Source organism: Papilio machaon, chromosome 14 (assembly GCF_912999745.1).
Source record: "Papilio machaon chromosome 14, ilPapMach1.1, whole genome shotgun sequence".
Classification (NCBI taxonomy): Eukaryota; Metazoa; Arthropoda; class Insecta; order Lepidoptera; family Papilionidae; genus Papilio; species Papilio machaon.
In genome coordinates this window covers 7,567,581-7,780,052 of record NC_059999.1, presented here as the reverse complement: position 1 = coordinate 7,780,052, position 212,472 = coordinate 7,567,581, and the positions used below count along the sequence as shown (strand labels likewise).

The window sequence follows — 212,472 nt, the reverse complement described above, 5'->3', positions numbered from 1 at the left end:
ACATAATCCTTTCTATTCCAAATGTACTTCGTACACAGAAAGTAATCGGTTTACTATTTAATTAATTACAATTTAAAACGGAATAAAAATAAAAATACCAAAGTTTTCATGACAAAAACCGAGCTTAAATGCACAAATTAAATAAAACACCGCTAATTAATGTTATTTTTTCTCTTTTAATTTCTTTAATCAGGAATCACACGAGTATGGTCACTTTGCGGGTCAATCACCGTGTCCCCGAGCGCCCCCTGCCGGCCCCTCGGGTCGTAACGTCGACAAAAACACGAAATTAACGTCCTCGTATGTCGGGAGAGGCACAGTTATAATGGTCGTATCAAATCGCCACTCTTTAGCCTGTACCTTCGGAGATAAACTGGCCAGTGTTAAGAGCCAGTTTCTTAACTTATCTTTTGAATAAGTTATTTAATTTTATGATATTAAACTTCAATATAAACATTTATCTGTTCAGAAAATGCGGTTATTTCGAAAATCATTTATCTCCTAAAATTAAACCCAATTTGTCGTTTCGATTTCGTGCTTAGCTAATAAATTTTTAAATATTTATTTCCTTCACAATTTAATATTTTCGAATGATTTATAGATTTAAGATAAGTATTATAAATATATAACATCCAAACGATACGTATCTTAAATATTATTTGTTACAATGTTCAAATTAAAGTTGTCACTTCTCCTTAAATAATAGTCTTCGCTTTCAGTGATAGTAAAAATTTTTCTGTATCGATGTCAACTCTGATAATTACAGAACTTTATATTGAATATTTTTGCCTGTATTTAGACGCACAAAAACATAAGGAAGGCAATCATTAGGTAACGAAAAGATGCTTATAAACGTGATATTTAAATGAAAAAATATAGTAAATACCAATGTATTTTCAATCCACTAAGCGCTTACATTTTATTCATATTACATATTAGTGAAGGAGAAGTAACTACTTAGTGCAAAGCTGTTATTTGCAAATACTGTACATTGTTCTAGGAGATGTTTGTGTACTGGGTCAGTGAGTGAGCGCAACGTGCGCGTGTGCTGCATACCGACTCAGTCCTCATTGAGATGATGCTACCGCGTATAGCTCTCTGTTACCTTTGAATCATTTCTAATTGTTTTTTTTTTAATATCATAAGGTTGCAAACAAGCAGGTAGACACCTGAATTCGCCAAAATAGCGAAACGATTGCTGCTCACAGACATGCGCAATTGCAGATGTGTTCAATGTGGAAAGTTCAAAGTAAAAACAGACTAAAGTATATAAGATGTCAATATCTGAGAGATTTCAAGCGTCTTTATGGTTTTTGATCGTTGTATTTTGTACATTTTATATGTGGGTTAATTTCTTCAATGATATTTGTACTGATTTAAAAAGTAGTATGACCATACGTTTGAGTAAGAATTCCACTACCTAAAGTATATTTCGTACATTGTAACGCAAGCGTGGTTTAATTCACCAGTGTACCTATTTACGCCGTTTACACATCTTTAGTTTGAACTGCACAATTTTAATTGTACAGTCGTGAAAAAGCGACTGCAGTTTAACTGTACAGTTCACAGTGTTATAGTCATAAAATAAACAATCTTGATTTTCAAGCTGAATTTGTGGTCCCTTTAGCGAAGTGTTTTAGCTGCATCTCTCTTGAAAGAACCCGATTGAATTTTTCACACAGGTTAACGACCTGAAAAAAAAAATCAATTCAATAAAAGACAGTTTTTAAACTAAAAAGATATCGAATCTTAAATGACATCTTAAATTATCAGTTTATTGGAGATCCACCATAAAGATATGGAAATGATGGATCTGGGTAAGACTGTTTTGTTTACAGATATAAGTATTCATATAAAACTTAGTTATATACAAATGAGCGCCGGTGGCTCAGGGGTTAAGCACTTGACTTGTAATATACAGGTCCTGAGTTCAAATCTCGCTATGTACTAATGTGATTTTCGATATTCGATTTACATATGTACATTTATCAGACGTTCTTACGGTGAAGGACAACATCGTAATGCTGCACATATCTGCGAAGAAATTCAAAGATACGTGTGAAATCAACCAACCCAACTGGGCCAGCGTGATTAACTAAGGCCTAGTCAACCCCTAACTTAGTGTAGGCTCCGAATCCCTCAGTGGGTACCTATAGTAAGCTGATGATCATTATGTAGATTTTTTTTGTATAAAATTGGTTTCTGACATTCAAAATTAATTACTAATAATATAAAAGAAAGTTGTGTTAGTTACACTATTTATAACTCAAGATCGGTCGAACTGATTTGACAGAAAATTGGTGGGCAGGTAGCTTAGAACCAGGAAACGGACATAGGATAATTTTTACCCCGTTTTCTAATTTTTATTCCGCGCGGACGGAGTCGCGGGTAAAACTAGTTACTAATAATACCGGAGATCTGTGGTAGAGTCCTTAACAAGTCCTTAGATTTGCACTGAAAGTATGGATTTTATTTATTGTTAGGCAGTTAACTTTTTTACACGTTCTAAGAACATAAACATCGATCTAAACGAACACTAAGTGCTGGTGGTCGGAGTATGGTAACTTTTAATGTAAGTTGTTAAGCGTCAACAGGAAAACATAAGCTATAAGTTACTTATTTCCACACTCAAAGGTCGGGTTCAACGACCGTGTTTACATAAAGCCGCTATATTTATTATTGGTTTATACAAACTGGTTGAAAGAATTCATTTAAATATACATATTCAATTAAAAAATAACGGTAACTTGTTCTCCAAATATTTTGTAATACTTATGTTTATTTGATCGTTGAGTTTAATTCTACTTAATATTGGTACCGGATCTAATTATTTATGCGATTAAGATGAGTGCATCCTTATTTTTTTGGTCACTTCATCATCAGCTCACTATAGGTCCCCACTGAGGGGCTCGGAGCCTACCCTAAGTTAGGAGTGACTAGGCCATAGTCAACCACGCTGACCCAGTGCGGATTGGTTGACTTCACACATATCATTGAATTTCTTCACTGATATGTGCAGGTTGCATCACGATGTTTTTCCTCTCCGTAAGAACGTCGGATAAATGTACATATGTAAATCGAAAAACACATTGGTACATGGCGGGATTCGAACCCAGGACCTGCAGATTGCAAGTCAAGTGCTTAACCCCTGAGCCACCGACGCTCTACTCTTTTTTGGTCACTATCATATTATTTAAAAAAGAACTATTATCTATAATTAAGCTGGAAATAACATTGTAACAAGTTATACAACAAAATTCGGAGTTAGCTAAATATACAGGAAATCGATATTGTCTCATAACTTAATTAATGATTTAAGTTATTTTTAGTTGTTAAACTAGTGGTATTTACAAAGAATTCGATACTTTGAATTTCTTACTAACTTTAGTTGCCTGCGACTTCGCGGGAGCAGCCTTTAATATGCCCACTTGTATAAGCTACCTTCCCGTCAAAATTTGCCCAATCGTTCCGGAGAGTACCCGGAACAAACGCGGATTTGCGGACAGACAGACATATAGATCGACGGACAAAAATTTTAAAATTGGTTTTTGGTTATTAGCAGCAAATATATTGTGTACGAAATATGTTTTTTTTTCTATACCTACAACATACAGACATCCCAATCGTATTAATATGTATTTACAGTGACGCCTACACTCTTAAGCTATCATTTGAACTACATATTCTAAACCAGATTAAGTGACCTTAATTAATTTAGGATTTGTGAAAGTCAATCATCGCATGTAATAGACACGAAAACTTTATTAGAAACTAGCTTTTACCCGCGACTCCGTCCGCGCGGAATAAAAAAAAAAGAAAACGGGGTAAAAATTATCCTATGTCCGTTTCCTGGTTCTAAGCTACCTGCCCACCAATTTTCAGTCAAATCGATTCAGCCGTTCTTGAGTTATAAATGGCGTAACTAACACAACTTTCTTTTATATATATAGATTTAAGCAATTAAAGCAATTTTTCTATCAAAAACTAATCTAAATCAAACGTATACTGCTACTCAAACCGCTAAAGCGCTTTAATTTTAAATTCTGTTAAATAACATTTTAACTTTGAGTTTTGTTGGATTCCGGTCTTGCTGTAATAAAATATAATATTAGCCAGAATTTCATGGAGACAAATATTTTCTTGGATTAAAAAGTTTTATGGAATTAAATTGTCAGTTTTTTTGGTTGCTAATTAATCTTTTCTGTGTATTTTGAAAGAAATTTAGAAAAAAATTGCACAATCTTTACGTCAATTAACTTTTTATTGGTCACTTAACGTTTTTGAGTGCAGTAGTAATGTAAACTAATTTTATAAAAAGAAAAAATAATAATTGTATGTTACGAATAAATTCAAAAACTACAAGATTGATTTAAAAATTTCTTTTGCCATCAAAAAGCTAGATTATCACTGAGTTGCATATGCTATTTTTAATTCCACTTAGAAGAAGTCGCGGTCAAAAACTAGTTATTTATACTTCGAGCGTGTGCAGCGCTGCAGCCGCTCAGTGGTCCGATGGCGGATGCTGGACCGGTTGCGAGTCATGATGCCGTTAGTTGACAGTGGATCGCCGGAACACCAGCCGCCCGCTAGAGGTCAGCACCGCACTTGTTCTCAATCGATGGCTATTGCATTTTGTTTGTCTTTACTGTGTATTTCGACTGCTGTTATACTTGTATTGACACATATTGTTATCCTTTACATTATCTTTGACAAAATAGACAGCAATATTTGTCAGACATAGTACATAATATGTCAATATTATTACTCAATTCATGGTGTTAAAAATTCTATGTCTCATAAGTTAACTGTTAATAATTAAAACTAAAACATAGCTTGTTACATTTTATTGTACGTTTATTTTTAAGTAAAAAAAAGTACATGACCACAAACTGATGTCAATTATCGAGGTGAATTTAAGAATTTGCAGAATTTAAGTGAATAACTATAATAAAACAGTAACAGAAACTTCGAGATGTATGTTTTCCTCATCAGTATATTTAAGTATAACAACAGAAAACGGAAACTTGATAATTATCACCGTATACAAGGAAACTTTCCTTATATTACATTAAGCAATAAGTGTAAATTAAATTACACCACACTTAAATATTTGTAAAAACATTTAGGAATAATGTACAATAACAATATTTTACTTTCACTTTTTGCTTTCTTTTGCAGACAGTGTACAGCTACACGTAACAGAACAAAGCACACCTATCCACAAAAACATATCGTCATCCCTGTCTTGTCCTGTTTATCTTTGACAAAACAGGGATAACAATATGTTTTATAGTTAGTTTTATAGTTTTATGTTTTATAGAAGGATTTTGGTCTCAGAAACCAGCGATTAGACGCATATTAGTTATTGTGAGATTACAGAATATAGACTTAAAGAGAGAATTCATACTTTTTTTGGTTTGATAAGTGTTCGATCTCTGTCTTATCTTTTTTATCAAGGGGACTTTTGGAGAGGGGGGTATATCTATAGGTGTAGGCCAAAGATATGGATGGATTGTAAGGATTGATATGATCTAGAAGGGGGTAACAACTTTATCGATAGTCTGATTTGGAAGATGAAAACTTGTACCAATCCCAAATAAATTAGATCAGGGTAAAGATGGTCGTCTATATTAAAATTGTTTCAAGTCAAAATACAACAAAAAAAAAAATGGAAAGTATTAAAACATAAAATGATCAGTTCTAGTTGTAATTTTATTAATTAAACTTATAAATTAATATTAAAAGCATTTACAAAAATAAGTGCTAATTCATAACAAAGAAATCTTAAATTGGTGGTAAGTACTTACTTATATGTGTTAAAAAAATCTAACCTCAGATCTAGTAAAGATGACTTCTAATAGTACAACACAAATCTTAACTAATAAATGCGTGAATAGACACAATTAGTTGCAGTATCTTTAAAAAGCGAAAAAAAAATGATATAATATTGCACAAAAAAGGAATCTAGCTTTTTAGCTATTAAAAATAAATGAATGTTTTGATATGCTTTATGGTCTCAACAGAAAAAAAATACTAAAATAACTTCAAATATTTGTTTCAACGTCAGTAGTCATATTTTGCGAAATTGTTTATTTCATTATGTTTTTGTTTTTATTTTAACAAAAAGGTATGTATCCAGCCTGTAATAATTTAACTAAGTATTTACAAATATATTTAGACTAGATATTTCAAATATAGAAAACATCAATAGATCAATTTTAGTTTTACAATAATTATAAAAAAAATATTTTTTTTATAACAGTTGTCTGTTGAAATCGTATACGATAATTAAGTACCTACGAATAATATTTTTTGCGTAACCATTTTTTTTTTTATAAAAAACCGTGATGAAGTTATATTTACGTCCATTATATACAAATCAATTTAGTTAATATTTGAGCAATATTACCACTTACAAAAATATACAAGTCCTTTTCGATATACTTAATTACATTATGCATTTAGAAGTATTGATAATCTATCAGTACATAAAAAATTAAATACAGAAAAGATTTTTTTATTAGTTTCTTATATCTTTTTTCTACTTAAATACTTAAAATATTTTTTACGGTCAGTTTCTGAGGCCAAAATCTCTGTATAAAACATATCGTCATCCCTGTCATTATCTTTGACAAAACGAAGATAACAATATGTTTTAAACTGGGATATTGGTCTCAGAAACCCACGGTTATTCAATTTCGACGGCTATGACACTGTATTGACACATATTGTTATCCTTTACAATCTCTTTAAATAAAATAGAGATAAATATATGTGGTCACTAGAGTCGCAAGCCACAGTCAACGTTTTTTTTAATCTAAACAATACAATGCATAGTATATTGTGGTCGCATAGTAAGTTAGCATTTCTATATAGTATAGTATATAACTCTTTATTCGCTGTGACTCTATTCTACGCGTGGGTCGATATGTTTTCTGTTTCAGTCTATTTGTGTTATCATCCTGCCTGCTGCACCACGGCCGCGCCGACCGCCGATACTGCGGTTGGTGTGGCAACACTGAACGAGGTGATGAACACGTTGACGATGGTGATGAGAAAGATGCCGAGGACTGTCATATTGTTGATCTTGTCAGCTTTACAGATCTCCTTCTCGTCTTTGACGTCGTACCGGCTGTTCATGATAAGGCCAACGCCCACCGCTATCTGGAACGTTAATTTAATAATTAATTGCATTCAATTGTTTTGATTTGTCACATTTTACTGGATCACTTAGATATTAAAATTAAAACAGTAGAGTAAGTGTCAGTACGAAAAACTAACAATAACTACATCCGCCACAAGCTGTCATTTCAACCTAACACTATCTATAGAATTGTCCGAAATGTGCGACGGAACAGAAAGGGCCGTGGCGGGACAACATGCAACCTACATGCTGATAACTTTTTGCTTATAATCTACACTAATATTATACAGAGGAAAGATTTGTAAGTTTGTAACGAGTAAACTTAAAAACTACTGAGCCGTTTTCAAAAAATCTTTTGCCATTGGTTAATTACATTATCCCTGAATAACATAGGATATATTTAATGTTGAAATTTGGAACTGGGTGCTGCATGTTTACCTGGAAGATAACGCTAAGCGAGATGAAGACGAGACTGGGGTAGAAGTAAGGATGAGAGGTCGAGGATTCTAGCACGTAGCGCATCTGGTTGGCGTTAGCGGAGAGCAGCGCGAGGTCCATCATGCCCTGCGCCAGGTTCTTTTTCTGCTGGTACGTGTTCACGTCCGGGATTGACTGAGAAGGTCAAAACTAATAAGTCAACAATAATTTCACAACAAGAGACTACTTAAGTCATCACTAAACGAATCTGTGTAGATTTACTTCTAATAAGACTGTTTGCATTTTTTTTATTCATAATTTAAGTAACTGGTGTAACTATCTTTGGGATTTTTATCTTTATCTTTTACCACAAGTTCAGTAATGAAATGAACAATGCAATAATACTTACGCCTGGCGGTGGGAAGGGCGAGCCGGGCCGGTCGTCAATGTTGAATCTATTTCCGAATCCGTTCACACCATCTGCAAATTACGAGATCAAAAATAAGAAGACTTCAGAAGAATACTAGTACCCACAGAACAGATTTAAGCAACGACTGGTAATTTGTCTAATTGCTAGCCACAAGTTTTCCAAAAAGTGGTCTTGATTTTCTTTTTTTTTTGCATCGTAAAGTAACAACGATTGTTTCTAGTAAGAAAAATCTTTACGTTGCAGACTGAATATGCAAAAACGTTCATTCTTGAAAATTAACTCGATTAACCTTAAAAGTAATTTAAATAACAAATATATTTATTTTAAATAAGTCATGCAAGCTGTTTCCCTTTAAGCACTCGATGAAACACGTTGTGTATAAAGCAACTTCATGAGTATTAAAATAATGTTGATAATCGCCATGTTGCGTGCCACTCGCATGCGATGTCTTGCATATTATGTACACTATGATTCTTCTGTTCATTTGTTCCAACAAGTGCAAAACGTGCCTTTAAAAATAGTATTTCTTGGGTATTCGGAAAGAAGAGTAACATTTACAAAAGGTCAAAAAGGAATTAACAAATATTTATATTTCTCAAAAGAAGAGCAACATTTTCTTTCGTTTTAAATTGTTTTAAGAACTTTGTTGATTGACCACCTTTTGTATTTAATCAATTAAATTAAAAGCATAGTAGTCTAAGATCTAGATCTAGCCACAATAATCTAATTTCCTCATACATGTTCACACATTAAATGGTCGTTATTTCCTTGTACAGTTGGAATCCGTATAAAGCATAAAACAACATTGCATTGCTTTACATTATATGATCTGACGTTTCTAGGTAGCAACTAATCTATTTAATGGATCTTATGATTTAACAGTTGACTTTGTTATTCTTGAGTTTTTTTTTTTACCTATTAGTTTAGATACGAGGTTTTCTAACGTTTCTCTTCGATCCCTTTCAATTTTTTACATGTTTCATTAAAGGTATTTCTACATTAATTTGTGGACTTTCAAATTTATTGCCCGTTATCGTACATTCCCTTCAGTTCCTACGTGGACCTCAATGTCACATTGATATCTTTGGTATTACTACTTTAAATCATGAGGAAGTTAGTTGACTGTTCCTGTTATATAACGACATAGATGACGCTTTTGGTTACAACATATGTTTGTCTAATAAGATGACCAGTTACTGTCTCCCTAGAAACTGCATTCGCTCCGAAGCGATTCCATAACCAACTTCAAACTATAGAACAAACTATAGATGTATAGAATTCACCATAACTTTTAATAATATACTGTTCGTAAGAAACGGGATTCTTACCACGATTAGGCTGTCTGAGCTCCCGATATTTCGGCACAGTTGCATGCGCCATGTTCACGGGTTGACCCGTGTGACAGCCTAGTTTCTTACGAACAGTATATTAGTAAAAACCACGAAAGTTTGAAGTTATATAACATTTAATAAGTCACGCGATTGTCACGTGTCAGTTCTATACATTTTTGAAATCCGTTATGGAATTGCTTCGGATCGAATGCAGTTTGTCTAAGGGTGCTGAGCTGCTGGATAGTAAAATTATGCGTACTAGTTGATATATATGACGTGGCCGAAGCTTGGTGACTCAGGCTCTATTACACTCAGCAAACTCCCTTTCACATGCCATTTAAATGTTCCAATAACAATGGAATGTTTTAAACATCCTCAATCCTTGCATGAAATGAGGAGATGGTACGTTGTGGTAAGAGGGTATAAGGATGAGTGAAGCAAAAGTGAGGTGTCGGGTGTGAGGTTATGTAGGAAGATGTGAGGTTAGGTGTGGGGTGTACGGGTGTAATCATGCATCCAGTCACCGTAGGGATAGTCAGTCTCGTCGGTGGCTGGCCACGGCCATTTACCCTCGTCTGTGCCGATGCCGTCGTCGTGTGTAGGATGCGTTGATCCGTCGCCGCTTTTCTCCTCGCTCCCTGAAAAAAAAAATACAATTATTCTTAAACATCAACTGTCAGGCTTCTTAGAAATACATGTGTTTAGTATATATCTGAACTGAACTGACAAGTGTTGGACATTTCTATTCTTATAATACCAAACATAAACTTCTTACGTAATAAGGAAAACATTTTTTTTAAATTAATTATAAATTATTTATAAATAACAATATAGTACTAATATATTATCGACTGACCGCATATCATTTCTGTGGTGAGATAACCTATTTAGTTATTGGTCCAATTGTATGAACAAATGTATTGCTATTCAAAAATATACTGATGTATGCAAATAGGGTAAATGTATCAGTATTTAAGGCACTAATAATTGATAATATAGTGGAAAAAAGCAGACGTTTTTTTCATAGTTTTTAATCTAATGCTGATAGAAACATATAACATGTTCAAATTTTATCAAAATTGTTTTTAAATATTACATTTTACTGTCTAAAAATGTCATTGAATTTGTCTATAGATTTACTTTAGGTAGTTTCAGTGTTTAAATTAATGATATAAATATTTCTATTTTTAATTAGCCTGTGATTACAGACTTATAATTGTATAGACAGTATTGTTATAATTTCTCATTTCCATTTCACATTAGTCTTCATAATGTTAATTTAATTCTTGATTTTTAAATAAATTTAATTAAAATTCAACAATGCAAACAAGCTGTTAACAAAGACATTGTTTATTGTTCACACATTGATAAGAGACCGCAGGGCAGACGTTCAGAGGACGTTTCTTTGTATATAATACATATTATATACATGTATGTAAACAACTTATTTTTTACATTATACGATTGTGGCTAAGTAAAATTGTATACAGTAACTAAGAACTGTCATGCTCGTAACTTCGCGGAATTAAAAAAAAAGTGAAATGCAGATATCATGTGTTACTCGAGACTGTTCGAACCGTTGCGGATTTATCAAGTTAATATGCCAATTAAACGTATCCAACGGAAACCATACACATTACTAGGATCATAGGTATGTATTCTTCCAGAGTGTATACTTCATCTAAACCAAATTTCATCGAGATTTATGCAGCCGTTCTGGAGATATATAGTAAAATCCATCCATCCAAACATTCGCATTAAATAATTAATATAGAAAGAAGTAACATAGACCTGCATATACTGCATCAACTGCACTGTTGACACTTAGCAGGAATCGTGATTTGTCGGTGACATGAATAATTTAGTATATACCTTCGTGTGGTCCATCATGTTTCGTATCCCCGGGCTCGAGCAGGCCGTCGTCGATGCCAGGGAAGGGATTCGCGTCTGAAGGTTTCTCCTCGTCCAGGTCGTCTACCTCGGGACCTGACACAAGGTGATTATAATCAGTCATATTTTAAATAGAAGCAGAAGTACCCGTATAAACAGCAATAGCGAGTGCAATTTAGAATTTTTGTGACTTTAATTAATGTAAAATATTTTACCGGCCAGCGGAGGCTTCGGTCTCTCCTTCTCAGGCTCCAGCAGCGGCTGTGATGGGTGTCCGGCTTCCGCCTCGTGTCCGTCGATATGTGTGTTGAGCTGGAAACATAAAATAAACATTATTAATATTAATCTAAAACATATATTTATTTATATTCTGAAGTGACAAATTACTATATTCTGATAAGTGACGCCCATAGTAAAGACCTCAACACCCTTTGACTTTAACCCTGGTTAATCGTTACTAAATATGAATTATCCCAGGACTCAGAGACACGCTAGCCTTGTGGTTTGTGAGACGTTTATGTGTCTTGTGAAACACAAAGTAAATAAATGTTGTATAAATGTAACGAGACACGATGAACTAAATTTTAAATGATGATGAAAAAAATATTTGTCGTTACATGAACAAGATTCCTTCGACGTGTGTCACACCTTTTTAAAACTCGCTATAACTTTGTTTATACGTCATTGGTTCTAACTTAGTTATGAAGTTAAAATATGTAAAATAAATAAACACATTGGTGACGTACATGATCTTTTTATAGCGACGTATTTTCTATTTTCATTTGTTTGGTTAAATCTGATAAGAATGAGTTTGTTGACGACGTGTTTTTACTGCTAATTTACCTCTACAATTAGACAATTACATGTTGAACCAATATTTAAAAAAAAAACCTTTTTATAACAGAATAACTTTTTAACTTTGTTTTGCATTAAACAATTTTGTTTGTTCATTTTGAAACTAATAATTACCATTTGTTGTAGTGAAAGTAGTTACCGTACTCCGGGTAAAACCGAATTCAATTTTTTTTTCTAAACAATAATTAATAACGTGATAACTGCTGTTTATGTTGAAGGTTTTCCTGTTCAGTTATTACTCATCGTAATATCTTGTATTGCAGTCTACAGTAATTACACTCGTCATAACGTATTTTCAGTGCCAACGTTGCACCGTGGGATATTTGTGTATGCATTTTATCGAAGGGTACATTAAATGTAATTAAGGAAAATGTTTTCATTGCAAAGTTCTAATTGAATTAGCTGTCGCCCGTGACTCTGTCCGCGTGGATATAAAAATAATGAAATAGCCTATGTGTTCTTCTAGGTTATGTTCTAAATCTATGTCAAATTTCGTCAAGATCCGTTGAACCGTTCCGGAGATACCTTCAAACAAACATCCATCTATCTAAACTGTCGCATTTATAATATTAGTAAGATTATCTCTATCGAGATATTTTAAAAGTTTCTTCTTATATTCTTAAAATTTCATATAACATATTGAATGTATAGTTCGCATTAATATAAGTTAATAAAATAATTGATATACTTAACATATATTTGAACAGGAAAGTAATTAAGAGCGTTCTGAGAACGCAGTAAATGTTTTGCACAGGTTTGGCATCGGTCGCACGCGTGGGCGATCTTTGGATCTACTTTAAACATCATTAGGTGAGGTTCATTGTCAAGGGCACAGGGCTGTGCCACTGATTTTGTTGTTTGGCTAAATTTAAATAATTATAATTGCGTTGATCCGATACCTGATCGTTCGGTGAATGATTTATTTTAGTAAAGAACACACTATTCGCGTCGCACTAGGTCTGGAGGGGGGAGGAGGAGCTACCATTAATATGGTCTTACTCCAAGTAATTGTTAAGTTTACATCTATTTTACATTTTTCAATTCGAGGGGGCTGGAGAGGGCAGCTGGCGACGCTGATAGAACACACACAATTCAGATAAAATGTAAAACACCAGGTTTGTGTGTATAATGCACTTCTTGTTGTTTTTGTGTCAACGAGTACCTAGTTTCTAAACAAACATTCGAAATTTGAATACTAGAAAGTATTCTTAGATCAATTTAGATGTAAAAAAATTGACTGCCAGTTATAAAAATTGCACTAAATGACATAATTTAAGATATGGAAAATACGTTAAATCCAGAGTTGCAATATTTAAAAAGTATAAATATGTATTGGCAATTATTTATCTTGAAATTCTTGCTAACGACTTGAGTGCAAATGTCACGTTATAACGAGATTATACCTACAAAGTCGATATTCAACAAAAATGTATTTTCGTACAATATTTTACAGAAAGAACAAAGAAAATAAATTTGTTATTACTGATTTTACTAATAATTCTTACAACTTTTTCAAATGTTTGTATTATTTTTCGTCAACGAAACATTCACACAAATACACCGAGTTTTTAACTGGTTATATACATTTAGAGGTCATCGAGGTTAAATGTATGATATTTTTGGCTACGAGATATCCCACTTTAGACAATTAGTATCACTTTAAAGACCGGCTTTTCAGAAATTAAGATTATCCTAAGCTCGCTAGACATCTTCATTTTTAAATGCACAGTGTTAAGTGCACAGATGAACTGCACAGTTTTAACTAAGGTGTAGGTCGTTTTTTGCCTGCACACGTACTATTTATCGTTGGTTTCAGAGACTATAATCCTTCTATAAATTTCCTTCTATAGGGATTTAGGTCTCAGAAACCAACGATTAACTGAACAGTCTGAATGTACAGTTAACTAAAGTTATGTAACCGGCTTAATTTATCTGGCTATATTAAGATAGAGTTTGTCTGACCGCATTAATATCAATAAAATTGCAGTCTCGGAGTATTTGATACTGAAAATTTGCAGATGTTTTTTTTTTTGTATTTATTTACGTCTGCTATGCAGAAAAATTTTTAAAAGAAAATTTCTTGCATGCGTTCTATAAATAAAGACGTAGTTTCGTCGCGCGACACGCAGTAGTATTAAGACTACGCTCAATCATTTTAAATTACCTCTAATACGTTGCATCTCCTGCCAAAACCAATGTTCCTGAAACACTGTCTTTTACTCTAATGGCTCGACTTTCCTGTCACCTATAAGTGACAATAAGCGGCAACAGTCGGATTGTGAAATATAATGTTTAGAGTCAAGGTTAATCAGGAAAGTTAACATCATATTTACATGCCAAATAGAGAGGGAACAATAAATATATACAAACTAGCTTTTGCACGGCACTTCGTCCGCGCGGAGTTTAAAAAAATCTAATAAGAAATATAGCCTATGTTACTCAGTAATAATGTAGCTTTATAATGGCAAAGGACCTTTTGAAATCGTACCAGTAGTTTTTGAGTTTATTCATTACATACAAAAATACTAATTTTTCTTTATATTAGTACCTATAGGTTAAGTACATATTAGTGTCATGGCTATATATAAACCACAAACAAAAAAGTTTACCAAAACGTTGGCGGTGAAATACATTGAATCATAAATGATTTAATCAATTTATTACTCACAATTTAGCTTCTGTTAAGTTATTTTAACTTTCATATTTCATAATATGTTAGGTTTTCCGTAACGATTGTCATTATACGTATTTATATTATGGTTTCCCAAATATGAGCAATTTTAGCAAGTTTTTTTTTTTACTTATTTGTACAATATTTTACCACGAAACGTTGGTAAATGAGATGACGTATTTAAAAATTAACTGTGTTCTGTAATTCTCATTATTTTAATGACACATCGTTCGGAGAACTTACTTTCAGAATATTTTGGCTTATTTAACGATCTATTATATGGCTCAAGCGATTATATTTTTGACATTTTATTCATAATCTTTGCAGCTATGGATTTAAAAAATATCTAAATTATGTACATAAGTAACTATGTGATGTTGTTTAATTTTATCTTACTAATATTATAAATGCCATTATTTGAATGGATGGATAGATGGCTCAATGGATTTTGATGAAATTTGGCAAAGATCTAGAACATAGTCTGGAAGAACAATATGTGTTACTACTTATTATTTTTATTTTAATTCCGTGTGAACGGAGTCTCGGGCGACAGCTAGTATTTTTATAACTTCAGGTCAATAACAAAAGAACATCATGCCACAAAAAATATTTTTATTGGCGAGATGAATTTACATAATCAGTACATTCGTACAGAAACATATGGTCATGTCATTATATTTGAACGAAATGAGACATAAATATGTTTTCCTATTGATTTAACAGCAGAGAAAATTAACAGACATGTTAATAGCAGTCTGGACATTTATGAGGCTTATTGATTTTCTAAGATGATGATAAATTGAAACCTACTAGTAATACTGGTAACCAGGAAGATTTAAATGTTAATAATTTTTGTAATACGAAAATTGAAGAATACACGAAGACAATTGACGTCCTTTTTTAGGAGTTAGATGTGTCATATATATAAATATAGCACAATCAATAACTACTTATAGGTACAGTCAGCTGCAAAAATATGTATACAATTAAAACTTTAGAAATTTGTATACGGCTTAATTTCCAAAAATACGTATTCGTATATTTGTAAATAATATGTATTAATGGCATATTTGTGTGTCAATAGTATATTTATAAAACTAAAGACATATACAAGTTTCTAAAGCTTTAAAAATGTATATATTTATGTATCTGACTGTACAAACTGTCATGACTTTGTGATATACTCGTAGTATGTAGATGTTAATTATATGAAGGCTGTATATAGTGCGTGAGTAGTCTCGTTCTTTCAGGGTCGATGACCGCAGCCTCCGAGTAATCTCGGGAAATTTTTTGTTTACTATGACACGGTATTATAAGATTCTAATTTTAAACTCATAAGTGTATGTGGACGCAAACACACTGTACCTCTCGTATGCCTTTATGTCTGCCAAATAGTGTTCTATGTAACGTTAAGTGAGCGGTTCACAAGATGGCATAAAGTTTGTATTGACTGGACTATGTACTATATGTGACGTCACAACGCGGAAAATATTGGTCATAGACTAGCTCGCGGGAAATATATGGACAGGTTTATAGGGAGTGTATATTAATGAACTGTTTACTTTGTTACGTATCTTACATACAATAAATTTTACTAAACAGTAAAGTAATATATAAATAAGTATAGGTCCTCAGTTCCCGAAGAATTTTATTAGATGTGAAAAATAAAATGTTCGTTTTGTTTTACACTCTTGCAATTTATACGAGCAACTATTTTTTAGATCTTTAAAAAAAACATTATTACGTTGGCTTTGATCCAGATAATAGGAAATGAGAAAATTAGTACTACACTGATATTCTATCCGTTTTTATTTTATTTTTAAAACAATGCAACTAACTACTTATTTGCTCGCACAAGTTGGAGTACACAAGCGAAATACCGTTGTTATATTTGACGAAGCTTAATAAGTTTAAAAATATTTATTCGTCGACATATGTCGGTGAGTCTATTACATAGAACAAATGTGTAGTTTGTTGAAAAAACAGAACAATACACGATCCGTAACTTACCATCGGTTTCCGAGCCTAAAATCTTGTTTAAAACATATTACTATTGCTTTGTCTGTGTTGTCAACGATAATGACAGGGATGACGATATGTTTTAAACGGAGATTTTGTTCTCAGAAATCCAAGGTAAGACGTATAAAGGCCGCTCCAATTTGACACAATAGTTACATTGTTAAATATTTTCGGTAGATATTTGGCGCCGCAGCTATAATAATTAAATTTAAATGAGATTCTTTACCTAGTTTTTATATTCAAGGTCTGAATTGTACACTTTATTAGGGATATTGGAAATTAGCGCCAAATTACGAAATGAATAAACGCACGATAATATGAAATTTCTGTGTTGAATTTGCTAACCTCACTGACGTGTCTTTTTTGATAGCTTAAACAGTCCCTTAGTGTCTATATCTTAAACTAAATCTACACTAAATATCTCCCTTAATTACCACTAATAACTCTGTGTACGACATTGATGTGTATAATTTCTAGTAGACGACAGTAAGAAATATAAAGCAATTAATTAAATCACACTTCACAGCAATAATCTTCAACTTTCTCCCTGAATGCCAGACTTACATGAATAATTCACAGCATCATAATGTGAATAAAAAACATTGCATTTTTGCACGGACCACAACTCATACCAATCATCATTTAATTAATTCTGATACGCGTACTTCGACAAAACTACCAATGATATTTGAATGTAAACTAAATATAAAACGAGTGGGTAAAAATACATAGATATGCGGTAAACATTACCCTCATGGGTCAGCAGGGTAAAAAGATACCCTCTTGTATCTGCTATGATAACTACGAATTATTTTCAAAATAATAATGCTAAGTAACAATAATTATTGCAGTGGCCAGGTTTATCATTAGAAGGAAAACGTTATCTTTAGGTCGTTCTAAGTTATTATGCAAAATCTCATGAATTTCATATTTTTATTACATACTCAAAAATTATAAAAACAATACCAAAACTACTATCAAAATTATACCGAAAGAAACAAAAGTAAGAAGTCAAAATGCAATGTGACTTCCTACAAATTTTCAAACTATAAAAATGTAACAAAAACCCTTTTATTGTTCTTTCATTCTTTTTCCGTTTAAAACAAATAGAGATTTTTCCAATATTATCAATAACTGAAAACTGCAAATGATTTTATTATAATAAGAAAGGTTAATGAACAAGTAAGTCATTTTAAGGTCATCGGCCAAGGTTAGTCATTGCTTATATGACATAGCTAAATTTATACCTTTCACGTCTAAAAAACATATGTCTATTGATTTAAAGATTTCAGACAAATCAAGTAATTTAAGTAATTTCTATTAAACTAAAAATCTTATAAAACTAGACCGATGAAAAAAAATAGCAATATGTAATAATCAGGATAACCATAGAGATTTCTTAACTTACTTAAGTTAGGATATTGTTAAATTAATTAGTTAACATACCGTGTCCTTGCCGTGGGTTCTTTCGTTTATGCGATGCACATCCGGTTTGACAACATCCCTGGGAGAGGTTGGTGTGCCGAAGACCATTTCAACATCATTCAGATCCAAAGGTTTTGTCCCGTGCATCTTGGGAGACTCCACTTTGCTTAATCCCGAATGACTCGACGACATCGTATCACTTAATATTATAGACAACAAAACTAATAATTATTGTCTTTAGGTATTAAACGATTTTTAACAGTGTTTTTTATTAATTATAAAGAAAGTTTTCAGCGAGGCGTTCGGTAGAGCGCACCACGATTACACGTCCGCTCTTGGCACCGGTCGCAATGTTCACTGACAACTCATACGCAGCGTCTGACTTAATGACTTGATCTCTAAAAATACCATAGTTTTAACACAGACTAGACGATACCTCGTGAAATATACATTGGATTCCCCGAAGCTTGATAGAACCGATACTAGTTTAACGTCAAAAAAACGCTTTGTTTGCGTTCATAATTCAGTCTATTAATATAAATAGAAATCTCAGCAAGTTTAACTACTGGAACCTAAATCCTATTAGAAAATAATACGCACATAGTATTACAGTGGTAGACGCCAGCAACAATAAGCATCCGTTGCACGAATTGGCCGGCTCGCCCGGTGATATACCACGACCACACAGAAGACAGGCGTGAAGTGGAAGTAATTCCGCGTTTCGTCTGATGAGTGTGGTGCCGGAGGCCTAATTGTACTCCTCTTCTCCGTCCCACCCTTTTCTTATAAATGAAAGGATGAGAATGGGATGGAGATTTGACGGATGAGGGGATGCATAGTAAGGCGAAATATACTCTTTCTGTGCGTCCCCTTCTCCGTTCATTAAAGGTAGGCGACACATCTGCAATTGCGGATGTCTATGGGCAGCGGTATCAGGTCGCTTGTTCGTTTGCCACCTTATGATATTAAAAAAAAAATAACACGAAAGCTTGCACCTAGAAGATAAATCTGCGCGTGTAAAAATAATTGAACTTAACAATCAAACAGTATATGGTTTATAATTTGAAAAAAATTAATAACTATGAGGAATTTTAAATGAAAAATCAAATTAATTAAACTCAAACCACACAACGACTGTTGTAGGACGTTCACCTGATGGTTTTTACGCGCCTACACGTCATAGTGCTTGTGTCACGTAACACAGTGCGTTCAATGTAAATATATTATTAAAATTATCCTAATTTATTCTAGGTCCTTAGGGACCTTGGATCTTGGACATTCCAAATGGAAAACGTTTGATCGCACTTAAATGTAGAATCCTTTGTAATTATATATTATACTAGGAAAGAGTAACCAAGACTCTTTAATTAAACTTTACTTAACTTAGGCTTTCAAAGGGAGCTTATAAAATATCTTAGCGTCAACTTGCTCTATATTTTAACACATTTATATTTCTGTAGATGGCGATTTCCTAAAGACAAAGTAAACAAATTTCCATGTGGTTTAATGCTCTTGTTTGTAACAAGTGTATGATATTCCAAAGGTGAACTGCATAAGTGCAGGAAGTGCGCATATGTAGAGTAATCGCGTTCCATAAGTGAACAACTAATTAAATGACGGTACAACAAAACTAACACAGATATTATTTAGTTTGGGGTCATTATCTGCACTATATTTAACGTCCCTGTATGTTCACAAAACAATTTCTGATTGTGTGTTCATGACACAAATTATGCCACACAATAAAGTAATTTGTGTTCCCATTTGATGACATAGTTATGCATGTCATTGCCACATGACTCAGTTATCGGCGAGTAAAATAGGGCTTGGGGGTTCATAAATGAGATAGGCACAAACTTGTTTTTTCACAGACCTTTTAGAAGTTACTGGTTTCTGTAAAATGACAGCAAACTAAATTTCATCTACAATTTGTGGACTGGGCAGACGACCATAATTTTCCCTGGTCGACAGGTGGTCCTTGATCACTTTTGAAATAAGTGAACCAAATGTTTTAAAAACATTTTGAATTTAGCTCTATTTTATAACGATATCGGTATCGGATTTTCTTTAAGTATTTTTTTATCCGAGTCCTAAAATTAAGCATGCAAGCTCTATTATGTTAAATATTTTTCATGTTTTTTGTGTACAAACGAGTTATTTTGTACTGGTTTAAATATATGATATCATGTTTAACGATTGTTTTTTTTTTACATTGAAGTAATTTTGTATATACGATTTCTTACTGCGCGGTACATTTTGTATCGCCCACAGACCGGGCTGCGTGACGACAACCAACGGAAGCCAGCCAGTGGACCAGTTTATCTTGTGTCGACGCGAGGGGGAAAACCACCGCAAACCGAGTCACTCTGTCGTCAATAGAGCTTTTGATAACTTTCTATACACGTAGATTTGAACACTGACGAAAAAAATCCTTAACCGTGGACAAAAAAGTCCATCCACTGACTTCTTTTTATCAACCAACTCTGATCCGAACTACGGGAACTACGGGTTTATCTAAGAACTAGCTGTCTCCCACAACTCCGTCCGCGCGGAATTAAAAAAAACTTAATCAGTATCCTATTGTTATTCCAGACTATGTTCTATATCTATGTCAAATTTCAGGAGATATATCTATCTATCTGAACATGCGCACTTATAATATGAAGAAAGACATGATGTATTTTATTTATATCTCATATTTGTTAACAAATTAGAAGTAAGTAGATAGAAAAATTCACCCTCCCAAATAGAGTTGGTGTCAGGCAGGCGGCCGACTAAAAATTAAACCAAAACATTGAGGTTTATAAAACTTTGTGTACCGACACCACCTTAAGTGGTATAAGGGTAGAGAGATGAGATAGAAAAATAAATGATTCAATTTTCAATGGTCATGGTCGAATAGACAATTTACTGGACAGTGATTATGAGAAATTGACCACTGACCTACCTCAATATTACATTGATAGTTATTTTTCTTGGAATTTACGCAAGCAAGTGGTTTAGGTTTCTCGCGCTTTATCTCTCATGATAACTTCATGACCAATTTTATGAACTTGCGGTATTTTGTAATATTATCAATATTGATATTATTTACCCACGTTTGAGTTATGAAATACTTGAAGTTAAAAAAATAACTGAATGTTTTTCAAATCTCTTTAATACTAGCTTCTAAACGATTGGACATTTATATGATTTCCATAATTTAATAATATAAAATAGGTATACACAAAAACAAGATGGATGCAAAATTATAATATATACCCAGACCAAACTTGTTAGGTATGAGGAAGTTTACATGAGCTAACTTATTGAATAGCATTATTAATTACTAGCTGTCACACGCGACTCCGTCCGCGTGGAATTAAATAAAAACATAATAAATAACCTATGTGTCCAGACTATGTTCTACATCTGTGCCAAATTTCATCAGGATCCATTCAGCCGTTCTGGAGATACCTTCAACCAAACATCCATCCATCTAAACATTCGCATTTATTTAAAAGTTTATCAAGGAAATAATGCTTCAAAACAAGAATCTAGAACTCAATCTATGCTTCAGCTCTGCTTTTTATAAAAATCCCCCGCAGTATTTAAATTTGTTATTCCTTAATTTCATTCACAAGGATCCCAAATAATTATATAAATCTTAAATTGTTTAAACTTTCGTGAGACATCATAATTAATTAATTAAGAAACGGCTTAACTCACGTTTGATCGTCCGGTGACGGCACCGACTAGTTTCGGACCCATCGGGGGTCCACACTCGCCCTGAAGATGGACCCCCGATGGGTCCGAAACTAGTCGGTGCCGTCACCGGACGATCAAACGTGAGTTAAGCCGTGTCTCAATTAATTTATATAAATCTTATTACTTATATTAAATGTAATTAAGATAAGAAGATTCAAGTTTTATCCCATAATAGCAGAAAAATCCCCTAAGCCTTAGTCATTGGAAATAATTGTCAATTGAAACATAATTTAAAATAAAGTGCGCAGGCGCTAGTGTTGGTCAGGACCAGTTTATAATTGTCAAGAGACACGCAACGAACTAACGCTCATAATTATATATCAGGTTTTATATAAAGTATGTAATTAAATATTTAGATTTCTTATATATAACAATAATGATTTATTTAAAAAAAAAACTATGTTTATCATTTCGCACATGGCTGCCTCTAATCTAAAATTTTTATTTAACCTTCTTAAGTTCTTACTGATCAATAAATGCTTAACTATTAAGAATTTAGAACCCGTAAATGCTTACACAGGAATATAAGTGAGTTCATGACGTTATTTTAATAGTTTGTTATTTTTTTTTTTTATAAGAGAAGGGGGCAAACGAGCGGCGCGAACACCGAAGTGATCATCGACGCCCATGGACATCCGCAACACTAGGAGAATTGCAGATGCGTTGCCGGCCTTTAAGAAAGAGAAATGCTCGCTTCTTGAAGGACCCTAAGTCGTAGTGGTTTGGAAATACCGCCGAGGACAGACCATTCCACAACGCGGCCGTGCGCGGCAAGAAATTTCGCGAGAACCGCACTGTTGTGGAATGCCAGCCATCCAGATGGTATGGATGGTACCTGGCGGTCTGTCGGGTCGTCCGATGACGAAACTCGGCGGCAGGAATCGTTCCAAACAGTTCTTCGGAACACTCCCCGTGGTATAAACGATAAAAAATGCAGAGGGAACTGACGTCCCTCCGCAAGGCCAGAGTATCAAGCCGATCGGTAAGAGCCCGGTCGTTGACGATTCGAGTCGCACTCCGTTGTATGCGGTCAAATGGAAGAAGCTGGTATTGGGGTGCTCCCGCCCAGAGGTGCGAGCAGTATTCCATGTGGGGCCGAACTTGCGCCTTGTACAGTTGTAGGCGGTGGCCCGGCTGGAAATACTGCTTCGCCCTACTGAGCACACCCAGCTTTTTGGAGGCCAGCTTGGCCTTGTCTTCCAAGTGACCGCGAAACTGAACGTCACTCGATATGTCAACGCCGAGAATACCGATACTGGCTGAGGCAACCAGGGGAGTGCCCTCAAAACGAAGATCTACGACAAAGGGTTGTTTTTTAGCGGTAATGGCGCATACTTGTGTCTTTTTGGGATTGAATTCAACGAGATTTCGTCGACCCCAATCCGAAACTTCACCCCGTAGGGTCTCCAGTTTAATGTTTATTATAAAATTTCTGAAGTTTTTTTTTTTGTAATTTTAATTTATCAAGACACAGTCATGGTAATGGAAGTAGTTGTCGGACAAAGACTAATTAAAGTTCACTGAATCATTCGCTCCATGATATAATAAAAGGAAACGATGATGGGACTGTATAGCGACAATTGCAAAGTTTTTCCCGTTCCATATCGCAGTTCAATAATATTTGAATTTGTAAGTCGGGAATTACTAAATTACAAATTTAAAGGTTATTGACGTTTAAGGAATATAAATCCATAATTCAAACAAACATAAAACATTAAAATCCAGACGTTAAAAACCTTTTGCCTTGTATTTGACAAAAAAAAAATATTGCTACAGAAAAAATAATTCCACGAAAATGTAGCAAAAGATAAGCAACATAGCGTATACCATATACTACGATCTGAAAACAGGCAACAAGAAGTATTTCTACGTCTTAACGATCGAATAAAGTGCTGGAGCCTTAATTCTTAAAGAAGAAGAATTAGATTTGACATAGGAAAACACGGATATGGTAGCAAAGGCATAGGAGCAAAACAAAAAGTTAGACTCCCCGTATCCCTTGAAAACATTTTGCGGTTTTAGCTTTATCCTATAGGTACATCTGCTGTCATCATCATCGTCAGCTCACTATACGTCCATACTGAGGGCCTCGGAGTCTACCCCAAATTTGGGATGACTAGGCCATAGCAAACAACGCTGACCCAGTGCGGATTGGTTGACTTCACACATATCTTTGAATTTCAGGTTGCATCACGATGTTTTTCTTTACCGTAAAAACGTCGGAACATCTGCTGTATTTCAATAAAATTAATTGAAACCAGTTGACGTTTCAAAAACATTTATTAAGGCGGTAACCATTTTAGTATTCATCATTTTTCATTGCAGACAACTTCCGTCAGTACCAACAACGAGCTGCGCAACGGCGTCATATTGACACAGGTTGTGCATTTTTGGAGGTTAACTACCTTTTTATTGTAAAATATATGTAAAACTAATAATAATTACGTATAATATTAACAAGGATATAAAGAATTATAGCGTAACTAAATATAGATTTAAATAACAATGTACAATACATACAGACAGAATAAGGAAATTGTCAATCAACACCATAAAGGAGAGAATACGGATTTATTTATGGCAACCTATAGAAAAAGACATGATTTACTAGTTCTGAAGACCCATTTTAGATATGTAGTTGTTATAGATAATGCTATGTTAATAGTGATTCGTGATATGTCCCTTAAAATCGTGTATGGTAAAACTTCTATTTGATGAAAATAGAATTTCAAGCCATTATTCAACATGAAAATTAAATTTGAAATTAGTAGTTAAGTAATACACAGTTATGTATATTTATACAGTCAATGCGTTTTTGTATAAACGTAAAATAATTGTTTTCTTAAATTTCCAATGCGCCTCTTAAAATAAATAGCAAAATTCCTGAACTGCAAAAATCGTAAATTCCACATTATGAAATATAGAAAAAAGTACATTATAAAACAATGTTTAAAACATTGATTATTACATGGGCTAGGTTATTTATAAAGGGTTAGAAGGCGAATTTAAATCCAGATGTGTCCTAAAACCAAAAGATTTAGGAACTACATTTATTTACTTTACTTTGTAAAGAATAACAGAAAAAGGCGCCAAACAGCGCCATGGCCTATTATCTCACCACATTGTTCTTATTAATTTATAATGTTTACTTAGAATTGTATAGTTACTGTATGATAACATATGTTTATGTATAGCTCCCAAAAATTCGCTATAAAATATCAATTGAATTCAGCTATCAGTCATTAAAAAGCGATTCACTAGAAAAATATACATGCGTCGTATTCACCAGCTTATCAACGTTGATAAGCTCTTTATGTTCGATGACAGCCATTTTGTCGTGTTAGTGGACGGGCTAGTAAGGACGCGCGCGCACAATTTGTTGTAACTTTTTTATTGAAAAAAAAAAACAATCAAAATGGGGTGTGGTGAATTCTTAGTTAAATATATTCTGTTCTTTACGAACTTATTTTTCGCGGTAAGTAAAAATTTTTTTTATAAACATATTTTTGAAGGATCACTTACAAGCGTGCCGATTTTCAATTAGTCACCTTTTTGTTTTTGTCCTATTCTATACATTATTACATATACTCGTATACATTCTCTTCGAGTGCTTTTCCTTGAAATCTAGTCACTCAAGCCGATATGTAATCCTTAAATGATATTGTTATCGTTAGCACTTCCTATAGGAAAGTGACCTAACTCAGATTTTTCTTTTAAATTTTATATTTCTTTTAAAATGCTGATAGCTACTTTATCATCACTCAATTTTTATTTTATTTTGATTCTGAAGATTTATCAACAAATTATACAGTAAACTGTTTAAATTACATTAACATTTATTGTTTTTTTCTGCACAGTTCGACACATCATACTGAATGTATATATGCTGTGTAATAAACCGATTAGGAATACATACAATAAATGTTATTATACCTAAAGTTATGAATCATAAAAAAAGAAAAATGCATCGCAAAATCGCGTGTTGATGGGTGTTACCAGACGGTGAAATAACAAGCACTACGAGGAACGTTTTTAGTTTACACAGTTGGATTTTATGAAACATGACAAAATTTCACTAATTGTAACTGATAATAAAACGCATTATAAAACATGTATTATCGTCCGTTCCAGGAATTAATTTATATTTTATAAACGTACTTTGAAGACACAACGTGGCTACATTTGGTCGATATTTTAAATGCAAAGAGGAACTGTTGAGCTTGTAATTTACATTTACCATATTGATATTTAAAAATGATATAAATACATAAGTAAATATAATATTGAAGTTATAAATAAACTAAAACACATACTCTTGTCAATATCGTCGTATAAATCTTATCATGATTCTATTATCGTTGAAATACTCGCAGAAAATCGTTAACCGCGAAAAAGGCTTTAACATTGTGAACTGATAAGGAATTATGCATAACGCATGTATATTCAAAGCTCTTAGTCATACAAAAGAATGTGAAGTTACATATTGTTTCATATGTTATCAAATTTATCAGCTAAGTACTTCTAAAAATTGTCATTACTTCCTTGGATATATGTAGCGTTGCCAGGCGTCCGGATAAAGCCGGACATAGGTAGGTGCGTGTCCGGCCAAAATAAACGGTTTTCCGGCTTTTGTTTGGCTTTCTACATTTCCCAAACGAGAGTGTACCTATTAATACTGAGACAAAATCCTAAATAATATAGGGTGTCCGACCTTTCTACCCAAATGTCCGGCCAAACTGGCTGGTCTGTCTGGCTAGTAGGTTTGGCGACCTGGCAACCTTAGGTATATGACCCTTATCACTGCAAATAAAATATGGCTTTGTTATAAAGATATATAACTTACAGCAGTGGGACAGCTATAAATAGCAGCAGCAACAGTGGAAACTTACAGCAAAATAAAGTACAAAACAAATCGGACGTTGTATGGAAGATAATACATGAACTGTAATTGTTATCCGTCTACAAATTCGCATAAATTTAGATAGATTTTAAAAACTAAATTGTAACATTCATAGATGTACGATAATTCTACGAAATAAACGGTCTCATTTCCCAAACGGCATGCATTATTAACTCAAACGAAACTAGCAGTCGCAGGAGTGTTTTTTTTTCGACTTCTTTTCTGGAAATGTATATAAGAGTAGACATATTAATCTTCTCGATTATTTCTAATAGAGAATCCTAATAGAGTTCAGTGTTTTCCAAACAAGAAAGTATCCACGAGTTATTTAGATTCATACATGAAAGAAATCCTCTTTGTCCAGTAACATATCTTGTTTACATTATAATTTCGTGAGTGTTGTATGAAAAAAAGTTATAACCTCTTTTCCCGTGGCTCGCTATCAGCTTATCACTACTGATAACGGCGACGGCGGCGGCCATCTTATGATATCATTACCTATCGATCCAGCGACACGTTTACGCATTTTTTTTTCATAAAAAAATAAAATAAAAAATGGGGTGTGGTGAAGTACTCGTACGATATATCTTGTTCATTTCGAACATATTATTTGCGGTGAGATTTTTTTTTATAAATATTAACATCATCGAAATCTCATAAAAGACTCAATTCGGATTATTTTCATTCATGCCTAACCCTTTCCCTGATAATTGTTGATCTCAGAAGGAATTTCTTTACATATTAATTCAATCAAGATATAAACAACATTAGTATATAATAGATAAGGAACAGTAAGCCTAATGTAAATATCCCGTAGCAACTCTTCGGTCTTAGAAGAAAGTGTAGCGTCTTGGAAACACTGTGACATAGCTTTTAAAATGTAATCCCACCAATACAATCTAACTATATCTATAGTTTTTATGTTATATGACCACTAGATATATGAACAAAGAACAAAGGAGCGACATCTTTGAAAGATAAACCAAGAAAACATTTACACAGCCTTAACGGCAGATTACACAAAGATAATGGTAAAAAAGTATGTTTACCATTATCCTTATAAATAAATACATATCTTAAAATGAAAGCGTAAGCACATAAAGAGAAGAAGACAGTTTAATGAATCCAAATATTTTGTATTTAGGTATTGGAGCTATGAAAATGTTATTACTTGAGTGAAACCTGCGCAGGACATAATTTAATTGACGAAGCTATAAAATTAATTCGCTCAAGTACAGTCGAACGAGCTGACAACTTACAACTTAATTAACAGTATCCATTGCTGAGGCACGAGACGTCAACAAGTATCGAAAGAGAGACGAGAATAAGAGGAGTAATAGAATGTTTTGCGACATGTTTTAACAAAATATATTGTATGTAGCTAGCAGGTCTGGCGCTGTTGGGTCTGGGCGTGGCGGTACAGCTGCAGGGTACGGCCGTCATCAACATCGCCGACACAAGCTACCAGGTGGCGCCTATCGCCTCCATGGTGGTTGGCGGCGTCGTCTTCCTCATTGCCTTCTTCGGCTGCTGCGGCGCTATCCGGGAGAGCAACTGCATGCTTATTACGGTGAGAATTGTCCCGTTACATACAAAAATATATAGGAGAATATACTTGTGTTTAGTTCCCGACTTGTCAAATAAAATGCCGGGTACAGTATCGAACATGAATTGTCAAATGACGTACCCTAGAAGCTTCTATATGAAGCGTTTCCTTTGTGGTAGGAGTACTCGATTTGTGCAAGTTCTTCTCTTATGTTTAACTGCATCGCCGGAGTAATTCCAAAAATCCCCGCTTCAGCTCCCTTTTACATTTTATTTCAATAATTCTTCTGTGTTATATTTCATTGTATCATAATAATATTAATTAATTAAGAGTAGGTAATCCTTAAGTAATTAACGGTGAAAGTAAACCTCTTGCTACTTTGGATGATAGGGCAATTTTTAAATCATAAATGTTAGAATTATTAACAAAAACATGTTTCCTGCTTATATTAGGTGTAATAAATAAATATTTTATATTAATGAAACGATAATTCATACATGTTTTGATTTCAGTACTCGTTGTTTATGATTATCCTGATGATATTGAAAATCGCGCTGGCGAGTCTGATCTTCGTGAACCTGGACAGTCTGGTGCAGGGCGTGCCCAATGTACTAAACGACGCATTTAATAAAGATAGGGTCGCCTTCCAGGAGATCGAGAGAGCCGTAAGTTACAACAATTTCTACTATGCATTTAATATACTATTTTAGAAAGATTTAACACATTAACCACAACATAAAATTAACAAATCAAATAGTTTTTTCGATTATATTTTAGCGGTATGAAAAAAAAATTACAATACAGGTTGTTGATGTTCTAAGATGTTGTTTAATCATAGTGTTTTGACATCATATACATTGATAAACGGATAACATATTCTATGATGTTCTAGTTTCACATAAAACAATATTATCGGTCGGAGCGATAACGTTACGGATGCGTATCGTGAGTTTTCACTGTAAAAACACATGTATAAAAATGTATTTTCATCTCTGTAAAATTTTTTGAAGTAACAAAATTCAAAATTCATTTATTTGCCATAAATAGGGTCTAGTGTCTAGGGACAGAGACAAAAACATTTTCGAACACGTGTTTCGTCAGTGAAGTCTCACATTTACGTTGCTTAATGAATACTATGTTACAATAGGTTTCCACTGCTACGACATTTGTTATATTTTACCGTCAAATTCCATTGTCGAAAGACTTGTTATTAAACATGTTGACTCGGTTTTTAAAGAGAATGTATGAACTTTTAAACATGTGTTGAAATGGCAACTGAGAGTTTAGTATTAACGTGAATTTCAAAAACCATGACTCTATTTCTATGTCTGTCTATTTAAAAGAGAATATGAGGGATGTGAAATAAACAGATTTGTGTGAACAGTTCACGTGCTGCGGTCCGACTGGTCCGCTGTCGTACATGAACATCGCGCTGCCGGAGACTTGTTGCGCGTCTCAGCCGTGCACACCTCTCAACGCGTACTCCGGCTGTGACAAACAGGTCCAGAGTCTGCTCGAGACATTCGGTCTCGCCATCGGCGTTGTTTGCATCGTTGTTGTTGCTATTGAGGTCAGTTTGAGATTTAACGAGTTTCACTATAATGTGACATTTGAGGTAAGGTGGTCAACCTCTGAACTTTCATGTTCAGTATTAAGCACATTTAAATTTTACTATGCGAAACTTTGGATGTATGGATGGATGTTTGTTAGAATATCTCCATACCGACTCAGCGAATCTCGCTGAAATTTGGCGTAGATGTAGAACATAGTTGGGGAGAACGCATAGGCTACCAATTGCTTTTTTAAATTTCGCGCGGACGGAGTCGCGGGCAAAACTAGTTTTATAATTATAGAAGCACAGAAGGCTCAAGAAGAATATTTTTTGAAACCAGTAACAAGTTTCAACATATTTGTATTAATTAACATTCTTATATTTTATTTTACAGCTTGTTGCGGTAGTGTTCGGCTTGTGTCTGGCAAACCACGCGCGGAACAAGAACCGGCGGTCGCACTACTAGGCCGATAGATGGCGCTGTATTACATTCGTTTATAACTTTACTAAATGCACACGTTTTGAACAAAAATTTTGTTAACGTTATGTTAACAGGTGAATATGTATTACTGTTGATAATAATTGTATGTATTAATGTTTATATACGCAATTAGTGTTAGTTAAGGCGGGTTTTGTGACCCAATGTACAGTCAGGGTGAAAAATTAATTACGATTTGATAACCATTAGTGAAATAATTTTAGGTCTCTAAAGAACAAGAAATATCTTTTGTATTATATTACATTGCTAAATGTTTGTCATCAAATATTTTGTGAATTTCTTTCACAATCCAAATAAAATAATACATTTAATAAGTTATTTTTCTAATTTTCGACTTTGGACAGGAATAATTCAAAAATATTCCTCTCGTCTAAATACTGGAAAGGTAAAAAATAAAACAACATCGTTTTCATAATCCAAATGTATTGAATACAAAACAAATCTAATAAAATTGTCAGTTGGCAATTTCAAAATATTCTATACATAATAGTTTTATAATAGAGGAAACGCACCGGCGCGAACTAACCTACACGTGAACAGACAGGGGAGGGGACATCCCACAGTCGAACCCGCGCTATTGCAAATTTACTATTTAATACTAAAATCATTAATATAAACCATCTTCTGATTGGAGCATTAAAAATGTTAGTGTCCTCGTGTTTGTGACAATACAGCAGCAAAGGAACGTATTTAGCGTTCGCAAAATCAACACAATTCCAGCCGCCATTTTCAGTCCGTGCGCTCTCAAACTTGACGCCAACGTTGTTACATTTTCATTCCAAAATATATATAAAAAATCCAGACAAAACATCTCACTTTACAAACAAAAACCCTAAAATCCGCCTTAAAATTCAATATTTCTTGAATAAATTAAGACAAGGTTTTCTGGGCGATATTTTTTGCTTGCAATTTTAAATTTGCCTGAAAAAATATTACAAAATAATCCAAACTCGCATATTTATAGGAACAATAATTAGAGATGGAAAATAGCTAGAGGCTAGTTCTCTAAGCGATATCAGATATATATACATACAAATAGATACATACATACAAATGTTTTGTATGGAACATCGAATACATAAGTTTTCTAACAAGAATTGCACATTTTATTTTCAAACGTAGAGTTGAATTTCACTTAGACTTGCTGTTTTTTCGATAGACAACAACATTTGTAGGAAACATTTATTTTTCCAAAATAGAAGAAATAATTGCATGTTTGTGTTAAGAAAGTCCCATTTATTATGATCATATGTCTATCGAATCAACTTATCTCGTTTTCTGACAGAACGGTTGATTTCCAGAAAAGAAAATATCTGTTTAATACAGTTTTGAGAAACAAATATCAAGTTGACAAAAAAATTTGAGCAACAAAAGGTATATTTCAAGATTTCTAGTTTACATATACATTGAGATACAATAATTTTCCCACATTAAATAAATACAAATGTCTCTCTACGTACGACAGTTACATCAAGATGTCCGCCGCTACCCGGCCGGTGCTCGTACACAAACATTAAATACACCGCTAGCTTATTAATGTAGTCAAATCGTTTAATTTAACGTACTATATAGTTTAAAAAAACATTTGGAATTCATTATGGGTACAATTTAAAGTTGATTCGCAAGATATGTTGCTGAGACATCGCCGATGACGTCACAACAGCGCTACATCCCTACACTGACTTGAAATTTAAATTTGATCCGACTCTAGTAATAACATTACAACACAACAGCTGATTACATTAAATTATCCAATCTTTCGTGAGACATTATCGTTAACTATTATAGGAACCGTTAAAACACTTACGTATATATGTCCGGTGTCCGGTCCTAAGAGCGCAGGCGCGCAGTGAGCGACGGGCCGCGTCTGCGAATTAATACTCTGATGAAGGGACCCTCGAAACTAGTCGATGCCGACGCCGGACATATGTACGTGAGTGTTTTAACAGTTTCTATATCAGCTGATTACATATATATAGATATCGCAGTGTAACATTCAATTGGTGACGTCACCGGACAGCTGCAGCGCTGACTTAGATGGCGTCAATGTCGACGTCGTCCTCGCCGTCGTCTGCGGTGGGTGCGGTGGGTGCGGTGGGTGCGGGGGGTGCGACGGGTGCGGCGGCGGGTCGCAGCGGCGCGCGGTCGTCGTACTCGACGTCGAGGTCGTCGGTCTGAGCGTCGTGCGCGTCGTCGCTGTCCTCCTCGGCCTCGGTGAGCCACTCAATGAACGGCTGAGCGCGACGACGCACCTCCGTCACCACCTCCTTGGGCGCGTACTTGCGCGACGGCTTGGCCGCCCACTCCAGCACCGCGCGCTCCTCTATTATGTCAGTGTCGTACAGCAGCTTCAGTATCGCCGGCACCTGCACACGTCGAAATAACAAATCAACAAAATGAACAATTGACATAAAAAAAAAAACTTAACAATATTTAATTAAAAAGTGGTAAGAGAGGTGATGGTGGTCACCTTGGGCAGCAGGTTCTGGTGCAGCGCGCAGAGTGCGGTGAGCGCGTTGAGCACGGCGCGCTGGGCGCGGGGCTCGCCGCGCGTCAGACGCAGCAGCAGAGGACGCTGCTTCTTCACGTCCGCCGCCAGCGAGCCCGGCCTCACCAGCACCTCGAACACCACCAGCGGCGCCCTCTCACGCACCTCCAGCCTGCAATGCGCACATATCAATCTCGTCACTACATGCTCATTAGTGTTACATTAGTACAATAGATGTCGCTGTATGTATATGTCTCACCTCTCAGCCTCGTGCACGATGTCAGAGACGGCCTTGCTGCCCTCAGCGGCGGCGCTGTCTGCGCGCTGCTTCACAAACGCGTAGAACAGATCCATGCGCTGCTTCTCGTTCTTCTCCGTGTCCTCGGACAGAGTCATGCTCTTAGCGCCCTCCGTCAAGTCTGAAACACGAACAAGCAAACTTAGTAATAATAGAGGTTCTAATCGCATCACTTTTGCTTGTTTTGAGATTACTTAACAATATTGTATTGAATGTGAATACGAAGATTGCACACCTTGCATGCGAGCGCGCACAGCCTCCTCGCTGACGTCAACAGTCCAGGTGCCGTCGTCGTCATCGTCGCCGTGCTTCGACTTGTCCTTCTTTTCTTTCTTGCTGCTAGGATTGGGCGTGGTCGGTGTTATTGGTACCTCGCCATCCTGCAATAAAAAGTTGATTATTTTATACATATTTAACTCCGCAACGAAATAGTATTTCTTAAATAGCACTCGGACCAATTTTTGTATATGTATGGTTGTTATACATACATTTTTGCCATCATGGTTCTCCTGGCCGTCATGGTTGCCGTTGGCAGGTGGACCGGAGCGCTTGGAGCGTTTGCCACGATTGCCCTCCGTCAGAGACGAGCCCTGAAAACATTCAAAATTCAGTCAGTACATAGGACCTTAAAAACTTTTCCCAACATTAATGTACGAACATAGATATTCAAAGGATACAACTGAGAGATAGTATACCTGCACACTTGGGTCAGCAGCGGGCGGATTCTTTAGTATGAAGGTATTGAGCTTGTGGTTGAACTCGAGGGCGCCGTGGTAGCCGCACGCCTTGCAGCCCTGCGAGATGCTGTTCTTCTTCGTCGACACGATCAGCTCCGTCTCCGGATTGTCGCACTCCGGGCACAGCACGAACTTGCGAATGAACCTGACCAAACAACAAACATTTAATACAGTCGTTACAAACTTAAAAAGCATCCGTCATGGGCAAACTAGTCATAGATATTTTCTAAGAACACTGACCCGTCCAGCAGGTCCTGAAGCTTGGCGGAGTCGTGGCTGCCGTTGACGATGAAGCGCTCGTTCTTGAAGTCGAACTGGGTCTGCGCACCCAGCTCGCAGCCGAAGTACTTGGTGGGGTCTGCAAATTTAGAAGGAAAAAGTTCAGAACAATAAACTCTGGTGTATTTGCACCTTCCGGCACAATAAATGTAGCGTGAAGTAAAGTTGCCTTCTTCTTCTTTACTTTACTTTCAAATATCTCCGCTTTCTTCATTAAAGTATTAATCCGCAGTTAGTCTTCTAATGTGTGAACTCTGAGATAAGAGCAGCAGAATGTGACACAGTGTTGGTGTAGTGCACTCACAGGTGGCGGGTCTGCCGAGCGCCTTGGCCACTTCGGGCATGTTGACGATGACCGTCTTGATGCCGTTGCCCTTGCCCTCCACCTTGGCGCAGATGCGCGGCATCTTGTAGCGGTAGAACGCGTCCGCCACATTACGATTCACGTTGACCGACCCCATGGTGACGGCCTTATGCTACACTACGCTACGCTACGAAACTAACTAATTGTCCTCGAGACGGTTGGATGGTGACACTGAATCTGAAACAACAAGCCTATTATTAGATAACTGGAACACTAGTAAAGTGTAGTTGCTAGTTCTAGGGGTAGAGTGTAGTACCTGCACTAGAGAGCGAGAGGCGCGGGGTGGGCGGGGTAGCGGGCGGGGCGGGGACCCGCGCTCGCGCCAGTCACGTCTGCCGCAGCGGCAGCAGCTTCCGGTGCCTGCTGCTGCTTAACTTGGATGCTCTGTGACACACACCACAGTACACTTAGTATGTTGTTCAGGCAGCGAGTGAGCTGCGCAGAGTTATGTTGATGTAGTGTCACCTGCGGGCAGTGGTGCTCGGGTTGTGTAGCGTCATGCACGCTCGTCGGCAGCGGCGCGCTCCCGACGCGACAGTCCGCCCGCTCTCCGCGCTCTGTACTGATGCCTCTGCAACAACACACACACACATCAAATCACCTGTTTTAAGAGTATATTAAAAATATTTTCTTAGAAATTTGCACCAATACAAGCTCATTACTTTTTATTAAAAACTTTGTCCGAGAGCACAGTACATTAGCAAGATTAATTAAAAGGACAAGAACGTGTTAAAATATCACATTAGTAATAAATAGTACATATTGAATTTCCAGACTCTATAGGAAAAAATACCTAAAACAATTTGTATTCGCACAAATTTGCATATGGTTGAACAACGAATACTGAAGCAAAAAGGAAACCAGCCAAACATATATTTAAATGGTTGAAACAATTTGAATACGTTCAAAATTAAGGAAGGGATAAGTTGAATAGCCGGATTAATTACATTGGAAAACTATTGAATACAGGGGCCTCTTTATTTATTTACATAAAGATAACATGGGAATATATTTGCAAACACGACTTAATGCAACACCCTGTACCTACAATATCATGTCTGTTTTTATCCATTAAGTAGTCCGCAATAGTCTAGCAACGTTCTTTATTCGGCGTCTATGTTGAAAAAGCAAAGCGTGTGCGATAATTTGGTTAATTTTAAATCCCATTAATCGTCATATCAAATGTGTGACGCGCGGCAATATCAAACAAGTGTAGCCTATCACTTATTTGACGTCTGAGCACTGCTACAATATTAACATTTATATAAAAATATTTAAATATCCAGAGCTTATACGGGGGCAATAAAAAAAAATACTCGAGCGCGCGTGTATCGCAACACGAACTAGTTCCGTGCGAGTGACAAATTACCATGCTGACGTCACAGCGCCAAAAACAAATTTACTAATAGTTTTTTAGTAAATCTGGGCTACGCTCAACGTGTAAGCCGCATTAAGCAGGTTCGTTGCAAAAACGTGCGACATATCCTACACGATTAGAGTTAGAGATGTCAAACATTGATAAAACGAAATCCAGATCTAAAGTTCTTTTACGGTTTTTCAAGAAAGTTAAAAGAAAAAAATCACAAACCGTGGGTTTCTGAGACCATAAATGCCCGTTTCAAACATTGCTATATCTGTTTTAAAGACAATAACAAGGATGACGATATGTTTTATGCAAAGATTTAGGTCTCAGAAACCAAAGTTAAATGGATAACGCTATAGAAAAGATTTGCGAACTCCAAACATCGAATAAATTCACGTGTACCGAACGATAACAGCGTTACTAGTTTGCATACCAGACGATTCGCAACTTTATCTCATTGTGGCAACGACTAAATTCCTTTGAACAGTAATGATTGTGACAATTTAACTAGTCGTTATAGTACACCTTTGTCCTTGAACGGTGGTCAGCGATTGGCTGGCGGTTTGCGGACCACGCGTACAACGCAGCAAAATTCGCAATAAAATTCCGCATACGTAGAATATGATAATCGATATGTGGGAACACAAAAAAACATACTTCATTATTATTTACGTCCCCAAAATATGTAATCTCATTCATCATTTTATCAAAATATATACAGTAATTATTTTAATAGTTATCTTTCTATTGAAGTATACATTAGTTGAAGTACACTTTTTTAATAGAATAATAAAGCTTCAACTCTTGGTATTCTCTCAACAAACACTAGAAAGCTGTTCAGGGGTGCTCGAGGCGGGTGTCGCTACAAAAACTAAACAAAGCCGAGGTCGGGCACGCCAATCTATGCCATCCGCAATGCGGCCCTAAATACACGTGGAGCTGCGACACAAGACGACATATTGTTGTTTACCACAACTGCAACCTAATTCGTTGTTTTTTAGATTAGTTTTAAGGTAATTTTGCAGCTGTTCGATATGTACTGTATTGTATTATACGCCATATGTATGGACCATCTTACAGTGTAAGTGTTAATTCATAAACGATTTTCGAACCCTTGATCCATAAACTGGTTACAAATTATATCATTCAGTTGCTTAGCACCAGTTGATAGAGACCTGACTAACACTGGATCCAGCGAGTCGGCGATTCGTAGTCGCCTAACGCCCACACAACCACGGCCAAGGATAAACTGATTGACACTTGCACATGCATACAAGTCGTTACATTTGGAACAATTATTCAATTAACTGGCAATGACAAAAACTAGCAGCATCTAAACATTTTTGCTTTGTCACAGGAAAAGATTAATGATATGAATCGACGTATACGACACGAAAATGTCTGTGAGAAACCTAATTAATGAGACAATGTGCTTAATTATGAGAAGTTAGTATGTGTTAAGACGAATCTGGTAGTACACAATGCTGTGTTGTTGATGCTCATTCAGTTGAATACATAATAAGGTTTAAAAAAAATATATATATAATATACCTTACAGGCTGATGATAATACCTTTTCATTGTGCTGGATTTGAGTGGAAACCGCTAAAAGAATGCATAATTAAAGAAGCTTGCCTTTACATTGATTAATGTGGTGCGAATCATTTTGCACATAGGGGTTCGGCAAATAACAGAGCGCTCAGATGACAACTCAACATCGAGATCGTGTTGCTTGCATTCCATCATATCATAGTATCACAATAACAAAACACGGGAAATCTTTATAAACACAAGCAAACGAGTATATGCATACTTATACGCAAATCTGGGGAAAATGACCCTTATATCATTGTTAGTAATGGTCGAATTAGCACGCTGTGGTGTTAGTTGCTACGCTAGTTGTGCGCAACCTACGACAATGTTGTCATTTACACGACAATCATTAGACAAACATTTAATCGACAGACCGACTTGTTTCGGTTGCCAGTGTACAGCTGTAGCGGAACGATGCATTGTATATTCAAATGTAGGTAAACTTTTTAATGTATTTGTTTAACTTAGTCTATTAAATGATATATTTTTCGTGGTACATACGACAATATCGTCGATTTAATGTACATACTGAAATGTAACGTGAGATTATAGATACGTTGATATCGGATATGATTAAATCAAGTCTACCTGCAAGTCATAAACCATCATTATCTGCTTCAACTTGTGTGGTGCGGTGCTCACTAGATAATAATCAGTGAACATACGGGTGCGGGCTCTAATAACTTCACAGATTCAACAATTCGATGGATATAAAGGTGTATATTGAGTCCTCACAACTGACGACTGTAGGATAAGGTATAATAGAAACAATCAATTGAACAAAATCTATATATATAAAAGAAAGTCGTGTTAGTTACACTATTTATAACTCAAGAACGGCTGAATCGATTTGACTGAAAATTGGTGGGCAGGTAGCTTAGAACCAGGAAACGGACATAGGATAATTTTTACCCCGTTTTCTATTTTTATTCCGCGCGGACGGAGTCGCGGGTATAAGCTAGTTTTAAATGATACAAAGATACTGTGCCTATGTAAGGTTACAATTATTATTTCAGCCTTTGACTTTATACTCTTAGTAAAGCAAAGATGAATGAAAATGTCTGTATTCAGTCGTACAATTTACGTTATAATTTACTTACGACATAAATCTAATTGGGGGTCGAATTGACTTTTTAATCTAAAAACTTGAGAATAATACTCGACAATCAATCGTTCCAAGAAATAAAGATATGGTTCAAATACTGAGCGCTTGGCTTACAACTTTTTGTTTTTCGCAATAAAACTTGCTTCAGCCGAGAGCTAACCAAACGTTAAATGGGTTTTTAATCACATTCACTTTGATTGCCTAACTCAAGCGCTGACGAAATGTCAACGGCGAAGAAAATATTTCCCCAACAAAAACTAAAAATGTATTTATCAGATACAAAACTAGTGATGTCGACCGTACCTTGGTCGACTCGTTAGTGCCTGAACTGCATCCTGTTTACATATCGTCTAACCGTGCAGGGTTGTCATGTTTGATGCAAACAGTATTGAATCTATTTATTTATTTCTGAAAATATCGATTTTCGAATATAAATAAGGAATTTTCGTCAAAAACATGTTTTCAAATTTAAATTGTTTACTTCTGTGTGGATTTTTCCATAACTCACAAACAAGAATATACCAATATAGTTGATAGATGTAGTAACCTAGACCATGATAGCATGCAGTTAAGTGATAAGCAATAATCAATATTAATAATAGCAACAATGAACTAATCGACTGGCAACCCTACAAGAGTTGCACTCGCGACATGACACTATGTAGAAACCGTAGCACGAGTCAAGGTTGGTAATCGATAAAGTGCAAATTGTCGCTAGTGATGTGACTCCTTTCATCGACAAATATTCTATCAGAGCAAACATCATTGTAATGTATTTACTAGTAGAATCATCATATCAAGACATGATTGTGTAAAGATAACATATTTATATTTGACGATTATTAATTAAAGATTTAAGATGGCCTTATACAAATTTTATGACAAAAAATGTGTGTTCATTTTTATATTCTCCTTAATCAAATTAAGTGTACATAAACAGTTGCTTTTCTTGATATAGACATTTAGTTACCATGAGATCGACTGTATACCGTAATACTAGTGTTGGAGTTGTAAACTTTCCGTCCTGCAATATCCAGAAATCGTGAACCGATGACGTCACAATCATGGGCCAGACGTGTCAACAATTAGCAGTAGAAACGCTAATTGACACGTATATGTGCAATGGAAACTAAACTATGTCTCTAACTAGAGTTTGTCAAAAAGAGTTAGTGTTTTAAACCCAGTATCATATTTTGAAGTGTTTACCATATTTTACTCATTTACGGAGGCTAAAAATTAAACTAATTTGAATGAAAAAGATAACTTTAGATTTTAAACGATTTAACATCTTTCTTTATCTGCCGTATTTAGCTTTTCTAATATAATACTCATCGTAATGTAAAATAAGTTGATATTACGATTCCGGAAATCAAAATAGAAAAAAACTTAGATGTATTTTATATCAATTAAATATCAATTAAAATGTACCACTTTCCAAAGTTGCAATATTAACAAACAAAATCTCAATTACCGGAAGTCGTGTGGCCAGCAGCGCGAGCAGCACTTAAAATTAAAAAAAAAACACTAGTCTATGACAGCCGCCATAGCAGCGCAGTTTGTTACAGATTGCGTCGTCGGATGCAATTTATCATTGTGTAGGACTGCAATTCGGCGTGCTCGTGGGGCTTAGGGAGACGGGGAAGGCTTCGCAGGACACGGCGCAGGGGGTAAAGAGTTAGGCTGGTAGGGGGATGGGGAATGGGGGCAAATTGCGCGGGGCTCGAGCTTACGTACGCATGTGCCGCGCTATCGATTGAGCGTTGCCAGCCTCCTGGAAAGCCTAAAGCATTTTGTAGAATACAAACCCACGCGAAAGCTGCTGATATTAAATACGCTCATATAGAAACATCTAGAATGTGGGAAATATACGTCTATCGTTTGATTTATAGATAGAAAAAAAAAGATTTTTCTCCTTAATATACGCTTGTTTTTTTTTACAAAAATATTTTGCGAGTAGGATGCTTTTTCGCTCGTGTGTGTTGATCATACGTGGGTGTGGGGGTAACACATAATACGAGTAGGAATGGAGCGTGACGGATGACGCAAACAAATATCCTATCAACTCTTAGTCTAAGATCCCGCTGCAGGATTGGTGCGCTCATCGACTTTTTGTTTAAAACCAAATTTTTATGTTTATTTATAGTTAAGAGAATATATATTTACTAGGGTGCCTATCAAAATTTGGCCGCCATTATTTTTTTAAAAATTATTTTTAATTGATTTTTGGTAAAAAATTTCGTTTATTTATTTTTTTAATAAAATAACGTCTACATAACGGTAATTAATATCAAGATTCTAAAAAATCACGGTTGCCGTTGCGCACCTGGCCGCACCTCTTTGCAGCCAGGTGTAAACAGGTATGATTTCGATAAATTTATACGTCTATAACCTATTTTTATTAATTATATGTCAAATTAAAGCTAATTTTTTTCTATTAATTATCATATAAAGTTGCTCAATTAAATCTGGCCGCAAATAAGGGTTGCTGGCTGTTAAAGATAATAAATATTTAAGGTAGAGTGAAAGAGAGTTAGCGCGTAACATCATTTGTCAGACGAGGACAATTAAATACTTGAATAAAATCTAATAAAATTTTTGAATAATACTTTCGCAATAAAATTTTGTTTTACTTAAGTCACCTTGGTTTTATTTTTTTATTTTTTAAATTAATATTAAATATCGACGTTCTAATTAGCAAATTATCTAACTCCTTTTTAGAGAATCTTTTATTTGTACGAAAAAAACAATTACTTCAAAATTTATTATCATTTTAAAAAACCATTTAAAATTATTTATATCTAATAGAGATATAATATTTAAGTTTGAATCATTCAAATAATTTGTAATTGGATTATTGCTTCATCAAAATGTTAAAAAAATCACCCTCTAAAAAATTCAGAGTTAGACAAATTCCTAACTAGACCGTCGATATATCAAATCAATATTAATTTATTGTTGCAATTTTTAAATTTGTCATTTTGAAAAAAATTACATATTTTTTGGAGTATTTATTATAAGTCGTCTCTATTACTCCCCGGTGGTTGAGAACACTAACGTTCGACGCATGCGCAATGGCTTAAAAGCGTCGCACAGCCGGCAATCGCTGTCCTCGTCTGACAAATGATGTTACGCGCTAACTCTCTTTCACTCTACCTTAAATATTTATTATCTTTAACAGCCAGCAACCCTTATTTGCGGCCAGATTTAATTGAGCAACTTTATATGATAATTAATAGAAAAAAATTAGCTTTAATTTGACATATAATTAATAAAAATAGGTTATAGACGTATAAATTTATCGAAATCATACCTGTTTACACCTGGCTGCAAAGAGGTGCGGCCAGGTGCGCAACGGCAACCGTGATTTTTTAGAATCTTGATATTAATTACCGTTATGTAGACGTTATTTTATTAAAAAAATAAATAAACGAAATTTTTTACCAAAAATCAATTAAAAATAATTTTTAAAAAAATAATGGCGGCCAAATTTTGATAGGCACCCTAGTAAATATATATTCTCTTAACTATAAATAAACATAAAAATTTGGTTTTAAACAAAAAGTCGATGAGCGCACCAATCCTGCAGCGGGATCTTAGACTATCTATTGTTATACGAGATCACTGACGCATAAAGCAGGATACTGTCTAAACTACTTACAATATAATTTCTAGTTAGATAGTTTATCAGTCACTTTGTAATAACCGATAAATATTTATTCAAAGTTAAATTAGTACTTTTTGCTGCAAAGTTCTAAAAACTTTTTAGAATAAAACATTTCAGAGCCTCATTCAAGAGTTCTTTTATATTGAGGTGTGTTAATAAGTGCTTTTTGCCTTATTCTTTGTCACTGTAGAAATTTTTTTAATTTCATAATGCTTCACAAGCTTTGCCACATACGAGTATGATAATAATCACAACTCGACTAGTGCATTCAAATATTGTTCAAGACAAGCTCAGTATCAGATGCGGATAAGTGATGCAGTCATCCTCCGAGATCCCCGGTGAGTCACGGCGGTGGGCAGCGTTCCCACGTGCGGGCAACACCTCGCCGCACGATACGCACACGACACGAAACTGACAAGTGACGCGACAAATCGTCCCTCGATCTCACGATAAGCCCGCATTAGTAATACTTTCTCAATAATATCAATCACGCTATTAAATATTTGCACGTCTTATATACTTCGTAATTACTTTCTAGCTTGACAAAATTAAATGTGTACAGTTGTCCTGTATGTTTTATAGTAATTACTACTATCATAATAGGAAAATATGTTACCATAGACACTTGTATTCATGTCGTGGTCAACACCGATTTGTATATTATCAGACTCAGATAGTAAGCAGTCTGACAAACCAAACGCGCTCACGTTTCGCAGCTCTAGGGCCATTGAACTAAACAAATGTAAGGTCGCACAGAACAGTGCACCGACGATATAACTACTTGTATTGGCCTCCATTCGAGATCCCGATAAGTACGGAATGCAACGACAAACACAACACAAATGTTTGTATTGACATCATAATATGCAGCTAGTAGATCACATCTGATTAGAACATGAATCACCTTGTGTGACAAAAGATGCAAACTTTTGGCAATTGAAATCAAGTATATCCTTGTTGTGGGTTGGGTTTCGACTGAAGTGCTACTTGCATAGACACATATTGCTGTCTACCTTTTCAAAGAGAATGTGACAATATGTATTAATACAAGTTTAAGTTCTTAGTGTGGATCTTAATATAATGGATTCTTCGTTATGAAGCCAAAATCTAAATTTGATTGACGTAATTGTACGCAACGGAACTTTCTCTGCAAAGATGACATTTTGATTGATCATTCTATTTTCGGTGCAATTTTTAAAAAAGTGGTATAAAAAATGCTTGTCTTGTTCATCGTGGATTTTAAATATACACAAAACTTGGATGCTTCTTTTACTCTGACTGGAGATAATCAAAATCTACTTCCCTATTAATTATGAAACATTCTCTGCCTCATTTTACAATTTCCGTCTTAATAATAGTGTTATGTTGAATAAAACTAATTCCTAAGATGCTTATCTATCGGCGATCAAATCTTCTAGACAAGTTAAGGCAGATAGGTTGGCGGTTGGCGCCAATTTTAATCGCTACCTAGCCTATGGGTGCTAGCACTTTTGGCCGTGTAAAAGGAGAGTGCGTTAACCTCTGACATAACGCGGCGTAAACCCGCACCACGCACTCGAGACAGCTTCCGGCAGACGATGCTATAACGCTTATGTAAAACTTGTCAAATGCGAGTAGAAGTTGCAAAAAGACCCAAAACTATCACGCGACATTTAAAATTGAAAACTAGGTACAGCGTGTATAAAATAAATTATTAGCACGAGTACTGTTTAAACTCTAAACGGAAAAAAGAAAGGAAAGTGTGCTAAACAGCAAATAAAATGAAAAAGTTATCAACATCCTGTGTAGTCGTAACTTAATTCTAAGAGTACACGCCTGTTGACATTGCATGTAGTTCCAGGCCCTGCCAGGTCAGCGCGTAGGCTGCATCGATCGCAGACTGTGCCTTGCACCCCCACCTTTGCGCCCACCTTACAGACACCCCTACTGCACAACGGCCGTACGTGTACACGTTTACATGTGACGGCATATTGACGTAATGTACTGTTATACTACTGAATTAGTGTATGACAGTCTCGTTCATAAGAATCATAGATAAAGGAATACCAAGTAGACTGACAGACAGTAGTTTCCCCTTCGTATAGGAGCTGTTGAACATTCATTAATCCGTAAATATGAAACATTAATTTCAGATATCTAGAATATTACCGTCAACTACGTTCTTTGTTTGTGCATGAAAAGCGTGTTTTTTTGTGCATTATTTATTAAAATTTAACAAAACAGGAAACGAAGCTTAATGTACAATATAGGTTGGCAGTTAGTATTCCAGGCATGTTATATTCAATTTAGTGTTAGCGAGCGTGAGGCCTGTGTGAGGGGGATGAAGGGGGCTGTAGAGGGAGAAGGAGAGGCTCGTAACGATCGCGGAGGCTGCGCGCTGTGCGCAACTAAAGCCCCGGGGATGTGTACCTAGCACCCACGCTAATGTAATAGACGTAAAATTATTGACTAAAACAATATGATTATTTTTAAAGCCTTAGTTTCGACTTAAACTAATTTCGAAAACAATTTAATCTTAATTATGATTGTGGAGTTTCTTTAAAAAGCACATTTTATAAGTTACTAGATCAAGATAGAGAAAGGAAATGGATATAAGATTGAATTCTGCACATGGAAAATCAACAGATATTTCTTCCTGCGAATGGCGCAATATGCTAGGGGGAGGGGGGGGGGTGAATTGCCGTAGTAACTATAGCGAAACATCGCAAAACTTATCAATGAGCGTATAAGTTACCAGCTCAGCTGATAATCACGGTATAAGAATCTAAGAACACTTCCGAAAACTGTAATATAAATGAAAAGATTCGATAATAAGAAAGACTTCATCAATCGAATTTGAAAAAGCATCATCATCACGACATTACTGTTTTGACATAACCAGTTTGGTAACACACAAAATAAAGTGTCACGGGCAACGCACGATGTCGCTTATCATTGTAGCGTCTTATCGCTACACGTTAATATCTTTTAAAATTATCATGACGTCACGTCATATTGGTTAAAAAATTTACTGTCTGTGTAAAATTGACTGAGAAAAGATTGCGCTAAGATAAATTCATATAAAAACTGACTATTATCATTCACATATAGCAAACTGATCGGAAACAGTTTAAGGTATACATCTATATATATAAAAGAAAGTCGTGTTAGTTACACTATTTATAACTCAAGAACGGCTGAATCGATTTGACTGAAAATTGGTGGGCAGGTAGCTTAGAACCAGGAAACGGACATAGGATAATTTTTACCCCGTTTTCTATTTTATTCCGCGCGGACGGAGTCGCGGGTAAAAGCTAGTTATAAACTAGACAGCATGTAAACCAAAACATTTCATATATGCCTTGAGGTAGTAACAAAACCTATACATTCAACAATACAACTTGTATTGTGCATATATAAAATTAATTAAAACTTATACACCATTAAATTTAATCTGCGCTTTGATAAGTAGTTTATGTGCAGCAGGTACTACCTGCATATTACTGCAGATTGTCACTAATTTTATTTACTTCATACATTGTACATATAGCTTTAAAACATATTTTACTTTCAAAGGCATTATGCCATCCGAAGAAGAGTTACATCTATTATGAGATCATTCAAGATGTAACTCTTTTCATTGCAATGGTCAAAGGAAATAGTTATATGATGAAATATTGAATGAATATTTACTTTTTATTGCTAGTAATACATTCTCCAAGGTAACATATAAAATTTTCTCACACAATATAGTAGAGATAATGCGTTCTTGGTTCAATGGTTTGTATATAAAAGGTTACAAAATTACGGATAAATTGCATACATATACACATACAATTGTGTACATGAAGAATTGTAAGATAATAACTAAATATGGGATTTTTAATATTTCTACATACACATACAACTTGCTTTACATTTTCATGTCACATCTTCAGCTACTTGCTCTTTTTTATTTTTAATGAATTATTAACTAACATTCTGCTCTTAAATGTTAGATTACTAAATCTGTGAAGCCATGTCTACTTCATTGCAATATTTATGCATTAATTTGTAATATCATGAAACTAAGAGATATTGTGGTGACATAGGTTTCAGTTCTATTGTTAGAAACTAAACTATAGTAAAGTTGACTGCAGATATTGTCTTATTAGACAGTTATTATAACAAGAGAGAATGAGAAATAAGAATATGTATGGATTTGAAATTAATGTTATAATTAAAAATTTTATGATTTTATAAATAGATATAAAAAATAAATACTAATATACCATCCGATAAGCGCTATAATAAAATCACCAGTTTGATTTGTAAACTTGAATTTCGTAATTTTTAAAATATTATACAAAAAGGACACTTACCTTTATATCTTGCTAAAGTCATATAAAATGGTAGCGCCCCACTGGACGAGAGTTCACAGATGGGATGAATTGTTGATCTTTCGAAGAAGCTGGCACCAACGAAACACGCGACTAGCCGGGGTAACCAACCTGCCACAATACAATATTAATTCACAACGGTCTGGAAACAACACTCACATACATATTGATATTAGGAAAATTAAATCAATAGCAAAACCAAATTTGCAAGCCGAAACGTACGCACCAGCTGGCGAAAACGTGGTGTCTAGTACTCTTGGTACTTACGTATACCTATATAAGTAAATATGTATCGAAGACATTCGATAGTACTACCTTCCTCTATATGACGCAGCGCCTCGCGAATTCTTTCTCTATGTTATATAGTAGGATTTCACGAAAAAACTCGATTCACACTACTACAATGGAACGTAAAATAAATTAAATATCATTAAACGCATACACGAAACCGTGGCCAAAAATGACGACAGAAAATAAATGAAAATGCACACTTTCTTATGTTTCTGGAACTACGTTCACACCGGAAGCGAGAATTTTTTTTAAACTCAAAACATCGAGCATTTTACATTTGAAAACGTTTAAATTTTGTTTGATAAAATATTTCATTTCTATTTCTTAAGATGCTTATTACTAAAACAAAAATTTATGATAGTTACTTGTACTAATAGTTAAATAGGAAAAAACGTTTTTATAACAAAATACTGAACAGGAAATATAACATTTGAATTAAATTGTCTATGAGAAATGACAATGACAATTGTTTTTTCTGGATATGCGAAAAAGAGTTTTGTTGGTTATTTGCGCGGTATCTTCAAAGCATTCATTAAAATTATACCATTTAAGCAGTTTTTTTAGTTTTCAATTTACGGACAATAGTCGATTTGTTATAAGAAGAAAATGATTTGTCAATTCATAAGGTTTGCTCAAAAACTCTGTATCTGTAGCGAAAATAAAGTTTTATCTCTACTGATGATCATAGACTGTTGAATTGTCAAATCTAATCCAAACTCAAAAGTCGACTAAAATGCAAGGATAATTTAATTTTTTACCATTATTTGGTATTTTCTCTCATAAACCGACAAATCGGTTGTGTTATTATTTGAATATTAAATTGAACAATAAAAGACAGTGTGTATAGGACAGTAAACATTAACAACCATGGTAAATGCACTATAACCTTCTTATTACATAGTTCATTGATAAGGTTATAAAACTCACAATTATTTTATTTTATTTCAGCATTCGTGTCGTTTAATATTAAATAGTCCTGCGCGCTGGAAGTGTGTCGTTCCAAACAATTTCAAACCTTCTGTAGTTGCTACATGTCAATCAGACCAGGTAAGCAAAATTAATCATAAAATGATGAAATTCATCAATTATTGACTAAATTTCATAAAATGTTAATTACAAACTATTATAATATAAAATTTAATTTATATTTTATTATCTGGTAAAGACAAGGTGTAATTACTGTATACTTAACTTTTAAAATTTAGGATAGTCTAATAGGAATGTTCTCAAATATTAGAATTTTTTTTTGTATAAACAAAATAGTTGTAACTATAACATTTAATTACAGACATTGTTTTCACCGTTTGCTATTCTTAATTAAATTTAAAATGTCCCTTTACATCCTCAAACAAGTAATGAACTTATTAATATCACTTATAGTTTGCACTTCAAGTATGTCGCAGTTACTCAGCAAGAAAAGGTTTCTTCTCATCTATTATCGAAAACATAAAAGAAGATATTGCAAAAAACAAAGAAATGAAAGAAAATATTAAAAAATTTCGGGAAGAGGCACAGAGACTTGAGAATTCAGAAGCGCTGCAGGCAGCACGGAAAAAGTTCCAAGCTGTGGAATCTGAAGCATCAAAAGGCTCGGAAGTTCTCAAAGACACATTTGAAGGTATCAAGGGAAAGGTCGAGCATGTTTTAGAAGAGGCTGGTAAAACGGATTTTGCTAAAAAGGCTGGTGAGTAGAGTTGTAATAAAATTGTTTTTTTTTTTTTATTTATTTTTGTATATTATATAATATGTGTAATTCAGTTACAAATATCTAGGTTAGTTTAGTACTTGTAGTTGGGATTTTTTTTTTACATGTATAGTAATTTAATAATTAACCTTGTTGTTTATTGTAATATTATTCAAAATACAAGGTTGGAATTAAGTAAATTCTTATATATGTAATACAAGCGTCGGTGGCTCAGGGGTTAAGCACTTGACTTACAATCTGCGGGTCCTGGGTTTGTATCCCGTCATGTACCAATATGTTTTTCGATTCTCGATTTACATATGTACATATATCCGACATTCTTATGATGAAGGAAAACAGCCTGATGCAACTTCCATATATTTGAGATGAAATACAAAGATATATGTGAAGTCAACCAACCCGCACTAGGCCAGCGTGGTTGACCATGGCCTCGTCACCCCTAACTTGGGGTAGGCTCTGAGTCCCTCAGTGAGGATGTATAGTGAGTCAAGATAATGACATTTATATTACAAATAAAATTGTGTGGAAACAAAATTTATACATATCTATGTCTAAAAAGAGATATGTCGTATAATTTCAGGAAAGATTACAGAAGATATATCTAAAACAGCTAAAGATGCAGCGGAAAGTATAGCAGATAAAGGCCAGAGGCTCGGACAGACATCAGCTTTCAGGACCATTTCACAGGTAAAAATTACAAAATAAATTTATCACACATACATTTTAATAGAATAATATTCAACAGTTAAAGTGATATCAGGTCTTCTTAAAAAAAAAATTAAACTTTAGCATGATCAGGCTGCCGTTTACCTGATGGAAGGTTGGCACAGCATGTACTAATCTTCCGAACATCTATGTTAGCCGTCATATCTGAATTCACTGCATTGGTATGTATTTGTTTTCAGGCAACTGAGGTAGTGAGGAATGAAATGTCACCTCGTGGGCTGGAGGGCCGCGTCTACACCTCGCCTATTGCGTTGAGAAAGCGAGTTGAGGTGAGCACATTTATATATATTTTTATTTTTAATCAACTTTTAACTTAAACATAGATCATTGTAACACCTTATAGATGGCTAGAAGTATGTATGTATGTATGGCTTACTATTAGTAAGTATTCAACTATTAATTAACTGTTGTACTTTGTATCACTCATAATGACCGTCTTTTAATAAAATACTAGCTTTTACCCGCGACTCCGTCCGCGCGGAATAAAGAATAAAAAACGGGGTAAAAATTATCCTATGTCCGTTTCCTGGTTCTAAGCTACCTGCCCACCAATTTTTAGTCAAAACGATTCAGCCGTTCTTGAGTTATAAATAGTGTAACTAACACGACTTTCTTTTATATATATAGATTAATATATCCACATAATGTTTATTGTGGTGTATAGTTGTGTGTTGGTGTGGCTGCAGGTGGCAGACGAGGAGCGCAGCTTTGCACCAGACACGGAGACACTGGGGCTGGAGTTGCACAAGGACTCCAAGTTCTACCAGCAGTGGGAGAACTTCAAGAACAACAATCAATATGTGAACAAGGTCAGTACAAGTCTTAATTTATTCATCATCATCATCTCCTTGACCTTGTCCAATTATGTAGGGTCAGTGCACCAGGATTCCGTACTCCAAATGAATCTGTCTACAGTCATCTTCATTGTCACCCCCTTCTTGATCATATCGCTTTTCACGCAATCCATCCATCTCTTCCTAAACCTACCTCTACCGTTGTACCTCCACACTCATACTTAACATTCTCTTTAATACCACGCTAATCTTTTACTTCTCAATTTTTCTCGTACCGCTGCTACTTTCAGACTTCCTGTAATATACTCATTTCGTATCCTATTCACTCTTGTTACACCACACATCCATCTTAACATTCGCAATAAGGTTGTAATTTTTTTTTCCTCAAAAATGTTGTAAAAATTCAGACAGTCACATATTATGTGTAAAATTTAAAATTATTCTGCAGGTTCTCGATTGGAAAATACGATACGAAGAATCAGACAATGCAGTAGTTAAAGCTTCAAGATTCGTCACTGAGAAAGTCGGCAGCCTCTTTGGTAATTTATTTGAGAAAACTGAACTCTCCAAGACATTAACCGAAATCTGCAAAATTGATCCAAACTTCACCGCGCAGAAGTTTCTAGAAGACTGTGCCAATGACATCATACCCAACATTCTGGAGGCGATGGTGCGAGGAGACCTGGAGATACTGAAGGACTGGTGTTACGAAGGGGTCTTCAACATCCTGGCCACACCGATCAAACAGTGCAAGCAGCTCGGCTACCGGCTAGACTCCAAGATATTGGACATTGAACAGATAGAGCTGGTGATGGGCAAGATGATGGATCAGGGCCCCGTTCTCGTGATCACATTCCAGTCGCAGCAGATCATGTGTGTCAGAGACGCCAAGAACAATGTCCTCGAAGGTGACCCCGACAAGGTGATGAGAGTGAACTATGTGTGGGTGTTGTGCCGAGACCCGCAGGAGCTGAACCCCAAAGCGGCCTGGAGACTGCTCGAGCTCTCAGCAAACAGTGTTGAGCAGTTAATTTAAGTAGTTGTTGTTTATAGTTGAATTAAAATCGTTGGAGCTCTAACATATGCTTTTATATCAAACCCTAGACCTACTTATGTAGAAATCTTAGTACAAATTAATAACTTAAGGATTCCATTTTAACGGAATGTGATATTTTTCAAAATCTTGACTAAGGAGATTTTAAGGTAACTTAATGACATACAAATGTAGCAAATAATCTTGTCCATTTTTATTTATAATACAATGTAGATTTTGTAAATAAATGCTTTTGGTGTTTTTAAAATTATACTTATTTTCCTTAAAATAGCTTCTTAGAACTTGTTGCTTTAAAAATGAAAAACTTCCAAGTAATGTTAGGGAAATAAAAAAAAATATCATTAAACATGTTTTTTTATTAGAGGCACATTTAAAAAGACGGACAAAGCCATCGTACAATAATATATATACAAAGTACTTAAAAGATTATAGTGCTTAAAACTAAGAAATGAGAGTCTACGGAAACCCAAAGAAACGATCTTAAACGGTGACTAGGTTACATACGGACAAGTAAAAACTGATACAATGCGAACTTTTTGTACTGATTTTTGAACATTTTATTCTACGATACATAAGTTTTAGATAAAGTTCAAGCCGGAAAATGTGCGTTATTCAATTAAAAGCAATAAAAAAATGATCAAAAATTAGTCTTTACATATTAAATAAATTAAAAAATATGTTGCATGTTAAAAAACTTAAAACTAATTTGTAAAATATACGATTAAAAAACAGTGCCAACTTCTCTAATATTATGCTTAAAATATTTGAATAATTATACTAAAAAGCTCAATCACATTATTAATTACATTACGCAGTGTTGCAAGTTTAAAAACATTAAAAAAAAAATAATTTCAGTGTTGCCAACACAATACGCAAAGTATAGACTTAAACGTGTAAACAATTCGACGGAATCCGTACATCAGGCCTAACCAGAATTATTCTGGATCATCAAATCTTATGTCTTTTATACAATCTCTTAAATATTTTAATAAAAAGTTATAAAAAGCTGTGCTAGAAAATGGTTGATAAATAATTAAATTTAATGCATTAAAGCATCAATACATTAAAAAATCATTCTTAATACCACACTTATAGTCGTCAATCAAGCGTTGATTTTTCATTTTAAATCAAACCTAAGGGAAAAAATTATGTGTGTGGATCTCAAAGTTATATTTTACGCGCCAATTTTAAATCCCGCCATTTTTTGACATTATATTGTAACGTATATTTAAAATACTGAATTAAATAGAAATATTAAGAATCACATTAATATTGGAATTTGTATTTTTAATACGCAAAATAACACAGTTATAAAACTACATATATAAAATCCAAAACGTACAAAAAACTTTAATTTGGTATCCAATTTAACTTGTGCCTTTCTCTGAACACTTCAAAACACGTGATTTAAGAAAATAGATTAAAATCACACACAGATTTAATATATTTGTGCAATAAATATGCTTTTCTAAAGTTAGTTCAGCAGCACTGTTTTGAAATTGGATTTTAGCGCAGATCTTAATAAATTGGTTTTCGTTTACATTTGAACGGCGACCGTTCTAATGACGACCTCTTTACGTATACAGAGATGTCGATAAAACTTATCATGTGAGGTTATGTCTGCCGACCTTTACACTGTGTCTCGGGATATGAGGTCGTGAGGCCCGCACTGTCGTGAGGTGACGAGGAGTGTGACTCAGTCGAGGATCTACAGCAGTATTGCGATGTTGAGGTCCGCACTGTGAGGTCATGAGGCCCGCACTGTGACGTCGTGAGGTGACGCGGCTCGCGACTTAGTCGTGGATCCACAGCTGTTCGGTGATGTTGAGGTGGTGAGGTCCGCACTGTGAGTTGATGTGAGGTCGTGAGGTGGTGAGGTGTGAGACTCAGTCGAGTATCCACTGTAGCACGGCGGTGTCGAGTCCGCCGGCGGAGAGCAGACGCGAGTCGTCCGACAGAAAACGGACACACGTCACGTGAGAGGAATGGCCGCCGTACGCGTGGCTCAGCGACTGCAATGTACAAATACTACCTAGTTGAGTCGCTTCGGAGATACATTCTAACATCCATCCATCCATTTAAACATTCGCATTTATTTAACCTGCAGATACATCTATAACAATATTAATAAATAAAACTCGACTAGTCTTTATGACTCTGGTGGAAACATTACCTTCCTGGGTTTTAATACAAGAAATTTATAACAGTAGTAATAGTATGAATTTCATAGTTTTCTATAGATAAGTACATACCTTGGGCTGTGTGACAGGGTACGCGAAGAGCTTCACCTTACCGAAGTCATCGCCCGTAGCCACAAGCCTTCCATCGTTGGATCTATACACAAGTATTTTTGTAACGTTACACTAACATTAGGTTAACAATGGCACCGATTTATGACATTTTTATATGTCGCAAGGAAAAAAAAATGTGTAAAATACAATAAATAGTCCACGTAACTAATACAGGGATGGACTAAGTGTTAGTCAGTAGTCAGTGCTGAGTAGTGTACCTGGTGCAGGAGTTGATGTCGGTGCCGTCAGCATTCTCCGGCCAGACGCCCAGCGTGTGGAAGGTGATGGGGCAGGTGGAGGAGGACCAGCTCACGTCGCGCATTGACGTCGGGTTTGTGATCTGACGGCAAGTCGTCGCGTTCCCTGACACATATACATTTTCTCTTTTCAGCAAGTTTAACAGAAAGATAAAAGACATGATGTCATCTAAAACTTAATCATACTTTAGTACTCTTCCCATTCCCACCCTTTTCATATAAGGAAGGTATAAGAAAGGGAAGAGGATTCAGCAGAAAAGGGGACACATAGGAAAGAAATGTATCCTCTTTCTGTGCGTCCCTTCCTCTGTTTATTAAAGGTTAAATGCTTCTGCAATGGTTGACAATGTCTATGGACAACTATCACTGGTCACTTCGCTATTATGGCGAACTCAATTGGCCCCTTTGCTCGTTTACCACTTTTTGCTATAAAATAAAAATAAATGTACTGAAATTTGCTTTTGCTTCCAAAGTATATTAGATAGTCAACACATGTAGAAGAATACAGAAGATGAGAGAAGATACTCACAGAAGAGCAGTTCGTAATCACCAGAGTTGCTCCTGATGTACTGACTGTCCTCAGACCAGTCCAAATGCGTTATGTAACTTGAATGACCCTAAAAATATATAATTATGTATTTTAGATATATTTTTTATCAATTTTAACTACATATTACATATATATTTTTTACATCGCAAAGGCATTTAAACTAACTACAGAGCTATTAATAATTGCAAAACTAATATTATACTACAAGTTAAGATATATTTATATATATTTATTTGTATGATAATGAAATATATATATATATATATATATAAATTAATCTAAACTAATAATTAACATGTTAAAAATTAAAAATTTAAGTTACATACAATTTGTTTTATTCAATGTCTTATATATTTCAATATATGTAAACGACATATATTTTTTTATTTACATCAAATATTTTATTTTAATTAATAATAAATGAGAATAAAATACTATTAAAGCCGTATTTGAATGAAATATAGTAAAGTAAGGCAATGCGAGCTACATAATGTTTTGTTACCCGACTACGTTTTCTCTCCGTGCACTAGAAATGCATGAAATTGTCATTTAATTTATATAAAACTTTATATTTGTGTAAAGATACATGAATGATACATAGTATGGACAGTTAGAAATACAAAATTATAGATAAATAAAATCTAGAAAACTTGGTTAATAAAATGATCGAGAGGTTTTTAAAATGGAGTAACACTAGTTATTATAAACTTTAAAGTAACTTAAGTGAAAGATTTAAATATTTGTTATAGTATTAGCTGTCAAAAAAAAGCTTTACTAGAAACCTAAGTTCTTCCGGAGCAGGGATCCCCAAACTATTTTGGACAAGTGACCCCCTTTTCCAAAATGAACCGTTACCATAGACCCCCCATGGCAAAATTACCTACGTTTAAGATCAAGTATTATATATTATTATTATTAATTCTGACTTAGGTCAGTAAAAGAAAACAGAGTGAGAATTAGCAATGCTTTAAGTTCAATATCGACCCCTTTCCATCGAATCCCTGTTCCAGTCTATGTTCAGTACATCTGTGCCAAATTTCATCAAGATTCGTTGAGTCGTTCATCTCAGGAAAGGATCAAACAAACATCCATCCATCCATTTAAACATTGTCATTTATATTATTAGTAAGAAAATTGATATTTGACTTCAAATAGATGGCGGTGAAAATTTGTATAAGTAAGTATAAAATGTATGTATGTATGTATACTGACCAGACACTTGCCGAGGCGGGAGTACCGGGCGCCGGAGTCCTGCACCTGGTACACGTAGATGAAGTTGTCTCGTGACCCGAGCGCCACCAGCTCGTTGTTGGGAGAGTACTGGATCGTCTGGATCGGCTCACAACTGTCACACAAGTCAGGACATGGTAAAATTAAGTTAATAAATTAAGATAAAGTTACTCGGTAGGTAACTATTTCTCGGTTATTTTCAGAATATAATAGTATGTAATGTTAACCCGTCATGATGGCTGGCGAGTAGTTCCCTGGAGTGAGGGTCGAAGACCAGCCAGCGTCCCGACAGGCAGCCCACCGCCACTGCACCACCGTCACGTGACCAGGCGCAGCACTGAGCACGCTCCTGACACAAAGAAAATTAAAAAATAAACTTTTAAAAGTACCACTAGATGGCGCTGTTAAACATTTGCAAATCGATAGATGGCGCTGTTAGTTCAGTTTTTATAGCTTCTATGATTTGTATGCAGCAGTGTACCTCGATGTCCTTGCTCCAGACGGTGGAGTGGCTGAGACCGTCCCACAGCTGCAGCAGACGGTCCCAGCCCGCCGTCACGAACTGTGGCAGCGAGGGGTGCGCCGCCAGACCCCACAGCTCCTCCACGTGACCTGACACAATACACATCGTTAGATCGACAGAGTTTTTGCGATAGTAAACATGTATTGATGGTTTGCGCATTACCGAGCACTGCGGGCGAGAAGCCGAGCTGCAGGTCTCCGTGCAGGATGCAGTTGCGTGTGGTGCCAACGTACAGCTGACTGCCGCGGCCCTCCGCCACCACGCGCACGCCGCCGTAGTGACCCTCGATCTATACAAATATCACATGTCAGTACACAGCGGCTGAAGATGAGGTCGAAGACCTAGATGAGATGTAAGCTGACCACGTTCTCCATGCCGGTGGCGTTCATCTCGGAGTCGAACATGACGAGGCGGCCGTCCTTGCCTCCGCCGGAGACCACGCCGCCGTCCTTGAGGCAGCACAGCGAGAACACCGGCCCCTCGTGCACGCCGCGCACCAGCTTCGCGATAGTGTTGGTGCCGCGGCCCCACACTATTATGTTGCCGTTCGAATCCCCGGACAGTACGTCACCTGTCAAATTATTTGGACATAAATAAATAAATCCGACCCGAAGGACCATTTAAGTTAAAGACGACTGACTGACCGTTTGGATTAAAAGCCAAACAGGTGACGTATTTGGGTTTATCCCGCCCCTCGAAGACGCCCATGCGCTTGTACAGCATGTTGGTCTGATCCAGGGTCCAGAAGGCGATGTGGTTCTTGCCGCACGTCACTATCTGGTTGCGGTCTAATGGGTGAAACTCTACCGCTACCACCGTGTCCACCGAGCACTGGAAACCAGAGAATATTAAAAATCGATTCGAGTTATGAAGAGGCAGATACCAGCAGTTAAAAAATTACATCTAGAGAAGGAAAAAGGTAGAGTTGTCTTCAACTTTAGTAACCTTTGATTTGTACAATGTGTGTTAATGTTGTTCCTTAGTGCATACCTTGGTCTCAGCGAGGCAGTGCTTGTCGGGGCGCTGCCAGTCCCACACGGCGATGGTGTGGTCGGGCGCCTCGTCCAGTGCGGCGAGCAGACCGCCGTCGGCCCGCGAGAAGGCCAGGCCGGCCACTCCGCGCTGCAGCTGACCGCCGCCCAGCACCGCCAGCGTCGCCAGCGATACAGAGTTCCACACGCGGACGTGCGGCTACACAAGTTGCTACTTTTAGAGCTACTTATTTGTTAAACTATCTTCTTTAGAGCACATGAAACATATTTAGATAAAAAAAACTGCCAATGATGTCCGACTCGAAGGACTTCGGTAAAATTTTAATAACTATTCGAGCAATACAATTTAACTATTAGGATTTGAGGATCTTTCTTAAATATAACACACCTTTCCATGATTCGTATTTAATTCATTTCACAAGAAAATTCGCACTCACCCTGGCATCGACTCTATCATGTCCGGCGCACTGTCCACTTGCCACAATGAGCTTGTTGGGATGTATGGCGAGGCACTTGACGTCGTCCGTGTGGCCGGTGTAATGCCGCTGGCACTGCTCCTCCACGTTCATCAGCACCACCACCGCCGCCACGAAATAAACGATCTCACCGGTCGGGAGGAGGTACAAGTTGCTGCGGCAATCCTTGCCTCTGGAAGAAGTGGTAACCAGATTATAACAAGCATTTTTGTAGAGGTACGATTCATATGATGGAAGTTTAGTGACGTGACAACCTACAGTCGTATCCATTTTGTTCGATGTTTAAGAAAGGAATAATGACTTTAATAAAAAAAATGTAATCGTTGGTTTTTGAGACCAAAATCCCTATATAAATCATATCGTCATCCTTCTCATTATCTTTGACAAAACAGAGATAACAATATTGGTTTCAGAAACCTATGGTAAGTCTTATAAGATTACCTTGACGTTGCTAAAGGGAAAACAATAGGTACTAATAATTACACAGGATGATTCAAAGATAAAAGTAAACATTAGTAATTATTTATTCTGAATGTATTCATACTGTTAGGCCGTTATAAAATAAATAAGACATGTATACAACTTGATAACCTTAGGTATACATTTCATTTAATGCGTGATGAAAAACCATTGTTATATCGAAGAACAACTTCCAGAAGTATTCCATTGTACAATACTCTAACAAAGCGGCGAGACCGGTCTAGGTTTGTGATAGATGACTCAGTGGTCATCGGCCCACTTCCACAGCTGGGCGGCCAAGCGTAACGGCGTTTGGATCCGGCCTTGGGCTACGTGCGTACTCCGAATTAGAACACAGAGTGCAGGGCAAAAAGGCTAAACAATGTTTTTTGTTTTGTTTTAGATTGAGTGATCAGTGAATGGAGAGTAATGCTTATTCATTATAGACAAGTTTAAAATAATTATCATAGCGTGAATGTAAGTGTTATTACGTTATACCACGTTTATATAAATACGTAGAAAATATATGTACATGTGTTATTCTATTCTAGTCACGTAGACTACCATAATTAGTTCCCACACCTGCAGAGCCGCGGATTAATATTGCAGTCTGCTCTCGCCTCTCCAAGTGCAATTGCTAATTATTATCTTTAAACGGTATAGATAACATTTGGTATAGACAGTAAGGAAAACAAATAAAAATCGAGACCTATAGATTTAGTCATGGCTACACGTATTTCGAAAGATAAAAATCGTTTGCGTGTTTCAATAAATTGATTTCCGGCAGTCAATTTTTTCAACAATTAGTTAGACATAAAATTCAATTGTAAAAGATTATAAATCATTCTATTTAATTGTCTACTATAAACATAATGACCGGTTACTGCGACACAGCCGTTTTCAGATGCGTATGTGGGCTGTGAACTATTATGTGTCTTCTTCACAATACCGCCACAATTGGAAAATTGACCAATGAATTTCAGTCCAGCTAACTGACACCTGTATATTCATATTATTTGAGTTGTATTGTTACTATTATTCCAGTAAATTAAGATAAAAATATCTTAAGTAGATAGCTTCTTTAAAATATCGACAATATGTACGAATTCAACAAGGGATTTGGAGGGTTAGACAAAGTAACGTCAAAAATGTATGGAAGTCACAATACATTTCGATATGTCATGTACATGTCACGTATTTTTCCTATACATTTTAATACATTTTGTCTATTCTACTAGCGATAGTAATAACCGAATGTTACACTGTCTAGATCCGCTGTTCCTTTTATTATAGGGGAAAGTAACGAGCAAAGAGAAATAGAGACAGCTGTTGTTGCTACAAGTAATTCATTAAGAATTTGTTAAGGATCATGTTACAAGTTATAAATTGGAATGTTTATAATTAAATATACTGATTACTGATTAATATATTGATTACTTCATTTTCATTATGTTGTACATAATATATAGTATTGGGGGAAAACATTACGTTGTCAAGTAAATTAAAGTCACGGCTAAATGTGACAACTTTTAGTTAATTGTTGCTTGTCACAGTTACGTAATAATATTCAAGATATTACATGAGTAACATAAAATTAAACATTTATTTAAAACATTTTGTTTTCATAAAAAAATATCCGTAAGTATATTTTCTGAAAATTGGTAATATCTTTGAAAATAGATCTAACATAATAATTTGAAACAATTATTGTATGAATAACTAATAATTTCTCTACAATATAGGGCTGTCACGCAATAAGGTTGTACAAAACGTAGTTGAATAGATAATGATGAGTGTGACATTGTCGTGCTGGGCGCAGTCATAATTGCTGTGGGCACTATCTGCTGGCCTTGAGAAGCGGGACTGATCGATATGTTACCGTTGTTCAGACTTAATATCACAGTATATTACAGACACATACACAAGAGTGCTTTATTAAGTTAAAAATGTTACTTTTACATTCGAATTTCCACCTTATGGTATGTTCCGATAAAGTCCATTGGTAAACCAAGCAAGACAATCGGGTCTTGCTTTATTTTTACCATTATTCTGGACGTAGTTGTCTTTGGTCACAAACATAACTCTCTAAATTACCTGCCCCAAGTATAATACACTAGTGGTCACTAAAAGGGTCCTAAGTGGTTACTAAGAAATCTACATAAAGCCATATTTATTCAACCGATAAACGTCTCTGAGTGCGAAAGATAATCTTCTGTCAAATGTAATAAAAAGTTCCTTTCCCTCACCTGTACCCGTAGACCCACTCTAACTTGAGCTTGCTCTGCGGTGGTGGCGCGACCTTGGCGGGGTCCAGGCCGTCCTGGTCGGAAGGTCCGTACAACACGACGGGCCTGCCGCGCAGGTACATACGCATTGACCCTTCCTCCTCATTGTACTGACAGGTATGGGTGCTGCAAGAGAGACACAAAATATCCAACTGCTGTCTTCATTTATTATAATCTTATTCCGCTTCACTTATCGGTTCTTGTTATAATGAATAATGCCAGAGAAGACACAGAAATTCATTTGTCGATCTAATCTCTATTTTTAAGTAATTCTAATATTTTTACATCCATGAAAGTCTTTAAAATACTACACGAAGTCTAGTGTTTGTATTGCATTTCAAATATTTTCAGTTATTTTTAAATTCTGTGGTACAAAAAGGAAATTAAAATGTTCAAAGTACACAGCAATACAATAGAGGCACACCCAAGCCAATCCTACAGAGACTTATATATAATAACGAGTCCGAGTTTAACTTGGGTGCGGTACAATTAATTAAACAAAAACATTGCACTTTTAATTCCGACTATATCAAACATTATTATGACCACAAAATTCTGAATCTAAATAAAGTCAGATATAACTTTTAAAGTGTTTAAAGTACGTATGGCCATTGGTGGTATTTTGGCACCAAATTTGGAAGTGTATGTGGGTCAAGTTAATACTTCTTGAACACACGATACGGTCCGTTTAAGGTCTGTATATTGTTAAAAACATGTTCCAATCCAAAAAATAAGTAAAGTAAAATGTTTTTATTATTTTAATTTTCGTGACTCTACAATGCCTATAATTTATTGTTACTTTACCAATTTAGTATTTTTTTTAAATAATAAAACAAAAAGTAATTTCACCAGTATTTAAACCCACAACCATTGTAATGATCCAGCTGAAATTAGATTGCATCGGAAAAATAATAAACCAAAAACACCAAGTAATTTAACTATTTTTTTTATTTTCTGTGTAAAACTACGTAACGTAAGATAGAGAATCTACGAACGTAGAATTCCACTGCCTAAATACCTGTTAGTTATTGTTAGTCATATTTTTTGCAAACAAATTAAAAAATATAGATATAACCAGATGAAACCCACTGTTATGAGTAGTTGAACACAAACTTTCCCATGACTGTTAGTCACGTCAGGTAAAGCGTAAAGCTGTTTGTGCGAAGTATGTTAGTAGGTGAAAATAACTTGCGAGTGTTAAAGCTATGCGTTATTTCAACTGATTTGCGGTTAAAATGTAACTATTTGAATGAGTTAATAAACATAAATAATGTAAAATAAATATTAGAATGTTCGCAATTTAAATATGTTAGTTGTAAAAATTAGAACATTTTATGAACGGAAATCATTATTACTAAGTGTTAATAAATGGCAAAACTTATTAGTAGTGCATAGATGCAATGTTATTTAATATTTCTTTTATTTTTTTCCCATATTAACAACGTATCGTTTGTATCGTAACGTATCGTATTATTTGTCGATATTTTACAATAATTTTATAATTTAAAACATTATATTAATTATAATAATTATTACAAATAAACAATAAATGTGCTTAATTAAGAAAAAAATGTGAATAATCAAACAGTTGACAGCATGCTCGTGTACAAATAACTGACAATTCGTATTTAGCATTGTACATCAATCTCCCACTTACATTGGGGTGAATGACATCTCTAGTTGTTTAAAAAAATCAGCTCCGAAACCAAAAAGACGCCTACACGTTGCGCTTCCACAAAGCGGACTGACTACACGAAAATAAATCTAAAATAAAATAAAATAAAACAAGTCTTTATCGTTATCTAATCTAGATATCTGATTACGGTTATGGAATAGCAAACACTGTTATTACCTTTCATCCATGGCGGTAAAATAATGACAGTTGTTTTTTTATTTCGTATCGGGCAAAGGAATCGAAATCGGAATTAAAACTTTTTTAAAAACCGGTCCGCGACGGTGACTCCGTGCAGCCAGATTCAAGATCAGTCCCAGACTGCGCGTTCGCATAAATACAACACTGGCAACTGAATGACCTTCGCCGTTGTGTCATATCCATTGTCGATTTACTAACCTATTATTCTATTTATATGCAACAAAGTAAGCAATGCACAGCGTTAACTTTGTAAAGTCGGTTTTAAGCCTAATTTTCGGAATAAGTGTCATTAAAAGATAAAATAGTTTGCGCGTTAAGGCGTTTTACTTTGGTATAGTGAATCATTTTTCAACGTAGACTAGATGACGTCGGCTTTTGAAGAAAAGGAACATTTAACAAGGAAAACAAGTTTACACTTTGACATTAAATAATTCCAACTGTGGTTTGTATGTGCTCTGTGGTCACTCAGGTACGTTAAAACCGCAGGTTATAAATAAATATCTCAGGGTACTTACTACTTTGACAACAAAGTCATTTCATAATATATGCTAGATGTTGTGGTGGAACACGAAAGAAACAAAATCTGTTTATTTTATAAATTTTTTGGATTTAGAGACGAATCTTAATAAAATTTTCCGTCGTTTCCAAGATAGCCGATGTATACAAACAATGACGCATTTAAGTATCGGAATTTATTAAAAAAAAATTGTGCGCTTTTTTGAAAATAATGGTAAAAGTGATAAAGCGATTACAAATTTTTATCTTCACGTTTCCTCTCCCAGAATTCTTTCACACGCATTGTGTCTCATGTATTTTAAACCATAATTATTAGCGTGAAAGTGCTTTGTGACAAACATTTGCAACAAAACTCTGTTAACATACTTGCGTTTTTTCCCTCGCTTCCTGTTCAACAACCATGAAATTAACATTAAATTGCCAATTAAAAAAAAAGCATAATCTCACTGATATTATAAATGCGAATGTTTAGATGGATGTTTGTTAGAAGGTATCTCCAGAACGGCTCAACCATATCGATAAAATTTAGCATAGATGTAGATCATAGTCTGGGAGAACACATAGACTACTAATTAAGTTTTTTTTTATTCAGCGGGGACGGACTCGTAGGCGACAGCTCGTCTTAAATATATTTACTATCCTTGGTTGTTATGAAATAAATACTTATTTAAAAATACTTTCAAACATCCATTAGGCCGTACCATCCATCCAATATTAAGAAAGGTTAAAAACCAATGTCAGTTTAGGGCCACGTCGTTGTCAAAGAACACAGAGTCAAAGCTTAGGTAATCTATTCCTAATTGTTTCTCTATGTACCTAGACATTGTTTTATGTTACCGTTGGTTTCTGAGACCAAAATCCATGTTTGAAACATATTGTTATCTCTGTTTTGTCAAAGATAATGACAGAGATGACGATATATTTTAAACAGAAATTTTGGTCTCAGAAACCAACGGTAAGTATTTTATTCTTTGAAACTCATGATCGTTATCGTATTGACACAATTTTTTTTTAATATCCAAAGATGGCAAACGAGCAAACGGACACCTGGATTTACTGAAATAGCGAGGCGACCGTTGCCCATAGACATCCGCAAATGTAGATGTGTTGCCTACCTTTAATCAACGGAGAATGGGACGCACGGAAAGAGGACATTTCTTCTTCCTATGCGTCCCCTCTTTCGTCGAACCTACTTTCCCTTCCCATCCTTTCCTAATAAGAAAAGGAAAAGAAAATTAGGCCTCCGGATCACACTGATCAGACTGTACGCGAAATTGCTTCCACTTGACGCCTGTCTTCTGTGTGGTCGTGGTATTTCACCGGTCGAGCCAGCCAATTCGTGCACCCAACAAATATTGTTGTTGCGGGATCTGACACAAATTTAATGTTAATTAAGTAAAATAGTCCGAATTTAAGGGGCGTATTCCTCGATTTATCGTGCAATTTTTACTTCATAGTTATTTTTGTGAAGAATCTGTGTTATTTTAGCTTGGGCAATGGATATATTGTTTGGATTATTTATATAAACAAGCTAGTTTAAGTAAATCAATATATTGTTCTTAAAACTGAAACGTAATAATCCATATTTATTCTAAAATTAGCTGTCACCTGCGACTCTGTCCGCATGGATAAAAAAAACTTAGTAGTGTTAGAGACAAAAATCAACACTGTGCCGGTGTATCGGCGCAGCACTAGACATGTCAAATATCAACGCTTACGTCGCCTCACTACAACTATCTGTCACTTGGTTTTGGGAACTTTAGCGCGCAATACGCTCGAGATGATCTTGACTAATAATTCTCTAAAAGTTCAGAAGAGGGATATTACCCAAACTCACAAAGTGATTTTGTTGCATAAAAGAATCGTAATGTTTACCGGAGAGTAAGATTTTTAAAATTTGTAAGGATATTGAGAACTTCGAGTAAATGGTAAACTTAAAACGCACACCAGCGTAAAAATCTTCATATTTGGTGAGATTGTTCCTTGTTTCTAATTATCTGTACCAAAGTATTTACTGATTTCTTAATTTGGTGATTTCTAAAAGACTTAAAAACATTTTCCTAAAGTCTGTAATCATACGATCATAAAGTCACATTACGAAAATTGTTTTATTAACAGACCATGAAAAGACCATTGGTTTGAAAACACAAAATCGAGATTTGTTGTGTTTATTTCTATTTTAATGTTTGATTTAAAGGTTTGTTTTTATGGTTTGTCAAGACACAAAAGGTATGTGTAAAATATTAAAAGTGCCTTTCATTTTAAAACAAGGTATGATTTATGTTGAGACACAAAAGTGGTGTGTAAAATAATATGAATTATACATTTAATATTAAGATTATAATTTGGTTAATAGATTAAAGTTTTGTGTAGAATATTTAAATATACTGTTGGCTTTAAGACAGTTCTTTTAAAGACAATGTGTGATACAAATATAACAAATATGTTATAATTTAACAGGATAATTAAAAATACTTTTCTGTATTTTAAGACATACAAAGAGGAATAAAGAGAAAAGACAGTCAAATTGAGGTATTAAAGGAGTTGGTACAAAAACTAAAATACAAGTCAGTGGTGTATTATGTGGAATATAATTTTGAAGTTGTGACAAATATGCATGAAAAGATGTTACAATGCAATTGCATGGCAAAGATAACTTTGCCAAAATATGAATGGAGGACCCCATGTATTCATTATGTCAGTTGATGACAAATTTAATTCAAGTGTTTCCATTTGTTAAGAACAGTAGTAGTAGTTCAGACTAGGGAACATGCCAATTGAGTTAAACCAAAGGGTGAGGATTCAGTAAAATTTTATTATGACAATCTTGGGAGTGGCATGTCACATGTCATGTAATATGACAGATAGCATGATTGTTCAAGCCATTATTGGTATAAGCTGCCGGATGTCCTGGCATGGATACTTATTCAATTTGTACTGCGGTAAGATCAAACCAACATTTATTATATTTTTAGTGTTGATGTTTAATAAGACAAGATCAGGTTTTTCAATTAATTTAAAGAATTTTCCTAACAACTGAAATTGAGAATATAGATCAGTTTATTAGTGAGGGTCTGGTAAAGCAGAGTTGTGATAAAATTAAAGCCATTACCTGAGTCAGATGGATATCATTATGTCTTAAGTCATTGAGGTCCTTTCTAAGTTCAGTTTATTTTAATTTGTGTGTCACCAGGATACTTCTGAATTAAAACTTGATTTTATTGTTTGGTATGTCATGACATGCTTGCCCTACATGGTCATGTGATGAATGTTATAGATCCATAAAGATACTTGGTGTTTGAGATGACAAGAGAAATCGTGTAGATCGAGTTACCGCCTAAGGGTCCGAACCTGCGCATGTCGCGAGCAGCGCGCCATTGAAGCGCGTGTCGCGAGCAGCGCGCCATTGAAGCGCGTGTCGAGATCAGCGCGCGATTGAAGCGCGTGTCGAGAGCAGCGCGCCATTGAAGCGCGTGTCGCGAGCAGCGCGCCATTGAAGCGCGTGTCGAGAGCAGCGCGCCATTGAAGCGCGTGTCGCGAGCAGCGCGCCATTGAAGCGCGTGTCGAGAGCAGCGCGCCATTGAAGCGCGTGTCGAGATCAGCGCGCCTGAGCGGTGCCTGTCTACAATCAGCGCGCCTGAGCGGTGCCTGTCTACAATCAGCGCGCCTGAGCGGTGCCTGTCTACAATCAGCGCGCCTGAGCGGTGCCTGTCTACAATCAGCGCGCCTGAGCGGTGCCTGTCTACAATCAGCGCGCCTGAGCGGTGCCTGTCTACAATCAGCGCGCCTGAGCGGTGCCTGTCTACAATCAGCGCGCCTGAGCGGTGCCTGTCTACAATCAGCGCGCCTGAGCGGTGCCTGTCTACAATCAGCGCGCCTGAGCGGTGCCTGTCTACAATCAGCGCGCCTGAGCGGTGCCTGTCTACAATCAGCGCGCCTGAGCGGTGCCTGTCTACAATCAGCGCGCCTGAGCGGTGCCTGTCTACAATCAGCGCGCCTGAGCGGTGCCTGTCTACAATCAGCGCGCCTGAGCGGTGCCTGTCTACAATCAGCGCGCCTGAGCGGTGCCTGTCTACAATCAGCGCGCCTGAGCGGTGCCTGTTTACAATCAGCGCACCAGTGAAACGCGTGTGGTGAGCAGTGCGCTTGTAAAGTGCCTGTCGTTAGCAGTGGCGCTTGTGGAGCGCCTGTCGCGAGCAACGGCGCTTGTGGAGCACCCGTCGCGAGCAGTACGCTTGTGAAGTGCCTGTCGCGAGCAGGCCGAGGCCGCGAACCTGTGGAGAGTCTTGATGTATAGATGTCATGGAGTACAGGGTGCGCGGAATGCCAGGTATTTGACATGGTAGTAAAAATAATAATAATGAAAACTTTTATTTCAGACACATGATTGATAAAAGAAAATCAAAGATTGCCTATGGGGCGTATGTTTAGCCTCAGGGCGTATATGTTGCCTCCGGGCGTATGTTTTGCCTATGGGGCGTATGATTAATAGAACTTTTATTTCAGACACATGATTGATAAAAGAAAATCAAAGATTGCCTATGGGGCGTATGTTTAGCCTCCGGGCGTACGTTTAATAACAATTATTATTAGTTTTATTTCAGATACATGGTTGATACAAAATGTGCTATATGTTTTGCCTACGGGGCTAAGTTGTGCCTACGGGGCTAAGTTGTGCCTACGGGGCTATATGTTTGCCTACGGGGCTATATGTTTGCCTCCGGGCTGTGTTTTGCCTACGGGGCTATATGTTTTGCCTACGGGGCTAAGTTGTGCCTACGGGGCTATATGTTTTGCCTACGGGGCTATATGTTTTGCCTACGGGGCTATATGTTTTGCCTACGGGGCTATATGTTTTGCCTACGGGGCTAAGTTGTGCCTACGGGGCTATATGTTTGCCTACGGGGCTATATGTTTTGCCTACGGGGCTGTATGTTTGCCTACGGGGCTATATGTTTGCCTACGGGGCTATATTTTCTGCCTACGGGGCTGATTTGCTTTTAGGTCCTTTTTCTTGGAGGTGTTCTGGCTTTTCATGGCGCTTGGGACAGCGTGTAAAACGATGCAGCAAGGATCAATACTCCTTCGAGGACGAAGGAAATGCAGGATGGCCGAACTGTTAGAGACAAAAATCAACACTGTGCCGGTGTATCGGCGCAGCACTAGACATGTCAAATATCAACGCTTACGTCGCCTCACTACAACTATCTGTCACTTGGTTTTGGGAACTTTAGCGCGCAATACGCTCGAGATGATCTTGACTAATAATTCTCTAAAAGTAGCCTATGTGTTCTTCCTCACTATGTTCTACATCTGTGCCAAATTTCATCAAAATCCATTGAGCCGTTTTGGAGATACCTTCAAAAACCATCTAAACATTCACATTTATAATATAAAGTATGATTATTGCATTATGTTAGTAATAATACAAAATATTAGTATGAACCCATCCGTGGAATGTTATATGAATATATAGTTAAAAGAAAACCTTTCCCAGTAACCACCACCACAATAGAGACTTACCCATGTTTCAATATGGGTCCATTTTGCGACGGCTTAGAATATAAATTTAGCAAGGATTTTGTTGTTGTAAATCTAAGGACGAACAAAAACATAAATTAGATTTGGACTGGACAAATCTAGAGAAGTTATCTAAATAAAACACAAAATAAAATACAAATTTAGAAAAAATAAACAAAAAGAGTAACATTTTGTTCTTCCACAAATAACATTTGCATGAAATGTCTTAAATTTTTCTAACTCTTTATAATATGGTCATTAAATATCTTTCCTTTTAAAGTGAACCCTCAAGAAAACTCGATGGCAATGGCCGTTGTTAGGTATAAATAATATGAATCATCTTACGTGGGTTTTCTGCAGCTAGTAACAAAATACAAGGGTCTTTTAAGGTCTACTTGATATATTGCCTGCTACTTATGACAAAAATTATGTATGATGGTACTATGTACTAACCTGCTACTTGGTAATAATCCTTGAGCATTGAAATCTCCTGTTGAGTTCCACCTCTTGGTGAGAGCGTTGGTAGCGGATGCACTCTGGTTGCTCGATGTAGAGTTATTACGGGATCTACATGGTGTGCTACTTGGTGAAAAGCTCAGGGGTTATTTGGTAAAAGTTGACGCAAGATGGCTGATGAAGACGTTCTGTTTTAAGATGTATTTATAATCTTTAATCATTTTATATATATTTTAAAATTAAACTTTAAAAATATAGTTTGCGCCAACTTTTATCACATAATGGATTATATAAATAATACTTTCTAAAAAGCATGGGCTACAATAATTTTAGTAATAACTAAGAAATAAATGACGGAAATATTCTTTTAAACTTATTAATGTATGAAACTTTATATGTATGCATGTTTTTCCGTCACTCATATAATATTGAATAATACTTCTACAGATGCCTTCTACGTAAACTGCCCCAAGTAAAAAAAATCAAACTTTACAAGAGAGTAGTTTTAATATACTGCTTTTTATGTCATATCTCGTACACTATTTTTACAATCTTTATGAAAATTTGCAATAAGCATTCAAATGCCATGTTATTTATATTGAAGTTTTAAGTCTATTTCCATGTTTTTTTAAACGTGCGTGCCCAGTTATAACGATATCTAGTTTGAAAAATATATTTTAATAAGTAAAATAAACCAGTTGTGATAATAATTAGAAAAAGTCATAAACGGCAGTTTCATCTCTATACGTAAGAGCCATTGTAATATTGCATTGCATTACTTGAGTATAATGATTACGAAAGTGGTGTACTTTTTTTAGGTGTTATATTTAATTAATATATTTTTAATTTTTTTTAGCATATAAATAAAAGGAAGTAAACGATATGATGAAAACTTTAAAGTATTTCGACTAGATTTATTCATTTCTAGAACTATTGTCCATAAATCAATCCAGAGAATCTATTTTACTCATCATCTCAAGTTTGAATACGTATAATAAAAATTTACGAAACAAAAAGAAACATTTTTTTAGTGGGACAAACCTCTGCATGAGTTTTCCTCTACACATAGGATGCCCACCTGGTAATAGCCAGCTAAATGAGCTTGTAACTAGCCATGAACCTCCATAAAGTTTGTATGTTGTAATACTTGTGACACATTTCCCGAAGTGAAGTTACCTGTAGGTGTGTGTCGGATGCGGTGCGAGATGCGGGGCGGGCGTGGCGCGCGGCGAGGGTGAGGGCGCAGGGGACAGCGAGGAGGAGGAGGCGGGGGAGTCCGACTGCAGCGACCCCGTTGACTGATGCTGGGGGCCGCGTCTGCAAGTTTTAAAAGTGATGTTTTTAAACAATACTAGTTCGGAGAAGTCAAAAAAGTTCAACCATTTCAAGATATGTACGTAGGTTACACCCATACATTTATTACACAGTTTTGTTTCTCTGAGTTAAATTTTGTAAAGTGCACTTTTTAAATTAGATATTACCTTTGTGGTAGTGAACTGGCGCTGGACCCGAAGCTGGAGGTCCTCTTGGCAGTCTCTCTGTAAGGCTGCCTCAGTCGAACCTCCCGTGTCGGTGTGCCTGTCGACCCTGTAACCAAATGAATATCGATTTATGTAAATGCTTCTTTTCTTCTCTAATGTTATTGAGGCGCTTAACAAAGTTGTTTCGTTGCTAAGAGAAAAGGTGCATAACGAAATAATCTATTGAAGAAGTTCTTTTTTGCAGTCTCCTTGTTGGAAATTATATTTGTATAGAAAAAATGATTGTTTTTATGCCAGTATCAATAAAGTTAAAGGATAATAATTTCTCACCTGTGTAAGAGCCGTTCCTGTGCGCAGGCGTAGGGGCGGGCGCTCTGCCCTCGAGCGCGTTGAGGCGACGTAGCGCGTCAGCCAGCGTGGAGCGCAGGCACAGCAGCTCCTCCGCCTGCCGCGCGCACCGCACCTCCAGCTCAGCCACGCGCGCTGCCAGCCCCGCGCCCTCGCCCTCTAGCATCTCATCTGGAAAAACAATACACAAATAATTAAAAAAAGAATAATCCGATAAATAATATACAGAGAGAGGTCAGAATAAAATAAACATTAAGTATACACCGGAATGGTAGTCGGTCAATAAGCTCTCACTTCTTCAAGTAACTGGAATCCACAACTTAGTAACCATTATGTCTCTTGATTGAGATTGTAAGGTACAATTTGATATATTATCGGCGAGCATTAAAGTACGTAACCAGACCAGACCCTAAAGCAAACTTTGTAATTCATGTTACGAGCAAACATCAAACAATTAATAACTTTTTAATGTATCGTTAGAATCATAATGTTAGCTTTCTAAATTATGTGTACTATCATATTAAAACATCTCTTCAATTACCTACTGAAATATTGCTTCAACCTTTCCGTATAACGTTTTGTTTGCTCAACAAAGCAGTTTTGCAAACGCTTTGTTGGCGCACATTTCATTACGGCCGAACGGAACCGTTTTGCAAAGTCGACGTACAACTGTTGACATCTTATTGTCTTCAACAATGCGAGCCCAATTGTGTATAGAAAGCATTCCAAGCGATTTTTTCCTCTATTGTTTTAGCGTAATCCAGAAGGAAATTGGTGTATTGTGCACATTACGAAATATAAATGACGTTAGATTGTTTATTATACTTTAATTATAATTATATGCACTAAATATTTTTATTTACGTGCAATTTCATGTCTTACAATGCATTTTGTTACTTATACACTTGTAATTAAGTCTATTATGTGTTACACTTACACCAAGCATTGTAGACATCGTTCATAGTGTCGCCGGGGGAGTCGCTCGCCCGGGAGCTCTGTTGGCTATCCATCTTCTGTTCTTACACTTGCTTCTTAATATTACATTGGAAACATTATTTACACTTGAGACACATCTGAATATGTAAGACGGTTAGGGATTGCAATCCGGCGTCATTTTCAGTCCGGCCGGATACGACCGGATTCCCATCAATCCGGCCGGATCCGACCGGATCCGACCGGATTGATTAAACCAAGATGATTTTCGCTTTTTAGTACAAAATAAGTAAGTTAATCAAGTGTCACTGCGCTTATATGTAGGTAGTTTATTAAAAATAAATCACAAATATATAAAATCGACTTTATTTTAGACAAAAAGAAAACAATTAAAATTTAGTAGTGTAGATAACTAGTAATAATTATACGACGTAACGAGTAGCTTAGTCTTTCTAGATTTCACTTTCACAGATAGATCAATTTATAAGTAACAATATTAATTATCAAGTAACTATAATATCTAATAGATAAAATTAACCTTACGTATTTAACTGAAATGAGATCAAAATCATTATTAAAGTATTTGAGAATGCTAACAAACAAGTCTTATAGGTATTTATGATTATGACAGATACCATCATGATTTGATGAATCTGTCGAACGAATGAATGGCAAAAATTATCACAATAATGAGTTTAGAACTCTTTAGTTTAATCAACTTACGATAAATAATTAAGTATTAAAAGAAAATCAATATTGATTTTGAAAATAAGATCTATACAATATATAAGAATATATACGCACAACGCATTTAAAGTACCTAATCATGCAACAGCTATATTATTTTCCCACAAACTGCTAGCTCCGGATCCGGTTTTCGGATCCGGTATATTGGTACCGGATCCGGTAACCATTAAATGATGCCGGATCCGCCGGATTACCGGATCCGTTTTTCCGGATTGCAATCCCTAAAGACGGTGTTATTAAATAGTGCAATTGATTCTGGATGTATAATGCTATTCAAACTTCTAGCTTTATCCAACACAGATACAAACAGTTCGGAATGTCAAAAGTCGACTGAACCGATTGAAGGAAAAAGTGTTTCGGCATTTTTCGCCGTTCCACTTAGATCTATGATACTTAAAGCATTTTATAAAAATAAAATTATGTCTTCATAGTTACTATTTAATCGGTATTAAACCTAAGTATATCGATGTCTCCTACGAATAAGGGCCAATGTGCAAATTGACAACTTTACAGGAGAGGCTCTCAAAGTTTCAATCATATATGAAAATAGGCCGCATAGGCTCATTTACTTCAACAAAAAAATAACATTTACACCTGTAAATGTTTTTTTTTGTTAAGTGCATATTGTTAACTAAACTAAGAGGTAGCTTTTAACACAAGAAAGTAAAAATCATCAATTTCTTACTTTGGCCTTGTACGTACAAGGACTTTAGGACTCATTTGTACGTAAATTATCTTAATCCAATAGAAATTGTACAACATATTATTTTATTCAACTGAAAACAATTGAGTACAGTTTTACAAGATGGCTTTACCGTAATTATTTTTTACTTGTTTAAACAAAACATGTTCCACTTGGAATCATTGTTTTAAATTGTTTAACACAACCTGTTTGTTCTAAATTAACAATGGTTTTACAAAAAAAACGTGCAGACACTCATGTATGAGGCCGGAAAAAAACGGTAACGTACATAATGTACATACAAACATGTTTAGAGTTCCGTAAACAAATTAATTAATTTTACATATTTTATACAATACTTAATATGTTGTATGAATGAACTCCGTGTAGAAATAATATCCAGACTTTTACCAGTTTAATCATACCAATGGTTTTTCGTGTCGATGTTACGGATCGCTAAAACGAGAGTAACTACGTAATGACCGGGATTTGTAATGTAGTGCTGGATTTAAAAACGCATCAGAAAATCGTTAAGTTACCTAAGTTAGATGCATGGTGGGAGTTGCGGCTTGCTTTTGCGGTTTGCAGTTGTTTAGGTGACCAGAGAAATACCATTACAAGGGCATTCTGATGATAAGAATCAAAATGATGATGAAATTTACTTATATTACTTAGACAAAAATTTTTGGATTACATAGATTTAATAAAGGTTGTTGCGTTTTATATCGCGGATAAATACCTTAATAAATATGATATTCGTGTATTTATATAAAGATGCATATTGTTTGTAAGAAGTGGCAGATATGAGTGTAAAAAACAACATGTTTTTCCTGTTTCAAGGTCGACAGAATGGATTGCATCATGGCTTTTGTACTTCCATAAGAGATGATAAATGGAACCTTAGATTGTAGTCGATTGTTTCTTATCGATTAATTGAGGTTATAATAAAAAGATTCTCGTCGTTGTTAACCCCAACGCTATCTTACTAATATTATAAATGCGAATGTTTAGATGGGTGGATGTTTGTTAGAAGGTATCTTCGTAACGGCTCAACGGATTTGGATGAAATTTGGCATAGATGTAGAACATAGTCTGGAGGAACACATAGGCTATTACGTTTTGTTTTTAATTCCACGGGAACGGAGTCGCTGTCGAAAGTTACTGTCTAATAATGTCAGCATAGTTCATAATAGTGTCATCCATGACATGGTTTTGATGACTATAAAGTCAGCTCTATACTAAACTGAAACATCGATCTCTACAATTGTCATAGAAGATAATACAGTGTCAATTATAGGATGACAAACACAATTCACGAGTCAATTACATTAGTGACCACGAAAGCTTTTGTACTATGAAAATCTGCAAGTCACCAAATCGTATAGCTATCCGGGGAAATAGAAGATGTGATATAGAAAATTAGAAAACTTGACTTAGAAAGTTATACGAAACAAAAGTCATGCTGTTATTATACTTGTGAGTTTCCACTGCTGAAATACTTGTAGAAAAACATTTTATATTTCTGACAAAACTGAGATTAAGTAACATGATTTATACAATTTTCTTTGGAATTAAACAATATTCTTTCCAGTTATTTATTGATACAGAATGTAAAAATATGAATGAATAAACAATAAGAAAATACCGTTTAGTTGATAATGTACTAAATAATTGTAATGAAGAGAGACAAATATCTTAATCTACGATTATACCTACTACGGTACCGGTACCGGTGCAACCGGTACCGGTACCGGAGGCCTAATTTTAGTCCTCTTTCCCATCCCATCCCTTTTTTTATAGGAAAGGATGGAAGAGGAAGTGGATTTGGCGGAAGAGGGGACGCATAGGAAGGAGAAATATCCTCTTTCTGTGCGTCCCCTTCTCCGTTAATTAAAGGTAGGCCACGCATCTGCATTTGCGGATGTCTATGGGCGACGGTCGCCTCGCTATTGCGGCGAATCCAGATGGCAGTTTGCTACCTTATAATATAAAAAAGTAAACATGTTAATTATTGAAATAAATAAAATTTCTTATAAATTTTCAATTGAACTTTTTTAAGAAGTCTTATAACCTTTTTTTCATGTAATTGGCATTTAACCTTTTCTTTTTAATTACTTTGCAAATCCTCGGCATTTACCTACTCAAAAAATTATAACGGTAAAAGTTAATTAAATACCGGACAGTGAGTGTCAATGTGTTAAATGTCACAGTAGGATTCCACTGCCACAGTTTTCTTAATTATACGTCTCTGATTCACCAAAGAAAATAAATGGGATGACAAATTGCAGTAATACAAATGTCACGCCAGTGAAATTCTACGGTTAAACTGACTGAATGGACGTGACTACAGCCGGTTGACGGCAGCAGGAAATCTTTATTTGGTAAGAGTGGATGGAACCAGTTCACACTAGTTTGACCGGATTTACAACTGATTTATTGGCGATCACTATTGTTAAATTAACGTAACCAAATTAAGGTAATTTTATTGTTTAAGTAGATTCTTTATACCATAAACAACGACGTTGTATGACCAGAGATAGCAGTTCATTTTATTATTTTTTTCTCGGTTAGATTTTCAATGCAAGTTACAAAAAAAAGAAAGGAATTTAAACGTTTTATTTGGCGTGATTGTACATACTACTTAAACTTTAAGTAAGGACGTAAGATGATATCAGTATGCCGACCGCCATAGCGCACGGAATTCGTAACGGTACGTCGAGGTAACATTTGCATCCAGAATTTACATGTTTCATAATTTACAAATGTTAAATAACTGTACATACAGCTTATATATAGAATAAAGTCAAACTTTTAATGTACAAGTTGTAGTTTATGTTAAAACTAGTTACATATCTTATCGCATACTTTAATAATTTAATCCTTACTATAGTAATTATTTTGTAATCTTAACATTTTAAGAAGCTAAAGATTAGTACTTTAGTATCTTAAATATACGGATCACTTTATCAATCTTGACCTACTCTGTTTGCATCGTTTTAAGATATAAATAAACATCCGACGCATAAAAGAGGTTACATCTTAACAACAATATATTTAAAGGCAAAAACAACTTGACAGTTTCATCACAATGTTTATTGCAAATACTAAATAGTTTTCTGTTCTTTTTACTTACATAATGTTAGAATAATACAGGGCAACTATGTATGGCATTCTCACGCCGAAGAAAGTTAAGGTCGTGAGAAGGTTTCACAGAACACAAAGCCATTTGTTATGTTTTTAATTCTGCCAGTACTCATACGACGAGCTTTGAAAGGGATTTTTTTATTTGGACTTTTCTTTAAAAGATATCTTGTAACATCATAATAACTCGAACTGCCTTGCCCTTTAGTTATCGTCCGCGACCTTCCTCCATGCAAATCGGTAATGTGCTTGGAATTCGCACCGCCCGTCGGCGCGCCGTGGCGCTGCTGTCGCAAACCAGTTTGCAAACCCTTTCGCTGTCAAGCATCGCTTGAAAGCTCTAAGTTAAACTAGTGATTTTAAAATTATTTACGTTTTTAATGTATTAAAAAACAAAAACTAAACTACGTATTAACTATATATTATAGACAGCTGAAACTCAAACATAAGTTTTAAAGGGTATCTTGGTTATGCCAACAACACCGTATAGTTTAGCTAAATAAAGTAAACAAAATCGACTATAAAGACTATCGTCTGTTAAAATCGAATAATACCAATTGTTTCTGCCAAATTTGATTTTGTTAAAGCCAATATTTTAATTACTTATACATAAAATTACTGAAGGAAAATTCCATTATCCGATTCCCCAATATTTAAGCAGTTTTTGAACTTAAAACGTTGAATATAGAAGACAAGACTATTAGTATAAAGGTATATAAAGACTAGAGAAAATGTAAAAGTGTCAAATGTCCCTGACCGCGACTGACACCGGACGCGTTTACCTGCAGGTAGACGCGCGTCACAAGACTACTTGGTATGCTACACGAGCACTCATGAATAACTTATTGTCTGTCCGTATGCATGTACCAAGCCCAAAGTTCTAGAGGTCGTATACATGTCCTGTTCACAATTACCATGTAATTTGGACAGCCTTTATTATGGAAGGAAATCTGGAGGGAATACTGATTAAGTTATCTTTCACTAAAGTTTTGGTGAAGAGATGTGAATGTTGTTTAAACAAAAAGAATTAAAAAACACAAAGATAACAATAATAATTTACTGATATACTATTACTATAGCATACAGGGATGGTGAACCAATGGCGCGCGACACAATATTTTAGGCACATCTCTGATCACATTTATTATGCACTACAAGAAAGGTACGTGAAAGTGTAGTTGGTATTATATCAGAAGAAAACAAGAGTGATTCCTGTGCTACAAAATGTTCAAAATAATAACAAAGTTAACATTATTTGATGGCACGACGTTGATACGTAAATGTTCACCACCCCTGGAACATATGTATGTATTGAACCACATATTTACAAATAAATTAGTTTCATAAACCTGACGACGTCAGCTAGTTTTGATACAAGTCGATTACAATCGCATATAAACATATACAACTATGTTATGTTATACAGTTTATATATAGAGTCCATATTGCTTAGTATGACGTCACGAGAAAGGATCGTATTGTTTTGTTTTTTATCGCATGAGATAATCTAAGAAATTATCAATAGCAAATTTAGCATAATCATATTGAGTTGGATTCGCGGCTTTGACTTTATGAAAAAAAAATACTAGCTGTAAACGTCCATGTACCTTTGCAACAGTTAGAAGTGAGAAAATCCTTTTGTCCCTAGTTTATATGTATACATATTTTTCAATAGTTTTCAGTTCTTTTTTAGGAACAGAAATTAAAATAATTAGTAATACGACAATGACGATAGTGACCTTAGTCATAAGACAATTGTTATTAAAGAATCTTCTAAATATCTACCTTGGCCTGTATTGTCAACCTTCGAACAAAACGCCAAACTAACAGACAAGGTAAATATGGGGTAATAAATCATCTCAAAACAATACACACGTTACGAGAAAATTGTACAAAACAAAACACCTTCGCAAATGTATTTGAAATAACTGATATTTAAGAATCGTCGTCAAAGTAATCGATGGTCTGGGGGCTTAACACGAATATTGTGACAATCTCTATCGTATCGTCATCGACAAAATTAGCGTAAAGTACACCAATAATCTCATATTAATTTTGACATAATTGTCGATGGCGATACGAATGCGTTTGTCACAAATATCCATGCTAATCCCACTGAAATGATATCTATTTTACGTGCCTAGAATCTAACTGTAATCAGCTTTTTTAACAGACATTATGTGAAGGCGTGGTTCGTACACAGATATAGTTTGCGTAATGTAATTAATTAGTCTACTGAACTCTTTGTTTTACAACATCAAGATGATACAACCGTTTAATTAAATTACGTAAAAACGCTTTTCAAATAGCACAGGATTTACAAAATGATTGCCTGTTAGTAAACTTTTCATGGTTGTTCTGATTCAATTTCGTTTTGACTAATAGGATTAGAAATTTAACTTCAGTATACTTAAAAGTCTCTACGTATTAAGGTAACTATTAAGTGACCTTGACAGATGTGGAGCCTTTAACAATTACCAGATTGTTAGTAAAGTTCTGCACAATATCGTAAAACTACATTTTAATATAACATCTCTTTTTCGATTGAAATCGAAATTCAATGATTAAATGGAAAAATAACTTAAGTGATCAAATGGCTAACGAAAGCCTGTTGAATATTAACCTAATCGATTTTATTGAAAACATGCATCTTTGCATGCGTGCAAAATAAGAGGTCGTTCACCGGTCAATGAACCTGTACTACTAAACCAAACCATAGCACAGCTTCAACAATCCTGAATCAGTTGACACTAGTTTAAAACACCATTTAACACTTTAGAACACTAAAAACACAGGTAAATCGGACGATCTAGGCGGTACTAACTGAATTATCAATTGGGAAAACCAGCTGTTCAAACATCACTGTGACATGGTTCCCAACTGCGAAATGCGAAAACGACCTTAAGCGTTCCACGTAAGATAACTGAATTGGATGCATCTTGGGACTCTGTGGTAATAAGGTAGCTTAGGGCATGCGCAAAGGATTCATAAGGGGGTTGAACATTTTTCCACTTTCAAATACGTTATCGCAGTTTGAGCTCTATCTTTAGTAAGAATTGGTTTATTTTTCATTGTAAATTGATTTCGCATGCGCGGTAGTATTGTATATTTGACACATAAGCAGAGTCGAATGTGACACGGTTTAGTTTGGTGCGTTACGCAATTGTTAATGACGGAGGCAAACAAACCGCCTTTTTCTTGGACAGAATGGCTCAATTGCGTCAATTCAATGAATACTTATTGCTGTAATCAATTTTTATAGTTGACAATGAAATTTTACGATTGGTAAGAATTAAAATGCAATTACTGGTTAAAAAATATTGTTTAGTTAACGCTGGAAACACTTTCTGTCCATCTGTCTGTCAAATTAGTTTCCTTGTTTGTCATACTGTGTGTTTTAGTTAACAATTACCATAATTCTTTGGCAAATATTTTAGGTAATTTTCAAGCATTTAGGTTTGGAAACAGAGTAACAATAACTATGCATGAACTAACAATAACAACTTTAAAAACTATTTTCCTTGACTGTTATGTAACTAGTGGATATGATCTCAGTTATATCAATACTGCAAATTAATTGTAAACAAAGTCGAATCGGATGGTAAATCTAAGATTTATACTCGTGCAATGAAGTCATCTCTAAAAATATGTCAACATAAAATACACGTAGACTTGCCAAGGCTATTCGTTTACCATTCGCATATCACGTAATTGTAGATCCGAAGACATCTGTTTAATAAGATCATTTGGTGTAATCTAAAGTATTGAATATTCGCTAAACATACCAAAAATAGCATTTAAACAGACCCTTACATTCTCATGCACATATCATATTAATTTAAAGGGGAACAACGCATCTGCAGTTCCTATAGTTTCGGATGTTGTTCCCGCCATTCGTTTGACCCCTTGTCTTATAAAATAAACATCGACTGTGATTTTGGTATAGCTAAAACTAACAGATTATCCATCTTCCTTCAATACACCTTCATTTAGTGTCAATATTGTGATGACAGACAGCACAAGGTCTCTGACGCAATGTTGACAGAGGCAATCAATAGTCAATAAGTATCCGCTTCTATCGCCACACGGCGACCTTCAGCGTCACATCTCGTGTCGATTGCCGTTTACCTTATCTGATAATTTTTCTGACGTGATTAGAATTTACTATGATTTGATGCATACCAATAAGTCAAAAAGGATATTTTTGCAGGTTATTTTAAAGTTTCTAGGTATGTATACATGTCCATTCTGATCTTCGTTAGTCTATACTTACATCCATCAAAACTATGTTTATCTATGTTTAATGAAAAACTTGGCCGTGTTGATATTGTAGAGCGAAAGTATTGTGCAAATATTGTCAGATTTATCTTAACAAGGACGTCTTACATACCGCATAGTTCCGTGAATTATATTTATATAGACTCATTGATACAATCACAATGTTTAATTTAATGCTGTAAGAAATTTGAACACGTCAGTTAAAAGGTCTGACCTTTTGCAAGCTGCGAAAGCGAAACGCGAAATCTGTTTACTAAAATGTTTTAAAAACCTATTGATCTCTAAAGATGTAATGTGTCAGTTTATTTTGTCCTTACGGCTATGCTTAATGACTTATAGTTTTTTCGTCATGACTGTACTGTGGCGCAAAAAGAGATATGATAATTAAGACAAATCATTTTGTTTGTTCGTTGTATCGCGGAATTTAATGCAAATTTGGCCACTGATACAGTTACGACTACTGATGCGGATAATTACAGCATGAATATTCATTAATGCCATGTACTGAACTTACATGCGGATTTACATATCTTTTTTTTTCCTTTATAAATATTTTAGTAACAAAACGATAAATGAAGAGAAGAAAACAAAAAGAAAAAAAGGAACACCAATGATTTTAGTAGGGAATAAATATTAAAACAAATAAACACCACGACTTTATTTATAAGATTTTTGTTCGCGCCAATTCGCCGTTTCACAACGCCTACCATTTTACGACGAGCAACGGCGTAATTTTAGGATTACCGTCTAGAATTAAGAATTTTGTTAATCCAAATTAATTTTTAACTCTGTCATTCTGTTCGCTGTTATCGATCAACTCGCATTACACGTCTCTTCCCTCTCTGGCAAAAATTTGTTTTATTCCGTAGTTTAAACTCACTAACTTTTACATGGTCCTTCGAGCCGGATTACATATTGTTAATAACCAGTGGAGTTAATAATTTCGTCGATTTCTACGGATTTTACGAAGATCTTGAAGAAGACATTAGTTCGTCCGGAGGTCATGTGAAGGACATCTTGAGAACAAAGAAACGGACAAACATACTCAGCACCGCACAGTGTTTAATGGAAGTTTATTAATATTTTGATCATTTGTGTAGTGTTGTTTAGTTTACTTTAAGATTATTTTTGTAAATTTTCAGATTTTTGCCTTTTTCCATATACAATGACCGAGGAGAGGGAATTAATTAAAAAGCGAGCGAGTTATAAAGGTCGCCTAACTGTATTTAGTAATTACATCAGCGATTTAAAGGAGCCTTTAACTTCGTCCCAGGTTAGCGAATTGAAGACCCGCGTAAGTAAAATTGATATTTTATATACAAACTACGATGAGGTCCAACTACGTTTAGAGTGTTTAGCCGACGATATTGACAGTCAAATTAGCGAACGTACCGATTTCGAGTCAATTTATTTTAAAATTGTTGCAAAGGCGCAAGATTTAATTGTGCGTCATGACAATAGTGAGCAAAACAATAGCGCACTAAGTTGCAGTAGTTCACAGTGCAACAATAATATCGTTAAATTGCCTACTATACAGCTACCTAAGTTTAGTGGTTCATATGATAATTGGCTTGAGTTTAGAGACACTTTTTGTAGCTTAATACACTCGAACGATAGTATAGATAATATAAATAAGTTTCATTATCTTCGCGCGTCGCTCGAAGGGACAGCCGCTGTAGTTATTCAATCTATTGAATTTTCAGCCGGTAATTACTTAATTGCTTGGAATTTATTATGCGACCGGTTTGATAACAAAAGGCTATTGATACAGAATCATGTTGCTGCAATATTTAATATCGAGACAATTACAAAAGAGTCGAATTATATTTTAAAGCGTACAATTGATACGATAAATAAAAATATTAGGGCTTTAGAATCGTTAGGAGAACCTGTAAGTTACTGGGATACGTTATTAATATACATAATTAGTAATAAATTAGATTCAAAAACGTATCGTGAGTGGGAGGAATATAAAGGTAGGTTGGACTGTAATACTGCTATTTCATTTCAATTATTTCTAACATTTCTTCGAAATCGTGCAGACCTTTTAGAAACTTTAGAACTATCTCGTTGTTCTCAACCTGCACAAAAGAGGACAAGCAATATTAAGAGTATGGTGTCGATTGCACAATGTCCAAAAATTCAAAATAATGAGAAGCCTTCGTTACAGTTATGTCCTAATTGCAAATGTGAACATAAATTAAGCAATTGTCCCAAGTTTTTAGAACTTAATTACGAACAGCGTTTGGAACTTTTACCTAAATTAAAGGTTTGTTTCAATTGTTTGCGGTCAGGTCACTATGCAAACAATTGCAGAACTAACGGTTGCAAAATATGTAAAAAGCGACATAATGTTCTAATTCACATTCCAGATCTGAAGTATAAGCCAACAACTAATGTATGTTCTAACACTGAGGACCGCTCCGCACTTTCTCCCGCAAACCCGACACAAAGCAGTGACGAGCCCTCTGGTAATGTCACGTTGTCTGCTCAACTTTCAACCTACTTGCCCAACAGAACGCAGGTACTCTTAGCCACTTCCCTTATAAAAATTATCGACGACCGCGGCGGCGAGCGACTCGCCCGCGCTGTGCTCGACAGCGGCAGCACTTCATGCCTTATTAGTGAACGATTGAAACAATCGTTAAATTTACCTACAATTAAGGTAAACGAGTCACTTCTGGGTATAAATAATTCAAAATCGCATATAGGCGAAATGTGTTGTTTACCCATTAAGTCGTTAAATGAAAACTTTTCGACAAAGATTTTCTGTTTTGTTTTGCCGAATATAACTGACGATGTGCCCAGTCAGCAAATAATTTTAAAAGACTTAAATTTACCTAGCAACCTCTGTTTAGCGGATCCCAACTTCCACACTCCATCTTCGGTGGATTTAATTATTGGTGCGGATGTTTTCTGGGATTTATTAGGGCTACGTAAAATTAGTTTAGGAGCCGGGAAACCCGTGCTATTTGAATCTAGTCTAGGGTGGCTAGTTTCAGGCCCTTTGTGTAATAGTGGCCAAGCGCGCTCGACTTCTGACTTTAAGTCTAATTTTGTGTCGGTAAAATCTAATAATGATGTTTCTTCGTGCAATGATTCCAGTGATGACATTCAAACCCTGTTAATGCGGTTTTGGCACCTCGAGGAGGTCAGCCCTCAGTCTTCATCTTTCTCCGAAGAAGAGAAAATGTGCGAAGAACATTTTATCAAAAATACATCTCGTCAAGCAGACGGTCGGTTCTGTGTCAAGTTGCCACTGACGCAGTCACCTGATGTATTAGGCGGCTCGCTGCAGCGCGCCAAGCATTGTTTACTTTCTCTAGAGAGAAAATTCAAAGAGCAATCGAATGAACCTCGAGTGATTTTAAAGTCCGATGACCCCTCATTAAATTTAAACATTGGGTCCACGGAGCCTTGTAAAACATTAGGTCTCAGTTGGCTTATCGAATCAGATGATTTGCATTTTTCTACAAATAATATTAAAGTAAATAAATTAACTAAGCGAGGACTACTTTCAGTCATTTCACAAATATTCGACCCGCTTGGTCTCTTAGCTCCCTGCATTATTTCTATGAAAATATTAATACAGAAATTATGGCTTCTTAAACTTTCGTGGGACGATCCACTGCCTATAGAAATTATTAAATCGTGGCAAAAAATTGCAGACAGCTTGCCTTTGTTAAGTTCTTTGCGTATTCCTCGTCTTGTACTTTGCAATAGTTACAACTCAATTGATTTACATATTTTTTGTGACGCATCGCAATCTGCCTACGGCGCATGTTTATACGTTCGTAGTTCAAGTGATAATGTTGTTTTGGTGCGGTTGCTTTCAGCAAAAAGTCGAGTGGCGCCTATAAAGCCCACCACGATACCGAGACTCGAGCTGTGCGCTGCGCTCGTCGGAGTGCGCCTATACGAAAAGGTGTTACGTTCTCTACGAGTGCAAGTAAGATCAGTAACTTTTGGGACAGACTCCACTATCGTCTTAGGCTGGTTAAGAATGTTGCTAAGTAAATTACAACTGTTTGTGCGCAACCGCGCAGCCGAAATAGTAGATAAAACCGGTTCGCACACTTGGCGTCATGTTCCTACTGATTTGAACCCGGCAGATTATGTCTCACGCGGTGTCACAATTGATAAAATACGCGATCTCGACATGTGGTGGTCAGGCCCTCAGTTTCTGACGAATGATATTTCTTCTTGGCCAAAAAATGTTACGTCAAATGAGCGATTACCTGAAACGCGTACTGAAATTTCTTTAATTAATTATAACTCTAATAGATCTTTAATCAATTTCGAACGTTTTTCTAATTTTGTAAGATTACAACGCACCATGGCGTATGTATTAAGATTTATTAATATTTGTAAAAAACAGCGTCCACCAACACAATTTCTAACCAATGAAGAACTTCAAAATTCTTTATTTGTTTTATTAAAATTATCGCAAATCGAGTCATTTAATGAATACTTTATTGCAGAATAAGCGCTTGCCCGCAAAGAATCATCTGTTAAAATTTAATCCGTTTTTAGACAATAACAAAGTAATGCGTGTCGGCGGTCGCTTAGATAATTCATTGTTTTCTTATGAAAAGAAACATCCTATTTTATTACAGTCCACTCATCATTTAACAAAAATACTATTTAAATATATGCATGTAAAACTTCTACATGCTGGCCCTCGTTTATTATTGACTTCAATTAGAGAAACTTACTGGCCAATCGGTGATCTAAATTTAGCTAAACGAACTTTTCGTAATTGTCATTTATGTTGTAGATTTAAAGGAAAGGTAGTGAATCCTATCATGGGTAACCTGCCGCAGCGACGTGTGACCGCGAGTGGCTATCCCTTCGAGACCGTTGGCATCGACTACGCCGGACCTATCATGTCAGCCAGTCGACAAGGACGCGGCTGTAAACTTGTCAAAGTTTATATTATTGTTTTCGTGTGTTTCGTTACTAAGGCCATGCACATTGAGTTAGTAGGTGATTTGACAAGTAATAATTTTATGTCGGCTCTTCGTCGATTTATGTCACGTCGCGGCAAACCTAAACACATTTATTCCGATAACGGGACCTCATTCGTAGGTGCGTATAATGAAATCGGTCGCTTTATTAAAAATTGTAACAATTCGCTGCCTGGTGACCTAGCTCCTGAAGGTATTGATTTTCATTTCCTACCTCCTCACGCCCCTCATTTCGGTGGTCTATGGGAGGCAGGCGTTAAATCTGTAAAGTTCCATCTTAAACGAATTCTGTAATTGGTAATTGGTAATTGTAACCTCACATACGAGGAATTAAACACTGTGCTGGTCCAAATTGAGGCAGTTCTCAACTCACGTCCACTAACGCCGCTCTCAGCAGATCCTAGCGACCTACTTCCGTTGACGCCGGGACACTTCCTCATCGGCCGCCCTCTCACCGCGCTGCCGACTGACTGCTACGAGCAACACGTCACAGGAACACTGAGCCGATACCAACATTTGGAGCAACTCCGCCAACATTTTTGGCGCAGATGGAGCAAAGGGTATATATCGGAACTTCAGTTGAGGACGAAATGGCGCTCTGATCTCAACCCTTTACAGGAAGGTGTCCTCGTCATCCTGAAGGAGGACAATCTACCGCCGCTGAAATGGCGGCTGGGTCGAGTCGTGGCAGTCCATCCCGGAGCGGACGGAGTATCCCGTGTGGCTGACGTGCGGACTGTGACAGGAGTCGTACGCCGCGCCTTTAGCAAGATCTGCCCGCTGCCTCAAGACGACATCTAGTTTTGTTGAAGGACGAGCCTTCAACGCCCGGGGGCATGTTCGCGCCAATTCGCCGTTTCACAACGCCTACCATTTTACGACGAGCAACGGCGTAATTTTAGGATTACCGTCTAGAATTAAGAATTTTGTTAATCCAAATTAATTTTTAACTCTGTCATTCTGTTCGCTGTTATCGATCAACTCGCATTACACGTCTCTTCCCTCTCTGGCAAAAATTTGTTTTATTCCGTAGTTTAAACTCACTAACTTTTACAATTTTATTATATTAAAAGATAGCGCTTTCGCGCAGTTGAATGTTTTCAATTGAAATTGCTGTAACTGGCACAATCTGATGCACAAGTGAGTCCAATCTCTAACAATTGTCGCTCAAGGCCCCAGTCATGATTTACAAAGTGACGTCACTTACAATAACGTCTGATCTGGTCTAGACATTAACACACGTATGTAAATATTGAATTGTTACAGGTTTTTTTTCGTAGTTAAAAAAATTGTTATTTCGATTGATTTCCGTAGTAACAAAACTTGTTTAAATTGCACACCTATTAGTTATAATTTTGTTATGAATAAAACATATTAAAAAGAGAAAGAAAGAGAAAAAGCGAGAGCGAAAGAGACATCAGAAGCGAAAAAGAGACACGTAGTTTAACATTTCAATTTTAAACCACGTATCTCAGTATTTGCAATACGAGATATAAAATATATTTCAAATATGTAATAAATTCTCATCTCCTGAAAATAAGAGATTAGTAAAAGATTCTACTGCACTAGATACTGAAACTAGAACGATCGAACCAAGTAACATTAATCATAATAAGTATCAGTAAGCCGGGATTATCCACTCTGCAACCTTGCGCGGGCGCAACCAGCGGAACTCACTCGTCTGGCTGTTGCGACAATATCGAGACCTATTGGTTCATTTGCTATGTATATAATATATTTTATATACCAAAGGTTTAATCTTTCTTTGAAGATTACAATTACATTTTTACTTTAATAATTTGAACACGGATTTTATTAAAAGAAGTTTTTTCGTAAATCGACATCATTATAACATGAGTAGACTTAGTGGGGACGGAGGGATGTCAATGAATGCGGAAGACGGAGGACTGTATACTCTGGAACACATTAGGAAAGTCCTATATCCAGTAGTAGGCAGACTTTTTTTTTTATAGCACAAGGTGGCAAACGAGCAAACGGCCACCTGGATTCGCCCCAATAGCGAGGCGATCGTTGCCCATAGACATCCGCAAATGCAGATGCGTTGCCTACCTTTAATCAACGGAAAAGGGGACTAAAGCAACAACGGTTTTTTTTCGGTTAAAGCAAATATTGTATGTTTCAAAATTAAATCATCAATAGTCCAATGACCCGCAAGCACTTAACTTCACTAAATATAATTACATAATAACACGTTCTGCCTGTTACAAATTATATAGGCTGACATGCTATTTGTTTAAATATAGCTAACATGTTATTATTTAATATAATTACTTGAGCATGTATAATAAAAGTTATTGAAATGACAGACATGACATGCTGTAGTACATATATTAAAAATCTCGTTAAACATCTTAAAAATATTTTGGTATATTGGATATACGAGTATTTGACGATTGCAAAAAAGTAAAATAAATTTAGTGCAAACAACTTAAAACTAATTTAGAAATTGTAGTAATTTTCCATTAAACTAGTTAATTAAAACAATTTTGAGAAAAATCATTGTTATTTAATAATTTAATGAATTTAAAAATGTTATTTTTAAAGCCCGTAATGGACGTTATACACAATTAAGATAACGGAGTTAAATTAATATAATCTAGCTGTAAATCAAAACGTGAACATTGTGATTGTGTTTCGTGCAGATGTTAAATGTTATACAATAGGGCTGACGCTTTTAAGAAAAGTAGGAAATTAGCTCTTTTAAGATAGACTTCTTTTGATCCTTTTGAAGGAAGTAAATGAAAGAGCGTCGGTGGCTCAGGGGTTAAGCTCTTGACTTGTAATCTGCAGGTCCTGGGTTCGCATCTCGTCATGTACCGACGTTCTTACGGTGAAGGAAAACATCCTAATGCCTGATATCTATACCGAGTTATTTGCTAATAACAATTAAATTAAATGCAATAAATAATAACAATCAAATAAAAACAATGTTACGTTAACACTGGTATTTGCATCGTAAACAATTAGTAGAAATCAAGATATTTCTCTAAACATTTTCATGCAACTTAATTCATGGAACCTGCTTTTTAATAACCCTATTCGAGGATACATAAGAGCAGCTGTTGCTGGTATAAACGACTGAACATACCGTATCAAATTACACGTGTTGTAATCTCGCACGAGCGTCATTTGTTCTGTTAATAAAAAATAATTACGTACACAATGTTCCTCTAGAAAACAGTGTAGTACTTCCTTAAAGGCCAGCAATTCCTCTAGCGCTGATGAAGTTCATAGGTGGTAATCAGTTATCAAAGACTCTGTACTTTATTATATATTTCTAAATTGTAAAGTATGTAACCTATTAACATATAAACATCCCGTTCTCTATCTTATTGCGGATGTCTATGACCAGTGTTAACTTCATTATTTTAGCGATTTCAAGTGACGGCTTCCTTCTTTGATAAAGATAGACCATAGATATAAATGAAGTCTATTAAAACTATTATTCCTTCCATCTTTATTGATAAGCGTTAATAATAGGTAACCAGCCCAATTAATCAACTGTAATATGAAGGTCGAAACACATTTCATTACGGAACATTGTAATATAGAATACTCGGGGGACAGTTAGGCGATTCAGCGAAGCGCATCGGGTTTGCCGGCGGTCACAGGTTCGCTTCCCGCGCACAAAGCACCGGACGCGGCGACCGGAAGCAGGTGTGCCGATGCACGGAGACCACACAGTTAGTCTCATATGTCAAACGTTATGTTGCAGATAAATATAGTACTATTTAACATCTGGTAGATACGTCAAGGAAGTAAGAAATAAATATTAGAAGAATTAGAGAAGACTTCTCTGTGTAGTTATTTCGAAACAATGGTATGAAATGTCATTTTCAGTCTCTTTAAAAAAAAAACAGAGACAAATACTTCTTACAGCATTGTAATCTTGAACATTTGAGTTCCATTAATTTGCCATTTACATATCTTTGGTCTTTGCCATATTCCTACTTCATTGATGAATCAAAAACAAAAAAAAAATACGCAACAAAATTAAAATCATCATTAAAATATCATAAGTTCAGTTAATGGCGTCACAATGTAATTAACAATTGCTTGTAAATGTGTTTGATAACACAGTAATTAATAAGCATTGATTGTTGAAAGCGTTGATGCCAGAGGTCACTGTCTCTTCTCAAGAAATTACCAAGCTATTGTACTACACCGATGTTTTCTCATGACATGATTTATTCTTATTTATGTATGAAGAAATCTTGTATGTCATATAATTCGTTAACAGATTAAATATATAACGCTATTAAAGTTATATTTGTTTTCAATGAGACACACATACAAAATATAACTGTTAACTATCTCATAAATAAATTAAAAACAGAAACTATATTATAACTATCTCAAAAACTATCTTATATACAGTTATTTTATAAGCATTAGTAAACTGTTTTTTTTTTTTTTTTAACATTGTACAAGAACCCAAAAAAGCCCCGAAATAATACAAAAAAGGTCGGGTGGAATAGTCGTTTAATTAGGATTAGCCGCAAGCACGTATAAACAATTAAATCAAACACTTGCGTGAATTTATACCGTACAGCGCCATCTAGTGTCTTTAGAACAAAACTGTACGTTAACAACTTTCGCCTTGTTACGCCTGAACAAACATATTGAAAAAAACTATCTTATAAAGTTGGCACAAATGTAGAACGTAATCTGAAAGATACATAGGCTACTTACTAAGATTTTTTTGTAATTCCGCGCGGACTAGCGACATCTTGTCCTTCTTTATCTCTCTGTTGTTACCGGACGGCAGATTGCAGACTATTCACAACATAATAACAGCAAAAACTATATAATAGCGGTTGCGTGTGTCCACAATAAGCATTATGTCACCGAATGTACACCTACCTTAATGTACCGCATTATACATGAGAGACACGACAATGCATAATTATTGTCCGTAGAAACACTGAATAGACAATTTACTAGTGAAGCTAATCTCTCAACGTCGCTTGAGTTACAAATGTAAGACTAAAAATTATTTTAATCCTAATTTTGCAGGCTGAAATTAATTAGACATAGCCTATGTTCGATTTTTAACTATTTATTTACTAGTTACATTTATCAATTTGTAAAGCTCAGTACAATAGCGTCTTTGACGGCATATAAAACATGAAACAATTCCTATCAGTTTAAGTTTTACATAAAAAATTATGTAATATGATATTTACTATGTTTTAAGTTATAGTTACTAAGTTTAGTCACGTTTATATTGGCGGATGTCACGCAGTGTACATCGCGACGGCTCTCTAATTACAAAAACATGCGCGGAAAATATTCATTCTGTCGTATTGTTTATATCACTTTGCTATTTAAGCGATATCGGATGGCCCTTGGCTCATTTGTTTTTTTCTACTAAAAATTAAAGACTATTTGTGGTAGTTAATGCCATTAGTAAACTGTAAGAGTGGATACTCACTGGCGTGGTCATCGTCGAGGAGGTTGTGGTAGCGGTGCTGCTTCTCGGGAGCCTCGAGCCTCATCATCACGCCGCGGTCACCACTGCATCGCAACTACCTGACAATATAATTAGTACTAGCATTAGAAATACTATTAGGGTACTAAAAGGTGGTAATTTAGCACTACAAGTGGAAAATTATTTTTAGTTTTACCAAATAAGAAACTAACTACTTAAAAACTAAACTACCAACTAACATTCACCTTTTACATACATATAGAATAGCTTTGTTATTTTCTTTCGCACAACTGTTTTCTTACAGCATTTACAATCATATTCATTTTTGAAATAAAACTTTAATCTTACTAGTATTAAAAATGCAAATGTTTAGATGGATGGATGTTTGTTAGAAGATGAAGATGGATCTCCGGATTGGCTTAACGGATTTTGATGAAATTTGGCACAGATGAAGAACACATAAGCTACTCTTAAAGTTTTTTTTAATTCCACGCGGACGGAGTCGCTAGAACTAGTCAATTATAAACCAAAGTCTTCCTTATGAATAATTCCATTATCTGACTTCACCTATTTAAAAATCCACTGCGTGATTTTTGATCATATTGCGTATAAACAAACGATACGAAAGAGATTTAGTTCTATTATATGTGGTGACTGTCTGAATGTTTGTATGACTTGTGGTCGTTGTACGTAACAACTGGTGTTGCGTTTCCCTTCGCTTTGACATCCGATACTCTGATATTAATCTGTTTCAGAAATGACGGTCGCTCTGTTTGGTTATACTTGTTAGTGCAATCAATTTATTTCGTCAAATTGTAACATTTGAGAACCAAAACAATTTTTTTAATAACTAGCTGTCGCCCGCGACTCTGTCCGCGCGGAATTAAAAAAAAACTAATTAGTCGTCTATGTGTTCTTCCAGACAATGTTCTATATCAAGATCCATTGATTCGTTCCGGAGATACCTTCAAACAAACATCCATCCATCTAAACATTCGCATTTATAACATTAGTAAGATAGTAAGATTGAGTATGAACTCGAAGCTAAATTGAAAATCTTTAATCAAACAATTGACGATTCAGTAACAAGAGGTCATAAAAGTAATAAAATAACAAAAAGCCAACGTCGGTTGTCTTCGTAAACTCGTCGATAATCACAAGCGTGACAGCTGATAACTGTGATAAGAGTTACGAAGCCAACTGACGTGAAATCGAGCTCAAACTATACATATTAAAGTAAAAAACAATTGCAGTATAGTAAAAAGTTGGACGTTGATTAAGGGTTGAACTATCTAATACAAATGTAAAGCCTCAAAGACAAGTATTTACTCAAACATTTCCAAAAGCGTCAAACAAAACCACATATTATCAAATAATTTCAAAAATACCGTTTACAGGACTCCTTAGAAGGGTGTAATTTTCCACGAATATGAGATGTTGAGTTTATTAATTCATAGATAAATATAAATGTTGTGTGGAAAAGTAAATAAATTTTGCGTTGCGAAAGAAAGGAAGAGTAATGTACCTAAACAAATATCATTATTGAGGAACTGTATACTTAAAAAAACCATAATAAAATGATTTCTTATCACTATGATAACTAAAATATTATTACTAAAAACTAGAATATTATCTATTTATATACATTTGCATTGGGACAAGGTCAAAGATAGGCTTATCTTAGTATAGTTATCTAAGATGTGTGATACCGTTCATATCTTTTACCTTTCAATTTACCGTTTGAATACCGGGACACAATATCATCCGGTTATGTCTCCTCTTCCTACATTAAAACGCATATCATGACAACAAAATTAACTTATTTAGAAAAATCTTCCTTTAGATAATATTTAAAATGATCTCGACATCTAGAAATCAGTTCTAGAATAATGGAGGAGGGGAGGCATAGATTGTAGAAATATCCTCTTTCTGTGCCTCTTCTCCTCCGACTTAAGGTAGACAATGCATCTGCAATTGCGGCTGTCTATGAGCAGCGATAACTTCGCTATTTCGGAGAATTTAGATGGCCACTCGCTCATTTGTCACCTTACGATAAAAAAAGTGATATCTGTTAACAAATATAGTACTTTATTATCAAACTTGCCGACATTTCGTAATCGTAATTTAGACGCCTAGGTATTGATTATTATCGCTGTAATTAAAAGTAATGTATCTTATTAAAAAATCGTGGCACGCGTGTGTAGGTAGGAATAAAGTTAAGCATTACTATAGACAAAAACAACAATTACAATGCAACAAGCGAGCGTAGGAAGAGTGTTGGTGAAGAAACAAAAAGTAGGCGCCGGCGCGCAACCTGCGACTACACACCAAATATCTTACTAATATTATAAATGCGAATGTTTAGATGGATGGATGTTTGTTAGAAGGTATCTTCGTAACGGCTCAACGGATTTGGATGAAATTTGGCGGACATAGTCTGGAAAAACACATAGGCTATTTATTATATTTGTTTTTAATTCCGCGGCGCGGAGGGAGTCGCGGGCGACAGCTAGTCTATTATAAATTCACCATACTTTAAAAGATAACAAATATTTTGACTTCTAGGAGATCCATGATCAGAAGGTTTCGATTCTGTATAACTTACAACAAACATTTATTGAAATACGCTACAAGAGAAGTGGAAGAAAGGAAAATCAATTTTGTGATGAACTGTATCATTAATCGTTGGGTTCTAAGACCAAAATCCCTGTATAAAGCATTAAATCATCCTTTTCATTATCTTTGACAATATAGAGATAACAATACTTTTTATACAGGGACTTTAGTCTCAGAACTCAATTAAATCAATTAAAACCCATCAGTAAATTACTTATTACTCTTAGTTGTCAGAAGTAGTTAGTTTAATTAGTACATGGCCAAAGTATGGAATTACAATCATTTCAAATATGATCATTTGACATGAAAAATTGAGTCACATTGTATTATTGTTTAAAAACAAAAAAAAATATTTTTTTTCCCAAAAAAGAAACATACATACCAAAATTATTTCAGATATTGTTTTTAGTTTTATAAGAGATTAGCTTTCGCCCGCGACTCCATCCGCGCGGTATTAAATATTAACATATGCGTTCATCCAGACTATGTTCTACGTCTGGTCCAAATTCAACGAGATCCGTACATCCATTCTGGATTTACTTTCAAAAAAACATCCATTCATCTATACATCTAAATTTTCTCATAATATTAGTAAGATAAGAGAAGGGGGCAAACGAGCGAGTTAACCCTTAATAAAAAGAGATCACTGGCACCCATGGACATCTGAAACACTAGAGAGAGGTACAATCGCTTCTTGGAGGACTCTGTCGTAGCGGTTTTAAAATTCCAGACCATTCAACAACGCGGCAGTGCGAGACAAGAAGTTGCGCAAAAACTACGTAACAGTGATAACATAATGTTCCTACAGGTGGTAAGACAGAGTAAACCCACTTTAAATGGAATCGATGTAGACATTTGAGGCATAGCGGGAGACTTTTATAACATTTGAATTGTCAACGTATCACAATACTATCAGTTTAATACTTATATGGTGCGATTAGAATCACAATAGTCCATTTGGGCGCAAAGGACAACAATAGGCAAACCACAGACAAGGCAATGAGTGTGATCAATTGATGAGATTGCCTCATAAGTGGTCCAATGAGTGAGGTCCGCGGTACGCTTGCAACCTGTTGTCTTTATGACATCCTGTCAATCTGTCTTGTGTGGGGACACAACAAGAGCGTTGTAATATTACAGATAGATACATGTAGGTACCACAAAGCTGTAAATATAAAACTTTAAAACCAAATAGCGGCAAAAAATTCGTTTTAAAGATTGTCTTTCTGCTTCCTTAATGTGTTGATAGATATGATCGCTATGCGAACCATTCCATGTCAGTTATAAACTGCTTCTAGGTCCTATGAAATATCTTGTTAATGTTATAAATGCAAATGTTTAGATGGACGGATGTTTGTTTGAAGGTATCTCCGAAACGGCTAACGGATCTTGATGAAATTTGGTATGTAGAACATAGTCTGGAAGAACACATAGTTATGTCATAAAAGGATTATCAATTATTTTTTGAACGATTTTATCAGAGTCTTAAGGACCAGGTCAATATATAATTGTTTTAAGAAATACTTAACTTTTATAATTTTGTTTATAAGTATGTAAATGTCATTTAATTTATCTCTTCGCTTGTTTCATGGCCCAAATAAACAACTCTTTGTGTGCAGATTTGGCGGATGGCGAAAGTGTATGCCGGTGGGGCCCGACGCGGGAATCGAACCGGCAACTTATATTGCTTGGTAAATAGCTAATTTAAATAACTTACTTTGATTACATACTTACCATTAAGAGGAGAAAAAATTCCATTTGTATAGCAATAAATTGAGATTACTGCAAGAACTGCAAGATTTTTCATAGATAATTTCATTATAAGACTGACTGGCTGTCTCACAAGTATGGTATTTTTAAACTAGAATTAAACTTGTGGAATTATTGCAATACTTAACAGCTTTTTAATTAATAATAATATCTAGAGATTATAGACAAATGAGAATAGCAGAAGTACTAAATTACGAAGTTTTGCTAATCAGATTTGAAGACAAGAAGGTGCGAAGAAGGCCTTTAAATTCTCAGTTATAATTCTAATGATCAAAAAGTTACATAGGATTCTTTGTAAACCACACAATTATGCAGCATAATAACATTAAATTAAATACCTTATAAAAACCTACATATTTGTATTATTTCATGAAATACAGTTAGTTGCAACAGTGGAAACAGACACGCTCTAAAATTAAACGGTTTGCGCAGTCGTTCCCCGCTGTGGTCACTTACACAACTATACACACAAATTTAAAAGGTCGTTACTAAATTAAAATGTTTCATATTAAACCTTTTCAAAATGAAATTCAAATTTTATAATTATCATATCAGATGTTAGTATAATGTTAAGCTAAATAGATAAATATTTATGAATAGCTTCTATTCTAAATAATGTAAGTATTTTATACGTAATATACCGGTACAAAATACCGGTGATGACATTCAATTAAATATAAACACTTTACTATTGCAATGTACTTTCATCACTCTGCGAAATGAAAGTACGATCGCGTGGCGTTACATTTAGAGAAAACTATGCCAAGGACCAACCTATACCAATAACCTATCCTGAAGGTCTGGACACACCTCTCTCACCTCATACAAATTCATACATTTAAGCATTCATGCTTCTTAAAACTTTCCTAAGAATCTTTTCTAATTAAATTCTGTAACTTTATTATCACTCAAAATACTGATAATTGTGTTAAAAATACAGAATGCTGATAACAATAAAGGTTATAATCTCATCTCTGAACTTCATAGTCTCCAAATGATCTGTATACATCAAAAATCGACTGATAAAACATCTTCGTGCGTCACTTCTTTAATATAAATATAGAATAGTACACCGTTATAAGAAAAATTAACTTGCAGTCTTACATACAAAATATCTCCTAACTTAAAACGATACCGTATAAAGTTGTAAGAAGAATTCAATGTGACATAATAGTACGGTACGAATTAACGATTAAATTGTAGTAAAAAAATTCGTGAAATTTAGTTTTAATTTTGCCCACTCGGTCATACTAGATGAAGTGGTATTAAGAGTATTTTACAGGTGTTGTAAATGACTATAAAAAGATTTACTTATATATCTTACTGATATTATAAATGCGAATGTTTAGATGGATGGATGGATGTTTGAAAGTATTTCCGGAACGGCTCAACGGAACTTGGTGAAATTTGGCCTGATGTAGAATACAGTCTAGAAGAACACATAGGCTACTTATTAAGTTTTTTTTTTATTTCGCGCAGACGGACTTCCGGGCGACACCTAGTTCCATCCTAAATTGAATCTTCAACCTTTTAGCAGTAGAAAATTTGTGGAAAAAGGTTATGTGAATGATATTCAGGTGATTATGTAAAACACCAGATTCCCTTCACTTGGTATTTCCGTGTCTTTTAAAATACCATTTTAGTGCTGAATGACTTTTGTTGGAAATAATATAAACCAATCAATTTGTAATTAATTATACTCTATGATCTTTGTATCGATTAATCGATGAATGTTTATCCGGTGCATAATCTATGGTGTCGATTGCTGCCACTCTTTCTCTTTGCTTTTTTCTACCATGTAAGTCAGATGTGTTCCTTAATAAATCTTAATTATATTACTCAATCCGTGTTATTTTTCCCAAAACCCTTCAGGTTATGGGCCCAGAAAACACAATAAATAAATGTGCGTCATATAGTTTAATTGCCAAATTAGTAAAATTTCAAAAAAACGAGATGCCGAAAGATAGGTCTGCAACGCCATTGGACGCGTCGTCGGCATTATCTACATCTACGGCAAATAGTTCCGGAATAGCTGCAAATTTTGAAAAGCTCAGTGGGATTTCTAATTATGTCAATTGGAAATTTTTGATGCGAATGTATCTGGTCCACGAGGATTTATGGGATTGCATCGAAGAGTCGGCGCATGGAGTTCCCAAAGTCACGGACGGTCGCAAACAACTACGTGCACTTGCGAAAATATGTTTAATGGTACATCCATCATCTTTTGCACACGTGCGAAATGCAACCACCGGGTTTGAAGCATGGAATAATCTCAAGAAGGCATATGAAGACAAAGGGCTATGTAGACGCCTAGGTCTGTTACGCACATTATTCGGATTGAAATTGGAACAGTTTGAAAACATGGAAGCGTATATCTTGAAGATCACGGAGTTAGATCAACAACTACGAGATATAAACGCTCCATTGGACGATGATTTTCTGTCTGTGGTAATATTGAGTGGCTTACCGCCGGATTATGATCCGCTCATCATGGCATTAGAAAATTCAAACATCAAATTATGCAGTGAAATAGTAAAGGGCAAATTATTACAAGAAAATCTACGCAGAGATTTCGAGAAATGTGAAGAAAATGCATTATTTACAAATCGCGTAAAGAATGAAAAGAGAAATTTTACAAAGTTGGAAAAATGGCTTCAAAAGGACTGGAGGTGCAATTTGACATCAATAAATGTAACATTTATTGCAACAAAATCCCAGTTGCCAGCGCTTCAAGGATCAATGGTGTCTACCAATTGGATACTGCAACTCAACATTCAGAGCTGTGGCATCGCAGGCTCGGACATCTGAATAGGAGAAGTATGGAACTGCTCCGTCAAGGAACATGGCATCAAGCATCAGACGACTGTCCCATACTCACCACAACAAAATGGTGTGGCAGAGCGGGCCAATCGCACAATTATAGAGGCGGGACGATGCATGTTGCAGGAAGCTGGATTGGACCGAAGGTTCTGGGCAGAGGCATTGAATACTGCTATTTATATCAAAAACAAGTCACCAAGCAAAGCGGTGAGGGGCACCACACCAGAGGAAAAATGGTCAGGTAATAAAGTCAATTTATCTAATTTAAGAACATTTGGCTGTGTTGCATATGCAATGATTCCTAATGAAAAACGCAAGAAATTAGATGCAAAATGTAAACAATATATATTTGTTGGATACTGTAGTGAATCAAAAGGATACAGGTTAATTGATCCAGAAAATCCTTCTAAATGCATTAAATCCAGGGATGTACAATTCTTAGAAGGAAAAATGTATAAAAATTTAGTGTTAAATAAAGGAAATAAAACTTCTGATTGTGAATTAAACATAAGTAGTAATGAAGATGATTTAAATAGTAATGATATTAATGATCAAGTCAATCCAACGTCTGTGATTGAATCATCTGATTCCAACAGTGCTGATACAAGTGCTTCTGGTTGTAGCTTCATTGATGACCCTGATGATGTCACCTGGAATCCTGACATGACTTTGCAACAATCAAGTGATTCTGATGACACTGTAAGCATTGCAGTGGCGATGACAGCTTGTCACAATGGTGAACCACAAACAATTCAAGATGCACTGTCTGGTCCTGATGCTGAGCACTGGAGGAAAGCCATTGCAGATGAATATAAATCATTTGAAAAGAATAAAGCTTGGAATCTTACATTACTACCTGCCGGAAAGAAAGCTGTAAAATGTAAATGGGTCTTCAAGAAGAAGCTTGGATCAGAAGGTGAGTTACTTCATTTTAAAGCGCGCCTTGTAGCTAAAGGGTTTACACAGGAATATGGGATTGATTACAAGGAAACCTACTCACCTGTAGTACGATACTCAACTATACGTACGTTAATTGCCTTAGCAGTCAATTTAGACTTATATATTGACCATATGGATGTCAAGACAGCCTTTCTGAATGGGGATTTGCGGGAGACTGTCTATATGGTACAGCCAGATGGATATAAAGTAAAAGGTAAAGAAAACTATGTATTCAAACTGAATAAAGCAATATATGGACTCAAGCAGGCATCAAAGGCCTGGTATGATAAAATTGATAGCGCCCTAACAGACCTTCAGTTTAGAAAAACACTCTGTGAACCTTGTGTCTATATTAGATCAGATGCCCCTGATAATCTCATTATATTAGCTCTGTATGTTGATGATATTCTCATTTTCAGCAAGGATTCATTAGCAAAGACAAAACTGAAGGAGGAATTAATGAAAAAAATTTGAAATGAAAGACCTTGGCCGAGCTACACATGTATTGGGAATGCGTTTGAATCAACAAGAAAATAAAATTACTCTTGATCAGAGAAGATACATAGAAAAAGTATTGGAGCAATTTAATATGGCTGATTGCAAGCCTGTGAGTACACCCTTGGAATGTGGTCTTAAACTAGAAAAGGGAGATCAGACTGAATTAGATTCTAAATATAGAAGCCTCGTTGGATGTATTATGTATATTGCCGTTTGTACAAGACCTGACATAGCACATGCAGCAAGCTTATTGAGCCAGTTCAATAATTGTCACTCGGATACACATTGGAAAGCAGCAAAGCGAGTCTTAAGATATTTAAAGGGAACTATAGATTATAAAATAGTATATGAGAAGTCTTCATTATGTGTTACTGGATATGTAGATGCAGATTGGGCATCTAACCAGCTAGACCGGCGTTCTTACACTGGTTATGTCTTTAAGATAGGTAACTCCGCTGTTTCATGGGAGAGCCGTAAACAAAGGACTGTGGCATTGTCTAGCACAGAGGCAGAGTACATGGCACTGTGCGAAGGAGCTAAGGAGGCTCAATTTATTAGATGTTTTGTTTATGAATGTTTAGGTACATATTTATCAGTAACTTTGTATAATGATAGTCAGTCAGCACAGAAAATTTGTAATAGTCAGATTAATCATAGTCGAAGTAAGCACATAGATATAAGACATCATTATGTAAAACAAATTGTGAAAGATAAAATTGTTAAATTAGAATATTTGGCTACTGAATATATGCCTGCAGATGTTTTGACAAAATGTTTAAGTAAGGATAAACATAGTAATTGTATTTCTCATCTTGGTTTACAAATTGTTTAGTTTAAGGGCAGGTGTTGGAAATAATATAAACCAATCAATTTGTAATTAATTATACTCTATGATCTTTGTATCGATTAATCGATGAATGTTTATCCGGTGCATAATCTATGGTGTCGATTGCTGCCACTCTTTCTCTTTGCTTTTTTCTACCATGTAAGTCAGATGTGTTCCTTAATAAATCTTAATTATATTACTCAATCCGTGTTATTTTTCCCAAAACCCTTCAACTTTACATAACTTATAATCTTTAACTATTTTACGATAACATTAGAAGGTTGTACAGTTGTTTAGTAATCTATATATATAAAAGAAAGTCGTGTTAGTTACACTATTTATAACTCAAGAACGGCTGAATCGATTTGACTGAAAATTGGTGGGCAGGTAGCTTAGAACCAGGAAACGGACATAGGATAATTTTTACCCCATTTTCTATTTTTTATTCCGCGCGGACGGAGTCGCGGGTAAAAGCTAGTATATATATAAAAGAAAGTCGTGTTAGTTACACTATTTATAACTCAAGTTCGGTCGAACTGATTTGGCTGAAAATTGATGGGGAGGTAGCTTAGAACCAGGAAACGGACATAGGATAATTTTTACCCCGTTTTCTATTTTATTTTTTATTCCGCGCGGACGGAGTCGCGGGTAAAAGCTAGTAAGTTATAATCTTTAACTATTTTACGATAACATTAGAAGGTTGTACAGTTGTTTAGTAATTAATTAATAATATATTAAATAAATAATATACTAAGCTATCTTCAAATTGATTACCGAAACTATTTTCCTTATCTGTTAAGCTTTAGAACGGACGGACATAAAAACATAAAGATTTAGTTTGTTCTATTTAACATGGAAACTTCACACTACTAAACTATTACGAAGAGATAACAATTTTGTTTATCAGTTTTATTAAAGTGCGAGCATTTTATCATTTTGTGCTAAAAAAACAGATTTACGGAGCAAAATTACGTAATGTTTCTTTAAAAGTAATTCCACAAAATAATATAGAAAGTATCAAATTGATTTAATTTCAATACACGTATGAAACAGCTATGCAACAAATGCATTCGTGAGACAAATTACAAATTGCAGTTATCTTTTAGTTTTACATAAGTTTTTTTTCTCGATCTGAATTCAACGACAATTGCGAAAGGTTGTAGTGCGTGAATTTTAAACACAACTAGAGTTGTTCAAGTTAAGCGTCTTAGTTACTTTGCTCTTCTGGTTTCGTTTTTTTTTACAAATTTTTATTTAGGTATATACATTTGTCATTTTTTTATACAGCACAATACTTTTCATAATTATCATTAATTAATCTTTTATTAATTTTGAATATGATAATGAAAAAACATGTTATACTTATTAATTGATTCTTAACGACCATCGAATATGTTAACGACCATCAGATGTTATCTTTAATTTTTTATTAACCGATAAAAATTAAATAAATATTCGTCTAACTAATATAATACAGAGAAAAGATCTGATTGTTACTTTGAATTGCCCACTCAGGGCATCGAAACTACTGAAGCGATTTGAAAAATTCTTTCACTGTTTGAAAGCTACACTATCTGCGGGTAATATAGGTTATATTTATTACTAGACTAGCTGTCGCCCGCGACTCCGTCCATGCAGAATTAAAAAAAAAACGTTATAAGTAGCCTATGTATTCTTCCAGAGTATGTTCTACATCTGTACTAAATTTCAGAGAGAACTTGAGCCGTTTCGGAGATACCTTCAAACAAACATCCATCATTTGCATTTATAATATTAATAAGATTATTTTGAAGTCGAAGACTACTGCTAGTAACTCACAAATTAAATCATACCTGTTGTAGGTAATGTCCGTATTTTGTGACCTTGTATTCATTTACATACGTTGACAAAAAAATAATTAAAAAAGGTACGCCACTTGCAGTTACATACCAAAGGCAATTGCGTAATTTCAATACAGAACTAATAGAACATTTGCATTTCTTACAAAGAAATTCGCAAGCCAATCTGCTCCTGCCCGTTGATTTTGTTAATTTGTTAAGGTAGTTAAAGGGTTAGATTAACCCTTACCTTGCTTCTAAATATAAGGTCTTGCATCTAAGATTGCAACACACCATTTTTAAAGTAATATTTTTCTAATTATTTGTATACGTCTATAATCGCTATTTCTCATACTTATCTCGTCACTCGTTTGCTAAAATTAGAAGCCATATTATGTTGTCAATGTTTAAACTCTTCACGAAATGTATAAATGTGTGGCCGCCTTAGAATCCGGTTCGTGGTTCATTACCGCGGCTACGGATTAGCAAAGATGCTATGCAGTGCAGTGTCGTTGACTCTGACCTTACCCGAATTCTTTGAGTGAAACTCAAAATTTATACATTTTTTACATAAAAGCAAGAAGACGGAACTATGAAACAGACTAAGATATAGTTTTGTGAAATTCTGTGATGATTTTTTAATCGTTGCGAAGACAGGAATAGAATAAAAACATTGGTGTGAAAAGATAATTCCGTATACATGCTAAATACATAGAAGTCTTTAATTTAACCCCTCTAACCTAACAAATTTAATGAAACGTTCACTTTTTTATTAATAACCTCTCACCAGACTACATCATTTTTAAATTAACAATCTAGTGATTAAGATTAAATATATACTTTCATAAACCTAGATAGCCAGTGGGCATATACACATTACACGGCGGAAGACAATGTGGTGATAAACACGATCGACTTTCACTTAGCGACTTGACCTCCAACTATCGGCTAACTCGGGACAACTCTGCACTAGTTCACACGTATACCGTGAGAACTCAAAGATCTGCAGCCAAATCTTTTCTCAGACTATATTGTTCTATATCAATCAGATCGGAAAAGGGATAATCTAGATCTTTTATATGCGAATCTTTCAAATTAACTGAGACTGTATTTCTTTGAAATAAATCATATCTAATTGGGTATAAAAAAATGAATTTGATCTTAAAATAATAAACTTTGTAGATAATTTGAATTTTAATGCCTTTCATTAAAGCTAAAGAAAAATATTTAACTTCTTAAAAGAACCCAACAAAGCAAACAAAAAAATAGTTCTTTTAAAATACACAGAAACATGTTCTAGTTACACGAAAGTAGTTGACACATATGTACAAATATTTGACAGGACAATTTCACTTTACTTAGACCATTTCTAAATCCCTACGCACATTTGATCAAACATTTGCGCAAACGCTGCCAACATGTCAACAAAGTGTTCCCTATGGGGACGGTGACCTCGGCTTAATGTTACCTGAACATAAGACGCAGTAAATGTTAGTGTTGCCAACACATCAAAAAATAAAGCTCTTGGAATTTTTATGTTTGTATTGCTAGTGTATTTTAAATTTTCTTTTGTGTGGGTTCTGTATAAGTTTTTACTAGAAATAAGTGCACTCGAGGTTGCCACCGAAGTGATTTTAAGTGGATCACACCACACATAACCCTGTATTACTTCAGAAGGCAGGATATCTTTTGACTGTTTCCCTCCGATAAATAAAAAAAATTCTTGGAAATAATTTTGAAAAATACAATATTTTGCAAACTAATAATTCTTATTTGATGTTTTTGCTATGATACGAGTAAATAGAGATTACATTAATATAACGTCAAAAATTTTGTGATAAATTTGAATGTTTGAGAGAAATTTGGCATTTTATTATATATTTCTTTATTGATCTGTCTACACTTTCCATTCGTGTGGTGAATCTTTTTTCATTACATTACGAAAAAAAAACATACTATAGCAGCAATAATATATGTTTGTTGTAATAATAAATTCTTCCAGATACAACCATGCAAAATACATATTATTTTCTCTCTTCTCTCTTCTCAACGAGAGTGAGCGAGACGAATATATTTTTTTTGTTTCTACAGTGAAAATATTTGGTTAGAACGGCAAAAAAGTCCCTGAAATGTTTCATATAATCTGTATTGGAATCATTACTTTCCGTCGAATTAAGGGAAAGGATTTTTTTATTTATTTATTTAGTTGCTATTATAAATTATACAGAAAAATTACTAAAAACTAATTTACATCGCAAGGGCGGCCTTATCGCTATAAGCGATCTCTTCCAGGCAACCCAGTGGGACAGGAGAGACTAACATGAATAGGAAAGGAAAGGAATATGAAAGGAAAAGGACATGATTCGTACTAACCTATTCATTATTTCCACAGTCTCTGAAGACATATTCATACAGTACTGAAATCGGCAAGATTTGGCCAATTTCCGTACAATACTGACCTAATAAGTTTCAATTGAGTTCCAATATAGTTCATAAGTTTTTTTGTTATTAATAAAGTGTTACGATGTCTATGAATATGCAACGACAATTAAATATGTATAAATTACCAAACTGGTTATTCACTAGTTATACCTACGACATTTACGAGAATCAATTCTGTAAAATCAATGTCGTAGGTATTTTTATTAAAAAAAAGAATTACTTTGAATCTTTATTCCGTTTGTTCAAATAATAATTTGGTAGATTTATTTATACAAGTACAAAAAAAGGATTCATAACAAAATTATTTATTTATTTTTAAAAATGTTTAATGAATACATCATTCCAGGATTGCACATGTTCATTGAAATGTTATCGATAAATATATTTTTGAACGTGACGTCTTCTTTGTACTTATGTGTTTGTAACGAGTAAACTCAAAAACTAAACGACCGATTTTCAAAACTTCTTTCAGCATTAGAATGCTTAATGTTACATGGTACTAAAGAGCGAAGGCTATATTAAAGATTGTTAGAATGTATTTAAAAAATGTGAAGCCGGGAGGGGCGGCTGATTATATATCTATAATTTTAAAATTCTAACGATTACGAGCAGTATTAACAACAAGAATCTGGTTATCAGAAAGGTCACGGAGTCACGACAACATCTCGTTATTTTAAGGTATTTTAAACTTGTCGCATACCGTTAAAGGTTACCATAGAACTAGAAACACCATAGAAAACTTACCGAAGAACAGAATAATCCAACCAACGATCGGTTCCGTTAAAATTATTGCTGCGAGATTTCTTTGACAAAATCACGAGAATACCACGGTATTGCACTTAAATCACTTATTTTAACAACACACACTTATTTCTCACTTCACAAATTGTCATTACATCGAATCGTTTTGCGTGAGAAGTTTTGAGTGGAGATAATACGGTACGTCGTCGCTTCGATAACGAATTCAAACCGTGCAATGACGGCGGCGGTTGGCGCGACACTAGCGCTGCGCGGGCGCTCGCCACGGCGGCAGGTGGCACTACTCCTACCTGTCGATGCAGTAAGGTCAGCATATTTAACAAGCATAAATAATTTAAATTTTATATCCTCAAGAATCTCAAATAAAGAGGAAAAATAGTCTGATGCGGAGAAGAAGCTATGTCAACTATGAATTTCGGTCACAAAAACGTCTATCCTTATTTCATTTGTGACCTAATTTACTCAATGAGTAAGGGAAATGTGAATGTAATATTTATTTATTTATTTATTTGAACATTTTGCCTTTTTCAGGCGTCGTTACATATAATTTTTTAACATACAATACAAATTACTTATTACTAGGGATTACTAAACTATTACATTAGAAAGAGTATATAAGTCTATATTACATATTTAAATCATTTGCTGATTTTATTTTGTTTGTGATAAAATGCATTTTTATATGCTGACAGTACTGCCTTATTTTATAAGCATTTTTATAAGAGAATGTGGACTTTTGTAATAAAAAAATATCATAAAATTGTCGGTTATTTTATCAGATGTTAGTGGCAGATGGCAAAAAAACAGTCTTTTGCTGCTATTTCAGCTGTGTGCTCAACTCGCCATAGTTTACTTGTCAGGTGTTAAAATGTTTCTGTGTCCAGTCCTTTATTTTGATATTCATTTAAAAGATGCGAATATCTTCGTCCGGTTTTCAAACATATCTAAAAGTAAAATATAATATAGCTTATATATTACGTTATGTAACCATGTATTGTTTTACTAAAGTATCAATAACATATTATTTTTTAAATAATCTAGTTTGTGGTTGATGTGGGCGTAATATAAAAATATATCATCAAGTATTTATATAACTTCTACTTATCATAAAATACTTCTAGAATATGTGATTTATCGATAATATTTTTTTAGAGAAGTTTAATAACATCTTGTATGAACTATTTCAATGACTGAGAGTTTTTAAAACCCGAATGCATCAGCTACCCTACCGTCGAAGTCACCTTAAAATCGGTCCTGCCGTTCCGGAATTTACCGGGAACAAACGCAGCTTTGGGAACAGACAGTCAGAAAAAAAAATGAAAATTTAATTTCCTTATCAGCAACAACAACAGCATTGACGAAAGGTGATTTTTTTCAATTTCACATAGAGACACTCCAATTTTTTTAACATGTAAAGATTGAGAAAAAATAACTATAAATTTGCCAATTACTGTCATTAATTGCCCTTTCAATTACAAGTCTATAAACATGAAATAAAAGTACACCAATAACACACCCATTTTAAATGTCCACAGTTCCAATTGAAAGGCCAAGTTTTTGTAACAACTTGTTTTCTAAGTTCATAACAAGTACCTAGTTTTCGCAACCTACATGTTGTACATGGCGTACGCACCGCGCCTAGTTCCACATACGAAAGTAAAAGTTGCTTCATTATCATTTACAAATATCAATATATCTTAGTCGTGCTATATGCGTACTGCTATCAAATGGATAAAGTAGAATCGTTAGAACAGAATTTCTCGCTTTAAGTACCATGGGTTTTCACACTTAAAATACTTGCTGTATACCTCTAATTATACAGCGAATGCTATTCTTCCTTCATTTTAAACTCGCTACCACATGCGGCAGCGAAGGGGGGGGGGATTAACTAATAACAAGTCGATCGATCAAAGAATTATTCAATTATAGATTACTTTTAACTTTCTTACCTACGGCTCATTGATATTAACAGTTAAGTGTAAGACCGTGTTCATAACAAGTTTAAACATTATAAGTTTTTTTTTAAATAAACATCTCAACAATCATCAACGGACATATAGACATATAGGAATTTATAATAGTGTATTTTTTGACTCGGAACTGTTTTAATTCGAATTTACATGCGAATTGTTCGTAAATACTTCTACAAATATCTTATGCATTAGCCTTAATATCGCAAAATTTTAGACGCTGCAGGCGAAATGTAGTCTCGTTAATAAAAATGCTATGGCTTCATTTATTCAGCAATGTCAAAACATAATGCGGGTTATCTTTGATCACTTCGCTAATGTGCAGCTGTCTAACAATATATAGGTAGAGTTCGCTTTTACACAGTCTATATCGCATCTTCTCAGTATAAGTCCTACAAAGTTTGACGGTTTGGTTTCTATGCAGATATAGTGAGCTGATGATGAACTCACAATGTGGTTAGACTATGTTAGTTTGAATTTAGTTATTTTCCTTTCGCAAAATTACATAAACAATTCTCATTGAACATATATACTTCCTGCACATTGTAGTAGTTGTAGGCGACAGCAAGTTTCTCTTATAAAGTTGATGATAATTATATCTTACAAATTATAAATGTTTGACTCAGAATCATTCAACTAATTGGTAGTTATAGTTGTTATTAGTATCAATTAGTGTATAGCACACTGTCACCTCCAAAGGGCGGGAACGGTCAAGGCAATCAAGTGACCAGTGCGGTACCGTTTTAATTCAATTTTACTAAGTAGACGGCGCCGGACTGTTAAGTTGCACTGATTAATGTAACTTAGTTAAGTGTGTAATAGTTATCTAAGTTACGAATATTTTTGTTAAGCAATAATAGACTTAACTCAGATATCTAGGTATAGAAAATACTTACATATCCAGCCATTTAATGAATAATTAATCTTTACGTAACGTTTATGCCCTAATTAAATTGTTTCAACTTTCGTGAGACATAATTATATATTTAGAACGGCTTAACTAACGTATTATTGTCCGGTGACGGCACCGACTAATTTCGGACCCGTAGATGGACCCCCAACGGGTGGCGGGGGCACTACCCTAAAATAACTAAGCGGCGATTTCATTTTGAAAGTTTGATATGTAAAAATTAATCACGTAGCCTTTGTCTTATGAATTACAAACGATATTATTTATTCAATAAACGTATGTAAAATGAAAGTTATAAACGATACTAAAGAAAATATCAAAACTATTATTCCTTTCTATTCAATGTAGTAGAATTTTTTATTTTTTTTATAAGAGAAGGGGGCAAACGAGCAGCGGGAACACCAAGGTGTTCATCGACACCCATGGACATCTGCAATACCAGAGGAATCGCAGATGCGTTGCCGATCTTTGAGATGGTGATACGCTCAACATTTATATTACTAATATTATAAATGCGAATGTTTAGATGGATGGATGTTTATTGGAAGATATCTCTAGAACGGCTCAACGGATCTGATTGGAATTTGGCATAGATATAGAACATAGTCTAGAAGAACACGTACTCATAATTAAGTTTTTTTTTTATTTCCATGCGGACGTAGTCGCGGGCGTCAGCTGGTATTGAATAAATGTGTGCACTGTAGTGTTATTCACATTTTTATCAACGTTAAATTTTTTCCCCACTTACGTGATTATGTGCTTGGGAACTGCTTAATTCTAATCAATTCTCCCTTGATATCTTGTTAGTTAAACGTCTCAATATTTCCATGAAGGTTAACTATTAAGTTCAAACACAAGGTCCCTTAGGCGGCTCAATGTAATCCCTTATTAGTAGATTAAGTCCGTAGTTACGCAGGTCCTTATAGAGCGCGCCATCTGTCGACCGCCGCCGGAAGGTCGCAACCGAAATGGCTGCTACGGAACTTCTTTTCTTAGGGTACTGTAGGCTTTTGATGAGTCTTCTCATAACATATTTTAATACAAGTATTTCTCGTCTTACACTTACATTAATCGTGAATTTCGATTGTCGTGGCACGTGTACGGCAACAAAACGTATAAATACATTTTTTTCTTAGTGCTTTAGAGGTACGACATTGGAGACTCACCATCAACCTTAGCCTGTTTAATAACTAGTAACAATCTAAGATTTTGTCTCGAAAAATAACAATCTCTCGATCTCGAAACACGACCAACAATGAATACCACTAAGTGACAATGGAAAAAAAAAAAACTTTTGTTGAATGAAAATCGACTATTTGCTACTTATTAAATATAATTTTACGGAACCCTTTGTTTAAAAGATATACTCATATGTAATTTTGGCGAACCGTTGTTGTACCAGCATTGGGTTTATGTTTCGGAATGTCTTTATTACCTGCAACTTTTTGTTGTCTCGTGCGATGCTCTAAAAGTAATTCACCACCTTGTTCTCTTGAATTTTTTGTTGTAGTACTACCACCTGCCGTTTTCTATATTAGGTATGTTTAAATTCAATGCACCTTTTGTGTTGTGTGTAATAAGTTCACCTGTGGATTTTGTAAAAAAACATCTCTAAGTAGGTTTCTCACAGTCCTGATGCGTTCCTTTGGAGATCCCGGTATTCTTAGTAGTAGCACTTGAGGATAACCACCGTGGCCTTTCCCTCAGAAGTAGGTTTCTCATACTAATTCTAAAAAAAAATGGTCTTCCTTAGTAACAATTTATAAAGAATTTATTTTAAATAACATACCATTTAAATAATAAAAAAAAAACTTGAGAGGTGTCAAGGGACACCCGGATGGAACGAAGTTCCTTTCAATTAATTAGTGAAGGAACCATGTTTATTCTATGAATAAAAAACTTAAGACTTCACAAAAAGTACATTTTATTTCTATGAATTTTCGTTATATATTGTCACGTCGTTGCCATGGTGAAGTAGCGCTCATTCGTCTATAGCAAAAAGTGTCGTGACAACTTTTCGTAAGAATTTTTTCCGTCTAGCCCCCTTTCACAACGCGCGATAAGGAACTTCGTTCCAATATACCGGAACCCACCGAGACTGCTTTCTTAATAAAAGATCCCACGATCTTATTTACAAGACCAGAATAAATTCATTTCATCTTACAATCGCTTCCTATTTCGTATCGGTTACGCAATACTCCGCTAACAGTAGACGTTGTTAATTATACGAAGGATATTTAGAACCAGTTCGTAATAGGCTTTTCGGGCCATATCCGACCGTTCCTAGGCCGGCCTTTGTCGTCCTTTTGCGGGGGTCGAACTGGCCCGATGCGGAATGCAGCTGACTCACGACTGGTGGGCCGCTTGAGGCCTAAGTTTGTAGAACAAAACGTATTTGTGCCGTAATCGAAGATAGCAAGTCAAACTGGATTGTGATTCATTTTATTGGAGAATTTTAAATGCAATATTTAAATTTTGTATGAGATAAGGAATAATCAAGCGAATGTTCTGACTCACGTTCCCGTTATATATTAAAATACTAGCTTTTGCCTGCGACTCCGTCCGCGCGGAATAAAAAATAGAAAACGGGGTAAAAATTATCCTATGTCCGTTTCCTGGTTCTAAGCTACCTGCCCACCAATTTTCAGTCAAATCGATTCAGCCGTTCTTGAGTTATAAATAGTGTAACTAACACGACTTTCTTTTATGTATATAGATATGTTTGCGTTAATTGTTAATAATAAATAGTCAATAAACTTTGTACTAACAAAAAACAGTTATTAAACAATTTGCTGCGTGGATGTTGAGTCAAAAACTTATGTGAATCTATTTGTGTTCATTTACTACAGATCATAGATGTTATGGAGGTTCGTTTCTGATTCCGAAAGGTCCGAAAATCCGATTGATTTTGCTCATTCGAATCCGATTTTGGTGCCGATAGATTTAATCGGTCAAACGATATTCAGTGGCGGGCGGCAACCTCTGACAGAATCTTTAGTAGCGTTAGTTATGGCTGTTTTTTTAAAACACTTCATCACATTGTTAAGGGTTTATAAAAAATCAATAGATTAACTATCAGTGAGAGTGTAATTTAAGAAGTAATAAGATCTAAAGAAAGTGACAGAGAATTGAACGAACGCGGAGGAACGAGAAAGTGACGAATGTGTATTGATGTCGAACCAAGATTAGTTTAGTAGATGTATGGAAAACTGACGCGTCAAAAGTACCGCCTAAGGGTCCGATCGCAGACCGGAGCGGAGAGCATGAGCAGATATTTTGTCGCAAATAAAATTGAGATTATTAAATTGAAACAAGGTTTAAATTTATTTTCATCGTGTTTATGAAGAGCAAAGGTAAAAAAGATGTGAAAAATTAAAATAAACTTTGTATCAAACGTTTAAAGCTCATTTTTATTTGCTCTAAAAATCTGCTGTCCTTTGTCCTAATTAGAGTTCAACTTTTGTATTGGAAAACTTATCTTTGGTATCTTTTTGTAAGTAAAAATTTACAAATCTTATTTATTTCTTTTCGGAATTACGTAATACACACAACCGCGTTGGTGCAAAGCGCAAGCACATGAGTTAGTACTTAGTTGGTACTTAAGGCGGTTAGTGCTTAGCTTAGCCGGAGAAAGGCCTAGACTGGACAGAGGGTGGTGCAGGTCGTTCACACCGCATACCGCAAATGCCTGGATCCGGTCTTTTATGCTTCATCCCGGTTTCATTGCCTTAGAATCGAGGTGGAGCCACACTGACAGCGGATTTAAAACAATAAAGTATAATAAATTAATGACAATGTATAAACTTGTATACTGAAAAGGGATTCGCGACATAATTATCATGAGAAATTGACAGTAAAAAATTGTAATGTCCCACGTTATATTTAAAGGTATATAAAATTCGTACGTTTCCATATAAAGACTCTTATTTCGTTAAAATAAGATCAGCTATTAGGATTTCATTTTGTACATTACATATAAAATATTGTAAGTGGATATCATATAAATAAATTTTGTCATATAAATTTTGATGGGTAAATTCTATAATTGTTATACTGTTGAATAAATTCTATTACCAATTTTAACAAACGCCCGCTGAAATACCAACCCCACACTAGTTATACACAAATAGCTCGTGCAACGGACGGACAGGAAGCACTCTGACGCACAGACTCGTGTGACCAGTCCTCAAACCGGCAGTGTTGGGGTAGGCAGGGCAACTAACTATGCTTTTCAATGTATTAAAATTAACCGGACTTCCTGGTATCCGATAACTTCAAGGTAGGAAATACGTAATTTTCTTGGTACAAGTTTGCTGTAAACATTTTAAGTATAAACTTGGATTTGTGTCGTAAATTAAATTTAACTAGCCATTCCAATGACTTCTAAACTTTCTATAAAGATATAAAGATCTCAGAATACTTTATAGTAACTAACTAATAGCCTTAGGGCGTTCTATAATCACTATATTTAACGTAACGATTTTTTTAAATCAACACCAACAGTTTGTTATTCAATACGGGCGCTAATCACTTCGTGGCTTTCATTTGCTTTGTTATCATAGCTCGTTATCGTAACATCAGCAATTATTTTGTCTGCTCTGCCACATCCCAAATACTTTCACACTTGTTATATATCCAGGTCATTACATTCAATTTATCAAAACAACTACCAACTACCATGTTTTAGTAACGGCGAAACGAATTTCATAGAAAATTCAATAGCTTTATGACATTGTTAGTGAGAGAAACATAGGTTTTAGGTTTGATTCCGTTATCTGACGTTTGTAAGAGGTTACAAAACTATTGTGTTTGTAAAAATAAGTTGTCCATAGAAAGATAAAAAACAAGAGAAACAAGCGAGGAAAAATTTTTTTGAAATTGTCACAGGAAATAATTACTTATTCAACATTGTTAACAAAAAATTAATAAAATGAGCTGTGAAATGTTATTTTGGTATATCATAAAAATTTATTTGTTTCCGATTTAAATAAAACAACTAATAAAATTGTCATGGGAATTGAATCCGCGAATTCACTTTCAATTATTTACCAAAAGTAAAATTGGCTAACCACAATCAACGGAAATAAGATTTTTTTTCCAACAGTTGATTTTTTCTGTGCCTATACACTCAGTGTAATTCTTATACAAGTTTTTACTTTCATTTATTCTGTTGGTTGTTTGTTTTTGTTTTGTTTTTTTATTGCGAATTTTTGCTTGTCGAATTTTAGTTTCTTTAACTCGATAGATTAACAATGTTTTCAGTACTTAATTAAAATGTAAGCAATCGTTCACTTTATATATACCTAGACCGAAAGGCTCACATGATGTTTAATAAAAAAAAAAATACAATCTGTGAATGCAAAATATTTAATTTTTTTTATCGTGTATCCATCTGTTGCCTATATTTAAATAACAGAGGTGGGGACGAACAGTAAGAGGATTTTTCCTTACATATGAATGTCCTCCTTCTAATACAACGATATATGGCTGTGGAATCCCATGGTAAAAGACTGCGATCATTTTAGCTTACCTAGGTTCTCTTTTCTCACAAGATTGTTAACAGGCTAGTGAAAATGTTATTGTATCAGTCCATTGAACCGTCAGTTGGCTAACGCGACAGAGGTGACTTGGTGGGAGTGCGGCTGTTGTCTGGGATGCAATACTGCACTAATGTCGTCACACAGAATACGGCTAGAGGACGCTATATTGCACTTGCATGCTTGAGTAGCGAAAAATTATAATAGAAAAAAAATAGCTTAATTAGATTGGAATCGTTCGATTGTATGTTTATTTAAAAACTAGCTTTTACCCGCAACTCCGTCCGCGCGGAATAAAAAATAGAAAACTGGGTAAAAATTATCCTATGTCCGTTTCCTGATTCTAAGCTACCTGCCCACCAATTTTCAGTCAAATCGATTCAGCCGTTCTTGAGTTATAAATAGTGTAACTAACACGACTTTCTTTTATATATATAGATAGATGTGTATGTGTTTTTGCATAACTATGATCATAAACTCCAAGTACCAATTTAAATAATTTTATTGACAGGGTATGTTGTTAAAAGAAATGAGCAGAGTTGAATGACTGCCAAAGAATGCAATCAAATACTTCTTTATTTCGAACTGTTGTTTCTAAATAATCGTGTAACCTGATTTTAGGTAAAAGTGCGTAATAAGCGCCATTGGATATCTTCACTTCGTTTACTATTTGCTTACCGTCCTAAATAACTAATTAAAGAATTCGAAGCATATTATAGAGCGTAAACGTATTGCCTTCGTTCAACAATAAATTGTTGTTGTTGATGTATATCGTTGCTATGTCAATTCCAACCAGCAACTAATTAGAGTATCGTTCTAGGTAATTAATTGGCATTTGGCAATTAAATAATATAATCAACAACGGACAAAATCTTTCTAAAATATTACAAGCTATAAATATTAATTAAATTTAAAGAAAGCGCCATCTGTTAGTAAAAATACGAAAAACTTCTTTTTGTAACTCCACACAGCAATGGAAAGATGGCGCTTATGCATACAACGGCTGTTAATGCAGATTATTATTTTAATTGCATTGTTGCATTCAGTGTTTTCTAACGATTAAGTATTTACTGCTGGTATGTTTTTTTAATTACTTATTTCGTTGTATTAAGTCGTTTTATTACGATGAAATTTGTGACAGATGTAGAATATAATCTGAAAATAACGAAGTTTTTTTTTTAGTTCTTGGCGGAGGAAGTCGCGAGGAAAAAGCTGGAAAAAGAATAATGTTGGTGCAAAAATAGTGAGCAGTAAATTTTATTTATTACTAGACATATTTATATTACACTTATATACTTTTTTATTTGTCTTTGATAACTAACAACTTCTGTTACATAATCCGAACAAATATACATATCAAATTTAATAAATACATAACAAAATTCTGTGTAATAATAAAGTGTATGTTAATCGTTGGCTTCCACTGTGGAAATAGCAGTACAAAAAGATTTTGTTAATTTCTCGTTTTAATTCAGGTATAAAGGCAGTGAAAACTCATAATTAACGGCAACAATAATCAATTATTGGTTTTACACTGGCTTATTTATTTTATATAATTCTGTTAAATTAAAATTTACAATTTTTATAAATAAATTTAATTTCGCGTTGTCAATAATGTAATTTATTTTCTTATTTTAACATTAAACGTGAAACAGCATTGCTGAGACTTGTTCTCTTCATTCCAGAGAACCATCTTGATCGGAAATTTGCCCTAGAAAAAAAAAAGTTTTCATTAAAAACTCATGCACCCTTTCTAAATTAATTTTATCTTATCTTACCAAAATAATTCTTTATTTATTTGCAAAATTCCAGAAACTCGAACTACGAGGATCGTTGCATGTGAATACTGAACAAATCGCCGACTCATTCTAGCATCGGAAGTGTAGCTTTTGGTAGTTGCGGACGCGGATGGCAATTGTCACATAACATCCGATGGCCACTAATAAATTAATATACTAGCAGATTGTGTTCTAACCGCGTTCGTAAAGGTCCCATTGCAATATAAAATGTCCTTTATCCTTCAATAATATTTAGGGTTTAAAATAACCTAGATTTGTCAGTTCATATGTAACTTACCGGTAACATCTTGCCAAGAGTAAAGTGTACGTCGAAGTTCTTTCTCTCTTCTGCCTCTAGAGGACAGTTGACTAGTCCGCAGACCTCCTCTGGTGTTTTGATGACAGTGTCATACGTGTTGGTCTTCTTATCATCGCTGTATAATGCCAACTTTATGTTATTTGCGGGAAAATCTGAAAAGATAATTGAGTCTTTTAAGGGCCGTAAAATATTTTTCTAATTGTAAGCTAACATACTAGTGGCAACATTTGTAATTAAAATTAGTTAAAACTTTTGAATACGTTTATATTTTCAGATTAGGCTTCATATAGATTTCATGGTTTATATTACTAATGTTATAAATGCGAAAGTTTAGATGGATGGATGGATGTTTGAAGGTATCTCCGAAACGGCTCAACGAATCTTGATGTAATTTGGCACAGATGGTTATTTAGTTTTGTTTTAATCCCGGGCGGACGGAGTCGCGGGCGACAGCTAGTTTCTTTAATAAATGCATCTTTTATAGAAATAATTATATTCACCTCGAGTAATCTTGTTTATTAGCAGAACGTAATATAAACAATAATTATCTGTTCTATAATAATAATAACTTTTAGGATAAAAATAGATATTGTTTTCGCAAACTCGATGTGTCGATATGTCAATGAACTCACGATATGAAGAAATAAAAACAAAAAAAAAATCTAGTATTGCAAAGCGATTTGAATCTAAATTTCAAATTTAATGCAATAGAGATAATTTTTAAAATATTAACTAAACCTAAACACACAAGTGATATTATGTGAATATCTTACGTGGTGTAAAGTCAACATTGACGGAGTAGGCCTTGTCAGGTTTGACGACGCAGAGGCGCGGACCGCGGGGACATGGGTCCACTGCTACGTTGTGGATGCTGCACTGCGACGTATCCACTGTGATACAAAACAAGCTGGATAATCAACTTTTCCAGGAAGAGTGTAATATTTTGAGTAGGAGTCTAAGGAGTGTATTAAATATGTACTTTTCAAACATATTGTCTCTCAGCCTTGAAAATGCACCTAATTAAATATAGCATTGTTGGTAGCCTTTAATATTGTCTATATTAATTGTTTTTCAGTTTTAACAGTTTACATGGTAAATTTAGAGGAATTTTTTGCTTTAAATAGATTAAAATTCGAAATATCAAAATAGTACAATGAGGCCTATTGCTTTATTTCATTTAATTACTTAATGCTAGTCGCCTTCATAAAGATTAGTAAAGCTTATGCGTCGATTCATGTATACTTATAACATTCAACAATTACACATTTATTTCGTACGCTAAATCTTCTTTAAGGCACAGGACTGGCGACTCTGGCGATCTCTTGTGTCGGAGGCCAAGACCCACTTTGGGTCGCTGCGCCAGCGGAGTAATTAAATCTTCTTTATGTTTAAGAATTTCTTTAATAACTATAATTTAACTTTGATTAAAGTACTATTTGGATTGTATTTATCCATAATTTGGATTAATTATAATTTGAATTGAAACATAATTCTCAACTGTTGCCATAATTATTCATCTTCTATTCAATATGCTATAACTAAACACATTTCTATATAACATGACTAGTTAAATGTGGTTTCTCAAAGTTGTTTAAAATTATATATCATCTCTTGTCTTTCCTTTTCATCTAAAGGATTACGTATCTGTAGCTCGGTCATTGCTCTTCCTTGTTAAAGTAATCTCTTGTATAAAGTAGTACCTATCTAGATACTACCATGGTAGGTTCTAGTATCTTCTGTCATGAACTGTAACCCAAATCTGAGCGAGCATTCGTAGACATCTCGACGTTACAATTGGGTTAAGGTTAATTGGTACGAGGGGACCAGATAATTTAGGGTCAGCAATTTCAAAGATCAGATATGCTATGGTAATTTGATCACATATTGAAATATACGAAATAATTTAATGAATATGAGTTCTTACCGTCTTTGCAGTTCTTTTTGATGACAAAATCTGATTGCACGAAGAGGAAGCACAAGGAGAGGATTATGATGCGGACGTCCATGTTGAGCGAAGCACCGCGCGCGACTGCGGTACACCGATCATGTTTGTTATAACAATTGGTCATTATTATTAAACGTTTAGTTTCTTCGGTAGGGTTGTGAACTCGATATCCGTTATGTGGAGAAAACATTTTCTTCATAGATAAACTAATTTGAGGTGCAAACTTTTTATTATATCATAAGGTGACGAACTAGCGAGCGGCCACCTGAATACGCAGAAATAGCGAAGCGACTGCTGTACATGGATATTGGGATTGCTGAAGTGTTGTTGTCTACCTTTAATAGACGGAGGAGGGGATGCAGAGAAAGAGAATAGTTCCCCTTCTTATGCATCCTCTCTATCGTCAAATTCACGTGCCATTTCCATGCTTTTCTTATAAGAAAAGGGTGGAAAGGGAAAGAGGCAGGTAGCTCCTGCACTTTCGTAAAGTTTAAACCTGGATATCTATCTGCTGCAGCGATAAACATGATTGATCATTGCTATGATGATATAAATGATGCCTACCATCCTTTCAACTTCTCTTATATTTTAATTATATCTCTCTGGTCAACATATCGCCTTCTGATACATGTCCCAATCTTTGTTATTACTATTGCAAGTATTAATGTCTCGGTTTTAGTCACATTTTATATTTAAATGTAGTTTTCTATATTATGTTAGTTACAAAAACTAAAATTTGTATAAACAACGTATTTTTGAGAAACTTAGACTAGTTGTAGATTATCTTTTTAGGTTTGTAGAAAATGGCTTATAATTGAAAGATCTAGGTAGATCTAGAAATCTGTAGGCACCCCTGAAGTCCGGTGCGCGACGGACGAGCCATGTTTGTTCAAACATGGCTCGCTCAACTTCGCAATTAATAACTGATAACAATGAGTTAACACTCGTCCTCTATCGAGCTCAATATATGAGATCAGGGATCGAAGAAGGGTTCATTGTATCACAGACATAAGCTTATCGTCATCATGTTAGCTAAGGGCTCTTCTATTCTAGTCCATGCGTCAGTATTTCTTACTCTCTCCTATAACATCACCGTGTTCAAATTTGAAGACCTTTTCCGTTAAAAGATATGCTCTATTTGAATGTCTGTTCTCTTTTATATTTTACTGTACATCGGAATAGAGTAACATAATACATATTTACTAATCCTCTTAAAAAAAAAATAGCATCCTGCTTCAGAAATTAGTAGAGCACTGCTTGAATTTGGTATATTTGAATTTGCAAGTAATTTGGTTAGGTTAAAAAAAGAAAACATGTCATAATAATGTAATAGTTTGCGGCTTACGTGCTCGTAAAAAAAGAATACATGGTTATTTAATTAATTAACATTCTTTACGTATTACACGAAACCCGAAAAAATTAAAATTAAAATTATTATCAGATGATGTTATGAAGGCTGGCTAACTTGACGCCAAAGGGAATTCATGTGTTATTCAACTGTTTATAATATGGCTACATCAGCCATCTTTGACAGCTTAATTATATAAAGTTGGCTTAGTATCAGTTTCTGGAATATCGGTTAAGTCTTTTGTGCAGATTCTTGGTAAAGGTAAAATGATCGTATTAAGATATATTTATTTTAAGAATTGATCTCGTAGGTGGTCTGTTCATCGCTTGCTGATAGCCAGTCGTGCGAGGAAGCAGCACTCCTGCGCCGGATTGGCTTCATTCCACACGCGCCATTTGATGGGGAAGTTACCCTGTCATACGAATTAAAAAAAAAATTAATTTAATTAAAAAAAATGTGCTTCTAATCATGATGGTGTGATGTTTTCAATAAGCTAAAAAATACTTCAAGACAAAAGGTAGATGTCTCTTCGAGGACTGTGTCCTCAAATGTGAATACGTAGAACACGCGTGTACTTCACTCACTTCTCATGAGAAGATTGTTATTTGTGACAATGTACCATGGTTCTGTTCATAAGATTTCTGTCGGTTGAAATGTAGTAATTAAGGAAAGTTCAGTATTTACGCTGGGCAGTTTTTTGCCGAGTCTGAGCTTGTAGTTAAGCTGCTGGGAGACGCCGGGCGAAACGGGGCACGAGGTGTACTGGCAGCCGTCCGCGTCCCACAGCTCAGCGAACGGAATGTCCACACCTCTATTAACATAGTATACCGCAGTCTTCAACTTGTCAGCAGAGAAATCTGGAAAATATAAACAAATTAGTATTATGCCAGATGAAGTCTACTTGATTTGTGAATAATACGTTTTCTGGATAGAAGGTTCATTTAGAAGGTCTTTCTGTGACTTTATAAGAGGCACTAATTTAATAGAATATCTGCAAGACATTGTTGGCTTTTGGTATTTACCGAGTAAGCTCAAAAAATGACTTACATTGACAACGTACATCTCGCTCTTGGTAAGGAAGTATTATATTTGTATTTGATGATATAGAATCTTGCTATATTTATTTAAAATTGTTTAAACTTTTGAGTGTAGCTTTCAGAGAAGCATTTAATGACAACTCATGCAGAATCGAAATCTGATCGCGCCGAATGGAATACCATCTCTACGTGCACCTCTGGGCTAAGGAGTATTACTCACTAGGCGTGAAGTCGAATGAGATTGCGTGCTCCTTGCCCTTCTTCAGCCTGCACTCGTCGCCGTTAACGCATGGCGTGATACGGCTCTCTATGATCGTGCAAACATCTTCTGGCACTGAAAGCATAAGAAAACAATAGGTATAATTACTTATCGTTGGTTTCTGAGATTAAGATGCATGTATAAAACATATTGTTTGTTTTGTATAAGACAATAAGAGAGATGACGATATGTTTTTGACGTACATATTAGTTTCAGAAACCAACGATTAGTTAAATTGGTGTGCATTTCATTAAACTCAAAATAAATATTGTTTATTCTTGTTTAGTTAGAGCTCATTTGCGTTTTACCATACGTGGTCTTATTATTAACGTATAATTCGTTTCTTAGTACAACTTACGCCATTAATTCGATACATTTAGTGATAATACAACATTATCTATGACCTCTGGTCACATATGTCGTATTATTACTAAATTCTATATTTATATGTTTACATGAAATGTTTTTATCACTAAAAGTGTTAAAGGTCACTCTCGAAATTACGTAAATAGATGTGTAACTACGGGCTTAACAATTTTCGTTTGGGAAACAAATTACCTTATAAATTTTTATTGCCGAATAAAAAGTATATTTGAAGTCTCGTCATTTGATTTGTTAGTTGTTAATGTTGATTAAAATAGTTTTTAGTTGAAAATTAAAAGGTGTGATCTACTCAACATCATCTATTGTTGTATGTTTGTAAACAATAAAACCTAAAAGATTTTAAATTTATTATAATACTACACTAACCCTGAGTGCCATAGTGCTATATTTAATATTTGTCGCAGCTACTCTCGTCAGCGCAGAATATAAAAAAAGTAGTCTATAATATGCCCGCGTCTCGTCAAAATTGGTCTAGCTGTTCTGGAGGTAAGCCGGACAGACAGACAGAGAGACAAAAAAAATTTAAAATCAGTCTTTCGTTATCGGTTACGCAAATACATAATGTATACGAAATATGATTTATTTCTTGGAAATGCTCATCCCAGAGCCCATCCGGATGAAGCCGCGACAGGATGCTAGTATTTCATAATTTAATGTAGAATAATCGAATTATGCAAAATGTAACCAATGTTAGTGTCCGTATTTACCTTAGGGATTTTTATGTTATACAAGAAGTACGGACAACCAAGAAGAACGTACATAAAACAAGTGAAAGATAGTCAAGTCATTAAAGCAAGAAAATAGCATAGACAAGAGATCGGATATTGCTAAACATACTAAAACGATGTCGTGCCTATGATAAAAAAATACTTACCATTTTCACATTTGTCTATCTTTATAACAGTCGCGGATGCTGCAGCAATCAGAGACAGGATTACAATTGTTCTTAACATGTTAACACGTTACAGTCTCACGGGCTAATGCGGACAGAAGTACTCTCTTTCTGCTTAAAACTTATCAAGTTTGACCCGGAGCAAGATAAGACAAACGAGCAATGTCTATCAACGTGTAAACGACCGCAAATTAATTAATGATCCATAATTACGAGTGTTTGAATTTTTTTTATGTCAATAAAATTACAATAATTTCACTTTGAATGCATTTTCACAATAGTTACATTTAGGATTAGGAAGGTAATGTTTGTATGTGGGTTTGTAATCTGTAGCGTAAGTCACTAACCGTTGGTTTCTAAAGCCAAAATCTCCATTTAAAACATATTGTTATCTCTGTTTTGTCAAAGATAATGACAGGGATGACGATATATTTTATACAAAGGTTTTGGTCTCAGAAACCAACGGTAACTTGTACTTTTAATTATGGCGACGAATGATATTAAATAAAAATCACATAAAAATTGTAATAAAATTTAATTAAAATTATTTACAATAAAATTCCCTACAGGGGGATACAAAAAAATTTACTAAAAAGTACGTTGTCTTTTCGTTGCTCGGAGTACATTTTACATAAACTTATCTATATACATTATTTACAAGATGTTAAGCACATGCCGGATAAACTCTTTGGCAAACCATTGGAATGAAAATTCATGTTAAAAATGAGTGGAAAGTTATATGCGGAGGTAACTAACCTAAGTAGATATTAAAATTATACTTCGTAAATAGTTCTAGTATTTAAACTGCTAGCACCGCGAGTATTTAATATAGTTCTAGTTAAAGTTCATCTCTGGAATCTGAATTAACTATTTTTATGAATTCTTCTAACTTTTTTTACTAACAACATCCGAACTCTACATCCATTGATGTTGAAGAGGCGAGAGTGTTAGAATCACGGCAAATAGAAGTCCATTGTCTATACCTATCTCTTTGAATTTTGTTATGTTTTCTAACCTTTTCTTATGTAAGATATCTTTAGTTTAAGTTATCATGAGTTCAGTAGACGTCAGTTGTAACTTATTTATCATTTGTTATTTTTGCTTTACATAGATTTTAATGTTAGGAATCTCATTTTCTCATTACTTATATTATTATTATAATTATAAGTATTTTATGTATTTTTAAAATGACCACAAACATAATTCTCTTTTTAATATACCAGAAATGCAGACATTGTTAATTAGCATATTAGTCTTTGTTATCTAAATTAATTATTTATGTAAACATTTATTAAATTTGAGATGATTGTTGCTCTAAAAATGGTTAGTGTTCTTAATAACCTTTTATTAATAAAGTTGTAAAAACTGTAAAATTATCTAAATTTTTATGTAATAATTAACATATTATAACATTAAGTTATTCTTTTTCTTTATACTGCTGAAATCAATATTCTGAATTCGATTGATTATGCGAATTTTAAATTAGTTAAATTTAAATCAAATTGATAAAAATGGTAATTTAAAATACTGTAGATAAGAAAAAAATGTTCGAGATCAAATATTGATTTCATCTGTTTCTCTTTTATTCATCGTCTGGATAGTTAACTAAACGATAGCCAGCGTAGTGGTGGTGGTGTTGTGGTCGTCGCGCGCGTGCAGGTCCTGATGTATGCCGGCCTCCTTCAGTATCCTCATCCGGGGCCCGAGAGGTACTCCTAGCGAGCGCAATTTATCCTCACCAACGTAAGGTAATTCCGCTGCACCAACTTTCTCCTTTTCTAGCAATGCTGCATATTTCTGTAAAAAAACATTTTTTTTTAAATCGGTACCTCAAGGGAGATAAACTCGTCAGTTTCTATTTCTGAATCATACTGTATAAATTCGTTCTGCTCGTTCCTTTAAAAAAAAACAAAGAAGCGTTTCTTTTTTTTTGAAACAAACGTACAATTCAATTGCCATTATGTTTATGTTGATTTTTATGTAACTAATGTATCACAATACTACGACTACTGCCACTCACTTTAGCTTTTTTAAATTCGTCACACTTTTACCAAAATTTAGTAGGTTTATTTACCTCGTATCCAAGTTTTTTGAGAAAGAGTCGCATGAGTGGAGGTTCGTCGCCGAAGAATTTGGTGAGCCGCTTGACGCGATCCGGGTTGCTGAATGAGTACGGATCCAGATGTCGCTGGTGTCCGGACCTTATGAACTGCTGCGATCTGGAATGTAATGTAACTTTTAGACCCTCTTCCTAAATAGCAACTCAGATCTATTTGAAGTCCTACGATGAAATGAAAAAATAAAATGTAGAAAAAAATATTTTAGAAAAGAATGGATGACAAAGGGTCTTCTGAAAATAGCTTTTGAATTGGTGGTCAAAGTTCTTAAGACATAACTATAGTTTTGAAGAAGATGACAGCAATAAACATTATATCACGATAAGTAGTACTAGAAAAAAATATGTGTTGGATTTATATGTTCGACAAAGTAACGTTGTGCAACTGACTTGTACATGTGCCTGAGAGCGGCGATCTCTGCGCGGATGTTGTCCATCTCCTGCATGACGAGGTGCTGCGTGCGCATCTCGCTGGAGAGGTGCGCAACCGAGCGCGCCAGCGTCACCACGTGCGACTCCAGTCGTTGGAACCTTTTGTTGATGCCCTGAAATTGATGAGTAATTAGTATTGACCGAAGCACAGAGAAAGAGGGAGAGAGAGAGAGAGAGAGAGAGAAAGAGTATTCAAGAGAGAGATCGATTTAGAATCAATGAAATCGTAGTGGAATTATGATACCCCACTTTGTTTGACATATCGTAAAATATAAACTAATAGAATTGTTGAACTGATGAAACTCTGTAGGAGAATAAGTGGTGTTAGTAAGTGTGTATCTATCATTCTTTATGCGTTAAAATCGTGTACAATCAATATGCTGCTTTTTAATAATACCTTGAGGTCGTGCTTCTTCCTGTGGTCGTTGGAACTGCGCCGTTTGTCGCGTACAGGCCGACTGCTCACCGAACTAGACGGCAGCGACGACATACTGCCGTAGCGTCGCTTTGACGACAGTCTGCGTGCGAAATAAACTAATAAATTCTAGAGTAACAAAGCTATCCTAATATGGATCATAAAGAGGATGGGGAGGGAAAATTACAATTAGTTTTCTGGCACGTTACCTTGCGTCCCAGGCGGGAGTGTGGGGTCCATGAGAGGCGTGCGCAGGCGCGGGGCGGCGCACACCCAGCAGCTGCAGCACCTCGGCATACATGTTCTCGAGGCCGCGCAGCTGCCGGCGGATGGCGCGCGCGTCTCCGCCGGACGCGTCGCTGTCGGAGCGCGCGCCCAGTAGCGACGATAGGTCCAAGCTGCGCGTCGTCGTCGACGTCACGTCCGTCGTGTCCAAGCCGAACACTGGAATTAAAGATTTTTTCTTAATTTATAACTAGTAAAAATTATAGTGCACTGCGTATGAAACGATGTTATACATTTCGGAAAAATAGACAAAGAAATTGAAATAAAAGAAAAAAGATAAATAAGTTAAAATTTGTATCATTTTCTTACAATGTTTCTTATAATGATGGTCGCGTTTAGAAGAGTGTTTCTTATGTCCGTGCCAGCGCGGTGACTCGCGCCCGCGACGCCGCTCTTCAGGGTATTCTGACGACCGACCCGGAAGACTGGAATATAAATATAAAAGTATGTTAAACTATGTTAAATACTCAGATAAGATTTTTGAATAATGTTTTCCATTTAGTACCATACAGTTTTGAGGTATTATATTTTTATGTATTTAAAATTTTCAAGGCGCTATCAAAGAATATTGCATCTTGTACCTATTTCTCTTGTGCAAGTCAGAGGAAGGCGAAAGAGGCGGTAGGGGTGGTGTCACTGACCCATCCGAGCTCGCGGACGAGTCCAGGCGCAAAGCTGACAGCTTGGGCTCAAGTATTTGACGCAGTTCGCATTCCACTAGATCTGCCCACTCGTTTTCACCATCTGAAAACGTGAAAGAGGGAGTTATATATATATTTTTTAATTTATTGTACAAAAACAATTTAGAAACAATACAATTTATAATAGACAGCAGTACAAAAACCCACATCTAAAATATCTTTATTCTTAGTTCATTGTCAAATTAACGTCGTTATCAATTTACGATCTAGCAAATCATTGTCAAATATAATTTCCATATTTTTGTTATATCCGTTGCAGCACTGACTTACTAGGTACAGTTTGTTGTTGACTTGTGCCTGGTTGAGGTTGATTCCTCGGATGAGCAACAGCGTCAGAATCTGCAGACGTGTCATGCGGACTGGCCTCCGGTCTCCGGCCACTGGAATACGCAACGCTACCTCGGCCCGAGTCCACGTTGGACGACTGACCACCGTTCTTATCGTAATCTAAAAAAGGTAATTATTTATTACTAATAGTATTAAAGCTGATTATTACAATTCTAAGAATCTATTTTGTTCGAATATATATATATATTTTTTCTTTTTAATAAAATAAATGAGATGAGATACCTGAACTAGCTCCTGAACCATTAGCCCCTTTCTTACCATGAGCTTTCAGGTCTTCTATCCTATTAGGCGTATGTCTAGACGATGATGGCTGAGGATGATACGTTTCAGCTTTCCCACTGGAGTTATAAACGCTATCTGCAGACTTTTGACTTGCACTCTCATCATTTCTTTCAGGTCCCTGATGATTATTTGTTTCTTCTTTATGTCTATTTCCTAAAGAATCTGGCGTTCGTCTAGATTCTCTGTGACTTTCAGGCGTCCGTCTGTAAATGTTTTCTTGTAATCGTTCTTGTCTATTTGATTCTATTGATCTACCACTTGTACGAATTCGTTCTTCAAAACTTGATCTACCTTGAGCTGCTAAACGGAGTCTAAATCCACCATCATCCGATTCTCTTTCCTCTGTCATATTCCTTTGAGGGCTATTCTCTACAGGTAGTCCATCTAAAAGATTTCCGTGTGAATTTCGTCTGGACCTCTCGTGAATTTGAGGAGTGTTGACTTCTGGTCGCTGAGGCGGTTCATCAAGGAGATGAGGATGTGACGCAGCTCGCCTGCCTTCTACTAAACCTCTTTGTCTTACAATTTCCCTCTCCAACTGTTGTGGACTTCTTAGATCAGGTCTTGAATGTGAATTGTCAAACTGGAAAGGTAATGTAAACATTTCATTATGCTTTTTTATCAAAGATTTAAATAGGTAAACATTTATTTAAACGCAGTAGCAATTAGTCTTGGCTAAAGTGTAGCACATAATGTGTTGATTTCATTAAAATTAACAATGATCTATTAAATAAATCAGCTTTCTCAAAGACGTAAAATCTGTTTTAGAGATGTTTAAAGTCACGAAGAAACAAGTACTTGTTAATATAATTGCGGCACATTCCGTGGGAAGAAATGTTTAATTGTTGGGAACGATTGTGCTTTGTGCGGAGGCCGGTGACTGGTGAGAATAGGACGGGGCCGAGTAAGAAAGGTGTTGCATTGAAATTATTGTCGTAATTTCCAACCGGGCATTCGGACGGTGGCTTGTAAACAGACCTATATTTAGACGTCCATTTGCGTTGCAAAACCGGCTCGCAACGATATTTTGTTGCAAATTTGTTTCTTACATATAATTAGCGATTAATATTTATTTATAATTTAGACTACATAGATTTTTTTGTCGTGTCTATTACATAAGATTTGCATTAATTAACTTTGTCAACAGTATTTAATTTACTCATATTGACGTTGTTAGATCATCTTTGATGTATCGAAGTGCCATTGTAAGATATACGATACGTACCTGATTTTGTGGGCCTGATTTTAAAGACGTGAAGTTAGCCATTGATCTTACGTCCATGTCTCTCTGGTATACCGCACTTCTCCTGCCGGGTGGGCCATACTGCTGATACAGGGCATCGGCGCCTAGCGCCTGTGGGCGCGAGTGAGGCGTCGACGACAACATCTCTTGAGACCTCGCTTGTTGATTCAGTATCATTTGTTGTTGGACTATTTGTTGTTGCTGCATCAGTTGTCTGTAAAGTTGTTGACAGATAACATATGTATATTTCTGTGAATAGAAAATGATTTGTGACAGCTGAAGTATTATAACAAAATGTAAAGGGGAAATATTTCTCACCTGTGGGGTGAGGGGCTTGGGTACGCCATATTATTAGACATTCCATGTGAGTATTGCATGTCGGGCCTCGCTTGAGGCATGGGCCTTCCATAAATCCCTTGCTCCACTTTCCTTGTTGGTGTTTCTCTAGGTGTCACTTGTTCCGTTTCCGGTCTTTTCCTTTCTTCAATGTTGTTAAGGCTCGGTTCTTCAGTCTTTTCGTTGTCATTGCTGTCTTTACCTTTAAATCTACTGGATATCATATCTTTTAACGTGTGGTATGTTTTGCTTACGGATTTTGTACTTTTTGGAGCATCTCTCGTATTATCTTTGCCGGTTTCGACCGTAACAGTGATATGATGTGAATTGTTTTGCAAATCGGCTTTGGTTCCATAGTTTTTGGCAGGTATTGGCGGCTTGGGCGAATCGTAGTTTTGTATGTTTCTCGGAACTGCGCCTTGGTTTTGATTTTGGTGCATTGCGTAGCTATAGTTTTGATCGTGATACTGTCGGAAGTCGCCTGATGTGCCCGCTTGTTGATTCTGTAAACAAAACAATTATTTTATTATGAAAATCTTTATCCCTAGAAGGTTTTTTAGTATATTCCATTTTGAATAAGTATGGGAATAGAAATCGAGTCCCGCTGATTACGAACCTGTCACATTATCGCGGAACAAAATAAGAACGCAAAAGAAACGTTACAACGCACAAAAGTACTGTTACGACAATGTTTTGTGGGAATCGAAGAAACAATGGGCCATTGGCTACAATTGCCGGTAACAAGAAGTTCACAGACAAAGAAGAAATGGCAGCTTTACAAGGCAAAGACAATTATGATGTAAACAATTTGTTATTTTTTAACGAAGTTGCAAATTACATTGAAAGTTGAAAGGTATAAACATCTCATAGCTGCAAGACGAAATGTAAAATTGGATAATCTATAAAATAAGTAGCTATAATTATAATTAAATATTTCAAATCGGGCTTAACTAAGCGAGGGTTAAATTCCTGGCCAGTAAAAAATAATAACTTTTATGAATATTATTATATAATATCGAGTATAAGTTTGAAAATTATCTGAAGATGAATATGGACTTATCAGTTTTATTTTAAAACATATGGATTTATTTTAATCCTTAATATAATTAAAAAGATGTAAAAACTAGCTGTCGCCCGCGCCACTGTCCGCACGATATTAAAAAAAATAATAATAAGCAGCCTATGTGTTCTTCCAGACTATGTTCCACATCTGTGCCAAATTTCATCAAGATCCGTTCAGCCGTTCCGAAGATACCTTCAAACAAACATCCATTCATATATCTAAACATTCGCATTTATAATATAAGATAAGTAAATGATACCGTACATTTTCAAGAGCAAACTCAACCATTTTAATTAATAATCACTTCACAAAAATTTATTTCATCTTCTATCGACTTATCACAACACTTTTAAAAAAATATAACACTTTGAAACTGTCACTGAATTTCATAATTATGTTTGTAATAAACAAAGAGATTTTAAATTATTTTTGAATATAATTATGATGGTTCGTGGAAGTGTAAGTGGTGTCGGAGGCGCTGCGGCTACACTGCGGGGACCGGATGCGCGCGCGCATGTGTTCGCCGTGCGCACTGCTCGGGTCCCTCAGTATAAAACGTGCGGCTTCGCTACGACGAATTGTAAGGAACCGAATTCTTACTACGTATGTTTATTAACACTCATAAAGTATTGAAGATTTAATTTTAAATTATATCATAGAATAGATATTTCCTTTTTGACTTTTTTTCATTATCACTATTAGGAATGAAGTTCTTGGAAGTAAATGCAGTAAGCTAGATTTGGTTATGATAATTCTCTGCACTACTTTATCAAAGATATTACTTATAATCATATTTGAATCGCTTAAAAGGAATTTATAAAGATTCAAGTTGCTTAAATAGATTTTGTTTGGAAGCTTCTCCATGATACAATCGTAAAAAAATCGTTATATTTTTTTTATGTTTACGAATCATTGCCGTAGTCGGCGCGTGTACAAAATGACCGTTGGGTTAATTACTTCGATCGGCCTTTACACCAATTCCATCGCGTCTCTATCACGCTCCAGTAGTTAGCATTCGACACAGTAAATCCACGAGCTAAGTCATGGATAACTTTCACTGACAATGTTTAATTCTTCGAAAGCACGTACACAAGTATAACCTCGAAATAATTCAACTAATAAAAATATGTATTTAAATCACATTAGATAAAGATAAATAGAAACATCTTAAGTTTTAGTGGAATCTAAAATATGTAATGTGAAACAATGAACTGAGAGAATTTTTTACGTGGTCATCTGATCGAAAGATTTTCTCTTTTATGTAATAAACAAAGCGTTTTATGTGTCTTCTATTTTTTTACAAACGAAGGTAAAGCAGAATGATTGTTTAATTGTCTGTTACATAACATTGTTCTGTTCATCTTTCTTATTATTTCACAATAATAATCAAGTCTAATAATCATGTAATTTCTCACATATTGATTCCACGTAGGTAGACGGCAACTATCGTGTTCACCGTTGCTTCGTCGTAGTTAACTCACCGCGAGGGACGCGCCTTGAATTTATATCATGTGTCGTGTAGCGTGGCTCCACAAGAAAAGCTTTTGTTCTATCAAGTCTATTGTTACAACGCCTATTATATTTAGTTAAAAAGCTTATTAAGCATAATATTAGGTCCTTACATATGAAATTGGCGTTTTGTATGGGAGGAACAAAAAGTCGAATATTTTTTAATATAATATATTTAATTAATCAAAGTATGAACCATTATTTTCTATGCACTTTTGACATCTCATAGGTAGTTCATTGATCCCTTTACTAAAAAAAACAGTCGGACGGGAATCAATAAAATCTTTGAAGGCGATTTGGACTGCCCCATCGGAGTTGAATTTTTTCCCTTGCAAGAAGTTATCCAAATTTCGAAAAAAATGGTAATCTGTTGGAGCAAGGTCCGTGGAGTACGGAGGATGTCTTTGACTTTCCAATTGAAGCTCTTCTAATTTAGTAGCCGTCTGTTGCGCAGTGTGTGGTCTAGCGTTGTCGTGAAGCAGCAGTGGCGTGGAGCGATTGACCAGCCTAGGTTGTTTAGCCGCTAGCTTTTCCATCATGGTTTGCAATTGCTGACAATAGACATCAGCCGTTATAGTCTGGCCAGATTTGAGAAAACTGTAATGAACAATACCGGCACTAGTCCACCAAACGCTTACAAGTAACTTTTTTGGGGTTAATTTTCGCTTGGGGCAGGATTTGGCTGGCTGGCCAGGATCCAACCATTACGCTGAGCGCTTCCGATTATCGTAAAGAACCCATTTTTCATCACAGGTAATGATTCGGTTTAAAATACCTTCATTATTGTGCCGGTTTAGTAATGTAACGCAACAGTCGACGCGCCTTTGCCGGTTTGCTTCAGTCAATTCGTGAGGTACCCACCTTTCAAGCTTTTTAATCTTCCCAATTTGCTTCAAGTGAATTAAAACAGTTTTATCACTAACATCGCAGCCTGCAGCTAACTCGGACGTGGTTTGCGATGGATCCGCTTCCACAATAGCCTTCAACTCTTCATTATCAACTTGAGTCTCAGGCCGTCCACGGGGCTCGTTCTGCAGATCGAAATTTCCAGAACGAAAACGTTGGAACCAAAAACGAACTGTGTTTTTTTTGCAACACGACCGCCATACACATCATTCACCCTTCGAGTCGTTTCCGCAGCACTAGTGCCACGGCGGAACTCGTACTCGTAAATAATGCGATATTTTAAGTTTTCCATTTTGTAAAATGAGTGACGCAAACAGAAAAAAACAGAAGAAAAAAAACAAATGAATGACGGTCATCGAACCACAAATACATGAGTCTATAGCTGTACAAATTTGAATTTGGAATTCCTTACCAAAGAGGAGAAATTCGTGATTAAAGTGGCCAGTACGAAAAACGCCAATTTCATATGTAAGGACCTAATAGTATAATAGTCAACAACTGTTTAAACAGGTTCCTACTTATTAACGAAATACGCTTGTAAAAATTGTTTATATTTTTAATTTTTTAATTTCTGTAAAGTTATATGAGACGTTATCAAGATTGTGAAAGATCGGTAATTCCATTCCACCAAGTTAGAGAACTTACTTAGGATTTTTAAGTTATTTACTTTTATTTTTTAACGTTGCGATAAACCACATTAACTGTAAGCAAATAAGCGGAATAGGACAATGGCTTTTGTAACCGCAATTGGGATTCTTCAGTTTGAATGAAAAGTGATTTAATTTAAGATAACAATAGATGAGTTTATGGAAAAAAATTGTAGTAAATTTAAAATTAAATTAACATGATGTGCCATGAAAATATATTCTGACATCGGTTTTTTTTATTTTCCTTGAGTTAATATATATGGGGCGACATAGCGAACGGTTTCCTCAAATTACAACGAACCTATGACGTCACTTACGTATGGTCATCAACATCGAGTCATTTGTTTCCCATACATCCATGTTTAGAAACAAATCAGATACTAGGGCCACAAGCGCAGATAAGTTCAGACGGTCGACCTGTCTGACCGCCGGTATTTCAACATTAATATCATATTTTAAAAAGCGCCGAGTTAAATGATGCTGTGTCATGCGATACTTAAGATGTTAAAGTATATTATACATAAATCTGCATTAATATGCAATCCTAAGCTTAAAAAGTAGCGGTTATAGCAATCGCGCGGAGCGGAGCGCGAGTAGAGCATACGAGAGAATTGCGCATATTATTATGTATTGTAGCATTTATGTCGTTGATAGACTCAAATGGCACTAAAGGAGACCCTTAGCGTAGATTTAGTGTAAGAATTATACACTAAGGAACTTTGAGGAAGTTCAGGTACACTCTTGACATAATTACAGATCAAAAATAATTTTGCGTGAGAAAGCTTTTAATATTACTAAATAATTGGACGTTGGAATATGAATTTTATGAACGCAAATATATACTTTTCAGCCTTATAATTCTTGTTCTTCAAGCATTCGTTCGCTATCCGCCCGTAGTGTAACCACACCATTACCAGACCCCAGACATCGTTCATCAAATTAACAACGTATATTAGCAACCCATCTCAATATTTAAATGTGATTCAACGCAAAAGTTTAGTATAAATCAACTCACACGCCACATAATATTGTGGTCTAATTCTTGTTAATGATTAATTATTTGATCATTTGTATAAATAACTAGCTTTTAACCGCGACTCCGTCCGCGCGGAATAAAAAAATGCACATAAGATAAAAAAGTTCCTATGTCCGTCTCCTAGTTCTAAGCTACCTCCCCATCAATATCAGCTAAATCAGTTCGACCGATCTTGAGTTATAAATAGTGTAACTAACACGACTGTCTTTTATATATAGACTAGCTTTTACCCGCGACTCCGTCCGCGCGAAATATAAAAAATAGAAAACGGGGTAAAAATTATCCTATGTCCGTTTCCTGGTTCTAAGCTACCTCCCCATCAGTTTTCAGTCAAATCGATTCAGCCGTTCTTGAGTTATAAGTAGTGTAACTAACACGACTTTCTTTTATATATATAGATAGATTGTCAATGATCACTTGGCAGTTTTATCTAAATATATATTGCTAACAGTAATTAGTTACTTTAAAAAAAATGTTTTCTAGTAAAGTAACTTTTTGTACATTTTATATGATATTAAAGTCAGTGAACAAACACATTTTACATTTTCCAAGCACATTTATAAAAGTCACGTAAATAATTAAAACATATATTAACGTAATGCACCGTATTCTTACTTATCTTAAGGTGGAATTTACACTTTCGGGCTGGATTGTACCTGTTAGGGCTTCGAACCCGTCTCGCCTGGTCGGCCGACACGCTCGTTAACTCCCAGGGAGACGCAGTAACCCATCTCTATCTCATGAAAATAACTGCGTTAACTTTTCTATACGATTGTACCGATCACTAACTTAAGAAAGTAATTGCTTCGCTTTTAACTTTTCTACGAGACAGTACACGATTGCTACCAATCTATTTCATGATTATACATTTTCTAACTTTTCTACGGCACTGTACACCCTTAGGTTTGCGACCAATCTATTTTATGTATATAATCGCTTCTAACTTTCCTACGTGACAGTACACGGGTTGTGTTAATAGTACTTACGTACGCAGTTATCCTTTAACTTTATTGAACGTCCTTACCAAGTTATGTAACGATTTCCAGATAACTTATACCATTAAAACGTTAAAGTAAGTGAAAAATGTCATAATAAGTTTCTCTGTATTTTAAGCTTAATCCTACTTAACTTTGTTCGTTTATTAAAAAAGCAGACGTATATAGAAAAAAGGACAAAATTATTGTATCCCAAAGGGAATATCTAAGATCTATAGAATACTGTAAAAACTAAATAAATTGCGTAAAATTCATATTAAACATAAAGCATGTTTCCAGAGTAATTTATCTATTAAAGATATTATCAAACTACATTTTGTCTTAATAGAATAAAAACATAACTCACATGTAGATTTTTATCGCTATATTTATATTCAAGGAAAATTCCTGCAAGAGCGTTGTCAGTGTATTCCAAGAATATGTCAAAAGGACTACGAGTTGAGGTGGATGGATAAGATCGATAGCGAAAGTGAAACTTGCATTTGAAAAACTAAGAAAAAACACTTTTCTAGCGATCGACTTATAAATGTGGTATACCTTTTATTCAACTAACGGACCTAAATCAAAGATCTTAGCTTTTAATTTGTATAAATTAGTTATAATATATTAACTAAAGTACGTAATGTTTTTTTTTTAACAATGAATTGATTTACAGAGTCCAGTAACAGTAACAATGACACGTATAAAAAGTAACAAAACACCTAAATTATAATATAAATTTGTTTGATTAATTTTTTTACACACATCAAGTACGATATTAACTGCCATGCAAATAAATTTCGATACTTTATAGGCGTGACTTGTCGAACCAATTAGAAAACGGACAAGGTGATATCTCATTCTAAATCTACACTAAAAGTCCTCCTTAGCGGCTAATTAACGACTTCTAAATGTAATGTCTCTTTAGATGTATATTTCACCGTACCTCAGCATGTGTCCAAGCAGAGAGTGTCTTTGGCGGCGTGTCAGGGGCCACGGCACCCAAACGGCCGCGTTTCCTCGCTTCTTGCAAGATCGGAACTTTCGAGTTCTTCTCACCAGACGATAGTATCACTTCACGTTCTATCTGTAAGGATAATATTTCTCATATTATTTAAATTAAGAGGAAAAGGAGTGAGAGTTTCCTTTGATGTAAAATTATAGATAAGTACATAATCTAACCTTGTGACAATTCAATAAAAATAATTTACTCCTACTAAAATAAACTAGTTTGCAATATCACTATGTCCCATTATTTCGAGCGAAAGTTTCAAGCAGCGCGAAATATAAAAACCAATTTCAAACAAAATACACTCAAAAGTAACATAAAAAAAAATTCAAACAAAATGCACTAAAAAGAAACAAAATAATGTCATGAAACCTCTCTAAACTCTAGTAGTTAGTAGTAGGGGCTCAGTTTTCCGCAACTCCACGACAAGCGCGTATTTTGCGTGTCTCTAAACTCTAAAGAAAGTTCTCTTCTTTCTTGTAACATGTCTATATTGTATAATTATTGTTATTTCGCAGTCGGTGTCGGCCGAAGTAAATAGGTGACATTTTATATTTGAGATGTATTCACATCTAATAATTGCAATCACTTTTTAATCAAAAAGTGTCGCGTTTTAAAAGCGCTGTCGTATGAACAAATACATATCAACGTCGAGTTTTAACGCGGCGTAAAAAATCCGCACGTGCGAATGAACAGAACAAAATTTTCGAAAATAAAATTTAACGAACTTCTAATTGCACATAATTACAATGTTGTAATCATTAAAACATAATTTGCATTTAATTTTGTATTAAACATTTGATAAAAATAATTTGTAATAGTAATAAAAAGTAATATGTTTCATTTTTTTTTTTTTTTTTTTTATAAGAGAAGGGGGCAAACGAGCAGCGGGAACACCAAGGTGTTCATCGACGCCCATGGACATCTGCAACACCAGAGGAATCGCAGATGCGTTGCCGGCCTTTGAGAAGATGATACGCTCGCTTCTTGAAGGACCCTAAGTCGTAGCGGTTTGGAAATACCGCCGAGGACAGACCATTCCACAACGCGGCGGTACGCGGTAGAAAGCTACGCGAAAACCGCACGGTTGTGGATTGCCAGCCATCGAGGTGGTGTGGATGGAACTTGGCGGTCTGTCGGGTCGTCCGATGACGGAACTCGGCGGCAGGAATTGTTCCAAACAACTCTTCTGAGCACTCCCCGTGGTAAATACGGTAGAAAATGCAGAGGGAACTAACGTCCCTCCGCAACGCCAGAGTGTCGAGCCGATCAGTAAGAACTCGGTCGTTGACGATTCGAACCGCTCTCCGTTGTATGCGGTCAAATGGAAGAAGCTGGTACTGGGGTGATCCCGCCCAGACATGCGAGCAGTATTCCATGTGGGGCCGAACTTGCGCCTTATAGAGCTGAAGGCGATGGCCCGGTAGGAAATACTGCTTCGCTCTACCGAGCACACCCAGTTTTTTGGAGGCCAGCTTGGCCTTGTCTTCCAAATGACCGCGAAACTGAACGTCGTTCGATATGTCAACGCCGAGAATACTGATACTGTCTGAGGCAACCAGGGGAGTGCCCTCGAAACGAAGATCCACGACAAAGGGTTGTTTTTTAGCGGTAATGGCGCATACTTGTGTCTTTTTGGGATTGAAATCAACGAGATTTCGTCGACCCCAATCCGAAACTTCACCCAGTAGGGTCTCCAGTTCAGACACAAGTTTGGTCCGGTTCTCATCGGCAGTAGCCCGAGAAACGTTAGCGCGGGCCGTGTACAATGCATCACCCGTGCTATCGTCTGCATAACAATGGATGTTGCTAATTTGCAGCATGTCATTGATATGCAGAAGAAACAGGGTGGGCGACAGTACACAGCCCTGTGGGACACCGGCATTAATTGGTTTGGGGTCCGAGCATGCACCGTCGACAACGACCTTGATGCTTCGACCCTCCAAAAAGCTGGCAATCCAGGCGCATAGTTTCTCGGGCAGCCCGTAGGAAGGCAGCTTCGAGAGAAGTGCTCTGTGCCATACCCGATCAAAGGCCTTGGCCACGTCCAAACTAACCGCCAGGGCCTCCCCCTTGCCCTCGATCGCCTCCGACCATCGATGCGTGAGGTACGCAAGAAGATCACCAGCTGAGCGACGCTGTCGGAAACCGTACTGACGGTCGCTAATCAGCTGATGCTCCTCAAGGTACCTCATGAGTTGGCAATTGATGGTCGTTTCCATGACTTTCGAGAACAAGGTGGTAACGGCGATCGGCCTGTAGTTGGACGGGTCTGAGCTATCGCCTTTTTTCGGGATCGGGTGGATTATGGCAGTCTTCCATGATTTCGGGACAACGCCTAAGGAGTAGGAGAACCGGAACAGGCGCGTTAAAACCGGTGCCAACTCAGGAGCGCAAGTCCTAAGCACGATGGGGGGTATCCCGTCAGGCCCACTCGACTTATGGATATCCAGAGATTGCAGCGATTTCCGCACTGATCTCTGGATAAACTGGATTTCGGACATAGAGGTCTCACCGCGTGGGATTTTCGGCGGCGAGTTACCTTTGTCATCCAGAGTCGAGTTGGCCGCAAAAAGAGAGCCCAGAAGATCGGCTTTCTCTTTTGCGGTATGGGCCAACGAGTCATCCTCCCTGCGCAAAGATGGTAAGGACGGCTTACAGAAATTCCCCTGGACAGCCTTGGCAAGAGACCAGAACGCACGAGTTCCCGAAGGAAGGTGCACTAGCCTCTCACCAATGCTGGCCACGTGTTCGGACTTTGCCTTGGCAATCACTCTTTTGAAGGACCTGGAGGCAGAGTTATACTTCTTTTTTAACTGGCTGGTATTTACATCCCTAGCTGCTGACGCCTCAGCCCAGGCTCGATAACAATCCTGCTTGTAGCGCGAGGCTAATTTGCAGGATTTACCAAACCAGGGTCGAGAACTGCCTCCGATGGGCACATCTGAAGATGGAATAAAAAGATCCATCCCCTGAAGCACCACATCAGCGACAGAATCGGCAACAGCGTCGGGATCATCCAGCCTGAAGCAAACTCTCTCCCATGGGTAGGATGCAAAAAAGGACCGCATCTCATCCCAGTCTGCTGACCTATAGTGCCACACTCGGCGAAGGCCATTCGGTTTAAACCGTGGGCGACGCGAGATGGGCACTGTGGTCCGGATCAGGCAGTGGTCTGACGAGCCCAAAGGGGCTTCGACGGAAACCTTATAGCTGTCCGGATGTGAAGTCAGCAGAAGGTCCAACAGGGAAGGTGTATGGTCTTCGACATCTGGGATTCGCGTGGGCGAGGTGACCAGCTGTGTCAGGTCATAAGACAAGGCAAAGTCGTGGACAGATCTCCCCGCATGATCGGTGGTACGAGAGCCAAGCCAATCGGCATGATGGGCGTTGAAGTCGCCTAGTACCACGATTTCAGCGGAGGGGATCTGTGCCAGAACGGAATCTGTAGCCGTTTGGACTTGCTCCATGAGTCGGTCTGTTTCGGCATTACCGCTATAGGACCTATAAAGGCACGCATAGACCCGCGGATGGTCGTCGCCATCTACGCGCAGCCATAAAAGAGATAGGTCCCTACCTTCAAGAAGGCTGAGGCGACGAGAACAGATATCCTCTCTGACGTACACGCATACCCCAGCCCGGGGCAAAAAGGCATATTTTAATTGAGTCAATGAGCAAAATTTGTATGCAAAATTATCTTTTTTATGAATACAGTTACATTCTTAATACCATGGAAATATGTGGACTAATTATTTAGATCTTGATATATTTATTTTAAATATTCCAATATCTGAACGATAATAGGGACATCTTACTAATATTATAAATGCGAATGTTTAGATGGATGAATGTTTGTTTGAAGGTATCTCCGGAACTGCTGAACGGATCTTAATGAAATTTAGCACAGATGTACAACATAGTCTGGAAGAACACATAGGCTACTTATTACGTTTTTTTTAATTCCGCGCGGACGTAGTCGCGGGCGACATCTAGTCTTGTTATACATGAGTAAAACTTTGTGATAGCATGATAAGCATAATAATAAAATTTAACAGTATATTTAGTAATTTTTTACTTACGTACGTTTTAAATTGCATGAAAAAAACATTAACGTTCCAGTCTAAATATTATACATATATAAAATAAATGAAATTTGAGTGTAAATAAAAAAAATTATGTTTCGTACACATGGTGTAGTTTTCTTATTTATAACGATAAACCAATTTTTAAATTTTATATATTCACAATTTTATCTTTCCACTGACCATGTTTGTTCCATGTAATTACTAGAATGTAGCTAACGTTTGCAAAAGTAACTTAGACAATTTTTTATTAATTCCAAGCAGACAATGTCGCAAGCAACAGCTAGTATTGTTATAATACTGCTATATCACCTATAGAGTACTTTAGAATTTTACGATCTACGCTGAATCGTAAGTAACCAAGCTTTCTATTTCTCAAAAGATTGCAAATCAAGTTATTCCTCACATATATTCCATCGCAATATATTCATGCGGAATACATTTGTTTTATCTATTGAAAGAAAGAAAAGAAATCTGATACGTTGTCGAGAATGCAAGTGAAAAAAAAACACTTTCAATGGTACCTATCACATCAATATGAAACAATCTTTGTTTGCGACAGATGGCGTGAGAGTGCATTGACCTTGAGAACTAGTCCGTCTAGATTGTAGATAGAACCTGAGTGGACCTGTGACGGAAGGATGACAGGTAAGATCTACCTGTCTATGTCACCGGCAAATCGTGGACGCCGCCTGTTTGTTATTTGCCTAGGCAAATCGTGAAGTCTCGTTGCATATAGAATGATTTTATTTACAAGGTGACGTGTTATATAATATTCCGGCAAATTGTAAAGATGAAATTTCAATGGTAGCCGCAATGTCATAAGTGCATGCGAAACCGCGATTCTTTATTGTCTGCCTAGACAAATTACAAACGGACGATGTTCACGTTTTGTCGATGACATCTATAAATAACATAAACTTTCGTTGGAACGCCTCTGGGAATGATAGATTGCGGTTTTTATTTTTAAATCAGTCAAACGTGTTTGTAGATTGATGGACAGATTGCCAGATAGTAGGTATGGCAATGTTCGTATAAGTATTAAACTTGTTAACAGACGTAACAGTGCGTTTCCACTCATCTCTGTTGTTTTTAAAGTGCGTAAGAGGGATAACAATATGTTTCTGTAAAGGTTTTCTGCAGTGGGAATCACGGTAATGTAACCGATTAGACGTTGGTTTCCGATACCAAAATATCCATATAAAACAAATCGTCATCCCTGTCTGTCTGTCTTTGAAAAAAAAAAAAAACAAAGATAACAACAATATGTTTTAAACGGGCATTTTGCTCACAGAAACCCACGATAACTCAGATTAGAGACTTAAATTGCTTTGATTATCTATGTTAATATAAATTACTTAAATATTCGACTATTTGACTCTAACCCCAACGCAAACGCATTGTTTAAATATTATAGGTTGTTACCGGGAACTTGGCGGAGTGTGTGTGCAGGGCCGCAGGGGGCGCGGGAGGCGCAGGGGCGCCGGGCAACGCTGCCTCGGGCGCCGGTGGCATCCTGTACGGCGGTCCGCCCTCAACTCCACCTGCACAGAGCATTACTACATGAGAAACACATCAATAAAGGAAAAGAAAAGACGTTGTAAGACGTTGTTCTGTGAGAACAGTGGGAAAATCATAATTCTATATTGAAATGTGGTAGCCATATTTTATAACAGTCGCGGCCTCTCTAGTTTAAATAGGACGCGTGACTTCATACAAAAAAAAATGGTCGCACACGAGCAAAGTCGTGTGGCTAGCCTATACGTAGAAATTGGTTCATTTCGTCCGTAAGCAACTTTAACGGAAAACTTAATTAAGTCAATAACAGGTTGCAACAGCTTAATTTAAACTGTATCACAAAAAAACATACAAAGTACCACAGTCGCGTAACCTGATCTTTAGTGACTCAATCAGTGTAATGAGTACTTTACCAGTATTCTCCAATGGCATCAATTTTTTACAACCATTCGCAACAACTTACAGTGTTATTCCAAAAAATACAGTTAGATATAGTTTGGTTAAACACGTGTCAAATTGGTTATAAACGGTATATTTTACCCTTAAATCGTATAACAATAAAAATGATTTCTGGTTATGTCTAATATTTTTTTATATCAAACGAGCAAACGGCCACCAGAATTCGCCGAAATAGCGAGGCGACCGTTGCCCAAAGACATCCGCAAATGCAGATGCGTTGCCTACCTTTAATCAACGGAGAAGGGGACGCCCAGAAAGAGGATATTTTCCCTTCCTATGCGTCCCCACTTCCGCCAAATCCACTTCCCCTTCCCATCCTTTCCTAATAGGAAAAGGGTGAGAAGGGAAAGAGGACTAAAATTAGGCTTCTGGTACCACACTCATCAGACGAAACGCGGAATTGCTTCCACTTCACGCCTGTCTTCTGTATGGTCGTGGTATTGCACCGGTCGACCCAACCAATTCGTGGACCCAATAAATATTGTTGTTGCGGGATCTACCACTGTTAATAACATCAGCGAGAAGCGATTAACAATCTAAAAAACATACGTCAGGTAAGGATTGAAACAAGAATATGAAATAGAAAATCTTATATAAAATGAAGGAAAAGAAAAGAAAAAGAAAGTTAAGATATTAATAGTATTAGATTAAAGAAAAGAACGAAATGGCTTTGAAGGTGCTCGTTACGACCGTCATTATCTTTCTGAGAAATAATAACTAATAATTATTATTTTTTACCTAATTGTTAATTATGTAGCATGAAGTTGCACTTTTGTGTTAACCTTTTTAAGTAAATAGAAACTTAGTTGCAACTTATAAACATTTCTTATGCACATATATAGTTTATAGTTGTTAGAAAATGTGCTTCATTATGGAATGATGTAGTCTTAAGAAAGAAAACTTGTGTAGTTTGTAGTAATTTTACTTTACCATAGATGTAACAAGGGTGAATTTTTTAAATAACTGATGTTCAAAAAGCTCACTGGAGCAGTTAATTATCATTTATGTTGTAGCTTAGTGAAGATTTAGTACGACAAATCTACACTTAGAGTAACCATAAGTGAACACTTAAGTCCGTCCGCAGCATGTTTTTGTTATACTAGACTCGGAAGAGAATCAAAGATATTTGGTTTAATAGAACGAGACTAATGGTCAAGAATATTTCCTGTCCTCAATCTAAATACATTGACTATGTCGCCAATAAAAGTGTAAAACCTCAATTCTTTACGGAAATTGATATCATTATGTTCTAGAGTAATAAGCTAGATTCGCTCAACCATCTTCTGCTTACCCCAGTTCGCGTTTCTTCGTAATAATCTATGATTAAGTTGTTTGAATTTTGCGGTTGGACTTTTGTTAGGACTTAATTCGAGAGCTATAAAGCAAGTTAGCACGATTACCGTACGATAGAAACGGGGAAAGTATTTCTTTTAACAAAAGCGTGTTTAAAATTTATATTCTTTTTTTAATGTAGCACGTGCCAAAATGCTTATCTTGTCTTGTTGCTGAGAATGATACCTTAATCCATTAAGAATATTAGAAAATATGATTTTGAAACCTAAATTGAATAGTGGAGAGTTGAAAATTGTCTGCAGTCAGATAGGTTTTAAACGTAGAATATAATTTGGGCAGGTCAGCCGTGGAGACCGGTCTAGCGGTACTGTTTGTAGGTGTTCAAGACAATGCAGAGGACGTGCGAAGTAGACGCGCTTCGGATTCTCTGCTAATCGCTTTGTTAACTTTTTTTGTTATCGAATTGTTTCATTCGTATCTTAATCTTTGTGTTGTTTATTAACCTTTAACTTCTTTGAAAAGACTGCGTTTAAATTACAACTATTATTATAATTATGCACAAATATAAGTACTTAGTGACAACAAATCTTAAAAAAGTCATAACAAATTGCCATGAAATCTTCTAACAAAAATACAATAGACTCATAAATAAAATCCTTACGTAATATAACTGCAGCTGAATTGTGCCCATGTAACCGACCTGTCAGAGCAACTAATTCTCGTAACAAGCCTGTCATATATGTAACCATAGCATTTGTATCGTTCACTTGTTAATTATATGCTAATCGTTATAGTTGTTAAAAATGACAATCTAAAAAATTATTATCACATTCATACCAATACTGTCATACCCATTTTTTTTAGTGTACCATTAAACAACTCTGAGAGTTAATTATCAAAATAATATAATAGAGATTAAACTTATTATATCTTTTGCTTCCTAGTACTTTAAGTTTCAAATTCCCAAAATACTACGTTGTTTAAGACAAAGATGAAATTCATATTTACTTACAAATTTAAACGCATTCTGGACTTAACTGTGTTTATATTTACTTATGTATATGAAAGGATATAAAAATATCTGATAAAAAAAAATTGAATTAAGATGATCTTAATACTTAATTGCTTTTGGTCTAAATTGCAAACTTTAGTATTGACATGAATGAGAATGGGTAATTAAAATTGATTACACGAGCTTTGGCTCATTAACTCGATCAAGTTGATTTAATCGAATGAAATCTAATCGATTATATAACGTGAATTACGAAAGTGATTTACAACGATAGAGGCAATTTTATGGATTTAGAGCAAATTGTAGGAAAATGAATGGATTATGGTAATGATAATTTGCATTTAAAATATTATAGAAACATAACAAAATGATGTTAGGTTTTCTGTTATTTATATTAAGGTAAAACAAAGATGCATGAAATTGCTTGGACAAATGCGGAATTTTGTTTGTTAATTTTAAGAACTGAAGAAAAACGTTTGAATATTAATTAATTTAATTTGAATTTCATGTAGACGAAGTCGCGGGCAATAGATAATAACAAATAATTCACTGTGAATTATTGTCACCAAAGTAATATTCGCTGAGAAACCAAGTATACTACAAACTATGTTACAGCAATTAGATGTTGAAAGTAGGAAAGCAGGTCTATCAATGAACCCAACGAAGACTAAAGTAATGACGAATTCCGTAAAAGAAAATATAGTAATAGGACGAGAAACTTTAGAATATGTAGATGATTATATATACTTAGGACAACTTATTTCAATAAAAGACTAGTTTTCTAAAGAAATAGATAGAAGAATATGTAACACTTGGAAAAGGTACTGGTCTCTAAAAGAAATAGTCAAAAATGAAACAATTCCTATGGCAATAAAAAGCAAATTATATAACACATGTACCATGTACCATGTCTCACTTATGGATGTCAAACTTGGCCTGAGACGAGAAAAAACAACCAGAAACTCGTAGTTTGTCAACGTAACATGGAAAGAAGTATGCTCAACATAAGAATACGAGATCGATGGCCAACTTCAAAAATAAGGAAAAGAACAAAGGTCAGAGACGTGTTACTAACAGTAAGAAAACTTAAATGGAACTGGACTGGACATATAATGAGGACTAATAATGAAAAATGGACTAAAGATGTAATAGAGTGGTATCCGAGGAACGGGAAACGACAACGAGGAGGTCAAATAAAAAGATGGGAGGACGACTTGCCAAAAGGATGGAGACGGTATGCCAAGGATAGAGAGACGTGGAAAAAATTGGGGGAGGCCTATGTCGACAGACAACCTGACCAAAGCGGTTGCCAATAAATTTAGTATTAGTTGTTAATTGTATTTAGTATGTTAATTAGATTTAAGAATACTACTGTTTTATAAGAATAGCATGTAAGTTAAAAAGGTCAGTGAATAAAGGCTTTTATTATTATATTATTATTATTATATTGTCACCAAAGTAGTAGCTTTTACCAAAGAGATATCTTTCACGAAATGGCGGCGGGCGGGAAATAAATAACAATCAAAATGGAGGATAGACTGTTGACTTGTAACAATGCAGTCCGAAATATTATTGTGCAACTTTGTTTCGTAACTTCTTAAGGTTTTTCATAATTTGGTCTCGATATCCAAATGAATGAATGAAACTCAAATCTGAAAAAAATATGTAAAAACCTTCTTTATGACATTTTTTTACTTCTTTTTTAGATTGGTTTTTCCAGTACTTTAAAATATTAAATAAACTGAAGAGAAAATATTGTGTGTTTTTTTTTGTATATTGATTTAAAGTAAATGCTATTGAGGTACCAATTGTTTAATTTGTATAAAAACAATGGAGAACTCATAAAAAACCTGAACCTTCTTACCTGATATCCCACGAGGCGTACATATGCGGTATGCACCGAATTGCTTCCGCTGCCGTAAACAGACAAAATATTCCATCAAACTAATTTAAATCTTGACTAGATTTTAATAAGGTTTATATTTCAACAAGCAAACTATAAAATGAAAGGCTGACTATCTAAAATAACAGGTCTCACATTAATTTCGATTCTCAAAACTTATTCCATAAGATTGATTTTAGATTGGGAGAAATATTGAGGGACAGATGCGTTTAACCTTTGTTTTTTTGTTATGTTCCGAAGTGCATCATTTCATCTTGCGTTTATATTTTTTTTTCAAAACTATGGTATTCTATGTGTTTAGGTTATCTAGAAATATACTTATTTTGATATATAAAGTTATGAATAAAGGCCGGGGTGGCTCGCTATCAGAATTATTATTATTAATGACTACAGCCCAGTGGGCAATATCATATTCAAGGAATACACTCAGACTTCACACACTAGTTATAATTGATTCACAAAGCTCATGTAGAACACACAATGGTTTAGCAATGATACCTATTTCCAGACTTATAGATGTTTGCGCCGTTTCTGTTACATCACAATAGATGGTGCTTTATGTCTATTGAATCACGATAGTTAGAAATTTGTCTTGCCAGTTATATACTTCCCACGTATTGCGATTCTTCAGGTCGTCTGCGTTCTGTAGTTCTCTTTCATTTCCTTTTCAGTTGTTGGGTCGTCCGAATTCCGGACACAGTTTCGTAGGAGTGTAAACAAGTGGTCCTTCGAGCCGGATCAGTTGCTTACACGCCCAACAACTGAAAGCGAAATGAACGAAAACTACAGAACGCAAACGACTTGAAAAACGCAACGAAAAGCACCGAACATACACCAAAGAACCCGCAATACGTTACCACGTACGTCCCAGCACAAGTGGGCACAGTTAATCGAAAAGTTAATGTTAATCGTTACATTCTCGAAAATTTAACGCAAGTTAAAGTTAATCGTTAAAAGTTAACTATACCAAAATTATACTGCTTTTGGGGCTGAGAGAAATAGGTAAAACAAGTGAAAAGAAAGAAGAAGAAGAAGAAAGAATTTTTTTGATAATACGCACGAATTGCACACACTTTGTAAATTGAATTTACAATTTCACACTTATTGTTGCGACACTTGTTTCACTATATTAATTTCACTGTATACATTAATTCGATCTTTTCACACTTGACTATTTGATTCAATTGAACCTAGTCAGTTAGTGGTATTTATATCTCAAGTATTAGACAAAGTCTAAAAGTATGACTGCAGTAAAGTATTTTCGAACCTTTTTTGATTTTGTCCAATTTTAAAACTTTAAAAGTATACATTCACTATATCAAATGACCGTAAAACTAGGTATAACGGGACGTTAGAAGTGTGAGTACACCAATATGATTTAGCACAAATCTCTCGCTTACAAATCTATAAAGGACCGTTATAGTTTTGAATTTCGAACGGCTATATACATACTAAAGAAGGACCCAAATATCATAAGATACAACGAATATCTTTCATTATATTCCAGATAACGTGATGAAAAGTTCTCAAAAACACACGAACACACACACACACACATCTATATATATAAAAGAAAGTTGTGTTAGTTACACCATTTATAACTCAAGAACGGCTGAATCGATTTGACTGAAAATTGGTGGGCAGGTAGCTTAGAACCAGGAATAGGACATAGGATAATTTTTACCCCGTTTTCTTTCTTTTTTTTATTCTGCGCGGACGGAGTCGCGGGTAAAAGCTAGTGTTATATAAGTAACACTTTATTATTTTAGATTGTACTCGAAAACATCGATAAAAATTATAATGTAAAAAAACTTGTGGAGAGTGAGATTTGAACTGGGTTTACAAATTATAATTTAGAATTTCACTTTCTCCATCTATATGCGTTTTGTGCCGATGTATAACACTACGGGAAAAAGACCAATCGAATGACACCTCAATTGTCAAAATCGATTCAGTCAGACTCTAGGCCAGGGGTGGCAAACCTTTATGCAAAAATGTGACATTTTTCTAAACAAGTGTTTAGTGAGGTCATTGACATGCTAGCAAATAATCTACAGTGTTTTTTTTATAATGTATAATGAGTTTTGTGATCAGTGATATGCCCAAAATATTATAACACGTGCCATGGGTTCGCGATCCCTGCATTAGGCCGTTATAAATGAACATACATAAATATTTAAAATAAAATAGATCTCTAAAATTTTTATTTTATAATATTAATTATCGTGTAAATTGAAAAGTAATACAAATAATGTTCATTACACTTGCACAGTATATACAACTCAACCTGCTTGCACAGATCTCAGTAGATTTAGCTTTCTAATGTCTAGACTTGGGTTCACGTTAGAAATTGTAGTACATAAAAAGTTTTATCGATTTCTCTACACTATGTTCTTTACAGCTTAATGACGCGTATTTCACTTGCATATAATATATATACTATGTTATATTATAGTCAATAAAATGAAGTCATGAAACTAATTTCTTCGTTATTTGTGTCTGTAATTTTGTCGTCCAATACCAAAAAGTTATTTATTCTTTACAAAAATATTTGTCTAATGTAAAATAAATAATTGTTACTTAATCTTTTACTCTCATAATAGGCGAATACAATTTTAAATTTCGAATTTTGTTTATTTTTTGCAAACTCCTTAAAATACAGGACATTAAAATTGTAGATAATCTATTTTTGTGTAAAAAAATTAGCCAATAAAGAAATCTTGCTAATTTACTTTATATTGGAAATCATTTTAATTATAATGAATCATGTTAATTTTAATGAATTATTTCTGTTTTAATAAATTCAATAAACATAATATTAAAAAAAAATAGTGTCGTGAAGAATTACGACTCGAATAACAAACGACGTCATTAAGTTTGTCAAACAAATGACTATCGATAAGAAAATGGCAATAAATCGACTTTTAAAACGACACATTCACTTCGTTTTACTAATTTATTACTTTGAGTATCAACCGAATTCACAAAAAACGATAAGCAAATAGAAAACAGTTTACTTGTTTAGTGACTGCTGACCCTCCATTAAATATTATGTCCGGGTTCACTGTAGACAATAAAACCTTTTTGGTATTTATTTATCATTTTATTCACCTAAATAAATGTTAGATATAAATATATTGACCGTTGGTTTCTGAGACCAAAATCTTTTTATAAAACGTACCGTTATCCCGATTATCTTTGACAAAACAATGATAACAATATGTTTTAAACTTGCATTTTGGTCGCAGAAACCTACATTAAATGAACTATAAGACTTGAGGTCTAAATAAAATAAAGCATGAATAGGTTTATCTATTTAAATAGTCATAGGAGTATGTTTCTGTTACTGCTGAAATAACAGGACAAAAAATAACAACATTTTAGTATAATAAAATGAACGTGACACTGTGATGTATTAGCGTGACACGTGCACGTCAGCGTGACACTTGGCGTGACACCGCGCAACACGCTGTGACCACATCACATACAACGCATACGGATATTTGTTACCCCCATTGTAGTGAAGCGTAACGGTATAATCAAAGTAGAATCTTAGATATTTTAAGAAATTAACACAAATAAAGCAGCCTTTTGTTGCAATTCAAATGCTTTCATTCTCTCGATGGTAAGTTGTTATGACAAGATTCTAAGTTTAAATAAAAAAAACTATCTATAGTCATACTTAATATTATAAATGAGAATGTTTAGATGGATGGATGGATGTTTGTTTGAAGGTATCTCCGGAACGCCTCAACTGATCTTGATGAACTTTGGCACAAATGTAGAACATAGTCTGGAAGAAAACATATGCAAATTTTTATGTTTTTTTAATGCCGCGCGGACAGAGTCGCGGGCGACAGCTAGTAATTTTATAAATAGGCTTCGAAAATACTATATGGATTTGAAAAATTCTTTCACTGAAGCTACATTATCTGTCGACTTAGGCTGTATTTATTACTACATTTTTTTTAATTTCGCGCGGACGAAGTCTAGGGAAATTTCTAGTCATGTATAACAATATTGCATGATCTTATAAGAATCTAATTTATCCAAAACTAGCCTAGGTATTATAGAATTAAAGATGATGAGTATATTAAAGTGATTAAATTTATTGTGTAATAAATTGTGTTTATTATAAGATAGTAAAATAGTGTAGCAGCTAGGACAGGCTACCAATGAAATGTTATTGTACCAACATAATCTGAATAATCTGTCTACTTTATAAACTTGATGTATTATATAAGTTAAGTACCCAACCGGTCTAAACTTACTACTTAGCGAGTTGCGAATCCTTTCTTAATTGCATTCGATTCATAGATGTTTAGCATAATATTACGTGTCACATCTATTTTACAAAATATGTTTTGCGATTTTGAATCTAACCCATCTCAAAATAAGAGCGAAAGTAATCTATTTGTCGCGTTGTTCAACTTATAAATGAGCTTGTATCTGGTAGGCAATATAAATCATGAGATAATTCTATGACAATAAATTACACCGTAATCTGCTTAGAGCTTAGGAAATGCAAAGCTTTTGAGTACCATGCATTAGTAACCAGTTAATACGTCATTCTGAATATTTATTACTTAACAGATAATATATAAACTTTGATAGATTGAAGACTAATTGAACGAAGAGATACAAAGAAGCAAGGACACATACCGGACCGTCCGACACGAATAATGAACTCGATCAAACAACCGTTAAGAACACAATGCCATCAGGTCCACAGGCAGACACAAACACAGCCGGGAACTGAGGCGTCAGAACGGACACCGAAACTCGGATAGAACAACAAACACATACGGTACAAACTGAATAATTGACACGAAATGATAAATCGTACGCGCTACAAACAGATCGTAAGACATTCACCTCTGGCGGTCGCGGGCCGCGCACTGGTCGCCGCGCGCGCCGCAGAACTCGTTTCGTAGAAAAAAATCCTTCCCGCGTCCGCCGTCGCCGTCGCCGCCCCGACCCTTTGCATGTTTCCTCGATCGCTATTCATGCCTCCAGTAACATTATCTGTGCGCGTCTCTTGAAGCCTTTCTGGAACCAGTTGCGTATCAGAATGATTCGGTTGCTCCGCTCCGGCCGAATTCGGCGTACCGTTAATTACAGCATTCCTAGGCGCGACTGGTATCCGTCCGTATACGGCCGAACCATGTTTCTGAGTCGAAGCGATAACTCTCGGTTCGGCGATCGCCTGCGACTTGGCAAACGTGTTGACTTTCATTATCTCGTTGGCTTGCTGGAGCAGCCGTCTTTGTATATTTTCTATTTCGTTCTTCGATGCTCTTGAGTTCTCTGATAGATTTGCTATCAACTGTCTCACACTGAACTCAGTCATCGTGTTGAATTTCGTTTGTTTACACGTGTCCTGTAAGTTCTCGTTTAAACTTGCGTTATTAACATTTCTCACTTCCCCAGATTTTTCCAGTGCTTTGATCTTCATATCTCCCCCGCAGTCGGGCGGGGTGACAATTATCGCGGGGAGCTGAGTAAGATAATTTGCAGATTCCTTGGCCCGGCCGCGCTTCACTTTCCTCACGGTCCTGCCGGCCATTGCATTGTTACGACTCCGCCTAATGATGACTGCCGCGCCTTTAACATTTTTCTGTTCCCTGTTTAAGTGCTCGAGACGAGATCTAGAACTGTTAAACTGATTTAATTATGTTAAAAGAAGTAATAGCGAAGAGTTCATCAGACTCGAAATGTGTTTTATTGAGGCTTTACGAATAACTATTCAAGGAATAACAATGAAATGATGGTTTAATGTTAGTAGTCGGGCTTCAAATGGTGTTTAATAGAATTTTATTGCCACAAGCGACAAATTAATAGTCTCCGCACGAAGAGGTTTCAAGCTAATTATAAAATAGCTTTAAACTTTTTCATCTCTTTTTGAATGCTAATGCATTTTCGAGTCAACTTGAAATTTCATTATCGTTTGTTTGCAAGTGGGATATTATCATGTTTGTGTAACATATCAGACTAATTAAGATAAATGTTTTCATTATACTCGTTAAGTCTTTAACGTTTTGATTATTTCAAAAAAATCAAAAATCTTTTAAAAAATACTTTTACAATCTATACGTACTTATTCGAGACATTGATAATTATTTGAAGTATTTATAAACCACTTATTTATTAATACAAGAAATTTCCTTCAAAAAAACCTGCACAGCTTAGAAAATGAAAATATTAAACGAAACGTAACGTGTCTTTATTAAATTTCGTGACAGACAAACGCCGAGTGCGCTCGTTTTAACGATTTTGGATTATCAGTGAGTAAATTGCCACTAGTCTAATTGCTGAGGCATTTCCTCTTGGTACGTTACCAAATAATATGAATAGAATGGGAAGTCTGTAAGAAATTTTATTGCAACCTGCAATTATTTTTGTAAACCGGGTCATCGAACCAGTTGCGGTCTCACGTTACAATTCAGAGAGGAACAGAAACTTTGGATCTTACACTTGATCTATGTACATATGTAATGCAATTCTGACAGTGAACTGTATTTCAATAAATCATACTAATATTATAAATGCGAATGTTTAGATGTATGTTTGAAGGTATTTCCGGAACGGCTCAACGGAGTACGGAGTACGGAGTCGCGGGCGACAGTTAGTATTAATATGAAAAGATAATCATTTTTTAAGTATTTTTTTAACTTTTTGCTTTTTACTTAGGAACTTAAAATTAATTAATTTGGGTGGTATCGTATTTCGTGGCCGTATATTTTGGTCGTAAGCGTAATAAATATATATAATATACGACTTCCGTAAGACGTAAATTAGAACGCCAGATAATTTACATTTGTAAATTCGTTCGATATGAAACTGTAAACTTGGAAGTGTTGCTTAACTTACTTATTCTATTACTTACATCTAAGCATACAAGTCCGTTGGATATGAGTTTCCTTCATAATCAATTCAAAAATATTTTTATAGAGGAAAATTTTGTTTAAAAATTCTTTTTACTTAAAAAAAATTATGTAGCGGTGAAATTTCGAAATTTGGAGAAAATTTGTGTGAGATTATAGATTGAATAAGTTTACCGCTATAATGTAATTTGTTTTTAATATTAAAAGTAAATAAAATTAAAATAAGACACTAATAAAAACGTAAGTCGTAAGCTCTTTTAAAGCAATCAAGTATAAAACAAATTAAGTGCAACTTTTTTGGCGCGTGATAAATTCATTTTTAAAGTGCAAATTAAGTAGAGAGATGTGCCGTTAGCTGTGATGGCATTGGTTTTTACGAAAAAACTTCGAATTCCTAGCGGGTACTGAGTACAGATGTCAGACTCGAACTGAATAAAAAACGTCCACTTGATTGAGTACATATAATGATTCAGTTGCAATCTTTGACTATAGAGAAACGGACTAGGTAAGAAGGTAAGTCGTGCATTTCGCTACGAGTGAGATAAAGATGACACACCAGTGTATATCGTACTAACACGTATTTGCCAACGAGTACTGATTCAAAGATTTGCATGGTTACACATAAAGACCACACAAGCAAGCTTAGGACTTATTATTCTTTTTTATTTGACAGAGGAGATCTCTCATGCTTGATAGGTCCTGCCTTTTAAAAGTCAAAGGTCACAAAACGCGTATTGGGTTCTCGGTAGTCGAATGCGTTGAAGTCTTTTATACTAAAACTTTTGTGGTGACGAATCAATGCATGTGTGTTTTTTTTTACTATAACTTATGTTAACAAGATACAATTGAGTCCCACTGTATAGTGTATTAATGATTAAATGTTTCCTCTGTATATCAAGTAAACACAGCAAGAAGCTTTACTAATACTTACTAAATATAAGCTTCTACTCCTGACATAATTTTAAAATTATTTTTATAACTTTCAAATCTGATTCACGTCTTTAAAAAGCACTTCCGTTATAAGCTTCCGCATTATACAATAGTTGCAGTGAATATGTTCGGATAGAATTTTTGGCAAAGTCATATATTATGATGTTGACAGTATGTTTTTGTCATTAGATTTATATTACATAAAACTATACTTTCACTGTTTATATACTTAAGTTTATCGAACTTTAAATAACAAGTATGTTTAAATTATTTTATTAAATTAATTTTTATACTCGCCTTATATATAGAAGTAACACTTCAATATACTAGTTTAAAAAGTATCATTAAGTACATAAAAATACATTTCTACAGAAAAGATCACAATATATAAAACTTCAATGAAACCTCTAAGGTAATTAATCAAGAAAATATAGTATAATATGTGCATTATTAAAATTATTGACATACTAAGTGACAGACTTTTAGTCTACCTATCTTTGACATTAATTTTGTCAAATTGACACTTAAAAATGTCGTTTAAAAGGTTTATGCTAAATTTAAATTATCTAGTGCACGATATATTTAACATGTTGATAATGATATAGTGATATTTCTTCGTGTAATAAATGAATAATAATTATTAATGGTATTATGTAGTTTTTTTTTGTCCAGTTGAACTTGTTAATGGCACCTTCAAAAATACACCTAATAAAATGTAAAATATGCAATATACATATCAAAATGTGTAAGAGAACATTATCCAATCTATATAGATTTTAATCTTTATCTATACTGTAAACCAAGATATTTATTTTGTGAAATGTTTTACTTCGTTAAAGTATTTTATAATATATTGTTACGTGTTTAAACGTGTTACAAAGTTAAATCAGCATTTACTAATATTTAATAACCTATTAGATGATTAAATATTTTTATATAATTATTGTTCGTAATTTTTCTAACTAAATAAAGCTTATTGTAGCACAGAGTTGCAGTCAGATGACGTCATAGCGACACAAATTTGTGGATGCAATGCATGTGGGTGGTATCTGAGAAAGATATTAATCCGAAAATACCCACTAATTGTACCATAAACCCCGTTGTTTTATAACATGTTTGCTCTCTCTTGTAACGCACCGAATGCGGCTTTAGTATACGTTAACATATTCGGTTCTATCACAATTATTTTTTGTTTTTAAATCTTTCGTAACGTGTTTTATTTAATTTAGTTTATGAGAAGTATTCTTGTTTGTTTTATAATTAAACAGCTGTAGTCTGCGACTCCGTCTGCGCGGATTTAAAAAAAACTTAATAAGTAGCCGATGTGTTCTTCCAGACGTTATTCTACATGTGTGTCAAATTTTAGACATTTGAGATCCGTTGAACCGTTCTGCAGATACCTTCTAACAAACATTCATTTATCCAAATATTCGCATTTATTTAAGTAAGAAGTATACCTAATATTACTTTCAAGAACAGATCTCGTATGTGAGATCTTAGTATCCAATATACGTTTTAAGGTTAAAACTGAACCGTAAATCAGGCTAAAGATTTTTTTCCTAATAACTTGATTTCACTTTATACATTTTTGTTAAAAGGAAGATTAAAAGGGATTATTTTTTTTAAATGTAAATGTCGACGTCTTGTGCCTTTAATTGGTCACAACTCCGAAAAGTCGGAACGTCGTTATTTACATAATATGTATTGTTGAATATATCAATGGCATGATCTGCGTGGGTGCATATAAGTCCAAATCTCGCTGCTGTTTCGCGCAATACTTATTGCTTAAGTACAGCGACGAAACAGATCACTTCTTCGAACATATTAAACGAGTTATTTCTAGTGAAGACATACATTAAAAATGCAACTTACTAAATAACGGATACAATCTAAAAAAATTATTACGTAAACTATATAAGATGTTGCTTCTATTTAAGTTATCACATACAAAATTATTTTTAGAATCACATACGTCAAAAGGCTTTCATTAAATTGTCTATGTTAGTTTCAAATAAAAAAAAATCGATTGTTTTTTTATGAACAGTAAAAAAATGTAGATTTTCATACATCCTATACGAATCCGGGGCGAATTTATAGTGTAAAATTATTTTATATTCAAAACATATTATATTTACTATTTGTATCGTATTTATGTATAACACAGGGCAATAAAAGACAACAATACTAAACATAAGTTAAGATCAAAGTAATAGATAAGTAGCGACAACTACAGCACCCTCTAACGAGGTGCGAAAGTACCGACCGGTTCTAAGATAATCGGTGTAAGTGTATTTGCATACAATGTTGTGAAACCAAAAAAAAATATATATAAATATTAATTATATACTTAACATAAAATTGATAACTAACTTATATACTTTAGTTACATAAAGGAAATTTTAACTCGAATTTCAAACGCTTCATCTAATTACATTTCTCAATTTCCTAATTAAAAACTTTAATATACATGAAATTGTTGAAGAGTTTTTATAATTAAATTTTATAACTTACATAGTTAACGTAGTAAAGAGACAGGGTTTAATTGTCGTGAGAATTAGAGATCATGTTACTTTCTCATATTTTGTACCTATTATAATCTGTTTCGACTGCAGAAACATTCACACAAAACACGTCACCTTCATTATTACTAAAATTGACATTACATTTTGTTGTTATATTTAAATAAGAAAAATTTCTGTTGGTTTTAACCTAATTTAAAACTAAAGCTTCCTAAAGCTTTAGGAACGGAATCGTCAAAATTTGTATAAAAACTTGTGCAGTACTAAATCTCATACTAATTTTCAAGTCACAAATATTCGTTCTAGTCCCACTGTAACTAAGGTAAGTAAATGTAATAAACAATTTATTCAACGAAGTAAAACTAGGTCTTGAATCAGAATTCTATCAGATGTGAAAATGTGACGAGAAATGTTACACATAAAGCTTTTATTCATATGAAAGTAAATTAACTTTAATTTATTTAAACTTCTTTTGTATCATAACTTGTTTTTTATACGAAAAATAAAGGAATAATTTTAATTTGTGACCTAATTCCTTAGTATATTAACAGATACTCTTTGATAACCTCAGCGCCAAAAGCTCTTCGTTACGGTACTCTATTGTTTCTTTGACTAATTATACAGCTATTTAAACATTGTATTGTGTCAGACCATTCGTCTGCGAATCCGTTCCTTTGCCCAAATACAATTAGGGTCAATGTCTTTATTTCGACAATCACAATTGAAAGCTGAAAGATTATAATTGATGACTACATATAGTTTCTTTTGTATGTGAATTTAATAACTGCGATTTTTTCCTTATTAATAAAAACTATTGACGAAGTTAAATGTAGAACCGTCATTTTAGTAAAGCCTCAATAAAACATTATCAAATAACACTAGAGAAGTCGACTCGTACATTTCAGTTTGTAACAATAAAACGCTAGTGTATTTCGCGCGCTTTCTATACGTGTAACACAATGTACCTCAACTTCACACATTACGTCATCACTCAGTTCAAATATTCAAATTTGGAACCAATAATTGCTATAATTTTTTTTTTAAATTTGGAACACAAACACGATTTCGAATTGTATCACAAACTTTCCGTTTAATTTTGAATTGTAACACAAGTCACGTTACAAAGTAACACGACGTGTTACATTTTGTGACTCTTTCAAGACGATTTTTGGTTTTTTCGCGACGAATACGTACAGTAGAGCACGTAAAGAGTCAAGCGCGCAATTTGAACTGAACGCCATTTGCGTCCGTACATTGGGCCACTGAGATTTGCTTGAGTAGCAACCTTACTGTGACGTCATAGAGTTAAGAAAAATTAGAGTTGGCCTTATAATGAATTACCAGAAAAAAATCCAATATATTTACGAATATGATTTAAGGCTTTTTGTATGATTCAATCACTAATATTAATTTATAATTTGTTCTGCTGGCGCATTAAAACATGTTTAGTAATAATAACAAAGTACATAAACCTATTTAATTCATTGTCATTTATTTTTGATTTCTGTTTCTAATTAAGTTACCATTCTAGAATGTAAGTATTAAGTATGTTATTCAATAAAAACCCTATCAATTCTAAGATTTATATAACGCTATGCAACTCTTTCGTTCTATTGTTTGTCATTGTAAATTCTGGGAACTTTACTATTGAATTACGTAATGGTCTTGTCTATGAGTTTCGTATGTCTGTAGCGTGCACTACCGTCTGTCACGGCGACTGCACCAGCTAATGTGTCGGGCTCCGCTGCGCACGAAGATGACCAGGGGAGTCCAGTCGCCACAGAGATAGCAGGGGAAATATATGAAATTACTTGAGTTTTCTTGTATAAATGAAGTAAGGGTTTTCATGGGATGTATTATACTGTAAGTTTTTAAATTCGGTATTATTTCTATTACTAATTATTAGAAGAGCTTGGAAGGGGTTTGATGAAGTGGTTATTAATTTAGAAGGTCTGAATCTAACATTGGATGTCTATTGATTGGAGAAGAAAGTTTAATAGCGACTGCGAACAGATGAGCAATTGGAGATAATGTAAAAATAAACTTTTATTCAACGTGTGTATTTTATTTCTAAAACTGACTATTTTAAACTATCTGTCACCCGCGACTCCGACTACGCGGAATTAAAAAAAAACGTAATAAGTAGTCTATGTGTTCTTCCAGACTATGTTCTACATCTGTGCCAAATTTCATCAAGATCCGTTAAGCCGTTCCGGAGATACCTTCAAACAAACATGCATCCATCTAAATATTCCCATCTATCTATATATATATAAAAGAAAGTCGAACTGATTTAGAACTGAAAATTGATGGGGAGGTAGCTTAGAACTAGGAGACGGACGTAGGAACTTTTTTATCTTGTATCATTTTTTTTATTCCGCGCGGACGGAGTCGCGGATAAAAGCTCGTTTATAATATTAGTAAGATAATATATTAAAAATAACATATAATTGTCCATTGCAGTAAATAATAAACAAAAGAATATTTACAGATTGCATCAAACCCTATTGTTTCCTATACACGTCACAATACTCATAGTTTAACCGCCGATGAGGTGATATATAAAAAGTAAGCGCACCATTTTATCGCGAAATGCCACTCGTATGGGCATAGATTAAATAATAAACGAGAAGTTCCTATTAGGTTCGCCATTATAATGCTATTTCACGGGATAGTCTCTGGTCGTAAAGCGTCCAAAGAAAACCAATATAAAGTTTTATGTAATTTTTTTGGTTAAAATAATTTAAACGATTACGATTATTTAGAAAAATCTACAGTGTATTAGTTACTAAAGTTATGCTCTACTTTTACTATCTCTCAGTATTATATAATTCATAACGTAACAAATATTTTGCATTTGACGCGATCCTCGACCAAAACTTCTTAAAACAATATTAAAGCTAATAGATTTGCCTACAATAACTCTATCATCAAGTATTATTTCCAGATACTACTAATAGCAATTAAACATGTAAGTTATTTTATCCTAAAAGTACAGACAAAGTTGGTGTTTGAAGTGTCGAAGGAGATCGCTACGCGTGGCAGCGCGTGACGTGGCGTAATCGTACCGTCTGTGAAGTAATCGGGCGGCTGTAACACGCTACGATATTCGTACTACTAAGTGCATATTATTACACCTTACTTAATTAATGAGGTACACAAAACTATAAAGATAAAGCTATAGAAAGCATATTTGCAGCTAACAAGTGATTGAAGATATTTTCAAGACGCTAATACGATATAGATACTGATTAATATGTTTCCTGATACCACATGTTAAAGTGAATTGTTCATTATTTTTTTCACATGTAGGATAAGTTCTCAGTGTTACCTAACTGTGACTCTTCTATTCAAACATATTGCCGTCCCTTTGAAAAAAAAACAAAAAAAAACAGAATTAACAATATCTGTCAGTGAAAATGTGACTCTAGTTAATAAACACAGCAACACACAGTGATGAATGTAGATTTTTTAATTTCAAAATTACCTGTGGTAACATGTAATGGATTTATAGTTTATGTACTTAGAAACGATTTAAAAATTAATGATTGCATATTTATGCAACGTGTACAAACAGCGACACAGGTTTGTACTGTTTTTAAAAATGTTTAAAGAATAATGAACCTTCTGCTGTTAAGTTATGATATAAAATAAAATCAATGTATTTTTAATAATTGATTAATTCGGTAGTAACGTAATTCAACCAACAAGGTTTTTTTTAACGTAAGAGTACTATTAAATTGTGTAATATGTATTTTATTTTAAACCAAAAAGAAGATAATTTACACAACAATATTCTTTCTATTATATTATTTATGTGGCTATTTATTTATGCTGAATGTAAATGTAAAAAAATGTAAAAATAAAGCTCTGTTTAAATACTTTTAATTAAAAAACTAAATTAAATTTGTACACATATAGCAGGGATCTATTATTATGTTTACACAGTTCGAGGCTCGAGGCCGAGAGCCTAAACCCACGTATGATTAGGTGGAGACTCTAAAATGATTTATTTGTTGGTTCACCTTCGTCTGACCCGATTTCACTGATGATTTGATAACGTCGACACGGTAAATATGACGATTATTGCCCAGGGATATGGTTTCTATTACCTCTGTTGTTTTTACTAATTTATAAATATGTTTTGTTACTGTTCATATTCATTAATTTTTTTTTACATGAATACACAATTAATGAAATTGGAGTGTTTGTATGTCATATCGAAAAAAAAAGTATTTCTTAAACTGTTAAAGTGAAACCAGTTTTTTTACTTTTTAACTGTCTGTCTTTAAGGCCACGTTTGCTCCGGTTAATCTTCAGAACGGCGATACCCGGGAACTTGGACGGGAAGGTAGCTGGTGCACGGGGGTATATTATTTGCTACTTTTTTACTTTTTTAATTCTGCGATTCTGCGATGACAAAGTCGCTGGCCACCGCTAAAGGAGCTTTAATGTACTTTTAACTTAATAGATAATAACTACATTTTCTTAATTTCATTGTTTTCTTCCTGTTTACCTTCTATCGGAATAGAGTCGTTAATATATCTATTGTTTCTAATCAATTTGCTTTGCAATTCTATCGTAAAGTTAACATTAAAAACCTATTTACTGTTCACTCAACTCTAACCGTCATGTTTTCAAACTTTCTTCGTGTAGGGCCATGAAAATAACGTTATTTTAATTTTTAAAATTTCAACTAAGTTAAATTAAAATTATGCGGGAAGGTATGGATTATACAATACCCTCCTATATCTAAAATGTTTCACCAACTCTTCAAAAAACTTCACTTCGTTCTGGATCAATCAATTAATTTGAGCACCAACAATAACGTACGTCATATTTACTACAATCGCAAAAAAAAGTTATTTTTCCTCATACTGGTAGTACACTAAATCGCGTTTTTCCTGGCCCCATCGCAACTGTCTCCGGGCATTAACCACAGGTGGAGGTATTCACAGAGGGTTGCGGCGGGTTACACCCTCTAGCAGGTGTAAGGCAGATGTGCACTGACCTTACAATTTTTTTTACTAAATCTACTTTTGAAATACGTAACGCAATGCTAACATGCGCAGAATATTTTGTAGGTAGTCTGTTATTTAGGTAGTTAGTTCATTTAAAACGGTGTAACAATTGTTACCCCAATAGTAAAAGAATCGTTCTTACCTCAGTTATTTTTTTTACTTGGTAATGATGATTAATGTTGAATTTGCAAGGAAATTGAAAAGAATAGAATGTTGAATGTCTTTTTTTTAACATCATACGTCAGTTAAACTTAATTATACGGTAATCTTGAAGTAATGTCCCAACACAAAACGGTTTGACCTGCGCACGGTTATGTTCCATCAATTATGTTTTATAACGAGACATGCGCTTCGAAATATTTCAAAACGTTTGTATTCAACTGTTTAACGTGCAATTATTACGTGAACGTGAAAAAAGTTAACAAAAGAATTAGATACGCGACAAAGGAATTTGAATTGTAATGCAAAGGTATTGAGTTCAAAATTGTATAACTTTATAACGAACTAAATGCAACATTTAATTGCTTCGTATAAAGCCTAAATAACTTTGTTAAATTTAACTAACAGACTGAATGTTTATTCTAGTAATAATGTATGAACTTCGAAGTCTAAGTACTTGTGTATAAAAATATTCAAAGATTATTGAGGCTCGTGATTGGTTGCGCGCGGATATCTGCGCAGGTGTGCTCACTGCGGGTGGAAGAAAGTGCGGGCCTGGGTTAGGTTTGATCTCTACGTCCCACCAATACCCAAAATTGTATGCGGAGCAAAATTGCGAGCCTCCATAAAGTGTGAATGGCACTGTAGCCTATTACTGATAATTCTGCAATAGCCGTTACTATTTGACATTTAAAAAATACAGTCGAATTGATAACCTCCTTCTTTTTGAAGTCGGCTAAAAAGATTACAACGAATGTTACAGGGCGTAAATTATGTTTTTTTAATGTTATTACTATTAAAGGTCGCTTATTAAATGTTAGGATATAAAAGTACGTATAATTTTGAAGTCATTGTGAAACGTGTATTTCGTTAAAAGTTATTTATCTATCAGTTTTATGAGAGTAGCAACTAGCAGACGGGCAAGAGGTAGACAACAACTACAGCATCGACAATATAATCACGCCCGTAGCCCAGAGGGGTATGCAGAGACCACGGACCTTCATTTGGCGAGATCCTAACACACCTCTCTCGCTACTTCTTTATTTTGACATAGCGTTGAAAGGCGTCCGGATAAAGCCGGACATAGGTAGGCTTTTAGATTGCGTGTCCTACCGAAATAAACGGTTTTCCGGCTTTTGTTAGGCTTTTTACATTTCCTAAACGAGAGTGTACCTATTAATACTGAGACAAAATCCTAAATAATATAGGGTGTCCGACCTTTCTACCCAAATGTCCGGCCAAACTGGCTGGTCTGTCCGGCTAGGGGGTTTGGCGACCTGGCAACCCTATTCTTACATCTAAGCACATACGACACTAACGCTCACTTCCACGCCATAAATTTCGTGAAATTTTCGGCAAGAAGAATAATTAGATTTAATTGTAGTATAATTATTACAACAAAAATATAGTGTCATTCGACTTAGTAATTATTTCTTATTATTAAATAACGTTCGAAGACTAACCAAATATGATCAAATGTTATATGATTTATTTTTAAAAAATGCTTATAATTTTTTGTTGAAGTAGGAACTTAACCCGATACAGTAATGTATAAATGTTAATATCAGACACTTAAATATGATGTAGGCGGACAAACATCATGTTTAGATTTATCAAACATAATTTGTATGGTATATAATAAGCTTCCTTATAGCCGCTCTATTTTTTTAAATAGATTTACTCCCACGTGACGCTGTTATGATGAAAAAAATTCCCTCAAGGACAAAGTCTAATTTTTGTTTATATTTTTCTTTGTGTCAAAAACTCGGATCAGTTAATAATTTTCTGTCACAAATATGATATCCCCATTTTATAAATTATTTTATGAATTTTAAGAAGACATCTTCACATTACTAACGGACATCTATACACATTAATAAAATTTGAATATCTGTGTATAATATCGAAAAAGAAAAACAATGTATAGCGAAAATCTTAACTAAAAATTTTGTCTGTCTATCCGCAAAGCCGCCTTTGTTCTGAGTAATGTCGGGAACGGCTGGACCGAATTTGATGGGACTTGGATGCACGCGGGCGTATTAATGGTTACTTTTCTTAATTCTGCGCAGACAAAAACGCGGGCGACCGCTAGTGTAGTATAATACGGTACATCAAAATGCCATTTTGATGTACCGTATATACTTCCTCAATCCGCATCCCTTTATTGATGTTATTATATTCTATAATGGTGAAATAAATTTTTATTATTTAAATCATATCCATGTCATACATGAGGGCATTTAATTGTCAATAAAAATGATTCGCGAAGTCGTTACGTTTGCCTTTTGTGGTGCGGCTCATTGCTCGGACACGCAGTACACATCATGTATGTTGGATACTTATTCAGTTATGTAATTATAAAACACTACTATAGCTCAGTGGTTAGAAATTTCACCTCTTAAATTAGAAACAAGAGATTCAATTTACAAAAATCTATGGTAATTTAATTAAGAGTTTATAGTGTTATAATTTAGGAACTTTAGTTTCCAAATATTATAATTGAATAATATTAGAATTGTATTATGTTTTTATCCTCCTCAATTGTTTTTGTTTAGTTTTTTAAAGCCCTGAAATGTGTTTAATAAATTATAAAATTGTACTTAAAAAGGCTACTCGTTAGTCGGCTAATACTTCTCTTCATCTAATATAACAGCAGATTATTTTCAAACAGTTTGCGTGCACAGGTCGGCCTTGTAAACACGCGATGCAACCAATTAAATATCTCTGTTACCCTTGGAACCCTATTAACGGCTATGTCGGAGAATCTACTATTGAGGTGTTTACAAGAAATATGTAGTTTTCTTAACAACGTTTACAATGTATTTGTTGCCAATCATTTTTTTTAATTATTTTTGTTGGACTTAAAGTTCAGATTAAGTATAAAATTACTTTCCATAACTCGATGTGTTTCGATACCAGGCAAGATGTCCACATAGCATTTCATGCAGTCTAGACTTTGCAACTATGATTTTAAAAAACACCCGACAACGCCATCTATTGGATTATAGAAAAATTTTCTTTTACGTTATAAATATTTATTAACTTTCTGAACTCACCTAAAACTATCGGAAAATCATCACCGAGGCCTAAAATTCCTCTTCGTCGAGGATCCAGATTGATAACAAAAATTTTCCACACTACAACACTATACAATTCACAATTTTTCACATCATTATGTGAGAAAAAAAAATTGCGATTTTTGCCCCGATTTAAAAAAACAAAAGTTGTCTATGATACAAAAAGGCACGAAATATTTTTTTTATTTTTATTGACACTTCTTTGTCCGGTCGGGTTTTACTGAAGGCGAGATTTTGATCAGTGTTTGTGTGTTCTGATCACGCGTGGCAGGTGTCTTCGGCTCTTTGTGTTTTCGTACTGACCATTTCGATGTTTATTTGTATTGTTGGAAGAACTGATGAAATGACTAATACGTTGTAGGTTGTTTCCATTCGATCGATCGTAAAACTATAATTTAATATGAATGTTATCTAGATTTTTTAACAGTTTTTATACCTTTTCTTGTTTGTAGTCAAAAAGGTAAATATAATTGCATCTTAAAATAAATAAATAACCTGTAAAGTATATATGGAAGTGTTTTGTACTCTATATCCAATTGAACATTTGGATTGATGCCAAACTGATCGGCTGCGACCTTCTCCCTGGCCTTTTCCCACTCACGTAGGTTCGGCACACAAGGTTTTATAAACCATAAAGTTTTGGTTAAAGTTTTAACCACCAGCCGCCTGCCGGTCGCCAGCCCTATTTTAGAGGAATTTCTTAAAATTAAACATAGTATAAAATAAATATTTTTTTTTGTTATTAATATTTATTATCTTTAACTGTTTCTCTCTATACTCTAGTCTTTATTTATATTTTCTTTTACCAAATCCTTGAGTGAGAAGGATTATTTAAATAAATACCAATACCAAATACGTAATACCAAACACCATTTCAAAATATTTTTTCCTTTGCATATGTTGAATAATCTTTCAATTTAAAAGCAAAATATATTTAATGTTAATTCATAAAACAATCTTAAACGTCGAAGTGATAGAGAATACAAAGAAAATGTGTTCTATCATGTGTCAGGACAAAGAAGCGATAAAATCCACGACCTTAAAGAGGTCGTGTAAATCGTAGAAGACCATAAATGTACCGAACAGTGGTAGAGCCGACGTTACTTCACAGAAACGTGCATGCGAGAAATAATCGGGCCTTATTTGAATATTATTTAATTTCATATTGCATACTGACCGCGATACGTGGAACCGATGGCGGCCCTCGTGACTTGGTTCAGGATGCCCTGCGCCCGCTGGGTCACTGACACATCCGTTGGGAGACCCTGGTGATCTTGGCGGCATGATTTCTATTAAAAAATTAAAATAAATTAATACATTCTGATGAATAATTACATTTTTTTGTTTATTTAAAAAGAGTATTTTTAAGGATTGTAAACAGCGCCATCTTTACTTAGTAGTGAAAACTAAATTGTGAGTAGAATTGTTTTCATGATCGTAGTATAGTCTTGTTTTGATAGATGGCGTAAATAACAATGTAAAACAACAGCAAAGGATTATTGTAAGGCTCAAATAGTTATCTAATACACTTATACAACATTTTAAGTCTTTTTTATTTTTTTTCGTCTTAATTATGTAAAAAATTTCAGTTACTAAAGACTAAGCTTAAGTTTATTTAGTTCATTTTATACGAGTACTTATCACCGTTTGTTTCTAATACCAAAATCTCTGTAAAAACATATCATTCTTGATAAATGTTCATCTTCATCATTGACACAACGGTGATGACAATATGTTTTAAACGAGGATTTTGATTTTGGTATTAGAAACCCACTGTTAGTTGTTAATGTAGCTACTGATATTTAAGACTTGAGTTATTACGGCGCCGAAGTATTAACAATCTAGACACATAATAGTTGGAAGTCGTAAAACCTTGACAAAGAAAGTTATGATTCTATTTAATTGCGATTACGTGAACGTATATATTCCTATATAAGTTAATGATAATGTCTCAGTAAAGTTTGAATAATTTAAAATTAGTTACTTGTTCATAAATTAAAAATAAGTTTGTGGAAAATAACTGACCTGTAGATCACAGTTGTCTTCGTTGGTCTGTTCTCGGCTGATGTTGATGTTCTTTGTTTGCATTTTCCTCCCCCCGGGGCCTCTAGGGCTCCACCTAAACCAAAAATAATTATCTTTAAAAAGTGAGTCATAAAAAAATGTAAACAAGTATACCCCATTCTCATAGAAGCAACGTCAATCGATGTTTGAAGAACGTTGCATAGCGTGAGAGCCTTGTCTTAGTTACTAACTAGTCCTAGCCTTTCAGGAATCGAATAGTTTCAAAACAAATGAACAAATTTATTATATATTATTGAATCAAAAACTAATCTAGGAAGTAAAACTTAAACTCCTGGCACACTAAAACATCAGGAACTCTGCCAATTAATTACTTACTAACTTAAGTTACTTATTATAATTTTGAAGCCAATATAATAAAATCTTAATTTAATTTAACAATATAACTATAATACAATATTATAAAACGGTATAAAAGTATCTATTTTCCTCATAAAAGTATTCAACCTACGTAATAATTATTAGAGACTCAAGTAGAAGCTCTTATGAAAGATTTAAAATCGCAAGTCGATCAATCTAACCAAGAGCTTGATAAAAGTCTAGACTTCCTAACGGACCAATTAAAAAACATTGAAGGTAAGTTATCTACGTTAGCTGAGGAGGCGATCTGGAAAAACGGACATCGCTACTTGAAGAGCGATTAGATACTTTGGAACGTTTTCCTTTAAAAACAGCCGTTGAAATAAGAAACGTCCCTGGTAAACAGGCAGAATCCAAATCCAATCTCCTACAAACTTTTGAGCGCCTAACTAATACTTTGGATGTTCAAATTGAAAAGAATGAGCCGACTCCACAACGTCTACAGTCGTTGTCGAATTTACCAATACTTGGACTGAAATGGATGTGCTAGCGTCTGTCAAAAGCACAGAAAAAAAAGGACTGACGAACTAAACTCCCAGCAACTTCCTTTCGTCGGAGAAGTCATTCCAGTTTACATGTTATAAAGATTAAAAGAGATTAACAAAAATTAGAAGAGTACATTTTCTCGCCAGAGAATTAGCAAAGGCAGAAAAATACGCTCACAGCTGGGTTAAAAATGGTAAAATACTTTTACGAAAAACAGAAGGGCCATTGTCATTAAAAACGAAGATCAACTACATTCATTACGGACACAAAATAAAATATTCTACGTAGTACAAATATTTAAACACATTTGTATAACATATACCGTCCATAATGTTATCTTGTTTGTTCATTTTATAAATGTAATATGTAGACACACTTTACTAAAACATCAACAATCCTAAAATAATACAATTAACTGCCAACAATCAACTTACTCTTATCACACATACTACCACCGCATCATAGAAGTGTACAATGCCAGGCATACTTATAAAATTCACCTTAGTTCCCCAATTTGTTTATCATACAAGTATGCTAACCTTGAAATTAATGTTCCATATTACGGTTGCTTAATTTGTAAATACTGGTACTGTGTAAACATCAACACACTGTACGGCTTATTACTACTACTATTCGAGAACATTATATATTACCCATGTACACTAAATTTATGAAAAGTTACAATAAAAGTTGCAATATACGTGTCATATTACTAATGTACAATATCTTATATACAATGATATAAATATCAATTTCACACTATCAACTAACATTATTAAAACTCATGACAATAAAAATACAACATCATTCCTCCAATAGTGTCAACTTCATGAAAACCGTTATTGTTACTTAACAACGAAGCACGAATTTTGTTTACAAAATCAAAACATACGTTTTATCAATTTAAACCTCTATTAATATGTCGTATTATGTATACACATACTAAGGCACTCTGATGTTTTACAAAACAAACAGCCCTAAACGTAGTACTTATATCCATTCATTTTTTTTGGTAGGAGTACTAATGTACCCTTAATTATATCCGACATACAAATAATGTACCACACAATCTCAATAATTAATGATAACATCGACAACATTGTACCATCTAAGGCACAAACCTGCACATCTGAAGAATTCAACTCGTTAATAAAATCACCAACACATAAACTAAAGATTCTAACACAGAATATAAAGAGTATATTGTGCAATTTTAACGGTTTCCTATTACTTCTTTCCAGAATAGCAATAAGTCCTGGCACCATTATTTTATTAGAATGCTGGCTTAACAATTCTTTATGTATCCCTTAAATAAAGGGGTACAATACTAGTAGTCTAGAATTTAAAAAAAAACCAAAATGATGGCATAATGATATAAACTAAAAACTATTTACACTGTGATTCCTTTGAACATAAACTTTCAGATGCTACCTGTATTATAACAAATAAAAAAATGGTATTATCCTAAAGTCCATTAACAGATCGCAATCATTTCATAATGTAATACCATTCCTTAAATCATGAGAAGAACTATTAATCTCATGTAAGAATTATAAAAAAAACATCGTAATAACAGGTGATATGAACATAATGTTCAAAATGCTCTCACCGACCACGATACCATATTCCTTCCTAGTCATGGATACTAACCAAACAAAACCCTTTTTCACTATCACTGTTACCAAGACTAATTACAAAGAAGTTTCTGAAACAATCAAAGCATCAGACCTCTCAAAAATATTTATTACTGCTGATTGTAACTTGGCCACAAACTATCTTTTAGATAATATATCTAAACCAATTACTAGACACTAAAAAAAACTCTGGATCTTGACAGGACTATTAAGGTGCATGAAAAATAGAGATCGAATGCATATGAAATTACGAAACCAACCTGTTAATGTTATTTTTATTAAGACATATAAACGTTATAGAAATCACTGTAAAACCCTTCTTAGAAAAGCAAAAGCCAATTATGAAATAGAACGTCTGAGGGAAGCTAGTAAATCGAAAAATATGAAAATAACGTGGCGAATCATAAACGAAATTACACATTTTAAAACAATTCCCAAGGTATCACAAGATCTTCTAGAAAACAACCAACTATAAAAAAAAAACAGTCAACGATGTGAATAGTTATTTTGTTAATATAGGTAAAGCTCTCGCAGAAAATATTGCTCCCGACACTGATATAAGTAATAGTCTACAGCCAACTAATACAACACTAAATTCCGTGATCCTAACAGATGCCGATATACCTGAAATTCTGAACACCATTAACGCGTTAAAAATCGATAGCTCCATGGGCTTGGACAATATTCCCTCCGCTGTACTACGCCAAAATAGTTACTTACTTGCACCAGTCATAACACACATTGTTAATCTTTCCCTACAGTCAAGAGTCTTTCCTAAATCTCTTAAACATGGCAAAAAATACCTATGCACAAAAGTGATGATAAAATGATTGTTGGTAACTACAGGCCCAATTCCATATTAACATATTTATCGAAGGTTTTTGAAAAGATAATTAACAATAGATTGGTCAGTTTTCTAGAACACAACAACATGTTCTCTAAAAATCCATTTGGCTTCCGAAGAAATAGGTCGACTTCAAATGCTGTACTAACATTAACAGAATATGTCGCCAAAAACTATCAGAAAGAAGAGTATTGCTCTATTTCTAAATCTTGCAAAGGCCTGACACTGTGCCAATGCCGCTACTTTTAAACAAGTTAGAAGGTCTTAAAAACAAGGAATCAAAAATGTTCAACTTAACCTTTTCAAAGACTGCCTCTCGGATAGGACACAGAGCATAAAGATAGGACCTCATATAAGTGACCCCTTAACTGTTAGCTGTGGTGTTCCGCAGGACAGTATACTAGGGCCTACCCTCTTTCTAGTTTATATAAACGAGCTTTGCAACCTCCCAGTCGATCGCGGTATCATTATCACTTATGCTGATGATACAGTTTTAGTTGTCCACGGAGACACCTGGCCTGAGACTTTTGCATCAGCCCAAGGAGCGTTTAACAACATCTCAATGTGGCTCAGAAATTACTAGATTAACATTAAATATAGAAAAACAAAGCATGTAACATTTTCCATTAAGAACCCGCAGAATTTCGAGTCCCTATTTCTACTTTCACACACCTCATCTACCTGCCAAAACAGGTTCCCGAATATCATGTGTAAATGCCAGACTATAGAAAAAGTTACCTCAATTAGATATCTTAGCGTAATCAATTAACTCAGCGAATCAGAAAATTAACTGCAGTTTTCAAAACATCAGGGTTTGTACATATAAAAGACATCATTAAAATGTTATATTACTCCCTATGTCAGTCTGTGCTAAGTTACTGTATTTCGTCTTGGGGAGGTTCAAATAAAATAAATCTTTTTCCGCTCGAGAGAGCCCAACGCGGTATACTAAAATGCAGCACAAACCGCCCATACAGATATCCAACAGCTAACCTGTACAGGGAATGTAAAGTTCTTACAGTAAGGCAACTATATATACAGACTCTTATCCTTCATCATCACTCATCAATTACATACAATCACGAGCTAATCTTCATTCAACGCTCCGCACATGTGAAGTGCCAAGAGTTCATACTACGTTTTCCGGAAAATTTTCGTACTTCTTAAGCCCAATCTTACCTCTTTCAAATGCAAAAGATATTATTTCATTTTATACTCATTGATTTAATTGTATAGAACCTTTTAATCCTTGATACAAACATAGAACTTTACTTTTATAAACGTACATAAACATACACACATTTACTTTTATTCTCACTTGACGACGTCGAAGTAGATGACGTCGAAGGAGCTCTTTTCCTCTTTACTTTCCTCCGTTTTGCGTACTTACGCTTCCTTGGTGGAGTTAGCGTACCTCCAAGGTAGCGTACCTCCAACTTAGTCATCGTCTGACGTCATATCTAAATGTATTAAATCCCTGGAATCATGTCTCAATCTCTCTTATTTACATCAAAGTTCAGTCTCAGTCAAATTTAAAGTCATTCGTTTCCTACGGTCCAGCGAGCATCATTGCTCACTCAATCATTAAGTTCAGTCGTTTCTTACAGTCCAGCGAGCATCATTGCTCACTCAATCATTAAGTTCAGTCGTTTCTTATAGTCCAGCGAGCATCATTGCTCACTCAATCATTAAGTTCAGTCGTTTCTTATAGTCCAGCGAGCATCATTGTTCACTCAGTCATTAAGTTCAGTCGATTCTTACAGTCCAGCGAGCATCATTGCCCGCTCAATCAATATCCAGCGTACATCATTGTTCGCTCAATCATTATAAAGCGAACATTCATTGTTCGCTCAATCGGTATCCCAAAAACATGATATTTCTCCACTGTTTAATCGTTCGAAGCGAGTAATTTCAATAGACATAAATACAAAAAAAATAAAAAGTAAGTAAATGATTCACACACAAATAAAGTTTCATACATAATAAAATAGAAACCTCTATTATTTATTTCCCTGTTGGGGGGTCTCGCTTGTATAACTATGAAATCATTACCCATATTCAATTTCCAAATATCCCGTAAAACGTTTAAAATTCTAAAGAATTCAAAATAGGTAGTATAAATAAATATAAATAAAGAAATGTGAAAATACGAGTTAAAATCACATTCGATACTTATAAATCAATAAGTCATTAAATAAATACTATTTTTAATAATGACGTAAATAATGATCTCAATAAAAAGTCTTTGTAACACTAGCTTTTACTCGCGACTCCGTCCACGCGGAATAAAAAATCGAAAACGGGGTAAAAATTATCCTATGTCCGTTTCCTGGTTCTAAGCTCCCTGCCCACCAATTTTCAGTCAAATCGATTCAGCCGTTCTTGAGTTATAAATAGTGTAACTAACACGACTTTCTTTTATATATATAGATAGATAGATAGATATAGAAGATATGCATAATTTGTATTTTTGGAAAATAGACGTGATCAAATACAGTATGACAGTGTCATGTTTGTGCCGTATCGAAAGTAAAATAAAAAATAAAAAAAAAATTAACAAGCGTTATAGCTACTTTGTACTTTAAAGATTTTTTTTTTTTTTAATGTAAATTAGTATTTAAAATTCTGAGGGCGTTCATACCTGGATTTTTATATCCCACTTCTGAAATGTCAAGAAAAACTCCAATTCATTGCACAGTGAATACTTTTATTCCATTTTCAACATTTCTAACGGTCAATTCCACTAGACGACTTATCACATCGACGGATGTCCAACGACTGCCCGAGCTCCTGACTCAATAATCAAACGCTGTTTCAACCCCACCACTCTCAATCCATTCGCCGGAAGTTGTCACAAAAGAGTGGCGGGGTCGAGCAGTGCTGCCATCTAAGAAAACTAAAACTACCTTTTATAAAATTATTACAAATCAATAGCGGAAAACTTTTTCTTCAGGGAAACTTATAAAAAAATATAACGCATGTTCTAATACCATTTCTAAAGCGTGTGAAATGCGCTGTTTTGTTTACTTCTAAAGTTCGTTGTACTTTTGTTTATTGATTGAAGTTTATTTGTCATGGAATATATCTTATATTATGAAAGAGAATGTTAACCTAAAAACGGCTCAACGGATTTCGATGAAATTTGGTATGGATGTAGAACATACTCTTGAAGAATACTAGTTTAGAATAACCATGGGTTTAAATTGTTCAAATATACGCAGTTACAAAACATGCGTCACATTATCATTGATATGTAAAATTAAGGTTTTATTTTTAATATTGTTTAACCAAAAATGTAATTAAATAAGACACGAGGTAATTTATAATCCTTAGAGTCAGTAAATACCTAAATATAAACTTTTTATACATCAGAATACCTGACCTGACCAGTAATGCATTTTGGACAATTACAGTTTGCTAGCATTATCCGCAAGAAAACCAGTCCCTGCGCATCCAGGCTAACACTGGATGGTTTTCGACTAAAACAAAACGAGTTAGTCCATTGGCAATGATCGCAGCGGTGCGAGGGTTGGCCTCCACGTAATGGCCCCGGGGGCAATTATTGGCCATTTCATTCACAAAACTGCCTCGGCCACGCCACGGGAACAGATTATCTACGGCTTTATTATTAAGGAGTTTGTACATCGTACAACGCGTCGTGTCGTTTGATACTAATGTATGATATGTTTTTTTTTTATATAAGAGAAGGGGGCAAACGAGCTGCGGGAACACCAAGGTGTTCATCGACGCCCATGGGCATCTGCAATACCAGAGGAATCGCAGATGCGTTGCCGGCCTTTGAGATGGTGATACGCTCGCTTCTTGAAGGACCCTAAGTCGTACTGGTTTGGAAATACCGCCGAGGACAGACCATTCCACAACGCGGCCGTGCGCGGCAAGAAATTTCGCGAGAACCGCACTGTTGTGGAATGCCAGCCATCCAGATGGTATGGATGGTACCTGGCGGTCTGTCGGGTCGTCCGATGACGAAACTCGGCGGCAGGAATGATATGTTTTTCAGTTCACAAAATAAACCTTAAATGTTACATATATTCCAGAATAACACAAACTGATTTTTTTAACTATCTACTACTATTAATTTTTTACTATCTACTATCTATCTATTTTTCTATCTAATTTTACTTTCTAGATATCAGTTTTGGGGAAAATCTATAAAGCTTAATCTCTTTAAATCTCCACGACATCTTGTGTCAAAAAGTAAAACTAATCGCTAGCGGCGATGCAAAAGAAATTTGCCTTTTATTATGCGTAAATAAGTTTATTGTACAGGCTCCTTTACAGTTTCGTGTTAACATTTTAAACGCAGCCAGCACTGCGCTGGTTTCGGTTAAATTTTAATCTTAATTTAATGGTCGCTATGAGATAATTGTACCACTTTTTCTACTCCACCTAACTAGTCAGTTATTTAACTCGCCAGCGACCTTACCCCTTCGCGAGTCAATTGTTTTTTATTACTTTTTATTTAACCGATGCTAGTTACTGTATTCTTTGTTAGTGATTTTGTTTTTTTTTCTGTCAAATAGTATTTGGTTTTATCATCAGCCTGTATCACTTTACTTAACTTATATTCTCTTCCTAACACATTTAAATGGCATTTTGTAATATAATAAGATTGATGTAATTTTTTATTTCTGATGTGGAATTAGGAAGTTTCGTGCAAAATGGCCGTAGCTATAAACAAAATAAATTGTATTGTGACATAATTTATCCAAACATACGAGCATTTTGACAATAGGAAATAAATTTATGTATGAAATTATAATATATTTGGTTGCAAACAATGTAACCGAAGCGCTAATTATTTAACGAACCTAAACGTCTAGACTGTTTTAGCTGCTCACGAATCAATTCTTTAATCGATTTATTTCTGATAATTTTGCAATAAAACTATTACCTAATTCGATAAGAGATGCATAAAAACTTATATCTTATGACACTATTAATGACACACAAATTTTACATAACTTTATCATATCATTTGAATTTTTTCTTACTTAAACACTATGACTTTATCTATCTCTTATCTTCGTGGTATTGGTAGTGGATTGTATATATTATTTGGCGACGTCAAAATCTGGCAAAAAAGAGGATTACGAATATTGAGGAATACTTGTTATAAATTAGAAATTATGTTAAAATTAAATGTTTCGTAATTATTTTTACGTCTTATATAATTCATGACATCTCGAGTGAGGCTTTTAACTGTTTATTTTTTTGCAGGGTTTTTTCTTTTTTCTTTTTCTGAAGAAATTCTTTCAATTACATTTACAGATTAAAAAATATATAAACGAGTTTATAACCTACTTGTTTTGGAAGAAGTTACAGTTTTAATCCATGTGGATTTGTAAATTTCTTGCAAAGTTGACTTTAAAGTTCATTGCGCAACATATTCAAATACTTAAAAATTTATTCAATAGTGCTCGAAACGGATGTTGGCTCAATGTTAAATAAAAAAAAGATCTTCCAATGCCTAATAATAAACCATTTTAGTCACTATTCCCTGGTAATAAGCGTGTCAATCGTGGAGTTATTGTGTCTATTGTCTTGTCGTAAACATATGTAATTTGTAATTTAAAATTCAGTATAAAATCGTTGCATAATGTTCAAGTAACATTGACAATAGTTGACCGGCTCTTCGAAACTGAAATACCTTGATACTAAATATAGATATAGAGTTAAATATTCATGTTTTATAAGCTGCAGCTTTTATTTTTATAGCATACAAGCTGTCGCTCGCGATTCCGTCCGCATGGAATTAAATATAAAAACATAATAAGTATCCTATGTGTTAGTTCAGAGTATGTTCTACATCTGTGCTAAATTTCATCGACTTCAATTGAGCTGTTCTGGAGATACCTTCAAACAAACATCCATCCATCTAAACATTCGCATTTATAAATTAGTATTAAGTCTCTTTGGTTAAATCTGCCTATAAAATGTCTGAATTAAGACCATTATAACTGAGCGAAGCTTTGTTCTATACTATAAGTATTAGATATTTTCTGTACCTAACTATAATGTTTGAATCTTCTAGAGTGTTATAACATCGCCACTTAGTATCGAATGGGTTTTTAGTCTAACGTCAGGTAATTTTGTCATAGAACTGACTGTGAAACAAATGAAAGAAAAGAAATACGATAGAAAGAAAAAAATATGATAGAAAGAAAAGAAACATGATAGAAAGAAAAGAAACTAGATAGAAAGTTCAATTGAAATTTTTGATATAAATTAATCTAATTTTTTTCAGTTTTAACAAAATTAAAAAGGAGCAATTTTATCACACAAAAATGTTATTTAAAATATCTCATATCAAAGGTATCAAGAAATGTATTGAAACAGAATGGTAATTACTACCAAAGTCATTATTACATCCGCACGGGATACGAGCTTTAGGACATGTCTGTACACATATACTGTGTAATCTTACCGTGTACAGTGTACAGTGTACGATGTATACAGTGTACATTATACAGTGTGTACAAGTTTAATTGATTATGTTTATGTTGTAGACCAGTTCGGTTTCTGGTCGAGATTGCATCCGGCATCGCGGATCGCCTTTTATGCATCATTCTCACGCTTCGCTCGGCAGGAAGCTGTGATCATGTCACCGAACGATTGTCAACTTTGTCAGTTTACCATTTTACAAGACATAATGTACGCATCAAAATTATCATGTATACATGCATTGGAAGAACCATTATCAAATTATTGTAAATTCTCGAATTCAAATATTAATCCTGTTAAGCGAAGTTCTGTGAGCGTTATTTGATTAAAGTTTAAACTACAATACTACTAAGTACGTAAAGTTTGAAATGTATAAATGTTAATAAAATAATCGGTATTTCATGTTTTACATTCCGTATGCGTCAAAATTACTTTTAAATTATTGAATTTACAATCTCCTCTCGGTTTAAAACATGCCTAGTGAAATTGCAAACTGTCGAATTTCACAATTAGTCGGTGAAATTGATACGTTTTCTATCAGTACTACGTTTATTGTGGTTAAGATAAATGATAAACATTTCTGTCAATTATCTTCTTATTGTTTTTAAAGAGTTCTTATTAAAAAAAAATACTTAATGAGGATTTTCATGGGATGATATATTATCGTCATTCATTTTTTTCTTAAAAAACCGATAGAAAAATATGTTTCTAAAGAAGTGTTTCGGCAATTTACGGATTGTTAATATTGAACTATTCTAATGAAGTTATCTAATTTGCTAAATATGATGACGTTATAGATAATAGGCTCCCTTTTTATTATATCAGATTTGATAGTGGTAGGGGAGGGGAGGACAAATAGTATAAGCCTCGAGACAAGTGGAAACACTTTATGTAAATTTGCTCAATGTAATTTCTATTCAATTATGAAATGTTGTAATTTAAATAAACTGTACATTACTTAAATCATATTATAAGTGATGATAAATATAAATACTAGCTCACACTCGTTGATAAAATGGAAATGAATATATGTTTTATATGAAGGTTTCGGTAGTGGAAACTTAAGGTTATATTTAAACATATTTGCCTCGGTTAAATTAACAGATTCAAATTAAAATGTCCCCTGTGCATAACAATTTTTATTATTACCCAGTACCACTCGAGCGAATTTCTTAATATTGTGAAAAAATTGTATAACAAAATGTATGCTTTCAACAAAACATTGCAAAAAAACTGCAGTTGAATGACCTGACATTTAATGTACACATTCTTACGCTAACAATGAAGATTTTAATATGACCTTGTTTATTATTCTGTAGTCTTGAGCTATTATTTTTCTGTGGGAATGAACCAGTCTTCCGGTACAGAACATCGATAGAGCAATTTACTCGGTCATTGAAAAAACAATGTTAAAGTTTATATTTATGTTCTCGACAGTGTTTTGTTTTAAAGTTTTTATTTTTATATCAAATCGGTTTATTTTGTCGCTGTCGCCCGTGAATTTGTCCGCGCGGCATTATAAAAACTTTATAAATAGCCTATATATTCTTATAGACTATGTTCTACATTTGTGGCAAATTGTATGAAAATTCGTTGAGCCATTTCTGAGATATTCGAACAAACATTCATCCATCTAAACATTTATATTTACATAGTTCAACGGATGAAATCGACTCGGTGCAAAGGGTTGATAATATCTCTCTTTATCTGTATACGATATCATTTACATAAAAAAATATTTTTCGTATATTCTTCACTTGAAACATTTAAACAAAAGTGTAGAGTATATATTTATATATCTTTGAAGTGTCTGTTGATAATTTAAAATATAAAAATAACTTTAATATGAGGTCTAGGTCATGTCATTTATTTTCTATTACTCACACTAGATGTCATCACTTTTTTAAAACAAGACAATGGAAACATAATAACTATTATGAATTATACAATGATCAAGTTATTTTTGTCATTGTTAGAAATCAGAGGCGATCTGAATTCTAATTAGCGATTCTAATAAGAATTTATAATTGTTCCTTCAATACATTGTCTTGCCATTTTATATGTATAACTTAACATGATATAAATAAATATTCTGTAATAAGATTAGTTGTTTTTTTTATATTATAAGGTGGCAAACGAGTCAGTGGCCTCTTGAAACACCCCTGCCCTGACATCCGCATTTGCAGATACGTTGCTTACCTTTAATCGACAGAGGAGGTGACGCATATCTCCTTCCTATGCGTCCCATCATCTGTCAAATCTACTTCCCCTTCTAATACTATCCTTATGAGAAAAGGGTGGGAAGGGAAAGGGGACTAGAATTTGGCCTCCGGCGCTTCACGCCTGTCTTCTGTGTGGTCTTGGTATTTCACCTGACGAGCAGGCTAATTCGTGCTACGAATGTTGTTGGGCGTCTGCTACTGTTTAAAAATCTTTTAAAAGTAGATATAAAATTATAACAGAAAACTTACTTCAAAATGTTGGCCGGTTACCCGAGCACGTATAGAAAAAAATCCAAACAGTACACACACACACAAAATGTACCCTTTTCAATACCACATTGTCACAATTTCATTTAAAAACAAAATTACACCGCGAAATCCAACTAGACGAAACGCACAACACTGCGTTGGGGCGTATATCACCATACACGTGTGATAGAAATACACACACGCACAAAAGCACGTATGATAAAACACACTAACGTGTAGGGGGTGTTTAATTTTCGTATCACGGCTGCGCTGGCGCAGTTCGTAGAACGCGTGCGTAATGTGCGCGACCGGCCGCCGTACTGTGCCTACTGCCTAGCCAGACAGCACCATACACTTCGTGGAACAAATTTTTTGGTACTGGTATTGAACATTAAATATATTATTTTATCACCCTTTAAATTCAGACTGCAAAAAATAGAAAAAATATGTGACGTCATTATTAATCTAAGTAGTTTATTTTCATGTTACACTTCAGCATTGACGTTTGATACAAGTGCGCGTCTATTGTTTTAAATAACTCATATAACAGGACTCGATGCCCGTCTTTGTTACTCTCTAAAGAGTATCAACTCTTCGATATCATTAGGGTTTCTATGGGGCTTAAACTCAACCCCTACAAAGCAAATCACTGTAAGGCAAGGTAGCGCTTGCAATGATTATTTAAGCTGCGATTAAACAATCCATTTCAACTTTATAAAAAAAATTTTTGTTTATCTTACTAATATTATAAATGCGAATGTTTAGATGGATGGATGGATGTTTCGTTGAAGGTATCATCGGAGCGGCTCAACGGATCTTGATGAAATTTGGCACATATGTAGAACACAGTCTGGAAGAACACATAGGCTACTTCTTAAGTTTTTGTTTAATTCCGCGCGGACGGAGTCGCGGGCAACAACTAGTTGGAATATAAATAAATTGAGGAAGTAAAAAGTAAGGAACCTGCGGTCTCAGTTACGGATCGTAAGCACTGCTGAGGTCGGGATCAGGGGAGCGGAACGAAAGCCGAATTACTCCTTGCGCTTTGCATATATTGCGGCTGCATTTCTTATCTGTTTCCACTATCGAAACATGTGTAAAAACTGTGAAACAATTTGAATCAAAGGCAAATATATCCTTTTTTCCACTTACCAAGCTACTATCAAGCACTTCTATCCAGTTGTGACTCCTGTAGCCTTAACGGCTTCATCGATTTTAAAGAGTAATGTCCCGCTTGAAGAATATTCTTCCCCAGAGTATCTACAGAGGGTACAGTCAGTCTGGTAAACAATAGTTAAACGAAATATTTTGTTAAGAATCAACTAGAGTTCAAGGACCTCAATGTTTATATGGTTTGTGTATACAACAAACAGATATGTAATTAGCACTTGGAGGTCGAGATGGTACAGAACAACTGCGCTCACTCGTTAATTAATAACATCATAAGGCTGCGTTTCAGGCTAATGGCGTTCATTGCGTTCACATAGAGTAATTAAATTACAGAGACTACGAGTTTATACAAATGAAAAGTGTTTCATGATACGAATTCCTTATGATAGTGTTACATAATGCGAAATTTAAAAATATCAGTAAGATTATTGAGAAGTTAAAGATGACTGTATTAATGTCCCAAGACGAATTGAATAAGAAATCTTATTTACAAGCGCATAACTTTTATTATATTATGATATTAAGGAAGAACATGAATAGAGCTTTGATTCTTTGAGATTTAAAATTCAGAAAAAAGAATGAAATTACTTACAGAATTTTATGACATTAAACAAATTATTAAAATGCATGTTCACTCTACATATAGTCCATTGATTCGGAAATATTTTGATAATAAATGAAAAGCGAAGGTTTCTTCTTTGTTATTATAATTAATAATACCCAGCCGATAGCGGCTTGTTTGATTCTTAAATGGAAGAGAAATGTTATTTGCGTTGCGACCGGAACATTGTATCTTACGTTTACCTTCAAGTCGGTAGCTGTTTAAATTTCTTTTCGTGGCAACCAGGTAAATTAAAGGTTACATTAAATATATATAACAGCCGGGGTGGCTCGCTATCAGAATTATTATTGATTGAGATCACTTGTGAGCGGTAGTGGGTAATATCGGAATCAAGGAATACACTGGTTATCACTTCTCAACTGGTTATAATTGATTCACAGGCTCATGTACAACAAACAATGCTTTAGCTACGATCCATATTTCCAGAATGACTGATATCAGACATGCATCGTACAAGAAGTCTCTTCGAACGCAGCTCGTGTTCTAATTTCGATTTATTAAAGTTGATTTCTTCTTCTGATTGCGACATATATTTATTATCTATTGCCCGCGACTTTGTCCACTTGAAATGAAATAATTGATTAACCGGGTCGTTACTTAAAACTTTAATCTATGTCTGTTCCAATTATCATCTTGATCCGTTCAACTATTCTGGAGTTACGTGGTACCAAATATCCATACATGTAACCTTTGACATTTATAAACTTCTGTTTGGGATGGGCCACTACAGCAAATCGAATAATTTCTTTTACAAATTTAAAACCAGTCATTGAAAAGAAGTGCAGGTGCATTGGTTCCCTTTGGAAATTGATTTGTTGTTTAGAAATTACCGCTAGCGACAGTTGATTTCACAGGATATAACTGTTTATAGTACAAGTTTGCTGGGAAAACACAACTCCATAAATACAAGTATATGAAAAACAACATTGTGGAGATATACAAACGAAGAAAAGTATAAATCAAAGAAAATATCTACGTATATAAATTACTTTGTTTTGCCTTTAAAACTACTATTTTTTAAGATGGAATGCCAAATGCTATATCTTCTACAAACTACACAAACTAGTTTTCCACGTCAGTCTGTGTATGTGCAGACGTGTTTCGAGGGACACAATTCAATACTTGTACAATTTAATTAAGTAAAATTTTAATAAATAAATATCGCTCTTATTATAATGTTGAACATTAAAATGAGATCAAAATGCATCCTTGCCATTCGTCCATACCTTCTGTCCATCTGTAGCACGTAATTTGACACTCGATAACACAAAAGAGCGAATTTAAACTTTATCACATTGTATTAGAGTTCTGAATTAATTGTTTTTTAGTTAGATTTGCTATAGACACGGTGCAGAGGGTTGCATACGCACATAAAGCATCCGTTCGCAATGCTCAAGTTTTTTGTCCTTCCTGTATGACCATAGTTAATACTTCCAGATAACTTGAATTTAGGGGTGGTATTTCACATGTTTTTATTTGTTCCGTTGTCTTTGGGAATTTCTGTTGCATCTTGTTTTAGGGAAAGAAAGGAATGTTCAATAGATGAGTTTACGATTGAGTTACGAGATGAATTACATTTAACTGAACAAAATTTGTAAAACATTTTATTGTCGTTGGATTCCCGCAAATTAAACAGAGATCTGGAACTTAATTAAGGAATAGACACACCAATGTAGCGACCAGTCTATGAGATTAATATATCTGTTTCTATAAAAATAAAATCTAATCTCCGATGATTTATACAAATTAACTTGTTAATTATTCTCCATCTTTATTATAAGGAGGTTAATATTGGTTTTTATTAGGAATCTCTTAATTCCATTGAGCCTTCCATTAAGAGGCAATAAGCAGGCGGTGGAGGCTTCAGATTTATTGTATTGGGGATAAAAAGGATAAATTGCCTCGGGGGCGTAACAAATAGACTAAAATGTGCACAAGTAGAATCGCTCTCTGGTTTCTTATTGAATAGTCTATATTATAAGAGATAGCGATTTAACAATTATGTTATGTTACTTATATTCAAAACATAAAACCGTTATTTGAATGCCTTTAATTAACTTTACTGATTTCTAGTTTTAATAAACAACAATAGTGTCAACGGGCATTAAAAGTTATTACAAATGAAAAAACAATCTTTGCACAAAGCAGTCGGTTCCAGTGAAAAATACTTATTTTTTATTGTGTTTATGTGCGAGACAACCAGACAACACATGTTCAATATTGTTGTTATAATTTACTAAGTAATAAGATATCTTTTATGATTTAATTCGCTACCGCTCGTCGCTTGCGCAGTGTAACGCAAAGGTGTTAGGGCAGTGCTAGTCGTCAATCACCTGGAGATAGCCACGCCACTGGACCACGAAAACACCTGGTCAGCCGCAACAATAACCCTCTAAAGACTTCTTATATTATGTGCTAACTGCAAAATTATACATTTGTATTATGAATATTGTTGAAAATTGTACACTTAGTTATTACTATGACAGTTGAGACTTATATTTTGAACAAATGGTAGGGAATTTTAGCAGATTCTTTCTTCAAAATGATTCTAAACAATTAGAGAAAAATTGAACGACCACTAGACGATAAAAATGATCATTTCTAGATCTAAAACTTTATATAATTACCATAACTACAGATCATCGCCCTATTCGCAGTGTGAACGCACCCTTACTGATATCAGACCAGACGACATTCCCCAGTACCCGAATTTAATCTTTATTCCGTGCGGACAAATTGCAAAGTTAAAAATTCGTGTTCAGACGCGCGTAAGTTATTATAGCGGGGGATGGATTCGAACTCATTATGCGGACAACTTTGTGCCTATAATAAAATAAAGATTGCGGTTAGTAAGGTCATTGTAAATGAATTAATTTTTTGCATAATTCGGCAAAAATCAAGCAGGTGTAACTAGTAATGTCAGAAACAGGGTAACTTGCCATATGAGAGGTTCTTAAAAGGAAGTGATTCCATAGAAATCTGCACAGGTGGGCACAGTTAATCGAAAAGTTAACTTCGTTAATCGTTAATTCGTTAATTAAAAAATTAACTTCGTTAATCGTTAAAGCGTTAAATTTTCGAAAATTTAACGCAAGTTAAAGTTAATCGTTAACAGTTAACCATACCAAAATTGTACATACTAATTTCACACTTATTGTGGCGACACTTGTTTAAAATAGAAAATTAGTAATTGACTATACATTCTAGAACACATTAGTATTAGAGACAAGTATGAATGCATTATAGTATATTTCATTACGAGTGCGGAAAGCCTGTCATTGCAAAGAGTTCCGACAAATGTCTACCCGAGCCGAGGCGCAGTCGAAGGTGAGAGTTGACAGTTGGAATAAGTTGTAATGACAATTCCGCACGTGTACTAAACAACTATTTTTAATATAGTTGCGAAAAATGAAACAATTTAATAGAATATTAAAAACATAATAAACTCAACTAACTAAAATGTTTGAAAAATGGCGCCAACCGTAAAAGAATACAAACAGAGATTTTTTTTTTGTTTTCTTCACCCATTCTATGAAGGCAAAGAGAACTATGCCCAAACGGCCAAGTCTTCAGTAGATTATTTTTATCAATATGAAATGAAAATGAAATTTAATGAGATTAAATATAAAATGAAACCTAACCTAATTCATTGAATCAAATCATTAAATCTGATATTGTAACAAATTAGGAGCTTCTTTTTTAAAAATATTTGCATGAATCATAAAAACGTCAATGATTTTTTTTTTTGTAAAAACTTCGCGGTTGTTTTTTCTTTTAATAGACATTTTTTTGACAGTTGGGAAAGAGAACACACGAGTTTGGAAAAGCTAAAGAAAAAGCACGAGTAAAAAGTGTTTTAATACAGTTGCTCAAAGAGTGGCGTATTGCAGGGACGAAGAGCGTTCGGAATGTGGGCTATTACATACTCGTGCTTTTATACACTCGTAATGAAATATACTATTTCGAACCATCTTTTTCTGTTGGTCACGTCTTTCCCGAACGCTCTGATGCATCACATTTGCACGCGAACTTCACATATATCAATTATCAATTCGTTCGTTTACCATTCGAGTCGCCGACAGTCGCCCAACATAGCTGAACTTACGAGCGTGGCGTGGCGCGTAATTTAAACAAAATGACAGCACGTCTCGAAGTTTCTAATTTAACGATTAACGGACTTTTATTAACGGAAGTTGAGTTTAACGGAAGTTAACAAAAGCGTTAACACTTTTTGAAGTTAACTTAAAAGTTAATCCGTTAAGCAAAATGTTAACTTCGTTAATTAACGATTAACGGATTAAGGAGTTAATGCCCAGCTCTGGAAATCTGTTTGCAGTATGAAAGCGTTAACACGTTCAATACTACCCGCCTGATGAGATTTCTATCACACGTAAAAATAGTATAGTGGCATTGAACGTGTTATTACAATTAGAATTTGGCGCCAACATGATAGCAATATGGCGGTTCTCTATAAGCGGTCAAATCCTTACCCACGCTCGCTGACAATAAATCGCAGTATTAAATGTAAAGCTTCACTCGTGACGTGAATTTAAGTATTAACAATTAGACGGTAACTCGTCATTTGTTTACTAAACCGATGAGCCCACACGGATTCGAGTTAGGGCAGGATACACTGGAGCTTGAGTTTTGTGTGCCCTCGACTAGGTAGCGTTTTGTGTGCTCTGTCCCTTAATTAGAATTATAATTAATGATAATAGAAGTTCATGATTAGCACAGGCAGGAAGTCGATTACGCTTTGTAAATATACTAATGTTGCATGTTCATTGAATCGATCAGTGTCGTAAGTAATAATTAACACGTACAAAAAAAACTTCAGTAGGTTTTTTTTTTACAAAATAACGTATATGTGTACACAATCATATTATTACTTGGTTATGAAACCTTCTTATACGGAAAAAAATGTCTATTTTTAACTTCACTTTCTCAGTAACGAAATTGTAAAAATCGATTTTTAATTTTAGCTTAAACAACGAAATCAATGCGGTTTTAAGTGAATTGAAATGGAGAGGACATAATTTTATGTGCTTTAGTATATAAATAACATCAATTCTTCAGAACTGTTACTTATGTTACAAGACTTACTTATGTTACAAGACTTACTTATGTTACAAGACTTACTTATGTTACTCGTGTAAAGTACTTGATAAAATTGAGCAAAGCTTTCTGAAGTAATCACAATTTATCTTGTGTACGACAAACATTATTGCATTTATGAAGGTACTAGCCGTCGCCCGCAACTCCGTCCGCGTGAAATTAAAAAATAACTTAATAAGTAGCCTATGTGTTCTTCCAGACTATGTTCTGACATTTGTAACAAATTTCATCAAGATCTGTTCAGCCGTTCCGGAGATACCTTCAAACAAACATCCATCCATCTAAACAATCGCATTTATAATATTAGTAAGATTAAGTTGTAAGCCGCATCTCTTCCAATAAATCTGTCCGGAATGGAGCTGGCATTAATAACGTATAAGATCGCGTGTGTTTCGATCACATGAAGATATTTATAGTTTCTTTGCACTTTAGGACACGCGTTTGTTTTTTGGAAATTGTTATGTGAAAAAATCCGCTGCAAAAATATATTCTTCCACACCAAAGAAATTGTTAAAATTGTATTGTTAAAGCAGTTTTCGAGCTTATATATATAAAAAAAACCATTGACTTTACAGACTATATTCAAATTGTGTAAAAAGTAAAGTAAAATTACCATTTTTACTATGATTTAGTTGACAGTTAAGGTGCTTGTACACTGCGACATGTCGTCGCACGTAGCCTCAGGTCCAAAAACACGTGTTAAAATGACATTAATATTCTGTAACAGCTTGTGCGCTAAATCACAGCGATCAAACATGTTGTACCTCGCGAGCTGCGCGCACGTTGAGCAGTAAGGAATAGTGTACAACGCAAACAAAATAAAATAAGCGCAGTGACAGTTTCAATTTGTCAAAGAGCACACGATCAAGCGGCCACCTGATTCACTGAATTAGACATCCGCAGATGCGTTGCCTATCTTTAATCGACGCACAGAAAGAGAATATTTCCCTTCCCTATGCGTCCATTCTCTGTCAAATTCAGTACCCTTTCCAGTCCTTCTCTTATAAGAAAAGGGCGAGAAGGAAACGAGGACTAAAATTAGGCCTCCGGTACCACACTAATCACACGAAACGCAGAATTGCTTCCACTTGACGCTTGTCTTCTGTGTGGTCGTGGCGTATTGCTAGCGTTTGCCATTGTTGAAATGAATGAGATAGAAAGAACTTCCCGAATGTCAGTAGAATTAAGCGAAGACAATGCGGCTTAACAAAGTGACTCGTATTTTTATATTATTGCCCTTAAGGTTATTGAAACGTGCCGCCCTTGTCCAATGGCTTTAAAACACAGACTAGATTAGATTAGTATAACTATCTTACCTGTAGTATAAACTCTAATATCTGTATAGACCATCAGCCGCGGCACATCATCAGTAGTTTAATCAATTTGGAGACGTAAATTAGCCTTATTAGACTTTCACAATATCGTCTTATTATTCTTGGACAGTGTACACTCACCTTTATGTATTATAACCATCACGAGTGGTCAAAACTCTGGCATTTATAATATCTTTGGGCGCGATCTATTTGATTAAATTTTTATGTCATCGCATTGCCTTTGCTAGTTTCACACTAAAGCTGTACAGTAAGACAGTGCAGTACAGCCATTGTTTGAACAGTTTGATATTGTGAGTTCAAACAATAGAAGTACTGCATTTTTCTACTGCTCTGCCTGTGTTGAGTTCACAGCAAGTCGTGACGTAGTTCGCCCCGTGACTCCGGCCTGGTCAGAGAATACTAATATCTTACTGTATTATGTGGCTTTAGGACTTCTGCAAATAAGAACTTATTGCTTTACAAGTTCGTAATATAACTCTGATAGACGAAGAGTCAACAATGCTGCTTATTACAGACATAATATCAGAATTATATTGCAAACTTTTATGTTTAATACATTTTGATCTGTGGTACAATATTTATATAATATTTATTGTTTAATAAAAAATACATTCACGCTCGTAACTCTGATTGGAAGACAGAGAACACTTAAGTATGAGACTACGCTACAGGGCTTAGGCCTACTAGGACTACTACTAGGTAGTAAGAAAAACTGAAAAGAGACAGGTTCAAGTTCTAAGAAGTTCCTTTATAGCTTTACATGTTAATAATTTATGTTATCTCCTATACTTTTTTCGTTGTCATTTAGTATTCCGAAAGTAACATCTGACATGAGACACGTAGAAAGTAAAACGTCAATGCCTGTAAGTGCACATGAAAATGCCATGAATTCACCAAATTATTTACGTAGACAGATAACGTCACCGAAACAAAGGTCATAATTGGCAATATTGGCCTACAACAATCCCCTTTGACGTATATTTCAGTTTACGAGTACAGGCGGCCATAACATGTTGGATGCCATAACACAACAGGATGTTATTATGTCGTTTTGTTATTTATTTATAGTACCACAAACTTATTTGACCCGATAACAGAGGGGCTGTGTTTGCCGATAATACAATTAGAAAATATGTAAAACCTACCAAGGCATAGAAATAAACATAAAAGGTAAAACACCTACAGTACGACTAGGATCTTGTGAGACATTTTTGTAATTAACAGAATGGTTAATGAGCTAATATAATTTAGTTTTTCTTGTGCTCACCGGGTCACATAAATTTGTAGGTCTATGTTCCTTTCTCGTATTGTCTATGTCATAGTCCCACGTAACTATGTCACTTGAAGTAAATAAATTTCTGTAAGAAAAGAAAAAGGGAAGCATCAGTCAAGTACTTTATCTGATGTTAAGAGATTTCAGTAAACCACAAAGGTCTGGTTAAAAATGGTCATGTTGTTGGCTGTCTGAGAATATGTAAATTATGTTATGTCATTTTTTATATACATATAAAGTACAATAATTTCACGTTTAATGTGATAAAAATAACAACCACAAAAGAATAAAAAAAGAACAAAAGAATAACTAATTAAACTTTAATCCCCGTTTACTCGAAATGTATAAATTGTAACATATTTCTTTCATCCACTCATGTCTTTAATTGGTTAGACGCTCTATTCCGTCTCTTTTTGTTATGATATTAAATTAAAACATAGTTCTATTCTTTACTTGTTCAAACAAGAGGACGTCGTTACAGGTCTATATCTATTGAAATATTTTACATTGGAATACGCAAATGTAAAGTGCTGATGTGAAATGAAATGTAAACTTGGCTTGTTTTAAAAAACGCTAGCGCCAGTGATCGTGAATAAAGATAAATGTCAAATGAAATTGTCGGATTTAAATTGGCAATTATGAGCTTTGTATCGTAATACGTGCAGTACGAATTGAAGGTAAAAGCTATGCAATATGTAAAAATTAGATATGTTCTTTTTAAAGAAACAAAATAGTGTTTTTAATTTAATCAAAATGTTTATTTTTTTTTTCAACTAAAGGCTGATGCAAACTTCTGTAATATACCTACATACGGCCATATACTTGGTACGTTCGACTCTGCACAAGACATTGTCGTTTTCAATCATTTTCAAACTATTATACACTAGCTGTCGCTCGCAACTCCGCCCGCTCGGAACTTAAAAAAAAACGTATGTGTTCTTCCAGACTATGTTCTATATCTGTGCCAAATTTCATCATGATCCGTTGTGTCGTTTCGGAGATACCTTCAAACAAACATCCATCCATCCATCTAAACATTATTACTATATAGTATGAAGTATTAAGTATGATAATATCATAAGCTTATTATGCAAGCTTACGTATAGATTTTCTGAGTACTTTATAACTAGAAAATATTGATGTGCGTTGGATCTCCACATGACATTCAATTATCGGAGGCAGCTCAGGCCACGTCCGCGTCGCCGTCGCCTGCACTCCACTGTGTCAATCAATGTCTGCCTGCCTTGTTAATCGATCTCATTGCAAACGTTAAAACATTTCAATGGAAAAAACCAAGAAAAATATGTTTTAAACATGGATTTTGGTCTCAGAAAGCTATGTTAATGCACCATTTAATTATAGGTGCATAAAACACCTTAAAATAACTATGTAAATAAACTTATAAAATTCTTCGATGTGTATTCGATGTAGAGATTGTTCGTGGGGCGGAAGACAACCGGTTGCGACGGAAGCGTAGCCGGCACTATTGTTAGCTTTTGGGTTCACTGAGATCAGATAACAGGTTCAAATTGCGATACGAATATTCTGGATAATTTTTTTCAACGCCTTTAATATTATGAGGCAATTAATTTAAATGATTATTACTTGACTAACTATCTAAATTAACATTTCGCAAACGAATTGGTATAAATAATGACACAGTTGGTTGTTGATTTTATCAACAGACTTTTCATTACTTAAGCGTATGCATTTTCAAATGGTGTTAAGAAAAGTTTTTATAAAGTACGCTATATTTTATCAACCAGTTACGTTTTAGCAAGTAGTAATAAAACAAACGTTAATTTGGAAAATATAATATCTGCTGCGCTAAATGAAAATATATAACATTACTAGCTGTCGCCCGCGACTCCGTCCGCGCGCAGTTAAAAAAAAATGAAAAATAGATGTTGGCCGATTCTCAGACCTACTGAATATGCTCACAAAATTTCATGATAATCGGTCAAGCCGTTTCGGAGGTAGAGAGGTAGAGTACGGTGACGAAAACTGTAACACGAGAATTTTATATATTAGACTAGTATCTATATGAATCTATAATCTTAACTTAAATGTTCTGATTGTATATGTAGTGGGCAACTTACATATTATTTTGCTGCTAAAATTATAAACCTAATTATTTAAAAATCTCAATATTAATCGCTACAAAATACAAGTAAAGGCACTTAAAGTGACATAAAATACATCCTGTATAGGCACAAAATAATGTCCCCCTGTATGTGTGTTTTATATTTTTATTAAGGTTAAAATAACAAGACTCCGTTTAAGGTATTTTCTTCTTATATCGATTCATTTTAACTTAGAAAATCAAAATGTCCAAACCTGTCTTGATACAAGTATTTAATAAAAAAAGCGAAAATATTCTTCTATTAATGGGACAATTTTAGATGTACGAATGGATGAGTTGATGTTAGTTAGACGACATCTCCAAAACGGTTCAATGAATCTCGATGAATTTTGGCATAGTTGTAGAGTACTACTACGGCTACTAATTAAGTTTTCTTTCATATCCGCGCGGACGAAGTCGCAGGCGACAGCTAGTTAAAATATAAAGCGACGTAATGGTTTTTAAAATATTTTTTAATTTTACTTTGTTGTTAGAAGAGATGTCGTTTTCAGTTTTTCGTAGCTGGAGGTAATGAAAAACTTCACTATGTTGAATTTTTACGGTGAGCGAGAACTGAAAGTCACGTTTTTTTATTACGAATTGTGACTAAATAAAAATGTTTGTTTGTGACTATTATATTTGTTTTAGCTATAACGTCAAGTAGTTACTTAAATTAGAACCAATTTTTATTTGTTTAATAACAAGTATTTAAAATACTGTACAATTTTATTCCTTTAAGTTTAATATTTAAATTCGTTAACTAGATTATTTAATATTTAATTTATAACAAATTATACATGTTATTCAAGCTAACTTTGATCGAAATTGAATCTTTATTGGCTTAAAGCAACTGAAATGAGATGCGACATGCTTGCTAACTCAATAACGAATGCCCAGGGAAACTAGGCAAAAGGATTTTCAATAGCGTCTTAGTCTTACTTACAATATTAAACTATAGAAACCAAAAGGAATTATACCTTTCATCCGAGATAATCCGAAAAGATATTAAATTCAATAAATTAGACTAATTATATTAAGCTTTAAAAGGGTATGGGTGCCATAACAATTTATAACAATTAAAGGTGCGAAAACGCCTGCGAGAAAAGTATGGCACTATAACGTTAAAAAGGAATTGCTCGCATTTTATATAAATTAAACGGCTAACGAACGTGGAACGAATTTACTCGTTTATTGTTGGTTCAAACTTTTAGCTGATCTTAATAAACATCTCTTTGTTGTTGCTGTTTTGACTTATATTTATGGGGTGCTTTGTGGCGAGATTTAATTATAGTTTTCGCAACTATTGTATGAATACTTTTTGAGTATTTTTTGTCAAAGAAATAAAACGTATATAGTATAATTATTACTCCATAAAGTTTATTAATATTACATTATTGTAAGTTTACATCGAATTTTGAGTAGCTTAACGACAGTGCTATCTTAATGCGTCTAGACGATGTCGTTTTTTCTATCTTCCTTTGTGAAAACTATTTTGCTCGTCATTTGTAAAAATTGCACGTATAACAAATTATTATAATAACGTTTAACAACTAACAGAATTTAGAATTAGAAATACGTGCTTGTCTAGCAAATTATGTAACTTGTAAATATGTAAACTTGTACATAAAATTTAAATGTAATTTAACATTAATCTCCCTTGAGGCGTTCAAGTACTGGAGTTACGAACTTCATGAGAGTGAGTTTGAGTTGCAAAGTTTCAAGTTCTCTTGAGTATGAGTCTGCTTATTTCCTGCCTGCAATGTGGTACAAGTTGCGTTGAGAAAAATGTATCTAATTATATATTTATTTAAAAGAACATTATTTAATTGAAATGAACATTCGAATTTTTATGAATTGAGGAAATTATTGTGATTAAATTTATCATTAAACTAGCTTTTACCCGCGACTCCGTCCGCGCGGAATAAAAAATAGAAAACGGGGTAAAAATTATCCTATGTCCATTTCCTGGTACTAAGCTACCTCCCCATCAATTTTCAGCTAAATCAGTTCGACCGATCTTGAGTTATAAAAAGTGTAACTAACACGACTTTCATTAAATATATATAGATTAAATTTTTATGGATATAAAACGCAAAAACAATTGAAATGTGTATATAAATAGAAAGTAACATTATGTATTAATTTATGAATCATGGAATTATGTTAAAAAATACCGCAATAAAAAGGTCTTGGTTTCATAAAACCTTATTATCGACGATTCGGACATAATCTACTAGACTAGGGGGCGCCACATGCATGGAGCAGATAAGGCTGTGGGGGCAATCTTGAAATTAAAATTCAATGATATTTACTATGAAATTCAAATCAAGAACTCGTGTTATTGTCGCTCTAAATAGGCCTAGTGTAGATTATTTTTACTAAATCTACACCAAGGGTGACCACTATATAACTCTGGCTGAGGCAGTTAATATGGAATTATTCTTTTTTATGAGTTATAGCTAACCAAGTAATAATATGGTTACGATGAATGTGTGATTTGATAAGCGGGGATAAAGTTAAGAATGTGTATATTAGAGGACACCACACTCTTCAGAAGAAACGCGGAATTGCTTTCACTTCACGTCTATCTTCTGTGTGGTCGTCAGACACCGGTCAACCCGCCCCATTCGTGCACCGAAAAAATATTGTTGTTGCGGGATCTACCATTTACATGCGGGATTGTCAATGGTTGATGATAAATAAAAATAAAAAAAAAATTATTACATACATACATCTCTATCAATAAGTACTTGGTTAAATTCATTGTCTTCGTAAGTCTATTCCTGGGATTGGAAAAGTCTAGATAGAAATTCAGTAATTTCACACTTAAATATAACTATTTTACTACTTTATTTGTTTCATATTTACTTGACCTTTCAAGCTGTAGTTTTTCAACGTTCACTTGTTTATCTTATCACGCGGACTTTATGTTAGGGTGCCTTTTTACTTTGGTAATATATTGCTTCCGACTTTATCTACCTACGAACAGTAACTGTATAATAGTGAATTTCCACTGCTGTAAAACTTGTATCGGAACATACTATTATCTCTATCTTTTCAGAAGGATGGCAATTGTTTTATACAAGTCTTTCGACAGTTTAAATTCAAAGTAGTTTTAATGTGTCCAAACAAGCAGACGTCCGGGACTTTTGAGAGTAATTAAAAAAAAATCTTAATTAGTAGCTTGTGTTCTTCCAGACTATGATAAATAATTCTGTGTCTATGTTAAATGGTTGTAAGAGCTCTTATGCAAAGAAGATTATTAATTCTTTTCTCGGTATTAACGTTTTCCTTCTTGTGGATACGATTATATTTAGATAGATGGTAGTTCTTCGAATCGATAGGCAATTTTAAAAATTTTGAAATAACAGTTTTATTTCGTTTGTTGAAGTTTATACAACAATTTCCTAACTATTGTTTGTTTACGTAAGACCAATCGAAAGATAGCCCTCTCGGTAACTACATTATCTGTATACTGACAGATTGCGTAAACACAGTTACCTGCTTGTTTTAAAGTGCTGGAATTAAAGATGCGCGCCTGTGCCCGCCGAGACTTCTTCTTATTTTTTTTAAAGATAAAATGGAATTTGTTGTAGGCTATACATTATTTTGGATGGATGTTTGACAACTATACATTATGTTTTACAGTTCATTATCAAGATCATCATCTGCGGCCCCCCAATACGATCCTTTTGAGAGGCTCGAAGCCCACCCAAAGTTAGGGGTAAACCTTTTTAAGTGTTAAACTATCCAACAAAGGTCTAGTTAAAGAGTTTTAATGACGATATTACTAGAGTTAAACCTGATTATTCCCTTTTATCCATTTTAACTTTAAACCCCTATAAAAGTTGCGCAAAAGCTTTTAGTTATATAAAAAGTTCTCGTAGCATGAAAGTCTGTCGAATTAAATTATATAACATGAATATAAAGTTATATTACAGTAGGTTTCAGTTTACATTAAGAGTTTTAGGTGAGTTCGTAAGTTAGAGTTCGAGCCTATGTAAATGTAAACCTTCGAAAACCGGCTATTTTAGTTGTTAGGCGACTTACGTAATGCTTTGTCACAGACATTGGTACATAGCGCGCGAAGCCGATATTGCTATCTGTCATCACCAAAGACAGTCGCTCGCAACCTGCTTGTCAAGATGGACATGAAACAAGTCGCTGCAATTTTCAAGATGGCGGACGAAATCCATACAGTTGACATTTAGGCCTTCCGGAGGCCTTATTTTTGTCCTCTTCCCATTCACAATCTTTTCTTATTAGAAAAGCATGGGAAGAGGAAGTGAATTTGGCGGAGGAAGGGACGCATAGGAAGGGGAAATATCCTCTTTCTGTGCGTCCCCTTCTCCGTTGATTAAAGGTAGGCAACGTATCTGCATTTGCGGATGTCCATGGGCAACAGTTGGCTCGCTATTTCAGCCAATTCAGGTGACCGTTTCCTCGTTTGCCACCTTTTCATATAAAAAAATTTAGACGTTATACCTCTAATGACCGAAAAGAAAATTTGCGTCGTCGACTCAACGTTGTGAGTACGGAGCGTGCGCAACACGATTCTCGTGACGCAACCATACTGTACTAGTTTCGACGATTTACGTTGCTTGTATACGACGGGCCTAGGAATGAAGATTAAAATCTCAAGTTTTTTTTTTTTTTGTGCATCTTTTGTTTATGCGAGTACCAATACAAGAAAATAATTTCTTACTTAAAACATTGACAATTTGTAATCAATTTTATAATACAGAAAAATAATAATTTTGAAACACAATGTGTGCTTCATTATTTGTAGATAATATAATAAACTCAAAGAAATATACTCGTAATTACGTGTATCAAAAATACATATTTCAAGGTTAAAATGATGTTGTTTTAGACCCGAGGCAGAGCGTTTTTATTTCACTGAGATTGGTTACGGGTTATTTCAATTATTATGATTTTGAATACGGTTTAATTTAAATACCAAGCGAACAGAAAAAACATATAAGGATACATATAATACAGAGGCTTAATTTTAGTCAACTGCCCCTTCCCACCCTTTTATTCTAAGGAAAGGAGCAGAGTGCGGGTGAGCTATGTACACTATGGGCAGTGGTCGCTTCGCTATGCGAACCAGGTGGTTGCTTGCTCCTTTGCCACCGTATAATTTATAAAAAAAATGAAGTTTTGAAATATCTTCGACCTACTTTACATTAATTACATAAGTTTAAATGAGTTAACATAAACATAAGATAGAAACCTTTAATAAAACATATCAATAATCAATAAATTCATAATTCAAAATAATTTGAATCGATAATTTGTATTAGTGCTTTCACAGTGAAAATCCAAGGTTACTCGAAACAAAACACGGTACACGATAACAGTAAGTATATTGTATAAAAAAATTGTGAACAAATAGGTAATATCTTATCGCTTTCAGTTATCAAAACGTTGAGTAAACTTTGGAATAATCGATGAACGAAAAACCATTACTTAAACGTTTTCTATACCTACGTGTAGACAGATTAACATACAGTTATCAGATGGATTTAATCGTTAGCTATAAATTTTATAATGACTTCTATCCACTCTCCTTCTGTCCATAAAGTTAACTTCTATCCATCCAAGAAAATGAGTGTGTGTTATTTGCGTTTGTTTAAAGACTCCAGGATGCGAGTGTGCCTTAGGAATTTAAACCTGCATATTGAGATTGTTATGTATAGGCTTAATTGTTATAATTTTAACGTTATTTTGGTTATAGTAGTTGGTTGAATTTATTTCGAAATTACGCAAAAACAAATGAATAGATTTTGGAAATTTTAAATATATATATATAAAACCGCAAAAAAAAACAAAAAATGTAATTTTATATTCCAAGCGCATCCTGTCTAATTTCAACTAGCATTGAATCCGTTGAGTCGACGTTCGCATTTCATCTGGAAAACGATTCCGCGCGTTTCTTGTTTATAATACGTTATACGATAGCAAAAGAGGTTAACATAAATATTTCTGTATTTATTTCTGAGTACAATAAATAATTCATACATGGATTTTTAAAAATAAATAGTTAGTAATCTCAAACATCTACACAGTTCATTATAAAGGGAAGTTCGATATCTCGTTTTAAAACTTAATAAAAAAAAAATTATTAATTTAATAATATTGCAGTATTGTTCGTTGTCAACGGAAAATATATTGTTTTGTCATCTGTTTATGAATGTAACAAGCTTCAAAGACAATTCCTGTATTTAGCATAGATACTGTATTTGACAGTTGTTATTAGTGCATCCTTTGGAGATGTCTTCAGTTACAATAGAACCTTCTTCGGACGATAATGATATAACTTACTATCTTACTAATATTATAAATGCGAATATTTAGATGGATGGATGAATGTTTGTTTGAAGGTATCTCCGGAACGGCTGAACTAATCTTAATGAAATTTGGCACAGATGTAGAACATAATCTGGAAGAAGACATAGGCTACTAATTAAGTTTTTTTTTTAATTCCGAGAGGCCGGAGTCGCGGGCGACAGTTAGTTAACTATATGCTCAACTAATAACAATTTTCATGATAGAATGTACTATAGCATTTATTTTAATTTACTATTTCAGTAAAATCAGATCTATTCTTACCGTAATTTTCCACTACTGAATTATCTATACATATAAAAACACTAGCTGTCGTCCGCGACTCCGTCCGCGCATAATTAAAAACAAACGTAACAAGTAGCCTATGTGTTCATCCAGACTATCTACATCTGTGCCAAATTTCATCAAGATCCGTTCACCCGTTTTAAACATACCTTCAAACAAACATCCATCTAAACATTCGTATTTATAATATTAGTATAATGACAGTGAGTATAATATGCTTTTATACAAGTGTTTCAACAGTGTAAACTCACAGACATGTATATTTTTACGCGCGTACATTCGCGTGCGAGCGCACGGCAGCTAGCAACATTTTTGTACAATAGAATTAAATAAACAATGCATTGAATTCTATTTTTGTGGATCTACTTTTATTGTTAGTTAAAGTATGCTTTTAGTACCTATAGCTAAAAGCTCTGCGGTAAGATATTTCATAACGATGTATTTCACTGCAGAAATACCTGTATAAACCATGTCATCTCTAACCCTTTAAAAAGAAGAGATATAGCAATATGTTTTTGTACAAATATGATGTCAATAGAAACCCACATATTTTGGATAATACTTTGTTATATTTGTCTAATCTATAGGGTGTCTCAGTAAGAGTGCACTTTTTAAAATTGGTATAATTTTATTTTTCGTGCAAGTGGCGAGTCTGAAACTTTACAGTTGTCACCTCTGTTTATTCCGATTATTAAAAAAGGTGCGCTTTTCGAAAGAACAACGCGTTATAATTGTGAAAACTTATTACAAAAATGGGAAAAATTACAGCCGAGAAAGTGCACCTAATGCGTCAACCATTCGAAGAGTGATCAAAAAATTGATATGATAATAAGAATCCTTTGCGCAACGTACCGGTCGGTCTCTGAAAACATTGCTGCTGTAAACGAGAGTGTCGCCGAAAATCCGAAAACATCAATACAACATCGTTCTCAACAACTTAAAATTTCACAATTTTTCGAAAAAAGTCATTTTCTCCGATGATCCATATGGATCCATGAATGGCTTAGTGAATACACAAAATTGTCGAATTTGGGACTCATAAAATTCTCATGCAATCCATGAGAAACAAATGCACCCCACAACGAGTAACTGTCTGGTGCAGATTTTGGTCAGGCGGCGTGAATGGACCTTACTTTTTTTGAAAATGAGGCCGAAATTGCAGTGACTGTGAACGGCATTCGTTACAGGAATATGATTACGGACTCCTTGTGGCCTCAACTGAACGGTATGAATCTGGACAACATGTGGTTTCAGCAGGACGGCGCAACCAAATCCAACGCGTCATCGGTGATATACAGCCACATATCTGTGCAAAAGTCATGGAAAAATTCATGAAAAGAGTAATGGCCTGTCATCGGAGCCTTGGGGGTCATTTGCCAGATTTTTAATTCCATACTTAATCGGAACATGTCTTCTTTACAATACAATAAAAATTTCACAACTCTGTCATAAAATACTTGTTTTTATTTTAAAATGAAAAAGTGCACTCTTACTGAGACACCCTTTATATATATAAAAGAAAGTTGTGTTAGTTACACTATTTATAACTCAAGAACGGCTGAATCGATTTGACTGAAAATTGATGGGCAGGTAGCTTAGAACCAGAAAAAGGACATAGGATAATTTTTACTCCATTTTCTATTTTTTATTCCGCGCGGATGGAGTCGCGGGTAAAAGCTAGTTAAACATATTGGTATTAAATAATTCGCATTAATGATATTAAAATGGTATATTTTCTGTAATTTAATTCGAAATATACAACACCAGTACTACACACAAAATAATTTATTAAATATACATCTAAAGAAAAAGGTACTAAACATTGTTCTAGTATTAAGCTTTCTTATATATTTGTACGGAAGCATAAAGAATTATTCACTGTTTGCAACCGAAGTGACCATTCTAGATTAGTACTACAGGATAATCCTAGTCTTAATAAATATACTAATAGCTGTTGGAGCGAAGTTCCTTATCGCGCGTTGTGAAAGGGGGCTAGGCGGAAAAAATTCTTACGAAAAGTTGTCACGACACTTTTTGCTATAGTAATGCCCGAATACTGAAACGTCACTTAAATATGTAAGAGCGTCTTAAATTATAAGACCACGCTTAAACTCCAATATGCAATTTTCGTAAGTCAGTTAAAGACGCATCTCAACTTTGATGCCAATCAAATCGTACCATGCTTAAAGGCCACTCAATATCACATTTCTTATACTGGATCGTCACTCAACGACATTTTGCTGTCAAAAGAACTGTCATGTCGACTTAAGTACGCCAACAATTTAAGAGTGGTCGCGAGCTATCTTAAGATTGAAAATCTAAGGTGTTAACATGTCTGCTTCATCATTATCATCGTTTTCGGAGAAACAAAATTCTCATGTCACAATGTTCGTTCCCGTACTCCTCCGAAACGGCTTGACCGATTCTCATGAAATTTTGTGAGCATATTGAGTAGGTCTGAGAATCGGCCAAAATTTATTATTCATACCCCTATTAAGTTTTTTTTAACTGCGCGCGGACGGATTCGCGGGCGACAGCTAGTATTAATATAAAAATGCCGACTGAACGAGAATATATCGGAATCGCAAATAGGTTTGTAGAGACATCTGTCTGCGCCCGCTTAAACTGCTTAAAAAGTGTCTTGATGATATTATGATTTATTAAAATTTTATTAGTTTAAACTTGTCAAAACAAAACGCCAGATGCTTTCCATTCTACAAAAGTAAGGTCAAATTTTTTTATTTATTTAAAAATAATTTAAACAGAAAGGATATTTTTTAACAACCTTCTTTGATTTTTGAGTATTTAGTATTTTTTTTTAATTTTCTTTACTATTTGGGAATGAACACGTCTTACAACTATAGGTTGTGCAAGCCATGCTGCGTGAAACGGATACGTAAATTGAATTTTATGAAAACGTAATCGAGAACAAGCATTTTTTATACACTCTTTGACCGAAAACAAAGGATGTTGCCATGACGTAAAAATAATACGTCTACTTACGGAATCACGCGCTTACGAGTACATGTCTTGATTTGCGTTTGTGTATTCCACTTAAGTTTTGACGTCTGTTAAATTGTAAGCAATGCTTACGAAACGAGATATTTAAGTAACGTTTCAGTATTCGGGCATAAGTATGTTAACGACGAATGAGCGCTACTTCACCATGGCAACGACGTGACTATATATAACGAAAATTCATAGAAATAAAATGTACTTCTTGTGAAGACTTAAGTTTTTTATTCATAGAATAAACATTGGTTCCTTCACTAATTAATTGAAAGGAACTTCGTTCCATCCGGGTGTCCCTTGACACCTCTCAAGTTTTTTATATTTGTTTATGTGTATACAAACTCATAACAAGGTACCAAATGACCTGAAGATGTTGAATGCCAGACAATTTAAACGGGGATTGTATAATTTATCGCTTGGAAGTATCTATAGCGTAGAGGAATTTTTGTGTGGTTGACTTATGATAAATCTATGTGTTTCTGCATGGTATATATTTTTGTGAAAATAGTATAATTTTTGTAAAAAACTTTTTATATATATAAAAGAAAGTCGTATTAGTTACACTATTTACAATTCAAGATCGGTCGAACTGATTTAGGTGAAAATTGATGAGGAGGTAGCTTAGAACTAGGAGACGGACATAGGAACTTTATTTATCTTGTGTGCATTTTTTTTTATTCCGCGCGGACGAAGTCGTGGGTAAAAGCTAGTATGTAATAAATGAATTTGAATTTGAATTTATAGAACACAAGCAGTCAAAGTACTAAATACGTAGAAACATCGATAGTTGCAAAACACCAAAGTCGTTTATAACAGTTCTTAGAACACAGTAGTTTAATATTTGCTCACAATCGGCTCCGCGCCAAACCAATAACTGGAACTATTGCTATAAACTGGTACAGTTAATATACCTATAGCTTTCAACTACTGTCTGTCGGTTTACTTACATAGTAATATAAACGATAACGTAATTTAAATAATTAAATTCAAGAAAATTTCGACAAAATAAGAAAAAATACTAATAAATCAAAGCACATCCTAAACTACTAATTAAACTGATTTTGCACACAGAGATTTCTGTTACAATTGAATATTATTTTTTTTTATAATAAAAAGAATTATCTACACCTATTATGAAAAAAATGAAAACAATCTCATATAAACAAAAACGTTGATAATAAGAAAAGGAAGACATTCTCTAAATCTTTTTAATCTGTCCTCGTAAATTCTAAAAGCTTGTAAGAATTTTCCCGCGCTGTGAGAAATGCCTTTTAGTCTGCACGTATTAATCTAGAACGGACGAGTCTACAATGTGCTAAGTAATAAATGTTAGTCATGAAACTGCAATAAACTTTTTTTTACTTAACGTAATAGTAAAAACAATAAATCCACGTCTTTCTATTGATCTTTGAATTTATGTGGAAAGGTGTAATGTTTTAAGATAGATGGCGTTGTACTTTCCACAATTCACCTGGATCGCGGTATATAAATGTTCTATAAACAACTTACTTTTATTTTATTGTAAAACAAAAACCTTTCAAGCCCGATGGAACTGTAAACGCCTCTTCAAGGCAAACAGAGGCTAGTCAGCCACAAAAAAAAACCTTTGGTAGGAAAAATATTGGTCTGCATATTTTATTGAAATTGCCTGAAATATCCTATTTTGATTTGTTTCTATGGAATTTATGTTTCATAAAAGCTTATTGCAAATAGTTTATTTCAATTAGCAGAGCGAATAATACTAAAAATTATAACATAAACCTAATTGTTTGCTGGATCTATTACATGTATTGTTGAAAGCAGTCGCGATAAATGCTCGTTACAACTCACTGGGTTCAAACACGCGGCGATTCCCAATGAATCTTCCATATTCTGCATAAGGCTGTGTTACAATCAGAGACTTCTGTATTTTTAATAGTGGGTTTCCAGTCTACACACCTGTAAATTTGAAATTACAATCAGTGTTAGAATTCGCTGAACATTTGCAACATTAACTACACACAAAAGGCGAGTGTGAAGTAATTCCGCATTTCGTCTGATGAGTGTGTGTGGTAAATTTAAGTCCTTTTTACATTCCTATACTATCTTATAATCAATCGAAATGTCACTTCATTTGTGTGGTTTTTTGTTTTATTTAATTCACTATTTCATATTCATATGCCTATTAATTAAAGCACTTAGTGTGACCACATCATTATGAGTATTCAATCCACTGAACTTAACACTTTCAATGAGCAAGTGTTTGTTGCTGTGTGACGTCACAGTAATCATTTAAGATCATACTGAGTGTTCCCAGCTGTATCACCGCGGATTTTCCACGAAAGATATTTAATAATTCAAAGTAAAGGAAAGGGTTTCTTGAGTCATAAATGACAAAAATATAATTAAAAAGATTAACAAAAATTTAATCACACTTATGTTATATGTGTTAAATATTATTTTAATTACGGGATGTCTCAATCAAACAACAGTTACGTATCGACTGAATTTAATAATAATCTACCCACTATATACAATATTTTTTATCAACCGAATACTTATTTCTGGATACCTGACATCCCCCTTCTTTTAAACATGTGTATGCGTAACATAAAAAAAAAACTTATACAAAAAAAATAAAAATAAAAGAAGCACTTACAATTAACCAACTATCCCCCTTCTTAAAATATTGTAACATTCTACCTAAGTTGATATATAAGCTATATAATATTAATGAAAGAGAAAGAAAACTATAACAATATATGTAGTATAATAATGAGAACGTAAATTAAAAAATTTCACACCATTAAAAATTTAATACAATTCAAAGAACAAAAAAAAAAATAGAGTCTTAAAAATACTAATAACTTAAAAAATAAAATAGTAATCACAAGAAATACTAAGCATACATAATTCACCTTCGGAACAGTTTTTTTTTTTTTTTTTTATCTCACCAGTTCCTCAAGGGTACCCGAACCGATCAGGAGGCCTCACTGTCCTGCCAAATTTCGTAACATATAAGTTGTTGCTTTCACGATTCGTACCCATCAATGATTGGGTGGAGGGATCCTGAACACGGGCGCGCGCCGCTTGTGTTTCGCAACGAACATTGAATTCATCGGCATCGTACGGCGACGCGTATGACTCACTGCGATATTCGCTATCTTTTACAATATGCCTACGGTTTCTTCTAATTACACGACCTGTACACATTTTAATTTGATAAGATCGTGGGTTAATATTTTTTATTATTACGCCATTTGACCACATCCCATTTGTAAATACTTTAACTTTGTCTCCTTGCTTTAATTCCTTCAATTTTTTACTTCTTTTATCGTAATAGTGTTTTTGATAAATTTGCCGGCTATGTAAATGTTCTTTTACTAAGTTTTTATGAACAAGTTTTGGTTCCAAAAATACCGGGGCTCGCGGTAAAATGCCTCTTAAACTACGATTATTTAGAAGTTGAGCTGGAGAAGCTAATTTAGCACTAATTGGACTGTTCAAATATTCTAAAAGAGCTAAACGGAAATCTGTTTGGTCGTAATGTGTCTTTTTGAGTATGTTTTTTACTGTCTGTACTGCTCGTTCTACCTGGCCGTTAGACTGTGGATAGCGGGGCGAGGACGTGACATGCCTGAACTTCCAATCTGTCTCAAAACATTTAAAATGGTGTGAATTAAATTCAGGGCCATTGTCCGACATTAATATTTCCGGAATGCCCTGCCTACTAAAAATATTTTTTAAATTATCGATGACCTCCAAGGAGGTCGTGGTATTCAACTTATTTACTTCTATATATTTACTGTAATAATCCACAACAATTAAGAATGGCCTATTCGCAAAATGAAAAATATCCACTCCTAATTTAGACCATGCTCTGCTGGGTATTTCGTGAGGAATTAGACTTTCTTTGACATTTTGTTTCCTGTAGGTGAGACACGCCTGACAGTGCGAAATCATATCTGAAATTTGAGAATTCATGCTGGGCCAATACATAATCTCACGAGCCCTATTTTTACATTTTTCAGCACCTAGGTGCCCCGCATGGATTTTAAGCAGCATTTCTTTACGCATACATTTCGGTATTATTATTTTTGCGCCTTTCCAAACCATGTCAAACGCAACGGTAAGCTCGTCCCTACAATCCCAGTACGGTCTCAGCAAACATTCTACTTTGCTCTTATGATCCGGCCATCCTTTTCTAATCATCTTAATTAATGACTGCATTTCTTTATCTAACTTTGTATTACGCTGAAGTTCTAAAAAATGCGAGTCCGTAAGGGGATTGCTGACGGCGACGGCACACACCTGCGCGCGCATCGCCCAGTGCTCGCGCGCGCCCTCGCCCGCTACCGCTGGCGTCGACGCCACCGCGCGGGAAAGCGTGTCTGCTACATACAAGTACTTACCTGGCTTATATATTAATTTAAAAGAAAACGGTTGCAACCTTAACAACATTCGCTGTAAGCGAGCTGGTGCCTCCGCTATCGGTTTTTGTATTATGCTTACAAGAGGCTTATGGTCCGTTTCTATAACGACATCGTCACGACCGTAGATATAGGCGTAAAACTTTTCGCAAGCGAATACGCAAGCGTACAATTCCTTTTCAATTTGTGCGTATCGCTGTTCGGTTTCCGTCAATGACTTGGAAGCATAGCAGACGGGAGCGCCGTCCTGCATGAGGCAAGCGCCTAAGCCGTGTTTACTGGCGTCCACCGACACAGTCACCGGATGTTCTAAGCTGTAATATCTTAACACCGGTGGACTGACTAAACATGTTTTTAGATTGTTAAAACATTTCTCATGTCGCTCGTCCCAGTGCCATTCTATATTTTTCTTTAAAAGCTCCCTAAGCAGCGTTTTTTCCGACAAATTCGATATGAAATTTCCTACATAATTTATGAGACCCAAGAATCTTTCTAAATCTTTAACATTTTTTGGTGTGGGCATATTTTGTACAGCCGTAGTGTGGGAGTCGTCGGGTGAAATACCGTTTCGCGAAATTTTGTGTCCTAAATATTTTAGTTCTGTCAGCCCTATCTTGCACTTTTTTTTATTCAATTTTATGTTAATTTCCCTACACCTCTGAAGTACGCGCCGTAGTCGGTCGTCGTGCACTTGCCGCGTCGGACCAAACACTAATAGATCGTCGACAAACAAAATAACGCCATCTATGTCGTCGAAGAATTCGTACAGTTTCTTATGAAAAATTTCGGAAGCGGAAGAAATTCCAAACGGCATTCTCAAAAATTTATATCTTCCAAACGCAGTATTAAAAGTGCATAAACTTGTCGAACTATTGTGTAACTTGACTTGAAAAAATGATTGCTTAGCGTCTAGAGTACTAAAAAAATTTGCACCAGATAGCCTCGATGTAATTTCATCTAGCGTTGGTAATTTAAAATGTTCACGTTTTATGGCTTTATTTAAATCTTTTGGATCCAAACAAATACGTATGTCTCCGTCCGGCTTTTTGACAACGGTCATACTGTTAACCCAATCCGTCGGACCCTCGACTTTAGCAATAACACCTTGATCAACTAATTCGTCCAACTTTTGTTTTACGCTATCCCTTAAAGCAATTGGTAATTTACGAGGTGCGTGTATAACAGGAGTAATATTATCTTTTAATTGTATTCTATATTCTCCTGGTAGACAGCCCATTCCTTGAAAAACATCCTCAAACTCGTCTAGAATGCTATCATTAAACTGTGTATTAACTGCTAAAACACGGTGAACTACATTTAACTCTTCACACGACTGACGTCCTAAAATAGGCACGGAGTTTACATTTGCGACAATAAACTTCAATATGTATTCATTATTTTTATATTTCACTTTTAAGCTGCATTTCCCTAGAACTTCTATCGATGTGCCCGAGTAACCTAATAACTTAGTACAAGTTGGAATAATATTTTGTTTATTTATACCTATTTTTCGTAAAAACTTGCTAGGCAAAACATTCACGTCCGCTCCCGTGTCCAGTTTTATTTTTAAAGTGTAATTATTTATCGATACTTCCACCACCCAATCACTATTTTTTAAAAATAAGGAATTTTGACATACCCGGTCCGAAGAGTCCTCCTGCACGGCATGAACGCGACCCGCCCGGCACATTTTTTCAAAATGATTTAATCTATTACAATTTCTACATATCTTTCCATACGCCGGGCACTCGAACTTTGAGTGCGCAGTGCCGCAGCGGTTGCACACGCCGCGCTGCCACTGCGCCGGTCGCGCCGCCGGTCGCACCGGCCGCCGCGATGACGTCACCGCGCGCTCGCCGCCGCCGCCGCGCTGCCGGCCGGGCGCGGGGGCGCGCTCGCCGTGTGCCGGCCGCGCCGATCTGCTGCCGCCGCACGCACACGTACACACATAGCCGCTCGTAGGGCTGGCCCGCTGCACTATATGAACGTTTTCTTCGGCGTTCACTTGCTCGCGTAATGAATTGTCCCGCTTTATAAAGCTAGCCTGGGCCCGCGACATTTCTGTTAACTTGCAGATCTCCACGGTTTTCTTAAGAGTGAGATCCTGCTCCCTCAACAGCCGTTCCCGTAGGCCGTCGTCTTTGATACCATATATTAGTCTGTCTTTTACTAGATCTTCACGCAAGCCTTGAAACTCACAGGACAGTGATAGTTTACTCAACTCATTTATATATTGTTCTATTGATTCACAATCAACTTGACTCCGTCCAAAAAATTTTTGTCTCTCAATAGTTAAATTCTTTTTTCCGCTGAAGTAACTGTCGAACCTTGCCAGTAACCGCTCCGCCGTACTAAATTGTTCGTTAAATTGTTCAAATATCTCTTGACATTTTTCGCCGATGACATGAAGCAGCACATTTATTTGCACATCCGCTGTTTCCTTGTCCAACTTTATCGCCTTCATGTATATTAAAAATCTATTTTTCCATCTGCTCCATTCTCGGCTAATATTACCCGTCGTAACGTTTGCTAAATCATTGTCAAAGCAAAATGGCGGTGGCGGCTGTAACGCGTTATTCATTTTTATATAATAACACTGCACTTCATAAAAACTTTTTGTTTTTCACTTTTTCAGACTAAGAAAACGTTTACACACTAATTAAACTTAAAATTTCTCGGATCCTACCGACTGCGCCATGTTAAATATTATTTTAATTACGGGATGTCTCAATCAAACAACAGTTACGTATCGACTGAATTTAATAATAATCTACCCACTATATACAATATTTTTTATCAACCGAATACTTATTTCTGGATACCTGACAATATGCTTAGATTTTTTTTGAGAATAAGATGATATAATTTTAAAAATCAATAACAAAATGGGACCCACCTGCTAGTGCTACCTTTACATTAAAATAATTTTGATAAAAATCGGAGCACCAGGAGCGGAGTTACGTGGTAACATAAATAAAAAATACAGTCGAATTGAAAAGAGGCTTCAATCTATTCTCATGTTTTTCACTAAATAAGTAACAGATTACATATAAAATATTTTGGCATATCAATTAATTACCGACAATTTTATTTCATTAGGATTTGGTTACCTTTTATTCCTTGTCATCTATGGGTTTGCGTACAAGATTTTATAAACTCTATATATTTTGGCATAATTTTTACGCAACCTTTACCCAAGTCTACTTGAGGAGAATACGAGCAGATTAAAATAAATAAAATAATAGCTAAATACTTCAAAATCACTTCTAAATGTACCAACAATAAATTACAATAACACATGTAATTTAACATTATAAATAGAGCACAACTTTAAGTTCTTATCGGTTGGTAGTGATCATCACTAAGTAAACGCGCTTCACTGTTACTGTCACTCTTTATTTATTACTTATTTTGTTGTTAGAAGGAAAATGATCTTAATAAGATAGTATTTGATGATCAAAACGTTTCAACAAAGATATCAAAAGGCAACATACAAAAAAGGTATAATCAAGATCTGACCTCGTGCCTCTGAATCTTATCGTACAACGTGTTTACAGACCATTGAACCTCGGCTTATTTTAATTATGGGTATTAAACGACTAAGATAATTCGTTCTTAGATCAAGGCAAAAATAAGTCAGCGCCCTCTAGTAGGTTAACATTCAATTACCCGAGATCGGAAATCACGAAATGTCGATAATCCCACACGATACATTTATAATGGAAACTAAGATACTTTATAGAATTATTTCCTAATAGAACTAATTATTTTTAATTATATCAAAGCAAAAGACGCTAACGCACTCAGACTTGATAATTTGTACCTTAAATCTAGTTTAGATTAAAAAAAAAAATCTCAAAATTAATTAATGCTTCATTAAATAAAGTTAGATGCAGAAAATTCTTTAATCAACTGCCGCATTCAGATTTATTACTAAATGTTACTTAAATAGTATCATTAATGGCCATTTAAAAGCCATATCTGTGATACGTTGCCGGCCTAAAATCATATTTAAAAAATCTATGACGCAGTTTAAAGTAACAAACTAAAAGCTGAAATAAAGCTATACAGTTTAAAATCCAACTCGCAATGCTCACGTGCCATCTATTTTGTGCCCGATGACAGACAGACAGACAAGTAAACATACCTGTTCCGACGAGCCGCGAGTGCTGCCGATTTGTTTATTGTACAGTTTTTCTAAACATCCTGAAATAAAACGTGTGGATAAATACGAAATATTAATAAAAATAAAGAAACATTACACTTAGCTTACGCCAACGGACTTTACTCCATTTCTTTTGTTTATATTTAAAATACATTTTTAAGAAACAAAAGAATCTATGTCAACAATGAACAGTATACTACCTAAAGTACCTACACTAAAAATCTCATATTATTTTTTACATAATTGACGATATCACCAATATTCGTGTTAGGCCCATTATACTCTTAAGAACGATTAATTAGTCTTCGAGCGAAAAAATCTAGACGATGACAAAAGGAACCGTGGGTAACAACTGGCAAACGACTTGGATGCTCCGTCTCTTCTCAGTAGTTAACCACACCCTTTGAAACAACTTCTTGCTACTTCTCGTATCTCCTCTGGACTGTTAGTTCAGACTGATGTGCAAGCGTATTTATAAACTACCACCACGAAATCAAGCTCGATTTCTCGCCATAATTAGGCGGAGGTGAAATAAACTCAATTCATTGAAGCCAATACACCAATAATTGTTACTTAAAAGAGTATCAATTCTATATATATAAAAGAAAGTCGTGTTAGTTACACTATTTATAACTCAAGAACGGCTGAATCGATTTAACTGAAAATTGGTGGGCAGGTAGCTTAGAACCAGGAAAAGGACATAGGAGGAAGGAGGAATTTTTACCTCGTTTTCTCTTTTTTATTCCGCGCGGACGGAGTCGCGGGTAAAAGCTAGTGACGTATAAATCAATGTGAAAGCTAAAATGATATCAACGATTTTTCAAAGATACGAATCACAATATGTTATTAGAAAACGTTTAAGCAAAATCCACGGTTAAGTGAAGCTTTGGGAACATTCCAATCCATTACTGAAATAGTCCATTTAACTGACATTAAGTAAATACAGTATGATATTGTAGTTATCATTAGCAAATGACTGTTCAGATAGTTGTAACGTACGAACTGACTGTACTCAACACTGCACTAATGCTAGTTTTACACAAGGACAGGACAGTGAGATAGGATAATAGACAGTGCAGTACTCTTGTTGAATGAACGCACTCTTAATACCTTTGTATACAATGCAACGTAAATTCTCAAAACCAAGCGATTTTAGTCGCTAAGCGACTGACTTAATATTATACAATTCCATAGAGCTTCGTACACAGGCACGCGTCGCCGATTTGTTATTTCGTTGCCAACGCCCGTCACCCGCATCATTGTTAATAAAAAATCGTTGTGATTTCCAAAATTGTACCTGCGAAGTAAGTATACAATTTTAGCTTGGAAGATTTACGTTGCTATGTCTACGAAGGTTCTTTCAAAACAGAAGTATCTGGGTTGTGCGTTCAATAGCAGTACTGCACAGCCTCTCTGTTGTGTGCTCGTGTAAAACGAACCGTACCGTATAGCTGTGCTCTAATGTTGTTGTTCGAGAGAGAAGTATATTGCATCCTCCCTTAGCCACCCCAACCAACACCACTACATAGATTAAAAAAAAAACAATAGAGACATCCGTAAAATGTTTCTGTGGTCGCTTTTAACACATTTAATGTCGATGATGCAATTTTAATGTGTATAAAAGTACCAGGACGTTTCTGTAAATTTATGTTCGAGACAATAGACTTGTCTTAAAAAAGACAAAAAAAATTAAAGAACATTTAGAAACTCTTTTTGTTTTGTTTTCTTATAAAGTTGTTAATTTTAATTTATTTTTAGTTAAAGATATAAATACAGATTAAACAAAATGAAAAAAAAATTACATCATACTTAATATTATAAATGCGAAAGTTTAGATGGATGGCTGTTTGTTTGAAGGTATCTCCAAAACGGCTCAACTGATGTCGAATATAGATGTAGAACGTTTTTTTTTTAATTCTGCGGGGACGGAGTCGCGGGCGACTGCTAATATTACAATAAAAAATTCGCGCACAACTAATAGATAACGTAATGTAATCTAGTAATATGTGCGGCAATATCGCTTGAAGTGCAATTTGCGCTGTGTGATAGTTTCATAATCTCTTATTATAAAACTTGCTAAGTAGCTTAACAGCGGGTGGTGGAACTAGGGTTGCCAGAATATAGTCTACGAAGAAAAAAACAAAAGTAGTAGAGTTCACAGAAGTTGCTACGTTAAACCTTCTCTATCTCGGTGTACTACGACCACACAGAAGACAGGTGTGAAATATTACCACGTTTCGTCTGATGAGTGTGTTCTGAAGGGCAATATTAAATGCTTTTCCAATTCCTATCCTTACCTTATAAGAAAAGGCGGGAAGAGATTTTTCCTGTTTTCGTGAGTCCACTTTTTAACTATTAAAAGTTCGTAACGCAACTGTAACTTTTTCAACTTCTTGCTGTCTATGGGGAGCAGATATTTAGTTATTTTAGCAGGTGGCAGCCCTAAATGGAAGAGGGTAGTAACGTAGTGGAGGGGAAGGGTAGAGTATGCTATGGCGCCAATAGTAATTTATTCAATGTGAACTGACTGCGAAATTAAGTTTAACACTGTTTTCAAAGGTTATGTTTACTTATATTTATTTTTAAAATCGGGGAATTAAGAGAAAAAAATTCAGCGCATTGTAACAAAATACAGCAAATACGGATGTTTGTTAGAAGGTATCTTCGGATGTAATTTGCCATAAATGTAGAACATAGTCTGGAAGAACACATAGGCTACTTAGTAAGTTTTTTTAGAGTCGCGGGCGACAGCTAGTGTAATTATATTATATGACGTATCTATCAGCTTTATTAAGTCACATAAAATTTTGTAAATATTTCACACAAAACTACAAAGATTTTTATTTATTTAGAAATTATATAAATAATTTATTAACTAAAACTTCGCGTTAACTGTAAATAGATATTAATTATGAAAACTAAACAAGACTTAATTAAATAATTCTTGTTTACATTAAAGCCACTTTAATTATTCAAAAGCAAAACTTGAGTCTATTATTTAAGTTACAGGTTTACTTACTTAATCGATCTTTCGTAAATCCAATATCAGTTTCTTGTACTTAGTACGAATTAATTAGTATAAAAACTATATATTTAACATTTTAATCTACCATAAATAATAACAAAAAACCATCATCAAAAAAATATGACAGACGTCATATCCGGGTCATAGTTTTAACACATTACAGAAACGGCCTTGACGGTAATGTTTTGTATTCCAGACGTGTAGCGACCTTGTTAAGTTAACACGTATTTAGTTGTCGTGATCTTAATGTAATTGTTTACTTTGAACTTGTTAAAGCAACATTATCAAAGAATAGGAAGTAGCAGTTTACAGCAGAGTAGAAAACAAGATGGTTGAATATAATTGATTCATTTAGTACTAGAAATTAATCTACTATTTAAGTGAGCAATAAATAACCCTGAGTACGGCAGATAGAGTCATTCGATAGTGTACTACTTTACTCAGGTCACCCTTAGTTATTCTCTGAGTTGAGTAAGAAGTATCTTTTTCATCGGGTTCCTTTTAAAATTAAATCTGTGAGATTTAATTCCCAACCAGAATTCAAGGAGGGAGGGCGGTGTACTCGGTCGCCCACGGCCTGCAATTATACCATTTTTTATTTATGTTTGATGGTAATACACCATCATACGTTGTGGGCCCTAAAAAATTTGATTCATTTCAAATAAACTAGCAGGCGAGTTATCCACTGTGTCAGATAGACTGCCTAGTATCTGTATAACAGCCATACCCTTAGTGTGTATTCACACCTATAAGGCATACCTGTTACTGAGTGAAATTTTCCCTCGCGCGTACCCTTATACCCTTCGAATCCGTTGGTGAAAGAGAAAGATGTGAAAATTTTACGTGATAGAAAGAGAGCGAAGAAGGAATAACAAAGAAGAGCGTACAATGTCAGACATTTTTTACTTAAGAAAATTCAGTCTCCGAGAGGGTGATTTTCAACACATTTTATAGAAAATAATTGTTATGTTCTTATAGTTTTATAAATTCTGAATAAAACAGAATATAACTGATATCTATAATTTCTTGACAATTCATAATAACTAGATAGATTATTAGCAAGTAAGTACACTTTAAAATTTAGAAACGATTTACAATAAGCGACAGTATCTTACATAACAATTACTATCTAGATTCCCACGCTTCCCGCGTAAAGATTGGAGATAACCTAAAATATTTATTTACATAACAAGACTTCATTATTAACCAAACAGCGGAAGTTAAGTAACAATGCAACTGCTAATTATGCTTGCTTAATTACTATGAAATTTCATCAACAATAAGAGTAAATTCACTCGGACTTTACTATAGTTATAGTTTTGGTTAGTGGGACCGGTAAACATTTCGATGCGCGTAAAAATGTTGCCAGCGCATTAAATTCACTGAGTTCGTTACGTTTTTACGAGTATGAAAAGTATCTGTAATGTTTTTTTTTTTTGTAAGAACTTAATACAATTTTTTTATGTAATTAGGATTTTGTAACAAATATTTTTCCTAATTTTTATAAACCTATTAAACATA

The 212,472-nt window shown here is 34.8% G+C and overlaps 8 protein-coding genes and 1 long non-coding RNA gene across 20 annotated transcripts; 3 read left to right on the top strand and 6 right to left on the bottom strand.

The window, feature by feature from the left end:
- Nucleotides 1–6,946: 6,946 nt before the first annotated feature.
- Nucleotides 6,947–18,542, bottom strand: LOC106708404 (ninjurin-A). 2 transcript variants are annotated; one of them, XM_014499899.2, is made up of 7 exons: nt 18,204–18,542; nt 11,428–11,524; nt 11,195–11,308; nt 9,847–9,960; nt 7,971–8,041; nt 7,583–7,756; nt 6,947–7,164 (listed from the first exon to the last, which is right to left on the bottom strand). In XM_014499899.2, the coding sequence occupies exons 1-7, from the start codon at nt 18,372–18,374 to the stop codon at nt 6,958–6,960; spliced, it is 948 nt and encodes a 315-aa protein (XP_014355385.2). In that variant the 5' UTR covers nt 18,375–18,542; the 3' UTR covers nt 6,947–6,957. The 2 variants fall into 2 exon arrangements, with proteins under 2 accessions (XP_014355385.2, XP_045536854.1); XM_045680898.1 differs by having other exon boundaries at nt 9,892–9,960.
- A 6,692-nt stretch (nt 18,543–25,234) lies between these two features.
- LOC106708435 (leukocyte surface antigen CD53) lies at nt 25,235–30,672 on the top strand. 2 transcript variants are annotated; one of them, XM_014499943.2, is made up of 5 exons: nt 25,235–25,404; nt 28,211–28,399; nt 28,888–29,040; nt 29,760–29,945; nt 30,322–30,672. In XM_014499943.2, the coding sequence occupies exons 1-5, from the start codon at nt 25,345–25,347 to the stop codon at nt 30,391–30,393; spliced, it is 660 nt and encodes a 219-aa protein (XP_014355429.1). In that variant the 5' UTR covers nt 25,235–25,344; the 3' UTR covers nt 30,394–30,672. The 2 variants fall into 2 exon arrangements, with proteins under 2 accessions (XP_014355429.1, XP_014355430.1); XM_014499944.2 differs by lacking the exon at nt 25,235–25,404 and adding an exon at nt 27,354–27,444.
- A 90-nt stretch (nt 30,673–30,762) lies between these two features.
- On the bottom strand, nt 30,763–47,196 carry LOC106708434 (eukaryotic translation initiation factor 5). 2 transcript variants are annotated; one of them, XM_014499941.2, is made up of 12 exons: nt 46,990–47,196; nt 46,657–46,785; nt 35,058–35,163; nt 34,849–34,976; nt 34,533–34,769; nt 34,190–34,307; nt 33,908–34,094; nt 33,701–33,802; nt 33,448–33,592; nt 33,174–33,333; nt 32,897–33,086; nt 30,763–32,792 (listed from the first exon to the last, which is right to left on the bottom strand). In XM_014499941.2, the coding sequence occupies exons 5-12, from the start codon at nt 34,687–34,689 to the stop codon at nt 32,460–32,462; spliced, it is 1,392 nt and encodes a 463-aa protein (XP_014355427.2). In that variant the 5' UTR covers nt 34,690–34,769; nt 34,849–34,976; nt 35,058–35,163; nt 46,657–46,785; nt 46,990–47,196; the 3' UTR covers nt 30,763–32,459. The 2 variants fall into 2 exon arrangements, with proteins under 2 accessions (XP_014355427.2, XP_014355428.2); XM_014499942.2 differs by lacking the exon at nt 46,990–47,196 and adding an exon at nt 46,901–46,975.
- A 480-nt stretch (nt 47,197–47,676) lies between these two features.
- Nucleotides 47,677–51,388, top strand: LOC106708399 (mitochondrial import inner membrane translocase subunit TIM44). The gene is made up of 7 exons (XM_014499893.2): nt 47,677–47,835; nt 47,914–48,012; nt 48,346–48,649; nt 49,251–49,357; nt 49,576–49,665; nt 50,083–50,205; nt 50,639–51,388. The coding sequence occupies exons 1-7, from the start codon at nt 47,833–47,835 to the stop codon at nt 51,224–51,226; spliced, it is 1,314 nt and encodes a 437-aa protein (XP_014355379.2). The 5' UTR covers nt 47,677–47,832; the 3' UTR covers nt 51,227–51,388.
- Nucleotides 51,389–52,977: 1,589 nt separating this feature from the next.
- Nucleotides 52,978–105,419, bottom strand: LOC106708439 (echinoderm microtubule-associated protein-like 2). Of its 3 annotated transcripts, XM_014499948.2 has the most exons (20): nt 105,174–105,419; nt 90,705–90,802; nt 70,484–70,672; nt 70,154–70,259; nt 69,849–69,989; nt 68,670–68,783; nt 68,220–68,291; nt 60,269–60,433; nt 57,525–57,735; nt 57,086–57,286; nt 56,740–56,926; nt 56,458–56,666; nt 56,258–56,384; nt 56,054–56,184; nt 55,800–55,921; nt 55,555–55,687; nt 54,322–54,409; nt 53,754–53,898; nt 53,497–53,578; nt 52,978–53,256 (listed from the first exon to the last, which is right to left on the bottom strand). In XM_014499948.2, the coding sequence occupies exons 2-20, from the start codon at nt 90,769–90,771 to the stop codon at nt 53,131–53,133; spliced, it is 2,616 nt and encodes an 871-aa protein (XP_014355434.2). In that variant the 5' UTR covers nt 90,772–90,802; nt 105,174–105,419; the 3' UTR covers nt 52,978–53,130. The 3 variants fall into 3 exon arrangements, with proteins under 3 accessions (XP_014355434.2, XP_014355433.2, XP_014355435.2); XM_014499947.2 differs by lacking the exons at nt 90,705–90,802; nt 105,174–105,419 and adding an exon at nt 71,439–71,548; XM_014499949.2 differs by lacking the exons at nt 68,220–68,291; nt 90,705–90,802; nt 105,174–105,419 and adding an exon at nt 71,439–71,541.
- Nucleotides 80,961–84,226, top strand: LOC123721648. The gene is made up of 3 exons (XR_006756283.1): nt 80,961–81,576; nt 82,655–82,806; nt 84,119–84,226. It is a non-coding gene; the product is annotated as an uncharacterized LOC123721648 (long non-coding RNA).
- A 9,807-nt stretch (nt 105,420–115,226) lies between the features above and the next one.
- Nucleotides 115,227–117,708, bottom strand: LOC106708418 (MD-2-related lipid-recognition protein). The gene is made up of 4 exons (XM_014499918.2): nt 117,627–117,708; nt 116,476–116,592; nt 115,682–115,854; nt 115,227–115,316 (listed from the first exon to the last, which is right to left on the bottom strand). The coding sequence occupies exons 1-4, from the start codon at nt 117,706–117,708 to the stop codon at nt 115,227–115,229; spliced, it is 462 nt and encodes a 153-aa protein (XP_014355404.1).
- A 1,476-nt stretch (nt 117,709–119,184) lies between these two features.
- LOC106708417 (MD-2-related lipid-recognition protein) lies at nt 119,185–121,650 on the bottom strand. The gene is made up of 4 exons (XM_014499917.2): nt 121,550–121,650; nt 120,253–120,366; nt 119,680–119,852; nt 119,185–119,407 (listed from the first exon to the last, which is right to left on the bottom strand). Exons 1-4 carry the CDS (start codon nt 121,626–121,628, stop codon nt 119,315–119,317), a joined length of 459 nt encoding a protein of 152 aa, XP_014355403.2. The 5' UTR covers nt 121,629–121,650; the 3' UTR covers nt 119,185–119,314.
- Nucleotides 121,651–123,113: 1,463 nt separating this feature from the next.
- On the bottom strand, nt 123,114–178,377 carry LOC106708443. 7 transcript variants are annotated; one of them, XM_045681034.1, is made up of 16 exons: nt 178,069–178,377; nt 165,752–165,845; nt 164,904–165,015; nt 140,377–140,495; nt 134,807–134,947; nt 127,708–128,228; nt 127,372–127,603; nt 126,087–126,729; nt 125,787–125,963; nt 125,397–125,559; nt 125,125–125,240; nt 124,740–124,974; nt 124,513–124,633; nt 124,074–124,228; nt 123,642–123,786; nt 123,114–123,364 (listed from the first exon to the last, which is right to left on the bottom strand). In XM_045681034.1, the coding sequence occupies exons 2-16, from the start codon at nt 165,812–165,814 to the stop codon at nt 123,173–123,175; spliced, it is 3,135 nt and encodes a 1,044-aa protein (XP_045536990.1). In that variant the 5' UTR covers nt 165,815–165,845; nt 178,069–178,377; the 3' UTR covers nt 123,114–123,172. The 7 variants fall into 7 exon arrangements, with proteins under 7 accessions (XP_045536990.1, XP_045536984.1, XP_045536986.1 ...); XM_045681028.1 differs by lacking the exons at nt 164,904–165,015; nt 165,752–165,845; nt 178,069–178,377 and adding exons at nt 150,012–150,798; nt 156,435–156,609; XM_045681030.1 differs by lacking the exons at nt 164,904–165,015; nt 165,752–165,845; nt 178,069–178,377 and adding exons at nt 150,012–150,798; nt 156,368–156,608.
- Between the last annotated feature and the right edge of the window lie 34,095 nt (nt 178,378–212,472).

Coding starts and splice junctions, on each gene's coding strand:
- LOC106708435 (XM_014499943.2), top strand. CDS start 25,345: ATGGGGTGTGGTGAATTCTTAGTTAAATATATTCTGTTCTTTACGAAC. Junction 25,405..28,210: donor TTACGAACTTATTTTTCGCG/GTAAGTAAAAAT, acceptor TATTGTATGTAG/CTAGCAGGTCTGGCGCTGTT. Junction 28,400..28,887: donor GCAACTGCATGCTTATTACG/GTGAGAATTGTC, acceptor TTTTGATTTCAG/TACTCGTTGTTTATGATTAT.
- LOC106708434 (XM_014499941.2), bottom strand. CDS start 34,689: ATGGGGTCGGTCAACGTGAATCGTAATGTGGCGGACGCGTTCTACCGC. Junction 33,803..33,907: donor CTGCTGACCCAAGTGTGCAG/GTATACTATCTC, acceptor GAATGTTTTCAG/GGCTCGTCTCTGACGGAGGG. Junction 33,593..33,700: donor AGAACCATGATGGCAAAAAT/GTATGTATAACA, acceptor TTTTTATTGCAG/GATGGCGAGGTACCAATAAC.
- LOC106708418 (XM_014499918.2), bottom strand. CDS start 117,708: ATGGACGTCCGCATCATAATCCTCTCCTTGTGCTTCCTCTTCGTGCAA. Junction 116,593..117,626: donor CAAAAAGAACTGCAAAGACG/GTAAGAACTCAT, acceptor TTTGTATCACAG/TGGATACGTCGCAGTGCAGC. Junction 115,855..116,475: donor CAATGTTGACTTTACACCAC/GTAAGATATTCA, acceptor TTATCTTTTCAG/ATTTTCCCGCAAATAACATA.
- LOC106708404 (XM_014499899.2), bottom strand. CDS start 18,374: ATGTCGTCGAGTCATTCGGGATTAAGCAAAGTGGAGTCTCCCAAGATG. Junction 11,525..18,203: donor GAACCCACGGCAAGGACACG/GTATGTTAACTA, acceptor TTATGTTTCCAG/CTCAACACACATATCGACGG. Junction 7,757..7,970: donor CGCCCTTCCCACCGCCAGGC/GTAAGTATTATT, acceptor TGACCTTCTCAG/TCAATCCCGGACGTGAACAC.
- LOC106708439 (XM_014499947.2), bottom strand. CDS start 71,511: ATGGATAGCCAACAGAGCTCCCGGGCGAGCGACTCCCCCGGCGACACT. Junction 56,385..56,457: donor CCACCGGCATGGAGAACGTG/GTCAGCTTACAT, acceptor ATATTTGTATAG/ATCGAGGGTCACTACGGCGG. Junction 53,899..54,321: donor TGATTACGAACTGCTCTTCT/GTGAGTATCTTC, acceptor TATATGTGTCAG/GGAACGCGACGACTTGCCGT.
- LOC106708417 (XM_014499917.2), bottom strand. CDS start 121,628: ATGTTAAGAACAATTGTAATCCTGTCTCTGATTGCTGCAGCATCCGCG. Junction 120,367..121,549: donor GATAGACAAATGTGAAAATG/GTAAGTATTTTT, acceptor TTATGCTTTCAG/TGCCAGAAGATGTTTGCACG. Junction 119,853..120,252: donor CTCATTCGACTTCACGCCTA/GTGAGTAATACT, acceptor TATATTTTCCAG/ATTTCTCTGCTGACAAGTTG.
- LOC106708399 (XM_014499893.2), top strand. Junction 48,650..49,250: donor GGATTTTGCTAAAAAGGCTG/GTGAGTAGAGTT, acceptor GTATAATTTCAG/GAAAGATTACAGAAGATATA. Junction 50,206..50,638: donor ACAATCAATATGTGAACAAG/GTCAGTACAAGT, acceptor ATTATTCTGCAG/GTTCTCGATTGGAAAATACG.
- LOC106708443 (XM_045681028.1), bottom strand. Junction 140,496..150,011: donor GCGGCCCGCGACCGCCAGAG/GTGAATGTCTTA, acceptor TGCTCTGTGCAG/GTGGAGTTGAGGGCGGACCG. Junction 125,964..126,086: donor TGGTTCAGGAGCTAGTTCAG/GTATCTCATCTC, acceptor TACCTTTTTTAG/ATTACGATAAGAACGGTGGT.